Source organism: Pan troglodytes, chromosome 2 (genome assembly GCF_028858775.2).
Source record: "Pan troglodytes isolate AG18354 chromosome 2, NHGRI_mPanTro3-v2.0_pri, whole genome shotgun sequence".
Taxonomy (NCBI): domain Eukaryota; kingdom Metazoa; phylum Chordata; class Mammalia; order Primates; family Hominidae; genus Pan; species Pan troglodytes.
In genome coordinates this window covers 133,337,661-133,603,939 of record NC_086015.1, presented here as the reverse complement: position 1 = coordinate 133,603,939, position 266,279 = coordinate 133,337,661, and the positions used below count along the sequence as shown (strand labels likewise).

Sequence of the window (266,279 nt, the reverse complement as noted above, 5' to 3'; positions counted from 1 at the left end):
AATCCAGAGAAACCAATATAGACCTAGCGATTTATATACAAGCAAGTAAAAGATGTAAAAGAAATGCCAAGCTGGGCGTGGTGGCTCACGCCTGTAATCCCAGCATTTTGGGAGGCTGAGGCGGGCGGATCATGAGGTCAGGAGATCAAGACCATCCTGGCTAACATGGTGAAACCCCGTCTCTACTAAAAATACAAAAAATTAGCCAGGCATGGTGGCACACGCCTGTAGTCCCAGCTACTCAGGAGGCTGAGGCAGGAGAATTGCTTGAACCCAGGAGGCAGAGTTTGCAGTGAGTTGAGATTGCACCACTGCACTCTACACTGGGCGACAGAGTGAGACTCCATCTCAAAAGAAAAAAGAAATGCCAAATGCTTTGGGTCCTTTTCTGCTGATTTTACTTGGTACTCTTGGGAAACATTTCCTGTCTAATTTATTGAGTAACTAAGATCTTTGTTTACATATCTGAATTTTTCATTATTCCTTCCTGAATCACCAAACATCTGTCAAGCGTAAGCATGAAATTCTGTAAACATGTCCCTGAAGGATATTAAATAACAAGAAATTTCAAATCCTCAATGTTAATTCTACTGTATACATCCAATTACTAAAAGATACATTGGCAAGATGTTATGACTTGATGCTCACTGTAATTATTCCAGCTGTATACACCTGAAATTTCGGTAGTGTGCTGCCTTCATCCCCTAAAAGGAAAAGCAAGACAAGAAACAATTAGAAAAGGAAATGTGGATAAGTCCATGAGTGTTAGTGTTTTGACCATCACGTAAGTCTGAAAGATGTCTTTAGTGGATGGTTAAGAGTCTTTTGTTGTTGTTGTCCTTGTTAGAAAAGATTTTATAAAAAGATTCCAAATGCTTCTCAAATTCAAATGTGTAGAAAATATAAAACAAATGAAATTTCTGTGACTATCACCCAGAAACTTGGGTGAGAATTTATAAAAATGAAGAAAGTTTTAACAATCAATGTTGTGGTTCAGATTTTACACTTCCAAGGAGCAGTTGAAGTCCTTTTAATTCAATTATATTTTCAACAGCCCAGAGGGACAATTCTAAAACTCTTAAAAAAATTTTTTTAATTTGTGGGTACATAGTAGGTGTATATATTTATGGGAAACATAAGATATTTTGGTATAGGCATGCAATATGTAATAATTGCATCAGGATAAATGGGGTATCCATCATCTCAAGCATCTTTCTTTTGTGTTACAAGCAATCCAATTACCCTCTTAGGTATTTTTAAATGTACAACTAAATTATTAATGACTACATAAACAGAACTAAAGACAAAAAACACATGATTATCTCAATAGATGCAGAAAAGGCCTTTGATAAAATTCAAAATCGCTTCATGTTAAAAACTCTCAATAAACTACATACTGAAGGAACAATCTCAAAATAATAAGAGCTATATATGACAAACACACAGCCAATATCATACTAAATGGGCAAAAGCTAGAAGCTTTCCCCTTGAAAACCAGCACAAGACAAGTATGCCCTCTCCCACCACTCCTATTCAACATAGTATTGGAAGTTCTGGCCAGAGCAATCAGGCAAGAGAAAGAAAAAAGGGGTATTCGAATAGGAAGAGAAGACGTCAAATTATCTTGGTTTTTAGATGACATGATCCTATATCAAGAAAACATCATCTCAGCCCAAAAGCTTCTTAAGCTGATGAGCAATTTCATCAAAGTCTCAGGATACAAACTCAATGTACAAAAATTGCCACCATTCCTATACACCAACAACAGGCAAGCAGAGAGCAAAATTGTGAATGTGTTAGTTTGCTGAGGATAACAGCTACAATTGCTACAAAGAGAATAAAATACCTAGGAATACACCTAATAAGGGAAGTGAAGGACCTCTTCAAGGACAACTACAAACTAATGCTCAAAGATATCAGAGATGACACAAACAAATGGAAAAACATTCCATGCTCATGGATAGGAAGAATCAATATCATGAAATGGTCATCCTGCCCAAAGCAATTTATTGATTCAGTGCTATTCCCATTAAACTACTGTTGACATTCTTTACAGAATTAGAAGAAACTATTTAAAACTTCATATGAAACAAACAAACAAAAAATCCTGAATAGCCAAGACAATTCTAAGCAGAAAGAACAAAGCTGGATGCATCATGCTACCCAATTTCAAACTATACTACAAGGCTACAGTAACCAAAACAGCATGGTACTTGTACAAGAACAGACACATAGACCAGAACAGAATAGAGAACCCAGAAATAAGACCACACACCTACAACTATCTGATCTTCAACAAACCTGACAAAAAAAAAGCAATGAGGAAAGGACTCCCTATTCAATAAATGGTGCTGAGAGAACTGGCTAGCTATATGCAGAAAATTGAAACTGGACCCTTTCCTTGCACCTTATATAAAAATTAACTCAAGATGGATTAAAGACTTAAATGTAACACACAAAACTATAAAAAACCCTGGAAGAAAATCTAGGCAATATCATTCAGGACATAGGTGAAGCAAAGTTTTTATGAAGACACCAAAAGTAAGTGCAACAAAAGCAAATATTGACAGTTGGGATCTAATTAAACTAAAGAGCTTCTGCACAGCAAAAACAAAACAAAAACTATCATCAGAATGAACAGACAACTTACAGAATGCGAGAAAATTTGTGCCATTTATCCATCTGACAAAGGTCTAATATCCAGAGTCTACAAGGAATTTAAACAAATTTACAAAAAAAAAAAAAACTCCATTAAAAAGTGGGCAAAGGACATGAACAGACACTTCTCAAAAGAAGACATTCATGTGGCCAGCAAACATATGAAAACAAGCTCAACGTTACTGATCATTAGAGAACTGAACATCAAAACCGCAATAAGATACCATCTCATGCCAGTCAGAATAGCAATTATTAAAAAGTCAAGAAGCAATAGATGCTGGTGAGTCTGCAGAGAAAAAGAAACACTTTTACACTGTTGGTGGGAATGTAAATTAGTTCAACCACTGTGGAAGGCAGTGTGGTGATTCCTCAAAGATCTAGAAGCAGAAATACCATTTGACCCAGCAATCCCATTACTGGGAATATAAATCATTGTGTTGTAAAGATACACTCATGCATATGTTCACTGAAGCATTATTCACAATAGTAAAGACATGGAATCAACTGAAATGCCCATCGATGATAGACTGGATAAAGAAAATGTGGTACATATACATCATGGAATACTATACAGTCACAAAAAAGAATGAGATCATGTCCTTTGCAGGGACATGGATGGAGCTGGAAGCTGTTATCCTCAGCAAACTAACACAGGAACAGAAAACCAAACACCGCATGTTCTCACTTATAAGTGGGACCTGAATGATAACAGATGGACACATGGAGGGGAATAACACACACTGGGGCCTATTGGGCGTGAGGTGGGGAGTGGGAAGGAGAGCATCAGGAAGAATAGCTAATGGATACTGGGTTTAATACCTAGGTGATGGGTTGATCTGTGCAGCAAACCACCATGGCACGCATTTACCTATTTAACAAACCTGCACATTCTGCACATGTACCCTGGAACTTTAAAAGTTGAAGAAAAAAAATATATTTATACGTATATAAGCCTGGAGTGGTGGCTCACTCCTGTAATCCCAGCACTTTGGGAGGCCAAAGGCGGGGGGATCATCTGAGGTCAGGAATTCTGAGACCAGCCTGGCCAACATGGTGAAACCCTGTTGCTACTAAAAATACAAAAATTAGCCAGGTGTGATGGTGCACGACTGTAATCCCAGCTACTTGGGAGGCTGAGGCAGAAGAATCACTTGAACCTGGGAGGCAGAGGTTGCAGTGAACTGAAATCGCACCACTGCACTCCAGGCTGGGCGACAGAGCTAGACTCCATCTCAAAAATTAAATTAAATTAAATTAAAATAGGCAGAAATAATTATTAGTGACTATAGTCACCTTGTTGTGCTATCAATACTAGTTCTTTTTCATTGTTTCTATTTTTTGCACCAATTAACCATCCCCACTTCCTCCACCCCCACTACCCTTCCCAGCTTCTGATAATCTGGTAATCATCTTTCTACTCTCTATCTCCATGAGTTCAATTGTTTTAATTTTTTGCTCACACAAAGTTTGTTTTTCTGTGCCTGGTTTATTTCCAGTTCCATCCATGTTGTTGCAAATGACAGGATCTCATTCTTTTTTATGGCTGACTGGTATTCCATTGTGGGTATGTACCATATTTTCTTTATCCATTTGTCTGTTGATGGACATTTAGGTTGCTTCCAAATCTTGGCTATGGTGAATAGTGCTGCACAAAAACGTGGGAGTGCAGATATCATTTCAATATACTGATTTCCTTTTCTTTGGGTTTATACTAAGCAGCGGGATTGCTGGATTGTATAGTAGCTCCATTTTTAGTTTTTTGAGACAACCTCCCATTCTGTAGGTTGTCTCTTCACTTTGTTGATTGTTTCCTTTGCTGTGCAGAAGCTTTTTCACTTGATGTGATCCCATTTGTCCATTTTTGCTTTGGTTGCCTGTGCTTGTGGGGTATTACTCAAGAAACCTTTGCCCAGGCCAATGTCCTGCAGTGTGTCCGCAATGTTTTCTTTTAGTATTTTTATAGTTTGAAGTCTTAGATTTAAGTCTTTACTCCATTTTGATTTGATTTTTGTATATGATGAGAGATAGGGGTCTAGTTTCATTCTTTTGCATATGGATATTCAGTTTTCCCAGCACAATTGATTAAAGAGATTGTCTTTTCCCCAATGTATGTTCTTGGCACTTTTGTCAAAAATGAGTTTACTACAAATAGATGAATTTGTTTCTGGGTTTTCTATTCTGTTCCATTGGTCTATGTGTCTGTTTATAATGCCAGTACCATGCTGTTTTTGTTACTATAACTCTATAGTATAATTTGAAGTAAGGTAATGTTATTCCTCCAGTTTTGTAGTTTTTTCTCAGGATAGCTTTGGCTATTTTGGGTCTTTTGTGGTTCCATATGAGTGTCTGGATTGTTTTCTCTATTACTGTGCAGAATGTCTTTTGTATTTTGATAAACATTGCATTGAATCTATAGATTGCTCTGGGTAGTATGGGCATTTAACAATATTGATCCTTCCAATCCACAGCATGGAGTGTTTTTCCATTTTTTTGGTGTCCTCTTCAATTTCTTTCATTAATGTTTAACAGTTTTCACTGCATAGATCTTTCATTACTTTGATTAAGTTAATTCCTAGGGGTTTATTTGTAGCTATTGTAAATGGGATTATTTTCTTGATTTCTTTTTCCAATTGTTTGCTATTGGCATGTAGAAATTCTACCAATTTTGTTTGTTGATTTTGTATTCTGCAACTTTACTGAATTTGTTGATCACTTCTAATAGCTTTGTGGTGGAGTCTTTAGGTTTTTCCAAATATAAGGTCATATCATCTGCAAACAAAGATAATTTGACTTTGTCCTATCTGATTTGGATGTCCTTTATGTCTGATTGCTCTAGCTAGGACTTTTAGTTCTATGTTGAATAACAGTGGTGAAAGTGGACATCCTTGTCATGTTCCAGATCTTAAAGGAAAGGCTTTCAGTTTTTTTCTCATTCAGTATGATACTAGCTGTGGGACTGTCATATATAGCTTTTATTATGTTGAGATATGTTCCTTTTTATACATTCCTGTGATAAATCCTACTTGTTCATGATGAATGATCTTTTTAACGTGTTGTTGAATGGGTTTGGTAGTATTTTTTTGAGGATTTTTGCATCAATATTTATCAAGGATATTGCCCTATAGTTTCCCTTTTTTTTTGGTGTGTCTTTTTCTGGTTTTGGTATCAGGATAATACTGGCCTTGTTGAATGATTTTGGAAGTATTTCCTTTTCCTCTATTTTTTCTGAGTAGTTTGAGTAGAACTGGTATTAGTTCTTCTTTAAATGTCTGGTAGAATTTAGCAGTGAAACCATCAGGTCCTGGGCTTTTCTTCACTGAGATATTTTTTATTACAGCTTTGATCTCATTACTTATTTGTCTGTTCAGGTACTGGATTTCCTCATGGTTCAACCTTGGTAGAATGTATGTGTCTAGGAATTTATTTATTTCTTCTAGATTTTCCAATTTATTGGCATATTGTTGCTCAGAGTAGCCACTAATGATCCTTTGAATTTCAGTGGTATCAGTTGTAATGTCTTCTTTATTCATTTCTGATTTTATTTATTTTGGTCTTCTCTCTCTTTTTCTTAGCCTGGCTAAAACTTTGTCAATTTCCATTTATCTTTTCAAGAAACCAACTTTTCATTTCATTAATCTTTTGTATTGTTTCTTCATTTTGATTTTATTTATTTCCACTCTGAACTTTATTATTTCTTCTACTAATTTGGGGTTTGGTTTGCTCTTGCTTTTCTAGTTTTTGAGATGCATCATGAAGTTATTTATTTGAAGTTTTTCTTTTTTGATGTAGATGCTTATAGCTTATATCTGTAAACTAGCTATAAACTTCCCTCTTAGTACTGCTTTTGCTGTATCTCTTAGGTTTTGTTATGTTGTGTTTCCATTATCATTTGTTTCAAGAAATTTTTCTATTTCCTTCTTAATTGAAACACTCTTTTACTCCTGACTGAAGAGCAGAATCCTCTGCTGGGCGGGTACTCTTGACCACCACCCACTTCACCAAATCAATGGGGTTTGTGTAATGACAGTGACAACTGATTTTGCTTATACAGAGACCACACAGTGAGGAACCCAAGGGTTGTACTGACAACATCTCTTCAGAGGAAAACCACACATTAGAAAACATTTATTCATCATGTCCACATGTGGTTCCATAATAAGACAATTTATTTGACTTTTTAAAATTTAAGATGGTAGAGCTCATGTCAAGCATTCTTACCATAGTATGTATAAATAAATAAATAAATACATACATACATAAAAAATATTCTTGCTACGTTGTGGTTGGGGTTTTCAGAAATTTTCTAATCCGGAAGATAATAAGTTATTTTCATGAATCAAGACAAATGAGAGTTTTATCTAAGCCCTCCTAACTGAACAAACAAGATATAGTTTTATGGACACTTAGTAAAGGGAGACTCCATCTCAAAAAAAAAAAAAAAGGAAAGAAAGAAAGAAAAGAAAAGCTCTCTTGCATCTGATTTTCTCCTTACTAGTATTGGAAATGTCAATGACCATGATTCCTATAACCAAATGTCTTGAATATTATTCAATATCTCAAGACTTTGCTGATTAGGTCTTCTGAGCAATGCTATCTAACTTCAGTAGGCCTTCATTGCCATTTCACAAGCTTCTTATTTGTTCTATTCTGATTTTACTGAATTTACCACATCTATTTCAAACTTTTCTGTACCAATCAATCTCTTAAACTCCACACCCTCTTTGTCAATTTCCTAATAAGAAATAGTAGCAAACAATATTGGCTTCCTACTCAAAATTCAGTATGCCATTCTTCTTCACTAGCAGTGTTTGAGTTTTGTTCAAGTATCTACGTTCTGTGTGGCATTGTACTTAGGGAAATTGACCATATTGCCAACTCAGTTTAAACCAAGTAGTTTATGTTAGTCCTATTCTTGCCAGTGGGCATGTGAAATTCTTCTAGCCAATTATACACAAAGGAAGATCCAAACATTTTTTCTTTTTATTTATACACCCTGTGGTAAGAACACTTGATATGAGCTCCACCTTCTTAAATTTTTAAGTGCACAATATGGTATCAGTAACTATAGGCATAATGTTGTACAGCAGATCTCCAGAAATTACTCATCTTGCATAACTGAAACTTTATACCCCATTTCCTCCTCCTCACAAGCCCCTGGCAACCACCATTCTATTCTCCATTTCTATGTGTTTTACTATTTTAGATACTTCATAAAATAGAATTATACAGTATTTGTCCCTCTGTGATTGATGTATTTCATTTAGCATAATGTTCTTTAGGTTCATCTATGTTGTCACATATTGCAGGATTTCCCTTTCTTTTAGAGCTGAATAATATTTCATTGTATGTATATACCTCATTTTCTTTATCCATTCATTATTGACAGACATTTAGGATGTTTCCAGATCTTGACTATTGCAAATAATGCCTCAACAAACATAGGAGTGCATATATATCTTTGAGATCCTGATATTCACTCTTTTGGATGTATACCCAGAAGTGGAATTGCCAGATCATATGGTGTTTTGTTTTTAATTTTTTGAGAAACTGCCATACTGTTTTCCATGGTGGCGTGCCATTTTACATTCCCATCAACTGTGTACAACAGTTTCAATTTCACCACATCCTCACCAACACTTATCTTTCGTTTATTTGATAACAGCTATTCTAACAGGTATACAGTGACGTCTCACTGTGGTTTTAATTTCATTTCCCTGGATGATTAATGAGGCTGAGCATCATTTCGTGTACTTGTTGCCATTTGTATTTCTTTTCTGAAGAAATGTCTTCATTTCTTGGTCCCTTGCCCAATCAGATTATTAGTTTTGTTTACTTTAGTTTTGATTTTCATTGTTTTTTTTTTGTTTTTTTTTTAAGTTTTATTTTTGCTGTGGAATCATAGGAGTTCCTTGTTTGGGGTTTTTTTTAAGATATTAATCTCTTGTGAAATATATGGTTTGCAAATACTTTCTCTCATTCTGTAGGTTGCCTTTTCAATCTGTTGACTGTTTTCTTTGCTGTGCAGATGTGTTTTAGTTTGATATAGTCTCACTTATCTAATTTTGTTTTTGTTTTCTGTACTCTGTGTCATATCCAAGAATAATTGCTAAGCCCAATGTCATGAAGTATACATCTATGTTTTCTTCTAGTAGTTTTACAGTTCCAGGTTTTACATTTACATCTTTGATATTTGTGTATGGTGTAAGATAAAGGTTCAATTTCATTCTTTTGCATGTGGATATTCAGCTTTTCCAACACCATTTATTGAAGAGACTATCTTTTCCCCATTATGTATTCTTGGCACCCTTGTCTAAGGTCAGCTAACTGTATGTATATAGGTTTACTTATGGGCTATCTATTCTATTCTGTTGATTTATATGTTTGTTTTTATGTCAATGCCATACTGTTTTGATTACAATAGCTTTATAATAGAGTTTGAAATCAGGAGGTATAATGCCCCCAGCTTTGTTCTTCTTTTTCAATTTGCTTTCGCTATTCAGTGTCTTGTGATTTCACATGAATTTTAGGATTCTTTTCTTTATTTCTGTAAAAAAAATTCATTGGAATCTTGATAGGGATTATATTGAATCTGTAGATTATTTTGAGTAGTATAGACATTTTAACAATATTAACTTGTTCAATCCATCAGCATGGAATATCTCTGCATTTATTTGTGTCTTCTTTAACTTTTTTTATGAACAATTTACATATTTTAGTGTACAAGTCTTTTACCTTTTTGGTTAAGTTTATTTTTAAGTATTGTATCATTTTGATGCTATTATAAATGAAATTTTTTCTTAATTTCCTTTTCAGATAGTTTGTTATTAATGTATAAAATGCAAATGATTTTTGTACATTGATTGTATAACTTTACTGTATTTGTTTATTAGTTCTAACAGGTTTTTGTGGAGTCATTGAGATTTTCTACAAATGAGATAATGTCATATGCAGATAATTTTACTTTTTTATTTACTTACTTATTATTGATACAAAATATTTTACATACTTATGAGGTACACATGAGTATTTGTTACATGCATAGACTGCAATGATCAGGTCAGGGTATTTGGGGTATCCATCACCTTGAGTATTTATCATTTCCATGTGTTGGTAACATGTAAAGTCCTCTCTTTTAGCTACTTTGAAATATATAAAAACTTGTTGCTAACTATAATTGCCCTACTCAGCTCTCAAATATTGGGGCTTATTTTTTCTATCTAACTGTACATTTATCTCACTAAATAACCTCTTTTTTATTCCCTCCTCCTATCCACACACTCTTCCCAGCCTCTGATGTCTGTCATTCTGTTCTCTATCTTTATGAGATCAATTGTTTTTTAGTTCCCACATATGAGCAAGAACATGTGACATCTGTCTTTCTGTGCCTGGCTTATTTCACTTAACATAATGACCTCCAGTTCCATTCATGTTTCTGCAAATGACATGATTGTGTTCTTTTATATGGCTGAATAACAATGTGTATATATACCACATTCTCTTTATCCATTCATCTATTGATGGTCATTTAGATTGATTCCATATCTTTATCTCTTTGTAGAATTCTTTAGGTTCATATTATTTGGGACACATTAGGATTTATGAATTGAAATTAGATGTCCATTTTCCTGCCCCAAATTTGGGTGGTTTTCATGCATTATTTCTTTAAATAAGATTTCTGTCCCTTTTTCTCTCTCTTCTCCTTCTGGAACTCTTGAAATGCATATATTAACTCCTGTGATGGTATCCCATAATTCCCTTATGATTTCTACACTCTTTTTTATTCTTTTTTTTTTCTTTTTGCTCCTCTGACTGAAGAATATCAAATTACTTGCCCTCAAGTTCATTGATTTTTTTCCGCTTAATTAAATCTACTGTTGAACCTCTCTACTGATTTTTTTTAGTTCAGTTATTATATTCTTCAGTCCCAGAATTTCTGTTTGGTTCTTCTTTATTATTTTTATCTCTTTGTTAATATTCTCATTTTGTTTGTGTAATGTTCTCCTGTTTCATTTAGTTATATATCTGTGTTCTCTTCTAACTCACTGAACTTTTTAAAGACAATTATTTTGAACTTTTTGTCAGGCAATTCACAGATCACCATTTTTTAAGGTTCAATTAATAGAAATTTAGTTCGTCCTTTTGATTGTGTGGTGTTTTTCTGATTCTTCATGTTTCTTGTAGCTTTGCACTTGTGTCTGTGTATTTGGAGAAACAGCTCTCTCTCCAACTTTTTAGAAACCGGCTTTGAGTAGGAAAGACTTTCACCAGTTAGCTTGGCTAGAGAGATTCTAGGCCTTTGTTCCTAGTTGCCTTAGGCATCCAGCCTTTTTTTCCAGAAGCCCATAATCTCTCGCTCCTTCTGGTATCTGACTATGTTAGTTCCATCAATGCTTTGTGTGTGGTGAGATGGAAGCTAGCCCCTTGGGCAATGCACTGAAAGGCTGGGTACACTGGGAGCATGTTCCACTCTTCCCTTTTTCCCTTGGCATAAACCTTCAGTCATACACTCTTTTCTAGCCTTACAGAGTCATGCCAGCCACAGGTGCCTTGGGCATCTAGACTATGCCAGTTTCTTCAGTGCTCAAGGGGCCGAAACCAGCCTCTTAGGGAGCATACTACAAGACCAGAGACATTAGAGCCATACTTCTGATTTCTCCCTCTGTCCTAGAGGAGAGGCCTCAGTTCTACGCCTTCTCCTTGATCCCCAGAACAATGCTGGCTGCAGGAAAGAGCCTGTCTAGTAGCTTCCCCAGGCACAAAGGTTATACCAGTACTTTCAACACTCCATTGAGGTGAAACAGAAGTTAGCTCCTTAGAGAGTGCACTGAAAGTCAAGAGAGATTGACATTTGCCCCCTCTCTTTCCTTCTTTCCAGAGAGGAGTTGCAATCTCTCTAAATGCTTAGTTGCATTGCCTTGGGGGAAAGGCTGACATAGGTAAAATAAAATTGCTCTTCATATTTGTTTTGGTGCAGCTGATTCCACTTTTGTGTTCATCTGGGGTATTGCAACTGATTAACTGGATTCTGGACTTCCATGAAGGTATTTTGTTACTTATTAATAAATTTATGTTTCTGTTGGGGGACAAGGACTAGGACTTTCTATTATGGCACCTTTTGACATCACTTTCTGTTTTCTCTTTTTTAAAAAAGTACACTCTATTTTCTTCTCCTGGCATTATCACAGTCAAGTGAGATGCTTGTTGCTACAGCAGGCATCTTGTGATTAGCTTCACAATTAATGGAAAAAACCTGGGACTTAGATGATGTCATTGAGCAGATGCAGCTTATAGCCTGTGGCTCCCCTTCCCTTGGACTTCTTGTTATCTGAGACAATAAATATCCTTATTAAAACAGTCAGCTAGGTTAGGGTTTTCTATGACTTGCTGCTTGTGAGGATCCTAACTGAAACAACACTTTGATGTTGCTTTACCTAAACTGCTAAGGTTACTTAAACTGCTAAATCTCAGCCTTCATTCTCCTGAATTTTTACACAGTGTTAGGTTTTCTCGGCCTCACCACCGAATGTTTTCTTCTTTGTTTTTGGAGAGACCATACACTCTAGGCTTCATTCTCATATTTTGTGACATTTCTTCCTTGACTCCATGTCCTCCTTCAGCCTCCTACCTGTGGCCACATCAAATTTCAATACCTGACCTTTGGCTCTGCTTCCCCTGAATGCTGAACCAATTTTCAGTTTAATCTTGCAACTCTGAGCATGTGTGTACAAACACCATGCCTACAAGACTCTGTTTCAGTGTTAGTCCCACATCTCCCACTGTCTGATGAACAGTGCTGTCTGGACATTCCATGACATCTCAATATTGACATATCCACAAGCAAGATTACAATCTTTCTCCAGAAGCCCAGCAACTCCGCAAGCCTGTATTTTTCTCAGTGCCACAGATATTCTCCCAGAATCAAACTTCAAAGTCATTTTTTATTATGCTGTTCTTTACTCTCTATAAAAATAGTCATCAAGCATGAAGAACCTGCTTAGGCTATCTATCATCCCTTTTTACTTGCCCTTCTGTCTCTACCCACATTGTTGCTACAGAATCTGCCATATTTATCTAAGATCTGCCCCCTGGCCACTATTCATTGGCTTAGAGGTGGAAATCTGACCCAAGCTGTAGTCCCAATGATGATTTATCCCTGAGGAATGGCAACTTAGATCACTCCCTTTCTGGGAGCCTAGACTTAAATTTGGGAGCCGTCAGTGACCAGGTTTTCTACCATATGGGTGGGATAAGTTGAAAAAGCCTGACTGAAGAGAGAGAAAAAGTAAGAATTAGCCAATAGAGAGAGAGAGAGGAGCAGAAATTTTAAATGGAGAAAACATCTGATGGAGTTCTAAACTTGGTCCCAGTTGTTTCTGCAATCTAGCTTTAGCCCTCACCTTGAAGTCTACGAGATATACCCAAGTCCTTACAACGAAATCCCTCAGTTCAAACCTGGTTTTTGTTATCTGCACTAAAAAAGACATATTTTGTGTAAGATCTTACTGATATTTTCTTTGAAATATTATTTTCTTTCCATTCTCTAAACACCTGCTTTAAGTTCTCATCCCCAACTGGCTCTTAACTACATTCCCTACCTCAAATATCTTTGCTGCCTGATATGTCATGTGGTCCAATTCAAGGTTAACCTTCTTAAATATTGCTTTGCATATGCTATTCTCTTTCTGAAAAATCTTTCATGGATCTCTATTGCCTATGTAATTTAATACAATTTAATGTTTACTTGTACTTTGTATAACCAGCTATGCAAGGTCTTTGACGATGTGGTTCATACACTTTTCAAAGTTCTTACACATTTTACAAATGTGAATCTTCTACTCCAGCTAATTTTGTCTTCTAATTTTTTAGCATGTTATGCAAAATTTTGTATATTTCGCTTTACTTACATTGTTTTCCCATTCTGCTTATTTATAAACATCTTTTCTTTAATGCAGAATTGTAGATTGTCTCTCTTTTTTTTACTACTTCTGTTTGTCAAAAAAATCATCTCTCTTGTGTGAACTTTGGAGTGGTAGAGTGCAATGTTTATTCACAATTTTTTTTCTTCTTCCACAACTTTTTGTCATGATTTACTGTGAGATAAGTATAGCTCTCCACCTCCATTTATTATGGGTTTGGCCTTATGATGTACATTGACCAATGGAATATAAACAAACACAACAGTACCTTTTTTTCTGGTTAAAGTTTTAAGAAGTATAGAGTTTCCACCAACCCTCTTGGCTCTTCACATCTTTGCCAGGTGAAGACCATAATTCAGGTTGCCAGATGAAAATTCATAGAGCAGACCTGAACCCAAACAGAAGCTGAAATCCATCTCAGCCCAGCTGAGTCTAGCCCATAATCAGCTGGACCACAGTTTAAAAGTCATGATAAAGAACTGTTTGTTGTTTTAAACTACTGAGATTGTGGGGCAGGGCGGGGGGTTGCTTGTTACACAGTACTGTAACAGGAAAAAATACTCCGTACTATGCTCTTAGTCTTTTGAACAAAGACACATGGTTCTAAAAGGGGTTTAAGTCTGCGTGACCATGGGTTGAGGTGAGGGCTGAAAACAATTTTTTTCCCTTAGGTGAAGCACTGCTAGAGTCTCCTTATGGAGAATTGCTGTGTTTTATGAAATCTGTCATCGTCAAGGTAATTGTCAATGATGTGGTGTCCTTAAACAATTTGCAGAAATGATGGGAGATTATAGGTAGTGTGTGTCCCTCTCTGATGATGTGACTTGATGATTCTTCAGTTAGAGAAAATATTTGGAGAGAAAACATTTTCATGAAATGCCTGCTCAAAAATGATTGAGTTTCCTTTTCCCACAACGTGTGTACTTTCTGACATGGGAATGAATACAGTCCCACTTTCTGTTGATGGATGAGAAGGATATGGAAGATTTGAAATCCTAGCACTTCGGGAGGCTGAGGTGGGGGACCACTTGAGCTCAGAAGTTCGAGACCAGACTGGGCAACATGGCGAAACCTCGTCTCTACCAAAACTACAAAAACTAGTTGGGCATGGTGGTGCATGCCTGTTGTCCCAGCTACTCAGGAGGCTGAAGTGGGAGGACCGCTTGAACCTGGGAGACGGAGGTTGCAGTGAACCAAGATTGCACCACTGCACTTCAGCCTGGGTGACAGAGGGAGACCCAGTCTGGAAGGAAGGAAGGAAGGAAGGAAGGAAGGAAGGAAGGAAGGAAGGAAGAAAGGAAGGTTGGTTCAAATATCACTTTCTGTTCCAGGCATGTTACTCGGTATGACTCCTAAGGGTTCTTCCACTCATCAAGGGATGCAGAATTCTGCCCATTTCTTCCTGTGATTGAAAACACATTATTGAGCAATTTCAATTGCCCAAGATCTTTTACCTTTGGGGAGGGGTAGCAAAAACAATTTTCATCAAGATCTGTAGCAAACAAAAGAACTCATTCTCATGGCCTCTGCCCTCCATCAACAGAAAACTTGCGGACTTAAACAGTTTATTTTGGTAAAGAGTTAGGTTGTTTATGAAATGTAAAAAAGACAGATAACTTATGAGACTCTCCTCCCCAACCCTACACCCTGCTAATCCTATTGTAGTGATAGAGCCAGTAGGATAAATAACGAGTACATATGGGGAGAGATCAACTTAAAAGTGCTTTATCAACACATGATTTAAAAATAATAATTTTGATAAAATTTATCATTTGTTCTTGATACAATTGCTAAATAAAATTAGAATATAAGTAAATTTGTTAAACATAATAGAGTGCTTATAAAGAACAAATAGCAACCCCCTTAATAAATGGTGAAAAATTAGACATTTCCTTGTAGCTAGGAAAAACACATGAAGTCTTCTTCCACTACTTTATCACCTAAGTGATTTGTGAATATTTTCTCCAGACTGTTACTTGTATTTTTTATTCTCTAACAGTAAGAGCAGAAGTTCTTAATTTTGATAAGGTCTGATTTATCAAATTCTTTTATGGGTTGTGTTTGTGGTATTCTAAGAAATCTTTGCCTAACCCAAGATCACTCAAACTTTCTCCTGTTTTGTTTTAGAAGTTTTACAGTTTTAGGTTTTGCACTTAGGTCTGTGATCTATTTCGAGATGTGGATCAACGTCCACTCTTTTGCATATGGATATCTAAATATTCCACCACACATTTTTTAAAAGACTATTCTTTCTTAAATAAATTGCCTTTGTATTAATAATCAATTGACCATATCTATGTAGTTCTATTCCCAGACTCTTTGTTTTGTTGATTTGTTTGTCTTTATGGTGACATCACATTGTCTTGATTTCTGTAGCTTTATAAGTCTTAAAGTAAGGTAGTGTAAGTATTACAACTTTGTTCCTTCTCAAAGTTATTTTGGCTATTCTACAGCTTTTGCATTTCCATATGAATTTTAGAATCAGCTTGTCAATTTCTATTTTAAAAACCCTATTGGAGTTTTTGATTGGAATTGTATTAAATTTGAGGAAAATTAACATTTTTAAAAATATTGAGTCTTTCAATCCATGCATTTAAATCTTTAATTTCTCTTAGCAGTTTTGTAGGTTTCATATACATCTTTTATCAGATTTATCCCTGAGTAGTTCACACTTTAAAAATTATTGTAAATGGTACTTTTAAATTAAATTTCCATAGGTATAATCTATTTATTGAGGTATAACTTACATAAAATAGAATTCGCCAATTTTTTTCTTTTTTTTGAGACAAGATCTCACTCTGTGACCCAGGCTTGAGTGCAGTGACATGATCTCAGCTCACTGCAACCTCCACCTCCTGGGTTCAAGCAATTCTACTACCTCAGCCTCCCAAGTAGCTGGGATTACAGGTGCACAAAACCATGCCTGGCTAATTTTTGTGTTTTTAGTGGTGATGGGATTTCGCCATGTTGGCCAGGCTGGTCTTGAACTCCTGGCCTCAAGTGATCCACCTGCCTCAGCCTCCCAAAGTGTTGGGATTACAGGCATGAGCCACCACACTCAGCCAAATTTACCAAATTTTAAGTAATAATTCTATTAGTTTTTTAAGTGAATTAATGTATTCATTACCAGTACAGGATATTTCCATTCTTTCCAAAAGTCCCCTCATGCCCCTCTTCAGCCAGTCTCCCATCCTTGCCTCAGGTTTCTGGCAAACACTGATTTGCTTTCCATCACTACAGTTTCGTCTTTCCCAAACTATCATGTAAATTGACTAAGATAATCTAAGACTTCTGCACCCAGTTTATTTTACTGACTTTTTGGAAATCGTCAATAATATTGTGTATATTTGTATTTCTTTCCATTATACCTGAATACTTTTCCATCGTATGGATGTACCACAATTTATTTCCTCATTTACATGATAATAGACCTGTAAGTTGTTTACATTTTGGATTCCTAATGAATGAAGGAATTCAAGGCTGCTGTGAACATTTGAGTGTACCTTTGTGTGAATACATGCTTTCATTCCTCTTGGGTAAATGGCTAGAGTGGATGCTGGAGCTCCTCCAGAGAAGTTCATTTAAAAATTGTTAACTAGTTAATTGAAAGGCACAGAGTAAACACTAAGGGATCTAAGGTATCATGGATATAACAACTTTCAGAAAGCAGCTATGCAAGCAAAGAAAAGAGGTTGGCATTGTTCTTAAAATTTAAATTTGGAGGAGGAGCCTCACAGAGCTGAAACTTGGATCTCTGAGAATAAGGTGCTTGATTGGTACAAGTCTAAATTCAGATGTGAGACTGGACTCTGAGAGGGGAACAATTGGCAGCTGTTTGCTGATGTCTCTGAACAGGGGTGATGAGGCTGGTTTCATAGGTGTTGGCAAAACTGCAAACTGGTTTTGTGGCCCCATCAAGGCACAAGAGAAGTTGAGTGATGCAGTCTAGCTGAAAAGCGAGGTGTTTAGCAAAAAGGGAAAGCAGATTTGTGAGGAGGGGGCAGTTGCAAATAATATTCTCTGCTATATCAGGTTATATTTTTGTTGTAAGTTCCATGGTAATATTACACTTTTGCCAACTAATGTATTCTGTTCTATTTCTACTTTTGGAATTTATTATAAATATCTTTGGAGCCAAAAATGGCCAGTTTTGGGCAATGACTCACAAGACCTTATTAGAAGTTTATATTCTTAGTTTTTGGGATAGATAAATAGAAAGATAAATTGATTTTATACACCGGGGTAGGCCGACTGTTCTGTAAAAAGCCAGACAGTAAATATACTTTAGGAATGCAGTCCATATAATCTCTCTTGTATCTACTCAATTCTACCATGCAGCATGAAAGCAGCCATAGACAATACATAAATGAATGAGCAGGGCTGTGTTGCAATGAAACTGTATTGTTTCAACAATAAAGCCAGATCATAACAACAATGAGCCAGATTTGGCCTACAGGTCATTGATTGCTGACCCTTGTTATAGATGATATATATCAGGTCGATCTTATGAAATATGTTAATATCCCTATTAGTAATACATTGTTGCATTAAAAAATTATGCCAAAAGATAGTAGCTTAAAACAATCTTAAAGCTTTATCATCCTTTATGGTTTCAATGGGTCAGGATTGTGGGGTTGGCTTAACTGGGAAGTTTAGGCTCGAAATCTTTCATGAGACTACAATCATCTAAAGGTTATACTTAAGCTGGTAGACCTGCTTCCATGGTTGCTCACTCACATGACTAATAAGTTAGTAATAGTCCTCAGGCCCTCTCCACAGGGGCCTCTCCAAGGGATCAATTGACTGTCCTTAGGACATGGTGGCTGGTATGCCCCAGAGTGAATGACCCAAGAGAACAAGGTGGAACAGCAATATCTTGCCTCAGAAGTTACACAGTCACCTTTCCACATCCTATTGATCATGCAGAACAACCCTGATAAAATGTGAAAAAGGATTACACAAGAGCATGGATATCAGAAGCCAAGGATCTTTAGGGGTCATCTTGAAGACTGGCTACCATAATACATTTATAGTTGTATTTTTCATCTATATGATCTGCCATGGCCTAAGAAAGGCTAAATTGAAGACTTTGACCATTGTTGTATACCTATCTCTCAGCACTCATATTTTCTAATATCCTTTGCCATAAGTGTTTTAATGCCCTAATTTGGTAAATAAAAATCAAGACAGACATTATAATTGAATATGGTAGATTGAACAGACATTACTGCCACTCCCAGAACTTACTAAAATTCCAGCAAATGGAATTTGTTTGTTTGAGAATAACTTGTGTTTCTGTTTTTCTCAAGGTTTTGAAATAAATTTAATTGACAAATATTTACATATTCAAGGTGTACAATGTGATGATTTGACAGGTATGTATTATGTAATGATTACCACAATCGAATTAATGGACACATCCATCATCACCCATCCTGCACACTGGATTCCCTGAACTTGTTCATCTTATAACTTCAAGTCTGTAATTTTTGACCAGTATTTCCCCATTTTCCCCAATCTCCATCCACTGTTAACTACTGTACTACTCTTGATTCTATGACCTTGACTTTTTTAGATTCCATGTATAAGTGAGGTCATACAGTACTTGCCTTTATGTGTCTGGTTTATTGCCCTTAGCATAATGTCCCCCAGGTTCATCAACATTGTCACAAATGTCCGGATTTCCTTTTTATGGTCAATGATATTTCAGAATGTGTGTGTGTGTATGTGTGTGACACATTTCCTTTATGTATTTATCCATCAATGGACACATGTTTTTTCTATATCTTGGCTATTGTGCATAATGCTGCAATAAACATGGCATAACAGATACCTATTTGAAATATTGATTTCATTTCCTTTGGGTATTCACTCAGAAGTGTGATTGCTGGATCATATGGTAGTTCTATTTTTAATTTTTTCATTAAACTCCATACAGTTTTCCATAATGACTGTACCAATTTTACATGTCCACCAACAGTGTACAGGGTTCCCTTTTCTCCACACCCTCACCAACACCTGTTATCTCTGTCTTTTTGAGAATAGCCCTCCTAACAGGTGATATCTCAGTGTGGTTTTGATTTGCATTTACCTAATGATTAGCGACGTTGAGCACCTTTTCATATACCTGTTGGCCTGGTATATGTCTTCTTTTGAGAAAGGTCTATTCAGGTCCCTTGCTCATTTTGTAATTAGGTTATTGTTTTCTGCTACTGAGTTGTGTAAATTCCCTACATATTTTGGATATTAATAGCTTATCAGATAATATGGTTTGCAAATGTTTCCTCCCATTTCATACGTTGCCTTTCCATTTTGTTGATTGTCTCCTTTGCTGTGCAGAAGCTTTTTAGTTTGATGTAGTCCCATTTATTTACTTTTGTTTTTGTTGCCTGTTCTTTTGGTATCATATCCAAAAAATCATTTCCAAGACTAATATCAAGGGGCTTTTTCTTTATGTTTACTTCTTATACTTTGTATCGACCATTTCCCCTAGGAAATATTTTCTTCTAGGAGTTTTATGATTTCAGGTCTTACACTTAAGTCTTTAATCCACTTTGAGTTAATTTTTGCATATGGTTTAAGACAAAGGTCCAATTTCATTCTTTTGAATATGGATATCCAGTTTTTCCCAACATCATTTATTGAGGAGTCTTTCATACCTCTAGAGTGTCTATTATTGGTGCTCTTCTCAAAGATTAGTTGACTATATATGCAGGGATTTAGATTTGGTCTCTATATTCTATTCCATTCGCCTATGCATTGGTTTTTAATGCCAGTACCACACTGTTTTGATTATTGTAGCTTTATGGCATAGTTTGAAATCAAGGAATATGAGGTCTCTAGCTTTGTTCTTCCTCCTCAAGATTGCTTTGACTCTTAGGGGTCTTTTTGGTTTCATACAAATCTTAGAATTATTTTTTAATTTCTGTGAAAAATACCATTGAAATTTTGATAAGAATTGCACTGAATTTGTAGATTGCTTTGGATAGTATGGACATTTTAACAATATTAAAGGGACAAAGTCAGAAGCAGGCTAATTTATGCTATAAAACACTCCTAAAAGGCTCAGAATTCAGGGGTTCTAGGAACCTCCAGAAGATGTTGCATATGTATACTTGAAAATAGGAGAAATGGTTGACATTATGTATAAGAAGTAACTAGATGCCACCAGGCACCTTTCATTGCCCTATGTAGCCACATTATTCTTCTCTACTCCTCCCCTCTCCTGCCTCATCAAGGCAGAGACTAGTACATGGAGAAAATTCACTAGAAAAACTTCAAATGTGACAACAGGAACAGATGAGGGGTAGATAGTCACATGAGAAGATTAAGTGAAACTCTGTGTGTTGAACAATAATACTCTTATCTACGCTCCATGTTGTGCTTCCATGAAAACATTAGCAGAATGCTATACTTCTCCTGGGCAGATGATTGGAGGATCTCATGCTTTAAAAATAGACCAGGCCAAGATTAAAACAAACAGACCAGAAAAGATAACTGTTGGGGACAGGGCTTAATACCTGGGTGATGAAATAATATGTATAACAAACCCCCATGACATGTGTTTGCCTGTGTAACAAACCTTCACATGTACCCCAAAACATAAAATAAAAGTTAAAATAATAAGAATAAACAAAAAAACAAAAGGCGGAGCTTGCAGTGAGCCAAGATCGCGCCACTGCACTCCAGCCTGGGCGACAGAGCGAGACTCCGTCTCACAAAAAAAAAAAAAAAAAAAAAAAATTTAGAATATGATTATTGTAAGGTTTCTTAAGGAAACATCCCAGCCAAATCAATCCATAATATAGCCTACCTGAAGACTATACCCTCACTCTCTCTCTCTCATTTACATACAAGGTGTCCAATCAGTTCTTTAGTGGCTTCCTCTTAAATTCAATACAAGACTACCAATCACAGGACATTTGGGGAAAAAAAGGCTAAACAATAGAGCAAAACAATAAACAGAAAAATAAATAAATTAGGAAGAAATAGAAACGATTCAATAAGCAATGCAAGGAGACAACTGAAGGAAGATGTAGGACTAGAACTAATATCCTCAGAGAGATAAGAGAAGCTATCATATTCTTTACACAAGAAGAGGAAATTATTCAAAAGTAGTTTTACAAACAAAAAGAGCCCCTATAAGTTACAAATACGATAGCAGCAATAAAAATAATAATAATTGGAATTAGATAAAGGAAATCCCAGAAAGTAGAATAAAAATAAAAACAAACAAACAAACTGCAAAGGAGAGAGGAAAATTTTTGAAGAAAAAAGAAAATTAAAGACTCAATTTAGGCAATCCAATATCCAAGTAGGAATTTCAGAAAGAGAGAACATAGAAAGTAGAAGGAAAAAATTACTTTAAAAGTAATTAAGAAAAATTCTCTGAACTGATGGACATGACCACCCAGATCAAGAAGTCCTCTGTGAATTCAGTATAATAAATAAAAAAACACCCACAAAAAAGCATATCAATGTGAAATTTCTAAACCCAAGTGATGAATTGTAGATCCTAAAGTCTTCGAGAAAGTAAAAGCAGGTCAAATACAATGGACCAGGAATTATAGTATCACCATTCTTTCCAACAATAGTCTAAAAAAAGACAAGCAAAAACGCTTTAGCAATCCTAAAGGACATGTATATTTAACCTAGAATTGTAAACTTAAACTAAGAATTGATTGCAAGTAGAAAGTAAACATATTTTGGGGCTTTTATTGTTTCAAGCAAAGAAAGTGTTTTTTTGTTTGTTTGTTTTTTTCAAAAAAGGCTTGATCAACTAAGTAATTACTGTTGGAGGTCAAGTGAAAAGGGGATTTATTGAGCATTGGATTCAGCAACATAGAAGTCGCTGGTGCCCACAATTGGAGCAGTTTTGGTGAAGTAGTGAGATGAAAGCTTGATCGGAGGGATAAAAGAGGAGAATGAGAACACTTTCGGGAGAGTTTTATAAAAGGGAGCAGAGAAACGGGCAGCTTCATGAGAATGTAGCAAAGGATGAGTGCTTTATTTTTTTAATCGGTGTGCTTAGTTTTTAAGATGAGAAAAATTATAGAATGGTAGGATGCTGATACAAAAGACTTAGAGGAAAGAAAAATTGAGGACATGAGAGAGAGAGTTGAAGTAGTCTCCCTGGTGAGGGCAGAGGGGAGGAGAGCTAGAACACAAGTATGATGAATAGCCTTAGAAAAGAGAATTGGCGGTCCACCCACAGGGAGAGAAGAAAGGACAGGATACAGGCACACATTCTGTACAGTTGGTAGGCAGGGATGGAAATGTGGTTGTTTTCTTCAGATTGCCTTTTTTTTCCTCATTGAAACAGGAAGTGAACTCATCAGCTGAGAATAAGGATGGTCTGGAAGTATTGGAAATTTAAGAGGAAAGAAGGTTCTATTTGTTTATTTTATTTATTCGGAGACAGGTTTCACTTTGTCGCCCAGGCTGGAGTGAAGTGCTGCGATCTCAGCTCACTGCAACCTCTACCTCCTGGGCTCAAGCAATCCTTCCACCTCAGCCACCCAAATAGCTGGGACTACAGGCGCACACCACCATGCAGGGTAATTTTTTTAAATTTTTGTTTATTATTTTTAAATTTTTGTAGAGATGAGGTCTTGCTAAGTTGCCCAGATTGGTCTTGAACTCCTGGGCTCCAGTGATCCTCCCGCCTCAGCCTCCCTAAGTGCTGGGATTACAAGTGAGCCACTGTGCCAAGCCAGTTAGGTTTTAAATCATCCTCTAGATCATTATTTTCAAACTTTAATGTGCACAGGAAATACCTGGGGACCTTGTTAAAATGCAGACTGTGATTAAGTGGGCTGGGGATAGAGATCCTGCATTTCTAATCATCTCTCAAACGTTGATGTTGTGGAACTATGAACTACATGTTGAGTAGAAAGGAGGGAAGAAAAATGTAATTTTGATTTGCTGGGGAGCACCACTGGTCAACATAGTTGTTCATTTTCTCCCAGCCACATTCACTGCCTGATGCAGGTGGCAAGGATGTGGAGAGCTGTATTTTACCAAGGTCAGGTTTTCCCAGATGAATATGGAGACAGAAAAGAGGGACAAGGAAATTGAAGGTGCATATAAGGAAACGATTACGATGGTTTCTAGAACCTGAGAAGTGGAGACATGATGGGAAAAGGAGGCAGACTGTGAAAAGGTTACAGGATCAATGGATCATAGATTTCAGTGTGGTCAACAAAACTTGTTGGCTCTGGGTACCAGTAGGAGTGAGGTGAAACAGTCAGAGACCCAGATGCTTGGATTCAAGACAATGGAGTGTGCAGTATAGGTAATGACATGGGCCATTGTGGGTCCTGGGAGTATTTAACTGAAGTAGGTAGGATCTTTGTTAAAAGCCAAGGAGCTGAGAAGATATTGGAAGGGTGATCCATGTGGATACTGATATCATCAAGAATGAGGGAAGGGGTAGTGATGGAGAGAGTGACTGTGAGCCACGAGCTAAAATCTTCATGAAGTGACTGAGGAATCTGAAGATATCTGAGGCTCAGAATGGGGATGGTGTAGCAGAATTGCAATGGCATAAGATTAAAAGTTAGGCCATTAGGGAGAAGTGAGAAACATCCTAGAAGCAACGATAAGGATTTTTGCCTCTCTACATGGTGGTATGAGTGATGTGAGAGAGAAAAGAGAATTGGCAGTCCTCTCACCTGAGAGGCCTTATGGGAACATGGTTCCTTAGGAGTCCAGTGAGAACAAGCAATTGAAGAGAACACTCACAGAGGAGGCTGAGGGCACAGAGGACTTAGCCGGTGACTGACAGAGCTTCAGGAGATGCAGTGAGAGGTTTGGGGGCTTTGGGAGCAGGTGGAAGGAGGAGTAGAAGAATTAGGGAATGTTCAGAGCCTCCCGAGGATGGGAGTCCAGGTGATGTTGGAAGACGTGGAGGTGTTGGCTTTCTGTGGTGGCTGATATGAAAAGGGTTAGAGGGCATGATAGGATAGACTGCAAGACTCCAAAGCAGATAGGGTGATGAGTCTCTGAGTGCTGGGGATGATGGTCTAGGAGCTCTGTGGCCATCTCCTCATGCTTCCTAGTGTCAGTACTAGAGCCAGGGAAGGGCTCCAGAATTCTTGGACACTTCTAATATTTCCTACCCTATAAGAGTTTGACAGTTTTATTGAGTATAAAGTGAGATGGGTGGCATGAAGTCATTTTACAAATGTAGAACATTATATGTAAAATAACTAAGCTTATTTACTCTTCCCTGGTGTTAATGAATGAATAGATTTTGCTTCTTAACAAGATGCAGTTACATTCTGAAACTTGGAATCTGCTGTCTTCGTCCTATTAAAAACAATATTACATTTAAAAATAATAATAATAAAAATCAATGGAATTGGTGGGTTAGATCTGTGAGTGTCCCTAGAGATGATTTAGCCCAGCTCCTTCATTTCAGGAATGGTGAGTTTCTTTTGAGAGGCCAAGGAAGAAATGTTTGCACTACAAATGCCTGCCCCTTACCCTTCATATCCAATTTAAACAAAATCCCCAGTCCCATTTTTACTGTTCCTTTCATGTTCTTCCATCTTTTAATGACAAGTATGTATCATAAACATCCCCTTTCATAAAATGAGGAAAATGATATCAGTCTACAAACACAGGGTTGCAAGAAGTACTCTATTTATTTATATTCTTTAAATCAATTCAAATCTTGCTTTTAGCACCCATCTCTCTGGGTTGGGAGGCAATTCACTATTAATTGCTGTGGGCACCTTCTTTTCTATATGACAGCAGAAGCCATGAAGTTTCCATAACACCTGCAGAACAGGGAAGGCCTTTCACCTCTATGCCCTTGTGGTTGCCCGTCACATCCTCATGTCCAAAACCCAGTGGTTGTCCATGGTCTGGAAACTCCCTGTTTCAGAAATATGATGTGCACTTGTAAATCTTTGTCTAGATGAGAACAAGGTCCCTTCTTTCTGAGAATTAAGCAAAATCAAAAGTAAAAATCCCATTCTTCTAAGAAAAAACTGGCAGTTCTATAGCCACAGTAACAAATAAATACCAGAACTGCTACTGCATTCAGTGGGAACGTACTTTCCTCTGAAAGCCAGCCAATAAATGACAGCCTCCCACTTTGGAAACCAACCAGTAAGTGGTGAGCTCACTCCAGTGAAACAGCTTCTAAGGCTGAGGTCAATCCACTCCTGCCTCTAGAAACAACACAACCCAAAGACGCTTACAAACAACCCATTGTCAGATCAGCAGGTTGCATTTTTCACTGAGGCCCTGCCTGTGGAGCAGAGCTCTCCCTTATGAAATTCAGCTTTTAGGTCTCAGATACTGAAAGGTAGCTCTACATTCATCTCTTCTTTTTTTTTTTTTTTCTTTTTTTTTATTATTATACTTTAAGTTCTAGGGTACATGTTCACAATGTGCAGTTTGTTACATATGTATACATGTGCCATGTTGGTGTGTTGCACCCATTAACTCGTCATTTACATTAGGTATTTCTCCTAATGCTATCCCTCCCCCATCCCCCCACCCCACGACAGACCCCGGTGTGTGATGTTCCCCACCCTGTGTCCAAGTATTCTCATTTTTCAATTCCCACCTATGAATGAGAACATGCAGTGTTTGGTCTTCTGTCCTTGTGATAGTTTGCTCAGGATGATGGTTTCCAGCTTCATCCGCGTCCCTACAAAGGACATGAACTCATCCTTTTTATGGCTGCATAGTATTCCATGGTGTATATGTGCCACATTTCCTTAATCCAGTTTATCATTGATGGACATTTGGGTTGGTTCCAAGTCTTTGCTATTGTGAATAGTGCCGCAGTAAACATAGGTGCACATGTGTCTTTATAGTAGCATGGTTTATAATCCTTTGGGTATATACCCAGTAATGGGATTGCTGGGTCAAATGGTATTTCTAGTTCTAGATCCTTGAAGAATCCCCACACTGTCTTCCACAGCGGTTGAACTAATTTACAGTCCCACCAACAGTGTAAAAGTGTTCCTATTTCTCCACATCCTCTCCAGCACATGTTGTTTCCTGACTTTAATGATTGCCATTCTAACTGGTGTGAGATGGCAGCAAAAGAAACTACCATCAGAGTGAACAGGCAACCTATAGAATGAGAGAAAATGTTTGCAATCTACACATCTGACAAAGGGCTAATATCCAGAATCTACAAAGAACTTAAACAAATTAACAAGAAAAAATCAAACAACCCCATCAAAAAGTGGGCAAAGGATATGAACAGACACTTCTCAAAAGAAGACATTTATGCAGCCAATAGACACATGAAAAAATGCTCATCATCACTGGCCATCAGAGAAATGCAAATCAAAACTACATTCATCTCTTCTTCGGTACACCTTGTGCTGCCGTGCTGCTTTTTCCTACCTCATGGCCTCAGGCTGCCTTTTTCAGTCTGGAAAACCTCCCCCTTTTTCCTACTATTGCCTGTTAGCAGAAGTTCTCAAGTCAAATGTCAGAAACAGGAAGGGACTGTGTCAATCTGAGTAAAGTTCACCCCATCTATAGACATTTAAATTAAAGCATTTTAAAGCCATTGTGCACCCCAAGCACATTTCTTGCCAGAGTTCTATATCCACTCTTCTCTTCCCTAATTGTTCCTCAAAGGCACTTGGAATAATCTCTTCACTTGGAATGATCTCTTCAATGAATTTAGGTTCCAACAAATATGTGAAGATCCTTTTATTTCAAGTGGCTTCAGGTTTCAGCCTTGCCAAAAATTAGAATTAAAATTTTAAAATGAATTAAAATCACAGGAATTATCTAGGTCCTGGCTACCTGCTTGAAATGGCAGAAGGAACAAATATAGAAAAATAAACACAATTAATATTTTAACTCATCACACAGCAATTGAACCTTATTCCTTTCAACCTCATTAATTCCGAGTAGCAATAATTTAGACACATGTCACAAATAAGTAAATATTGCAAAAGAAAACCACATTCTTTAGCAAATCCTATTTGTATTCAATTAATTTCCTGGTTACAAATGAGTCCTCTATTAAGGTTGGTTCAAGTAATCTATATGATGGTATGTAGTTAGCTCAGATGATGTTGTAGGTGAAGGTTTTATGTCAATTTTATTTTAGAGATTCACCAACAATGGCCTATTTTTGTAGTATATATATTACTCACAACTAATAAGCTTCAACCCTTTTATCTACCTAGTAAAGATTAATCTCACACAACTAGCTATATGAAAATCAAATATAAATACAGTAAAATTCAATTCAAAGTTTAAAAAATATATATATATATACATATATATATACTGGGCAACTATTATATTAAGAGCCCTATGCAATACCCTGAGGATAGAGATGAGTACAAATACCAATCCTTGAGGAATGTATAGTCTAGTTCGGGAAAGAACATCAGTCTAGGTCTGCAACTTTCAGTTTGGTGATATGCTCTGGTGACCATACAGACAATACCCAATAAGACTGAGCTCTTGATCCTGCATTTTTGCGCCTGCATCTAGGATCTCTTTGTCTCTTCTTGCCTTCCAGTCTGGTTTCTGACTGTGCCTCATCATAGTATTTCTCTCTGGCTAAGCACTTATCCCTTGAGGCTGAAACTGAAACCAGTCCTCTAGGACTCTGGGAATGACCTCCGCTTTCTCCTCCGCCAGTCCTACTGTGTGTATTTCCCACTGCTCTGAATAGCAACTCTAACTGAGGGAATCTTCTTTCTGCTGAGAATGCTTTCTGTTCCACGGAGGGAAATAAAGTACATAGCATACTTATAAATATGCATAAACCAGGCCAGGCTCAGTGGCTCACACCTCTAATCCCAGCTTTTTGGGAGGCCAAGGTGGAAGGATTGCTTGAGACCAGGAGTTTGAGATTACAATGAGCTATGATTGCACCACTTCACTCCAGCCTGAAAGTAAGAGACAGAGAGATATTGTTTCAGAAAAAAAGGGGTAAACCATAATATAAAGTAATGAACTGAGGCCTTCATGACGTTCTTAAAGATGATAAGTGCAATAGAAAGGAGGGAGCGGCCCCTGAGAGTCAGAGAAAGCTTTCCAGAAGAAAGAAATGAACTGTTATTTGTTGGAAAAAAGGCGCTTGGAATAATCTCCAACGCTTCTTTGTTGGAAGGGTCAAGGCTAGATAAGCAGAAGGATAGGGTGAGGCACTTCTACCCTCATTCCCAGAGCCATTATTACCACTAATGCTGCCACCACCACTACTGCAATGAACACATACACCCATACCCAGGAACATCCATGTACTCAATTCTGGATTTATCTTTCCCCTTTTAATTCTTACTTTGAAAGAGAACCAAAGCCGTTTTTAAACATTTGTGATGTTTTGTTTTTTTTAAGGAGCTTAAATGATGAGAACTACTTTGCCTGATCCCTGTTGTCATCTTTCACTGCCCAAATATTTTGAAAACCCATTAACTACAGCAGATTCTGCATAAACATATTCCAAATCCAAAATTTCTCAGTCTCTAAGGAAAATACTGGCCATTATATATTGTCAAGATTATTTTTCTAGCAACTTCTCAGCATTGGGTTCTTCTGGTCATTTCTATGGCACAGGACATGCAATCTCTCTCTTTTTTTCTAACTTTTATTTTAGGTTCAGGATTTCATGTGCAGGTTTGTTATATAGGTGAATTGCATGTCACAGGGGTTTGCTGTACAGATTATTTAATCACCCAGATGATAAGCATAGTACCTGATAAGTGGTTTTTTGATCCTCACCCTCCTCCTACCCTCCACTTTCCAGTAGGCCCTGGTGTCTGTTATTCCCTTCTTTGTGTCCATGTATGATCAATGTTTAGCTCCCACTTGTAAATGAGAACATGAGGTATTTGGTTTTCTGTTCCTATGTTAGCTTGCTTAAGATAATACCCTTCAGCTGCATCCCTGTTGCTGCAAAGGACAAAATCTCATTTTTTATGGCTGCATAGTATTCCATGGTGTATATGTACCACATTTTTTTAATCCAGTTTACTGTTGATGGGCATCTAGGTTTATTCCATGTCTCTGCTATTGTGAATAGTACTGCAATGAGCATACACATGCATGTGTCTTTATGATAGAATGATTTCTATTCCTTTGAGTACCTAAAAATGGGAAGCTGGGTTGAATGGTGATCGATCCTCACCCTCCTCCAACCCTTCACCTTCCAGTAGGCCCTGGTGTCTGTTGTTCTCTTCTTTGTGTCCATGTATAATCAATGTTTAGCTCCCACTTGTAAATGAGAACATGAGGTATTTGGTTTTCTGTTCTTTGAGAAATCGCCAAACTGCTTCCCACAATGGCTGAACTAATTTACAATCCCACCAGCAGTGTTTAAGTGTTCCTTTTTCTCTGCAACCTTGCCAGCATCTGTAATCTTTTAACTTTTTAATAATAGCCATTCTGACTGGTGTGAAATTGTTTCTCATTATGGTTTTAATTTGCATTTCTCTAATGATCAGTGAAGTTGAGTTTTTTTCATATGTTTGTTGGCCGCATGTATGTCTTCTTTTGAGAAGTGTCTGTTCATGTTCTTTGCCCACTTTTTAATGGAGTTATTTGGTTTTTGCTTATTAATTTAAGTTCCTTGTAGATTCTGGATATTAGACCTTTGTCAGATGCATAGTTTGCAGATATTTTGTCCCATTCTGTAGACTGTCTCTTTACTCTGTTGATAGTTTTTGTTTTCGTTTTTGCTGTCCAGAAGCTCTTTAGTTTAATGAGCTTGCCAATTTTTGTTTTTGTCACAATTGTTTTTGGCATTTTTGCCATGAAATCTTTGCTAGAGACTAAGTACATACAATCTTTACATTCATTGCTTTGTTGATTCAACAAATATTTCTTAAGTCTCTACTATTCGCCAGGCACAGGGCATGCAAGAGTAAGCAAAAACAGACAGTCTCTGCTTCATGAAGTATTCAGTGTAGGGGAAGAGGTGGACATCGTATTAGTTATCTATTATTATCTTTTGCTGTATAACAAATTATCCCAAAACCCAGTAGCTTAAAACAAGTTATCATTTATTATCTCACAAAGTCTGTAAGTCAGGAATTTAGGAGTGGTTTCACTGGGTGGTTCTGGCTCAAAGATTCTCATAAGCTAACAGTCAGAATGTTGGCCAGATGAAGGTTTGACTGCAGAGGAAAGATGTGCCTCTAAAATGGCTCACTCACATGCCTCCTGGCAGGAGGCTTCAGTTATTCACCATGTGAACTCTTCATATGGCTGCTTCAGTGCCTCATGGCATGGCAGCTGACTCTCTCCAGAGTGAGTGACCCAAGAGAGCAAGGCAGAAGTGAGATATCTTTTACGATTTTGCTGCAGAAGTCACACATTATCTTTTCCACAATATCCTAAGTTCCATATATGTCAGCCTCATTCAAAATGGGAGAGAGCTACACTGAGCACAAATACCAGAAGGTGAGAATCTTGGGCTGGGTGGGGACAGTTATCTTGGAGGCTACCAGGCATTTAAAAAATGTTAACACAAATAAATGTAAAATTATAGCTGCAGTAAATAAGTCTTCACAGACTTTGTGAAGATATATTTTAGTCTTTATTCTAAGAACATTGAGAATTCATCAAAATATTCTAATTAGGGGTAAAAAGTTTGTCTTTTAAAAGATCACACTAGAAGTTCTGCCTTGGGCAGTGTGTGTGTACATATATATATATGTTTTATATATAAACATATTTTTTATATAAAATAATATATATACTATATATAAATACGTATATATTGCTATACTAATTTGTTTTCACACTGCTATAAAGAACTGCCCAAAAGTGGGTAATTTATAAATGAAAGACATTTAATTGACTCACAGTTCTGCATGGCTGGGGAAGCCTCAGGAAACTTACAATCATGAAAGAAGGGGAAGCAGGCACATCTTATATGGTGGCAGGTCAGATGAGATTGTGAGAGAGAGAATAGGAAGAACTGTCAAACACGTAATAAAACCATCAAATCTCGTGAGAACTCACTATCATGAGAACAGCATGGGGGAAACAACTCCCATGATCCAATCACCTCCCACCAGGTCCCTTCCTCAATATATGGAGATTATGGGGATTACAATTTGAGTTGAAATTTGGGTGGGGATACAGAGCCAAACAATGTCAATTGCATTGCTGGGCACACAAAGAAGTACAAAAAATCCCTAAGGGCTAGCAAAATGAAGAGTAAGCAAAAATTACAGAGATAAACAAAGATGGACAGAACGTAGCACTTCTGGGAGCAAAAATCCATTTTAGGAACCCAGAGTTTGAGGGATTAATGGTTGACTGATTCAGGGAATGGGAGGGTAGCTCTTAGACTACTCAGGAGTCACTTGAAGAGGTTGTTGAGGAAAATACCCATCTGCTTGCAAAGAGAGCCAATGTGGGAAGCTATCTGTTTCTGCTCCTTTTCTGGGTTATATCTATATATAAAACAATAGACTTCCTGAGAAATGATATTATAGGCTTGTTCTGATACAAATTTGAGATTTAAATTTATGCTACCTCTGCCTAGGTAATCCCCAGAGCTACAAGTTAAATTAAAGTGGTTTCAATTTAATAGTACTATTGGATACCCTGCAGAAGCAAATGCAAATTCTTTCTAGAGATAAACATTCTCAGTCCAGAACCATCAAGTAGTCACAGACTCAAGTCATTTAAATGTGAATCAATGAACAAAATATACCAAATAAATGAGTTAAAAGGTGCCATGAGGAGTGATCAGCATAAATAATTCTTTTAAAAAACCAGACTTCGGATATTAGGACTACCAGTTAGAGAATATGAAATAAGTTGTATAAAATATTTAAAGGAATTATAGTTGATTAGGCAGATTTTTAAAAGAACCAAATAGAACTTCTGGGAAGAAAAATGATAATCACCACAATCGAGCAATTAAAAAGCAGTTTGGACACAATACAACAAACAGTGAATTGGAAAAGAGAAATTAAGAAATTACTCAGAATGTAGTGCAGAGAACTAAGGAGTGGTGAAACATATATATATATATATAAATGTTAAGAGAAATGGAGGATAAAATGGGAAAACATCTAGTATATATTTTCAAAGGATTAAGTAGAAGAAGAAGAAATAATGGCTGAGAATTTTCCAGAAATAATGAAAGATATACATCCATAGATACAGGAATCACAACGTAAACCAAGCAGGAAAAAAGAAAACAAATTCACACCTGGACATGTTGTAATGTAACTGCAGGGTACCAAAGGCAAAGAAACTCTTAAAGGCAGTCAGAAAGAAAGAGCCACTAAACAGAACAATAATTTGAGTGAAAACAGCTTTCTCATCAACCAAGAAATGGAATCCAAAGACAATGAAATAATATTTTCAAAATGCTGAGAGAAAACTATGAACCTAGGATTCTCTATCCGGCAAAATTGTCATTCAAGACAAAGGGTGACGTAAAGATTTTTATCGTCTAACAAAAGCTAAAAGCATTTACTACCAGCAGACCAGAGGAACTTCTCTGAAGAATGTACTTTGGAAAAAAGATAAATTGTTTTGAGATGCAAGAAAAAAGAGTACATAGATACGTTATAGTTAGTGTTTGTGGGTTCAGCAATACATTCATAGTTGTTCCTTAAGCAAAAGAGAGAATTTTAAAATGAAGATCATAGTCGGTTAATGATGACACCATATCATGAGTCCAAATTATGATTTATCCAATTATGTGCACATGAGATTTGAAGTTGGGGTGGAAAGGTCAGCAAAAAGAATGGTAAATACATAGGCAAATCTAAACAAATATAGACTGCATACAGCAATAATAATGTCTTAACTTGTGAATTTAAAAAATAGTATGATAAATCCCAAATTGGACATAATAGAAAATGATAGCATATAAACCAGGGAGAATGTGATTAGGCTGTTATGTTTTGTTTCTGAAGAAAATAGAAATAATTAATTGTAGAGTTTACATTAAGTATACATATTCTACTTTTAAGAATAACAATGAAAAAATAGAGTGCATAATTTCCAATTAGAGGGAATAAATGAAATTTTTAAAAATACATTATTATATCATAGAAACAGTAACATACTGTTTTATAACATATATAGAATAAAATACATTTATTATGTTAACAGTGTTATCTCTGAAGCCATACAATAAAGTGGTTAAGAAGATAGGAACTGGAATCAGACAGCCTGGGTTCAAATCTTACCCCCAGTACTCATTAGCTGTATGTTCTTGGGCACATCTGTGTTTTCTGTTTCTCAGCCTTCTCATTTGTAAGCTAGAGATTATAACAGTATATATCTTATAGGGTTGTTTCATAGTTAATGAGTTAAATGTAAATTCTTAGAACAGAAACTGGTATAGAGTAAATGCTCACAATATTGCCAAGATTTTTGTAAAAAATGGAAAAAGGTATAATAATTTTTATATGTTTGCTTATATGTATCTCTAGATTACAATTAACTAATGAGTGGTTGTGAGTAGGGGCAGAGAGACCTAACACTGAAAATCCTTTATTCCTTTGGATCCATGTAAATTTACCTATTTAAAAATCAAGTTAGAAATTTACTAAATATATAGATTCTAATTTTTAAAGAGCTCACTTGTACATTAAAGTAGGCTCAGTGCTGTAACAACTGGACCCAAACTCAATAGAAATGTGTAACTGGCTCAGGTGTTTCCAGGTAGTAGAGCATTCCCTCTTGCTTTTCCTCGACCCTACTTAAACTTTTAAAAATCTTTCCTTTTATTTTATTTCAATAGTTTTTGGAGAACAGGTGGTTTTTGGTTAAATGGATACGTTTTTTAGTAGTGATTTCTAAGATTTTGATGCACCTGTCACTTGATCAGTGTAAACTGTACCCAATACGTAGTCTTTTATTCCTCACCCTCCTCCCATTCTTCTCCCTGATCCCCAAAGTCCATTACATCATTCTTATGGCTTTGCATCCTCATAGCTTAGCTCCCACTTATAAGTGAGAATGTACAATATTTGGTTTTCCATTCCTGAGTTACTTCGCTTAGAATAATGATCTCCAACTCCATTCAAGTTGCTGCAAAGGCCATTATTTCATTCTGTTTTATGGCTGAGTAGATCCCTTGGTGTGTATATATATATATATATATATATATATATATATATATATATATACCACATTTTCTTTATCCACTCATTGGTGGATGGGCATTTAGGTTTGCTCCACATTTTTGCAATTGTGAATTGTGTTGCTATAAACATGCTCATGCATGTGTCTTTTTCATATAATGATTTCTTTTCCTTTGGGTAGATACCCAGTAGTGGGATTACTAGATGGAATCATAGTTCTACTTTTAGTTCTTTAAGGAATCTCCCTAATGTTTCCATAGTGGTTGTACTAGTTTACATTCCCACCAGCCATGTAAAAGATTTCCCTATTCACCACATCCATACCAACATATATTATTTTTTGATTTTTTAATTACGGCCATTCTTGCAAGAGTAAGTTGGTATCTCATCGTGGTTTTAATATGCCTTTCTCTGATAATTAGCGATGTTAAACATTTTTATATGTTTTTGGGGTGTTTGTATATCTTCTTTTGAGAATTGTCTATTCATGTCCTTTGTCCACTTTTTGATGGGATTGTTTGGGTTTTTTTCTTGCTGATTTGTTTGAGTTCCTTGTAGAGACCTTTTATTAAATTATCTTCAAATTATCTGATTTGAATGTGTCACCAAAGACTAAGCAAAGTAAAAACCATCAACTTGGGGGTGATTGGTGTGCCCAATAAGATGTGACTTTTTACCATGTCTTTCATACAAGTCTCATCCTCTGGTGTCTCTGGTGGTTAAAAGGACACACACCAGGTTTTTTGGCTTAGCTATGATTGGCAGCTTTTCCCAGCCAATTTGCCCCTAAAAACATAACATTGGGCAATGACTTAGAAATTTTTAAGATTAAAATTGAAGGAGATTAAAATTTTTAAAAATTTTTGATACTCTTCCATGGTAATAAAGACAGAAATAAGACTTTTTATCGTGTGTTTACATATGACATATGCTTTGTCTGTGTGATACATTTTATACCATTATAGACACAATACAAAAGGTTGAAATAAATACATACATCTTTCTTTGAAAAACTAAAGACTGTTAGCACCTTGAAAGAGGTAGGAAACAGTCTCAGGTTTAGTTAGGGAAGACATATCTCTGCAGTAGCTAAGCTCATGGTGCCTGTTTATCTATGATTAAATGTTTTAGTCAGGAAAATTAGAAATGCCAATAGTGTAGAGCTAAGTATGAGTTTCCAGAATAATTCTGAGTGTAGCTAAACTGTAGTAAATTAGAAAAAACTATTCATCCCAATATAACTGAACTAAATTTGTGATTTACTAAGGAAAAGTATTAGGGAGAAAATAGCACAAAATGTGCTTGGAGAGGTAAGCCAGGGCCAATATCATGTAGGCATACTACAGACTATGTTATAGAGTTTGGGTTTTATTGAACACATTGAGAAATTATTGAAGGGTTAGATTTTGGCAGGAAAGTGACATGATTCTATTTGCATTTTAAGAAGAATGCTATGGCTGCTTTGTGATAATTAAATGGAAGCAGAGAAACCAGACTGGAGGCTCCTGCAGTGGTCACCATAAGAGGTGATGGTGACTTGGACTAGGGTACTGACTGTGAAAACAGAGGAGAGTAGCCAGAGCCTTACTGTAATTTGAAAATAAAATTACTTTGATCTGGTGATAGCTCTGATGTGGGATAGAAGGGAAGAAAGGTATTAGAGATGACACTTAGGTTTCCAGTTTTAGTGCGTGGGGGAAAATTTTAGCAAGGACAAAGAACAGACGCTTTTAACAAAATGGGTGGAATGAGAAACAGATTGTTTATTCATCCCAATCCTAGTGATTTTTAAAGAAAGTGGATGTTTATAATTTGAGGATGTTTCTGTTTTCTCAAACCAAACAAAGTCATCATTGTCAGTATAAAAGTTTTCACATACTTGGAAAGTAATATGAATTGGCAGAAGTGAACATGCAAGATCAAGGTAGCTGAGTCCAAGCTGAATGGCTCTACATATAAATGTGAAAAATGTGAGACTTGGAGGGAGATGAGGACTGCACTGGTAGGAGAGTGAGAGACCCTTGGCCTTTGTATAAGCAGTAGGCTCAAACTACCTCATAACCCCTCTGGCTAGTGAAGTGTGAGCTACTCTACCTGGATCCTGCCAAGCTGGGGTGAAGAGAGGAGAGCAAAACGCAGTCCTTATACAGTATGAAGTAGTCCAGGACTGGGGTAAGGAGTCCTAATTCCTATACTCTTGGTCAAATAGAAATAGATCTTTTAAAAGATTCTTAATTTAGAGAAGGAAATGAGAAATCCTTCCCTGGAAATATTGCTTTAAGGGTTCCATGGTGCATTTAAAATCATCCAATTGCACCTCCATCCCCATATGATGCTTGAATACTTTTTTGAAATCATATCAATATTCAGCAGCCCTACTATTGGGAAATTATTCAACTTAATCTCTGAATTACTGTATTAAACATTGTCTCTATTCTCTTCTTAAGAAAGCTAGAAAATTTCCAGGGGTCATCACCTTTGAGGAGATAATTTTGAATGAACACTTAAGGACTAATGGAACACAGAGGTCAGATGTCCCCATACAGAATCTCTGTTTTTGCTCTTTACTGTACTTGAACCACCCCAAATTCAATACTAGTTGCATTCCCCAAAGGGAATTCATTCACACTAGAAGCATTAATGAGCAATATAGATTTTGTTGAAATTTTTGCAACAGAATAGACTTTACATCACACACCACAAAGCAAAATGCTCAAAAATTCTCACGTGACAAGTTATCCTAAGTCTCCTCTTCTCTTGCCATTCCCTCTGGGAATTTGGCCTCTCTCTTGCAGGATGCCCCTCCAAAACCTCAATTCTTCACCATGTTATTGGGCTTTTCTCTCGGAAGTGTGAATCACAACCTACCAGAGTTGTCAACAAATAAAGAGCCCTCAAAAAGTGGAAGTATTTATCCTATTATTTTCTCACAATTTGGTTCACTATTGAAGTTTCTAAGTTTTGCACGGCTTAGCTATAATTAAGTACATATGGCATCATTTCAACTTGGCAACCACAGCTACTATTTTCTTGCTACTTATACTCCTATAATCAGCACCAAGAAGACAGTCAGGTTCCATTAAATGTATGGGTTTCACACACCTGTGCTTCTCAAGGAGGTAGTTCCTAAGGGAATAATTTGAGGCCAAGCCACAGAGGACCCCATCAGTCTCAAGGAACAAGAGCCAAAGTGATTGGTGATGCTTGTGAATTGATGACCAAAGCCAGAGACAGGCTGAATAGAAAGACTGGAAGCAAGAGGTTGGCCAAGAAAAAAAAAATAGACTGAAAGGACTAAGTTTTATGCAGGGGACACATCAGGTGCCACAGCACAAATGCACATGACACAGTTTCTACTAAGATCGAGTGAAAAAGAGATGAGGAGTATACAAATACCCCTGTCAATTAAATAACATTTTAATGACACAGACCAAAGAGGATATGTGAGTTTGCAAGGGCAAATACAAATTAAGAATATGGGGGGAAAATCTCCTTAGTACAAAAAGAAGGAGAGAGAATTTCCCCATCCCTTTTCTTAGAGTATTCACTTAGAAAATTTATAAATTATTTCTCTGACTCTTTGAGATGGATGTGAATATTTTTAAAAGATAAATAAGCCTCTTGCCAGTTTTACAACCCAGGAATCTTCTTCTCAGGGATGTGGCACCCATCTCTTTGAAACGTAATCATCAAGGAAGATAGTACCCCCGTCTCCCCATCTCCCAGTTCCAATGGAAGGATAGGACTCTCTCTTTGGCAGGACACCTGACTGTAAGTTGCAAGACTGCCACTTGCGGTAAAGATATGAGAAGTTATATAAAAAAAAAAAAGAGAGAGAGAGATATGAGAAGTTTATTTTTACTCTGGATAAAGTCTGTTAGCAAACACAAATAACCACCTCAATTACCAGGTGAGTTAGGATAAATTATGTGTGACAAAGGGCAGGTCAAAGTCCCCTTACTTGAGATCTGGTTATCCTTGAGAACATGCGTGTAATGGATTGTATCTGTTTGGTTTTATAAAGGGTGAGCTTTCTTTCTGTCTCTGTGATCTGCTTAGCAGATTGCCTGTGATCCACATCAGAGTCTGGTTTAAACTTTATTCAATAATAAAACTACTTTTTTTCTTTCCTATATTTTGTGGAGAGGATTTTCTGGATGGGTAGGAGGTTTTATTTTTTACTGTATTTCCCCTGAAGTTCAGGGTAGGAAAATAAGCTTTCTGATGAGGTAAATATCAGATAAGAGAAGGTCTCCTGAAGGGAAGACCTTGAAGATGGGATAGAATGTTGATTGAAGGAAGAAAGAAGCAGGCATTTCAGGCATAGCAGATGACCCAATAAAAGACTTGCTTGTCCCTAATTGTTGTAAACTTAAAGGCCACATTTAAGAGTTGTCTCAGAGGGGTTTGAAGTCTCATTGCTGATTTTTGTAGTTTCCTTATAATGTCAGGGGCAGATGGAGTAAAAAATGTATACCCAGGAGAGCTTGCCCGTATGGGGAGTCTGGGTCTCCATTAGTATATTTCCTGAGTGCCCCAACCAAACAGCTGAAACCGAGTAGGATTTTCATCCTTTCCCTGAATTATTGCTCTAATCTTGTCATAATTGACTGGCTTAACAACACACTTTTTCCTCTACTTTTTCTCTACGGCACAGCAAGTGGACAATACTTGTAAGTCATGACAAGTTAAATTAAAGAACGTGGCCAACTTAACAAACTCCTCCAGAAACTTTTCTGGATGCTCTGAAAACTGGCCAAATTTTTGCTTGTATAAAGCCAAATCAGATCTAGAAAATGCACATGTACTGTAAGTGTTCCCCCATTTCCATCAACTACCTCCCACAATGAACACAGGTTTGACTTTAGGGGCTGATAGGGGACCCCATTCCTGGTGGTACTGGTTGGGCAGCAGGGTATATGTGCTGGGGCAAGTTGGATAAGGGGGAGGGTTGCCTGATGACTTTGGGGTAGAATCTTTCATTAGAGAAGTGGTGGGACCTGCACCCCGCCTGAGAACTAAGGGACTGAAGAGACTCTGGAGAGGGTGTAGGCCTTTTAGGAAGAACAGCTCGGAGGGAATCCCTTAAGTGCAGCTTCCTGGTATCTGGAAGTAACATGAGCCAGTAAAGGGCCATACAAGCCTGTACATAAGAGACGTCCTCCCATTTTCCTTCTTTTTTACAGGATAAGTCCAGTTGTAAAACATCAGTATAATGTATAGAACCATGTTTAGGCCAAATATCTTGGTTTTCCAATTTATATTAAACCCAAATGGTGTTGCGATAGAAAATGAATTTATTTTTCTTTAAGCTGAATTTGAATTTGCTCCTATAGCCTTAAAGACATCCTAGCGGTGAGTTTTCTGGGATGCTTATCATTGTTTCCATGTCAAACAAGGATTTCTATTGGACACAGAAGTTTTTCTAAGTCTAGCAAGAGGGAAAGAAAACGGGTCCTCACTATTTTCCTTTCAGATTTCTGCTGCCTGCAGAGAAGATGTAAGTGTAGGTAGCAAGGCATTACAAAAGTAGATTATAAGCATTTGCCAGTGAATTAAATATGACAAAAGAAGTATTTTTATAAAGCAAAATGTAAAAGGAAAAGTGTAAATAAAGTGACAAAGACAAGAAAATGCTATTACAGAAAATGATAACTTTAGGTCAGAAAACAAGAAAAGGGAAGACCAAGAATTCCCTAGGATGGACTCATAATCCTAGAGATAATGGCAATGCCAAAAACCCTAGAGCATCTGGGAGGCAGCCAACAATACCGAATGCCGAAAACCCAGAGTACCCAAGTATGGGCCAACAAGGGGCCCCACACCAAATGCTGAAAACCCCAGAGCATCTGAGGGGCAGCCAACAGTGAACCCCAAAGGGCTGGTTGGGGCCACAGAACAATATGACTCTGGCATCCCAGAGTCGGCAAAATGGGGACTTCTCACGACCAAGTGTCTTGCCTTAAACAATTGCCCAAATACAGTTCACAGAAAATCAAAGTTAAAAAAAACCTCAAACAAAACATACAATTGAGAACTGAAAATAAAACGGCTGGCTCACCCAAGCTGAGGGAACCTGGAGAGACTTTCACCCGAGTCCCACATAGAAGACCAGTCAGTGCCATTTTGCCTTCTGTGGATGGATGCGTGTCCCTCTGCCCTCCCAGCCCCCACCCCTCTTGAATCAAGTGAGCCGGGGAATAAAGCCTCTGGCTAGAGGGTCAGTTTAAAGTCTACCATCATTTGGGTACCCCAAAGCACGTCCCTGTCACCCCTTCCCCTGGTCCTTTTCCTCTGACTCCAAGCCTGGGTGAGCTTGGCTGCCATGTTGCGGGAGGATGGGGCGTGGCATGGGGACCAGTGACCTGCCGGCCTGCCAGTCAGAGTAGTGAGTCCCACACAAGGCAGCGGCACTATGGCTACTTGCTGGTCCACTCAGTTCCACTGGCAGGAAAGATGATGATCCTAAAAGAGCCTTTGACTAGTGTTACAGCTCTATAATGCTAATTGCCATCTCACCATCTCTCGCTAATCGCCGTCTTTCATCTCTCCAATCATCTCTTGATTTTTTCAATGGATTGGAATACCCAAATGAGAATTTTCTTAAAGAAAGGAAGGGCCAGGCATGATGGCTCAAACCTGTAATCCCCGCACTTTAGGAGGCCGAGGCAGGTGGATCACCTGAGGTCAGAAGTTCAAGACCAGCCTGGTCAACATGGTGAAACCCCGTCTCTACTAAATGTACAAAAATTAGCCGGGCATGGTGGCGGGTGCCCATAATCCCAGCTACTCGTGAGGCTGAGGCAGGATAATTGCTTGAACCCGGGAGGGGGAGGTTGCAGTGAGCCGAGATTGCCCCATTGCGCTCCAGACTGGACAAGGGCGAAACTTTGTCTCAAAAAAAAAAAAAAGAAGAAGAAGAAGAAAGAAAGAATAATTATGACTCTTCTGGGTTCTTGCATATCTCAGGATGTCTCTTTTTTACTTTTGAACACCTATAACATTTAGGGAAGTATAGAATTGTTGGGTCAATTTGGTTAATGAGTACAAAAACAATACAATTGGATGTTATCTTGATCTGAGAATTGGAGATTTCTAATTAAGTTAGATTTTTATAGCTTTTGTTCTGGTGAACTATATTGCATGGGACATTAAACCCCAAGTGATTGCTGCTGTCAGAACTCTTCCTGGCTCTGCAACTGGTGAGTTTCTTCAATGACAAAGAATTCTGGACCACAATGAATCTCTGCTCATCTTCTACCTTTGCCATGTTTGGTGCTAGGAGTATTAATCTCTGAGTGAATATACAAAAAAAAGGTGTTAGTAGGCAGGTGTAAGACCGGAGTCTGGTTGTTGGTGTGAGGTTTGATGTTTTTCTATCTATGAAGCCCTGTATCCCAGATTTAGGAGAGAGGTCACTAAAAGCCTTTCTCAACTCTCTGAGGGGCTCCAAACTGTCTATTTCAGAGGATGACAAGGAGATGAATGATCTAGGATGATGCTCCTTGATTTACTCTAAAATTATATGCTCAGGAAAAATTCCACTCCAACTCTGACATCTCTTACTTTTATTTTCCAGCATGCTTTCCAGTTTTTATCTTTTTCTGTTTTTTTAAGGCTATTTTAATGAGAAGTTAGGAGGAGAAATATCAGGTCTGGCAGGCTGGTCTGTCACCATAGCAACCCAGAGCCCTCTCTAATTGTCTTTTGAACACACTGCTTATGTGGTATGATTACGTTGATGACTGTCTATGTCATTGGTAAAAATAAAGCTGTCAGTGTGGCAATTTTTCTAACTCAGAGAATCTTCTGCCCTGAGGCTGGATAAAAGCTCTGATTCTCTGGAGGAACTGATACTCTGGGGTAGAAGTGTTTTCTGTGAACTATTTGTCATTTGTGAAGAGCTCCTGTCTCCAGGATTTCTACTTTCTTCTCCCCTGATAGACCTATTGACTCCCTGGAAAGACAGGCAGACAAATTTATTAGTTCTTTTGGATGGGGGTCATGTTTCAGAGAGAACATTGAAAAATTACATCCTAAAGACAGGGGCCTGAGCTTACATTTTATAGGGGAACCTGCCCTGATATTCACGTAGGTTCTTTTCTATTTTCCTTAAGCGTCGGCCAGCTTGAGAAATAAAGGGACAGAGTACAAAAGAGAGAAATTTTGAAGCTGGGTGTCCGGGGGATACATCACATATCGGTAGGTTCCGTGATGCCCTACAAGCCGCAAAAACCAGCAAGTTTTTATTAGGGATTTTCAAAAGGGGAGGGAGTGTGTGAATAGGTGTGGGTCACAGACATCAAGTACTTTACAAGGTAATAGAATACCACAAGGCAAGTGGAGGCAGGGCGAGATCACAGGACTACAGGACTGGGGTGAAATTAAAATTGCTAATGAAGTTTTGGGCACCATTGTCATTGGTAATGTCTTATCAGGAGACAGGGTTTTGAGAGCAACCAGTCTGAGCAAAATTATTAGGCAGGAATTTTCTCTTCCTAATAAGCCTGGGAACGCTATGGGAGACTGGGATCTATTTCACCCCTGCAGTCTCAACTATAAGAGACACGCACACCTGGGGGGGCCATTTATAGGCCTATACCTCCAGGCATGTATTCTCTTTCTTAGGGATGTTCCTTGCTGAGAAAAAGAATTCAGCGATATTTCTCCTATTTGCTTTTGAAAGAAGAGAAATATGGTTCTTTTCTGCCTGACTCACCAGCGGTCAGAGTTTAAGGTTATCTCTCTTATTCCCTGAACAATTGCTGTTATCCTGTTCTTTTTTCAAGGTGCCCAGATTTCATATTGCTCAAACAGACATGCTGTACAATTTGTGCAGTTAACGCAATTATCACAGGGTCCTGAGGTGACATACATCCTCCTCAGCTGACAGGATTAAGAGATTAAAGTTAAGACAGGCATAGGAAATCACAAGGGTATTGATTGGGGAAGTGATAAGTGTCCATGAAATCTTCACAATTTATGTTTAGAGATTGCAGTAAACACAGGCATAAGAAATTATAAAAGTATTAATTTGGGGAACTAATAAATGTCCATAAAATCTTCACAATCCACGTTCTTCTGCCATGGCTTCAGCCAGTCCCTCCATTTGGGGTCCCTGACTTCACGCAACAACATTTTAACACACTATTTTTCCTTTAGTTGGACCCTCACCAACACTGCTTCAGTAGATATCTTAATCTTGAGCTCTTGTTTGCAGACTATTAAACAAACTTACTAACTCATTTTACTGTTTCTACTCATTTTTTTCCCAACATTTATTATAAAAATGCTCAACCTTATAGTAGGATTGAAAGAATTTTACAGTGTACTCTCCACCTAGATTCTACCAGTAACATTTTACTCTAGTTGTTTTATCACATATTTATCCATCTGTTTATTCATCCATCCATCTATTCATCTTACCTTTGATGCATTTCAGAGTTGCATACATCAGTACACTTCCCCCTAAACGCTTCAGCCAGCATACCATGGTCATTTCTTATTCTTATTTATTTATTTGAATAATTATGAAGTTGATTTTCTAATGTTTTATTGGTGGTGTACTTTCCCTTTTTGAAAAATTTATTGCATCCTTCATCCATTTTTCTATGAATATGTTGGTTATTTGAATATTAATTTCTTAGGGGACTTTTACTGAAATTTAATTTTCAGTTGTTTCTTTCTGAATAATTTCTTTATTATGAGACATTTATAAAATCTTAGGGAAACCCAAAAAAAAATATGAGATAACCATCTTTTCCTAAAAACTTAATATTTGGTTGAATTTGCCTTACAATCTTCTTTGTACTGTTATCTGAAATGTATGTTTTTTCTGTTATTAAATGTATCAGTATTTTTCTGTTTAATTTTCTCTTTGGTGTAATGCTTTTAAATATTCATCTATATTTAAATATATTCCTTTTGTTTTATACTTTTATTATGTTAATTTTTTTAAGGTGAATGAAAATGTAATGCATATGAGAAATTAATATTCTAAATTTATGAACAATACAGAATAATGTAAAATTTCTCAGGGTCTCATTAAACATTTACAAAGGTCAATAACTGATTTTACACAAAAGAGGATATTCAAATAAATATATAAAACATATTACCTTATCTGAAATAAAAATAATCATTTCAACAAGTTATTAATTGAATAACCTTTATGATAGTATTTTGCATAGTAAAGGGGGAAATATATTTTTAGGAGTTGCTATAGCATTTCTCTAAAGTATTGTGGCAGTGTGAATAAAATAAACCAAAAACTAATATTCTTTGACTGAGCAATACCACAGCTGAAAATATAATAGAAATGTGGCAAAATCTTTTTTTTTTTTTAATGTTTTGGACTTTTTTTTTTTATTATTATACTTTAAGTTCTAGGGTACATGTGCACAACATGCAGGTTTGTTACATATGTATACATGTGCCATGTTGGTGTGCTGCACCCATTAGCTCGTCATTTACATCAGGTATATCTCCTAATGCTTTCCCTCCCCACTCCCCGCACCCCACGGCAGGCCTCAGTGTGTGATGTTCCCTACCCTGTGTCCAAGTGTTCTCATTGTTCAATTCCCATCTATGAGTGAGAACATGCAGTGTTTGGTTTTTTGTTATTGCGGTAGTTTGCTGAGAATGATGGTTTCCAGCTTCATCCATGTCCCTACAAAGGACAAGAACTCATCCTTTTTTATGGCTGCATAGTATTCCATGGCGTATATGTGCCACATTTTCTTAATCCAGTCTATCATTGATGGACATTTGGGTTGGTTCCAAGTCTTTGCTATTGTGAATAGTGCTGCAATAAACATACGTGTGTGTGTGCCTTTATAGCAGCACGATTTATAATCCTTTGGGTATATACCCAGTAATGGGATTGCTGGGTCAAATGGTATTTCTAGTTCTAGATCCTTGAGGAATCGCCACACTGTCTTCCACAGTGGTTGAACTAGTTTACAGTCCCACCAACAGTGTCAAAGTGTTCCTATTTCTCCACATCCTCTCCAGCATCTGTTGTTTCCTGACTTTTTAATGATCCTCATTCTAACTGGTGTGAGATGGTATCTCATGGCAGTTTTGATTTGCATTTCTCTGATGGCCAGTGATGATGAGCATTTTTTCATGTGTCTGTTGGCTGCATAAATGTCTTCTTTTGAGAAGTGTCTGTTCATATCCTTTGCCCACTTTTTGATGAGGTTGTTTGTATTTTTCTTGTAAATTTGTTTGAGTTCTTTGTAGATGCTGGATATTAGCCCTTTGTCAGTTGAGTACATTGCAAAAATTTTTTCCCATTCTGTAGGTTGCCTGTTCACTCTGATGGTAGTTTCTTTTGCTGTGCAGAAGCTCTTTAGTTTAATTAGATCCCAATTGTCAATTTTGGCTTTTGTTGCCATTGCTTTTGGTGTTTTAGACATGAAGTCCTTGCCCATGCCTATGTCCTGAATGGTATTGCCTAAGTTTTCTTCTAGGGTTTTTATGGTTTTAGGTCTAACATTTAAGTCTTTAATCCATCTTGAATTAATTTTTGTGTAAGGTGTAAGGAAGGGATCCAGTTTCAGCTTTCTACATATGGCTAGCCAGTTTTCCCAGCACCATTTATTAAATAGGGAATCCTTTCCCCATTTCTTGTTTTTGTCAGGTTTGTCAAAGATCAGATGGTTGTAGATGTGTGGTATTATTTCTGAGGGCTCTGTTCTGTTCCGTTGGTCTATATCTCTGTTTTTGTACCAGTACCATGCTGTTTTGGTTACTGTAGCCTTGTAGTATAGTTTGAAGTCAGGTAGCATGATGCCTCCAGCTTTGTTCTTTTGGCTTAGGATTGTCTTGGCAATGTGGGCTCTTTTTTGATTCTATATGAACTTTAAAGTAGTTTCTTCCAATTCCATGAAGAAAGTCATTGTTAGTTTGGTGGGGATGGCATTGAATCTACAAATTACCTTGGGCAGTATGGCCATTTTCACGATATTGATTCTTCCTATCTATGAGCGTGGAAAGTTCTTCCATTTGTTTGTATCCTCTTTTATTTTGTTGAGCAGTGGTTTGTAGTTCTCCTTGAAGAGGTCCTTCACATCCCTTGAAAGTTGGATTCCTAGGTATTTTATTCTCTTTGAAGCAACAGTGAATGGGAATTCACTCATGATTTGGCTGTTTGTCTGTTATTGGTGTATAAGAATGCTTGTGATTTTTGCACATTGATTTTCTATCCTGAGACTTTGCTGAAGTTGCTTATCAGCTTAAGGAGATTTTGGGCTGAGATGATGGGGTTTTCTAAATATACAATCATGTCATCTGCAAACAGGGACAATTTGACTTCCTCTTTTCCTAATTGAATACCCTTTATTTCTTTCTCCTGCCTGATTGCCCTGGCCAGAACTCCCAACACTATGTTGAATAGGAGTGATTAGAGAGGGCATCCCTGTCTTGTGCCAGTTTTCAAAGGGAATGCTTCCAGTTTTTGCCCATTCAATATGATATTGGCTGTGGGTTTGTCATAATTAGCTCTTATTATTTTGAGATACGTCCCATCAGTACCGAATTTTTTGAGAATTTTTAGCATGAAGGGCTGTTGAATTTTGTCAAAGGCCTTTTCTGCATCTATTATTTTGTTAATATTGTAAGAACATTTAAATATAAATTCATCTGGAATACTTTCATGCAGAGTGTTTAGACTCTGGCTTAAATTTTTCCAAATATTTAACCAGTTACCTCAGCATTATTTATTAAAGAATTTAATCTTCCCCATTTACTTGAAACCACAAATTTAACTCCTATATAATCTTTGGTCTTTTCTTGAAAATGCTTTACAATAACTGAATAATCTATTATTTTATTTAATACATATTTGTGGTATATTTTAATGCCTAGCACTTCTGTGCTCCACTGGTGGTTCTTCCTTTCAATATTTTGTTTTCCTTCATGAATTACTTATTCTTCCAGACAAAAGATAAAATTGCTTTGCCAAACTCAAAACAAAAAAAAAACTCATTGATATTTTATTTGCTATTTTTTTGAATTTATAAATTAGTGTAGTGATAGTTGGCATCTTTGCCACTTAGTTCCTCTCATTGAAGAATATAATATATTTCTCTATTTAGTAGGTACTGCCAAAAAGTTTTCTTGGGTGATTGTACCAATTTACACTTCCATACAGTGTGTGAATGTTTCAATCATTACACATCTTTGCCAACTCTTAGTACTTTTGCCTTTTTCATTTTAACTATTCTAGTGGCTATGACATTGCTTATGACTTTATTTGCATTTCTTTGATGATTAATAAAATTATGTGCCTTTTCATGTTCTTATTTGCCATTTAGATGTCCTGATTTTAATCAAGTGTTTATTCAAATCTCTCCTCTGCTTTTTTCTATTGTATTGCTTGCCTTTCTCTTTTTGTTTTTTTATAAGTTATTTGTACACTCAGGATTTGAGTCCTTTATCAGATGTTTGTATTTCAACTGTCATCTCTTACAATGAGGCTTACCTTTTACTTTCTTAAAATTCATAATAGTTTTCACCTTATTAATACAGTCTTTATTTGTCTTCCCTCTGTCAAACCTTGAGCCAACCACGTTCCCCAGGCTACCTGGGATTGTATAGGAAAAAAGAACATACAGGGCCAATGAGACATAGGAGAAAGAACTATGGGAGGTGGAGATGGCTCATTCACATGGCAAAAAGAATGAGAGAGGCTATCATCAGGCAAAAGAGCCCCATGACCTCCCAGAAGGCAAAGCCCAGAATAGGATAGAAGAGCTGTTGCTTCAGAGAAGGTTTCCTGGCATAACCAATGATGATGCTCCCAAACACAGTCCCAACCAATCCCAGCCCCAGAGCCAGCCACCCCAACTGTAGCAGCCCCAACTCTAATAAACTTGGCTGCTGTGTCAATGTCTCTTGAAATTGCACTGGTTTGGAAGCTGCAGGTAGGGACAAGTGAGATAAGGGGATGTGAGACTGCCAAGCTGCTGAGGCTCTCATCTGTCAGTGTCTCTGGTCATTTCAGCACCACTGCAGATAGTAGGCAGCTCAGCAACTGGGAGGTACTCTTGACCAAGAGTGGGTGGAGGCACACTTGGAGCAGGTGTACATTTTTAGGGGTGAGGGGCTTTGGGAACACAGTTGCTTTCAGTGCAGAGAAGGTAGAGAGCAAAATTCATAATTTTAACGTAACTAATTTATTAGTTTTTTTCTTTATGGTTAATGCATTTTATATCTTGTTTAAGAATTTTTTGCCTACCCCAAGGTCGTGAGGATATTTTCCATTTTCTTCTAAAATCTCATTGTTTTCTTTTTATAATTGTAACTCTGAACTTGATTTTTGTTTGTGATGTGAGGTAGTGGAAAAAGGTAATTTTTCCGTGTGCATTTACAAATGACCCAGTAAGTAAATTTCGAAAGGACAAAATTATAAGAATAAAAGGGAATGTTAAAGCTGCCTGAAGAGCTCTGCAGACCCACTCTCTAGCAAAATAACCATAATGAGTGAAAATTATATTTAAAAAGAACAACTATATAATAATTACATTAAACAAATGTATCAATCTTCCAATTAAGAGGCAGAGATTGGTAACATGGACTTTTAAAAATCATTAATTTTATCCTGTCTGTAGGAGACTAATTTTAGATTCCAATATACAAATACATGGAAAGTAAAACAATAAAAGAGGATACAACCATTAGAAAGTTGATGTGGCAATACTAACATAAGACAAAATCAACTTTAAAACAAAAACTCTTACTAAAGGATACATTTTATAATGATGAGTCATTATTTATAGAGGTATAATAATTATAAACATGTATGTACCTAATAACAGAGCCCCCAAATTCATGAAGCAAAAACTGACAGATTCAATAAATAGATAATTCAACAATAATAGTTGGAGATTTCAATACTCTACTTTCTGTAATGAATAGAATAACCACACAGAAGGTGAATGAGAAAATAGGAGACTTGAACGACAATGTAAACCAACTATACCTGACATGCATCTGTACAATAATCCACAAAATAACAGCAAAGTACACATTCTTCTTAAGTTCATAAGGAACATTCTCCAGAATAGACCATGTGTTAGGCCATAAAGCAAACCTCAATAAATTAAAGAGGGTTAAAATCATACAAAGTGCATTATCTAGCCAAAAAGGAATCAAATTAAAAATCAAAAACATACAGAAAAAAATTTCATTCACAATATATGGAAATTAAACATCAGACTTCTAAATATTCAATGGGGGAAATAAAAAATTTAAAATACTTAGAGATGTATTAAAATAAAAGCACAACATTTCAAAAGGATGGAATGAAGCTAACACCATGCTTAGAAGGAAATTTATAGTAGTAAAAACCTATCTTTAGGAAGAAGAAATATTTCAAATTTATAACCTAAGCTTCCAATACAAATCACTGGAAAAAAGAATAAACTAAACTCAAATTGGTAAAATTAAGGAAATAGTAAAGACTATAATGAAAATTAATGAAGTAGAATACAGAAACAATATAGAAAACTAATGAAGCTGAACATTGTTCTTTAAAGAGATTAACAAACTTTAAGCTAGACTGACCAAGAAAAAAAGAGGCACGACAGATTCCTAAAATAAGAAATAAAAGACAGAGCATAATACTGAACTTGCAGAAATAAAAAGGGTCATAAGGTATATGATGAGCAGTAACTGTATGTTAACAAATTAGATAGCTTAAATGAAATGGACAAATTCCTAGAAGACACAAACTGCACACTGACTCAAGAGGAAGTAAAAATCCTGAATAGATTTAACAATAGATTGAATTAGACATTTAAAACTTCCCACAAATAAAAACAGGCCCATATGGCTTCATTTGAATTATACCAAATGTCTAAAGATAAATTAACATCAATTTTCCACAAATTCTTCCAAAGGAGGGAACACTTTCTGACTCATTCTATGAGCCCAGTATTACCCTAATACCAAAACCAGACAAACATATTACAACAAAATAAAAGTTTACATTGATAACCTCTATTAGTGCAATCGCAAAAATTCTCAGCAAAGTACTATCAAACCAATTCAGCAACATATGAAAAGGATTATACACCATTACTGAGCAAGATCTATACCAGCAATTTAAGGTTGGTTTAACGTCCAAGAATCAATGTAATACAGCATGTCAATAGAATAAAGGACAAAAGCTACATGAGCATCTCAATAAATACAGAAAAAATATTTGACAAAATTTGACAGTACTTCATGAAGAAAATATGCAACAAATAATAAGTAGAAGATGGGATTTCCCTAACTTGATAAAGGGCATCTTCAAAAGTCTCATAACTAACATACTTAATGGTAAAAGACTGAGAACTTTTCTCCTAAGATCAGGAATGAGACATGAATGTCTGCTCCCTCTTCAACTTCTATTCAACTTTGTACAGAAGGTTCAAGTCAGGTCAATCAGGAAATTTTTTTTTTTAAAAAAAGCATTCAGTTGGAAAAGAAAAAGGAAAACCATATATATTTGCAGATGATATTATGTATAGAAAATCCTAAGGAATCCACTAAAAAAAATCATCAGATAATAAATTAGTTCAGCAACATTACAGGATAAAAGATAGATTCATTATTTCAACTGATCAACATAAAAAATCAGGCCAGATGTGGTGACTCATGCCTGTAATCCCAGCACTTTGGGAGGCTGAAGTGGGAGGACCACTTGAGCTCAGGGGTTCGAGACCAGCCTGGGCAATATGGCGAGACCCCATATCTCCCAAAAATACACATACACAAATAGCTAGGCATGGTGGTATGTACCTGTAGTACCAGCTACTTGGGAGGCTGAAGGGGGAAGATGGTTTGAGCCCAGGAGACAGAGATCGCAGCGAGCCGAGATTGCACCATTGTACTCCAGGCTGGGTGACAAAGCCAGACACTGTCTCAAGAAAACAAAAAAGATCAATTGTATGTCTGAATATTATCAATACATAGTATGAAGAGGTCCCATGTTCATCAGTTGGATGATCTAATTTTATTAAAATGGAAATACTCCCCAAATTAATCTATAGTTTCAGCACAATCCTCATCAAAATTCTGGCTGGCCACTCTGCAGTAATTGATGAGCTGATCCTAAAATATATATGATAATTCAAGAGACCAAGAATAGCAAAAACAATTTTGAAAAAGAACAAAGTTGGAGGGCTTGCATTTCCTCATTTCTAACCTGGCAGTAATTGAGACTGTATGGTACTGGCACCAGGACAGACATATATCAATGGAATAGAATTGAGAGTCCATAAATAAACCCTCTCATTTATGGTAAACTTATTTTTAACAAAAATGCCAGGACAATTCAGTGGTGAAAGGATAGTCTTTTCAGCAAATAGTGGTGAAACAACTGGATGTCCACATGCAAAATAGTAAAATTGGACCCCTACCTCATACTATTAAATACATGCAAAAATGCACTCAAATTGATCAAAGTCATAGACATAAGAGCAAAAATTATAAAATTCTTAGAAGTTAATATAGGTCTAGATTTTTATTAACTTAGAATAGGCTGATTTCTTAGGCATAACACCAAAAGTACAAGAAGCAAAAGAAAAAACTAGAAAAATTGGACTTTATAAAAATTTAAAACTTTTGTGCCACAAAAGACACCATCAGAAGAGTGAAAAGACACCCACAAAATAGAAGAAAATATTTGCAAATCGTATTTATGATAAGGGACTTGTATCGAAAATACATAACACCTCTTACTCCTATAACTCAATCATGGAAAGAAAGCCCAATTAAAAATGGGCAAAGGATTTGAATAAACATTTCTCCAAAGAAGATAGGCAAATGGTCAGTAAGTACATGAAAAAATGATCGATGTCATTAGCCATCAACTAAATGCACATTAAAACCACAATGAGATACTACTTTACACCCACTAGGATGCCAAAAAGTCAGATAATGACAAGCTATTGAACCCTTGTAAACTACTGGTGGGATTGCCTGGGACAGAGCTGCTTTGGAAAATAGTCTGGCAGTTCCTCAAAAGGCTAAACCTAGATGGAGAGTATTAGTTTCTAGGTCTTCCATAACAAAGCACCACACACTGAGTGGCATAAACAACTGTCAAGTTCTGGAGGCTAGAAATCTGAGATCAAGGTGCCAGCAGGGTTGGTTTCTTCTGAGACCTCTCTCTTGGGCTTGCAGATGGCTGTCTTCTCCCTATGTCTACACATAGCCTTCTCTCTGTATCTATCTGTGTTCTAATCTTCTTTCTTATAAGGGCACCAGTCATATTGGATTAGAACCTATCCTAATGGCTTCATTTATTTTAATTACCTCTTTAAAGATCCTGTCTCCAAATACAGTCACATTCTAAGGTGCAAGGGAGTAGGACTCCAACATATAAATTTGAAGAGGACACAACTTAGTACATGACAGAGTTTCTGTATGACCCAGCAATTTCATTCCTAAGTGTCTCAATTTGTTTGATCTGCTATTTAAAAAATACCATAAACTTGGTGGCTTATAAACAACAGAAATTTATTTTCCACAGTTTTGAAGGCTGGGAAGTCCAAGATCAAAGTGTCAGCAGATTTGATGTCTGGCGAGGAACCATTTTCTGATTCATAGGCGGAGCCTTCTTACTACATTCTCAAATGGTGGAGGAGGCAAGGCAGCTGCCTGGTGCCTCTTTTATTAGGGCTCTAATGCCATTCATGAGGGCTCTACCCTCATGACAATTACCTCCCAAAGTCCACACCTCCTAATACCATCACATTGGTGATTAGGTTTCAACATATGAATTTGAGAGGGACACAAACATTCAGACCATAGCACTAGATACCTACCCAATAAAAATAAACATGTGTCCCACACAAAAACCTTTTCATGAATGTTCATAACAACATTATTCATAATATCCAAGAAGTGGAAATAATCCATATGTCCATCAACTGGGAAACTGACAAAATATAATGCTCTTTCAATGGAATATTCTTCAGTAGTAAAAAGTAATAAAATACTGATACGTATTTTAATCAGATGAATCTTGAAAACATTATTCTAAGTGAAAGAAACCATTCACAAAGCACCACACATACTATCGAGTCAGAGAGTAGATTTATGGTTACCCAAGGTAGAAGGGTGGGGAAGTTGGAACGAAATGGTGAGTGGCTGGTAATGGGTACAGATTTTTTTGGTTGGGTGATTGTGATTTAAATGTTGAAAAATCGATTGTGGTGATGGTTGCACAACTCTGTGAATGTACTGAAAACTATTGAGTTGTAGACTTTAAATAGCTGAATTATATGGCATGTTAGTTATGTCTCAGTAAAGCCATTATTAAGAAAATAAGACCACTTCCTGGAAATGGAAATGCTATTATAATAGGTAACACATAAATAAAGCCATTAGATGTTAATATAGTCCCAAAAAAATCTGCTGAAGCATGTATTCCATTAAAACACACGAAGAAACTAACAAATAGAAAGCCATGGAATCCAGAAAACAGATCATCAACATAAGACAGAGCCAAAGTATTCCCAGTATGATGGTGAAGGGAGAGAGCTATACAGCAAGAGCAGTCCCGAGTAGAGCAGAAGGGCTTCAGGAGAGATGGAAGAGAGACAAACCTGATAGAATAACTCATGTATTTAATAAAGTGAAAGGAGAGTTACACTTCCTACAAAATTTGGCAATGAAATGTTGATGCATGTATAAATGACAGTCAAACAAAACAAGAAATAGAAGTGACCGATACTCCTAAGAAAACAATAAATTGCACACAAAGTATAAAACATGGCTTTGTTAGGAACAATATTTGCATAGTCATAGTAATATAGACAGTAAACATTGATCTCGTTTAAATAGATACAATTATTTGGAGGATGATAAGGGAAATGCAGATGTGGTTAAGACAGCCTTTAAAGAAATTCTATAGAGAATATCTAAAACTAGAAAAGCAAGAAAGAGATGCATGAGAATATTATACAAAAACGAAAGAGTTAAGTGTGGTTGTCTTTAGAGCGCATGAACTGGGGAGGCAAGAGGCAAGAAAATTTTATCTTCTATAGTAACCTTAGTAGAATCAATTGACTCTTTATGTACATGGAAAGCCTTATTAAAAATTAAAGTTAAATTTTAAAGAGAGAAAAGAAATACTATGTGGCAGATTTCCATTTCTATCAATACCATGTGCTAGATATACTGAAGGGAAAAACCTCTCACTAAAAAGTATCTAGAAATATTGGGTGAAATTCACCAACAGTCTTTTAATTCTATACCTGAGTTTAAAGAAAGTGAGGGGAATCCCCAAAACAAAACCAAAAAGAAACTGAAAACCAGAAGAAACCAGCACCATTTATTAGTGTTTTGTAGTTTTCATTGTAGAGGTCTTTCACCTTTTTGGGGGGTGGGGGGTAAACGAGTCTCGCTCTGCTGCTCAGGCTGGAGTTCAGTGGCACAATCTCGGCTCACTGCAACCTCTGCCTCTCGGGGTCAAGCAATTCTCCTGCCTTAGCCTCCCGAGTAGTGCCGCCACCATGCTTGGCTAATTTTGTAGTTTTAGTAGAGATGGGGTTTCACAATGTTGGCCAGGCTGGTCTCGAACTCCTGACCTTAATGATGCACCCCACTTGGCCTCCCAAAGTGCTGGGATTACAGGCATGAGCCTGTAAAATTGATTTATTTTAATCAATAAATTGATTAAATTTATTCTTGGGTACTTCGGGTTTTTTGTAGGTATGTAAATGGAATTGTTTTCTTGACTTCTTTTTCAGCTAGTTCATTCTTGGTGTATAGAAATGCTAGTGATTTTGTATCCTGCAACTTTACTGAATTCATTAATCAGTCCTAAGGGCTTTTTGTGGCATCTTTAATTTTTCTGTATATAAGATTATTTCATCTGCAAAGAAGGACAATTTGACTTTCTCTGTTCTGTACTCTTATTCAAGGATACTAATTAGGTATAAATAAAATCCTTTTTATTTTTCTATTATTTTCTCTGTAATCCTTTCAAATGCTCTTTTGCTTTTCCATTTTATTTTGCTCATTTTTCTGAAACCTATCCTCAATATTCCTAACTGTATTTTTGGTATTACCTTTTCTCCTTTTATTGATATTTCTAACGTGGCTATATTTTATATAATGGCTTCAGTCTCTCCTGTAATTTTTTTTCTCCTGGCTCTTCCAGCTCATTTTAAAAATCCCTTTCTAGAATTTTTTTGTTATTATTTTATTCGTACACTTGTCTGTATTCTTTGAGCTCTTGGTGCAAAGAGACATATTTCTTTTAATGTATCTTATTTTAATTCAAGGAAAGTGTTCAATATTTTCTTATGCTTTGTAAAATAATTACTTTGGTGTTCTTGTTATAGTGAGTTTCTTCATTTTTATCTTTTAATATTTTTATCATAGTTTCTGGCTGGATTTTAAAATTATTGTTTATATTTTAATGGGAACTAGTTTTTCTTGGTCAGCAGCTTGCTGAAGAATAGTGTATGGTAACAGACATCAGTCTAGGTGACCTGGCCCAGCTGGCAAATAGGGTCTAGATCTATTGCCTCAAAATATTCTCCCACCAACTTTCTACTCTGAAGCTCTGTCTTTTGGAGTTAGACGTGGGACTCCATGAGGCCAATATCCCAGATTCTTCATGTTGTGACTTTGTGCTTACTCCTCTTCAAATGACCTTGCCCCACAACATTTCTCCCCTACCCTACCACAGCTTGACTCTCATGAGATGGCATCTCTGCTACTCTTTACATCTGAACTTTCTTACTGCTTTTTAATATTAAATGGGGCTCAGGGATATTCCAGTAAGCCATCTGTTCCAAGATCAGAGGTTGACAGTTTGTACCCTCATTAACCACCTACACATGGAGAATTCTATGCACTGGTGGAGTCTGAAGAAGCAACTTCATTTATTCAAAAAATATGTGTTGAGTGGACACCACATTGCAGGTACTGTTCTAAGCCTTCAAAATGCATAAATAAACAAAAGAAAAAATATCTCTGCCCTTGCTGAATTTGCCTTGTTGGGAGCAGGGAGAGGGGGAGAGACTATAAAAAATAATGCCATAAATTATAAAAATTGATAAATATATTGGGGAGAAGTGCAGAAAGGAGGAATCAGGAGTGGTAGAGGATAAAAAATTGCAATTTAAAAGAGAATGGTCTAAATTTCACTGCATTTGGCAGCTATTCTTCATTGATTGTGGATTGAGATTTTCTTCTCATGTGGTCTCTGCTCTTTTTGTTGTTTCAGAAGGGAGAATGAAGTTGGCTTATCTTGATTCTGCAATACTTAACTGGAAGGCCTCTACCATCTCCTTTTGCATAAATGTATTTATTTCATAAGTTATGGTGATTTGTAGTGTAACATTCCTTTCTGTTTTCCTTCTTTGCCATCATTCTGTATGTAGGAAAGATGGAGAAATCCGAGAAGTTCTTGAAATTCAACCATTCTTTCCCTAACCTGAATCCAATCACATTATGACTTACATAACTCTTGCGAGTTCTCTTGAACTTTAATTAATTTATGACAATTGGCTTGAGTTTTGTGGTTTTCCTTTTAAAGGTACATTCTCACATAATTTGGAACAGGGGCGGTGGGGGTGACAGCCATGAGAAAATAACCTCCTCTTCTCTTTTCCTCATACCTAAATGTATAGTTACATTTGTAGGAATACTTATATATTTTTAACATGTGCTCATAATATTTGAAGATAAAAGCTACCCTCTTATAGGTGTAACTGAAGAGTGGAAGTCTTTCTGACAGAAAATCAGGACTGAGAGGGGATTACCAAGGTAGCATCCAGGGGAGACTCTAATTTTGATTGTTCGAAGTGTCAAAGAAGAGATTTCTTAGTGGCAGATTTTGGAAGTCATCCACCAGGTGGAGGGGACCTGAGAGTGAGAAAGTCCCCAGCCCTCTGATCCTTATTTTCTGGTGGCTTAGCTGGGTAGAAGTGGCCAAGGAACTGTCATGATGGTGGTTCAAGACTCCTAGAAACATCTGGGCTGAAAAACTGAAACTGACCCACAGAGAGAAAGATAATTAAACATAGAAATATAGAGTTTAGTCAGTATTTGAGTTTCTCGTTCCAGAAGCACAACTGTATACATTTCCTAAGAAGGATGCATGAGCCAACAAATTTTTATTGCCCTAACTGTTTTGAGTTTCACTTCTGTCACTTCCAAAAGAATCTTGACTAAAGCACAGGGGAGGAAGGGCCTTTCTACAATTGAGCAAGGGATTTAAAGGAGGAGCTTTGAATGCCTACGTATCAGTTAGGGTACTGTTGGGTTGCTGTTTCCAGAAAACTTGATAAACAATGGCCCAAACAAGTAATTTGTCTTACATGACAAGAAGTCTGGGACAGGCAGACCAAGGCAGGTAGATTGAAAGTCTATGCCCTCAAGACTCTAGACTCTTTCCATCTTTCTGCCATCCTTAGTGAAGCTTCCTGGATCTCCAGGCTCATGTCTATATTGTAGGTTAAAAAACAGGCAAGAAAATGGAAATACAGCACCAGCAGTCTCCCACCTGCTTTTCATTAGTCATAACTCAGTCACAAGGCCCCCGTAGCTACAAGGGAGTCTGGGAAATTCAGCTTTCAGCTTTCTAAACTTTATAGTGGAGTAGGGTTGGGATGGTTAAAACCCAAGGAGACAAGGTGGTGGCAGCGAGTAAAAGAGGCAGTAAGAAAGGAAGACAAAGCCCGAGAAACAGAGTTTGTTCTGTTTGTCAGCCATCCCATCAGCCGGAAGATCCTCCTCCCACAGCCAACTTTGAAGATTCCTGGAATAGAATGTGGATCGGGGGGAGCTCTTGCTGTTAAGGCAAGTGATAGTTACAAATATAATTCATGTAATTTTATTACTTTAAAGATATATATATATATATAGACAGAGAGACAGAGTACTATATGTATATAGAGCACTACAGTATATATTTTATATAATATACACATATGTTAAACCATGTCTAAATACTAATGACACACTGTAAAAAATATCAGAAGCACATATGACAGATAATTTTCTTTATTTGCAAAGAGATCTTAAAATCAGTAAGAAAAAGATAACCAACTCAGTAGAAAATTTGACTTAAAAGATACAAATAGAAAGTTTATAGAAAAAGAAGCCAAAATAACACCCCCCAAAGCTAAAAAGATGATTACAATACTCATAATAAAAGAACTATGATAAAAACAGGCTTGCCAAGACTTCCTCCTCAGTGCACTTTCTTCTCTCGGCGCTTCCAGGAAGGACATCACAATATCTTGATTTTCCTCCTAGTGCTCTGGTCCCTTTGTCTTGGTCTCTTTCCCTGGTTTCTCCTCTTTTCCCTGGCTTCTCCTCTAAATGCTGGAGTCCTCCAGGAATCAGTCCTCTGTCCTCTTCTCTTTTCTCTCTGCATTCGTTCACTTGGGAATCTTATCCAATCTCAGAACTTTAAATAGTATCTATAACCTAATGACTTTAAAATACGTATTTCTAGCCCCGGCCTTTTTCTAAGTTCCAGACTCACATATCCAGCTGCTTACTCAACATCCCCAGCTGCATGTCCAATTGCTGTCTCAAGCTCAACATTTCCAAAGCTGATCTCTTGGTCTTTAACAACTCGTCAAACCTGCTCCACTCACGACTGTCCCGCATTTCAGTTGACAGCATCTTCATCCTTTAAGCTGATTGTGCTAAAAGCCTTCCTGGCATCGTTGACTCTTGTTTTTCTTTCATATCCCACATTCAATCTGTCGATATTGGCTCTAAGTTCAAAATATATCTAAAATATCACCATTTCTTACCCATGATATCCAAGCCATCATTATCCCTTGCATCTTAATTCATCTCCCCACTGCCACCTTTGCAGGCCTATATTCTATTGACAACACTACAGCAGAGTAATACTTTCAAAACATGAATCAAGTCATCTCACTCCTCTATCAAAACCCTGCAATGGACTTTACTCAAAATAAAATCTGGAGAACTTTTTAAAACGTAGTTTTAAAACATATCTGCAAACTTTGGGATACTCCTCACACTTCAAGGTAGAGCTGAATTTCCCTCACCTTGCTTAGGGACCAGCCTCAGCGACCAGTGACTCATTTCTAATGACTAGAATGGGATGGAAGTGACCGGGCATGACTTCAAAAGCTGGCTCTGTCTCTCTCTAGAGGCTCATGGAACTCAACTACCTTATTGTGAGGAAACCCAGACCACATGGAAAGTTTACATATAGGTGGTCTGGCCACAGCCCCAGCTGAAGTCCCAACCAACATCAACCACCAGGCATGTGAGGAAGCCTTAGGGATGATACCAGCCCCAGCCTTCAAGCCATACTCATGGATGCCGAGGAAAGTAGAGATATACTTTCCCACTGAGCTGTGCCCAAATCACAGATTAGTGAACAAAGTGTTTTCATTGAGTTAAGCCATAAAGTTTGGAATAATTTGTTACATAGCAATAGATAGCTTAAACATAATCCTTTATAAGGCCATATGCAATATGATTCTCCTCCTCAATTCCTCTTTAACTTCATTTCTTTGACTCACTTTTTCATACCACTTCATGCATACTGGCATCATCATTGCTGTTCCTCAAACAAACCAGGTACATTTCCACCTTGCAGCTTTTTTCTTCTTCTTTTACTTTTTTTTTTTTTTTTTTGAGACGGACTCTCACTGTTGTTGCCCAGGCTGGAGTGCAATGATACATTCTCGGCTCACTGCAACATCTGCCTCCCAGGTTCAAGCAATTCTCCTGTCTCAGCCTCCTGGGTAGCTGGGATTACAGGTGCCCACCACTATGGCCGGCTAACTTTTGTACTTTTAGTAGAGACAGGGTTTCACCATGTTGGCCAGGCTGGTCTCGAACTCCTGACCTCGTGATCTGCCCACCTCGACCTCCTAAAGTGCTGGGTTTACAGGCGTGAGCCACCATGCCTGGCCACAGCCTCTCTTTGTGTTAGCTGTTGCCTCTGCCTGGAATGACCTTGTCCCTGATATCTACATAGCCTTTCAAGGACAAGCATTTCCTTTGCCTCCTTCAAATCTTTGCTTGAGTGTCAGCCCCTCATTGGCAAGCCCTGGCCATCTTCTTAATACTTGCCCAAACCTCCCCGCTGGCACTCCAGGTAAGCTTACCTTGCTATACTTTCATTTTTATTTCATAGTGCTTTCACCTTATAACACACTGGATAATTTACTTATTTACTATGGTACTATCTCTAAGATCCCCAGCTGTGCTCTTAATATGTAAACTCCATGAGGGCAGGGTTTGTTTTTTTTTTTATTACTGTTACTCTTCGCTGACATTTCCTGAGCTACTAGAAGAGTTCTTAGCACATAGTAGGTGCTTAGTAAATATATATTGACAGAATAGCTAAATATCACCTCTTACATCTACACTTATAAGTTTCTCTTTAAGCCCCTGTACAGTTTTGAATCAAAACAAAATTATGTCCAAAGGACCATGGGATTAAAATGAGACCAACATTCTGAGATCACTTTTCAGTTTTCCCTGAGGAAAATGATTAAGAAGGCAAGACCAGGAACCAGTTTGGAATTTTCTTTTCCTGACAGAAGGAATTCTGACAAAATTGCTACATTCTGAATAACGAAAAAAACATGCTTTTAAAATGTGTCCACTCATAGATGCATAATGAAGAGCCCCCTGCCCCTTCCAAAAAAAGGAGATTCACTCAGGCTGACACATATCTTAAAAGAATATGTTTTATTTTCCTGAATCAGGGGTAATATGAGGGTGACATCAGCTCACTTGTCCTGGATTTGTGTTTCTGAGGAATTTCTGGATTACTATGATGCATGAAACATAAATCAACAGCATAAAATATAAATATACTCGTTAATGAATACATACAAAGTGAACTCCTGTGAAAATACAACTTCGACAGAAGAATAGAACATTCTTATCATTCGTGTTTTCCTTCCTGGTCCTAGCCACCTCCCTCCACAAGAGGATTACAGACTGGAGTCCCCAGAAAACAGTCTCTGAAACAGAGACGAGCATGTAGGACATTTATATGGGAGTGTCTTTAAAATCAACACCTGTGGAATGAAGAAAAGAGCAAAATTAGACAGCGAGAGAAGTTGGGCTGTGGTACAGTCCAGTGGAAGGCCTCAGTCAACCCCATAAGCAGCTGTGGGATGGCCTGCAGAGTTATCCCAAGTTGCTGGGCTGGGATTTTATAACTCAGTGTTGACCAGTCACTGGATGCATCTGCCCATGGAAGGTAAATTTCTCTTCCTCTGAGGAAATCCTCAATGAGGGCTGACCTCTGAGAGTCACCTTCCAGCAGCACTCACAGCAGCTGAAGAACAAATTCTTCATTCCTGAAGTGGGATGTAGGCAACACATCACGGCGTCTACCATGTTTCTGTCCTCACTTCAACTGTGACCACATATTTGGATTTTTTTTTCTAGTTTTACCACATAAAGGATAACAATATAATTTTAATTTTGCCTTATTTTGGAGCTTAGATTACTGTATGCATACTTCTGTGTCTTTCTCAAATATATGCTTTTAAGATTTAGTCAATGTGGCTTAATCTTAATTCAATTTCATTCATTCATTTTCATTGTTGTACACCTTATTTTAATGTACTACAGCATATTCACACATTTCACTCTTTTTTTTTTTCCATTTTTTGAGACAAGGTCTCACTCTGTCACCCAGGCTGGAATGCAGTGCACAATCTCAGCACACTGCAACCTCCACCTCCCAGGTTCAAGTGATTCTCTTGCCTCAGCCTCCCAAGTAGCAGGGATTACAGGCACCCGCCAACATGCCCGGCTAAGTTTTGTATTTTTAGTAGAGATGGGGTTTCACCATATTGTCAAGGCTGGTCCAAACTCCTGACCACAAGTGATCTGCCCACCTTGGCCTCCCAAAGTCCTGGGATTACAGGCATGAGCCACCACACCCAGCCTACATATTTCACTCTTAATGAACACGTGGGTTGTTTACAACTTGGGTTTTTTTTTAAAAATGCTGCTGTGAACATCATTCATGAATGTGGTTGTATCTTGGTCATCAAGCAAATGAGTTTTCAGGGAATATGCTTACAAGTAAAATTGCTGGTTCATAGTATTTAAATTTTTAATTTTACTAGAAAATGGCAAAACATTTTCTAATATTTGCTTCCAAAAGCCATGTTTGAGAGTTCCCATTTCTCTATACCTGTATCTCTGGGGACAGGCCTGGAAATGCTTCAGTAACAACCCCCTAATTTTGGTGGATTACAAAAACAAAGATTTCTTTCTCAATCATATTTTGTGTCCATCATGGTCTGCTGTTGAATGATCACCGCAGGCTCTAGGCTGATGGAGAAGACTCTTTCTGTAACATTGCTGTTCTCTTAGAATGTTTTACTTTTCTAGATATATATTCATATTGTGTATGAATAGAAACTGTATTACGTCTTCCTTTCCAATTATTCTGCTTCTAAATGCTTTTTCTAATCTAATTGCATTGGTGTTTTAAGTATTTTGAGGCTATATTATTGCATGAATACAAATATACAATTTTTATTTTTTTTTATCATTAGGAATTGACCCTAGGCCAGCCAACTGACCAACAGACTGGTAGCTGACTAGACACATGAGCAAGCCCAGTCACAACTTTTTGAAATTAATAATTACCCCAAAACTTAGTGTTTTAAAACAACAGCCATTTATTTAGCTCAGTATTCTGTGGGTCATAAATTTGGGTTGGGTTCAGCGGGGTGGTTCTCCTGTCCTCCGCTGGGCTTGCATCTTTTAGCTTCCTAAGAGATTAGCTAAAGAAGGAATGCTTTTGTTTGCAGAATTTAGAGAGACTATAAAGGGGCAAGTAATGTTTCTCTCCTCTCCAGTCTCCTCAGACAGAAAAGACCAAAGCCCAGAAAAATAGAGTATCTTCTATGAAGTCACCAGGAAAGCTGCAGAGGGAACCAGATGCTGAATTCACATGCCCCAGTCTTGGTATTTCCCATAACACTGTAATCCCAACATTGACCCTCCAGCTGTATTAGAAATATACCTTTGAGATTATTCAAAAGTTAAACGAAGAATCCACCATGAGATCACAAGAGGTCAGAAATTAAAGGAAGAACCATAAATAGTACACAGTCAGCATGATCTCCACTCAGGAGAGCTTGGGGAAAATCCCTCTATGCATTTATACATTTTGATACATGGCTGGGAACCAAGTTCTGAGCCTACCAATCACAAACCCTCCACTTTTCTAGGATCAGTGAAATCCACTACATGTTTAAAAGTGCAAAGCAGTCAATTCATGTAACGATTAAAACCCTTAAACTTTGCAGAGCGAACCAAGCAGATGCCAAATCAGTTCAAAACACATTTTAATTCTAATTTTAGGCTACCAATTGAATCATGGTGTAAGATTTGATGCCACTTGAACTTTCTGGGTCTCAATTCTTTCATCAGATAAATTAATATCCCCAAAGCAGTGCAAGGTTATAATTAATGAAATAACAGATCCAAGGAGGAATTTAAAAACACATGAACCTTTTTACAATTGACTGATGGAGGCAGATGCCCTGGTGTCTGAAACAAATGCAGAACAAAAATAAGTGCAGAATTACAAAGCAAAAAGTTGTTCTAGAGGAAGAGATATAGAAGGCAACCAACTGTTGGGGTGGCTGTGGGGCATTTCTAACAGTCTAAAAACTGGCAGGGAGTTTAAATATCAGAACTAAAGGGAGAAGTGTCAGGCCCTGTCCTGGGCAGGGGATTCCAAGCTGAAGAGGCTCATGGCCTAATAAGGAGACTAATTGGCAAATGGTGTAAAATGGAGGGAAAAGGGCAAAAAGATAAGGGTATACAAGGCAGCCTATAGGAGCTACTGATTAATTCTTTCTTGAAAGGGGGCAATGGGAGATGTTTTCCTGAGAGGCAATGAGAGCTGAGCTGGGTTTTGGCACAGATAATGGATATGGTACATAATAGATGCCTATTAAATATTTGTAAATAAATTAAATAAAGGCATTTCCCACAAAAGCATCACCAAGGGCAACAGCATAGGTGAATGGAATATGGCATTTCCAGGAAATGGTATTGCTCAAATGAAAAGTTGGAGGGTCAGAACAACCGCCACCATAGGTGAGGCTAGAGATGAATGCAAAGGCTAGATCTCTGAGAACTTGCACAAATGATTTTCGTTGTGTCCTGTTGGATTTTGGAAGCTAGGGAAATTTGAAAACAATGCAAAAGGACATTCCAGGTAAAGGAACTATGATGAGTGTGGTTTGTGCTCTGCAGTTCCTGCTTCAAGGAAGAACTTGTTGCCCCACCTGCTAGGAGTGCTGTGAGCAGAAAGGCTTCAGCTGGTCGACTTTAGAGCCTGCCACAGTTTCAGAGCTGCCACGTCCACAGGTATGCCCTTCTGGGTGATGGAGGCAGGAGATACAGACCCAGCCAAGTTAGCCCACACTGGGGTAACTCACACAAGCCTACTTAGGTCCAGAGATCCCTGTGGGGTTGGCTGAGGCTGCCATCACAACTGACCTGCACTGCAGTTCAACTTCTCTTTCAGTCCATTCCTACTTCCACCCAGGCCAGAACCACAGGGGTGGGGTGGGGTAGGGTGGGGTGGGGTGGGGGTGGGGGTGGGGTAGGGTGGGGTGGGGTGGGGGTGGGGGTGGGGTAGGGTGGGGTGGGGTGGGGGTGGGGGCGGGGGCAGCAGATGGAAGAGCAGGGAATCTGAGGCAGAAATCAAGCCCATCCTCCCACCCCTGTGGCTCTGACTTTCAGAATTCTTTGGTGGCAGCTAACGGTTTGGAACAAATGCAGTATAGCTCAAGAAGCCCTAGTCTCAGGATAAAAAGGAGTTCAAGGCCAGTTTCTGTTACGGGTCTGAGCCAAGCCACATCACTTCTGTAAGATAGTTTATCCCAAAAAGGGGATGAACAATGCCAACATCCCAGATTTAGTGGTGGGGCTGGGCAAATACATGACATAACATGGGAAAGTGCTTTATAAACTGTGTATACAGTAAGGGTGGGTATGGATATTGAAACAATAGACAATTGTTTCTGCCCTTGGCTATATTGTTGCTACCTCAGAATTTGTGGAGTATAAGGTTTATGCTGACAGTCAGAGGAGCTCCGTGAAAGGGTTATACCGCCACCTAGAAAACACAGGGAGAACTGCAGTTGGATCTCATGAATGTTCCAAGGATGTATAAACTTTAAAATCCTAAACCCCTATGGGCTGAATGGACTCTCCCTTGGCAAAGGGAACCCCAGAAATACCTTAAAACTGTATTCCCAGCCATGACGGGATGGAAAGTCAGACATGCCTGGTTATACCTCCTCCTTTTAGAGTTTAGACACAACTGACCAGCATTAATGTTAAAATAGGGATCATAAGACTGACAGAGGAGACTTTTCATGGCAATAAGATACCAAATTATAAACAGGACCTAAGACCATACCAGGCAAAGGGTTAAGTCACACACTCCTGCACTTAAAGAATCAACTATGTTCTAACTGCCACAAGGTTTCTCTTTTTCTCTAGCAGCTAAACAAGCACTGGCCTCCAGATAAACAGTATTAAAACAATTACAACTCATCCAGCTCACAGATGCTGATTCACTGAACCCCTGTTCCACCAACCGAAACAGCTTTGACTGGACAAGAGGCTGATTTCAGTAACTTTCTCCTGATGAGAAGACCACCAGCCATGGACTGGTTCTTGCTGGTTTATAGAGACTGCACACCTGTGTACCTTCACGTCCTGAAAAGATCTTTTGACATAGGGGCTAGGTATAATACATTTCATCTATTCATTTCAAAATGAACATCGGTCATAAGTTACATGTATGTTTATCTAATATGCCTGTGTCAGGACCACTTTCTTGAATACTCAGCTCCTCCTGTAACTTGTTGAACACGTATGTTTAGCCAACCTTTTCAGCATAAAACTCCCACCCCAACCCCTCCTCCTTCCAAACGCCTGTCTCTGGTCTTGGCTAGAGGCAGGCTTCCCAGCCTGTGGGACAACCACCTTGCAGGCTGTAACCTTCTATAAGAATTAAAGCCTCCTCTCTTCTAAATTTATAAATTATGTTTTTTCTTAAGTTAACAAGTGGGGACAATCAACACACTTGAATGTTTCTTCCCAATGATCTTCTTCTTATTGAAACTTTGCCTTGGTGTTCCCAACTCCTGGACATAGGAAAGGAAGAATGGGAATAAGAAATAGAAAATAAATCACAGTTCAAATCAAATACCATCCTCAGGATAGATCACTTTGGCCATTTTATGCTCAGGCAGCTGAAGTTATGCCTAAAACAGAGAAATGCATATACCCATTCATATGATGAGCAGCTCTGTGGCAGGATGGAGCATCTGCCATTTAATTCCCGTCAAAAAATCAGTTGCTTGTACTGTGTTAAGGAAGAAAAAGAAGATAGTATATTAGTTCATTAGAAAAAGCCTGGATTATATCAAAACAGTTACCTTTGGGAGAAAAGATTATAGGTGATCTTTATTTTTTCCATGTGCATTTCTGTGTCTTATAGATTTGCTACCATGAACACAGTCATCCTTTTGTGATCATATTAAAATGATTGTTATAAAAATAGAATTTAAAATGTGCTTCTTTGAACATTTTGTATAAAGCTGATTCCATCCCACCTGCTATGTCACCAGACTGTGTGGAGAAACACACAGATTATAGCAGTCACACTTACAGAACCAGGAACTTACCAGAGAGCAACTCCATCCTGTGTCCCTGGGGGAAAACCAGCTGCTTGTGATCAGTTATGGACTGAATGTTTGTGTTTCCCCAGAATTCATATGGTCGCCTAATGTGGCTATAGTTGTATTTAGGGCCTTAGGAGGTAATTAAGTTAAATGAGGTCATAAGAATGGTCCCTAGTCCAATAAGAGTAGTGTGCTTATAAGAAGAGACACCAGAGGCAGGTGCAGGCTCATGCCTGTAGTCCTAGCTACTCAGGAGACTGAGGCAGGAAGATCATTTAAGCCTAAGACATTGAGGCTAGCCAAGGCAATATTGGTATAGTGAGGCCCGTCTCAAATGAAAAAAAAAAAAAAGACACCAGAGAGCTTGGGTCTTTTCTCTCTTGCTGTCTTTATGAGCATGCACTGAGGAAAGGCATGTGAGGACCCAATGGGAAGGTAGTCATTTGCAAGCCAGGAAGAGTGCCCTCTGTGCTGCGATCTTGAACTTCTAGCCTCCAGAACTGTCAGAAATAAATTTCTGTGGTTTAAGCCCGTGGTATTTTGCTATGTCAGCCCCAGCTGACTAATGCATGATCTTACAAAGACCCCAAGCCGTGCATCCTCAGTGCCCCCACAGATCTCCTCCACACAGTTCCCAATTCTGTCTGGAAGCCAGGCCCATGGTTAGAGGCCCAGAGAATCAAGCCATGAGGCAGAGGAAAATCTCACAAAAAACACGATTTCCCTTAATATCTTTGCTGCAAAATGTTTCATCCATGGTGAATGTAAAGCTTTCATTTCACTTTTCATTAATAATGTCAGCCTTAATTGTTGAGTCACCATGTTTTGAAGGACAGAGACCACTATAATGGGTGCCAAAGGGTTGGTCTCATGGAAAAATCACGGCTGTCTCTTCATCAACCACAATGTCACAAAGTATAGAACAGATTGCAGTGAGCAAAGATCACACACAGTCTCATGCCAAATGATTTAATAAAGAATGCCTTTATTTATCTACATTAAGTAGTAAGTATGAAGTTCGTTCACATTAGATGTCCCTTCTTCCATGCCCTCTCTTTGACTAATATTTCCCTATTCTCTGGTGGTAAAAAAAACAAACCAAGTTTCGATTCATTTCTGAATTAGGTTTTTCTCACTGCTTACACTGATTTTTATTTTGCTACATAGCACCCCCAAATTTTAAAATAATATTATAAGTCAAGTTCAAGTTTATTTTTCATTCCGTTCTAATTCATTTAAATATCTTTCAGTTACTTTTTTAACTATTAGAATTCAGTCCTCAAGTCACAAATCATCTGGCCCAAGTCCTTGTTGGCGGGAAAACATTCAGGCGTTTAGGAATCTGATGTCCAAGGTGTCGGAATGGGCTGTCACTTCTGAGCTGTGAGGTCCTGCCTCAGCCATGGTAATCTCCATTTCATTGGCATTAAAAGCTCTGCCTTTAACAGTAACAGGGCTCTGCTTGTACTGTTACTGTATTGGGACACACCGAGCCTCACATTCTTCCTTGGTTTCAAACCGGTTGGCATTGCCGCCACAGCTGCCATACCAGAACTGCTGGCAAACCCGTTCCTCCTTGTTGAAATACCACTTCAGGGTGTAATCCTGACACTCGCCTTCCATTGGATTCATGGAACAAGGACCAGCAACAAAATAAATACAGAGCTGAATTTCCTGCATGAGCATGACAGAAAAAGAGCAATGGTTTGGAGTCACAGACCTGGGAATGAATCTCAGCCTCACCACCAACTAGTTCTGTGACCTTAAGCAAGTAATTTAACCCCTCAGAGCCTCAATTTCCTCAGCTATAAAAGCAATATTTTTAAAAAAACTTCTATATCACAAGTATGTTATAAAGTGTCATATAACATATGTGAAATGTGCAACATAGTTATAGCTATGACTTTGCACAGTACCTGGAAGACATGCCACAGATAATGTATACATGAGTGAATAAATGAATGAATATTAATAAATCTTTCTGATACTGAGCACTCCTCACTTGTGTATTATACTGCTTTCCCTCCTTTTGCAAACCATCCCAATCCCTTGTCTCCAGTCTTCTAATGACCTAAGGAAATCTAGCTTATTTATTATTTATAGTACCCTGACTCTTGCCTGAGAAATTAAGACATCTATTAAAGGAAAAATATGATGTTCCTGAACAATTAAAAACAGCATTGGAAATGAACACATTACAACAAAGCAAGATCTGAGACTCCCTGAATTTTACATGAGGCAATGATTTTCCCAGGTATATAACCCTCCCCACCTCAACTTCTAGGGAGAACAGATTTCCTTGGGTATCCTTTGTATCACACAGAAGTATTTCTGATCCAGGTTGGCCCTGAAGCATAGAATGCTGCCATCCTCCCCATAGTTCCTCCTAGGCCTTCCATGTACCCTTAAATAAAGAGGATACTATCTTCAAAAACACAAGCCTTAAAATTCATGCTTTGTTTCTGTGAAACTATCTGCTAACCTCCCAATAGCATAATCGGCACAGACTAGTTTTCTAGGAGAGGTGACCAGAGGTACTGTACCCACAGGGATGAGATATGCTCTTAGTATGGTAAGAAATTGATCATGGAAATAGTCCTATGCTTTGAATAGTCATATTTGAATTTGCTCACTGCATGACCCCTACTCTGGAGGATATAAGATAACAAGCAGTACAGGCTCAGGAGAAGTAAGAGAAATACTTATTCAAAAACCTGTTGTTGTCAACAGAAAAACACTCCAATGGTGAGCTCTTTGCTGTACCCTCTAGAGCCAACAAATAGACTCGGGTTAGTTATCAGCCGGCACCAACCTCTGCCGTTACAACTGATTCTGAACTGACAAACCAAGAATTCATTCAAATATATCCATCACTTTTCCTAGGGACACTCTGTCATCTTTAGAACCTCCACCCTTGCTTTGGGTCTGAGAGACAATCAAACAGGGACGGCTCTTCCTAAATTAGACTTTTAGAGTAGCACTTTCTATAACGATGAAATGTTTGAAATAATGGAAAATCTGTGCTGTCCAATACAGTAGCCACCACGCCCATGTGGCTGCTGAGCATTTGAAATGTGGCTAGTGCAATCAAGGAACTGAAATTTTAATGTTATTTAATTTTGAATTATTTACATTTAAATGTAAATAGCCAATGTGGCTAGCAGTTATTACGTTGGTCATTACGGCTATAGGTGAAAGAGTCCTTCATGCTTTATGCTAATTATCTCTAAATTGTCATTGTAGCTTAACACTCAGAATACCACTAGTCTTAATTTTTCTTTTACCAGTATGTTAAGGCATTGAGGGCCAACAAATTTTTACCCAAGCAATTATCGCTAGCCCCCAGTCTTATATTTGGCTTTATTTTTTACCATGAATATTAACCTTTGCCTTCTTGGAAGAACTATGTGGTGGCAGTAACAATTTTACTCACAGTAGTTCATGGAATCCAGGAGTAAAGAAAGGTAAAGGTGAAGAAAAAGAAAAGAGCTGGCAGGTATGAAGAGCAGCTACAATGAAATTATAATTTTGCTCCAGCTTATTCTATTCCCTGGCATATATGTCTTATAGCCCTACTTGGAGGGGAAAACCAAAAAATTGGTCTGTGTGCTTTGGATATAACACTGAAATTGAAAATGTACCAAGATCAGCCTGGCACCTGCGAAGAGAGATAACTCATTTAATTCTTTACAGGTAGGCGCAATGAAAGGTAGCAGGCACTATGGCAGAATTTGTCTTAAGATTCAGGAGCACCAAGGAGGCTGTGAAAATTTAAAACTACCTGGGGGCATAGAAAAAACTCTAAGGAGAGGTGAAACTTGAGCTGAGTAGTGAAAGATGAGTAGATATAGCCCACGTGGACACTGTGGAGGAAATATAGACAGTCAGGTGAGGGTAAGCAATGGTACAGAGATCTGGAATAAATTGCAGGGCATAAAGGCCACGAAAGGCATATGCAGGGAAGTGCCAGCCAGTAAAGCCCCAGAGGACCAAAGCAGGGGTCTAATTGTAAAGGCCCATGTGCCTTCCACAGGCACCTGAACATTATCTTATAAACAATGAGGAACCATAGAAGAGGAGAAGGGACACAACCATATTTGTGTTTTAGAAATGTCAATCAGCTGTTTAGAATGGAACTGGAAGGAGGACAAATTGGAAGAAAGCAGACCAGTTAGACAGCAGGAGGCAAGGGAGAAGAGGTCAACTAGAATAATATTGGGCAATCAGGCATTTTTTGAAAGAAGACATCCAAGCAGCCAACAAATGTGAAAAAATACTCAACATCAATAATCATCAGAGAAATGCAAATGAAAACCACAATGAGATACCATTTAGAGTAGTCAGAATGACTATTATTAAAAAGTCAAAAAACAACAGATGTTGGTGAGAACGTGGAGAAAGGGAACGCTACTGGTGGGAATGTAAATTAGTACAATCGCTATGGAAAACAGTATGAAGAGTTCTCAGAGAACTATTCAATCCAGCATCTCCACTTCTGAGTATCTGCCCAAAGGAGAAGAAATTATTATATCAAAACGACACCTACACCCGTATGCTCATAGGAGCACTATTCACAATAGCAAAGTCATGGAATCAACCTAAATGCTTATCAATGAATTATTGGATTAAAAACATGGTATATATACGATGGAATACTACTCATCCATAAAAAAGAATGAAATCATGTCTTTTGCAGCAACATGGATAGAATTGGAGGATATTATCCTAAGTGAAATGATACAGAAATAGAAAGTCAAAAACTGCATGTTCTCACTTATATGTAGGAGCTAAACAATTGGTATATGTGGACATACAGAGTGGAATAAGACATTAGAGACTCCAAATGGTGGAAGGGCTGGGGCTGGGGCAGGGGCAGGGGTGTGTAGGATGAGATACTATCTTTTGGGTACAATGTACACTATTTGGGTAATGAGTACTCTAATAGGCCAGACTTCACCAATATGCAATACATCCACATGTACTTGCACTCCTAAATCTAATTAATTAATTTTTTAAAAACAATACTGAATTTTGGCTTTCCATTCCTGGGCCACTGGTGGTTCATACCAATAAAGATAGTTGGTAAAGGAAGAGAAGGAGATTTGAATGGGAAAGACAATGAGTTGGGTTTGTTGAACTAAGGTGCCTTGATGTGACTGCAGGCAAGTCCAGTGGAACGATCTGGAGGGTAATTGAATACACTATGCTATAGCACAGGAGAGAGTTAAAGTGGAAGATATGGATTTGAGAGTCACCAGCACAGAGGGGATAGTTGATGTTGTGGGGGCAGGGGGGAAAGCATACCTAAGTAGTGTGGTGTGTGCAGAGTGTTTGGAGGACTGAAGAAAGAATCTTGGGGAAGGGTGTAGCAGATTCATCATGACATTAATAAAGCCTAGGCTTCACAGCAAATCATTTGCATAAGGCTCTTCTAAATGAATATTCACTTTTCACTTAATTTTAATAATTTTTTAACATCTTTTTCTTAAAGAGGGCCCCCAAATTGTATAAATTCCATAAAACCTGAATCCCCCTGTGAAGGTGGATCTGGGAAGAAGAGCCCACAAAGACGGACTGGCCAGAATAGAAGAACAAGAGGAGAATGTTGTCTCCAAAGCTGTGAGAGGAGAGGGTTTAAAGAGGAAGGTAGTGGCCAACAGTGGCCAGATCCCAAGAAGCACAAGTCAACAAGGTCTGGAAGAGCCCTTTGGTCTTTCTTGACAATTCAGAATAAGAGAAGGGCCAGTTCTTTTCTCCAACTGGAGGGCAGGAAGAGAGGCTTGCAGAAATACAGAAAGTTACAGGAGGTTGCGCTCGGTCACCTTTATTTCTTTTGAAAAGAATAAAAAAAGAGGGAGGCATATCTGCTAGAGGAAGAGGCATGGAGGAAGGACCTTGAGGAGGTGGTGAGGGTTTTGAATGGCCTTGGAATGAAAACAGAAAGGAAACTGGCCAGCCAGAGCCACGCAACAACAGAGCAGCTGAGAAGTATCAGGGACCTTCAAACCTCAGTTTTTGTCTGTAAATGGGATTGGATTAGTTGACTAGGAAACTCTCCCCCATCCTTTCCACCTTGATTTTATGAGAAAGAATGCCTTAAAGCAGTAGTTTTCACTCTTGGTTGTTCAGTGGAATCACTGGGTAAGTCCTACAGAGATTCTGACTGATTTGGGCTGAGGTCAAGCGTTAAAGATCCCCAGGTGACTCTAGTATACAATCAAGACTGAAAATCATTACCTTAGTAAGATTACCTGAGGATATTCTATACTGAAAACATAAGAACCAACAAGGTAAGTTATTCTATGTTTAATATTCTAGCCTAAGGAGGTGGTATTCCTATGTCTGTCTGATTCTGTTATTTATTTTGGACATGCATTTGCTTTGAAATCTAAAAGGTAGCATGTATCATCAGCATCTTAACAACTAACTTGTGTGGATGTATACTATGTGGCAAACACATGAATTATCAACTTGTATTCTCAAACCTATGAGGTAGGGACTCATATAATCCCCACTTTGCAGAGCAGAAAACTGAGTGACCAAGAGAGTGAATAACTCCCATGGCCACCTAGCCAGTAGCCCCAGATGGAGAATTATCTAGGCACATTCAAAACCTCAGATAAATGATCTCTCCTTTAATGTAACCAGGACTAACCACACCACTCACTAGAAACTCTTTCAGCTATCTTGAATCACTTTCCAGAACTTCACAGAGAAGTTTTCCTGTATCTCTTTCTCATGTGTTTAGTGTTCTGCTTAATTTGTTGATCACATATAAAAAGTAACTTGGCAGCGAGTGCAGTGGCTCATGCCAGCAATCCCAGCACTTTGGGAGGCCGAGGCAGGAGAATCACCCGAGGTGAGGAGTTCAAGACCAGCCTGGCCAACATGGTGAAACCCTGTCTCTACTAAAAATATAAAAATTAGCCAGGCTTGGTGGCGGGCTCTTGTAATCCCAGCTACTCAGGAGGCTGAGGCAGGAGAATCGCTTAAACCCAGGAAGCAGAGGTTGCAATGAGCCGAGATCATGCCACTGCATTCCGGCCTGGGTGACGGTGAGACTCTGTCTCAAAAAAAAAAAAAAAAAAAAAAAAAAAAAAAAGGAACTTGGCATTTGCATTACTGCATGCTGTAATCCAAAATTGATGCTACAGTTGTTTTAGATGTATCCAAAATGTAGAGCCTGTCTCCAAGTAGGTGCATTTCAAGGTCAGGAGTATCTTCACCACTTCTGCAATAACTCATTGCTTCTCTGCAAAGGTAGTGCAGACACTTCATAGAGTGTGCCTTCATAATACGCCCTGAAATAACTTTCATCCAGCTCCAGTTCGACAGCCAGGTGAAAGTTAGCCTTTGTCTTTCTTTTTAAACTATTTTCTTTAGCTGCATACATGAACCTGTGGATTTGTAAGCAAAGTGAATTTTAAAAAATTGCATGCTAACACAGTGCACAGGATTTTTTTTAAGAAAAAGTTAAAAATGAAAAAAGTGAATCCAACTTAAGGACCAAGAAGTAGTTTGGTTTTTACCATAGGTAGTGTCTGCATTTATTTCTTTTCTAGTTTCTTTTTGTTTTGCTGGTGTTTTTTGTTCATTTTCTTCAATGTCATATTTGTTATTTTCATAATTTTCAAGTGCTTCTTGCTGAGTTATAGATGTCGTGATGTCTTTTCTCTTCTCTTCTAGAAAAATGCCTGTTGCTTCAAGTGCTTCCAAATCATCAGCCAAGCCAGACATACCAAACTGGTGCCTGGGCAACCTGTACAGAAACAATCCATGTCAAACTGCATGAAAAAAATCTCAAGAACTGAGAGGCTCAACTGTTGTTACTGTTATTGCTGTGATTTGTAAGCCTTATGTTTGGGCATTTCCTAATGACTGTGTTATTGCATTAACTATTTTCTTAGCTTTGCAGACATGTTTGAAAAATCAGAATGATATGTTTAGCATTATCAATTTTACCTCTGGGATATGGAATTCAAGCTTGGGGCGATATGGTAGAATGGAAATTGGTAGAAATTGGTAGAATGCCAAGACCAGCCTTGGCAACATGGTGAAACTATCCCTACAAAAAGTACAAAACCAGCAGGGTGTGTTGGCATGAGCCTGTAGTCCCAGCAACGTGAGAGGCTAAGGCAGGAGGATTGCTTGAGCCTGGGAAGTGAAGGCTGCAGTGAGCCGAGGTTATGCCACTGCACTCCAGCCCGGGCAATAGAGCAAAACCCTGTCTGAAGAAAAGAAAAGAAAGACAATCCATATCAGAACTGTCAAACTCAGCAGCATCCTAGGACCAGTGGTTTAGGTCAAGTTGAGGACTAGCATTGCATATGACCTTTCTTTAGGGAGAAAGTCTCTTCTGCCTTGGGGCAGAGGTATGGACCAATCTCAACCCTGTCCTCAACCCACCTGTTGACAGGCGTGACTAATTGCAGCACAGTGTCCCCACGGTGTAGGCCCCCACATTCTTCAGTGAGCTCTGGGGGTGGGTACTGGTTTGTCCCACCTAAAAGTAAAATAAAAAATCAAGTCAAATATAAAATAATATAAAATTCTAAAATAAAATAAAACAAAATATTATTCATGAAGACATCAAATTCAAAACATAAAATCAAGTAAAACAAAGTGTAAAATATAAAATAAAACAAATGAAACAAAATGAAATAAAACATAACAATATAAAAATAAAAGCAAATAAAACATTAATGTTTTTAATCCTGGAAGACATAAAATCAAAAAGACAGAAAATATATTCACATAAAGCATAAAATAAATATAATATAAAAGCAAATAAAACAAAATAAAAACATAAAATGTATCCTATTATGTAAATAATGCAAAGTAAAATCCAACCTAAGAGAAAAACAAAATACAAAATACAATCTAACATAATACAATATAAAAAATAAGGTAAAATTAAATTAAAACAGATTAGAAAAGTGATTCCTTCGGGCCGTTTCTCCTTCAAAGAATCTCTAAGCCATCAGCCTTCTATTACCACTCCCTACATATATAAGAAATCTAAGGTTCAGAGACATTCATGAACTTTTCTAGGATCACATAGCTCACTAATGGCAGAGCTAGGACTAGAACCAATTCACTGATCTTTGTACCTCTCAAATTGGAGAGGTACAAATGCTGTGTTAGTACTTCTAAGATGTCTATCAAACTCCTTTTATTCTTATAGTGATGAAGGCAAAGATGTCCCTCAAGGCTCCCAATGGGCTACCACAACCACCTATAAACTGAGAAACTAAAGTCTCCAAGCAAGGAGGGCAAGGAGGCTCCACATGTTACAGCAAAGCACCCTGCACATAAGTTGAATTATGCACTGGAGGATGAAACCCAAGACAAACTGCTAACAATGTGACCAGGATAATACCCTCGCCATCGCAATTCTAAATCTCCATTATCATGCTAGGGATACAGATTTGGCTGCCCACGAATTTAACTCATCTAGTTATAAGAGAAAAAACAATAACAATTTCACTAGTTCTAATTGGAGTTAAGGATGCTTGAGCAGGGGGATGGGAAAGAATTCTGGCTAGGACCCAGTGGCACAGCCCTTGCCCCTTAATCTTCACTGTTGGCTTCATCAATCCAACCTAAAATGGAAGACCCTAGACTTTTGTCCTGTCTCCCTTACTTCCTAGTGAGTCCCTGAAAACCCCTGACTCCACACTGCCATGTCAACCTCTACTTTAAAATAAACATCAAATAAACTAGGATCATTGGTATCATTCTCAAGCTTGTAAGAAACGCAGACTCTTGTCTCCAATGCAGACCTACCGAATCACAATCTACATTTTAACAAGATCCCCAGGAGATTCATGTGCATGTAAAAACTTAAGAAGCACTGTCAAATACTATTGGAAACTGTAGTAATAAATAGTAATAGCAGTAACTATGCCTTATATGTGTACAATATTGGTGCTTTCAAAGCCCCTCCCTGAACATATGGCTTCACAATTAGAGAAAAGACTGCAATTCTCATTTCGACAAATGAGAAAATTGAAAAGCTATGTGGAAGTCTGAGGCTCCCAGCCATGAACTTCTCCCCCATGAGAAGTTCAGGACAAAAAACCATCACAAGGCTTGACACAATGTCAGGGCGGTAATAGTGCAGGGTTTTCAGGAAATGGGGTGCTCCCTGGCGTTTCCCAGGGATGCTGGGCTACAAACATTAGGCAATAGTGCATCTGCAACAGGCACCTGCATGCCCAAATGCCAGGCTCTGTAAATCCCTCTCCCCACTCCACCCAAGGTGCCCCAGTTCCCGGGGACTGCTCACTTTTTAGGAGGTTCAGGAAGGCCCGAGTGAATCCCCGAGCGTAGTTAACCTCTGGCTCTGAGACCCCTTGTAGGCGCAGTAGATGCTGCTCAGAGGGAGCACTGACCAGCTCGGCTAGCTCAGCTAGCTCATGGGTCCCCACACCCGGACCCAAGGCCAGCACAAAGAGGGTGATGCCCTTGCATTTGGCCTCCAGGGACAGAGTCCATAGCTTCTCCCTGTCCCAGCTACTTGTCTCGCTGGCCACGATGGCGAAGAGGACTTGTGCTTTCCGCGGCCGAGGGGCTGCCAGGAGCACATTCTCCAGCGTCCACTCCAGGGCGTGGCCCAGGGCGGGGGTTCCCTGTAAGGGGCGGGCTGAAGCCTCGCGCATATGTCTCTGCATCCGCTTCCGGTTGCCATAGGTGGTCAAGTGGAAGCCCTCGAGCACAGGGAGGCGACCCACACCCGGCCAGAAGTTGGGTGTCGTGTGCGTCACCAGGGCCACACGCGCCCCACGGTGGGACGCGCCCGGCTGCTCTGCCACCTCCAGGTCTTCTAGCGCGGCGTCCGCTAGACTCAAAGACCCGCAGTACACGTCGGCATCCACTCCATAGGAGCTGTCCACCACAAACACCAAGTCCACGTCCACCTCCTGGGGCCCCGGCGCGCCAGCCGGGCATTCTGGGTCTGGTCTGCATTTGTCTAGGAAGGAAGTGCAGGGAGAGGCCGGAGTTAAACCATGCATCCCCTTCTTTTCCATGCAAAAGACAGTTCCAGACCCTCAATAAGGACAGCTGTCTCTGAGCACTATCCTCCAGGCATTGTGGTGACGTGGCAAGTCAATGGGCACTGTAAATGGGCTCATTTCTCATAAGAAGAATTGAGATCAATTGCACACTTAATGTTTTCAGCCACTTAGGCCATATGGCTTCCCAGTCTCTGTGTTCACAGACATCACCTCTATTTCCTCCTCCAAAAAATAATTATAATCTAATAATAGATTATAATCTAACAATAGATAAATCAACACTAGTGGGAAACCACGTAAAAAAACATTGATTGCTAGAGCTGCAAGTGACCTTAATGACCATATGAAAGTGCCTTTTTTTAAGGTTAAGAAAAAAAGATCAAACATTGCCAATTTTAAATGAAAAGCTAATAGTGTAGTCTTAGAGCTCTCAAGCTGGTTCAGCATCGAAATGGCATGTATAATTTTTTTTTCTTTTTTTTACTGTAGATTCCCAGGCTCCAGCCACGTCAAGATTCTGGTTTGGTAGTGTTGGGAGGGAGCTCAGAATCTATCATTGAAATGTACGCAGGTATTCTGATGAACAACGGTGTTAGAGACCCACTGCTGGGGCAAAATCTTTCATTTAGAACTGGCGGGGGCAGGTGTTCTTAACCTGGGAACCAGTCTCCCAAGGTGTCTGTGAATGAGGATGGGAAAAAATTACATCTTTATTTTCACTACCTCTATTGAAATGAAATTTAACATTTCTTTTCACTGTGCATAAAGACAACCAACAACTATAATACCAGTGATTCCGACACCAATAGAAATCACTGATTTCCTTATCAGTGGCTGCAAATGGCTCAATATTATTTGCACTCACTAATACTTTGAAATAATAGTTATTAGACCTGCTAGATCTTATCATTTAAAATGCTAATAAAGAAGCACATGACAAATGGGTTAAGAATGTGGTATATATACACAACAGAATACTATTCAGCCTTTTAAAAAGCAGGAAATTCTGTCATTTGTGATGTGGATGAACCTAGAGGACATTATGCTAAGTGAAATATGCTGGGTACAGAAAGACAAATATTGTATGATCTCACTTGTATGTGGAATATAAAAAGTTCAAACTCATAGAAATAGAGCGTAGGGAGAGCGGCAGGGAGGTGAATGGGGAAAGGAGGTACATTAGTCAAAGGGTACAAAGTTTAAGTTAGACAGAAGGATAGGTTCCGGCGGTCTGTTGCACAGCATGGTGTTATAGTCAGTAATAATGTATTGTATATTTCAAAGTAGCTTTAAAAAGTGGATTTTAAACATATTCACCATACACAAGTGATAAGTATTTGAAGCAACTGTTATGTTAATTGGCCTGATTTGATCATTCAACAATGTATATATGCATTGAAACATCACTGTGCCCCATAAATTTATATAATTATTATTTGCCAATTAAAAACTTTTAAAAATATATATTACTATATCAAAATTTTTAAGTATTTTGATAATGTCAATGTAATCATTTTCCTTTGTAATCCTGTTTTTTATTTTCTGCATTGAAAAACATTATTCTAAGGAGAGCATAGGTTTAACCAGATGCAGAAGGGATCTATGATACCAAGAAAGGTTAAAAACTCCTAATTCAGTCATTAGCAAAGCACAGGGGTAACAGTCAAGAGTTCAGCAACCCGGCTGCCTGGTTCACTCCAGGTCTATTCCTTACTCAGCATGTGACCTTGGGTAAATTACTTAGTCTACCAGAACCTCAGTTTCCTCATTTGACACATGGAGGTAATGATGATGATAATAATAGTACTTCCTTTTGAGGTTGTTTATGAAGTTTAAAAGAAAAACTGAGTTCATATATATGTAAGTGTTCAAAACAATGCCTGATGCATAGTAAAACCTCGATGAACACTAGCTAGGTTTAGGCTTCTAGAGGAGAGGGAACTAAGGCCCAAAAAAAGCAATATGTCAGATTAGATGATGGATGTGAAAGCAGTTCATCACCTGTGACATACTCACAAATGGCAGTTACTACACTTGACTTGACCAAGTTGTCATAGCTGAGTATCTTGTGGTAGTACTGGGCTTAGTGTGGATCAAACACAGAAAACCATGACATCCCTTCAAGTTTACCCACTCTGGTGCTAGGTAAAATGGGTGTGGACAGGAGCTCTTCACATGTGGGCATGCACGCATTTCAGCAGAAACTTCTCTCCAGCACAGGTTGGTGTAGGATACAGCAATGGAGGATGGGAACCAAGACAAACTGGATGACTGGCCAGTATCCCACTGCTGGTCAATGGTGGTTCCAGGCCTAGAACCTATCACTCTTAATTCTTAGTTCAGTGGCCTGCCCATCACACTAAGGTGCACTAAGGCAGGAACCACAAGCCCAGCCAACCCAGCAGCTAGCAGGACAGATAAATGAGCAGAGCATGCCAGGAGTAAGATAGGGAGGGGTAAGGACTGTGAGACTCCTCACCTCATTAAGAGGGGTCAGGCCCAACTCAGCTGTGCTGACTGTTTCTCATGGGAATGCAGTGTCTGTGACTCTCATGATAAGTCTGACTTCCTAAGAAAAACCAGAAATCCAGACTTCATAGGAAATTCTCTAGATTTTAAAACCCTGCACATGCCAAGTAAATACACATCTGCCGAGCAGAGCTAGCCTGTGGCCACCAGTGAATTCATCCTGTTCTAAAGGCTGTCCTGGCTTACCGTAGCAGAGAATGCAGCGGGCCACGTGCTCCACATCCTGCTGGCGCTCTGTCTCCCAGATGTACAAGTAAAATCTGTTGGTTCCATCCATCTAATCCAAACACACACACACACACTCAAGTTTATGATTAGCTGGAGTAATTTCAGGCCATCTTTTTCATGTGTTTTCTTATTCAGATGAGAAAAACATGAATATGATTTTTAAAGGATATATAATTATATAAATATATGTACAAATAACTCAGCATTATACATTCCAGTTATTTATTGCTATTTAGTTCCCTAGTTCTAACCTGGAGGTTGGACTGTCATTGGTGTGGGTATGTGTATCGTGGGTCTTCAGACTCCCAATATGCGTAAAACTCAGCCAACATCATGCATCGGAATGGGAGTAAGGAGACAACGTTAAATCATTTGTAAACTTCATAAATCTTTATTAATTGTTCACGGGATGGAGTGTGGTGGGAGGTATTGACCTGAATGGCAGACTCTTCAAAGGGGCAGTCGTAAATGTCAAATACCATTAGAATGGAAACAGTAGACACCATGTGGGAATCCCCTCTAGAGTATTACTGGTGGTCAGAGCTAAACATATCACAACCAGAATATAAGAGTGAAGAGGGATCAGGGAAGGCTTTATAGAGATATAAATTTATCTCCTTTATTTAGTTTATCTCCTTTACTTAGCCTTTTCAATTATGATTAATTTAACAACTAATAACAATGCTTAAAAGCAAAATATTAACAATAAATCCAACAAGGTCCATGGGTCAGCTGGTTAGATGATCAGCAAACCCCTTCCTTCTTCTTCCTAGGGCACAGCTGGACTACATTTCCCAGCCCCTCTGGCAGTTAGGTGGTGCCTACTGACTGGGGTCTAGCCAACGGGATGCAGGTGGAAGTGACATATGTCATTTCCAGTGCATGCACTGTACTCCATTACTCCCTCTCCCCTCATCTGCCAGTCAGGTGAGGAGGATCCAGAAAAAGGCTTTGAGGCCCTACGATATAATGCGGCCGCTGACAGAAGCAGCCCACATCCCGAAACAGTGGCATGTAGCAAAACATGACTTCTCCCACACAAACATACACAAGGGCCCATATCCACTTATGACAGGTGGCAGAAATAACACTTATTATGTTTGTTAAGACAGTGAGACTTGGAAAAGAATGGTTTCACGGTTAACCTGCCCTGACTTATACGGACAATTTGCAGAATGTCAAACTCATGATGAAACTAGAAATGTTTCTCTCAAGATTTGAGGTGTGGTTTACAAAGAGGTGGATGTCTAAGCTTAGTCATGTACATCTTTGTATCCACTCTCTGGCAAAGCATGCAGAAAAGGGCCCCACTGAGAGTCAGCTTCTCCTCCTTCATCTGTGTGGGCAGGAACAAGCAGCCTCTGGGCCCTCCTCCAGGTAGCAACATGCTGAGGATATGAAGATGTTAGATGCTGAGGATATGAAGATGTCAGGCTAGACCTCAGGAAGATAGACAGTCAAGGGTTAATTTGCAAACAAAGTTTCTTAACATTACAGAGCTCTTCACTCTTTCTGTTCGGGACTGTAGTGTATCCCAAATATTGTCTTTCAGAGTCAGCTTACTTGAAAAAAAATCCTAGTGGGAAAAGAAATATGAAGAGTTCAATGTTTATGCTAACGTAACACAGAAAACCATGGGAACAGGCCTAAGTCTCCTAAGAATAAAAGCAAAAAGCATCCTCTCTTGCTCCTCATATGGCAAAAGCAACCTTAAATTAGGCTTTTTCTTAACTTAGAAATCCAAATCAATCAAGACTGATTAAACAGATACTACATGAAAGCATTAACAAGCCATTTGGAGATACAAAGATGACATGGCCACATCTTCAAAGAGATTAAAATCCAAGTAGAAAGATAGATAAATGATTTTCAAACAAGAAAGAACTCCAATAATATATTTAAGGAGCACAGGAAGAGGAGATTTTCATTTCAAGGGAAAGGAACAGAGGGAACCTAATGAAAATTATGGCATCTGGCACTTTTGAGAGAATAAGTTGATATTTAACTGGCAAAGAGGCAGGGAAATGCATTCTAGCGTGAAGGGACAGCATGTACAAAGGCCCAGAGGTGGACTGTGCTTATCTCTGGAGTTCTGCTCTATGCTCTCGCTCCCACAGATTAGCGTACACCCACCTCCAACCTGCAGCTGCATGGCGCACATCTGTGGAACTCCTTGCCACGTGAAGAAAGCTGGCATGAAAAGTGAGTGCAGCGCTGCCAACATTCAACACTCAGATCTACTGCACATGATCATCAGATCTGGGTACTGACCAAGCCAAATGGACCTAATTAATCACCAGGGATTGAGAAAACAGCGTAGGCAGGAATATGACACATTGCTAGCTGTACTGGAAACCACACGAGGCAATCTGGAAGGCTTCTGAACCCAGAATTCATGGCAATGTGTCAGGAGATATGAAGAGGCTGCGATAACTCTGGGTGCATCAATTTTACTCCAACAGTTGTAGGGAAATGCTAAGTTAGTGTACGTTATTTTTTAAGCACAGGAAACATGGGTGAAGTATATTATAAAATGCAAAAATTTCAGTGACTTTTTAAAGTAGCATGAAAGACTTCAAACAAATTTGAACATTCCTCCAAGTCTGTATAAATTCATTCTCCTTTGTCTTAGAGATGGTTCATAGGGAAATTTATGTGCAGCACTAACAGATTAGAGGTCAGGAACCTGGGTCCTAGTCCTTCATTGGCTATAATTGGCTATGTGGCCTTGGATAAACCTCTGGCTTCAGTTTCCTCAGCAACAGAGTTTTAGGGAAAGAGTCAATGCCCCTGAGTTCTCTTCCTTTTCCAACACAGCCTGGTCCTAGGTAACTACCTTCTCTATTTGCTTCTTGATCAGGACAATGCACCAACTTTTCCACTTTAAGCAGCTCAGAGCACATAACTCTTCTATCTTTATTCTATAAATATTTGCTGGAAAACTATCAAATTCCACTGAATTTGAACACTTACCTTTTAAAACCTTTTCTAACAAACAATAATTTTATGATCATATTTAAAATTTGTGCTGTTCCTGCAAAAACAAAATTGTGGGAACAAAAACATGATAAAAGTCCACAGGGAAGCTATGATTCAGTATAGATTCATCTGTACCTAGTTGTTATTAATAAACATTTAATTACTTTGACTTTGGACTTGCCAGCATGGTCCTTGTCACTGATAAAATAGACAAGATACTTCCTGAGAAAGTTCAAGCAGAGAGATAGCGTGGGAGGAGAGGAGAAAACTGTGTATGATTCCTACTGCAAAGTCCCATCAACACCAGAGAAGGAAATATCAGTAGAGTGTCTTTAACATAAACCAGGAGGTCTGCTTGAGGTTCAAATTTTTACCATAGTTTGAATCAGCACCTTTAGCAATTCTCTCAACCAACTTCATCCCTAAATGTCCAGTTGTGGTTTGTTGGGACTAGTTGTGTGCTAAAGACAGGAGTACATTGAGGGGAAAGGATATGGCAAAGGGGTTAAATTAACATCCTTTTTTGTTTGATAGACAGTAAGACATTTCTCAAGGAGTACAAGGACGACTCTCAAACTTCAACTCTCAACATTAAAAAAAAAAACTCCCCATGATCCCTGACTCAAACTTAACCCTGTGGGTTAAAGTCAATGCATCAGCTGTCGTACTAAGCTGCCAGAAGCCATGGGATAATGTTCATCTCTGGGACTGAGTTGGGGGAGTCTCTTGGCTTGGAAAGATGGGAATACAGTAGAAAGAAGCAAGTGCTAGAAAGGAGGATTTGCCTTGGACAGAGGAAGAGCTAACTGGACCCTAAGGAGAGAGAATTAGAAACCATCTGTCATCAAGTTGAAGTAAGGACTTGAGAAACAAGGACAGCAAACTGGAAAAAGTAGGGGGAAGGAGACAGAGGGAGAGAGTAGCCAGGTAACCCGTGACTGATCCCAGGAGCTTGAGTCCAGTTTCAGCTCCTTCCAGTTGTCATGGTCCCACCAAAGACTGCCATGAAACAGCCAACTCTTCCTAGATTCCTTGGAAAACATTAGGTGTCAGCACTGGGTTAAGGGTTTAGGTTGTATAGTGAGACTTAGGAACCAGCCATATCTGAATGCAAATTTCAGGACTGTGTAGCTGAGAACAAGTAACTTCACCTCTGGCCTTCACATATCTGGGAAATGTACAATTATCATTATTAACTTGTAGCATAGCTATGAGGCTCAGACCAATACTCCTAAAATTTTAACATTTATGCAAACCATCTGGGGATCTTGTTATAAATACAGATCCTGATTGCTTCCATCAGGAGAAAGGCATCACATGCTGGGTGATGCTGCTGCTGCTGGCGGTCCCTGAACCACATTTTGAATAGGGAGGGGTTGGGATGATAAGGCATGGAAAGCATGTGGCATGGTGGCTGGAACTCCATAGGCACTCACTATCAGATTTAATAAATAGTGCGCAAAGGGCATTCTTATAGACCTCAAGAAGATGGTAATATAGTGACCCAATTGAGTAAACACATAGAAAGTGTCAGATATCCCTGTGGGTACCATCTCTTATAATTCTCACAACAATCCTGTGAGTTTATCCCCATTTTACAGAGAATAAATTAAGGGGGCCCCACTGCCAAATAACATGCCCAGATGACATAAGGGACAAAACCACGGTTTGAAGCCTCATTGCCTAATTCTTCCTTTGGTGCTGGTCCTGGCCTTAGGGCATTAACAGTCTGGCGGAGAACACAGCAGCCATAGCCCTTCTCTGAAAGGGCCTAACTGCATAACCCAAGACCACCTTTCTTCAAAAGAAATGTTCCCAACTTTAGATATGTTGATTCCTCTGAGTTGATTGTTACATGATGTATATATGTATCAAAACATCACTTTATACCCCATAAATATATGCAATTATTATTTGTCAATTACAAATAAAATAAAAATAAATACATATATTTAATTGTCTCCCCAAAATAGAAAAGAATGTCCTACTGAAATTATCTGAATTTTGAAATTATACAAAAATATACCCCCAAAATTTAGCCTTTCTCTTAATGTTTTCAGCTTCTAAAGGTGATTTTTTTGTTTGCCTCCCATTATAGCTATCATTCCATTGCTTGGCCTTCTTTTTTAAGAGCAATACACAGAACTCGAAATAGGGCCAATTCATAGACCTGTGTCATTGTGTTATTGTAAAGATAAAATGGATAAATACAGGGAAAGAACTTAAATCTTCTAAAGTCTCTCCTTTTCCTGTTTTTGATTTTTGAATTTTGAAAATCCCATTGCTAATGAGAATTCCATAACTTGAGCAAGTTATTTAACTTCTCTGTGTCTCAGTTTCATCATCTGAAAAATGGGCTCATAATAACAATTATCTCATTGCTAATAAGAATTCCAGATCTTGAGCAAGTTATTTAACTTCTCGGTGTCTCAGTTTCATCATCTGAAAAATGGGCTCATAATAACACGTATCTCATTGGACTGCTGTGAGGATTAAATGAATCAATAAGACCTTAGAACAGTGCCTAGATCAATAAATGTGAGCTATTAGTCATTGTTTCAAGGGAACATGGGCTAGACTTTTTATAAAGAAAAACAAAATTTGAAACCTGGCCCACAAATTGCATTTTCCTTGTAATCTTCTGCTTTATAACTTAAAAAAATGGGTCTAACAAACCTGAGAAAAACAAGCAAGGGGGAAAGGATTCCCTATTTAATAAATGGTGCTGGGAAAACTGGCTAGCCATATGTAGAAAGCTGAAACTGGATCCCTTCCTTACACCTTATACAAAAATCAATTCAAGATGGATTAAAGACTTAAACGTTAGACCTAAAACCATAAAAATCCTAGAAGAAAACCTAGGCATTACCATTCAGGACATAGGCATGGGCAAGGACTTCATGTCTAAAACACCAAAAGCAATGGCAACAAAAGACAAAATTGACAAATGGGATCTCATTAAACTAAAGAGCTTCTGCACAGCAAAAGAAACTGCCATCAGAGTGAACAGGCAACTTACAAAATGGGAGAAAATTTTCGCAACCTACTCATCTGACAAAGGGCTAATATCCAGAATCTACAATGAACTCAAACAAATTTACAAGAAAAAAACAAACAAACAACCCCATCAAAAAGTGGGCAAAGGACATGAACAGACACTTCTCAAAAGAAGACATTTATGCAGCCAAAAAACACATGAAAAAATGCTCACCATCACTGGCCATCAGAGAAATGCAAATCAAAACCACAATGAGATACCATCTCACACCAGTTAGAATGGCAATCATTAAAAAGTCAGAAAACAACAGGTGCTGGAGAGGATGTGAAGAAATAGGAACACTTTTACACTGTTGGTGGGACTGTAAACTAGTTCAACCATTGTGGAAGGCAGTGTGGTGATTCCTCATGGATCTAGAACTAGAAATACCGTTTGACCCAGCCATCCCATTACTGGGTATATACCCAAAGGATTATAAATCATGCTGCTATAAAGACACATGCACACGTATGTTTATTGCGGCACTATTCACAATAGCAAAGACTTGGAACCAACCCAAATGTCCAACAATGATAGACTGGATTAAGAAAATGTGGCACATATACACCATGGAATACTATGCAGCCATAAAGAATGATGAGTTCATGTCCTTTGTAGGGACATGGACAAAATTGGAAATCATCATTCTCAGTAAACTATCGCAAGGACAAAAAACCAAACACCACATGTTCTCACTCATATGTGGGAATTGAACAATGAGATCACATGGACACAGGAAGGGGAACATCACACTCTGGGGACTGTTGTGGGGTGGGGGGAGGGGAGAGGGATAGCATTAGGAGATATACCTAATGCTAAATGACGAGTTAATGGGTACAGCACACCAGCATGGCACATGTATACATATGTAACTAACCTGCACATTGTGCACATGTACCCTAAAACTTAAAGTATAATAATAATAAAAAAAGAATATACATAAAAAAATAAAATAAAACAAAATAATAAAACAGCCAAAAAAATGGGTCTAATGAAGTCTTCTTTTGAGACGTAAGGCAATTAGACATTTCTTAACAAAGGGATTAGGCACAGAAAGTCCAAATGTTACAATGCAGTTTTATTTAGGTCTGAGACAACTCCATGGATGGCTTTATAAACCTTTTCAGTATGCACCACAGCTTCTAAGCATGTTTAAATGGACTGGGAAGTTAGGACATCTGTTTACATAATTGCTTCAAATTGAACAACCATCATTTTTCCAGAAGCAACATGTGGGTGTTGTTCTGAAAATCAAAATAACATAGAGGTGAAAGACAAAGCCCCACACATAATCAAAGAAAGCCTTCAGGCAGATAATTCAGAAGAAAAATCACAAGATATTTCCACTCTCCTAACTGGATTCCGCTAAGGCTGAGGAACAGAGTAGGGGAGGTTAAGGGCTGAATTTTCTGCCCAGTTGTGAAGAAATGAGGATTTTCTGAAAGGTCCTGAGAATGCAGTTGTCATTTTTACAGTTTCTCTCCTTACCAATGTCACCAGAAATGAGGTTACTCATTATAGCTGAGCTGGCAAGTATCATTTAACATGCTTTGTAAACTGTTAAATTTAAAGAACACGAAGTTGTCTCCCAGCATCCTGGGGTAAGAATATGTCCAATAAATGAAGAGAAGAGCAGATAGAAATGACAGAACTGAGGTTCAAGTACACAAGCTGGCACGACCTTCTCACATACCGTTATATCCCTTTACTCAGAACCTAAGGCAACTAAGAGGGCAAGAACATCACAACAAAGGATCATCTGTGTGCAAGATCCCAACACTGTCTGCCCAGGATTCCCTCTCAGAGAGCAGCACTGATGAGCATTGGAGGGATGTGATCACACCCCAGGAATCACTCTCCAAATGTTAAGGAAATCCCTTCCTGAGAAATAAACGCTTTGATAATTACACCTGGAAGGGAGCCTGGATAATATCTAGTTGCAACCCCTTTCCATTTTTGAGCTGAGTAAAATAAGACCAAGAAAGGTGAAGAGACTTGTCCAAAGGCACCTCACTGTTGATGAGAGAGCCAAAGACAAAAGCTGCATCTCTAATTTAATTAGCTATTTGTTTATACCCTGCCTTTATAAATCCATTCTAGCAGTTTTGAGGATGTACCCTACCAACCCCCCCTGTACAGACATCATAGTAGGCAAGAGGGATGTAAGGATGAACAAGGAACTCATCCTCTGCATTTTAACTTTCTCAACTCAAGATATTTTGTCCATCCTTCCCCACAGTTTGGAAGCTGTCACAACTTTATTGATTCTTATGCACATATTCAAAGCTGTGTCAACAAAATCTCTCACCTACCACTTCTGCTGCACACTGAACCTTCAGAGAAAATTAAATGGGCGGAATTGATTAGCTGTTATGTTGAACCATGTAACATTTCCATTTCTGCAGCTCAAAACTGGTGAAATATTGCCAATATCCCATGATCCAACCTAACATTCATAAGCAGCCTGGAATCTCTTAAGAAGAAAATCGCCCTTCGTTCTGATAAATCATCCCAGATATTCCATCAGAGTGTGTTGCATGGGTTTCAATTAGGAAAGTAAAGTCTGGAGAATAGATAAGTAAATAAATGGTTATGTATACATACAATGGAATACTGCACAGGAATAATAAAGAACAAACTACCCACACACACGACATGGAGGAACAAGAAGAGACACCACGATGGCTGGAAGAAGCCAGATACAAATGAGTACATGCTGTATGACCCAATATATGACGGTCCAGAACAGGCAAAAAGTACTTGATTGTGATAGAACTCAGAGAAGCAATTACCATGGGGAGTAACTGCTTTATGGTTGCATAAAGAACGTGAAGAAAACTTACAGGGCACTGAATGTGTTCTATATCTTGAACCACGTATCTGTCACAGGGATTTAAACATCTATAAAAATTCATCCATCTGTACATTTAAAATCACTGCACTTTGTCCACTTTGTTACATGAGTATGTATGTTATATTCTGGTTTTTAAAAAGGAAGAAAATTGTATTCTCTGACCTCCAATGATATAGTTTAGCATAGTGGTTAAGCACAGGCTCTGGAGGCAGACGATATCTGCCACTAACTATTTGGCCTTTGATGATATATTTAACCTCCATAAGCCTTCGTTTTCTTATCCTGGAAACGGAAATAAACAATAACACCTACATTACAGAGTTGTGGGACTCATTAAGTAAGATAATGTATATGAGGCACATAGCACAGAATAGGTTGCCCAAGATTAGCCAGTGGGTACTAGGAGTAGCACCAGTATACGGGCCATACTGAGAGTCCTCACTCCTTGCATACACATCAATTCCAGGGAAATTCTTTCCCTAAACATCTCTCATTCCTCATGTGGTTCTTGATGGAGAGGTAGAAACCAGGTGTTAACACCCCCAGCTCCCTGCCCACTTGTGGTTCCCCGTACATACCAGCAGGGTGTCTGGGAGGTTGTGCCCCTCTGTGAAGGTGATGACCACGGGGATGATGCCCACTGCAGCAAGCTCCAGTGTGGCTGTATTGATGGAAGCTGCATCATAGGCCCAGCCCCCCTGGAAGAACACAGCCACCTTCCTCATGAGAAGACCCGAGCGTACACGTTTGAACACATGTCTTGCCATAAACCTCATGGTGGCCCCGAGGTTCCTGCGGCCAGATGACTGCTCCAGGGGGATGTTCCTGACAGCCTCCAGGAGTGCAACCTTCCCCTTGTAGTCTGAGAAACGAACCAAGTAATTGGTTTTGGCATTGTAGGAAACAATGTCCACACGGGCACCTGTTGGGCAGTTACTGTCACTTATTTCCATCTTCATCAACAGAGACAATAAAATGTCTCTCATCCTCTCAAAATCCAACAGGGAGACATCATTTGACATGTCCAAGGCAAAGGCCACTTCGGTTGGGAATGCTGGGCATTTGGAAATACCTTGAGACAACAGATACACAGATTTAAGATACTCTGTAATGCCTTGAAAGAGGTAAGGATTGAAGTGAGTAAGAAGGAATATTATTTACCTCTTGAACAAACTGGAAGGGAAATTATTTTGGAGAGAAAAGAAGACATTGTTAGCTTATGTAGGCAGTGGCACCTTTCCCATGTGTGTACTTCAATATGAAAAACCATCTTTTCTGAGAAATTCAAGCATGGCCTTCTCAGGCTCCTGCTGAGTGTGGCAGAGACCTCTACTTGTCCCCCAAAATCCATTCTCCCTTTTTTTCTATAGTCATGGAACCCCCAATTTCACATTGAGCATATGGATGCCTGGAACAAAAACAACATTTCCCAACTTAGCCATCTTACAAATTCTAGGTAATAGAATAGGAAAGATGATAGGTAAAACTGAAAAAATATTCTTCTCCTTTCCCTTCCTTTCCCTGATGGTTGAAATATAGATGTGATGACTGAAGCCTGATATATTTTCAGACCATGAAGCAATTTGGGGAATAGAACATCCCATATACATGCAATGGCAAAGCAGGAAAATATAAAGAGACTAATCCCTGACCACCACAGGCTCCATATCAACCTGAACTGACTAGTTCCAGCCTATGGTTTCAGAAATAACATTTGTACCACTGTTACTGAGGATTTAGGTCACATTCAACTGAACTTAAACCTAATGAATACATTGAGCTATTCTGAAACTATATTATATATATGTATATAATATATACACATATAAAATTACATATATATTAATTATAAACTATATGTATTATATATGTGTGTGTATACAAGTAATACATTTTCAAAAAAATACTAAAAAAAAACAAAAAATAGAATTACCCTTAATTCATCATGTATGTGTATTTATGTATATAAATAATAAATATATAATTATTTCATTTCATTTTATAAAACTTGGAGCTTAAGATATATTTATTCTGAATCTTTATTCACTTAGTGTGTAATGATTTTTTTCCATCAATAAATTTAGAGCAATATCATCTATTCTACTATATAGATGATCCTTTATGAGGAGCATACTTGCACATGTATCTGTGCACATCTGTCCAATCATAGCCCTGTATAAATCTCTATAAGTATTGATTTTATATGCATGGTCCAGCCAGTTGCTCTTCAGAAAGGTTGTATCAATTTACACTCCCATCAGCAATATGTACTCTTACACATTTCCCAATCTGAACAGGAATTTTTCTGGCATTTTTAAAACACTTCCAATCTGAGAAACAAAATGGGTATCTCATTGTTTTAATTTATATTCTATGACTTCTGGTGACGTTGAACATTTTTACAGGTTTATTGTACGTTTGTATATTTTCTTTTCTGAAACTCCCATTCATGTCTTTTGCCCATTTTCTAAAAGTGGTGTTTTTTTGTTTTTACATTTAGTTTTAGCCATTATGCAATGTCTGTGTTTGTAGATAAAAATGACTGAGCAGTAGCAATTTTTTATATTTCAACATGATATAGTAAGGAAGTTAGTTCCTTTGCCTGTGTCCTTTGCTTATATTGCAAACTATTTTTTCCCACTTTTCTGTTTACTTTTCACTTCATGGCATCCCTCAATGTAAAAGGGTTTTAACTTTTTATATGGTTGACTCTGAGACTCTTTTAATTCATAATCACACTGATGGTATTATTCTTTATGATTTATAGGAAAAAGAAGTCCAGAATCTCTCTGAACAGCCACTGGATGGGAACAGAGAGAACATGGAAGGGTTAGGGTAAGAAGGGCAGGATGATTGCAGAGAAAACCCAAACTTCCAAACTAAGCAATTTGCCAAATCAACATTCTCACCCCAAGGCCATTAAGTAGATAACTGTACATATCATAGGACACAAATATCCTGGAATGCATTGAACATAATAAATAAATTCCAACTTGAGGATGTGACAAAACATTACTTAAGATTGGATTGTTCATAATTCCATTTTCAAAACACAACTGTAAATAAAATAGGACAGATTTCTTCTCAAAGGGTGACTGTTGATCCCTCCTATTTAATAGGGTTACATAAAAAGAACAAAGCTCCTCTGTTTTGTGATAAGCAGCAGCAAGATGTAGGCACACAGGTGTGCAGTTATGACATCTCCTGGGGCACAGTATTGCTCAGTGGAGCTTCTCTTCATCGTTGAGATGTCATGCTGTCAATCCACTTTATTTCTGAGACCACATTGGGAAAGATTACTTACCTAAAGGGCAACTGAGCCCAATGGATGAATTTATAAGAGCCTTTCACAATGAATAAGGCACCTTCCAAACCTCAGCCAAAGCCTCAGGTGACTTATGGCCCTAATCCGTAATCCATCCCCAGCTCATACCACTGGCTCCTTTTGAGCCTTTCCGAAACAACTTACGGCAGTTTTCGCGTGTGAAATCAACAATTTTGCAAGGCTGTTAAAAAGATGGGGGGAGAACAGGAAAAAGGAAAAAGTATTTAACTTGAAGCATATTTTTATTCACATATGTCACCTTAGGAATGTCATATGGATGTTATCAGTGCCTATCTGAAGCTTTTTAATCTACAACAGACAACCCAAAAACAGAGCCGATGAGATATTCTACAATTACATTTCCAAATCCTGTTGATATTTTAAAACATTTAAAAGATGTGTGTGCGATATAGTGCCCATATTTTTGGAGATAGGTAGATAAGGGGTACCCATTTTTAAAATCTGCCTTACAAAGTAATGGAATCAAACCTGATTTTGAAGAAGTTGAAACCAAAGAATCTCAGCAGAGAATGCAAGGAAATGCTTTCAATTCTTGGCACTCTATATTATAATCGCAATTCCTATATCACTTCTTTAGAATGACTGCCAAGACAGACACCCCTAACACCTCACCTAGTCATTCTGCTTCTTTCCTTCGATCCCTTCCTCTCTGTTCTGTTCTTCTCTCCATCCCAGGCCTCATCACTTCCTGCTCCTCAGTTGCCTCCACACCCCCCACCCCCTGCCTAACAGTATTTTTGTACTTGGGAGATGAAACGCTATCGTAACTTTTGAGATTGTTTTCAAGTGTTCCATGAAACACAGAAACCTGTCCTATTCAAAAGCCTGTGTGTGGGTTTATAAATACTTTATAAGCAGTTTTTGAGCTTTACAAAAAGTCACATTACAGAAAGGTAGTAGCCTCAAAGTCTTTTTCTTTTTTAATGTCAACTAGTGTTGCTCAAAAACACCCCAATTCCCTGCTAGATTTAAAATACCATTCTACTATTTTTATTTGACTTGGCGATAACATTTCAGAGTAAAGTCTATAAACTTAAAGTACTAACAGAATTTGTAAGAGGAAAAAACTAAAGAATCTTTAAGATTAACAGATTTCTGTTTTGTGAAAGTGGAGAGCTTTGTGTTCCAAGAAGAATAAAGTTTTGGCTGGGTGCAGTGGCTCACGCCTGTAATCCCAGCATTTTGGGAGGCTGAGGCAAATGGATTACTACAGGTCAGGAGTTCAAGACCAGCCTGGCCAACATGGTGAAACCGTGTCTCTACTAAAAATACAAAAATTAGCCAAGCATGGTGGCACACGCCTGTAGTCCCAGCTACTTGGGAGGCTGAGGCAGGAGAATCTCTTAAACCCAGGAGGTAAAGGTTGCAGTAAGCCGAGATCATATTACTGCACTCCAACCTGGGCGACAGAGCGAGATTTCATGTCAAAAATAATAATAATAATAATAATAATAATAATAATAATAATAATAATAAAGTTTGGAATTAAAATCTTCACCTACCGTCATATCTACCAAACCTTTGGGGCCCTTGATACCCTGGAAAGAATGGAAACTTGAGTTTAAAATGCAAAATTTTGAGATCCAACACATTCTTCTACAGAGTTGGCAAAAGAGTCTTAAAAACTCTACCACACTACATAGACCATCTTCTGTCCTTCACTCCCAGCCCTAGAGTTCTGTCTGACTCCTTTAGGAAGAAAGCTAGAGTGCCTAAGAGGTGAATCCAAGACCTCTGAGTCCAGAAGGCCTAGACAGAAACACTCTTAGAGGACCAGGTCATTTTGAAACCATGGTTTAGGATCACATTCAGAAAAAGGGCTATCAAAGATCCCAGGACCATTCATCGATAGTTCTAAAGTAGACCCCAGTTCCTCCCTTATCCCTTCTCTTCAGGCCACCCAGCACCACCCTTTTTCTGCCCTAATACTGAACAAGAAGTCTTCTCTGGAAACCTTCCGATTGGAGCTTCATGGCTCCAACCTCTGGGAGTCTAGAGATCATTTTTCTTATTTACAATCTACAAGGTGGTAACTTGTGACCTCAGGCAGGTCACTATAATTATCTCAGCATCTCAGCCTTTGTTTCCTCTTCTGTAAAAATGCCATGAATGGTCCTTCTAGCATTAAAATTTTTTATTTTCTGACTTTGTTGCACCTCTCCAGTAAACCCTAGACTGCAAGTGAGACCACCAGGTTCAATCCATGGCTGACCTACTGCGCCATCCCTCGTGGATTGACAGTCTGGCCTCCTAGGACAAGGCGCAGAGCAGAAGGATCGTAGCCTCAAACTCTTTCCTTTCATATCAAATGATGTTCCAGGGAATTTAAAAAATATTTGTGGACTTGCAACATTGTTAGTTAAGATTATATAAATATTATATTTTGTTAGAGTTTCCCCCTAGTTTTGCATAAATATTGTTGCTCATCTTGTTTGCAATGATAAACAATGATAAACTCACTCTCCAGTGAGTTTTATGCATCATTTTATTTATTTAGGTTCATAAATCTCCAGCCACTCCAATATCTTCCCCATGTTCAAGTAAAAATATATATTGAATAAATATACTGTATAAAGACTTGAAGCTAATATGCTATAGGACAAATTTACCCCATTCTCTATGTCGATCCCACTGTTTGTCCCAAATGTTCATTTCTTCTTTAGAGATGCTTCTTATCAAATCTTCATTTATTTTTATACAACAGTTGAAAACAAAAGAAAAAGGAAGGGTACATATTACCATTTGTCCTGGTGGGCCTTGGTCACCCGAAGTTCCAACAAATCCAGGAAAGCCAGCATTACCCTAAAAAAAGACCAAGCCAGAAGAATAAGCTTCCTCTTTGATTACAACCATCAGATCCACTTTGATATGTTATTATTCCTAATGCCAATGAGTCTGCTATTGACCAGTTAGTTTATAAACTATATATCTGTGGGACAAGACATGGAGAATAGAAAGAGAGGAAGGTCATTTTATGGGAACCATCCAAATTCCCCCCTATATACCCAACCTCAGTCATGCACATGTGTACATACACACACAAACACACACTTCTAGACAGATCCTTAAAATATGACTCAATACACTCTGTTGAGTCTTGAGGTTATATAATAAAAATAATGCAGGACATCTGCATTAAGGGCCTGACATCAGGAAAAAGGAAAAATTTCCCTACCACCTTCTGGTTCTCAGTGTTTCAGAAAAGGCACATGGTGGCCATAGGTTCACTGCTCATCTTCCAAGCATTTGAAATGACACAGTGTTATCTAAATACAGTGAATCCTTTATCTTTTTTTATTTGAAACTAGAAATAAAAGTTAGTTGATCAGAGCAACCACAGCCAGCAGCAAGCCAAGTTAGGCACAGATCAAATATTTCTTTATGTCCTTGCCAATGTATGAAAATGCTAATTCTTGAGCACCTAGAAAACATACATTATCTTTCCTTTCCTCTTTTCTGCAGTAAACACTAGTCCATTTCCTAGAAGACCTTGGTCTCTAACATTGATCAGCTAAACATTATCAAGATGTTAGATATCCACAGGCTTACTCTTTTCAAAAAGAGCTGCCAGTGATTGTGGCTGTTCAAGGCTGACTGTTCAGAATATAAAGGAATTGATTTTTAATTCGAGACTTGTATAAAGTACAGTGGACTCAAAGTCCACTAAGATGGCAACTACATTCTCAAGAATCTTTTCTAAAAATAGCAAGAGAAAGTTAAGGTTTGGAAGAATCCTAAAGAAACAGCAATGTTTGCTCAACAGCTAAAACAATATCCTTCCAAATGATGTCTAGACTTACCAAAGACAGAGGTGCTCCCAAACTTGGTTTTAAAAGGTTGGTATTGTAAAACCAAAACTCCCAACTTGGATTTTCTGTTGTTATGGTTTGGTAAACTGTATTTGTATTCAGGAGATAAATGAGAGAGGGATTAAGTGGGGAGTGGGATAGCCAAAGGAAGGTGTGGAATGAGCATTGACTGAGCAGGAATGGGCTTCCTGCTAAGAAGTCCTAACCCAGTGGAAATGTACTTCCGTAATGATGTGGGCTTCTATAGATCTTAGGAAGTTTCTTTGATTCTTACCCTCTTCCCTCTTATTCCCTTTGCCCCCTTTTCTCCTTGATGGCCCGGGTCACCATCTTCTCCCTTAATAGAATCAAAAGCAGAACTTTGAGTGTAAAGAAAAATAAGCACAAACAAATGACACATGCTGCCTACCAGTTGCCAGGCCCAGAAATATATCTTCTTACTTGTGCACGAGGATAGCCAGGGAATCCAGGTTCACCCTAGTGCCAGAAATGAGATAAGGTCTTATTTAATGTCATGTGATTAAGAAATTTCCTTGACATACCTTGGGGAAAAAGAAGACACTATAATCCAGGTTCACCCTAGTGTCAGAAATGAGATAAGGTCTTGTTTAATGTCATGTGATTAAGAAATTTCCTTGACATGCCTTGGGGAAAAAGAAGACACTATAATTTTGAGGAAATATACTCAAAACAGGTGCCAGGAAAAACAACTATAGCAACAGTTGTTATCTTGAGCTGCTCTCAAGTGGCCATATTTCATATCTCTAATTCAACATGAAACAACTTGTAAATAATTTTTACAAATTTCCCCCCCTCCCTAGTATATTGTGTAATGAAACTTCTTCCATAGGGCATTTTTATCTCTCAGTTTAAATAACCTGAGGTTTAATCCAACAGAAACCAAGGGAGAGGGCACCACATTGAGTGTTGGGAAGCAGGTGCTCATTGTCAGAACCAAAGGCAAACTACAAAGCAATCATTCATTCGACAAATATCTATTCACATCTCCTATCTTCCAAGCACTTCTCTAGGCACAGGAAATTCAGCAGTGAACAGAATGAAGACCTTGCTCTCACGGAACTCACAAGCTAGTGGGGAAGAAAATGAACAAAGAAATATATAATATGTGAGAAAGAGATCAATGTTATTCCAGAAAGGGTATTAAGGAATAAAGAACTATGTGTATCAAAGGATGAGGAGACACTATTTTATATGAGGTAGTCAGGCAAAGCCTTTTTATAAAGGCGGCATTTGGGCAAAGACCAGCATGAATTGAGAAAACAAGCAGACTTCTGGGAGAAGAGTGTTCCAGGCAGAGGGAGGAGTATTTGGAAAAAAAAAAAAAAAAAACCCTGAAGTAAGAGGAAGAGTATATGCTGACATGTTTGAGGAACACTGAAGCAGAGTGGAGCAAGGAGGGCAGGCAGGAGGAGATGAAGACAAAGAGTTCACAGAGACCACACTGTGTAAATTCTTATAGACCATGTTAACAGTAGGTTTTATTCTGAGTGACATGGAGAACGACAGAAGGGCTTTGAATAAAGGAATGACTTGATCTGACTATGTTTTTAAAGATGTCTCTAGCTGATGCATGGAGAACTAACTATATGAGGCAAGGGTGGAAGCAGAGAGACCAGGTCAGTGGCTATTGCCGTAACACAGATGGAAAATTATGTTGGCTTGGTCCAGAGGGTGGCAGTGCAGTTGTGAGAAATGATAAAATGCTGGATGTACTTTGAAGATAGGCTTACCACTACCGTTGTTGATGGATTAAATGTGGGAGTGAGAGAAAAAGATTTATCAATGACAGCTGCAAGTGTCTGTTTTGAGCAACTGGATGGATGAAGTTTCCAGTCCCTGAGATAGGAAAGGCTGGAGGAGGGGCAGGTTGTTAAGGGAACCAGTTTTGGCTGACTGGATATTTGATAATATTAAAGGATTATTATTAATTCTTTGGTGTAAGAATGGTAGTGTGGTTACATTTTTAAATAATCTTTTAAAGATGAACCTGAAATGTCTATGCATGGAATATATGATTATCTTGAAGTAAATCCCACCTATATCACATGACCTACAGTAGGCGAACGTATGTACAGGTTCTCTCCTCACTCCTATTTTCTTAATGAAATACGAAGCATGATCATCTGCTTTAAATATGGACGACAAAGCAGATCTTGGAGGTTTGAGGAGGAAGGAGGGGGTATGAAATCAGCATGGTGGGAGGATAAGTGACTGGGTGTATAAATAAAACAAAACAAAATTGGCCAGGGGTTGTTCATTGTTTGGATTAGGTGATGGGAACGTGGGGTGAGGCAGGAGAATGTCATTATACTAGTCTCCACTTTTATTTTTGAATTTTTCTGTAACAAAACATTAACAAACAAAAAAACAAGAAGAAATTTATTTGGGGACATGCCAATTTTAAGATGCCTGCTAAACGACCAAGTGGAAATATTTTTAGAGTTTAGGATATTGGTCCAAGCTGGAGAGATAAAGTGGAGATAACAGGATTGATGGTTATTGATGCTATGGAACTGGATTTCCCCAAGAAATGTCACCTGAGAGGTGAGTAAAGAGGGAAGAAGGTATGAGAATAGAGCTTTGAGTCTTCTGATACTTAAAGGTCAAGAACATCCAGAAGATCTAGCAAAGCAGGATGAGAAAGAGAAGACAGTGAAAACCAGGAAAATAGAACGCACTGGAAGTCGAGTGAGGGAAAAAATCGGGAATAAACCCATGATCAATCTGTCAAATGCTGCTGAGAGATGGAGCACAATGAGAGCAGAGAAGTGACCATTGAATTTAGCAACATGGGGTTTACCTCAACTAAAGCAGATGTAGTTGAGTGGGGAGGGTTGAGGAGTGAAGGCTTGAGTGTCAGTTTTTCAACTTCAGCATCACTGATATTTTGGACCTGATGGTTCTTTGTTGGGAGGGGCTGCCCTGAGTATTGTAAGATGTTAAACAGCATCTCTACCCAGTAGATGCCAGCACCCTCTCCTTGAGTTCTGACAACCAAAACATCTCCAGACATTGTCAAATGTCCCCTGGAGGGCAAAATCACTTCCGTTGAGAAGCACTGGTATAGACTACTCCTTCAGTGAGTTTTGCCCAGGGGAAAAAAATGGAACGAGAGCCTCAGAAAGCAAAAGGGAGTGGAATCCAGTCTAGGAGGCAAGGATTAGTCTTAGGTAAGATCATGGACCCTCGTCCATAGTAGTAGGAGAGAAGGCAGGGTGTATGGGTACAGAGGCAAGTAGGTTGGTCTACTTGGTGGTGAACGTTTATGGAGGTTCTTTTCTCCCTGCTTCAATTTTGTTCATGAAATAGGAAGCATGATCATCTGCTTTAAGTATGGAAGGCAAAGCAGATCTTGGAAGTTTGAGGAGAGAGGTGAGGGTGTAAAATAGTCAACTCAGAGAGAAGGGGAGTGAACAGATTAAGAAAATATAGTCAACTGGCCAATCAGCAATATGAGACATTTAAAGTGAGGCCATTACATCTCGCAAAGAAAAATTCATGCAAATATGGACTGAATCTGTGTTCCATAATGTTAACTGTATCACAATAAACAAAGACTGCACTTGCGCTTAGCTCCAAACTGACATGTAGCTCAAACCACATATATTTGAATTCTACCCAGAATTTCCCTGCTATGCAAACTTGTCCATAGCAAAGAAAAATTTAGTTTACCTGGATGGAATTTCAAGGGACTAGCTTCCACATTCAGCTCTGCCTCTAACTAGCTGTGTGACCACAGGCAAGTTACTTCACTTCTCTAAGCCTCAATTCTCTGAAATGTAAATTGACAAAGCTAAACTAGATGATCACTGAAGTTCCCCATAGCCCATCATTCCATAGATATTTACTGAGAACTTACTATGTTTGAGGCATTTTTCTGCTCAATAAAATGGCAGTGGTGCCATCTTGCAGCCACAGGGAAACAAGAGAATTGCAGAGAAGCCAGCCCAGAGTACAGACATCATTAAGCAACTAAGCATCACTAAACATCCCAGTAATTTCTTATTTTGTGAGGCAATACATGTAACTTGAAGACTGAAGCATCCAGAATAACAGTGGGTATTGAGATTTGATTTGCTCAACAAGTTCCATGTGACCTCCATGCTTTAAGACCTGTCAGTGACCAATTAACTACCTATTAAAATACAAGCTTCTTATGAGAGTGGCAGTCATTCATTCAAATACACTTATTGTCAGCACATCAAAAAGCTTATCCACCATGATCAATTGGGCTTCATCCCTGGGATGCAAGGCTGGTTCAATATACGCAAATCAATAAATGTAATCCAGCATATAAACAGAGCCAAAGACAAAAACCACATGATTATCTCAATAGATACAGAAAAGGCCTTTGACAAAATTCAACAACCCTTCATGCTAAAAACTCTCAATAAATTAGGTACTGATGGGACGTATTTCAAAATAATAAGAGCTATCTATGACAAACCCACAGCCAATATCATACTGAATGGGCAAAAACTGGAAGCATTCCCTTTGAAAACTGGCACAAGACAAGGATGCCCTCTCTCACCACTCCTATTCAACATAGTGTTGGAAGTTCTGGCCAGGGCAATTAGGCAGGAGAAGGAAATAAACGGTATTCAACTAGGAAAAGAGGAAGTCAAATTGTCCCTGTTTGCAGACGACATGATTGTATATCTAGAAAACCCCATTGTCTCAGCCCAAAATCTCCTTAAGCTGATAAGCAACTTCAGCAAAGTCTCAGGATACAAAATCAATGTACAAAAATCACAAGCATTCTTATACACCAACAACAGACAGACAGAGAGCCAAATCATGAGTGAACTCCCATTCACAATTGCTTCAAAGAGAATAAAATACCTAGGAATCCAACTTACAAGGGATGTGAAGGACCTCTTCAAGGAGAACTACAAACCACTGCTCAAGGAAATAAAAGAGAATACAAACAAATGGAAGAACATTCCATGCTCATGGGTAGGAAGAATCAATATCGTGAAAATGGCCATACTGCCCAAGGTAATTTACAGATTCAATGCCATCCCCATCAAGCTACCAATGCCTTTCTTCACAGAATTGGAAAAAACTACTTTAAAGTTCATATGGAACCAAAAAAGAGCCCACATCGCCAAGTCAATCCTAAGCCAAAAGAACAAAGCTGGAGGCATCACACTACTAGACTTCAAACTATACTACAAGGCTACAGTAACCAAACTAGCATGGTACTGATACCAAAATAGAGATATAGATCACTGGAACAGAACAGAGCCCTCAGAAATAACGCCGCATATCTACAACTATCTGATCTTTGACAAATCTGAGGAAAACAAGCAATGGGGAAAGGATTCCCTATTTAATAAATGGTGCTGGGAAAACTGGCTAGCCATATGGAGAAAGCTGAAACTGGATCCCTTCCTTACACCTTATACAAAAATTAATTCAAGATGGATTAAAGACTTAAACGTTAGACATAAAACCATAAAAACCCTAGAAGAAAACCTAGGCACTACCATTCAGGACATAGGCATGGGCAAGGACTTCATGTCTAAAACACCAAAAGCAATGGCAACAAAAGGCAAAATTGACAAATGGGATCTCATTAAACTAAAGAGCTTCTGTACAGCAAAAGAAACTGCCATCAGAGTGAACAGGCAACCTACAAAATGGGAGAAAATTTTCGCAACCTACTCATCTGACAAAGGGCTAATATCCAGAATCTACAATGAACTCAAACAAATTTACAAGAAAAAAACAAACAACCCCATCAAAAAGTGGGCAAAGGACATGAACAGATAATTCTCAAAAGAAGACATTTATGCAGGCAAAAAACACATGAAAAAATGCTCACCATCACTGGCCATTAGAGAAATGCAAATCAAAACCACAATGAGATACCATCTCACACCAGTTAGAATGGCAATCATTAAAAAGTCAGGAAACAACAGGTGCTGGAGAGGATGTGGAGAAACAGGAACACTTTTACACTGTTGGTGGGACTGTAAACTAGTTCAACCATTGTGGAAGTCAGTGTGGCAATTCCTCAGGGATCTAGAACTAGAAATACCATTTGACCCAACCATCCCATTACTGGGTATATACCCAAAGGATTATAAATCATGCTGCTATAAAGACACATGCACACGTATGTTTATTGCGGCACTATTCACAATAGCAAAGACTTGGAACCAACCCAAATGTCCAACAATGATAGACTGGATTAAGAAAATGCGGCACATATACACCATGGAATACTATGCAGCTATAAAAAATGATGAGTTCACGTTCTTTGTAGGGACATGGATGAAATTGGAAATCATCATTCTCAGTAAACTATCGCAAGAACAAAAAACCAAACACCGCATATTCTCACTCATAGGTGGGAATTGAACAATGAGATCACATGGACACAGGAAGGGGAACATCACACTCTGGGGACTGTTGTGGGGTGGGGGCAGGGGGGAGGGATAGCACTGGGAGATATACCTAATGCTAGATGACGAGTTAGTGGGTGCAGCGCACCAGCGTGGCACATGTATACATATGTAACTAACCTGCACAATGTGCACATGTACCCTAAAACTTAAAGTATAATAATAAAAGAAAAAAAAAAACAAATACACTTATTGAACACCTACTCTCTGCCAGGCTCAACTCCAGAAAAACAAAAGTGCAATGCTGCTGTCAGGTTTATTGCCTGGGAGATACAAGAATAAATTACAATACAACCTTGACAGAAAGGAGCTACTGCAGAAATATGAACGTGCTTTAGGAACACAGTGTATAGGACAGCAAATTCTGTCCGGGGAAGACCAAGGCTGCTTCCACAAGGAGAAGTTGGTACTTGACTGGGTCTTAGAAAATGAGTAAAAATTGTCCAAGAGATGGAGATCAGGAAGCACATTCCAAATGGAAACACGAGCGTTTGCAAAGTCAAGGAAGTTGAGAAAGGGTCTGGCACTACCAGAGCTGAGGTGGGAATATCTGACATATATGTGGAAGATGAGGGAAGAAGTTTGACTTTTAAATAAGAGAGGGACAAAATCAATTTTTACTTTTTAGGGAGGGAGCTCTGGTGGCCAAAACATTTTGTAAATATGTACAAACCGTTCCTGGCATACAACTTGGAAAATAACACTTATTTTAATAAAATAAAATAAAAACTACAGTCCTTAGTTCAGAATACCCTGTAAGGTTACCCTCACCTTTGTTCCTTTTCTTCCTGGATGTCCATATACATCAGAACCAGGAAGACCCTAAGAAAGTGACATATAAGATGAATTGTAGAGTCATGCAGACCAACACTTGGTTGATAATAATATCTGAACCCTTGGATAAATCAACAATGCAAGGAAGTAAGGATAACAATGGGGCTTGATGGAGATTGGGAGACAACCTTCATAGGACAAACACTCAGATTTGGAGAAGATAAGGGTTTAAAACTTTGAAAGACCACAACAGAAGGAAGTTTTTAGGTTTTTTCAACCCCCATCTGTACATCAGCAAGATGATACCTTGGTTGTAGGAAGCCATACGCAACTGTACAAAGTTTCCCTTGGGCTAAACTTGCTTTCCTTGTGAAATAAAGTAAAAATAGAAGCTCTAGAATTGGTAAATCATCAGACAAAAGCACAGACTTTGGAGAAAAAGAGTGGAATATAGGCAATATAGTTGAGTGATTAAGTGTACAGACTATAAACCCAGACAGACCTGAATTTTTATTCCAGTCCCAACATTAGTTGTTTGAGTGACCCTAGGGAAGTTGCACAACCTCTATAAACTTCAGTTTCCTAATCTGTAAAATAGGGATAATAGTATCATCTACATTGTATACTTGTTGGGAAGATTAAGTGAGATTGTGTATGAAAAGTGCTTAGCACAATGTCAGGCACAGAGGCAGTACTTGATAAATGGTAATTAGTCTGCTGCTGGTGGTAGCAGTGGTAGTGATGGTGTCGGAGGAGGGCAGTAATGATAGTGGTGCTGATGATAATAGTGAAGGTGGTGGTGATGGTAGTGATAGTGGTAGCAATGGTGATTGATGATAGTGATGGTGATAGTAATGATGATGGTGGTGGCAATGGTGATGATAGTGTTGGTGGTAGTGGTGATGGTGATGGTGGTGGTAATAATGAAGATGATGGTGATAGTGATGGTGGTAGTGGTGGTGATGATAATTGTGATAGTGATAGTGGTAGTAATGATGATAGTGGTGGTGGTGGTGATGGTGATAGTGATGATGGTAATGGTGGTACTGATGGTGACGGTGGTGATGGTGATGGTGGTGATTATGCTGGTAGTTTTGATGTTATTGCTGAAGATAATGATGGTGGAGGTTGCAGTGGTGGTGATGATAATAATCATGAAATTGGTGATACTACCAAGGAGCTTAGCATCTGTATAGACAGACAATGAGCTTACTGTAATAAAGAGTAAATTCAAAACCCTATAGGTGTTTTTTCTGAATGGACAGAGTTCCCCTAAACCAGGTAGATCAGTTGAGAAGAAAAATTAAAAATCTGAAGTCACAAAAAGATTCCTATGGTCTAAATAGGAAAGTCTGAAAGACTAGAAAAGAAAGAAAAATAAGACAGAAGACTGCCAAAAATGAGTTCTTGGCAGGGGCCAGGGGTGGTGATAATGAAGTTCATTTGCTGTTACTCCATCTTATCCTTGCTGAAGGATGTGCAGAACCTCCAGCATCTGCAACCCCCGAGACCCAAACTCTGTATTTTTCGAGATGTCTTTTGAAAATAGTCATAAAATAGTTAACTTGCTCTCCTGTTCGGGGTGATAACTAAGGTAAAAATGCATAGCCCTGCGTTTGAAAGTGTTGTCTTGTAAAAGGAAATCTTTTATGATCTTTGGTCTCCAAAGATCATTTCTATGCTCTGGATAATCAAACCCATACTCTTAAAAGTTTGCTGATCTGGCTGCCTTATTTGTTGCCCTGGAAAAAAAATGTTTCACTGAACATCTCTGTATTCCTAAAAGACTCAAATGCTTATAAAATATCATTGTCAAACAGATGAGAGACATTGGCACTTTGCTCTTCAATATGTGAGAAGGCAAAATAAATTCCAAGTCATCTTTAGATTCTTAATTTATACAAGAAGTCTCAGAAACTTTGACTGTTTTGATTCTTAAGAGCTCTGGTGGTCATGTCATATTTGGAACCATGAGTTTAACTCATCAAGAATATTAAAATTTTGTGTTCACAGCAATGATGTTAAAGCCATTTCAATTTATTACATCAAGTTGATGCCATTTTTGTTTATCAAACCTCTTTTTTCATAATTTCTTACCGGCATCTAAAATATGGATAAGACACTTTAATGCTGTGGTAGATGACTCCATCAAAATTCGGCTTAGTGCACACTGAGATTTTTTAGACTATATCTCCCTGATTTGCCTGATTTCTTGTCTCTGGTACCTATATTCTGAACTGAATAAAAGTGGTTTCATACATTTAAAACATTAGAATTTTATGTAAAACAAGAACAAATGGCAAACAAATTCAATCAAGAATCCAAAACAGAGAAACTGGACTTACAGGTTGCCCTCTTGGTCCTTGTCGACTCTGTGGGCCTCTTTCTCCTACATCACCAATCTCTCCCTTTTATTATAAAGAGAAAATATCTAATTAATTTTCTTCTATGAGATTATGCAATTTTGTGTCATTTTCCTTAGAGATTTTACAGTCACTGCTTTCAAGTTTTGGTAGCATGCCATACAGCCTAAGGTAAATACTTTTCTCTAGGCTTTGTTAAATATGGATGACTAACAAACATAGTAACAATTTTGGTACCGAAAATTAGCAGCACCAGGTATGCAACAACAATTACAGAATTTTATATTACTATGTCTTTTTCTAAATTTGGATGTGCACATTTATATTTGTGGTGAATCCATATGTATATCTACCTGTTGATACATCTTTGTCTACTTAAACATGTGATTCATTTTTCTATATGTTCATCTATATGCCTTGCCTTCAATCAATAGCATCACCAACCATATCAGAAATGTATGCTGGAAGTGATGATATAAGTAAAGATTTGTTTAAGAAAACCCAAGGGGTTCTCTCAAGCTATAATCAAGAAAGAGCGTGTTCTCTGACATTTACCTTCACTCCTCTTGGTCCAGCTTTTCCTTTTGAACCATTTGGCCCTGGAGGCCCAGGATTCCCCTGCAACAAGACCGTGGCCAAAATCACCACCAGGGCCACAAAGTTAACTGTCTGTCTCTCTTGTTATTATTGAAATACTCTGTAACTGGTAATATGCTCATGAATCACCTTAGAGATGGGAGTTTAACCTTTAGTATTTAATACAATTAATTAATTCTATCCTCCAACATTCAAAATGCATAATATACACACTTACACTATGGGCTGGGGGGGTGAGGATAGGGGAGCAGGAGGCCACATCTACCACATACTGAGAATTGAAGGAATCATTTCTATGCTACAGAGGGAAACATTATTTGATTAAGAGATCAGGAAAACAAAAGCCTAGACTTTCACCTGCTCCAAACTGAAGATATTTTCAACTGAGATTGACAATAATATAATCAGTTATAAGGCTAGATTTTCTTTCCTGATCAAGGCAGAAAAATAGCAGAACTATTGCTTTGGCCATCTTTGAGCTGCTATTTTCAGTTTCCTGATGGAGACTCATTCCTGACTCTAATCATGCTGCTTATGTTTCTAAGCCATCTCAAATGCTCATTTCCTCAGGAAGCCACTCTAATCATCCGTCTCAATCTATCCGAGCATCCTATGAACCATCAAGATATTAGGTGGGGAGTAAAGCAGGCACTAGAAAGAACCAAGTTGGAAGTCAGTTCAGACACTTACTATCTGGATGACAAGTCATTTAATTCCCCTTAGCCTCAGTTTCCTTATCTATAAAATTGGTATAGTAATGCTTCCTTACATATTTGTAAGGAGCAGATTATTTATAATTTTATATGGTACTATTATGTCATTTTTTACTATAGCTAAATATGAACTTATATTACATACCCTTGAGGTTTAAATCCATATCTCATTGGTCACTATATTCCCACAACTTACCTAGAGTAGAAGAAGATACATAGCAGATGATCAATATCTACTGCATCAAATTAGCTTTTCTAGAAATTCCTGATATCCCCATATCCCAGAACAAACAGTGTGACTTTATGTTATTTATCCAGGAACACTCAGGGGTATGAATCAGCCAGTGTTAATGAGTAGCTGCATTGTAGCTGTTTTACAAACCTACCTGAGCACCCACTAAGCCTTTTTGTCCAGAAGTTCCTGGTGGTCCTTGCCTTCCTCTTGGTCCCTGATCCAAAGATGAAATTAAAATGCAACCAATTTTTAAAGAGTCATTTATATTCCATGTAACCACAAAATCACCTTGGATGCCAATGGAAGCACAAATTAAGGTGCCCTGACCCATCACTATCTCATTTATCAAACTTTAATCAGGGAGCATCTGCACTCTGAAGCACCCCAGAACACTCACTTCAAACTTACGCCATCTGAAGCAGAGGATGCGAGTCCTCAGCGTCTCTATTTTCAGCAATCTCTCCGGGTGAATCTGATGAGTACTAAAGTTTGAGAACATTGCTTTTATATTTGAATTCACTCAACCAATTTTAAATCCTAAAAGGGTGATGAGAGGGCAGCAAGGCTATTGATCTCCGTTGAAGAATGAACCTTTTCCTTATACACACAAGGGTTAAGGACAAGAGATTGTGTTTTCGATTTGATCAAGAGCCAAAGGTGCATTTAAGTAGCTTAATCTCACTGACTACACTGCTGGGATTTGCTCATTTTCTCTCCAATCTATTTTACTTTGCTGATTTTTGACACTTTAATATTTTCCCAGCTTTTCTGAGAAACACTTTCCTATTAGAAGTATTGATTGACTATGGCTTCTACTCTCCTAAGTGAGGTATTGATAATCATCTATTTAAATAGACCATCACGCTCACATCCCAGCGGGAAGGTGAGAATTAAGGAGAGGTTTTATTGATTATCTTGCTCATGGTTCCCAGCATGACTTGCTTCACTTCTAATCAGCTGTGTAATGAAGTGGGTATAGACAGGAAAGCAGCGACACAACAGTGGTAGAGGGTCCTGAGCCAGTCATCAAAAAGAAAAGGGAAAAATATACATCTTTTAGTTGCTTTCCCTTCAGTTCAGATACTATTTTCCATCATAAAATAAGTATAATCTCTAATTACACATTAACTACCATTTTCTTTTCCTTAGTTCCTTTAGCAAGTCTAAGAGCAGCAGATACCTTCTGAAATTATCATCTGGCACTCATAGGATTTTTAATTATGGAGAATGATTTGATATATTAGTAAAATTTGTTGTTCCGAAGTTCTTCAATTTGAGTATACTTAAAAACAATTTGTTTTTTAAAATAAATACATATAATGTGCTCCAGAAGGGCTATAGAATGACAGATTTGGGTTATGCTTAGACGATGCCAAAAGAACAGGTTGAAAGTTTAAATTTCCAGTTATCATTTGATAGCCTAACAAAACCCCACTGGATGAACTTCTTGAGGGCAGGACCCTTGCCTTAATGGTATGAATGTCCCAGGTCTATTAGCAGTTCCCTCTGCATAATACATACTCTGTAAACACTTTACTGATTTTTTCCTACCAAATTGAATGATGGGGTCTCACTCTGTTGCCCAGGCTGGAGTGCCATGGCACCATCATAGCTCACTGCATCCTTGAACTCCTGGGCTCAAAGTGACCCTCCTGCCTCAGCCTCCCAAGTAGCTGGGATGAAAGATGCACACCACTATGCCAAGATATGAATACAATTTTAGTAAATTAAATAATATTTGAATACACAGCTTCAGAGGCAGTAATCAAGAGCACTGATTTTGTAACTATACTGCCTGAGTTTGAATCCCAGCTTTATCACTCACTAGCTGTGTGACCTTTGCCAATTTACCTAACTTCTCCATTCCCTCTTTATTTTTCTCCTGTAAAATGAGGATAATAACCTCCCTCCCATTGAGGAATTAAATTAGTTAATACAAGTGCTTTAGACAGTGTCTAGAACATAGAGGTCAATAAATATTAGCTATTGTCGTTTAATCTTTTCAGAAAAGGGGCTATACAATTTTCTTTGGGAGGCCCTGGAAAGGAGGCATCCAAAGCCATTCTGATTTATGTTAAATTATTATCAAATAATGAAGTCAAAATTTCGAACAAATATCCTTCAGCGCTAAAACCAAGCTCCCAGATAGAACCTGTGAGCCTGGATACCCAAGCTCTCCTTGGTAACCCTGTTCACCGGATTCTCCAGGCACACCCTGTCAAAATGAATAAAACTTATAGTGAGTTCACCAGCCATCTTTAGTGTTCTTATTGAAAGCAGCTTTTCCTGCAATATATCACTTGAAACCACAAGAGAAAGACTCAAACAAGATTTGACTGGTTGTGATCAATCCTCTTAGGAGATGAAGTTGAAGAGGAAATGTGGGTATTTACACTTATCTTGGGAAAAGGCAAGACCAGATTCTTAAGGCCTTTCCCAGTCTTTGCACATCTCCTTCCAATGTCTCAGCTAGTGATGGGAGCAAAAATACTTTGTTTAAATAACCCAAACTCTTATTTTGTGTAATAACTGGTTCCTAAACAGTCCTTCCTTTTAAGGCATACAGACTAAACGTTCAAGGGCATTAAGGTCTTTTATTTCATACAAGGAAACTCAGAATGTTGATCACAGCAATAAACATGACACTCTGAGACAAAGGCACAAAAAGTGCTTGGGAAAATAACAGGAAAGTGGCTTTAAAACCCTACAGACCTTGATGGCAAGAAGCTAGCTCTCTAGGCAAAGGACGAGTTGTTAAAATGATTCATTCTATAACTGATTTAATTTATCCCACAAATTAATATTTTCATTTCTCAGAGAAGATATGTTTTCCAAGATTGAGGATAACATCCATTTTGTGAATTGTTCTGCCTTCTTTTTCATGTTGCTTACATGTTGACTAGATTATTAATTATCCATAGATATGCAAAGAGCAAAAACTTCAAAGTCAGAATTTAATCAATATGTGGATCAATTACTTGTGCTTCATCAGTTTTTGAAACTATTCAGTACTTCTATTAATCATTCCTCTTATGTTATTCTGCTCTTTAAGAGTTGATTTCTAGATTTATAAATATGAACCAAATTTTAAAAGGAATACAGCTAGAAATTTTGAACCAGGTTATGAAATGTGGTCTAATTTGCATATCACATTAGTGATATTCATAGTGCAACATTTATAAAAACAATGTGGCTATATATAGCAATGTTCAGACTCTATCATAACTCTATGCTTATACATTTATATTAAGAAAATAATACGAGTGGAGCAAAAGTGAAAACAAAACAAAAAACCTATAATACACGTCACTGACGTTCTTCACATCAATTACCACGATACCCAACAAAACAGAAGTTACCTAAATGCTCAACATAAGAAAGATTAGTAAATCATGGTACTTCAATAGAGTAAAACATAATGTTCTAAAATGATAATAGGGAGATTTGGAAACAGGAAAAAGCAGAATATAAAATGTTATCTACATTATAATAATCCTTTATTTTTTATACAAGAGAACAGAAAAACATGAAAATACTTGCCGAGGGGTGGTGGGTTTATGTACCTTTAAAAAAATTAATAACATTCTCAATTTTATCATAAACAGCAAGTTTAAAATCTTGCCTTATTGCCAAAAAAGGAATGCATCAATTTGTTTGGCATAAACATAACCTTTTCCATAAATAAAATTATACTTAGAATTCCACTTTATTATACATCTTGCAAAGGCCAGCAGATCTAATTTTGTAGATAATACTGAGCCAGATTTTCCCAAAGTCCAAGGACTGCTGTAATTTGGAGTTATGAGCCTATATGACCAGTGCTCCAATGTTGAGTCAACTAGCAAACCACTGACATGGTGGATAAACCCAGTTCATCCTGAAGCCTGAAAATATTTGTAACTATATCTCTTATTTTAAAAATCAACTACACTATAAGGCCATAGTCAGCAAAACAGCATGGTACTGGTATAAAAATAGGCATATAGAGCAATGAAAGAGAAATAAATGAAATAAATAATAGAAATGAAAGTCCTACTCTAAGATATTAGGATATTAGCTTCTTTTCAATCTAAATGAAACATTATAGCAGGGTGGGGAGGAGGCAGAGAACCATATAAACTTTCCCTTTTTCATGAAAAAAATCGCCATGGAAACTTTCAATGAACCTCATGCAACCTCAGACAGCCCAGCCGGCACTCTCCTTGACCTCAGAGAGAACAATTTAAAGAAGCCATAAAAGATAGACAAATGGGACTATATTAAACAAAAAGCTTCTGAACCGAAAAAAAAAAAAAAAAAAAAAAAAAACAATGAGCAGAGTGAAGAGACAACCTGTTGAATGGGAGGAAATACATGCAAACTATTCACCTGACAAGGGACTAATATCTAGCATATACAAGGAACAAACAACTCAATTGCAAAAAAAAAAAAAAAAAAAAAAAAAGCAATCCCATTAAAAAATGGGCAAAATATCTGAACTGACATTTCTCAAAAGACATACAAATGGCCAATAGGTATACGAAAAAAATGTTTAACATCACTGATGATGAAAACCACAATGAGATATTATCTTATCCCAGTTAGAATAGTTTTTATCAAAAATGCAAAAAACAACAAATGCTAGCAAAGATGCAGAGAAAAGGGATACATATTTTTGGTAAGAATATAAGTTCGTACAGTCATTATGGAAAACAATATAGAGATTTCCCAAAAAGTTAAAAATGGAACTACCATATGATCCACAAATCCCACTAATGGGCATTTACCCAAAGAAAAGAAAATCAGTATATCAAAGGGTTACCTGCACCCCATGCTTATTGCAGCACTATTCACAATAGCAAACATGTGGAATCAACCTAAGTTTCCACCAACAGATGAGCAGATAAAGAAAATGTGATACATACACACAGTGAAATAAAAGTCAGCCATAAAGGAGAATGAAATCCTGTTATTGGCAGCAACATGGATGGAACTAAAAGTCATTATGTTGAATGGAATAAGTCAGGCACAGAAAGACAAATATCACAAGTTCTGTCTCACACGTGGGAGCTAAAAAGGTTGATCTCATGAGGTAGAGAGTAGAATGACAGTTATCAGAGGCTGAGAAGGGGGGTTGAGAGTAGGGAGAATGAAAAGAGGTTGGTTAATGCGTAAAACATACAGTCACATAGAAGGAATAAGTTCTAGTGTTTGATAGTACAGTAGGGTGACTATAGTTAACAACAATATATTGTACATTTCAAAATAGCTAGAAGAGAATATTTGAAATGTTCCTAATATAAAGAAATAATAAATGTTTGAGGTGATAGATATCCTAAATACCCCGGTGTGATCATTATATGTTCTATGTATGTATCAAAATATCACATGTACCCCATAAATATGTGCAGATATTATGTATCAATAATAAATACAGTAGTCTTATGTGTGGAACAAAGAGCAACTCTTTCCAGAAAGCACTGACCTTTAATCCTGGCAGACCTCGCCTTCCTATTGTCCCCTAAGAAAAATAGAAAGCAGAGACCTTAGAGAAGGATATAAACCAATTTTCACCCCAGCCTACCATCCTCTTCCACAAACGCAGGGGAAATACATCCCTCCAGCTGTTAACACCTACCCAAGGGCCGACATTTCCAGTTTCTCCCTGAGGTCCATCAACATTAGAACTTCCCTGAAAAGTAAGAAATAAAGGGAAGATCAGAAACAAACAACAACAAATGCTAGCAAAACTTTTTGTCCAATACAGAAGGCACTAGGTAGATGTAGCACTTAAATTCGCACCAAATTAAATTAAAGATGTAGTTTCTTTGTTATGCTGACCACATTCCAAGTGTTCCATAATTCCATATGGCTAGTGGCTACCACGTCGGACGGCACAGACACAGGATATTATCATGATCTCAGAATGTTCTGTTGGTCAGTGCTCCTCAAGAAGCAAACGGCATTAAATGCTGATGTTTCAAAATATCAGTGTTGTAGGCATCTTTCCCCAGAGATTGTTCCTTTGATGACTCCTCACAGTTCACCACGCTGGGAACACAGCCATGCTTAATATTTGAAAATATTGGCACTTCTCTTTCTACCTGTATCATTTAGGGTCCTGAGTGGCAGATAGAAACAGAAGGTAGAAAAGTGTCTCTCTGAAGACATGGGTGATCAATATATACAGATGCTGACAGAGAGAGAAAGAGGTTATATAGTCACAGTGAGGAAAGAGTCGTGTTCTCATTTCTTTGGGGTCAGAAGTGGAAAAATGAGTATTGTCCAGAGAAAAAAATGAGTCTATCTTTTAAGAAAAATGGAAACCATGTGGGATCCCAAGAAGGGGTACTTCAGATAATTATTTCAGAAAGTTACATGCTAACTCAATAGGAATACATAAATAGGGAAAGAGTGTGAAATAACAGAAACAAAAACGTTTTGTGCAAAGCTGTTCACCCAACTGTTATTCATAATAGATTAAATTCTGAAACAATTTAAACATCCCACAACATGAGGGAAGTGTTGATCAAATTATGGTAGAAACACTTATTGAAATAGAATGCAACAATTAAAAACTATGTTTTTCAAAAGTTTTTAAAGTACATAAAAGTTTGTGCTATAATACCAAAAGTATTTAGCCTGAATCTAGTTATGGGAAAACAATCATACAAATCCTAATTGAGGGGTGTTTAGCAAAATAACTGGTGTACAGTGTCAGTGTCATGTAAACAAATAACTGAGCAAATGTGATGAAAGGGCACTGACGACACAGGACAACTAAAGGCACCGCATAGTCCTCAGCTGGATCCTGGAACAACAGCAGCAGCCACAGAGGACATTATTGGGGTGCTACGGACTCAAGGTTTGTGTTCCCCCCAAAATTCATATGTTGAAATCCTAATCCCCAATGTGATGGTATGAGGAGGTGGGGCCTTTGGAAGGTTATTAGGCTATGAGGGGAGAACCCTCATGGTGGGATTAGTGCCCTTATAAAAGAGGCTTGAAGGAACACTATAGCTCTCCTTCTGCCATGTGAGGTTGCAGCCAAGAAGATGGCTATGAACCAGGAAGCAGTCCCTCACCAAACACTGAATCTTCCAGGACCTTGATTTCGGACTTCCCAGCTTCCAGGACTATGAGAAATAAATGTTTGTTATTTAAGCCACCCACTCTATTAATTCTATTACAGTAGCCCAAACTGCCTAAGACATGGGGCAAGTGGGAAAATTTGAATATGGACTGTGTATTAGAAAATAATATTGGCTGGGCACAGTGGCTCACGCCTGTAATCCCAGCACTTTGGGAGGCTGAGGCGGGCGGATCACTTGAGGTCAGGAGTTCGAGACCAGCCTGGCTAATATGGTGAAACCCCATCTGTACTAAAAATACAAAAATTAGCCAGTGTGTTGGCGGGTGCCTGTAATCCCAGCTGCTCTCAGCAGGAGAATCGTTGAACCCAGGAGACGGAAGTTACAGTGAGCCATTGCACTCCAGCCTGGGTGTCACAGTGAGACTCCATCTCAAAAAAAAAAAAAAAAAAAGAAGAAGAAAGAAAGAAAAGAATATTGTATAAATATTGAATTTCATGAGGGTGATGATTATATTATGTTTATATAGAAGAATATCCTTTTTCTTAACATATACTTGTTGAATATTTAGAGGCAAATTCTCATGAAGCCTTTAATTAATCCTCAATTAGCTCAGTTACACACACACAGACCCCTAAGTATTTGTATAAAGAGATATAAAGCAAATATAGCTAAAGGATAAAAATTGGTGTTTAGACTTACGACTACATTTTTCTGTAGATTTGAAATTTTTCAGAATGAAGAGGATAAAAAGTAACAGGTTCATCATGGACTATTTCAACAATACAGAGAATAAAATTAAGGTAAAGAAACACTAGAGGCTGGCATGTTGCTGCTACAAACAAGTTGGTTTTTCTCTCTCCTTTCACTTCCTTTCTTTCTTCCCTCCCTCCCTCCCCGTCCTTCCTTTCTTCCTTTCTACATTCCTTCTTTCTTACTTCTATTCCTTCCTTCTTATCTCTCTTTCTTTATTCCATACAAGGGAATAGATACAGGCTGGCAATTCCACAGCCTCCACCATAAGTGAGCTGAAGGACAAACCCAGTTCTACCAAATACTGAAAAAAAATGTAACCCACTCCTTCTGAAGGAACTGAGGGTGCTGACAATGGACACTGTGTCCCATGTAAAGTGCACGCACTCTCAGCCATAAAAGAGAACCAAATTATGTCCTTTGCAGCAACATGGATGCAGCTGGAGGCCATTATCCTAAATGAACTAATGCAAAAATAGAAAACCAAATACCACATGTTCTCACTTATAAGTGGGAGTTAATTCTTGGGTTCACACAGACATAAAGATGGGAACAATAGACACAGGGGACTCTGAAAGGGGAGGGAGGAATGGGGCAAGGAGTGAAAAGCTTCCTATTGGGTACTATGTTTACTACTTGGGTGACGGAAGCCCAAACCTCAGTACCATGCAATATACCCTTGTAACAAACCTGTACATTATCCCCTGAATCTAACATAAAAATTGAAATTAATAAAACAGAAATACACAATTTTGGCAATATAGAAATATTCTACAAATTTGGACTCACGTTAAAACAGGGTTGCAACCTGCTTTTTTCACTTGATATTACATCATGGATGTTTTCCATGTCATGAAATCATCTTCTACATTATGTTTCATGGCCTAATACTATTCCACTGTGTGGAAGAGCACTGTTTACATAAATAATCCTTTATTATTAGATATTTAAATATTTTTAATGTTTTACTACCTTAAAAATCACTGCAATGACCATCCTTGGAGCTAAATCTTTGTGTTGCACCATGATTAGCATCCAGATAAATTTCTAGGACTAGAAAAGGTAGATCAAATTACATACACATCCTTTTATTTTTATTATTTTTATTTTTTTAATTTTTTTTTTTTGAGACAGAGTCTCGCTCTGTCGCCCATGCTGGAGTGCAGTGGCGTGATCTCTGCTCACTGCAAGCTCCACCTCCTGGGTTCACGCCATTCTCCTGCCTCAGCCTCCCGAGTAGCTGGGACTATGGGTGCCAGGCACTACGCCCAGCTAGTTTTTTGTATTTTTAGTAGAGATGGGGTTTCACCGTGTTAGCCAGGATGGTCTCGATCTCCTGACCTCGTGATCTGCCTGCCTTGGCCTCCCAAAGTGCTGGGATTACAGGTGTGAGCCACCACGCCTGGCCGACATACACATCTTAAAGCTGTGGCAGACTCAGTTGGTGGCCCACAAAACAGGCCCTCCCTTCCTCTGTGCTAAGAAAATCTGGTCTTTTTAGTTTTGTTTGGAGCAACGACATACCCAGCTCCAGGGGATGAACAGGCCTAAGCCAACTGTGATGATCCCATTTCCATTTGTTAGAGACTTGCTTTCTCTGGATCTCTTGAAATGGGGCAAGGGCTGTTGGGGAGCACAGGGTCTATTTTAGCTAATGAGCTATAAAGAGAATATTGCTGGGAGTAATTTGATGAAAGGAAAGCCCCTTTTCTCCTGATATTTTATGTAAAGGTGAAGACAAAAAAACACTTGGAGCTGCTAAACCTAGGGACCGAAAGCTGACACGTTGAGGATGGCAGTGTGGGAGGAAAGGCGCCGGGTCCCTGACGACATCACTGAGGCTCAATGGGACCATAAACTGATGTGCCAAAGTTGTCATCACCTATCCCTGGGTTATAAAACACATTTACTAGCTAAACACTGCTAGTCAGGCTTTCATTGGTATATTTAAAAACATTAAAAAAAAAAACAGTAATCCTAACTGATGACTGATGTGCATTGCCTATTGCTTCCCAAAAAGGTTGTATTGACTTTCATTCTCCCCAGAAGTGTTACTTTCTCACTTCTGACTGGTATGATTGGCTCTCCACACTTTCTCCAATATTAGGTATATAATAAAATTATTCTGCTTGGTCAGAAAGACTGCTTCATCAGGAAAACCTCTCCATCCAGACTGCAGCATTTAAGCCACTCTTCGGTTCATGTCAGAAAGGAGCCGTTGCCCCCTAGAGAGCTATCTCCCAATAGCACTTAACAGGCTAGAACAGGGGTGTCCAACCTTTTGGCTTCTCTGGGCCACATTGGAGGAAGAAGAATTGTCTTGGGCCACACATAAAATACACTAACACTAACAATAGCTGATAAGCTTTAAAAAAAAAAAAAGAAAGAAAGAAAAGAAAAAGAAGAGAAGAGAAAAAGATCTCATAATGTTTTAGGAAAGTTTACGAATTGTGTTGGGCTGCATTCAAAGCCATCCTGGGCCACACACTGCCCATGGGCAGTGAGTTGGACAAACTCAGGCTAGAATGTCAGCATCTACCAGCTTCAGGGTAATATAGCTGGTGGGAGTGATTTCTGTTATCTAAGTCTATTCAAAGGATATTTAGTTACCACCGTTTTTTGGCCCAGCATGGGAGCAGAAACCATGGGGAACACAAATGGAATATGTCACAGCACTGCCCCAGAGGGTTACAATTTTTGTTTGCATGTACAAGTAGGGATCTGGTGATCAAGGTTAACCCTTGGCTAAACTCAGCGATGGAGACCTCAGAAAGCTGTGAACATGCGGCTCTTGCTGTGTCTGCAGTGCTCTGATGTACACAGCACTGGACAGTTTGTCTAGAGGCCTAGGTTCCTTCCCAGCAGTAAAACCTTGAGCAAATAAGAGAACCAGTCTGAATAGACAGATCATGATCTTTCTTCTCACAACAACCACAACTCATGGAAGCTTTGAAATGGTTTCTCTATCTTCCTTCCCTCCTTCCAGATGAAACCGGGGCCCACATGGGTTAAGGGTTGCTGTCCTGCTGCTCCCTTAGCTCAATTCCATAGCCGATTGAGTGGCTGTTCACAGGGCTCTCTGATGTCAACTCACCACAGGACACCCTCTCAATGGGGTTTGTCCAAAACAACTGCAATTAACAACAGGATGAGATTCTTGCAGCAAGTCATGCTGGTTTTCTCACACAGCAACATAATAATCATCTTGTTACAAACTGCATTTAACTCAGGATCTAGACATATGTAAAAGGAATGCAAACTAGCTACAGAAGAGAGCCAATGTCCTATAATTTTGTCAAAGGATGAAAAACTGGAGTTCAAAGTAATAGAGGTTCCTCTCTAGCTGCAAACGTTTCTCTATGCAGACCTCATGCCTGGAAATTAGGGAAGATATGAGGACTGAAGCACTTGGGTTATTTTAGTCATTTTTCAGAATCATACATTTTAATGTCTGGGACATGAAAATCTAAAAATGGCTGCCAAGAAGTTAACATCGATCAAAGTTAACAAGTCTTTTTGCTTCTGTGATGCCTTCTATCACAATGCTTCTAGTTTTCAGAACTAGGCAAGGATTTCACCTTAAAAAATGGCTAATACCCAGTTCACATCAATCAGCACTGGCTGTGACAGAAAGCAAGCCAGCACTGTAATGACCCTGAGTACCTTTTAAATCAATACATCATTATAAAGATAGAGAATTTAGAAACCAGAAATATCTTAGGCATTATTGAGTCTGGTGCTTTCATTTTGGAGATGAGGAAACCAAGGACAAAAGATGTAATGTTGTAGGAGAAAGGATTCATATAGAAAAAAACAACTATGAATTAAGTATGCAAGGACGAGGATGTCGGTGGAGATTGGCATTCAGAGCTTCTATCTCCGTAGACAGTGGATTCCCATAGGCTTGCTCTCTGGTTTTTTATGCTGATCCTACCAGAATGCCCAAGTCTTCTGGCCCAGCTAGCATCTGTTCCCATGTAGCCCCTCAAGGAAACAGAACATCTTACCTGACGCCCACGCCTTCCTTTTTCTCCCTTAGGGCCTTGGATATAGCTATTAGTTCCAGGATCCCCCTGAGAAAATAAAGGGTTCATTACCTCAAATGGACAGAAAAGAAAAGAAATTATAGGAAGAATTATTTAAAACAAAACAAAACAAAAAAATAAGGTACAACTAAAGTGGACCCTTTTTATTGTCTGGGCCTGCTCAAAAACCTTAGACTTTTAATCCAATTAAAATTCCAACCTTTTTAAGAACTCAACTTTTCTATAAGTTTTCCCTCAAATCTTTTATTTGTTGCAATACTAAGATAGGGTGAGCAGATGCTTTATTAATGAATAATTAATTGCTCGTTGCCTTTGTGTCATGAGCAAACAGTTCTCCAGTCCCTGGAATTAAAGCAGCAGAAATCCCCCAACATCACTCACAGGATCTCCCCTTAACCCAGGCTCTCCACGCTCTCCAGGTTGTCCTGGCGGTCCCGTCAAGCCCTTAAATCACAAAGAAAAAATGTGTCACTTTTAAAAATCACATATTGCCTAGAGAGAAGAGAACATTAAGAGGGAAAATAAGAATCAAATGAAAAGAGCAACTTAGTACTTGAATTTTAAAGCATTCACTGCCAAGGAGGTGAGATTGAAAGGTAAAGAAGGACATACTTTTATTGGCTATCTGCCATATGCTTGGACCTAGATGTGTATTACCTCATTTAGCCCTCACAACTCAGGAATTCACCAATTTGCATTATGCAGGACCTGAGATTCTAGGAAGTTGGGCCCAGGTCTCCCTACCATCAAATTCCTTGATCTTTCCACCCTTTGGTGGTGCTCCACACAGAAACACATGTTGTTGTTGCTGTTGTTGTTGCTTAAAAAGGGGGTGGTGGTGAGGAGGGCTTTCTCCATCATGAGCATGGGCAGCAGCGGTAGAGCAAGATCTCATGAAAAAGAGAAAGGAGAGAACAATGTTTCCAGAGCTCCTGACTACTGCAGATAGGAAAACAGAGGGGTGAAGAAACTTGCCATAGGACTATGACAAATAAATGATGCTTCTCTTAAACGCTGCCATGATCTGTGCCATTCTTGTGTCGTAGCGCCCACAGAGCCATGAACTGGGGAGAGGCTCCACCACAGGTGCCTTCCTCAGATGACATCACATGCCTGGAGCCGGAGGGTGTGCATGATTAACAGATGGGATCACTGTTCTAGCTTTCAGACACAAAGGAAATAAAATGTTCTCTAGACTCCAAAAGAAGCCACCTCATAATCTTACTTGAGATGCCTCCTTATCTCTTTCCTGGCCTAATATAATGGTAAAAGGGAGCTAGATAACTCTAGGTTCCAATCCTGCTATTTAATTTCCTACATTGGTAAATTTCTTTGACTTTTCTCAGACTCCATTTTCTCATTTGTGAAACAGATGTGCCTAACTTATAGAAACAGTGTAGGGATTAAATAGAAGAATAAATTCAACTGTTTAGGCATATGGTTCCTATTATGATTCACCCTACTTGTAGACCCTCCTTTATCTGACCCAGTCACTGGACTTTCAGAGTAATCTTCCAAACCTACAGCTTCCAACATGTGTCTTCCTTGCCTATAAACCTTCAATAGCCCTTGATAACTCAGTAGAAACAAAACTCCCAAACATAGCATTAAATTGGCTCCAAATTGCCCTTTCAGGCTTTCTCCCCACTCTTTATACTTTTTATTTTATCCTCCACTCCTATGAAATTAGGATCCTTATTTTTCCAGACCTATCCTGATTTCTTCTAACTCTAACCTTTTCCTTGAGCCTTTTTCTTAAGCTAGAATACCCTGTGTCTCTCTCCCAGTCCCTCTCACAGAGGTCTGAGTGAAAAATGTCTTGATTTCCTGCATTTTCTGGAAAGCCAGAGTCCTCTCCACGCTTCGGCACCTGCTCATATAGAAGTTGTTCTCTTGCCTCCCTCTCTCTTCCTTAATTGTTACCTATCTTTTAAATTTCATCCCATCTCCTCCTCAATGAAGCCTTTCTGACTGCACAGGCTGGGTCAAATCCCCTGTCGTATTCCTCTCCATACCTTTATCTCTGCAGTAATATTATATCTATTTCTGTGATTATTTCATTCATGTCTATCTTTTTCCATAGAGGCCAATCCTAAGAGATAGAGCCCATGTCTCTTTTGTTCCCCATTCTAGAATCATGCCTTGATTACAATAGATGCTCAATAAATTTTGATGATTGATCAAGTGAAGAAAAGGGAATCTATTTTCGTTTCCTCTCCAAGTCACTGTGCTCCCATTGATTCTTTATTTGCACCATTGTTACATCCTGTAGCTTATCCTATCTCATATTATAGTTTTTCCTGTACCAGTTGTATCTCCTGCACACTCAATAAGCTCTTTGTTGGTCAGAGCCATGGCTTATGTATCTTGGAACCCTTTTTTGTATCTAGCAAATGTCCCATGTGTAGGGACAATAAACACTTGACAGGTGTTTATTCAGTTTAACTAAATTTAGCTGAAACTGAAGGCTCTCCAGTGTTAAGAAAGTATGGTATCTCCCACCTTCTCCAAAGTCTGATCCATAAACTTCAAGTTAGAAATTAAACCTCAATAAAGAGCCATGTCTTCTGACTCTCCCTGTTTCACCTATCAGGAATTCAATCCACATCACTAATTGTGCACTTTTGGAGTAAAAGCATTACTCCAATTTCATGAGGAGTACAAAGAAGCATAAGCAAATAAATTACACCCTTTATGTCTAATCCTATCAATCAATAGAAGCTGATTATAGTACTGTGTTAAGATGGATCCTTCAGCCATGTTGGATCCCATAAATGGTTAGTATGTCTGCCATGGGCACAGGAAGGGAGGGTTGTGGGACATATGCTAGGTATCTGCCATCCCTTACATGGAAACAGAATTACCATCAGGAGGAAGTGTGTAATCACTGTCAAACAGATAGTACAAATAATTGCAAGGATGTAGAAAAGGCAAAGATCACTACAAACTGACATGCCAGGGAAGCTGTTGTGAGGAAGAAAGAGAGGAACTGGGCCCATTGAGGAAAAGGTGATATTCAGATTAAGCACTGAATACAGAACCAAGAAAAAGGCATTCCAGGAGAGGCAGCTGGCATGAGCAAAGACACAGAGGTGGGCATGCATAAGCAGCATTTCAGAGACAGTGAGCCTAGGAAGACATTTCTTGACAGAGATTTGTAAAGAATGTGGTTGAAAGGCCTTGGATGTAACACTAAATCATCGGCGACAGGGAGCCATGAGAAGCTTGTGAGATGGGGAGTGACATGATCACTGTTCTCAATCACCAAATGTTAAGTCACAGGACTTACTTTACTCATTCTACCATCAGCAGAGTCAGACCTTAGGTGAAGCTTCCAAACAGCTATCTCATATTAATTGCCCTTTAACTCTCCATTTAACTCCATAGGGTTTAAGCCACTAGATGATTTTTTTCCCACAGTTTCCCACAGTTTAAAAATAAACTATCCATATCAGGTTACTCAACAGGAAAATGAAAGAATATCATCATACTTTACCCAATTTCCCCTATTTCCTTTTTCTCCAGATGACCCTGGGATTCCGCGATTACCCTAAAAAAAGAAAAATGAACATACAGAGAGCCTGCCTTTTATTAGTCCCACCAAAATTTTTCTTTATGTATTTTCACAATTCTAGCCAAGAGTAGAAAGTACCTTTACTACTCTATTTCTGACAATGTGACAGATTAGATGTTTTGAATAACCCTGCCACTGAAAATTTAAAATTCCAGATAAATTAAAATATATTTTGTATGCATTAAAAATCTGATTTAAGGCTGGGTGCGGTGGCTCAGGCCTGTAATCCCAGCACTTTGGGAGGCCAAGGCAGGTGGATCACCTGAGGCTGGGAGTTCGAGACCAGCCTGACCAACATGAAGAAACCCTGTCTCTACTGAAAATACAAAATTAGTCGGGCGTGGTGGCACATGCCTGTAGTCCCAGCTACTCAAGAGGCTGAGGCAGGAGAATCACTTGAACCTGGAAGGTGGAGGTTGCAGTGAGCCGAGATCGCACCATTGCACTCCAGCCTGGGCAACAAGAGCAAAACTCCATCTCAAAAAAAAAATCTGATTTAAAAAATCCTTATGGTTCATAATAAAGAGAAAGCAAAAATGCAGACACGTAATAGCTCATGGCTGTCCTGGGGGCTTCTTGTAATTGTGTGTGTGTGTGTGTGGTGTGTGCCGTGTGTGTGTGTGTGTGTGTGGTGTGAAGCGCCTCAAACTGACAATTTATTTTAGGGTGGTCCCAGAACGTAGTGCCACTAGGAACACATGACAGAAGCAAACAACCTCTCAGGCCCTAATGATGTCTCACAGATAATGTTCCATCAAAAAATGAGTTTAAATCAAAAGTCACAATACACATGAGGGAGATGCCATGAAGGAGAAGCCAGCAGAAACAACATACAACAAAATCGGACCTGCAGTGACTGCAAATATTGGGATTATAATATACTGAATATAAAATGAATATATTTAGTATGTTTAAATAATTAGAAGAGAATGAATAAAATAACAAACTATGAAAGGAGACCAAGTAGATTTCAGAAAGGATCAAATAGAACTACTTGAAGTGAAAAATATAATTAAAATTAAAAATTCAATTGACAAATTAAATATTATATTAAATGCAAGTGAGGTGAGAATTAGTGAACTAGAAACTGAAGAAATTATACAGAATGCAGCACAGAATGACAAAGAAATAGAAATATAAAAGAGCAGTTAAGACATATTGGGGACAAAATGAGAAGTTTTCACAAATTGCTAATTAGATTTCTGCAAAGAAATAATACAGAAAATAGGAAAAATAAAATTTCAAAATGATAATTTCAAAATTAAGCACTGAAGATTTCCAAAATTTATAAGAAACATAAACACTCAGATTCAAAAGACTGACAAGTCCTAAGCAGAATACATAAAAAGTAATCCGCACCTGGACACATCATATTGAATGAAACTGTCAAAAACTAAAATCAAAGGGAACATTTTAAAGCAGCCTTATACATTTTTAAAAGTTGCTTACAAAAGAACAATTATTTTGACAGATAACTTCTTTTTTTTTTTTTCTTGAGACGGAGTCTCGCTCTGTCACCCAGCCTAGAGTGCAGTGGCGCGATCTCGGCTCACTGCAAGCTCTGCCTCCCGGGTTCACGCCATTCTCCTGCCTCAGCCTCCCAAGTAGCTGGGACTACAGGTGCCCACCACCACGCCCGGCTAATTTTTTTGTATTTTTAGTAGAGATGGGGTTTCACCACATTAGCCAGGATGGTCTCGATCTCCTAACCTCGTGATCCGCCTGCCTCAGCCTCCCAAAGTGCTGGGATTACAGGCGTGAGCCACCGCGCCCGGCCAACAGATAACTTCTTAAAGGCAATAATGAAAGGTAAAAGAAAATAGAAGCCAGAAGACTATGAAATTACATTTTCTTTTTTTTTTTTAATACTCTGAGCTGGAGCACTTACGTATTTTTTCCAAGTCTTTTCTTTTTTGCTTTTTTATTATACTTTAAGTTCTGGGGTACATGTGCAGAACGTGCAGTTTTGTTACACAGGTATACACGTGCCATGGTTGAAATTACATTTTCACAGTGCTGAGAGAAAGTAACCATCAACCAGAATTGCTTACCCAGTGAACTATCTTTCAAAGAGATTTTCAGGAAAACAAAAACAAGAAGAGTTTACAATGAACTGACCTTCATTAAAGGAAATTCTAAAAGTTGTGCCTTAAGCAAAAGAAACATGATTTTTTCATGTTCTTTTGAAGTTATCGATGACTACAAGGAAGGCATCAGTCAGATGAGTAAACATGAGGGTAAAGCTAGATAAGCATTGACTATATAAAACAACAATAAGAATGTGTAATTGGCAGAATTTAACAAAAACAAGATGGAAATAAAATACTAGACAATAATATGTAATATGGGAGGGAGTTGATTAAAGTTTCTAGAGTCCTTGTATTTTGAGGATGAGGAAAAATACAGAGATTAACATTAAACATTGTTGAGTATGCATGTTAAAAATTCTAGCTAGTCATGAAAAGCTGTACTCTCTACAAGAGTATAAATGACAGGTTAATAGAGAGGAAGACATTAAATGAGAAACTTCTGCACCTGTTCTCCATCCAAGCCATCAACTCCTTCCTCACCAGGGTTGCCCTGTGAAGCAAAGGAAGATCAGAATCTTAGAGAAAAGAGAAGCAGGTTTATGTGAATATTTCTTTGATGTTAATTTCCTTGCTAATATTTTTTCAATTGATACAGAATCTAGACTCTGTAACACTTATATACTGCACCCAGTTACTAAAAAGTAATGATTGTTTTCTTCCTGAAACAGTTATTAGGGTTATATACTGTTTTGCCTCATAGCTTCAGGTGCTAAAAATGTATATGTATTTTTAACCTGAAAATTTGAGTGGATAAGAAAGACTCCCTTTAAACTTTTGCACTTGGAACAAGTAGCTGTTTCACAAGACCAAATAAAACACTGGTTGTCGAATGCTAAAAATGGTCTTTTTGTCATTGACCTTCTTTAAAAAGATGGCAAATATGCCCGAATTAATTAATCTAATGGAAACCTGGTAGTTCACAGATTAAGGAGGAACTAAATGAGTGTGTGTGCATGTGTGTGCATTTTGGGAGATAAAATTTTAAAAAAGAAAGGAAGTGAAAAACTGAGGCTAATTAGGAGATAAGAGTAAAACTGGGCAGCGGCATGGTGACATCTCATCAAATATTCCATCACTTTCAAATTATGGGCCCTTCATTTTGCCAACTAACCCAAAATGACCAATAATATATTCATTATAAAGAATTTTTTAAAGAAAAAGCCAGAGTTTCACAAGCAAAATAAAATGCATTTGCATGTGTGAAATAGTTGATTTACTCCTACTGTCTACAAAAGCAAATCAAGTTTCAGGCATTTTTTTAACCAAAGCACAGCTGAGTTATACATAAAAATAAGTATAACGAACTCTTGGACTAGAATTACATGGCATATTTGCCACAGGCCGCAGAAGGTTAATCGGTGGTACCAGAAAACATGAATAAAGAAGCTCCATGAGCCCTTGTCTGTCTTATTCATCATTTTGTAACCACTCCCTAGGATAATGTGGGGAACAGAGTGGGTACCTAATAAATACTTTTTGAGTGAGTGAATCAGCAAATGGATACTATGGTTCTGAATCTGAATGTAAATCATTCCCTTCTTGCGCCAACTCCTTTCCTAACAACCTCATCCCAGCATTCCTCTTCCATTTGACACCCACCTTGACCAGACCCAGCCCACCATACCCTGGATTCAGGACCAACACTTCTAGACCATCATGTGATGAATATGGTGGCCCAATTCTTATATAGAGTCAGCGAGGATTGCAAACAATATGTTACTGCCTTAAACCTGAAATACATGTCTTACAAATAGTCACTCATTAGCATGGAAGTTTGGCTATTAATATCATCTGACAAATTCTCTTGTCTAAAAGTCTGAAGCTTCACCTCACTCAGGCAAAGAAATGCAATTGAAATAAGTATTGCATTTCCCAAAGAAACTGCTATCCAGTTTAAGAAGGATAAAGGAGATTACCTACCTTCTCTCCTGAAAATCCTCTTGCTCCCTAAAGTTAGAAAGAGATCATAAGAATTGAGCTTGAATGAGATTTTTAAGCCCTTTTTTCATTTAGGAAACCATATGTTCCCTGGTTTGAAGAAAATGCAATTACAATATTAGATCAAAATGAAGATGCCTTGTCTGGCAAATGTGGTGGGCATTACAACACCCTGGTTATTGCTATCCTCCTTTGCACGGAACCTGGAGAAAATTGCACTTTGCAATTCCTCACATAGTAGGAATGAAAGGGAACAACAGTGGCCTACCTCTTATTAAAATGATGATATTTTTCAAACAAAAGTGAGAATATATTGGCTAGCAAGCATGAGAGGGGTTCAAGGAACAACAGGAAAAATGAATTGAAAGAGTAATTTGATAGGTATACAGAACATGGTCATTGTGGTTAGGAAAACTGTCTTTAGGATTCTTAAATTGTAGAATTTTTTTCTTTTAGTTTATTAAGGAAGATTCTCCAATCCTGGACAGTTGAGGGACATTTAATGCAACCAGCCAAAAATGTAACTATATCCCTTTAGCCTTTAAAACTTTAGTGTTCTCACATGGACAAAGGGAGGGGAACAACACACACTGGGGCCTCTGTCGGCGGATGGAGTTGGGGGAAGGAGAGCATCAGGAAAAATAGCTAATGCATGCAGGCCTTAATAGCTAGGTGATGGGTTGATAGGTGCAGCAAATCACCATGGCACACGTCTACCTATGTAACAAACCTGCACATCCTGCACATGTACCCCAGAACTTAAAATTAAAATAAAAACAAAATCAAAAAAAACTTTAGTGTTCTGAATCCTACTTCCAACCACCAGCACCTGTCACTCTTTTCTGAGGGTTTTTTCAGGGACCAGGGCCTGCTCTACCCACATGCAAGACAGACCCAAAGTGCTAGGAACTAATACCTCCTGGAAGCTGCTGTTAACCAATTCTTGATGGGATTTGGTGTATAAATACCACAGCTCCCTCACCCCTTAACTGGGGTACATTGAGATGCATGTTCAACTCTGGGTGCCAGAGTTCTTCAGTAGGATTAAGCTCCATCTACCCACAGTGGTGATCTGATTTATAATGTACCCTTTTCAGGCCTCCTTTCCTCCTTATCTCACTTCTTTACTTCCCCACTAATGCTTACTAGAATTATCTCCCAGTAAAATACTTGCAATTGACTCTTTTTCTCAGGCTTTACTTCTGGAAAACCTTTAATCTGAGGGGGAGCTAAGACTCCATAGCTATGTTGAAGAGTTATGATTTTCCTCAAACTCAAGAGATGAAGCCAAGAAAGAGAAAGAATCCCACAGCTTAAGGTCACACTCACCTTAGGTCCCCTCATACCAGGGCATCCTTCCTCACCTCGGAGTCCAGGAAGACCTCGGGGGCCTCGTTCTCCCTGTGGAAGAAGAAGACACATGAATGCACTCAAGCAACTGTCTCTGTCAAAGCAATTGTTTAAAGTACAGGTCTTTTTCAAAATGGAGTCTCTTATGTCTTCCCTTTCTATGTAGACACAGTAACAGTCTGATCTCTCTTTTCCCTACATATCCCCCTTTTCGTTTTGATAAAACCACCACCATCATCATGGCCCCTTCTCTCTGGTCGGTCGCTGTCTCTCTGGAGCTGCTGGATACACCTATAGACTAACAACAGAAAAGACAGACATACAAGGATTAATACAAAATTTGCAATAGTGGAATTTCCGGTGGTTTTAACCCAAGTGACAGGGGGCAAGAGGACGGTGTGGGTGCTGCGGCACCCAGGCAGTCTCCCACATCCTTTGTGTCTTAGTTGCTGTTTCTCATAGTTTTCAGTCTTTCTCTTCAACTGATGACTCGCACCTTTTATCTCTTTGTCTCCCTTCTCTTATGGTCTCTCTCTCTCTCTCTTTTACACTATCTCTCTCCCCAATCTCACTTTCTGTGTCTGTCTCTGATCTCTGTCTCTTTTTCTTTCTATTCTTCTCCCTGGCTCTCCACATGTGCCGTTTTCTTGGTGGATGGTAACTTCATCTGTTCTTCTGATATCACCATTTTGTTCACCCTGCGAGTTGATGATGCTCGATTGCGGGTTTTCTGTCTCTGTGGAGGCACTTTCATTTGCATCTCTGATGGGTTGATTGTAGAACTTCAAATTCTAGTGGGTATCCAAACAGGAAGCTGATTTTCTCCTGGTGAAACACAAGCAAAACCTCTCCCCCATGTTATCACCTTACCTATTTCCCATGTTTTGTTTTTGTTGTCTTTCCACCAAATCAGTTTTCCCTCATGTGGGCTGTTCTTTTTACCAGTAAAATGTTCTGCAGAAGTAGTGGTCTGATTTCTATGCATGTTTAGAAAATTTAAAGTATAGAGTGTTAGATTAAGTTGCATCTGGGGAGTGTTATACTCCTTACTGTGTTTTTCCTTTTTTTGTTTAACCAATTGAGCTTTGAGTGTTCTAAGCAGGACAGGTAAGATCTGCATCTGGCACAGCCAGCCAGGTCTCCTTACCCTCTGCTTCCCTTTCTGCCCATGACTGAATGGGTATGTCAGGGTCTAGTAGGGGATCCAGGAGGAGGAAGCCTCATTAACTTCTATTCTGCAGCAATTGATGGCCACCCAACTTGAACAGTGGGGGCTTATCACCTCATGTACTAAGACCGGAGATAGCTGATGCCAAGGTTGGCTAAATTAGTAGCTTGAGATGTTAGGTTTTTCATTTGAGGTTTCTATGCTGCTATTGTCTTCTGCTCTTGGTCACAGAGGCTGCCACAATCCGCATGTCAAGTCCTCATGTGACAATATCCAGAGACAGCAAGGAAGAGGTACAGTGTATTCCTGCATGTTTCTTAAAAAAATATTTTTGATAGAGAATAATTGTACACATTTGTGGGGTCCATGTGAGATTCTGGTACATGCATGCACTGTGTAATGATCAAATCAGGGTCTTTAGGATATTAATCACCTCAAACATTGATCATTTCTTTGTGTTGGGAATATTTCAAATCTTATTGCTATTTAGAAATATACAATAAATCCATTTATCAGGATACAAAATCTATGTACACAAATCAGTAGCAGTGCTATACACCAACATCTACCAGGCTGAGAATCAAATCAAACCCTTTTATGATAGCTGTAAAAATAAAATACTTAGGAATATACCTAACCAAGGAGGTGAAAGACCCCTACAAGGAAAACTACAAAACACTGTTGAAAGAAATCATAGATGACACAAACAAATGGAAACACATTCCATGCTCATGGATGGGTAGACTCAATGTTGTGAAAATGACCATACTGCCAAAAGCAGTCTACAAATTCAATGCAATTCCTATCAATATACCATCATCATTCTTTATAGAACTGGAAAAAAAATGCCAAAATTCAATTGGAACTAAAAAAGAGTCTGCACAGCCAAAGCAAAACTAAGCAAAAAGAACCAATCTAGAGGCATCACATTACCCAACTTCAAACTATATTACAAGGCTATAGTCACCAAAACAGCATGGTGCTGGTATAAAAATAGGCACATGACCAATAGGACAGAGTAGAGAAGCTAGAAATAAAGCCAAATACTTAACACCCAACTGGTCTTCGACAAAGTAAACAAAAACAAAGTAGGGAAAGTACACCCTATACAACAAATAGTTCTGGGATAATTGGCAAGCCACATGTAAAAGAATAAAACTGGATCCTCATCTCTCACCTTATACAGAAATCAACATAAGATGGATCAAAGACTTAAATCTAAGGTCTGAAACCATAAACATTCTAGAAGATAACATTGGAAAACGCTTCTACACATTGGCTTAGGCAAACAGTTCATGATCAAGAACCCAAAAGCAAATGCAATAGAAACAAAGATAAATAGATGGGACTTAATTAAAGTAAAAGCCTCCTGCACAGCATAGGAAATAATCAGCAGAGTAAACAGATCACCCACAGAGTGGGAGAAAATTTTCACAAACTGCATCTGACAAAGGACTAATGTCCAGAATCTACAGGGAACTCTAATCAGCAAGAAAAAAATAATCCCATCAAAAAGTGTGCCAAGGACATTAATAGACAATTCTCAAAAGAAGATATACAAATGGCCAACAAACATATGAAAAAATGCTCAACATCACTAATTACCAGGGAAATGCAAATCAAAATCACAATGCAATACCACGTGTAAAATAAACAAAAATAGGGCCGGGTGCAGTGGCTCATGCCTGTAGTCCCAGCACTTTGGGAGGCTGAGGTGGGCAGATCAGGAGGTCAGGAGTTTGAGACCAGCCTGACCAACATGGTGAAACCGAGTCTCTACTGAAAATACAAAAATTAGCCAGGCATGGTGGTGGTTGCCTGTAATCCCAGCTACTCAGGAGACTGAGGCAGGAGAATTGCTTGAACCCGGGAGGCAGAGGTTGCAGTGAGCTGATATCGCACCGCTGTACTCCAGCCTGGGTGACAGGGCGAGACTCCATCTCAAAAAAACAAAAACAAACAAAAAAAAAAAGCAAAAATTGATGTTGGCACGGACGTGGTGAAAGAGAACGCTTTTACACTGATGGTGGGAATGTAAGCTAGTACCACCACTATGGAAAGCAGTATGGAGATTCCTTAAAGAACTAAAAGTAGATCTACCATTTGATCCAGCAATCCCACTGCTAGGTATCTACCCAGAGGAAAAGAAGTCATTATATGAAAAAGATACTTTTGCACACATGTTTACAGCAGCAAAATTCACAGTTGCAAAACTACAGAACCAGCCCAAATGCCCATCAATCAATTAGTGGATAAAGAAAATGTGTTTTATATATATATATATATACACACACACACACACACACACACACACACACACACATATATATATATACCATAGAGTACTACTTAGCCTTAAAAAGGAATGAAATAATGGCATTCATAGCAACCTGGATGGAGTTGGAGACCATTATTCTAAATGAAGTAACTCAGGAATGGAAAACCAAACACTGCATGTTCTCACTCGTAAGTGGGAGCTAAGCTATGATGATGCAAAGGCACAAGAATGAAACAGTGGACTTTGGGGGCTCAGGGGTAAGGTGGGAGGAGTTGAGAGATAAAAGACTATACATTGGGTAAACTGCTTTGGGGATGGGTATGCCAAAATTTCAGAGATCACCACTAAGGAACTTATCCATGTAACAAAATACCACCTGTTCCCTAAAAACTATTGAAATTAAAAATATATATATACAAAAAATTGTTGTAGTCACTTTCTGTGATAATGAGCACTAGATCTTATACCTTCTATTATATATTTTTATACCCATTAATCAACTTCTTTTCAAACCCCTTCTATTCCCAGCCTCTGGTAACTATCATTCTACTCTTTATCTCCATGATATCAATTTTATATAGCTCCAGGGCACACAAGTCCATAACTGCGGTCTCTATCCCTGACCCTACTGACCTGAAACATGGCCCCCACTTTGATTTCCAGGAGCATAAACCACTCATATAAGTGAGAACATGCAATAGTTTTCTTTCTGTGCATGGCCTAGTTCACCTAACTTTATGACCTTTAATTCCATCCATTTAGCTGAAAATGACAGGATTTCATTCTTCTTTATGGCTGAATACTATTCTATTGTGTGTATATTCCCATTTTCTTTATCCATTCATCCATTGATTGACACTTAGATTGAGTCCATATCTTGGCTATTGTAAATAGTGCTGCAGTAAATGTGGGGGTACAGATATCCCGTTGATACACTGATATCCTTTTTTTTGGATATATACCCAGGAGTGGGATTGCTGGATCATATGGTAGATCTGTTCTTAGTTTTTTGAGAAATCTCTGTACTTTTTTTCATAATGGCTGTACTAATTTACATTCCCACCAAAATATACGATAATTTTCTTCTCTTCACATGCTTGCCAGGATTTGTTGTGCTTTGTCTTTTTAATAATAGCCATTCTAACAAGTATGAGATGATATCTCACTGTGGTTTTGATTTGCATTTCCGTGATTATTAGTGATGTTGAATATTTTTTCATAAACTTGGTGATTTGTATATCCTCTTTTGAGAAATGTCTGTTTATTTTTTGATAGTTTCTTTTGCTGTGCAGAAGCTCTTTCATTTAATTAGATCCCATTTGTCAATTTTTGCTTTTGTGGCAATTGCATTTGGCATCTTCACCATGAACTCTTAGCCCATCACTATGTACTGGATGGTATTGCCCAGGTTGTCTTCCAGGGTTTTTATAGTTATGGGTTTTACATTTAAGTCTGTAGGCCATCTTGAGTTAATTTTTGTATATGGTGTAAGGGAGGGGTGTTGTCTTTTCACTCTGTTGATTGTTTTCTTTGATATGCAGAAGGTATTTAACTTAATATAATCCCATTTGTCTGTTTTTGTTGCTTGTACTTTTTAAGTGTTAGCCATACAATCTTTGTTCTGAAGCGTTTCTCCTGTGTTTACTTCTAGTAGTTTTATAGTTGTGGCTGTTACATTTAACTCTTTAATCGATTTTGAGTTTATTTTTGTAAGTGATGAGAGATAAGGGTCTAGTTTTATTCTTCTGTGTTTGGATATCTAGTTTTCCTGGCACCATTTAATGAAGAGGGTGTCTTTTATTCAATGTATGTTCTTGACACCTTTCTTGAAAATCAGCTGTAAATATGTGGATTCATTTCTGGGTTCTTTAGTCTGTTTCCTTTGTTTTTGTGTCTGTTTTAATACCAATACACTCTGTTTTGGTTACTATAGCTTTGCAGTATGTGTGTATATATATAAATATATATATATATATATAATTTTTTTTTTTTTTTTTTTTTTTTTGAGACAGAGTCTTGCCTTGTCACTCAGGCTGGAGTGCAGTGATGCAATCTCGGCTCATTGCAAGCTCCGCCTCCCGGGTTCACGCCATTCTCCTGCCTCAGCCTCGGCTAATTTTTTTGTTTTTTTTTTAATAGAGACGGGGTTTCACCGTGTTAGCCAGGATGGTCTCAATCTCCTGACCTCATGATCCACCCGCGTTGGCCTCCCCAAGTGCTGGGATTACAGGCGTGAGCCACTGCTTTGCAGTATACTTTTAAATCAGGTAGTGTGAGGCTTCTAGCTTTGTTCTTTTTGCTCAGTATTGCTTTGGCTATTTGGGGTCTTCTGTGGTTCCATATGAATTTCAGGGTTTTTTTTTTTTCCTGTTTCTGTGAAGAATATAATTGATAGGGATTATACTGAATCTCTAGATTGCTTCGGGTAGTATGGTCATTTTAACAGTATTAGTAATTCCAACCCACGAGCATGAGATGCTTTTCCATTTGTTTGTGTCTTCTCAATTTATTTTATCAGTGTTTTGTGGTTTTCATTGTAGAGGTTTTTTGTTTTTTTTTTTTCCCCATCCTTGGTTAAGTTTATTCCTAGGTATTTTATTTTTGTAGCTATTGTAAATAGAATTTCTTCCTTGGTTTCTTTTTTAGCTAGTTTGTTACTGGTATATAGAAACATTACTGATTTTTGTATGTTGATTTTGTGTCCTGAAGCTTTACTGAATTATACATCTGTTTTTTAAAAATTTTTTTATTTTTTATTTTTTGAGATAGAGTCTCGCTCTGTTGCCCAGGCTGGAGTGCAGTGATGCAATCTTGGCTCACTGCAAACTCCGCCTCTGGGTTTCAAGCGATTCTCCTGCTTCAGCCTCCCAAGTAGCTGGGATTACAGGCACCTACCACCATGCCTGGTTATTTGTATTTTTAATAGAGACAGGATTTCACCATGTTGGCCAAGCTGGTCTCAAACTCCCAACCTCAGGTGATCTGCCCACCTTGGCCTCCCAAAGTGCTGGGATAACAGGCATGAGCTACCATGCCCAGCCTAATTTATCCATTTTAAGAGTTTTTTGGTGGAGTCTTTAGGTTTTTCTGTTTACAAGTATAAGATTATGTCATCTGCAAAGTGAGACAATTTGACTTCCTCTTGTCTAGTTTGGATGCCTTTTATTTCTTTATCTTGTCTGATCACTCTGGCTTGGATGTCCCATACTGTGTTGAATAAGAGTGGTGAAAGTGGGCATCCTTGTCTTGTTCCGGTTCTTAGAGGAAAAGCTTTTCAATTTTTCCCAGTGAGTAGGATGTTAGCTGTAGATTAGTCATATATGCCTTTTCTTATGTTGAAGTGTTCCTTCTATGCCTAATTTGTTGAGAGTTTTCATCATGAAGGAATGGTAAATTTTATCGAGTGATTTTTCTGCATCTGCTGAGATGATCAGATAGTTTTTGCCTTTCATCTTGTTGATGTGATGTATCACATGCATTGATTTTGTGTATGTTGAGCCATCTTTGCATTCCTGGGATAAATCCCACTTGATCATGGTATATTATCTTTTTCATTCATCATTAGATTTGGCTTGGTAGTATTATGCTGAGAATTTTTCCATCTGTGTTCATTAGGAATACTGGCCTGTAGTTTTCTCTTTCTGTTGTGTCCTTGTCTTGATTGGATATCAGGGTAATGCTGGCCTTATACAATGAGTTAGGAAGAATTCCCTCCACTTCAATTTTTGGGAATAGTTTGAGAAGAATTGGTGTTTGTTTTTCTTTATAAACTGGGTAGAAATCAGCATAAAAGCCTAGTCTAGGGCTTTTCTCTTTGGGGAGACATTTTGTTACTGATTCAAACCTGCTATTCATTTTGAGTCAGTTCAGGTTTTCTGTTTCTTCCTAGTTCAATCTCGGTAGGCTGTGTATGTCTGGGAATTTATCCCTTTCCTCTAAGTTTTCCAATTTGTTAGGATATGGTTGTTCATAATAGCCTCTAATCATCCTTTTTATTTCTTTGGTAACAGTTGTAATATCTCCTTTTTCATTTCTGATTGTATTTATTTGGGTCTCCTTTCTTTTTCTTTTTTTTTTTTTTTTTTTGGTTAGCCTCACTAGTGGTTTATCAATTTTATTTAACTTTCAAAAAAACAACTTTTATCTTGTTGATTCTTTGCATTTCTTTTTTGTCTCTGTTGCATTTGGTTCTGCTGTTATTTATTTTTCTTTCTACTAATTGTGTGTTTGGTTTGTTTTTGCTTTTTGAGTTCCTTGAGGTGCAACATTAGGTTGTTTATTTGAGATCTTTCTACTTTTTTGGTGTAGGCATTTATTGCTATAAACCTTCCTCCTAGTATTGCTTTTGCTGTATCCCATAGGTTTTGCATGATGTGTTTCCATTTTCTGTTTAAAAAAATTTTTTGATTTCTATCTTAATTTCTTCATTGACCTAATGATCATTCAATAGCACATTTAATGTCCATGTATTTGTACAGTTTCCAAATTTCTTCTTGTTATTGATTGCAAGTTTTATTCCATTGTGGTCTGAGAAGATACTTGATATGATTTTAATGTTTAAAATTTTGTTGAGCCTTGTTTTGTGTCCTCACATATGGTCTATCCTGGAGAATGTTCCATGTATTGATGAGATGATTGTGTCTTCTGCTGCTGCTGGATGAAATATTCTGAAAATATCTGTTAGGTCCATTTGGTCTAAAGTGCAGCTTAAATCTAATGTTTCTTTGTTGATTTTATGTCTAGATGAACTGTCCAATGCTGACAGTAGGATATTGAAGTTCTCAACTATCATTGTATTGGACTCTATCTCTCCCTGTAGATTTAATAATATTTGCTATGTGTGTCTGGATGCACTTGTGTTGGTTGCATGCATATTTAGAATTGTTATATTTTGTAGCTGAATTGATCCCTTTATTACCATATAATGACCTTCTTTGTCCTTTTTACAGTTTTTGACTTAAAGTCTGTTTTATCTGATGCAAGTTTAGCTACTCCTGATTACTTTTGATTTCTGTTTGTGTGGCATATCTTTTTCAATCCCTTCACTTTCAGTCTGTGTGTGTCTTTACAAGTGAAGTGAGTTTCTTGTAGATGTTGTTGGGTCATTTTTTATCCATTAAGCCTGTCTCTATCTTTTAGGTAGGTAATTTAACCCATATTCAAAGTGATTATTGATAGGTGAAGACTTATTCCTGTCAATTTGTTCATTGTTTTCTGGTTATTTTGTATATCCTTTTGATTTGGTTTGGCTGTGTCCCCACTCAGATCTCATCTTGAATTCCCATGTGTTGTGGGAGGGACCCAGTGGGAAGTAGTTGAATCATGGGGGCAGGTATTTTCCATGCTATTCTTTTGATAGTGAGTAAGTCTCATGAGATCTGATGGTTTTAAAAGGAGTTTCCCTGCTCAAGCTCTCTCTTTGCCTGCTGCCATCCCTGTAAGATGTGACTTGTCTCTCCTTGACTTCCGCAATGATTTTGAAGCCTCCCCAGCAACGTAGAACTGTAAGTCCATTAAACCTCTTTCTTTTGTAAATTTCCCAGTCTTGCATGTGTCTTTATCAGCTGTGTGAGAACGGACTAATACAGTAAATTGGTACCAGAAGTGGGGTGTTGCTAAAAGATACCTGAATATGTGGAAGTGACTTTGGAACTGGGAAACAGGCAGAGGTTGGAGGGCTCAGAAGGAGACAGGAAAATGTGGGAAAATTTGGAAGAGATTTCCTAGAGACTTGCCCAAAATGCTGATGGTTATATGGACAATAAAGTCTAGGCTGAGGTGGTCTCAGATGGAAATGAGGAACTTGCCGGGAACTGGCACAAAAGTGACTCCTGTTATGTTTTAGCAAAGAGACTGGTGGCATTTTGCCCCTGCTGTAGAGATTTGTGGAATTTTGAACTTGAGAGAGATGATTTATGTTATCTGGTAGAAGAAATTTCTAAGCAGCAAAGCATTCAAGAGATGACTTGGGTGCTGTTAAAGGCCCTCAGTTTTATAAGGGAAGCAGAGCATAAAAGTTTGGAAGATTTGCAGCCTGACAATGCAATAGAAAAGAAAATCCCATTTTCTCAAGAAAAATTCGATCTGGCTGCAGAAGTTTAAGTAACGAGGAGTCAAATGTGAATCTCCAAGACAATGGGGAAAATGTCTCCAGGGCATGTCACAGAGCTTCATGGCAGCCCCTCCCATCAAAGGCCCAGAGGCCTAGGAAGAAAAGATGGTTTTGTGGACTGGACCCAGGGCCCCCCTGCTGTGAGCAGCCTCGGGTGCCTGAGTCTTAGCCACTCCAGCTGCAGCTAAAAGGAGCCAAGGTACAATGTGGGCTGTGGCTTCAGAGGGTGCAAGCCCCAAACCTTAGCAGCTTCCACATAGTGTTGAGCCTATGGGTGCACAGAAGTCAAAAATTGAGGTTTCGGAACTGCTGCCTAGACTTCAGAAGGTGTATGGAAATGCCTAGTTGTCCAGGCAGGAGTTTGCTGCAGGGGCAGGGCACTCATGGAGAACCTCTACTAGGGCAGTGCAGAAGGGAAATGTGGGGTCGGAGCCCCAACATAGAGTCCCTACTGCAGCAGCACCTAGTGGAGCTGTGAGAAGAGGGCCACCATCCTCCAGACCCCAGAATGTTGGATTCACTGACAGCTTGCACTGTGTGCCTGGAAAAGCTGCAGACACTCAATGCCAACCCGTGAAAGAGCCAGGAGGGGGTTTATACCCACAAAGCCACAGGAGTGGAGCTGTGGCCTTTTTTCTCCCAAGGCCATGGGAACCCACCTCTTACATCAGCATGACCTGCATGTGAGACATGGAGTCAAAGGAGATCATTTTGGAGCTTTGAGATTTGACTGCCCCACAGGATTTTGGGCTTGCATGGGGCCTGTAGCCCCTTTGTTTTGGCAATTTTTTCCCATTTGGAATGACTGTGTTTACCCAATGCCTATACCCCCATTGTATCTAGGAAGTAACTAACTTGTTTTTGATTTTACATGCTCATAAGCGGAAGGGATTTGCCTTGTCTCACATGAGACTTTGGACTGTGGACTTTTGAGTTAATGCTGAACTTAGTTAAGGCTTTGGGGGACTGTTGGGAAGGCATAATTTGTTTTGAAATGAGATTTGGCAAGGGCCGGGGCAGAATGATATGCTTTGGTTGTGTTCCCACCCAAATCTCATCTTGAATTCCCACATGTTGTGGGAGGGACCTGGTGGGAAGTAATTGAGTCATGGGGGCAGGTCTTTCCCATGCTGTTCTCATGATAGTGAATACGTCTCACAATGTCTGATGGTTTTAGAAAGGGTAGTTTCCCTGCAGAAGCTCTCTCTTTGCCTGCTGCCATCCAGGTGAGACATGACTTGCTTTTTCTTGCCTTCCAACATGATTGTGAGGCTTCCTCAGCTACGTGGAAACGTAAGTCCATTAAACCTCTTTCTTTTGTAAATTGCCCAGTCTCAGTCAGGTATGTCTTTATCAGCAGTGTGAAAACAGACTAATACACCTTTGTTCCTTTTTTCTCTCATTATTTATTGTTGCAGTTTGGTGGTTTTCTTTAATGGTGACGTTTGAATCCTTTCTCCTTTGTGTGTCTGCGCTACCATGAGTTTTATACTTTCATGTATTTTCATGATGGTAGATATTGTTCTTTTGCTTCCCAGTGTAGGACTCCCTTAAGCATTTTTTGTAGGACCACAACAAACAAGACACAAACAAACAGTCTTTTGCTTATCTGTGAAATATTTTTTCTCTTTTTTAAGCAATGGAGTCTCACTCTGTCACCCAGGCTGGAGTACAGTGGCATGATCATAGCTCACTGCAGCCTTGAACTCCTGGGCTCAAATGACCCTCCTGCCTCAGCCTTCTGAGTCTCTGGAATTGCAGATGTGAGCCACTGTGCCAGTCTTCTTCATTTGTGAAGGATAGCTTTGCTGGGTATAGCATTTTTGCCTTACTTTTTTTTTTTTAACTTGTAGTATACATCCCCTTTTCTCCTAGCCTGAAAGGTTTCTGCTGAGAAATCCCCTGTTAGCCTGATGGAGATTCTCTTATAAGTGACTTGATGCTTTTCTCTTGCTGTTTTTAGCATTTTCTATTTGTCTTTTGACAATTTTACCATAATGTGCCTTGGAGAAGACCTTTTTGAGTTGTATTTATTTGGTAATCTTAGAGCTTCCTGTATTTGGAAGCTTTCAGGAAGTTTTCAGTTATTATTTTATTAAATAGCTTTTCTATGCCTTTACCCATCTTGTCTCCATCCAGAACTCCCAGAATTTCAGTTTTTCGTCACATATGTGTCCCATATGTCATGTAGCTTTGCTTCATTCTTTTTTCTTTCTTGTCTGACTGGATTATTTTAAAAGACTAGTCTTCAGGTTCAGAAATTCTTTGTTTTGCTTGATCTAGTCTATTGTTAAAGCTGTCAATTATCTTTTGTATTTCTTTCAATGATTTCATCACTTTCAGGATTTGTATTTGGTTCTTTGTTATGCTGTCTATCCCTGTTGAATTTCTCATTCAGATCATGAATTATTTTCCTGATTTTTTTGTATTCATTATCTGTGCTCTCTTATATCTCCCTGAATTTCTTTAATATCATTATTCTGAATTTTTTTCAAGCATTTCATAGATTTTCTTTTCATTGGAATCTGTTGCTGGAGAATTATTGTGCTTCTTTGGTGATGTTATGTTTCCTTTTTCATATTTCTTGCATCCTTATGTGACTATCTGTGCCTCTGACATAGCAGTCACTTCTTCCAATTTTCTGGGTTGGCTTTTATATGGGAAAGACCTTTTCTTATAGCTGTATCTACAGTGTTCATTGGATATCACACTTTGGCTTTGATTCTGGGTGGGTACAGTGGTATAGTCTGCCTATGATTTCTTCAGCTGTAATTGGCATGAGTGGTGTGAGTTATTCAGTGGCTTAGACTGCAGTTTTTTTTTGTTTGTGTGTTTGTGGTTGAGATGGAGTCTAGCTCTCTCACCAGGCTGGAGTGCAGTGACACAATCTAAGCTCACTGCAACCTCTGCCTCCCAGGTTCAAGCGATTCTCCTGCCTCAGCCTCCTGAGTAGCTGGGACTACAGGCACGTGCCACCACACCCAGCTAATTTTTGTATTTTTAGTAGAGACGGGGTTTCACTGTGTTGGCCAGGCTGGTCTCGAACTCCTGACCTCGTGATCTACCTGCCTCAGCCTATCAAAGTGCTGGGATTACAGGTGTGAGCCACCGTGCTCAGCCAGACTGCAGTTGTTATGGGAGGCTGTGGTGAGGCTTTGCTGAGGATGGGGATGCCTGGAAGTCTTGTCCTTCAGCATCAGTGGTAGTGGTGGTAGACCAGGTGTGTCAATACTAGGGACCATGGGCAGTGTATGTGGGCATTGATGATAGCCTGTCTGCATGGGCCAATCCCTGGGCCTCCAGGTGGCTTCTTTGGTTGCTGGCAGTGGCAGCACTGGGCCAGGTGGGCAGGTGCGCCACTGGGCTCCTGGGTGGTGTGTCTGGCAGGCTGATCTCTAGTTCTCCAGGTGACGTGTGCAGGTTCTGGTGGTGGGTAGGCAGGTGTTTCCTCAGGCCTCTCAGTAGTAAGTGTGAGCGCTAACTCTGGAGGCAGGGTGAGTCAATCTCCAGGCCCCCAGATGGTACATTCAGGCACCAGCATATTCCTATGCATTTCTAGATAAAAGTATTTTTCAGAAAACCTGAGCATATGTCCTATTAGTACAAACTGCCCTCATCAGCTCTGCATGAGAAGAAGGGGGAATTCCCTCAGTAGAACTGTCAGAATGGAATCACAGACTTGTTTTGAGCCAGTCACTGGTAAGTGGGGGTAGGCTAAAATGATAAGCTCAGAATCTAAACCTTAGACTAGGGAATGGCAAACTTTTTCCATAAAGAAGCAAACGGTAATATTTTAGGCTTTTGGTCTAGATAACCTCTGTTGCAGTGACGCAGTGGTGCCATCATAGTCTAAAAGCATATGTAGACAAGGCATAAATGAATGGACCTGGTTTTATTCCAGTAAAACTTAATTTATACAAACAGTCAGAGGACCAGATTTGGCCCTTGGTCTATAGTTGCCAACCCTGTTTAGACCAGTCACTATTTATTCCCTGGGGCTGGGCCAATTTTTTCTAAAAAAAAAAAAAAAAGTAAGCAACCCACTGTCAGAATAAAATTGGATTTCTATTTAAAAAGAAGAAGAGGTTGGGTGTGGTGGCTCATGCCTATAATCCTAGCACTTTGGGAGGGTGAGGCAGGAGGACTGCTTGAGGCCAGGAGTTTGAAACCAACTTGGGCAATATAGTGAGACCCTGTCTCCGCAAAGAATAAAAGAATTAGCCAGGCATGGTGGCACATGTCTGTAGTCTTAGCTACGTAGGAGGTTGAAGGGCAAGATCAGGGGAGCCCAGGATTTTGAGGTTACAGTGAGCTCTGACTGTGCCACTTGTACTCTAGCCTAGGCAAAGAGTAAGACTCTGTTTCAAAAAAAAAAAATGGTAATGGTTGGTTGGGGTGGGTTGGAGAAGAAAGTATTTCTGAATTTCTGGGTAGGTAACTGGTAGTGTCAGGCCAAACTAGCTCTACAGTCTTATTCATTATAAATAAAGGCAACTAGAAGATCTCCATCTAGCTATTAAAAATTGGTTAAAATCTACAGAGATAAAGGATGGTGACCCTTGTATCAGTTAGTTATTGTCACAAAATGCTGCCTAACAAGTCACTCCAAATCTCAGTGGCTTAATACAACAGTCATTTATTTTCATGGATCTATGGGTCAGCTGAGGATTGGTTAATCTAGCATGAGCATGTCTGGGAAGCTCTACTTTGCTCTTGGTGTCTCTTATCTTCTGCTGGAAGCAGCAGGCTGGCCTGGGCTTGTTCTCATGGTGAAAGCAGGAGCGAGTGAGCACAAATGAATGCATACTTTCCAAGTTTTTGGTCATGCAGATTAATATTCCAGTGGCCAAAGCTAGACACATGACTAAACCCAACATTAGGGGCTGGAGAAATATATTCCGATTCTTCAGTGGGAGGAACTGCAGAGACAAATGGCAGAGTCTTGGATACAGGGAGGACATGGATCCATTAATGTACCTTAATCAACAACAACCCTCTAACCACCAATACAATTAAATAAGTATTTGTTGAATGCACTTGTGCCTGAATGCTTCTGGCTGCAGCCCAGGCAATGGGGGCCTGACTGGGGAGGAACCATAGCAGGGACTTGATGTCCTGCAGATCTGCATGTAATTGTGTACGGCCGACTCCACATTGGTCATGGCTGATTTGCTTTGTCCTGTGTCCCCAAGGGGCAACGATTGGCTGATTTTATTTCTGAACAATTTTGACAAAGTTGTTTTCAGGGGCCCAGGAAACCAATCAATTGCAGATTTGAATTTTGCAGGGGGTCAGAATTGTTGAATATATATATATAGTCTTTTACATGCTGATAATTATTTCCATACCACAAAGAAGGCTAGCTATTAGGAAGCTGCTGTTCAATTCCTTTGCCCCGTGAGCTCATGAGCTGTGTCTATGTGGGGGGCACTCACTTGTTAGAGATATTTCCCTTCAGAATAACATTAGCCAATATTCTAAATAAATGCAGGAAATTAAATAGTCTTCCCCAGACAGGTACTTTGCCCTTCTAAAGTGAATTACACATTGTAAAATAAAACACAGTCATATTAAAAAACCAAAAGGTCTTTGTGTTAGGTTGGTCTGGCATCAGCAAAGATATTTTCCTCCAGAGTAGAAGATCCCTTTAATGCACGATATTGCGTGTGGCAGCCCCACATCTCGTTTCCTTTTCTTTGTTGTTGTTTTTAACTAAAAGAGTTGACAATTTTATTTTCACATTTCCCAATAGAAATGAAAACTGCATCTTTTTTGGTCCCACTTCTCCCCTCCAAAACTATTCTCTTTGATAGGGCAAGGGGGCAAGTCTTCCTTAAGCTGTTAAGAAAACCCGGCATCACAGCAGCATGATCTCCTGGTGAAGGGAGCAGGTAAATATAAAACTCATATAGGCCGGGTGCAGTGGCTCACACCTGTAATCCCAGCATTTTGGGAGGCTGAGGTGAGTGGGTCACAAGGTCAGGAGATTGAGACCATCCTGGCCAACATGGTGAAACCCTGTCTCTACTAAAATAAAAAAAATTATTGAACCCGGGAGGTGGAGGTTTCAGTGAGCTGAGATCGTGCCACTGCCCTCCAGCCTGGGCGACAGAGGAAGACTGTGTCTCAAAACCAAAACAAAACATTACAAACAAAGAAAATACAACAATAATAACAACAAAACAACACTGATGTAATGAGGCCTCCCCTCTATCCTTATCCGTCTGGTCGAGTCATTTTGGGCTGACTGGGCACCATCATGAGACAGGCAGGAGGTCTCATCATTGGGCACCCAGGCATCATGGGCATGTGGCCTCCCATGGGTGGCCTCATTCCGGGAGCAGGTCCCACTGGCATCATCCCAGAAGGAGGAGGGCCCATCATTGGCATCACAGGAGGGCCCCCCATATGGGGTGCTGCCATCATTCTGAGATGTGCAAGAAGTGTCAAATACACATTAGATTGTGATGACTTAATGTAAAAAGAAAGCAAAGTATTTTGTTAATGTTAAAATATTTTATACTTGTAGACCTGGTATTTCGGATAGATTTGTTTAAATCCATGATATTATTCCAATTACCTTCACTTCTTTTGTTTTACTTTTTAAAATGTGGTTACTACAAAATGCAAAAGTAAATATGTGTGTTCCATCATATTTCATCACATTTAGTGTGGACCCTGGGGATCTAGGGGAGTTATGAGCCTTAAGTTGAGGGTGACCCAGGTCAACGTGAATTGCTCTGAAAGAGAAGCAAAGGGCATAAAGAGAACGTATAAATGGAGAGAGGGAGCTCAGTCTCACAGGGTGAGGAAAGGCTTTCTTTCTTACACAGCCTGGCACTTCTCCAAAAGCTTAAACACAGAGTTCTATGACCCACCACTTCCACTCCAGTTTATGAAAGAAATGAAAATATATGTCCGTGCAGAAACTTGTATACAAATGCTCATAGCAGCATTATTCATAATAGTGCCAAAGTGAAAACAACACAAATGCTTGTCTACTGATGAGTGGAGAAATAGAACATGGTTTGACCATGCAATGGAATATTATTCAGTCATCAAAAGGAATGAAGTACTCACATGTGCTACAACACGGATGAACTATGAGAATATTATGCTAAGTAGAAGAACCAGTCACAAAAGGTCACATATTATAAGATTTCATTTATATGAAATGTCCAGAACACGCAAATCTATGAAGACAGGAACCCTGTCTCTACTAAAAATACAAAATTAGATGGGCGTGGTGGCATATCCCTGTAATCCCAGCTACTCGGGAGGCAGGAGAATTGCTTTAACCCGGGAGGCGGAGGTTGCAGTGAGCCGAGATTGTGCCACTGCACTCCAGCCTGTGACAGAGACTCTATCTCAAAAAAAGTAGATTGTCAGGGCTTAGTGGGAGGAGGAAATGGCAGGTACCTGCTCATGGATACAGGGTTTCTTTTGGGGTGATGAAAATGTTTTAAAATTGATCATGATGGTGGTTGCCGAGCTCTGTGAATGCACTGAAAGCATTGATTTGTTTACTTTAAATTGGCAAATCATACAGTACCTGAATTATATTTTAATAGTTATATTAAAAAAGTAAAATCTTCCTTGAAGAGATGACACTTAAGGAGAGGCCTAGGGGGTGGGATGAGTTCACTATGTGGAGAAATGAGGAACAACATTTCAGGGTGAGGAACACCATAGTAAAGTCTCTGAGGTTGATAGGCATAGAGCAGATTTAAGGGACTGTTTTTTTTGAGACGGACTTTCACTCTTGATGCCCAGGCTTGGGTGGAGTGGTGCGATCCTGGCTCACTGCAACCTCTGCCTCCCGAGTTCAAGCGATTTTCCTGCCTCAGTCTCCCGAGTAGCTAGGATTACAGGTGCCGTCCACCACACGTGGCTAATTTTGGGATATTTAGTAGAGATGGGGTTCCACCATGTTGACCAGGCTGGTCTCGAACTCCTGATCTCAGGTGATCCACCCCCCTCAGCTTCCCAAAGTGCTGGGATTACAGGCGTGAGCCACTGTGCTCAGCCAGATTTAAGGGACTTTCAAGAAGTTTCTGTGGCTGAAGCCTGCAGGGCAAGCGAGAGAATCAGGAAATGAGGCTGGAGAAAGAGAGGGGCTAGGTCATGGAGGGTCTCACATTAGGGTGTGGAAACTTCACACGAGAGGTCCCACCTTGGGCATCCCACGTAACTACTCTCTGTCCCAGCTTCCCCACTGGTGAAATAAAGGGCTGATGTAGGGATGGACTGAGATAGTGTGTGCTCAGAAAAGGTGACCTTTTATCATTTTTTTTTTTTTTTTCGAGATGGAATCTCATTCTGTCGCCCAGGCCGGAGTGCAGTGGCGCGATCTCGGCTCACTGCAAGCTCCACCTCCCGGGTTCATGCCATTCTCCTGCCTCAGCCTCCGGAGTAGCTGGGACTACAGGCGCCCGCCACCACGCCCGGCTAATTTTTTTGTATTTTTAGTAGAGACGGGGTTTCACCGTGTTAGGGAGAATGGTCTGGATCTCCTAAAGTCGTGATCCGACCGCCTCGGCCTCCCAAAGTGCTGGGATTACAGGCGTGAGCCCCCGCGCCCGGCCGAGCTTTTATCATTGTTAACCCACACAGCAGAGGGAGCCATTGAAAGCTGAGTGATCTGTTTGGATGCACCTTCTGAAGTGATTGCTTTGGTCCCTGTGAGGAGTGCAGATTGTCACAGGGCCAGGGAAAAGCAGAGGCCAGTCTGGAGGCATTTGCAGTCAAACAGCTGGAGGTGATGGTGGCTTGGTTTATGGTGGTGTCAGGAGAGTGGCTGAGCAGTGAAGGATATGAGAAAGATTTAGGAGGTGAAACCCACGTGACTTGGTCACTGAATGTGAGTTGTGTGGGCTGGAGGGAAGGTAAGAAAGAATGAGAAGAAAAACATAAGCAGGTGGGCCCTCCAGCCTAAGGTTACTTGAGGTCCCTTTGTGAAGAGGAATGTTTGTGTTGATGATGAAGATGTCTAGACTTTGAAAGGCCATTTGCAGGACTTTTTTTTTTTTTTTTTAACAGCCAACAACTCCTCCTTCCCTGTGCCCTAAATATATGAATGTTTTTTGACCTAATTTATCACACAGGGATGGACGTTCATTTGCTTTAATGAGAAATGCGGAATGCCATTAAGAAAGCATATTAAATTAATCTGGATTGCTGTGAGGGAGTTAAATCTGTTTAGATGTGCATCAGTGTGACTATAATAGTTTGGTCTCAACCCATTTCTGGCCTGCGGCTGCAGGAGGTTGACTCCCAGCTTGCTTTCATTTGAAAGATCCCAGCCACAAGCACATTTGGCATTTCCAGCCAAACCCACTTTGTGCAGCGAAGGAAAAGTTGAGGAGTGCCTCTGTTGTTTTCCCCAAAATCATTAGGCAGAAATATGGCTGGGAGCTTCATTGCTGATTTTTTCAGTTTTAATATTGCTGTGGAAAGCCTGTACCAACACTCAGCCATGTTATTCATCCACAGCTCCAGTCTGGGCTGTGATTTGTTTTTCCTTTGAGTGACACAACCTTATTTTCCATTAAGACTCAATGCAAATAGACACTCATGCACCATCACCATCACTCCCCCTGATTGGTGGAGGGAAGTCAATGGAGTGATTCTAGTTTGGTGTTCATATCGGAGGGTTTTATTATTTTGAGACATAATCTCTCTCTGTCACCAGGCTGGAGTGCAGTGGTGCGCTCTCGGCTCACTGCAACCTCTGACTCCCTGGTTCAAGCGATTCTCCTGCCTCAGCCTCCCGAGTAGCTGGGCTTACAGGCATGTGCCACCACGCTCGGCTAATTTTTTGTATTTTTAGTATAGACGGGGTTTCACCGTGTTAGCCAGGATGGTCTTGATCTCCTGACCTCGTGATCTGTCCACATCGGCCTCCGAAAGTGCTAAGATTATAGGCGTGAGCCACTGCGCCTGGCCTGGAGCTGTTTTTAAAAGCACATTTCTCTCAGATTAACTCTGGGTGTCCCACTGTGACTAGGGCAAACGTTTGGATTTTCTGGAGGTGGAAAGTCAAACTTCAAATAGAATTTGGAGGCTGCCACTGTGGTTCATGCCTGTAATCCCAGTACTTTGGGAGGCTGAGGTGGGTGGATCATTTGAGGCCAGAAGTTCGAGACCAACCTGGGCAACATGATGAGGCCTCGTTTCTACTAAAAATACAAAAATTAGCTAGGTGTGGTGGTACATGCCTGTAATCCCAGCTACTTAGGAGGCTGAGGCAGGAGTTATTGCTTGAACCTGGGAGGCAGAGATGTCATGTGTCCAAATCCCATGAGGCGTATCAGCTGGCTGAAGATAAAATCGGTCACGCTGTGTTGAGATTGGGGTTGCTGTTATCATACCTCATCCCCACCCCTGCTAGGCATCCACAAATAGTCATCTTCAATGAGACATCCCTCCTGCCCCTGGCTGCCTTATTTCATCTGCACCCAACCATATCCATTGCTTGTCAGTGGGTCTCAACCTTGGCTGCACCTTGGAATCTCCTGGGGAGATGAGACAATACCAAGGCTCTCTCTCACTCAGCATGATGTTTCCAAGGTCCATCCACATGTAGTAGGCACCAATACTTTCATTGTATGGATACAGCACATTTTGTTTATTCATTCATCAACCAAATGGTCATCTTGGTTGTTGCTACCTTTTGGTTATTATATATATTACATGATTCCATTTATGTGAAAGGTCCCGAATAGGCAAATCTGTAGAGGCAGAAAGCAGGTAAGTGGTTGCCAGGAACTGGGGGAAAGGGGAGGGGATGAAGAGTGCTTGATTGGATACAGGGTTATTTTTTTGGGGGGCGGGGGGTGTTAATGAAAATGTTTTGGAACTAGACAGAGATGATGATTGCTTAACATTGTGAATGTATTTAATGATACTGAAGTGTATGGTTTCATACAGGGACTTGTGTGTTATGTGAATTTTGCCTCATGAAAAAAATACTGCTAGGAGCAATGGCTCATGCCTGTAACCCCAGCACTTTGGGAGGCCAAGGCGGGTGGATCACCTGAGGCTGGGAGTTGGAGACCTGCCTGGCCAAAATGGTGAAAACCTATCTCTATTAAAAATACATAAATTATCCCTTCACATCTTTGGGGGGTAATTTTTACAATGCAGTCTAACAACCAGCTGCCTCAAAATGAACTGGGATCCCTCGTAACCAAGTAGCTCCCCCATCTCCAACTCTGACCTGCCAAGTCAGAATCTTGTGGGTGGGGCCGAGGACTGTACATATTGAAACAGGCAGTAACCTGGGAACTATTTCTGAACACCCCTATGTGTTTGCTCTTTCCTTTCACATTTGGACCCCCTTGTGTGCTGACCACTGGGCTGTTTCACGTAGACATAACATAAATAAGACAGGCCAGGTGCAGTGGCTCATGCCTGTAATCCCAGCACTTTGGGATGCCGAGGTAAGCGAATCACTTGAGGCCAGGAGTTCAAGATCTGTCTGGCCAACATGACGAAACCCCGTCTCTACCAAAAATATGAAATTAGCTGGGTGTGGTGATGTACACCTTTGATCCCAGCTACTCAGGAGGCTGAGGCTGGAGAATCCCTTGAGCCCAGGAGGGAGAGACTGCAGTGAGCCGAGATCGCACCATTGCACTCCAGCCTGGGTGACAGTGAGACTCTTAAAAAAAAAAAAAAAAAGACAAAGATAGTCCTTCCTTTATAGAGCTCTCAGTAAAACAAGAAAGCTCACGATGTCCTGGCATTTGTCAGAAATACATTTGGTATATGTAGCTGGGGTCACATGCTTGACATGCCTATTGAAAGCTTCTGGGTAGGAAGAGAACAATCATCACAGCATCACAGCCTGGCATAACTGTCTCCCAGGACAGGTCTCCCTGGGGAGACTGAGACCACACCTCTGAAATCAGAGCTCAAATCCAGGTTCTACATTTTGCTCAGTAATGTACATGATGTAGGACAGTTTTTTTTATTAGTTATCTATTGCTGTGCAACAATATTACTGCAAACTTTGTGGTTTGAGACAGCAGACAGTTATCACTGCATGGTTTCTGTGGGTCAGGAATCCAGGCATGACTCAGCTGGGTTCAGTGCAAGGCTGCAGCCATAGTGTCAGCCAGAGCTGAGTTCTCATCTGGAGGCTTGACTGGTGATTGACCTGCTTCCAGGCTCATCTGGTTGTTGGCCATACTGTAGCCTTGTAGTATAGTTTGAAGTCAGGTAGTGTGATGCCTCTAGCTTTGTTCTTTTGGCTTAGGATTGACTTGGCAATGTGGGCTCTTTTTTGGTTCCATATGAACTTTAAAGTAGTTTTTTCCAATTCTGTGAAGAAAGTCATTGGTAACTTGATGGGGATGGCATTGAATCTATAAATTACCTTGGGCAGTATGGCCATTATCATGATATTGATTCCTCCTAGCCATGAGCATGGAATGTTCTTCCATTTGTTTGTATCGTCTTTCATTTCATTGAGCAGTAGTTTGTAGTTCTCCTTGAAGAGGTCCTTCATGTCCCTTGTAAGTTAGATTCCTCAGTATTTTATTCTCTTTGAAGCAATTGCGAATGGGAGTTCACTCATGATTTGGCTCTCTGTTTGTCTGTTGTTGGTGTATAAGAATGCTTGTGATTTTTGCACATTGATTTTGTATCCTGAAACTTTGCTGAATGTTGGTATTTTTAGTAGAGATGGGGTTTGCTGAATGCAGCCCCCAGTCACGTACTCCCTGCTTGGTCAATAGATCAAGACCCTCTCATGTGGACCCCCTTAGAGTTGTGAGCCCTTAAAAGGGACAGGAATTGCTCACTTGAGGAGCTGGGTTGTTAGAGACATGCACCACCATGCCCAGCTAATTTTTTTATTTTTAGTAGAGACGGGGTTTCACCATATTGGTTGGCCAGGATAGTCTCGATCTCTTGACCTCCTGATCCACCCACCTCGGCCTCCCAAAGTGCTGGGATTACAGGTGTGAGCCACTGCACCCAGCCCAGAGAAGGCTTTTCATACTTGCTTCACAGCCTCCTGCATCCTACCCCAGCACCAGGCACTCACCACCTGTGGGCTGTGCTCATCTGTGATCATCTCTCCCCAGGCCTGCTGTTCCTCGAGAAAGGAAGTTGTAATGGGCAGAGTTCTAGGACAGCCCCCAAGAGACCCACTCCCTTATATCTGCTCCCTGTATCATCTCCTCTTCTTGAGTGTGTGCAGAGCTTGTGATTTGGCCAAGAGGAAGGAATTTTGCAAATGTGATTATGGTCACACTTGCTTTGTTAAGCACATTTGCTCAGCTGACTTTGAGTTCATCCAAAGCAGGATGATCTTAGGTGGGCCAGACCTAATCAGGTGAATCTTTTAAAGGTGAAGTTTCAGAGATTGAACCCTTAGCCTCCAAGGAGACACAAATGGCCATGATGTGAGCCGTCTTTGGAGGTGGCAGCTCTAGGAGTTGAGGGTCTTCATTCAACAATTGTAAGTAATTGAATTCAGTTCACAGACTGAATAAGCTTGGAAGAAGACACTGAGCATCCGATGAGACCCCAGCTCCAACTGACACTCTGGTTGCCGTATTGTGACCCTGAATAGAAGACCCACTTAAACCCTGCCCAGACCCTTGGCTCATGAAAACAGATAATAACTGGGTGGTGTTTTAAGCTGCTCAGTTTGCACTGGTAAGTCCATCAACAGGAAAGTAATATAGAAGTTAAATGGGCCGGACGTGGTGGCTCATGCCTGTAATCCCAACACTTTGGGAGGCTAAGGTGGGTGGATCACAAGGGCAAGAGATGGAGACCATCCTGGCCAACATGGTGAAACCCCGTCTCTACTAAAAATATAAAAATTAGCCAGGCATGGTGGCATGCAGCTGAAGTCCCAGCTACTCAGGAGGCTGAGGCAGGAGAATCACTTGAACCCAGGAGGTGGAGGTTGCAGTGACCCGGGACCATGCCACTGCACTCCAACTTGGGCAACAGAGAGAGACTCCATCTCAAAAAAAAAAAATTTTTTTAAAGGAATACTTTTGACAGTTGATGGAAGTTACTTTCATTCCCTCTTACTTAATCATCTTTATCTTAGCCCTGAAAGAGGGATGCTTTAACCCCATTTGTAACAAGTGAGTCTGAGGCCCAGGAAAGTGATAGAATTTAGCAAAGTCCACCTTGCCACCTGGTGGCCCCAGCTAGAACTCAGCCCCAGGTCCATATACCTAAAGTCATTACAACATACACTGAAATTTTGCCCCTCTCTCCATGCCTTCCTCTTTAGAAGCCTGTTCCTTCAGGGATAGATCCCAACCCAGTGTTACAAGGTACTGAACTCTGATTTTCACAAAATATAGTAACTACCCCCCAAAATTAATAATAGTATTTTTGAGCCGGGCACGGTGGTTCATGCCTGTAATCCCAACACTTTGGGAGGCTGAGGTGGGCGGATCATGAGGTCAAGAGATCGAGAGCATCCTGGACAACATGGTGAAACCTCATCTCTACTAAAAATACAAAAATTAGCTGCGAGTGGTGGCAGGCATCTGTAATCCCAGCTACTCGGGAGGCTGAGGCAGGAGAATCGCTTGAACCCAGGAGGCAGAGTTTGCAGTGAGCTGAGATTGCACCACTGCACTCCAGCCTGGCAACAGAGCAAGACTGTTTCAAAAAAAAAAAAAAAAAACTGTTTTTGAGTCCTTATGTGTCAACCACTGGGCTATCCCAACACCAATAGATATTATGATTATTAGTTTTTCCATTTTATTGATGAGGAAACCAACACATAGAAATGTAAAGGAACTTGCCAAAGGTGACGGTCACACAGCCAAAGAACTGTAGAAGCAGCACAGGCATCCCAGCAAACTCACAGCCAAGCTCTGCTTTTCACCTTCACATCATACTGTCCTCAGACTAAAACCCTAACCCTGATCTTCCCAATCAAAAATCACACTCAAGGATGGGCATGGCAGCTCACGCCTGTCATCTCAGCACTTTGGGAGGCCAAGGCAGGTGGGTCACCTGAGGTCAAGAGTTCCAGACCAGCCAGGCCAACATGGTGAAACCCCATCTCTATTAAAAATACAAAACTTAGCCAGGCGCAGTGGTGGGTGTCTGTAGTCACAGCACTTTGGGAGGCTGAGGCACGAAAATCACTTGAATCCAGGAGGCATAAGTTGCAGTGATCCATGATCATGCCACTGCACTCCAGCCTGGGCAAGAGAGTGAGACTCTGTCTCAAAAAAAAAAAAAAAATTGTGCTTAATAATAACTTGGAAGTGCACATATCTTCTGTGAAGTTTGATGGACAACAATTAGCTTCAAAACACAAATAAGTAACTGTGTTTAAATGAGGCCTTCTGTGTAATAGCTAGGGAAAATCAATGTAGCTATTCATATTTTGATTCCCCTTCCAGGCACAGAGAAGTTGCCCATGTCTCTGTGATCTGTTTTGTCCAATGAACCATGAGCAAGAGCAACTTGAGTCACCTCCAGGTGGAAGTGTTAAGAGGCTGTGTGATCCACCACATTCCCTTTCCCCTGAAGTGGTGATCAAGGACACATGCAGAGATGGGGCTTTTGTCAGCCTGGATCCCTGAGTGAACACAATGAACAGACCACCCCACAATGCCCTAACACAGCCCAGACATGCAATGTGACCAAGAATAAGCCTCACTGTGGCCAGGCATGGTGGCTCATGCCTGTCATCCCAGCACTTTGGGAGGCCAAGGCGGGTGGATCATTTGAGGTCAGGAGTTCAAGATCAGCCTGGCTAACATGGTGATATCCTGTCTCTACTAAAGTACAAAAATTAGCGAGACAGTAGTGGCACAGGCCTGTAATCCCAGCTACTCAGGAGGCAGGAGAATCGCTTGAGTCTGGGAGGCAGAGGTTGCAGTGAGCTGAGATTGCACCATTGCACTCTAGTCTGGGTGACAGAGTGAGACCCTGTCTCAGAAAACAAACAAACAAACAAACAAATAAATACCTCACTGCATGGATCCACTGAGATTTGGGGATTGTTGTTACTGCACCAGAACCCAAATCATCCTGACCGCTAGACTGTCCTAACTAGGGTTTCTTACCAAAAGCAAAGGCATTTTTAAAGTTCATGACATTTAAACAAAAGAGCAAATACCAATATCTGCCACTTTGTCAGTCTAACAAACCCAAAGAAAGCCAACAGCCAGAAGTTAAAAGAAACAGATCATTAGGTTGAAAACAGAACTGTCAAAACAGGCACAATTGACTTCATTTAGTGATTGCAAAGAACATCAGGCAAGACACAGGTGTGGTCATATCATTTATCACATGCTTAATTGCACATGTTTGACTAAGAAAAACACAAAGTATTTAAACTCATCTGTAGTTCAAAGTGCCTATCCATGTATTTATCCATTCATCCTGATTTATTTATTGAGGAACTCTTTTGTGCCAGGCACTGTGCTGGGTGGTGGTAATGCAGTGATGAAGATGGCAGACACAGCTCTGCCCTCCAGGAGTTTCTAGGGTATGGAGGGAGACAAAAAGTAAGTAAATCCATGAAAGAACTATTGATGGAACCTGCCCCCAATATTTCAACATAGGTTCTTTCTATTTTCCGTAAGTGTCAGCCAGCTGAGAAATAAAGAGAGACACTACAAAGAGAGGAATTTTACAGCTGGGCCACTGAGGGTGACACTACATATCAGTAAGTCCGTGATGCCTGCTGAGTCTCAGACCAGCAAGTTTTTATTAAGGGTTTCAAAAGGGGAGGGTCTGTAAGAACAGGGAGTAGGTACAAAGATCACATGCTTCAAAGGGCAAAAAGCAGAACTACTACTAAGGGTCTAAGAAAGATCACATGCTTCTGAGGGAACAGGACAAAGGGCAAAAGCAGAACTACTGATAAAGGTCCAGCAAAGATCACAAAGCAAAGGGCAAAAGCAGAACCACTGATAAGGGTCTATGTTCAGTGGTGCACGTATTGTCTTAATAAACATCTTAAACAACAGAAAACAGGGTTTGAGAGCAGAGAACCAGTCTGACCACAAATTTACCAGGGCAGAGCTTTTCCCCACCCTAGTAAGCCTTTGGGTACTGCAGGAGACCAGGGCATATCTCAGTCCGTATCTCAACTGCATAAGATAGACATTCCCAGAGCGGCCATTGATAGACCTCCCCCCAGGAATGCATTCCTTTCCCAGGGTATTAATATTAATATTCCTTGCTAGGAAAAGAATTTAGCAATATCTGTCCTACTTGCACGTCCATTTATAGACTCCATGCAAGAAGAAACATATGGCTCTTTTTGCCCAACCCTGCAGGAAGTTAGACCTTATGGTTGTCTTCCCTTGTTCCCTAAAAATTGCTGTTATTCTCTTCTTTTTCAAGGTGCACTGATTTCATATTGTTGAAACACACGTTTTACAATCAATTTGTACAGTTAACACAATTATCACAGTGGTCCTGAGGTGATGTACATCCTCAGCTTATGAATAGAACAGGATTAAGAGATTAAAATAAAGACAGGCATAAGAAAGTATAAAAGTATTATTTGGGAACTGATAAATATCCACGAAATCTTCACAATTTATGTTCCTCTGCTGTGGCTTCAGCCAGTCCCTCCATTTGGGGTCCCTGAGTTCCCGCAACAAGAAATAATGAGGTTAAGGTGGAGAAGAGCAGGGAAGTCCACTTTATAAAGGGGTCAGGAAAGAGCTGTCTGGAAGCATCATTTTAGCTGAGACCTAAAGGATGGTCTAATTTGGGGAGATGCAGAGGAAAATCATTCCAGGCTGAAGCAGCAAGTGCAAAGGCCTTGTCGTGGAGAAAGGTTTGAAAGTCGAAGAAAACAAAAGGAGGCCAGACTGGCTGAAATAGAGTAGGCCAAGGGGAGGAGATAGGAGAGAGCTGGAGAGGTGGCAAGAACAGGCAGAAGACTCGGGGTCTCTATTTTATTCTATGTGCCATGGGCAGGAAAGGCAGGGATGAGACTAAATGGACACCTTAAGATCATTGAAGCTGCTAGGTAGGAAATGGATTGCTGAGCATGGAGAGCAGGTGCAGAGGACCAGTTAAGACCAGTTAGGAGGCTGCTGCTGTAGCCCAGCTGGGATAGCAGTGTCCTAGGCAAAGATAATGACAGTGAAGATAGAGAGAGTGGACAAGTTGGATAAAGTTTAGAATCACAGCACTTCTGACTGGAGAAGAGGGCAAAAGCAGAGTTAGCACAACACATGAGTTATGACCACCTTGAGCAGCTCAGCAGGGGGTGGTGCCATTTACAGAACAGAGATGGCATGGACAGAGCCCATGGAGAAGGAGGAGGAAAAAGAGTTTTGCTTTTGTTTTTTTTAAGACAGGGACTCTGGCTCTGTCACCCAGGCTGGAGTGCATTGGTGCAATCATAGCCCTTTGCAGCCTCAAACTCCTGGGCTCAAGTGATCCTCCTGCCTCAGCCTGCCATGTAACAGGACTACAGATCCTACAGATGCACGTCACCATGCCTAGCTATTTTTTTTTTTTTTTCTGTAGATAGGGAGTCTCACTGTGTTTTCCAGGCTGGCTTCAAACTCCTGACGTCAAGTAATCCTCCCACCTCAGCCTCCCATAGCACTGGGATTACAGCCATCACCTACCACTCCAAGCCATGAGTTTGGCTTTGGATTTAACAAGGTTGAGGTGTTCATGAGTTGACAAGTGGAAAAAACAAGAAAGAAGTTGAGTGTTTAAGACTGCTGTTTGAAGGAGAAGTCTAGCCTCAAGACAAAAGTTCAGGACTCATCAGCTGAGAAATGGCACTGAAAATTATGCAAATGGATGAGCTCAGCTAGCAAACAAGTCCAGAGAGAGCAGAAAGTCCAGAGAGAGCAGCACTGGGCTATGCACCTGGCCTAATGCTTCCCCACTCCTCCCAATCCCTGTGTTATGCTGGAGAGGGTTCAGCCTCTGGTGAGTTTCACCAAACCGCCACATCTCTTTCTTCTGAGACCTTCTCTAAAATCCCCTCTTTTATACTTAGTGAAATGGGATTCTCTTTTTCCCATCCAGCTTAAGCAAAAACTTTTGACTATGAGAAGAGTGAGGATGCATTTAGTATCTGTTCTGCATGGCTAATTCCATCAAAGATTTCTCATTATTCATGCCTGGCAGTCTCATTTTCTTCTTTTGCCTCTAAGAGCACAGTCGTAGCCTTAATTACTGACCTTTTCACACTTCTAATACCAGCGATTTCCCCCATCTCAGTTCTCAGGAATTTCTGTTCGCAGAATTATCTCCTGAATCCTCACCTGGAGATAGAAATTGATCTCTGTGGCCATTTCTTACCCCTCTAATTCTTATCAAAAAACTCAGTGATCTCTGTGCATCAAATATTAAACTCAAGCTTAACAGATCATGATTCTGGCTTGTCTCTCTCTCTGGCCTGTGGGTTAACAGGTTTGCAACCTTTGCAGAGAAGACACCAAATTCTCAGGAGGCCAGAGTTTCCAAGGGTACTGGTCACTCTTGCTCTCTTTCTCCTGCTCAAAATTCAGCACTGCAGTGTGTTACACCATTGCATCTGCAGAGGAGTTCATCTGACTCTAGGGACTACAGAGGAGAGAGATGGACAAACAAACAGGCATTCAGAAAATGACTACCACAATGGGGGAGAAAACAGAAGTCAAACCAAATAATCAATGGTCAAAAAAAAAAAATCTAGAAGCCAGCTGCAGTGGCTCACACCTGTAATCCCAGCACTTTGGGAGGCTGAGGCAGGTGAATCACTTGAGATCAGGAGTTCGAGACCAGCCTGGGCAACATAGTGAAATCACGTCTCTACTAAAAATACAAAAAAATTAGCCAGATGTGGTGGCGGGCACCTGTAATCCCAGCATTTTGGGAGGCTGAAGTTGGTGGATCACCTGATGTCAGGAGTTTGAGACCAGCCTGGCCAACGTGGTGAAACCCTATTTCTATTTAAAAATACAAAAATTAGCCAGGTGTGGTGGCAGGTGCCTGTAATCCCAGCTACTTGGGAGGCTGAGGCAGGAGAATTGCTTGAACCCAGGAGGTAGAGGTTGTGGCGAGCAAAGATTGCACCACTGCACTCCAGCCTGGGCAACAGCGAGACTTTGTCTCAAAAAAAACAAAAACAAAAACAAAAAAAACCTAGAGATGTCCATCCAGGCTAAAGAGAATATTCCAGAGCAGAGGTTGGGACACTATGGCCCATGGGCCAAATCTGACCTGCCTGCACATGTTTTTGTCAATAAAGTTTTATTGAAACACAGCCATGCCCATTTGCTATGTATTGTCTATGGCTGCTGGATTAGGCTGTTCTCTCATGCTATAAAGAAATACCTGAGACTGGGTAATGTATAAAGAAAAGAGTTTTAATTGGCTCACAGTTTTGTAGGCTGTACAGGGAGCATGACACTGACATCTGCTGAGCTTCTATGGAGGCCTCAGGAAACTTACAATGATGGCAGAAGCTGAAGTGGGAGCAAGAGAGTAAGGAGGGAGGTGCTACACACTCGTAAACAACCAGATCTTGCAAGAACTCACTCACTATTGCAAGGACAGGACCAAAGGGATGATGCTTAATCATTTATGAGAAATCCACCCCCATGATCCAATCTCTTCCCACCAGGCCCCACCTCTAACACTGGGGATTACATTGCAACATGAGATTTGGGCGGGGACACATATTCAACCTATATCAGCTGCTTTCATGCTATGGGTGGCAGAGTTGATTAACTACTACAAGAGACTGTATGGCCCACGAATTCTAAAATATTTACTATCTGATGCTTTGAAGTAAAAGCTTGCAAACCCTGCTCTTGAAAAGGAAGGGAAGGAAGAGGAGAGGAGGAAGGCAGGAAGGAGCAGAGAAGGACACGGGGCTGTATTCAAACATCTGTTGTTAAGAAAGAGAAATTCAATTTATTTGGCATGGTCCAAGTTATCAAACTAGGAGCACTCCATTGAAGTTTCAGAACACTGTGCTGAATATAAGGATCACCCCATCTGTAATGCGTAACCTTGTTTTTATTAACTTTGTTCTTAGACTTTCCTTTTCTTTTAATCACTTAGCCTTGTTTCTACCTGAATTGACTTTCTTTTAGCTAAGAGAGCTAGACAGAATTTATCTTGGCTTTTTCACTGGCAGCCCCTTCCTCAAGGACTTAACTTGTGCAAGCTGACTCTTAGCACCTCTAAGAGTGCAATTAACTGATAAGATACTGTGGCGAGCAATATCCGCAGTTCCTAGGAATTTGTCCGATTGATAATGCCTAAAGCCCCACGTCTATCACTTTGTAATAGTCTTAAAGCCCTTAGACCTAGAACTGTTTACTTTCCTGTAACAATTTATCCTTTTAACTTTTTGGCCTACTTTACTTCTGTAAAATTCTTTTAACTAGACCCCTTTCCCCTTTCTAAACTGAAGTATAAAAGAAAATCTAGCCCCTTCTTCGGGGCCAAGAGAACTTTAAGAGTTAGCCATCTCTTGGCCGCCAGCTAAATAAACAGACTTAATTCATGTCAAAGTGTGGCATTTTCTCTAACTCGCTCAAGTACAACATTTGGAGGCCCGAGCGAGAAACGCCACCAGGCGAGAGCTGGGCTCGCTCCGGGCTCCCCCGGAAGGATGGCCGGCTTGTAGGGGGGGGTGCCACCTGAAAAATAATTTTCAGGTCCCCAAAAGGTGACCATCTTCCAGAGGAGAGCGGATCGACTACCGTGTGGATGCCCACAAAAATTCCACCTCTGAGTCCTCAACTTCTGACCCCGAGGTCAGGTAGGTCAGATTTGACTTCAGTTCTAGTAAGAGGGAAGCAACCCTGATGAGGACATCCCTCTTTTGACTCTGCCCGTTTCTCTAGGACGCTAGAAGGTAGAGCCCTGGTTTTCTGTTGGGCACCTCTGTGTCTCTGTCTAGGAGGGAAGTGGCCCTGACAGGGGCCCTCCCTTGACTCAGTCCACATCCCAGGATGCTGGAGGACTGAGTCCTGGTTTCTGGCAGACCGGTCACTCTCTCTCTCTCTCTCTCTCTCTTTTTCTATCTCTCATCTTTCTCTTGTTCCAGTTTCTTGAAGAATCTCCAAGAAAGAAAGAAAAAAAAACTGTTATAAACTCTTTGTGAATAATGAATGAATGAGGGAGGACAAGGGCTTGCGCTTGTCCTCCAGTTTGTAGCTCCACGGCGGAAGCTACGGAGTTCAAGTGGGCCCTCACCTGCGGTTCCTTGGCGACCTCATAAGGCTTAAGGCAGCATCAGGCATAGCTCGATCTGAGCCGGAAGTTTATAACAGCCTGCCAATGCTAAGAGGAGCCCAAGTCCCCTCAGAAGGAGCGGCCAGGCAGGCATCTGACTGATCCCACCATAGGAACCACTCCGCTTGTCTGTCTAAAAAAAAAAAAAAAAAAAAAAAAAAGGAAGAAACTGTCATAACTGTTTACATGCCGTAAAGTCAATTGTTTGCTTTATGTTGATTGTTCTGTTCAGTTTCTATTGTCTTGTTAGTAGTTGTGAAAATTTTGCATGTCAGGACGGTGATATTGCCCAACACGTCTAAGTAAAAACTTCTTCAAAGTCCTTAGTGCTGATTTTTTGTCACAGGAGGTTAAATTTCTCATCAATCATTTAGGCTGGCCACCACAGTCCTGTCTTTTCTGCCAGAAGCAAGTCAAGTGTTGTTACAAGAACAAGTGTGAAAAACATTTGCCTGATTAAGATTTCTAGCACCATGAAAGTTCTAAGTATTTAGATCGTCATACCCCACGTCCAAGTGATTAGACCTCCTCTAAACTAAACCAGTAGTGAGTTCAAAACAGCCACCCTGCAGATTTCCTTACTCACCTCTTTTGTCATTCTGTAACTTTTCCTGTATCCTTAAGTAGAACACTGTGTAAAGAAACGTACGCCCGTACTGCTTTACTTTGTTTAGATTCTTACTCTGTTCCTCTGTGGCTACTCTCCCACCTTAAAAATGATCCGAGTAGTCCTTTTCCACCTTGTCCCTGTCCCCTACCCCGCACATCTCGTTTTCCGGTGTGACAGCAAGTTCAGCGTCTCCAGGACTTGGCTCTGCTCCCACTCCTTAAACCCTTAAAAGAAAAAGCTAAGTTTAAGCTATTTGCCTTTAAGTCATAAAGACACCAAAAGTATTTAAAGTGCAGATCTAGAAGAAGAAGAACGCCTAGATCAAACTGACCCACAAGATCTCAGGCTGGCTCTAGTCCTCCTCCCTCAATCTTAAAGCTACAGTAATGTAGCAAGTAGTATTAGCTGTTGTAGTTTTTCTGCTCTTTCTAGTCATGTTGATTCTGTTCTTTCACTACTCCAGTCCCCCAAGAAATAAGTTTCTCTGTCCATGCTAAGTTTAATATCTATGCTCAAATCTTATTAAATTGCCTTCAAAAAAAATAAGAAACACTTCCTCCCAGCCTTATAAAGTTAAAGCCCTCTCCAATGTATGCTGCAGAATTTTCCTCTCAGTTCCTCAAAGGATTATAAAGTCCGCCTTAAAAAAGGCAAGCTCCAGACACTGTGCAAAATAAAATGGCCAAAGTTTAAAGTCAAGTGGCCCCCTGAAGGGTCATTGAACCTCACAATTGTTCAGACTGTGTGGCAGGTTGTTACTGAAACTCCTAGCCAGCCTGATCAGTTTCCCTACATTGATCAATAGCTAAGATTAGTCAGGATCCCCCCTCCATGGCTCCATTCATGCGCCATTCATAATTCTACCTCCAAGGTCCTCCTAAGCCAGACCGCGTTTTCGCCTCGACCCTCAGCCGGTTCAGCTTCCCCTGTACTGCCTCCCTCTGAAGAAGAGGGGAGTCTCCCTCACCCAGTCCCACCGCTTTACAACCAACCTTCTCCCTTAAAGTTATCCCATGTCTCCTCGACGACGTCCCCTGTAGGCTCGCCACCCATTGCCTCTCAATCATGACCGTGGCAGGAAGAAGTAGCCCCTCTACTACCACTGAGAGAGGCACAAGTCCCTCCAGGTGACGAGCGCTCAGCACCCTTCTTAGTTTGTGTCCCTTTTTCTGCTTCTGACTTATATAATTAGAAAACTTATAATCCTCCCTTCTCTGAAAAGCCCCAGGCTTTGACCTCTCTGACAGAGTCTGTACTCCGGACTCACTCACCCACCTAAGATGATTGCCAACCGCTCCTTTTAACCCTTTTCACCTCTGAAAAGAAAGAATGTATCCGAAAAGAAGCCAAAAAGTACTTCCTCACATCAGCCAATGGACCGGAAGGAGAAGCTAGAGACCTCCTTGAGGAGGTCTTTCCCTCTACCCGGCCTAACTGGGACCCAAATTCCTCAAGTAGAAAGGGAGCTTTAGACGATTTTCACCGGTATCTCCTCGCAAGTATTAAAAGAGCCGCTCAGAAACCCATAAACTTGTCTAAGACGACCGAAGTTGTCCAAAGGCCCGATAAGTCACCAAAAACGTTTCTAGAGCGCCTCCAGGAGGCTTATCAGATTTACACCCCTTTTGACCCGGCAGCTCCCGAAAATAGCCGTGCTCTTAATTTAGCATTTGTGGCTCAGGCAGCCCCGGATATTAAAAAGAAACTTCAAAAACTAGAAAGCTTTGCTAGAATAAATATCAGTCAGCTTTCAGAAATAGCCCAAAAAGTTTTTGACAATCAAAAGTTTAAAAAACAAAAACAAGCAACACAGGCAGCTGAAAAGGCTGCTGATAAAGCATTCAAAAGACAAACAAAAATCTTAGTGACAGCTATCCAAGAAGTGCAGAATGAAATAGCCCGTTAATTTAGCATTAACTGAAGCCCCTGCTTTAGCCCTCCCCAATATCTCCATAAAAGCCAAACAGTTGCTAAAGACATGCCTTACTCAGACTCTAAGACCCTAAAGATGCCCAGTGGTCTATCTAAGAGGCTAGATCCTGTGGCCTGTAGATGGCCAAGTTGTCTGTGAGCCTTAGTGGCTACAGCAAGCCTGGCCCAAGAAGATGATAAGTTAACTCTAAGCCAAAATTTAACCCTTACAGCTCTTCATGCCGTAAAGACCTTACTACAAAATGCTTCTGGCAAATAGATGTCAAATGCTCCCATCTTGCAGTATCAAAGTTTACTGTTAGATCAGCCTCGTTTGACTTTCTCTCCCTCAAAGTGTTTCAATCCAGCTACACTACTTCCTGACTCAGACTGCACTATTCCTGCTCATGACTGTCAAGAACTGTTAGAAACTATCGAAACTGGCCGATCTGATCTTCAAGCTGTGCCCCTAGAACAGGCAGATGCCGCCGTGTTCATAGACAGTAGCAGCTTCCTCAAGCAGGAAGTATGAAAAGCCAGTGCAGCTGTTACCACGGAGACGGATGTGTTGTAAGCTCAAGCTTTACCAGCGAACACCTCACACAAAAGGCTGAATTGATCGCCCTCATTCAGGCTCTCCGATAAAGTAGAATAAACGTATTAACATTTACAGTGACAGCAAGTACGCCTTTGCTACTGTGCATGTACGTAAAGCCATCTACCAGGAAAGCAGGCTACTCACCTCAGCAGGTAGCTGTGATCCACTGCAAAGGACATCAAAAAGAAAACACAGCCATTGCCCATAGTAACCAGAAAGCTGATTCAGCAGCTCAGGTCACAGCAAGACTTTCAGTCACACCTCTAAACTTGCTGCCCACAGTCTCCTTTCCACAGCCAGATCTGCCTGACAATCCTGTATACTCAACAACAAAAAAACTGGCTTCAGATCTCAGAGCCAATAAAAATCAGGAAAGTTAGTAGATTCTTCCTGACTCTGGAATCTTCATACCCTGAACTCTTAAAGAAACTTTAATCAGTTACCTACAGCCTACCACCCATTTAAGAAGAGCAAAGCTACCTCAGCTCCTCCGGAGCCATTTTAAGATCCCCCATCTTCAAAGCCTAACAGATTAAGCAGCTCTCCAGTGCACAACCTGCGCCCACGTAAATGCCAAACAAAGTCCTAAACCCAGCCCAGGCCACTATCTCTGAAAAAACTCGCCAAGAAAAAAGTAAGAAATTGACTTTACAGAAGTAAAACCACACCAGGCTAAGTACAAATACCTTCTAGTACTAGTAGACACCTTCTCCAGATAGACTAAGGCATTTGCTACCAGAATCGAAACCACCAACACAGTAGTTAAGTTTTTACTCAATGAAATCATCCCTCAATATAGGCTGTCTGCTGCCATAAAGTCTGATAATAGAGCAGCCTTCACCTCGCCTATAGCTCAGTCAGTCAGTAAGGCGTTAAACATTCAACAGAAGCTCCATTGTGCCTCTCAACCCCAGAGCTCCAGGCAAGTAGAAAGCATCAACCACACCCTAAAAAACACTCCTACAAAATTAATCTTAAAAAAAAAAAACAGTGTAAATTAAGTAAGTCTCCTTCCTTTAGTCCTACTTAAAGTAAGGTGCACCCCTTACCCGGCGAATTTCTCACCTTTTGAAATCATGTATAAGAAGGGGCTGCCTATCTTGCCTAAGCTAAGAGATGCCAAATTAGCAGAAATATCACAAACTAATTTATTACAGTACCTATAGTCTCTCCAACAGGTACAAGATATCATCCTGCCACTTGTTCGAGGAGCCCATCCCAATCCAATTCCTGACCAAAGTCCTGCCATTCGTTCCAGCCAGGAGACCTAGTGTTTGTTAAAAAGTTCCAAAAAGAAAGACTCACTCCGGCTTAGAAAAGACCTCACACCGTCATCCTCACGACGCCAATGGCTCTGAAAGTAGACAGGCTTCCTGCCTAGATTCATCACTCCCGCATCAAAAAGGCCAACAGAGCCCAGCTAAAAACATAAGTCCCCAGGCCTAAGTCAGGCCCCTTAAAACTGCACCTAAGTCAGGTGAAGCCATTAGATTCATTCTTTTTACTACCTCACTTATTTGTTTTTGCCCGTTACATCCTCTGTGCCTTCCTACTCCTTTCTCCACCTCTTTCACAACAGGACGTGTATTTGCAAACACAACTTAGAAGGCCAGTACCTCCAAGGAAGTCTCCTTTGCAGTTGATTTATTTGTACTATTCCCAAAGCCAGCCCATACCCACGAAAAGCAACACAATCTGTCAGTCCCAGGAGCAGGAAGTGTTGACCTCGCAGCAAGATTCAGACACTCCAAGAGCCAAACTAAGTGTAGAAGCTCCAAAAATGCAGAAAAAAGACTCCAAAATATTGGCTTTTACCTCTGTCATAGAAATCACCCTGATGTTAGCTGTCAAGATACTTATCAGTTTTCCTGCCCTGGTTAGACATATGTAACTTTAGCCACCTACTCTAAAAGATCAACCAGATCTTCAACTCTTTCCACAAGTCGTGCTTCTCATCCTAAATTATGTACTAGAAAAATTGTAATCCTCTTACTATAGCTGTCCATGACCTTAATTCAACTCAATAGTATCATGGCATGTCATGAAGATTAAGATTTTATATCCCAGGATTTAATGTTAGGACTATGTTCACCATCCAAAAAAACCCTAGTCTCATAAAGCCCACCCAAGCCAATCAGGCCTTTAACTGATCTAAGTAACCCTATGTTCCAGAAACACCCTGACAAAGTTGATTTAACTGTTCCTCCACCATTCTTAGTCATAAAAGTTACACTCCAGAAAGGGCAAGAAAATCTAGATAAGAGCCAACAAGAACAAGAAAATAACATCCCCTAGTATCAAAGCATGGTCAACTAGAACCCAGAGCTAACTATTCTAATTACTAAGTTAGCCAGACCCCCTCCCCATCCTACTATTAAGTCTAATTTTTGGACCTTGTATATTAGTTTATTAATTTTGTAAAACGACACGTAGCTTCTGTCAAACTTATGTATCTTAAGACTCAATATAACCCCCTTGTTATAACTGAAGAATCAACGATTTGATTCCCCAAAAACACAAGTGAGGAATGTAATGCCCAACCTTGTTTTTACTAACTCTGTTTTTAGACTCTCCCTTTCTTTTAATGACCTAGCCTTGTTTCCACCTGAATTGACTCTCCCTTAGCTAAGAGAGCCAGACAGACTCCATCTTGGCTCTTTCACTGGCGGCCCCTTCCTCAAGGACTTAACTTGTGCAAGCTGACTCTTAGCACATCGAAGAATGCAATTAACTGATAAGATACTGTGGCAAGCAGTATCCGCAGTTTCCAGGAATTCCTCCAATTGATAACGCCCAAAGCCCCGCATCTATCACCTTGTAATAGTATTAAAGCCCCTAGACCTAGAACTGTTTACTTTCCTGTAACAATTTATCCTTTTAACTTTTTTGCCTACTTCTGTAAAATTGTTTTAACTAGACCCCCCTCCCCTTTCTAAACCAAAGTATAAAAGAAAATCTAGCCCCTTCTTCGAGGCCGAGAGAACTTTAAACGTTAGCCATTTCTTAGCCGCCGGCTAAATAAACAGACTCTTAATTCGTCTCAAAGTGTGGCATTTTCTCTAACTCGCTCAAGTACAACACATCCAGCAGGCACGTAATCCACTCTAAAATGCTGTCCTGGGGTAGTGAAGATGATGTTGCTGGAAATATCCTTACATGGCATGTGGATGAGTTCCCCCAGAGGCATACATGTTGAGCTAAATACTTTGCTGATGAAGGGTACAAGTTGAAGGGGTTTTGAACGGCAGAGTGAGGTTCCTCAGAAGGCTGTTGCTACAGAAAGACAGGAGGAGAAATTACATGGCCAGATAGAGTGGCATGACCATTGGATAAGGACTTTTTGTTTGTTTTTCAGATGGAGTTTTACTCTTGTTGCCCAGGCTGGAATGCAATAGCACGATCTCAGCTCACCGCAACCTACTCCTCCCAGGTTCAAGCGATTCTCCTGCCTCAGCCTCCCTAGTAGCTGGGATTACAGGCATGTGCCACCATGCCCGGCTAATTGTGTATTTTTTGTAGAGATGGGCTTTCTCCGTGTTGGTCAGGCTGGTCTTGAACTCCTGACCTCAGGTGATCCGCCCGCCTTGGCCCCCCAAATTGCTGGGATTACAGGCTTGAGTCACCGTGCCCAGCCTGGATGAGGGTCTTTAGCAAAGATGGAAGTTTTGGTACCTTGCAATTTAGTCTCTTCATTTATGTCTTCCTGAAATCTTCAGGAATAGTACTATTTTGTCAATGCTTCTGGGGTCGTACTTAGGGGGACTTAAAGGAGATGTGATGTGGCAGCCTTTGACTCAAGGGAGTATCATACTAGCTCAAAGACATCTGGGTACATGCCAGTTGAACCAACTCTTCTGAGGATGTGATAGATCCTGGGAGGCCACTCTGATCCCGCCAACCTTGAGGCCAGATGAGCCTTTGAAAAACATGGTTTGGCTTAACACCAGCACTTAGTCTAACACCCACCATGAATCTTGCTAAAGTGAAGCTATACAAATACCTTTTCAAAAGATTTTTTTTTCATTCCAGATCCTTCTTAGAAATTCCTAAGGCTCAATGCTGTGTGGAAGATTCTGAGAAAGAAAATAGTTTCCGATCTTTGGGATTCCCGAGATGGTCCAATCTGCAAAAAGTTCATTGCCATTTCCATCAAGGACACTGAGAACAAGAGTCTTATCTGGATTGGATCCTGGGAATTGAGAAGCTTCAGCAGGTGGGAAATGCACCCTCCACAGGTTCACACCCTTGTGGGCTGTTTCAGTTACCTATTGTACCCTAAAATTAGAAACTTTAAACCACCACAAGCCATTATTGCTCATGACCCTGTGAGTTGCATGGGGACTTCCCGGCTGGTTTAACCTGGGCTCATTTGTGTGGCTACCTGCAGCTGGAGGGCCAGCTGGGCGGAACATCCAGGATGGCCTCATGCATGTGCCTGGCAGTTGGTGCTGGTTGTCAGCTGGGGAATCTTGTTTTCCTCCATGTGGCCCCTCGCCCTCCAGAGCCCCTCTCCAAATGGCCCTTTAAGCAGGATAGCCAAGGTTTGCTTGGTGCCAGCATTCAAGAGGGCAAAAATATGGAAACTACGAGAGGGCTCTCAAGGCCTAAGACTATTTGCACCCCAAAAATCTGAGGTCTCAGTTAATTCAGACAGTTTGTTTTGCCAAGGTTGAGGACGCATGCCTGTGACACAGCCTCAGGAAGTCCTGACAACATGTGCTTAAGGTGGTAGGGACACAGCTTGGTTTGATACATTTTAGAGAGACATGAGACATCAATCAATATGTGTAAGAGGTACATTGGTTCAGTCTGGAAAGGCGGGACAACTCCAGGTGAAGGTGAAGGTGAGACAAGGGGAAGGGGTTTCCAGGTCATAGGTAGTTAAGAGACAAATGGTTGCATTCTTTTGAGTTCCTGATTAGCCTCTCCAAATAAGGCAATCAGATATACATTTATCTCAGTGAACAATGGGGTGAATGAATAGAATGGGAGGCAGGTTTCCCCTAAGCAGTTCCCAGCTTGACTTTTCTCTTTAGCTTAGTAACTTTTTTTTGGGTGGGGGGACAGAGTCTCGCTCTGTTGCCCAGGCTGGAGTGCAGTGGTACGATCTCGGCTCACTGCAACCTCCAACTCCAGGGTTCAAGCAATTTCCCTGCCTCAGCCTCCCAAGTAGCTGGGATTACAGGTGCCTGCCACCACGCCTGGCTAATTTTCATATTTTTTAGTAGAGACGGGGTTTTGTCATGTTGGCCAGGCTGGTCTTGAACTCCTAACCTCAGGTGATCTGCCTGCCTCAGCTTCCCAAAGTGCTGGGATTACAGGCGGAGCCTCCGAGCCCAGCCTAGCTTAGTGATCTTGGGGCCCCAAGGTTTATTTTCCTTTCATGGCTAGAAGTTGGTCACCATCACTTTGGCAGCATTCCACTGGCCAAAGCAAGTCATAGGCAGCCCAGATTCATGTAGAGGAGTATAAACTCTACCTCTTAAAGGAAAGATTGGTTCAATTACACTGCACGAGCATTTGCAGAAAGTTGTACCCATCTTTGGAAACTACCACACACACACACACCTTTACATGCAACCCTCCCTTGAGGTGCATCTACTTCCAGGCAGAACCAAAACTCGACAGTACTCGACAGAAGAAAAGTATTGTCCTAAATGCCAGTTCTCTTCTTACTCAACTTCAGCCTCATTGTAAGCAGATTCTAACAGTTTATGTCTTAAGAAACATTTTAATTAATCTTTGGAATTTAAGAATTTCAATTCATAGCAGTAGCCTGTGCATAGGAAATATGCATATTGTAAGTTTTTCCTTTCTGATAAATCATGCTGGGGGAACCACAATGTAACTTTTTTTTTTTTTTGAGAAGGAGTCTCACTCTGTTGCCCAGGCTGGAGGGCAGTGGCATGATCTCAGCTCACTGCAACCTCCGCCTCCCTGGTTCAAGTGATTCTCCTGCCCCAGCCTCCTGAGTAGCTGGGATTACAGGCGCACAAGGTGGGGGTTTCACCATGTTGGTCAGGTTGGTCTCGAACTCCTGACCTCTGATCTGCCCACCTCAGCCTCCCAAAGTGCTGGGATTATAGGCGTGAGCCACCAGCTCACGTATACCGTGACTGTATATTGAAAGTTTCTCTTTTTTTCAAATAATTAACAGGTTTAACAGAATGTATCTCCTGATCTATTCTTTTCACTGCAGACATCTATTGCCTTTTCAGCCTAGCAGCCCTCCCCTCTATAGAGACTCACACTTCCTACTCCACTCATGTGGCTCTCATGGGGGCTGCCATGTTCTCAAATGACTCCACCCCTCTGGCCTCAGTTTATTGGTCCAGGGATGAGCATCTGGCCTAAATTGGCCAATCAGAATTCTTCCCTTGAATATTTTTCCAAGCTGGAACTAGACCAAGTTAATCATTCTCTGTGATGACAGGAATTGTGTGTAGTGAGAAATACAGGAGCTTTTGTGGCCACGTTTCTCGCCTTATGGAGAAAAGGCTTGAGTAAGAAGAAATTAAGCCAGTATGCAGACAAAGCTAGAGACAGAGATAGAGAGAGAGATCTTGTGGTAAGCCCCTTGGTTTTTATCATTCTAGTACATGCTTACTACTGCATTCAACCAAGACTTTCACCTGAGGGCTTTCTCAAAGTCAGGCATGGAGTATGTCAGAAAAGCCACAGAAGCCAGGCGCAGTGGCTCACTCCTGTAATCCCAACACTGGGAGGCCAAGGCAGGTGGATCATGAGGTCAGAAGTTCGAGACCAGCCTGATCAACATGGGAAAACCCCGTCTCTACAAAAAATTAAAAAATTAGTGGGGCATGGTGGCAGGCACCTGTAGTCCCAGCTACTCAGGAATCCGAGGCAAGAGAATCGTTTGAACCTGGGAGGCAGATGTTGCAGTGAGCCAAGATCATGCCATTGCAGTCCAGCCTGGGTGACAGAGCAAGACTATGTCTCAAAAAAAAAAAAAAAGAAAAAGAAAAGAAAAAAGCGAAGCCAGAGAGTTGATGCCCTGGGACCAGTCCTTAGCAAGTGATGGATGGGAGCCAGGCTATAAATGCTTCAATATCCTTGCCCCCTGGATGGAACAACTTTGAAATGTATTCCACATCACATCCCAGAGGTCCCCAGTGGGGTCAAATCCTAGTTGCCTGGAGTGGTAAGCTGCTCATTGAAGCCCCCTGTGTGGCCTCCTGCCTTTCCATGATTCAATTCCTCACTCCCCTATTGGTGTTCCCTGGAATCATCTCCTAAATAATCCACTTGCAATCCTGTCCGTCTTTCAGGATCTGCTTGGGGTTGGGGTTGGGGAGTGCAGAGAAAAACATGATCCCTTTTCCACTCCACACTAGTAAGATGAGTTTCTGTCACTGGCAACCAAGAGTTCTGACTCTTACCTCCTGAGATAATTCCTAAAATGTATTTGGGAATTTCCCCACCTCCACCCCACTGCCTATGTCATCAATATGTAGATTTCTTAACAAAGTTTAATGGTATTCTTTGATCAACCTCAAGTTTCACAAAACACACTGCACTTTCATAAGGGCTCCCCATGGCTGACAGATCAGCCGTTCAAAAGAAGGGAAGTGTCAGAGATGGCTCTGCTAGACTCACGTATTTTTCAGTAGAATCTGGGTCAGGATGTTGTGGTTGGGAGATGCTTCTGGAGCTCTGGGACCCATAAGCCTGCGTGTCATGGTGGAGTATTAGGACAACTTGAAAACATAGTGGCAGGAGAAGGCTTCCTCTCTCCCCTGCAGTTCATCCTCCACCACACCCAATGCGCTCAATAGATATTGGTTAAATGAATAATGGGGCCGGGCGTGGTGGCTCACGCCTGTAATCCCAGCACTTTGGGAGGCTGAGGCAGGTGGATCACCTGAGGTCAGGAGCTCAAGACCAGCCTGGCCATAGAGGCAGGAGAAGCACTTGAACCTGGGAGGCAGAGTTTAAAGCACGCTGAGATGGCACCACTGCACTCCAGCCTGGGTGACAGAGCAAGACTCAAAAAAAAAAAAAAAAAAAAAGGATTTATTCCTTCCAAACTGCAACTCACCAAAAGAAGAACAAAACGCATCACAATGTTGTGGCCATAATCACCACAGTGACGATAATAAATATAATCAACTGTCAAGCCAGCCACCTCCACTAAACCCAGTGGATCACATCTGGTGTTTCACTTTGGGGATATTTTAGTGGTCATGATAGATTGTCGCCTGACTGCTGGCTGTTTCTACCATGTTTCAGGAATATAGAGATGTGTACAGATGACCCCTAAAATTAATTAGTATGCAATTCTCAAAGAGCCAAACTGTACCCCAAAAGCTACTGGAATGAAAAAAAAAGTTTTAATTCTCAAAGAGACAAACTAGATAGTAGAAGCATTTATGTTCCCTTGGAGAATCTTCCCACCAAGGACTCAAAGTTGTCTCCAGACCAGGGAATGCCTGGGGCCTTGGACTTTCCCAATTCTGGTTTCATCTCCCATTCTCCTTTAGGTCCAGTTTTCTCAGAGGGGCATGCATTGTTCATTGCCACCAAGGGTATCCAAGGACACAAATTGAAGATAATAGTGCCTTATTGTCTCTCAGTCATCTTTCTCTCCCACATGCTGGAAGGAGAGCCAAGTCCAATTCATCCAATTACAAAATAGCAACATTGGCATCATGAGATCAGCTGACAAAACTTTCAGAGGCAATCTATCTTCCTACCAAAAGTAACAAACATCTGTGGAGCACTTACCATGACTAAGGGTCAACATAAGTGGTTTGCATGCTGCATGCATCACGATGGACTAGGTTATGCTGCAGTAACAAATTAACCCCAGAGTCTCAGCAGCTTAGCAACCAAGGTTGATTTCTTACATTCCATGTCCACAATGGGTTGGCTGGGTATGATGTGCTCCATATGGCCACTCAAAGTCCTAGAATGATGGAAATTCTACCATCTTAATGCAAGGATTCTCCCATAGTTACTGCACCAGGAGATGAGAGAATGAGATAGTTATTCCCAAGCCCTCAAAAGCTGTAGACTAGAGGTGATATCAGTGACTTCCACTTATAGAGCATTGGACCCTGGCATGGATCCATCTAACTACAGGGTGTCTGGGGAATACGGGGAGCACCTGGAAATCCCATGAGCAGTAACCATTCCTACCAGCACACATTATTTCATCTGAACCTCACAACCCCATGGAATATAGAACAGAGGCTTGGAGAGTTATGGGACCTGCCCCAAGGCGTCATAGATAATGAGTTTCAGAGCTGAGATATGACCCTCGGCCTGGCAGGATTCAAACCACTATGCTGCATACTCATCACAAAATTCTATGAAATTCCTCATACAGCAAAACACCACACCAAGTAAAAAGAAAGCCAAGTTGTGCAAATACAAAATAGAACTGCCCTGACACTTCACCTCCTCATCCACCCCACCCCCACTGAAAGAATCAACCTACGCAAATAACTGGAATGAAATTCTCAGGCAATTTCAGCAGGGGAAATTGGGTTATCTCATCTGGGTCTCACATCCGACCTCGTCAAGACAAGACCTTCCCTAAACTTCACCTGAACACCTGGACACATCGTCATGTCTTGCCGCTTCTTGTTACTGGAAATCCAATGATGATGTCTTTATACAATTTATAGGTCTTTCTATAAGTGCCAAGATAAATGTCATCTCTGTTCCTGCGTATCATTCAGAGGTAGGCAAGCTTCTGTGTAAAGTGCTAGACAGCAAATATTATAAACTTTGCAGGACTCATCTGATCTCCATCTTATATTTTTTTTGTTTTTGTTTTACAATTTTTTTTCTTTTTAGATAGGGTCTAAAAAGAAAATAAAACTTATCCATGTTGTGATATGGATGAACGTTAAAAACATGCTCAGTGAAAGAAGCAGACATGAAAGGTCATATATTGTACAATTCCATTTATATGCAATGTTCAGGCTAAGCCAATTGACAGAGATAGAAAGTAGATGAGAGGTTTCCAGGGGCTGCAGGAGGGGGTATGCAGAGTGACTGCTGAATGGATATGAGGCTTCCAATTGAGGTGTTGAAAAAGCCCTGAAACTAGGTAGTGGTGATAATTGCACAACATGATAAATGTACAAAACGTCACTGAATTGTACACTTTCAGATACACGAAATGGTAAATGTTGCATATATTATACCACAATTTTATTCATTTATTTTAGAGATAGAGTCTCACTCCATCACCCAGGCTGCAGTGCAATGGCACAATCATAGCTCACTGCTGCCTTAACCGCCTGGGCTCAAGCAATCCTCACACCTAGTCTTCCAAGTAGCTGGGACTACATGTGAACCCTACCACACCCAGCTTTTTAAATTTTTTCATAGAGTTGCATTCTCACAATATTGCCCAGACTGACCCAAACTCCTGGCTTCAAGTGATTCTCTCATCTCAGCCTCCCAAAGTGCTGGGATAACAGGTGTAAGCCATCAAGCCAGGCAATTTTTAATTCTTATGTGAAATCTTCAACTAATTCCTAGGGTTAAAAAAAGTGTCGATCAACATGGGGATTAGAGGAAAAAATAATTTTAAAAAAGAGAAAAAATTAAATGAGATGATGTACACGTATACAGTGCCTGGCCTCATGATCACTGAGTCCACTGCAGCTTTTTATTTTTTTTCCACACAGGGTCTCACTCTGTCACCCAGGCTGAGTACAGTGGCATAATCATGGCTTACTGCAGCCTCAACCTCCTGGGCACAAGTGATCCTCCCACCTCAGCCTCTCAAGTAGCTGGGACTACAGATGCACACAACCACACCTAGCTATTTTTGTTGTTGTTGTTGTATTTTTTGGTAGTGACAGGGTCTCACCATGTTGCCCAGGCTGGCATCTTGAACTCCTGGACTCAAGCGATCCTCCCACCTCAGCTTCCCAAAGTGCTGGGATTACAGGTGTGAGCCACCATGCCCATCCTGTTGTAGCTATTTTAATAGTGCTGGTGAACAATAATTTGCTCTCCCTATAAAAACAGAACATACTAAGCCAAGGAAAGCACCAATCTAGTTTGTTCTCCCCAGATCTTCAAAATGTTGGAATTAGTATAAGAGTCCAAAATATTTCATGTGGTTTGATTTTTTTTTTTTTTTTTTTTTGGAGATGCAGTCTCGTTCCATCGTCCAGGTTGGAATGCAGTGGCGCAATCTCGGCTCACTGCAACCTCTGCCTCCCGGATTCAAGCAATTCTCCTGCCTCAGCCTCCCGAGTAGCTGGGATTACATACATGTACCGCCACGCCTGGCTAATTTTTGCATTTTTAGTAGAGATGTGGTTTCTCCATGTTAGCCAGGCTGGTCTTGAACTCCTGACCTCAAATGATATACCCGCCTTGGCCTCCCAAAGTGCCAGGATTACAGGTGTGAGCCACCATGCCCAGCCAGTTTGATTTTTTATTGTGGTAAAATACACACAAAATCTATTATTTTAGCCATTTTCAAAGGAAAAATTCAGTGGTGGTAAGTGCATCCACCACATTGTACAGCCATGTCCCCCATCCATCTCCAGAATGCTTTCACACTGTCCTGCAAATATGCAGCACCTTGCTACACTCCAGTTTGTTTGTTTGTCCCACAACAGAGCTGGGCTGAATTATTAATGTGGACTTTGTTCAACAACGGACTAAAGAGGGAGAAGCCCATGAACTGTGTGAGGAGTACATGACAGGTGCTCGTGGGATGACATGGCTCGGCGCCCTCCAGCTGCTGCTGCCGCTGCCTGTCCTGCTGGGTGGCCACCTCCTCTCAGGGAAGAAGAGCACTCACAACTGCTGCTGATCTCCTTCCAGGGCTTCCGCTGGGACTAGGATCAGGATGTGGACACCCCCAACCTGGACCATCTGGCCGGGGAGGGCGTCAAGGCCAAGTACCTCATGCCGCCCCTTGTCACAATGACCTCCCCGTCCCACTTCACTGCCATCCCAGGTAAGTGTCACTCTGCCCATTTCACCTGATGCCCATCAAAGCCCCAGCGTCCATCATTCCCTGTGATAAGAAGCAAAAGCTCGGTCAGCTCTAGGGAGGCTGAGGCGGCTCCGGGGTCTCACTCTGTTGCCCAGGCTGTAGCTCAGTGGCATAATCACAGCTCAGTGCAGCCTCAAACTCCTGGTCTCAAGCAGTCCTCCCTAGCTCAGGATCCCCAGTAGCTGGGGATACAGACAAGCTACCATGCCTAATTTTCTCATTTTCTTAGAAATTGGGGCAGGGGGTGTCTCACTATGTTGCCTGGGCTGGTTTTGAACTCCTGGCCTCAAGTGATCATCCCACCTCAGCCTCCCAAAGTGCTGAGATTGGAGACATGAGCTACCGTGACTGGCCTGATCTTTTTTAAAAAAGTAAATAAGGCCGAGCATGTTGACTCACCCCTGTAATCCCAGCACTTTGGGTGGCTGAGGTGGGTGGATCACCTGAGGTCAGGAGTTCAAGACCAGCTTGGCCAACATGGTGAAACGTTGTCTATCCTAAAAATACAAAAATAAGCTGGGCGTGGTGGCAGATGCCTATAACGACAGCTACTTGGGAGTCTGATACAGGAGAATCACTTGAACCCAGGAGGTGGAAGTTGAAGTGAGTCAAGATCATGCCATTGCACTCCAGTTTGGGCAACAGAGAAAGATTTTCTCTCAAAAAAAAAAAAAAGTAATAAAAATAAAAAGGTAAATAACTAAAATCACTTTTAAATAATTGTATAAAAATAATAAAACATTGACATTTACAGAGCTCAGTTAGATGAGGTGACTCATACCCTCCAATGGTGTACTGGTTCTCTTACCTAAGAATTGAAATGTCTTTCTGTGGCCCAAAATATCCCACACAGCCTGGCCCCTGGCCCATCTTCTGCCAGCCTCTCTCATCTCTCTCCCTCTCCTTCACTTCCTTCCAGATCACAAAGGCCTTTTGCCTGTGCCTTCTGCCCTGCTACCTCCAGCCCCAGGGCCTTGGCCTGTGCTAGTCCAGTCCCTCCAGCTCACCAGGAGCATGCAGTCCAGTCAGGGAGACAGATACCAGACACCCAAACAGGCACATACATCCCGTGACAACTCAGGAGACATCAAGGAGGAAAACGAGTATTCCAGGCACAGACTACAGGGGTAAACTGGCTTCAAACTAGAGAGGGAGAAAGGGGGTCTCTGAGCATGGGGCAGTTGAGCTGAAAGAGATCTCAGGGGACCAGAGCAAGGAAAAGTGTTCCAGGCAGGGGGAAGAGCATGTGTGAGGTCTCTGAGACAAAGACCTGGTCATTTCAGAATCCCAGTGGCCACTAAAATAGAGGGATTCCAACCCAAAAAGGAGGAAGAGGAGGCTGCTGGAAAGCAAAGGACTCTGTGTAAGAATCATAATAGTGGGGGTGGAGCCAAGATGGCTGAATAGGAACAGCTCCAGTCTACAACTCCTGGCATGAGCGATGCAGAAGACAGGTGATTTCTGCATTTCCAACTGAGGTACTGGGTTCATCTCACTGGGGAGTGTCAGAAAGTGGGTGCAGGACACTTGGTGCAGTGCACTGAGCATGAGCCCAAGCAGGGCAAGGCATTGCCTCACCCGGGAAGTGCAAGGGGTCAGAGAATTCCCTTCCCTAGTCAAAGAAACGGGTGACAGATGGCACCTGGAAAATTGGGTCACTCCCACCCTAATACTGCACTTTTCCAACAGTCTTAGCAAACGGCACACCAGGAGATTATATCCCGTGCATGGCTCAGAGGGTCCTAAACCCATGGAGCCTCACTCATTGCTAGCACAGCAGCATTGAGATCAAACTGCAAGGTGGCAGCAAGGCTGGGGGAGGGGCACCTGCCATTGCCTAGGCTTCAGTAGGTAAACAAAGCAGCTGGAAAGCTCCAACTGGGTGGAGCCCAACACAGCTCAAGGAGGCCTGCCTGCCTCTGTAGGCTTCACCTCTGGGGGCAGGGCATTGGTAAACAAAAGGCAGCAGAATCCTCTGCAGACTTAAATATCCCTGTCTGACAGCTTTGAAGAGAGTAGTGGTTCTCCCAGCACGCAGCTGGAGATCTGAGAATGGACAGACTGCCTCCTCAAGTGGGTCCCTGACCCCTGAGTTGCCTAACAGGAGGCACCCCACCGCAGGGGCAGACTGACACCTCACATGGCCGGGTACTCCTCTGAGACAAAACTTCCAGAGGAACAATCAGGCAGCAACATTTGCTGCTCACCCATATCTGCTGTTCTGCAGCCTCCACTGCTGACACCCAGGCAAACTCCAACAGACCTGCAGCTGAGGGTCCTGACTCTTAGAAGGAAAACTAACAAACAGAAAAGACATCCACACTAAAACCCCATCTGTACGTCACCATCATCAAAGACCAAAGGTAGATAAAACCACAAAGATGGGGAAAAAACAGAGCAGAAAAACTGGAAACTCTAAAAATCAGAGTGCCTCTCCTCCTCCAAAGGAATGCAGCTCCTCACCAGCAACGGAACAAAGCTGGACAGAGAATGACTTTGATGAGTTGAGAGAAGAAGACTTCAGACGATTAAATTACTCCAAGCTAAAGGAGGAAGTTCGAACCCATGGCAAAGAAGTTAAAAACCTTGGGAAAAAAATTAGATGAATGGCTAACTAGAATAACCAATGCAGAGAAGTCCTTAAAGGACCTGATGGAGCTGAAAACCAAGGCACGAGAACTACGTGACAAATGCACAAGCCTCAGTAGCTGATTCGATCAAATGGAAGAAAGGGTATCAGTGATGGAAGATGAAATGAATGAAATGAAGCAAGAAGAGAAGTTTAGAGAAAAAAGAATAAAAAAGAAATGAACAAAGCCTCCAAGAAATATGGGACTATGTGAAAAGACCAAATCTACATCTGATTGGTGTACCTGAAAGTGACAGGGAGAATGGAACCAAGTTGGAAAACACTCTGCGGGATATTACGCAGGAGAACTTCCCCAATCTAGCAAGGCAGGCCAACATTCAAATTCAGGAAATACAGAGAACACCACAAAGATACTCCTCAAGAAGAGCAACTCCAAGACACATAATTGTCAGATTCACCAAAGTTAAAATGAAGGAAAAAATGTTAAGGGCAGCCAGAGAGAAAGGTCAGGTTACCCACAAAGGGAAGCCCATCAGACTAACAGCTGATCTCTCAGCAGAAACTCTACAAGCCAGAAGAGAGTGGGGGCCAATATTCAACATTATTAAAGAAAAAAATTTTCAACTCAGAATTTCAAATCCCGCCAAACTAAGCTTCATAAGTGAAGGAGAAATAAAATACTTTACAGACAAGCAAATGCTGAGAGATTTTGTCACCACCAGTCCTGCCCTACAAGAGCTCCTGAAGGAAGCACTAAACATTGAAAGGAACAATCAGTACCAGCCACTGCAAAAACATGCCAAATTGTAAAGACCATCAAGGCTAGGAAGAAACTGCATCAACTAATGAGCAAATAACCAGCTAACATCATAATGACAGGATCAAATTCACACATAACTATATGAACCTTAAATGTCAATGGGCTAAATTCTCCGATTAAAAGACAGACTGGCAAATTGGATAAAGAGTCAAGACCCATCAGTGTGCTGTATTCAGGAAACCCATCTCATGTGCAGAGACACACATAGGCTCAAAATAAAGGGATGGAGGAAGATCTACCAAGCAAATGGAAAACAAAAAAAAGGCAGGGGTTGCAATCCTAGTCTCTGATAAAACAGATTTAAACCAACAAAGATCAAAAGAGACAAAGAAGGCCATTACATAATGGTAAAGGGATCAATTCAACAAGAAGAGCTAACTACCCTAAATATATATGCACCCAATACAGGAGCACCTAGATTCAAAAAGCAAGTCCTTAGAGACCTACAAAGAGACTTAGACTCCCACACAATAATAATGGGAGACTTTAACACCCCACTGTCAACATTAGACAGATCAACGAGACAGAAACTTAACAAGGATATTCAGGAATTGAACTCAGCTCTGCACCAAGCGGGCCAAATAGACATCTACAGAACTCTCCACCCCAAATCAACAGAATATACATTCTTCTCAGCACCACACCACACTTATTCCAAAATTGACCACATATTTGGAAGTGAAGCACTCTTCAGCAAATGTAAAACAAGAGAAATTATAACAAACTGTCTCTCAGACCACAGCGTAATCAAACTAGAACTCAGGATTAAGAAACTCACTCAAAACTCCTCAACTACATGAAAACTGAACAACCTGCTCCTGAATGACTACTGGGTACATAATGAAATGAAGGCAGAACTAAAGGTGTTCTTTGAAACCAACGAGAACAAAGACACAACATACCAGAATCTCTCGGACACATTCAAAGCAGTGTGTAGAGGGAAATTTATGGTACTAAATGCCCACAAGAGAAAACAGGAAAGATCTAAAATTGACACTCTAACATCACAATTAAAAGAACTAGAGAAGCAAAGAGCAAACACATTCAAAAGCTAGCAGAAGGCAAGAAATAACTAAGATCAGAGCAGAACTGAAGGAAATAGAGACACAAAAAACCCTTCAAACAATCCATGAATCCAGGAGCTGGTTTTTTGAAAAGATCAACAAAATTGATAGACCACTAGCAAGACTAATAAAGAAGAAAAGAGAGAAGAATCAAATAGACACAATAAAAATTGATAAAGGGGATATCACCACCAATCCCAGAAAAATACAAACTATCATCAGAGAATAGTGTAAACACCTCTACGCAAATAAACTAGAAAATCTAGAAGAAATGGATAAATTCCTTGACACGTACACCCTCCCAAGGCTACACCAGGAAGAAGTTGAATCTCTGAAGAGACCAATAACAGGCTCTGAAATTGAGGCAATAATTAATAGCTTACCAACCAAAGAAAGTCCAGGACCAGACGGATTCACAGCCGAATTCTACCAGAGGTACAAGGAGGAGCTGGTACCATTCATTCTGAAACTATTCCAAATAATACAAAAAGAGGGAATCCTACCTAACTCATTTTATGAGGCCAGCATCATCTTGATACCAAAGCCCGGCAGAGACACAACCAAAAAAGAGAATTTTAGACCAATATCCCTGATGAACATCGATGCAAAAATCCTCTATAAAATACTGGCAAACCAAATCCAGCAGCACATCAAAAACTTATCCACCATGATCAAGTGGGCTTCCTCCCTGGGATGCAAGATTGGTTCAACATTTTCAAATCAGTAAACATAATCCAGCATATAAACAGAACCAATGACAAAAACCATATGATTATCTCATTAGATGCAGAAAAGGCCTGTGACAAAATTCAACAACCCTTCATGCTAAAAACTCTCAATAAATTAAGTATTGATGGGATGTATCTCAAAATAATAAGAGCTATCTATGACAAACCCACAACCAATATCATACTGAATGGGCAAAAACTGGAAGCATTCCCTTTGAAAACTGGCACAAGACAGGGATGCCCTCTCTCACCACTCCTATTCAACATAGTGTTGGAAGTTCTGGCCAGGGCAATCAGGCAGGAGAAGGAAATAAAGGGTATTCGATTAAGAAAAGAGGAAGTCAAATTGTCCCTGTTTGCAGATGACATGATTGTATATCTAGAAAACCCCATTGTCTCAGCCCAAAATCTCCTTAAGCTGATAGGCAACTTCAGCAAAGTCTCAGGATACAAAATCAATGTGCAAAAATCACAAGCATTCTTATACACCAACAACAGACAAACAGAGAGCCAAATCACGAGTGAACTCCCATTCACAATTGCTTCAAAGAGAATAAAATACCTAGGAATCCACCTTACAAGGGATGTGAAGGACCTCTTCAAGGAGAACTACAAACCACTGCTCAACGAAATAAAAGAGGACACAAACAAATGGAAGATCATTCCATGCTCATGGGTAGGTAGAATCAATATCGTGAAAATGGCCATACTGCCCAAGGTAATTTATAGATTCAATGCAATCCCCATCAAGTTACCAAAGACTTTCTTCACAGAATTGGAAAAAACTACTTTAAAGTTCATATGGAACCAAAAAAGAGCCCACATTGCCAAGTCAATCCTAAGCCAAAAGAACAAAGCTAGAGGCATCACACTACCTGACTTCAAACTATACTACAAGGCTACAGTAATCAAAACAGCATGGTACTGGTACAAAAACAGAGATATAGACCAATGGAACAGAATAGAGCCCTCAGAAATAATGCCACATATCTACAACCATCTGATCTTTGACAAACCTGACAAAAACAAGAAATGGGGAAAGGATTCCCTATTTAATAAATGGTGCTGGGAAAACTGGCTAGTCATATGTAGAAAGCTGAAACTGGATCCCTTCCTTATACCTTATACAAAAATTAATTCAAGATGGATTAAAGACTTAAATGTTAGACCTAAAACCATAAAAACCCTAGAAGAAAACCTCAGCAATACCATTCAGGACATAGGCATGGGCAAGGACTTCATGTCTAAAACATCAAAAGCAATGGCAACAAAAGCCAAAATTAACAAATGGGATCTAATTAAACTAAAGAGCTTCTGCACAGCAAAAGAAACTACCATCAGAGTGGACAGGCAACCTACAGAATGGGAGAAAATTTTTGCAATCTACTCATCTGACAAAGGGCTAATATCAAGAATCTACAATGAGCTCCAATAAATTTACAAGAAAAAAACAAACAATCCCATCAAAAAGTGGGCAAAGGATATGAACAGACACTTCTCAAAAGAAGACATTTATGCAGCCAAAAGACAGGTGAAAAAAATGCTCATCATCCCTGGCCAGAGAAATGCAAGTCAAAACAACAATGAGATACCATCTCACACCAGTTAGAATGGCGATCATTAACAAGTCAGGAAACAACAGGTGCTGGAGAGGATGTGGAGAAATAGGAACACTTTTACACTGTTGGTGGGACTGTAAACTAGTTCAACCATTGTTGAATTCAGTGTGTCAATTCCTCAGGGATCTAGAACTAGAAATACCATTTGACCCAGCCATCCCATTACTGGGTATATACCCAAAGGATTATAAATCATGCTGCTATAAAGACACATGCACACGTATGTTTATAATGGCACTATTCACAATAGCAAAGACTTGGAACCAAGCCAAATGTCCAACAACGATAGACTGGATTAAGAAAATGTGGCACATATACACCAAGGAATACTATGCAGCCATAAAAAATGATGAGTTTACGTCCTTTGTAGGGACATGGATGAAGCTGGAAACCATCATTCTCAGCAAACTATCGCAAGGACAAAAAACGAAACACCGCATGTTCTCACTCATAGGTAGGAATTAAACAATGAGAACACATGGACACAGGAAGGGGAACATCACACACTGGGGCCTGTTGTGGGGTCGGGGGAGGGGGGAGGGATAGTATTAAGAGATATACCTAATGTTAAATGACGAGTTAATGGGTACAGCACACCAACATGGCACATGTATACATATGTAACAAACCTGCACGTTGTGCACATGTACCGTAAAACTTAAAGTATAATAAAAAATAAAAAATAAAATAAAAACTTCGGCTGTTGACTCCAAATATCCTGCTTCATCATCTCTCCACTCCAGAAACTTTTCACATTCTTACAAAGGGTGTTCGTTTCTCCTCTAAGTATTTGCTCACCAGCCCCACCTGCAAGAAGGTGGAAGTAGGGCCTCTGCCTGGGATGGTAACTCTCAAATGTAAGGCAAGACCTGTCTCTCCACCAGTATCCCCAGAACTGAAGGACTGTGAAAGTCTGCATATTGATCAAGCTTCTCCCTCCCTTATCTGAAGGGACTTACTTCCTTCAAGACACTTTTCCCCTTCCCACCTAGCTCCATGCCCCCATCCAGTCATCTTCCAACCCATCTCTCCCCACCTGCATGCCACGCAAGAGGGGCGTGACCACAGCCCCTGGAAGTTCCTTAAAGTTGAATGATTTGTCAGGCCGGGTGCGGTGGCTCATGTCAGTAACCCCAGCACTTTGGGAGGCTGAGGCAGGAAGGTCACTTGAGGTCAGGAGTTCGAGACTAGCCTGGCCAAAATGGTGAAACTCCATCTCTACTAAAAATATAAAAATTAGCTGGGTGTGGTTGTGCTTGCCTGTAGTCCCAGCTACTTGGGGGGCTGAGGCAAGGGAATCACTTGAATCTGGGAGGCAGAGGTTACAGTGAGCCAAGATTGCGCCATTGCACTCCAGCCTGGGCGACAGAGTGAGACTCTGTCTCAGAAAAAAAAAAAGAAAAAAAGAAATCGAATGGCGTGATTAGCTTATGATTTTTTAAAAATGGAATGATGTATTCATTTTCTAAGCTGCATAACAAATCAACACAAATTTAGCAGCTAAAACACCCATCTATTACCTCTCCTTTCCTGTGGGTCAGGAGTCTGGGGGTGCAGCTTCAGCTGGGTCCTCTGCTCTGGTACTTACAAGGTTGTGATCAAGGTGTCAGCTGGAATTAGTGTCTCATATGAGGCTTGGGGTCTTCTCTCAACCTCACATGGTTGTTGGCAGAATTTATTTCCATGCAACTGTGGAACTCATGTGGCTGGCTTCTTCAAAACCAGCCAGGCATGGTGGCTCACGCCTGTAATCCCAGCACTTTGGGAGGCTGAGGCAGGCGGATCATGAGGTCAGGAGATGGAGACTATCCTGGCTAACATGGTGAAATCTTGTCTCTATTAAAAATACAAAAAATTAGCTGGGCGTGGTGGCCGGCGCCTGTAGTACCAGCTACTCAGGAGGCTGAGGCAGGAGAATGGCATGAACCCAGGAGGCGGAGCCTGCAGTGAGCCGAGATCTCGCCACTGCACTCCAGCCTGGGCAACAGAGCGAGACTCCATCTCAAAAAAAGAAAAAAAAGAGAAAGTACTTATATTCCTTCCCTAGGGCTGTCACAACCAAATACCAAAAGCTGGGTGACTTGAAACCAGAGAAATTGATTATCTTGTGGCTCTGGTGGCCAGCAGTCTGAAACGGAGGTGCCACCAGGGCCACGCTCCCTCCTGCACTTGTCGGGGAGTCCTGCCTTGCCTCTTCCTAGCTTCCTGTGGTCTCCTGGCAGTCTTCAGTGTTTCTTGGTTTGCATACGCATCAGTCCAATCTTCCGTCCAATCCATGGCCTTCTTCCCTGTGTCTCTGTGACTCGGCGTGTCCTCTCCTCTTTTATAAGGACACCAGTCATTGACTTAGGCCCTCCCTACTCCAGGATGACTTCATCCTAATCAATAGCATCTGCAATAACCCTATTTCTTTCTTTCTTTTCTTTTCTTTTTCTTTCTTTCTTTCTCTCTCTCTCTCTCTCTCTTTCTTTCTTTCTTTTTTGAGACAGAGTTTCACTCTTGTTGCCCAGGCTGGAGTGCAATAGCGCGATCTCAGCTCAATGCAACCTCCGTCTCCTGAGTTCAAGCAATTCTCCTGCCTCAGCCTCCCGAGTAGCTGGGATTACAGATATGCACCACCACTCCTAGGTAATTTTGAATTTTTAGTAGAGAAGGGGTTTCTCCATGTTGGTCAGGCTGGTCTCAAACTCCTGACCTCAGGTGATCCACCCGCCTTGGCCTCCCAAAGTGCTGGGATTACAGGCGTGAGCCACCATGCCTGGCCCACTATAACTCTATTTCTAAATAAGGTCACATTCTGAGCTACTAGAATTTAGGATTTCAACATGTTTTGAGGAGGACTCAATTTAACCCATAAGAATACTATGTGGGCCACACATGCTGCTTCACATCTGTTATCCCAGCACTTTGGGAGGTTGAAGCAGGAGGATCACTGCTCAGGGCATAGGGGGACACCAGGTGCATAAAACCACAGCATTGACTGGTGTGGGGGCTCACACCTGTATGTTTGGGAAGCTAAGGCAGGGCGATCACTTGAGCCCAGGAGTTTGAGGCCAGCCTGGGTGACATAGTGAGATCTCACTTCTAAAAAAAAAAAAAAATTTAGTTAGCTGGGCATGTTGGTACCCACCTACAGTACCAGCTACTCAGGAGGCTGAAGCAGGAGGGTCGCTTGAGTCCAGAAGATCAAGGCTGTGGCGAGCTGTGATTGCACCACTGCACTCCAGCCTGGGCAACAGAGCAAGCCCTGTCTCAAACAAACAAACAAAAAAAATCATCTCCCTTGTCTTCTGACTCCCTGAGCTGTCATAGAAAGGAAGTGAAGCAGTGAAAGCATTCCCCCAAAAGGGACTTTTCAAAACCAGCCTAAGCAACATAGCAAGACCTTGCCTTTAGAAAGTATTTAAATTTGAAGGAAAAAAAAAAAAGCAGTACTATGGCACAGAGTTGACAGCTACAGGTGTGGCTACATCCACGTCCTAAAACTATATCATCAGAATGACCCCTCACCCTCCCCCCACTTTCCATTTTACTTTCTTAAGCATGAACATGAAATTTCCAAGATTGTTTCTCCTTTGGCTAATCTGCTTCTCAGACCCAATCACTGTGGCCAGGGTGGTGGAAGGATACTGACATCCAGGCTGGGACCACATGCCCCAACTCCAGATCAGGGTGGGGAATGGCCAGTCGCACACATTTCGTGGGGGACTAGTGACTCCTCGGTGGAAAATCGGGGACTGTCATTGGAGAGGAGCGATAGAAGAAAGGCTGAAGCAGTGCAATGTATCTCCTGCACCAGCCTGGGCCTCGATGTCTTGAGTACTCAGTCTAGGGCAATCCCAACTCCATCTGTGGGGCTGCCCACAGTACATGGACCCCCTCACTGGATTTGCTGACCACACGTGCAAACAGCCACTTCCCATCCCCACTCCCCGCAGTCCCCCTGAACCCTGTCAAAATTCCCCTCAGTTCTCACCAAGATTAAAAGCAATTCTGAGGGTGAGCGGCTCATTCTGCTAGTTTAACTCTCTCGATTCCTTCCCTCTCCAGAACTCTGTACTTACTGCTCCGTCACTGGTAATGACAATGAACATCTTCACAATCTCAGGTTTTATTGCAAAGTGATTGAGGACCAGTTAGAATAAGTTATGCTACAGAAACTAAAGAAATCCCGTCAAACAAATCGTATGTAATAGAAAGTCTTAGGGCAGCCATGTATATTTTCTCCCCCAATGAATCAATTGAAAATGAGAAGCTGTTACCGCCATGTTCCGGGCAGAAGCTATCAAAAGTAAAAGCCATGATATTATAATTTGATGATTTTTCATCCGTCAAATGGATATGGCCCAGGGGTGAAAAGTGGATGCTCCGTAACTAGATGATGGTCAAGAGTTATAAAAATGAGGTCCTCTCTATTCAACATTTCTCCTTTCTTGAAAGGATACTCAATGTCATGCTCAGGGCCTCTAATGGCCAGAAATAAAGTTCCTCCCAGTTCCAGAGCACCCCAGGACAACCCCAAAACCAGAGCAACTGCTTATTGCCATGTAGACTATGTACTGTGCAATTCCTGGGGTGGCATTTTCATAAATATGTGGGTGGCACCCCCTGGAGGTATGCAATGCACAACTTGCACAAATGGTAAGTCATCGTATCCCAAAGTCCACAAAGAAGAGGTAAACAAAATTCCCATCGATGTTGCCATCAGTATGAGTCTGCCCTTTCTTCACGGGACAGTAGCAAAAACAATTTGGCCAAGTGTGCTTGGATGATCTCTAAGATGGAATCAGGGTCTCACACTTTCAGCACTATTGACATTTGGGGCTGGATCATTACTTTGTCTTAGTGGGAGTTGTCCGGGGAATTGTAGGACATTTAGCAGCATCCCTGGCCTCTACCTATTAGCTGCCAGTAGCACCACCTCCTCCAGCTGCAACAACCAAAATTGTCTCCAGACATGGCCACATGTTCTCTGGGGGGCAAAATCACCCCCTGGTTGAGAAGCCCTGAAGCAAAGACATAATACGCAGATCACATGTAAGTAAGAGAGCCTAAGGGCCACACAGGTGATGCTGTACCCATGACAAAGACAGAGTCTTAAAGAGGTTAGAGAGGTGGAGAAAGAGAAAAGAAATGAAGCCCCAGCTGCCGAGAGCAACAGATGCTGACTAGATGTTGTGGATAGTCATCTTTAAACTGAGTTAAAAGATGCTGAGAAGCCATCAGCTCCCATCCTGCTCTCCAGGGACAACGCTGCTGAAAAAGGCCTGGAGATCAACAAAGCCCCAGACACAGGTGCACTAAGCAAAGAAACCAGAGATTGAGACAAAAAAGACATTCCCTCAAAGACTACTCATTTCCAAGAGGGGAGAAAAAGTGGAGTCATGAAAAAGAGTTGAGGCTGGGTAGAGTGACTCGCACCTGTAATCCCAGCACTTTGGGATTACTCCCAGGCTGAGATGGGAAGATTGCTTGAACTCAGGAGTTCAAGACCAGCCTGGGCAAAATAGCAAGACCTTGCCTCTAGAAAAAGGGAAAAAATTAACCAGGTGTGGTGATACATGCCTGTGGTCTCAGCTACTTGGGAGGCTGAGGTGGGAGGATCGCTTGAACCCAGGAGGTAGAGGCTGCAGTGAGCTGGGATTGTACCACTGCACTCCAGCCTGGGCTACAGATCCTGTCTCAAAAAAGAAAAAAATTAAACAAAATTAAAGCCGGGCACGATGGCTCATGGCTGTAATCCCAGCACTTTGCGAGGCCAAGGTGGGCAGATCACGAGGTGAGGAGATTGAGAACATCCTGGCTAACACGGTGAAACCCCATCTCTACTAAAAATACAAACAATTAGCCGGACATGGTGCTGGGTGCCTATAGTCCCAGCTACTCTGGAGGCTGAGGCAGAAGAATGGAGTGACCTCGGGAGGTGGAGCTTGCAGTGAGCCAAGATCACACCACTACACTCCAGCCTGGGCAAAACAGCAAGACTCCATCTCAAAAAAAAAAAAAGAAAATTAAAAATATTTTTGAGACCAAGTCTCACTCTGTCACCCAGGCTGGAGTGAAATGGTGCGATCTTGGCTCACTGCCACCTCCGCCTCCTGGGTTCAAGTGATTCTCATGTCTCAACCTTGTGCCTCAACATGACTACAGGCATGCTGTCACCATGCCTAATTTTTGCATTTTTAGTAGAGATGGGGTTTCACCACGTTGTCCAGGATGGTCTTGAACTCCTAGGTTCAAGCACTCTACCCACCTCAGCCTCCCAAAATGCTGAGATTACAGGCATGAGCCACCCTGCCCGACCTCTAACTTTTCATTATGGAAATTTCCCATATAGACAAAAAGCAGGGAGAGAATTATACCATGAACCCCCATGCACCCATCATCCCACTGGAAGAACTTGTCAAAATTTCTCCAATCTCATTCCAGTTCCCACTTTTCTCTTCCTTCTTGCTATTTTAGGATATTTTAAAGCAAATTCCAGACATTTCATTTCACCCATATCCATAACACACCAGGGTGCATTCTTGATGTAAGGATTTTGTTTTGTTTTATAATCCCTATGCCATTGCCACAGTTAATAGATTTAACATGAAGAAACTAAGATTCTTGCAGGTGGAGAAAAGATCTAATTACCACCTTAAAGCTTCTCCTACTGGCAATTCTCAGATCTGAACGTGTATGCAAATCACCTGGGCATCTTGTTAAAATGCAGATTCTGGCCCAGGAGGTCCTTCTGGGTGAGCCCTGAGAGTCTTCAATTCCAAAAGCTCCCAGGTGATGCAATGCTAAGGGTCCATGAATCACACAAGAGGAGGGGTCGGCCAAACACCCACAACAACTGGGTGCAAAGTCCTGACTGTTCCTGACTGCAGGGCCTTCAGTGAACGGGGAAGCTGGGGACCATTTGGGAAAGAAGGAAGGTTTTTCGTATAAGCTCCAGGCCTTGTAGAACTGTCAGGGAATAACAGACACAAGGTCAGCAAAGTCTAACCAACAGCACGAGTGCATTCATATTCCACAACCACTGCAGCAAAGAACCATGAAATGGGTGGCTTCAAACAACGTCTGTGCTGGGTGCCGTGGCTCACACCTAAATAATCTCAGGACTTTGGGAAGCTGAGGTGGGTGGATCACTTGAGGCCAGGAATTCGAGACCAGCCTGGCCAATATGGCAAAACCTCGTCTCTACTAAAAATACAAAAATTAGCCATGCATGGTGGCAGGCACCTGTAGTCCCCACTTCTTGGGAGGCTGAAGCAAGAGAATGGCTTGAGCCTGGGAGGTGGAGGCTGCAGTGAACTGAGATCGTGCCACTGCACTCCAGACTGGGCAACAGAGCATGCCTCTTTCTAAAAAAAAAAAAAATTGTCTGGAGGCCAGAAGTCCAAAATCAATCAAAGGTCAGCAGGAGCATGCTCCTTTCAGAGGTTCTAGGGGAGAATCCATTCCTTGCGTCTTCCAGCTTATAGAGGCTACTAGAATTCCTCAACTTGTGGCTGCATGATCCAATCTCTGCCTCTGTGATCACCTTGCCTCCTCCTCTTCTGTCTGGGTCTCCTCCTCTGGAGGAAGAGTGTCAGGCCTCTGAGCCCAAGCTAAGCCATCATATCCCCTGTGACCTGCATGTACACATCCAGATGGCCGGTTCCTGCCTTAACTGATGACATTATCTTGTGAAATTCCTTCTCCTTGCTCATCCTGGCTCAAAAGCTCCCCTACTGAGCACCTTGTGACCCCCACTCCTGCCTGCCAGAGAACAACCCCCCTTTTTCCTTTACCTACCCAAATCCTATAAAATGGCCCCACCCCATCTCCCTTCACTGACTCTCTTTTTGGACTCAGCCCACGTGAACCCAGGTGAAATAAACAGCTTTATTGCTCACACAAAGCCTGTTTGGTGGTCTCTTCACACAAATGCATGTGAAATTTGGTGCTGTGACTCGGATTGGGGGACCTCCCGTGGGAGATCAATCCCTTGTCCTCCTGCTCTTTGCTCTGTGAGAAAGATCCACCTATGACCTCAGGTCCTCAGACTGACCAGCCCAAGAAACATCTCACCAATTTCAAATCTGGGAAGCAGCTTCTTTTTACTCTCTTTTCCAACCTCCCTCACTATCCTTCAACCTCTTTCTCCTTTCAATCTTGGCACCACACTTCAATCTCTCCCTTCTCTTAATTTCAATTCCTTTCATTTTCCAGTACAGACCAAGGAGACACGCTTTATCTGTGGACCCAAAACTCCGGTGCCGGTCATGGACTAGGGAAGGCAGCCTTCCCTTGGTGTTTAATCATTGCAGGGATGCCTCTCTGATTATTCACCCAGGTTTCAGAGGTGTCAGACCACGCAGGGATGCCTGCCTTGGTCCTTCACCCTTAGCAGCAAGTCCTGCTTTTCTGGGGGAGAAGCAAGAACCCCTCAACCCCTTCTCCTTCACCCTTAGCAGCAAGTCCCGCTTTTCTGGGGGAGGTACAGGAACCCCACCCTCTTATCTCTGCACCCCGATCCCTTATTTCCATGCCCTGCCCTCTTATCTCTGTGCCCTGATCCCTTATTTCCACAACCTGACCTTCTATCTCTGCATCCCAACCCTTTATTTCTGTGCCCCAACCCATTTCCTGCTTTTCTGGAAGGCAAGAACGCCCCACCCCTTCTCTTTGTGTCTCTACTCTGTCTTTTCTCTAGGCTTGCCTCCTTCACTATGGGCAAGCTTCCACCCTCCATTCCCCTTTCTTCTCCCTTAGCCAGTGTTCTTCAAAACCTAAAACCTCTTCAACTCACACCTGACCTAAAACCTAAATGCCTTATTTTCTTCTACAATGCTGCTTGACCCCAATACAAACTCAACAGTGGTTCCAAAGAGCCAGAAAATGGCACTTTCAATTTTTCCATCCTACAAGATATAGATAATTCTTGCCATAAGATGGGCAAATGGTCTGAGGTGCCTGACGTCCAGGCATTCTTTTACACATCGGTCCCTCCCTAGTCTCTGTTCCCAATGCAACTCATCCCAAATCTTTTTTCTTTCCCACCCACCTGTCCCGTCATTCCCAACCCCAAGTGTCGCTAAGTCTTTCTAATCTTCCTTTTCTACAGACCCATCTGACCTCTACCCTCCTCGCCAGGCTGAGCTAGGTCCCAATTCTTCCTCAGCCTCTGCTTCTCCACCCTATAATCCTTTTATCACCTCCCCTCCTTACACTGGGTCCGGCTTACAGTTTCATTCCATGACTAGCCCTCCCCAACCTGCCTAGCAATTTACTCTTAAAAAGGTGGCTGGAGCTAAAGGCATAGTCAAGGTTAATGCTCCTTTTTCTTTATCCTAAATCAGATAAGGTTTAGGCTCTTTTTCATCAAATATAAAAATCCACCCCAGTTCATGACTCGTTTGGCAGCAACCCTGAGATGCTTTACAGCCCTAGACCCTAAAAGGTCAAAAGGCCGTCTTATTCTCAATATACATTTTATTAGCCAATCTGCTCCCGACATTAAATAGAACTCCAAAAATTAAATTCTGGCCCTCAAACCCCACAACAGGACTTAATTAACCTCGCCTTCAAGGTGTACAATAATAGAGTAGAGGCAGCCAAGTAGCCACATATTTCTGAGTTGTAATTCCTTGCCTCCACTGTGAGACAAACCCCAGCCACATCGCCAGCACACAAGAGCTTCCAAATGCCTAAAGCACAGTGGCCAGGCACTCCTCCAGAACCTCCTCTCCCAGAAGCTTGCTACAAGTGCCAGAAATCTGGCCACCAGGCCAAGGAATGCCCACAACCTGGGATTCCTCCTAAGCCATGTCCCATCTGTGTGGGACCCCACTAGAAATCGGACTGTTCAACTCACCTGGCGCCACTCCCAGAGCCCCTGGAACTCCAGCCCAAGGCTCTCTGACTGACTCCTTCCCAGATCTTCTTGGCTTAGCAGCTGCAGACCGACACTGCCCGATCAATCGCCTTGGAAGCCTACAGGACCTTCACAGACACTCTAGGTTACTCTCACAGTGGAGCATAAGTCCATCCCCTTCTTAATCAATACAGAGGCTACCCACTCCACATTACCTTCTTTTCAAGGGCCTGTTTCCCTTGCCTCCATAACTGTTGTGGGTATTGACAGCCAGGCTTCTAAACCTCTTAAAACTCCCCAACTCTGGTGCCAACTTAGACAATACTCTTTTAAGCACTCCTTTTTAGTTATACCCACCTGCCCAGTTCCCTTATTAGGCCGAGACACTTCAACTAAATTATCTGCTTCCCTGACTATTCCCAGACTACAGATACATCTCATTGCCACCCACCTTAACCCACAAGTAGAAGATACCTCTACTCCCTCCTTGGCAACCTATCATGCACCCCTTACCATCTCATTAAAACCTAATCACCCTTACCCCGCTCAATGCCAATATCTCATCCCACAGCATGCTTTGAAAGGATTAAAGCCTGTTATCACTCACCTGCCACAGCATGGCCTTTTAAAGCCTATAAACTCTCCTTACAATTCCCCCATCTTACCTGTCTTAAAACCAGACAAGCCTTACAAGTTAGTTCAGGATCTATGACTTATCAACCAAATTGTTTTGCCTATCCACCCCAAGGTGCCAAACACATATACTCTCCTATCCTCAATACCTCCCTCCACAACCCATTATTCTGTTCTGGATCTCAAACATGCTTTCTTTACTATTCCTTTGCACCCTTCATCCCAGCCATTCTTCGCTTTCACTTGGACTGACCCTGACACCCATCAGGCTCAGCAAATTACCTGGGTTGTACTGCTGCAAAGCTTCACAGACAGCCCCCATTACTTCAGTCAAGCCCAAATTTCTTCCTTATGTGTTACCTATCTCAGCATAATTCTCATAAAAACACACGTGCTCTCCCTGCTGATCATGTGTGACTAATCTCTCAAACCCCAACCCCTTCTACAAAACAACAACTCCTTTCCTTCCTGGGCATGGTTGGATACGTTCATCTTTAGATATCTGGTTTTGCCATCCTAACAAAACCATTATATAAACTCACAAAAGGAAACCTAGCTGACCCCATAGATCCTAAATCCTTTCCCCACCCTCTTTCTGTTCCTTGAAGACAGCTTTAAAGACTGCCCCCACCCTAGTCTTGGTTCCCTGACCGGGAAGCGAGGTAATTGATGGAAAGTCGAGGCAGCCCGTTAGGTGGCTTAGGCCTGCCCTGTGGAGCATCCCTGTGGGGGACTCCGGCCAGCTTGAGCGACACGGATCCTGAGAGCTCTCCCGGGTAGGCAATTGCCCCGGAGGAATGCCTCGTCAGAGGAGTGTGTGGTAGGCCCCCATGGAGGATCAACACAGTGGCTGAACACAGGGAAGGAAGAGGCACTTGGAGTCCGGACATTTGAAACTTGGTAAGACTGATCTTTGGAACTTGCCCACTCCATTTGAGTGGAAGCGTGGCCTGATCACCCACGGCGTGCCTGTACTGGCACTTTGGTTTTTGTTTTTGACTTGACTTGAATTGCTTGATACTTTGGTTTTGGTTTGACCTGGCTTGGATTTCTGGATACTCTGATTTTGGTTTTGATTCTGGTTTGGTGAAAACTGAAAAAGTGTGTGTGTGCCCTTTTTACCCATTCTTTGTTCTGTGGTGTGCCTGTGGTGTGAGCTTGGTGTTTTGTCTCGAGGAAACGTGGGTCAGATACAAAGTAAGCCTACTCCGCTAGGAACTATGTTGAAAAATTTTAAGAAAGGATTTAATGGAGACTTTGGGGAACTTAGAACTTTGTGTGAAATAGATTGGCCAACATTAGAAGTAGGGTGGCCATCAGAAGGAAGCCTGGACAGGTCCCTTGTTTCTAAGGTATGGCACAAGGAACTGGTAAGTCAGGACACCCAGACCAGCTTCCATACATAGACCCTTGGTTACAGCTGATGCTAAACCCCCCACAGTGGCTAAGAGGGCAGGCAGCAGCAGTGCTAGTAGCAAAGTGACAGATAGCCAAGGAAGGATCCCGCTCCACCCGCCGAGGGAAATCAACTCCTGAAGTTCTGTTCGACCCAACATCAGAAGATCCACTGCAGGAGATGGCACCAGTGATCCCAGTGGTGCCCTCTCCTTACCAGGGAGGCAGGCTCCCCACTTTTGAGTCCACAGTGCTTGCGCCTCCACAAGACAAACATTTCCCTAGGCCACCCAGAGTAGACAAGAGAGGAGGTGAGGACTCGGGAGAAACCCCTCCCTTGGTAGCTCATTTAAGACCCAAAACGGGGACACAAATGCCCCTGAGAGAGCAGCGGTATACTGGGATAGATGAGGATGGTCACGTGGTGGGGAGGCGTGTTTTTGGGTACCAGCCCTTCACCTCTGCCCACCTTCTCAACTGGAAAAATAATACCCCATCCTGTACTGAAAAGCCACAAGCTCTGATTGATTTGCTCCAAACTATTATCCAGACCCATAACCCCACCTGGGCTAATTGCCACCAGTTGCTCATGTTCCTCTTTAACACAGATGAAAGGCGGAGAGTGCGCCAAGAAGCAACTAAGTGGCTAGAGGAACATGCACCAGCTGATTACCAAAACCCTCAAGAGTATGTAAGCACCCAGTTACCAGGAACTGACCCCCAGTGGGACCCACATGAAAGAGAGGATATGCAAAGGCTAAACAGAGACAGGGAACCTCTCTTGGAAGGATTAAAGAGGGGAGCCCAGAAGGCCACAAATGTTAACAAAGTCCCTGAGGTCATTCAGAGAAAAGAAGAAAGTCCAGCACAATTAGGAGAGACTGTGTGAGGCCTATGGAATGTATACTCCCTTTGATCCTGATAGCCCTGAAAATCAAGGCATGATTAACATGGCTTTAGTTAGTCAAAGCGCAGAAGACATTAGAAGAAAACTGCAGAAACAGGCTGAGTTTGCAGGGATGAACACATCACAGTTATTAGAAATAGCTAACCAGGCGTTTGTAAATAGGGACGCAGGGATGCAGTAAGCCGTAAGGAAAACCACAGAGACAATGAACGTCAGGCCCAGCGAAACACTGACCTGTTAGCGGCAGCAATCAAAGGGGTCCCCCCAAAGAGGCAAGGGAAGGGGGGCCCCGGGAAGGAAACTCAGCCTGGCTCTCAGAGCTTGCAGCGTAATCAGTGTGCTTATCGTAAAGAAATAGGACAATGGAAAAACAAATACCCTCAGCTAAAAAGAAAACCAGGTGACTCAGAGCAGGAGGCCCCGGACAAGGATGAAGGGGCCCTGCTCAACCTGGCAGAAGGGTTATTGGACTGAGGGGGACTGGACTCAAGGACCCCCAAAGAGCCTATGGTCAGGATGACAGTTAGGGGTAAAGACATTGATTTTCTTGTAGATACCAGTGCTAAACATTCGGTAGTAACCGCCCCGGTCGCCCCCTTATCCAAAAAGATTATTGACATCATCGGAGCCACGGGAGTTTCAGCAAAGCAAGCTTTCTGCTTGCCTCGGACTTGTGCTGTAGGAGGACATAAAGTGATTCATCAGTTTTTGTACACACCTGACTGTCCCTTGTGCTTGTTGGGAAGGGACTTGCTTAGCAAACTGAGAGCCACTATCTCTTTTACAGAGCATGGCTCTTTGCTGCTAAAGTTACCCAGAATGGGAGTCATTATGACCCTTACGGTCCCCCGAGAGGAAGAATGGAGACTTTTCTTAACTGAGTGGGGCCAAGAGATAAGACCAGCTCTGGCTAAGCTGTGGCCAAGAGTGTGGGCGGAAGACAATCCTCCAGGGTTTGCAGTCAACCAAGCCCCCGTACTTATAGACGTTAAGCCTAGGGCCCAGCCGGTTAGGCAAAAACAGGAGCCGGTCCCCAGAGAAGCTCTTGAAGGTATCCAGGTCCATCTCAAGCACCTAAGAACTTTTGGAATTAGAGTTCCTTGTCAGTCTCCATGGAACACTCCCCTCCTGCCTGTTCCCAAGCCTAAGACCAAGGACTACTGGCCGGTACAGGATTTGCACTTGGTGAATCAGGCTACAGTGACTTTACATCCAGCAGTACTTAACCCGTACACATTGCTGGGGTTGCTGCCAGCTGAGGACAGCTGCTTCACCTGCTTGGACCTGAAAGATGCTTTCTTTAGCATCAGATTAGCCCCTGAGAGCCAGAAGCTGTTTGCCTTTCAGTGGGAAGATCTGGAGTCAGGTGTCACTACTCAGTACACTTGGACCAGGCTTCCCCAAGGGTTCAAGAACTCCCCCACCATCTTCGGGGAGGCACTGCCTCGAGACTTCCAGAAGTTTCCCACCAGAGACCTAGACTGCGTGTTGCTTCAGTACGTTGATGACCTTTTGCTGGGACACTCCACGGCAGTTGGGTGCACCAAAGGAACAGATGCTCTACTCCGGCACCTGGAGGACTGTGGGTATAAGATGTCCAAGAAAAAAGCTTAGATCTGCCGACAGCAGGTACATTACTTAGGATTTACTATCCGAAAGTGGGAGAGCAGCCTAGGATCAGAAAGAAAGCAGGTCATTTGAAATCTACCGGAGCCTAAGACCAGAAGGCAGATGAGAGAATTCTTATGGGCTGTGGGGTTTTGCAGACTGTAGATCCCAAACTTTGCAGTATTAGCCAAGCCTTTGTATGAGGTCACAAGGCGGGGGGGGGGGGGGGGGGGGCGGGACTTTTTGAATGGGGATCCCAGCAACAGCAAGCCTTTCGTGAGATAAAGGAAAGATTTATATCAGCCCCAGCCCTGGGGCTACCCGATCTAACAAAGCCTTTTCCATCGTATGTGTCAGAGAGAGAAAAGATGGCAGTTGGAGTTTTAATCCCAACTATGGGTCTCTGGCCGAGGCCAGTGGCCTACCTCTCTAAAGAACTAGACGGGGTTTCTAAAGGATGGCCCCCGTGTTTAAGGGCCTTGGCAGCAACTGCCCTGCTAGTACAAGAAGCAGATAAGCTGACTCTTGAACAAAACCTGAACATAAAGGCCCCCCATGCTGTGGTGACTTTAATGAATACTAAAGGACATTATTGGCTAATGAATGCTAGACTCACTAAGTACTAAAGTTTGCTCTGTGAAAATCCCCGTATAATCATTGAAGTTTGTAACACCCTGAACCCCGCTACCTTGCTCCCAGTATCAGAGAGCTCTGTCGAGCGTGACTGTGTAGAAGTGTTGGACTCAGTTTACTCTAGCAGACCTAACCTCCAGGACCAGCCTTAGGCATCAGTAGACTAGGAACTATACGTGGCTGGGAGCAGCTTCATCAACCCACAAAGAGAGAGATGTGCAAGATATGCGGTGGTAACTCTGGACACTGTTGCTGAAGCCAGATCGTTTCACCAGGGCACTTCAGCTCAGAAAGCTGAACTCATTGCTTTCATTCGGGCCTTAGAACTCAGTGAAGCTAAGAATGTCAACATTTACACTGACTCTCAATATGCCTTTTCAACCCTTCAAGTGCGTGGAGCATTATATAAAGAAAAGGGCCTAATGAACTCTGGGGGAAAAGACATAAAATATCAACAAGAAATCTTGCAATTATTAAAAGCTGTATGGAGACCCCACAAGGTGGCAGTTATGCATTGCAGAGGACACCAGCGAGCTTCCACCTTGGTTGGTTTAGGGAATTCCTGCGCTGACTTAGAGGCTCGAAAAGCAGCATCTGCCCCCTTCCGGGCATCAGTCACAGCCCCCATGCTCCCTCAAGCACCTGATCTTGTACCTACTTATTCTAAAGATGAAAAGGACTTTCTCCAGGCAGAGAGAGGACAAGTGATGGAGGAAGGATGAATTCGGTTACCAGATGGGGGAGTAGCTGTGCCACAGCTTCTAAGAGCTGCAGTTGTACTGGCTGTGCATAAAACCACCCATCTAGGTCAGGAATCACTTGAAAAGTTGTTAGGCTGGTATTTCTGGATCTCGCATTTGTCAGCCCTTGCCAGAACGGTGAGGCAGTGGTGTGTTACCTGCCGAGAGCACAATGCGAGGCAAGGTCCAGCCGTTCCACCCGGCATACAAGCTTATGGAGCAGCCCCCTTTGAAGATCTCCAGGTGGACTTCACAGAGATGTCAAAGTGTAGAGGTAACAAGTATTTACTAGTTCTTGGGCATACCTACTCTGGGTAGGTTGAGGCTTATCCAACACGAACTGAGAAATCTCGTGAAGTAACTCGTGTGCTTCTTCGAGATCTTATTCCTAGATTTGAACTGCCCTTACGGATCGGCTCAGATAACAGGCCGGCATTTTTGGCTGACTTAGTACAGAAGGCGGCAAAGATATTAGGGATCACATGGAAACTGCATGCTGCCTACTGGCCTCAGAGTTCCGGAAAGGTGGAGCGAATGAATCAAACTATCAAAAATAGTTTAGGGAAAGTATGTCAGGAAACAGGATTAAAATGGATACAGGCTCTCCCTATGGTATTATTTAAAATTAGATGTACCACTTATAAAAGAACAGGATATTCCCCTTATGAAATATTATATCATAGGCCCCCTCCTATATTGCGGGGACTTCCAGGCATTCCCTGAGAGTTAGGTGAAATTGAGTTACAGCGACAGCTACAGGCCTTAGGAAAAATTACACAAACAATCTCAGCCTGGGTAAATGAGAGATGCCCTGTTAGCTTATTCTCCCCAGTTCACCCATTCTCCCCAGGTAATCGAGTGTGGATCAAGAACTGGAACGGAGCCTCTTTGTGTCCACTTTGGAAAGGACCCCAGACTGTCGTTCTGAGCACTCCCACCGCTGTGAAGGTAGAAGGAATCCCAGCCTGGATCCACCACAGCCATGTAAAACCTGCAGCACCTGAAACCTGGGAGGCAATACCAAGCCCAGACAACCCTTGCAGAGTGACCCTGAAGAAGACGACAAACCCTGCTCCAGTCACACCCGGAAGCTGACTGGTCCACGCACGGCCGAAGCATGAGGAAGCTCACTGTTAGATTCATTTTTCTTAAATTTTGGAATTATACAGTAAGAGCTTCAACTGATCTTACTCAAACTGGGGACTGTTCCCAGTGTATTCATCAGGTCACCGAAGTAGGACAGCAAATTAAAACAATCTTTCTCTTCTATAGTTATTATGAATGTATGGAAACAATAAAAGAAACTTGTTTGTATAATGCCACTCAGTACAAGGTATGTAGCCCGAGAAATGACCGACCTGATGTGTGTTATAACCCATCTGAGCCCCCTGCAACCACCGTTTTTGAAATAAGAATAAGAACTGGCCTTTTCCTAGGTGATACAAGTAAAATAATAACTAGAACAGAAGAAAAAGAAATCCCCAAGCAAATAACTTTAAGATGTGATGCTTGTGCAGCCATTAATAGTAAAAAGCTAGAAATAGGATGTGGTTCTCTTAACTGAGAAAGGAGCTCAAGAGTAGAAAATAAATATGTTTGTCATGAGTCAGGGGTTTGTAAAAATTGTGCCTATTGGCCATATGTTATTTAGGCTACTTAAAAAAAGAACAAAAAGGACCCGGTTTATCTTCAGAAGGGGGAAGCCAACCCCTCCTGTGCTGCCGGCCACTGTAACCCACTAGAACTAATAATTACCAATCCCCAAGATCCCCATTGGAAAAAGGGAGAACGTGTAACTCTGGGGATCAATAGGACAGGGTGAAACCCTCAAGTTGCCATTTTAATTAGAGGGGAGGTCCACAAGTGCTCTCCCAAACCAGTATTTCAAACCTTTTATGAGGAGCTGAATCTGCCAGCACCAGAACTTCTGAAAAAGACAAAAAATGTGTTTCTCCAATTAGCAGAAAATGTAATTTTCTTACTTAATGTTACTTCTTGTTATGTATGCGGAGGAACCACTATCGGAGACAGATGGCCTTGGGAAGCCCGAGAGTTGGTGGCTACTGATCCAGCTCCTGACATAATTCCAGTTAGAAGGCCGAAGCTAGCAACTTCTAGGTCCTAAAAACCTCAATTATTAGACAACACTGTATAGCTAGAGAAGGAAAAGACTTTATCATCCCTGTAGGAAAGCTTAATTGTATAGGACAGAAGGTGTATAACAGCACAACAAAGACAGTTACTTAGTAGGGCCTAAACCACACTGAAAAGAATCCATTTAGTATATTTTCTAAATTAAAAACTGCTTAGGCTCATCCAGAATCTCATCAGGACTGGACGGTTCCCGCTGGACTATACTAGATATGTAGGCACAGAGCCTACATTCGGTTACCTAATAAATGGGCAGGCAGTTGTGTTATTGGCACTATTAAGCCATCCTTTTTCTTATTACCCATAAAAATGGGTGAGCTCCTAGGTTTCCCTGTCTACGCCTCCTGAGAAAAGAAAGGCACAGTTATAGGAAACTGGAAAGATAATGAGTGGCCCCCTGAAAGGATCATTCAGTATTATGGGCCTGCCACATGGGCACAAGACGGCTCATGGATCCCCATGAGATGGAAGGACGGTTGTCCTTCCCAGTTTCTCCCCAACCTCCCCTTTTCCCTAGTTTGTAAGACAGCAAAAAAGGGAGAAAGCAAAAAGTTGGAAAAAACAGAAGTAAAATAAATAGCTAGACGACCTTGGCGCCACCACCTGGCCCTGGTGGTTAAAATATCAATAATATTAACCCCTGACCAAAACTACTGGTGTTATCTGTAAATTCCAGACATTGTATGAGAAAGCACGGTAAAAACTTTTTGTTCTGTTAGCTGATGTATGTAGCCCCCAGTCACGTTCCTCACGCTTACTTGATCTATTATGACTTTTTCACGTAGACCGCTTAGAGTTGTCAGCCCTTAAAAGGGCTAGGAATTTCTTTTTCAGGAAGCTCGGCTCTTAAGACACGAGTCTGCCAACGCTCCCAGCCGAACAAAAAAACCTCTTCCTTCTTTAATCCGGTGTCTGAGGAGTTTTGTCTGCAACTCGTCCTGCTACACTAGCTCTCCGTGACTCATCCCAACCCTTTTCATTACACACAGCCGAAGTGCAGCGCTGTGCACTTGAAATTCTTACACAAGGACCAGGATCGCGTCCTGTAGCCTTTTTGTCCAAACAACTTGACCTTACTGTTTTAGGTTGGCTATTTTGTCTCTGTGCAGCAGCTGCTGCCACCCTAATACTTTTAAAGGCCCTTAAAATCACAAACTATGCTCAACTCACTCTCTATAGCTCTCATAATTTCCAAAATGTATTTTCTTCCTCACACCTGCCACATATACATTCTGCTCCCCGGCTCCTTCTGCTGTACTCTTTGTTGAGTCTCCCACAATTACCATTGTTCCTGGTCCGGACTTCAATCCGGCCTCCCACATTATTCCTGATACCACACCTGACCCTCATGACTGCATCTCTCTGATCCACCTGACATTCACCCCATTTCCCCACATTTCCTTCTTCCCTGTTTCTCACCCTGACCACACTTAGTTTATTGATGGCAGTTCCACCAGGCCTAGTTGCCACACACCAGCAAAAGCAGGCTATGCTATAGTACAAGCCACTAGCCCGCCTCTTAGAACCTCTCATTTCCTTTCCATCGTGGAAATCTATCCTCAAGGCAATAACTTCTCAGTGTTCCATCCGCTATTCTACTACTCCTCAGGGATTCTTCAGGCCTGCTCCCTTCCCTACACATCAAGCTCAGGGATTTGCCCCCACCCAGGACTGGCAAATTAGCTTTACTCAACATGCCCCGAGTCAGGAAACTAAAATAACTCTTGGTCTAGGTAGACACTTTCACTGGATAGGTAGAGGCCTTTCCCACAGGGTCTAAGAAGGCCACCACGGTCATTTCTTCCCTTCTGTCAGACATAATTCCTCAGTTTGGCCTTCCCACCTCTATACAGTCTGATAGCAGACCGGCCTTTATTAATCAAGTCAGTCAAGCATTTTTTCAGGCTCTTAGTATTCAGTGAAACCTTTATATCCCTTACAGTCCTCAGTCTTCAGGAAAAGTAGAACAGACTAATAGTCTTTTAAAAACACACCTTACCAAGCTCAGCCACCAACTTAAAAAGGACTGGGCAATACTTTTACCACTTTCCCTTCTCAGAAGTCAGGCCTGTCCTTGGAATGCTACAAGGTACAGCCCATTTGTTGCGGGAAGTCAGGGACCCCAAACGGAGGGACCGGCTGAAGCCATGGCAGAAGAACGTGGATTGTGAAGATTTTATGGACATTTATTAGTTCCCCAAATTAATACTTCTGTAATTTCTTATGCCTGTCTTTACTGCAATCTCTAAACATAAATTGTAAAGATTTCATGGACGCTTATCACTTCCCCAGTCAATATCCTTGTGATTGCCTATGCCTGTCTTTGCTTTAATCTCTTAATCCTGTCAGCCGAGAAGGATGTATATCATCTCAGGACCCTGTAATAATTGTGTTAACTACACAAATTGTACAGCATGTGTGTTTGAGCAATATGAAATGTGGGCATCCTGAAAAAAGAACAGGATAACAGCAATTGTTCAGGGAATAAGAGAGATAACCTTAAACTCTGACCGCGGTGAGCCGGGCAGAACAGAGCCATATTTCTCTTCTTTCAAAAGCAAATGGGAGAAATATCGCTGAATTCCTTTTCTCAGCATGGAACGTCCCTGAGAAAGAGAATGCGCACCTAGGGGTAGGTCTCTGAACTGGCCCCCCCGGGGCGTACCTGTCTCTTATGGTCGAGATTGCAGAGGTGAAATAAACTCCAGTCTCCCATAGCGCTCCCAGGCTTATTAGGAAGAGGAAATTCCCGCCTAATAAACTTTGGTCAGACCGGTTGATCTCAAAACCCTGTCTCCTTATAAGATGTTATCGAAGACAATGGTGCCAAAACTTCATTAGCATTTTAATTTCACTTCGGTCCTGTGGTCCTGTGATCTCGCCCTGTCTCCACTTGCCTTGTGATATTCTATTACCTTGTTAAGTACTTGATGTCTGTCACCCACACCTATTCGTATACTCCCTCACCTTTTGAAACTCCCTAATAAAAACTTGCTGGTTTTTGTGGCCTGTGGGGCATCACGGATCCTACCAATGTGTGATGTCTCCCCCGGACGCCCAGCTTTAAAATTTCTCTCTTTTGTACTCTGTCCTTTTATTTCTCAAGCCAGTCGACGCTTAGGAAAATAGAAAAGAACCTACGTGATTATCGGGGCAGGTCCCCCGATACCCATTGGATCTCCTGTATAGACGCTCCTTTTTATTAGGTCCCAGTCTCATTCCAGACACAAGACCAACTTGGACTGTGCCCCAAAAAGCTTGTCATCCCTACTATCTTCTGTCTAGTCATACTCCTATTCACCGTTCTCAACTACTCATATATGCCCTGCTCTTGTTTACACTGGTGGTTTACACTGTTTCTCCAAGCCATCACAGCTGATATCTCCTGGTGCTATCCCCAAACCACCACTCTTAACTCTTAAATAATCTTTGCTGGCAAGGTTATGCTGAACCTCCTTAGGCACTCTCTAATTAGATGTCCTAGGTCCTCCCAATTCTTAGTCCTTTAATACCTGTTTTTCTCCTTCTCTTATTCCGTTTACTTTTTCAATTCATTCAAAACTGTATCCAGACCACCACCAATAATTCTAAATGACAAATGTTTCTTCTAACAACCGCACAATATCACCCCTTACCACAAAATCTTCTTTCAGCTTAATCTCTCCTACTCTAGGTTCCCATGCCACCCCAATCCCGCTCGAAGCAGCCCTGAGAAACATCGCCCATTCTCTCTCCATACCACCCCCAAAAAATTTTCACCATCCCAATACTTTACCACTATTTCATTTTATTTTTCTTATTAATATAAGAAGACAGGAACATCAGGCCTCTGAGCCCAAGCTAAGCCATCATATCCCTTGTGACCTGCATGTACACATCCAGATGGCCAGTTTCTGCCTTAATTGATGACATTCCACCACAAAATAAATGAAAGTGTCCTGTTCCTGCCTTAACTGATGACATTATCTTGTGAAATTCCTTCTCCTTGCTCATCCTGGCTCAAAAGCTCCCCTACTGAGGACCTTGTGACCCCCACTCCTACCTGCCAGAGAACCCCCCTTTTTCCTTTACCTACCCAAATCCTATAAAATGGCCCCACCCCTATCTCCCTTAGCTGACTCTCTTTTTGGACTCAGCCCACCTGCACCCAGGTGAAATAAACAGCTTTATTGCTCACAAAAAGCCTGTTTTGTGGTCTCTTCACATGGATGCGCATGAAAAAGAGTGTCCTTTTTTTTTTTAGATGGAGTTTCACTCTTGTTGCCCAGGCTGGAGTGCAATGTCATGATCTCAGCTCACTGCCACCTCCTCCTCCTGGGTTCAAGCAACTCTCTTGCCTCAGCCTCCCCAGTAGCTGGGATTGCAGGCATGTGCCACCATGCCTGGCTAATTTTGTATTTTTAGTAGAGATGGGGTTTCTCCATGTTGGTCAGGCTGGTCTCAAACTCCTGACCTGAGGTGATCCACCCGCCTCGGCCTCCCAAAGTGCTGGGATTACAGGCATGAGCCACTGCGCCTGGACAAAACTGTCCTCTTATAAGGACACTTGTCTTTAGATGTACAGCCTACCTAAAATACTCCAGGAGAATCTCATCTCAAGATCCTTAATTACATCTGCAAAGACCCTTTTTCCAAATAATGCCACCTCCACAGATTCTAGGCACAAGGATCTGGATATATCTTGTGCAAAGCCACCATTCAGCTCACTACACTAGAAAGAGGAAAAACAACGAAGTAACAAAAGGCGCAGAAGAAAGAACAGATGCAGCTTGTGTGGCAGTGGCCATCAAGGCAGGCTGGGGTAAAACTGTGTCAACAGAACCCCCAGAAGGAACTCAAGTGCGGCCTCCTTCTCCCAGCTACTCACAGAGGTTTCTGTTTCTGACAGCAGAGTAAGAGAAGGGGTGGGAAGAGAGATAGCCCATCCTCTGTTGGCCTAATTCCTAAGGAATTGTGCCTCTGCCTTCGGGTCATTCTCAAGTCTTGTTCAGGGATAAAATGATTTATTGATGGTCTTAATTAAAAAGCAATGCTAACAGAAGCAGCCTCAGCATTTTTCATTTGTACTTACACATGAGCAAGAGCAGTTTAGGGAAACGGGTGTCTTCAGGTTCTGTTTTCTCCATCTAGAAAAGGGTTGCCTTCGTGGAATGCTGGTCCTGGGGAGAAGCCTCATTTCTACAGCAGGAATTGATAGAGTTTTAAATTCTGATTGGTACACGGAGCTACCCGTCCTCATTTCAAGCACTTCTGGTTTGTTCTGGGTTCAGTGGGTGAGCAATGAGTAGAACTCTGGGGAAGAGGATTTGGAGTGAGCATGGTTTTGATCCCCAGAGGGAGCTGTTTTTCCATCAATGTCTTGACTGTGATTCAGAATGGGCTTCTCCACTGGGAGAACTGGGAGTACTGGGAGAATGGGAGTACTGGGCTGATTTAAGGCAGGTGATTGACTTGATTTCGTGGCTACTTTTATACTAGCTGGTTAACGAGCTATTTTCTTCATTAGTTTCAGGCATATGAGCTTAATGAAGCATTGGACCTCCCAAATTACAAGGAAAATACAGATATAGCTTATGTGGTAGGTTCAAAGGAGTTAGTGAACAAACACAGTAGGGCCACAAATTATTGTTAAAGACATGAATGCATGAAAGTGTATCTATGTCCAAATGGACTCTCCACAATCATACTGTTCCACCTGAAAATTAGTACATACAAATTCAGCAAATGCTTCGACAGGGGATACTCTCAGAAGTATTCTGACTAAATAGCATGGTTTCTTTTCATATCACTAAAGTAATTTCTTCTCAAATTGACTCTAGACTAAATCTTATGATACCTACTTGTTCCGATTGTACTTAGCCACCTGCAAATAAGGTGGGGGCAGTGGTAAGAGGAGCTGTTGAATGAAATTAAACATTTGTTGGATGCTTACTGAAGATAAAGCCCTGTGCTTTGTGCCAGGAAGATTCCAGAATAAATGAGGCACAGACCTACTCTCAGGAAGCTTTTGCAAACTAATGGAGAAAACACATCTGCAGGCAATGACTTATGGTATAAGAGGAAATGGGGCCAGGTACGGTGACTCACATCTGTAATCCCAGCACTTTGGGAGGCCGAGGTAGGGGGATCACTTGAGGTCAGGAGTTCAAGACCAGCCTGGCCAACATGGCGAAACCCTGTCTCTACTAAAAGTACAAAAAAAAAAAAAAAAAGAGCCAGGCTTGATGGTGTGTACCTGCAATCCCAGCTACGTGGGAGGCTGAGGTACAAGAATCACTTAAACCTGGGAGGTGGAGACTGTAGTGAGCCGAGATCCCACCACTGCACTCCAGCCTAGAAGACAGAGTGAGACTCTGTCACAAAAAAAAAGGAAATAAGATTGGTGTTGAATGGGAAATGTAAGCAGGATGGAATAACAGGAGAGCACCCACTTGCCCAGCTCCAATAACACTTTTGACAGCCATGACAATATTGCAGGGACACCCATTCCTCATGGTATCTGAAGTCCCATGAAGGCTTGAGTCTGGAGGCTGGTTCAGGCTTGACTTTAAGACAAGAGGATACAAGGAATGATTTTCGTCTATCCCAAGCCAATAGTCCAGCCAAAAATCTAGGTCTGAGATGATGAAAAAAGCAAGTCATCAACCATGTCAGCCATTTCATCATCATCATCATCATCATCATCATCATCATCATCATCAAAAACGAAAGACAGACCTGTACCCGTCTTGTGTGCCTGGCTCTCATCTTAGTTCAAAATATAGAAGTAAATTCTATGGCCAGCGAACAATGACCAAAATAACTCTCATCACTCTTGTCTGCCACCATGTAAGACATTTCTTTTGCCTTCCACCATGATTTCAAGACTTCTTCAGCCACATGGAACTGTGAGCCCATTAAACCTCTTTTTCTTTATAAATTACCCAGTCTTGAGTAATAAAATAGCGGTTTGTCTACAACATCAATGAATGATGCTGTTACTTGTTCCAAACACGTATCACTTAAGAGGTTTGGATAAACAACAACCTAAAATAAATAAGCACTAAGCAAACTCAGGGCTACATAATCCCTGTGGTGAGGTAACTGACAATGGGTACGACTGGGACACTTTACTGTTAAATCACCTCTATCTACATGTGCCCAAGCAGTGAGACACTTGGTTTTAATCCTAAAAAATCATGGTGCCCATTTACTCCTGCCTTCCAACTGGGCTCTAACGTCACCTCCTCAGAGAAGCCCGCTTTTCTGTGCTTCCACTCTGCTTTTTTTCAGCATTTAGTAGAGCATTAGTCACCATCCATATCTGGGAACAATGATTGTAAGAAACAGAAACCCATTTGCATGAGCTTGAGGACAAGGAACACACATTATCTCTAACAGGCAAACTCATGGGCACAAGAAACAAATGAGAGGCCATGAGAGAATGGAAACTGCAGTTACAGAAACCCAAATTCCTCTTTCTTGCTCTCAGAAGCCCATGGTCTCTTCTTTTTTTCTTTTCTTTTCTTTTTTTTTTTTTTTTTGAGACGCAGTCTCGCTCTGTCGTCCAGGCTGGAGTGCAGTGGTGTGATCTCAGTTCACTGCAAGCTGCACCTCCTGGGGTTCACGCCATTCTCCCGCCTCAGCCTCAGCCAGGATGGTCTCAATCTCCTGACCTCGTGATCCGACCATCCTGGCCTCCCAAAGTGCTGGGATTACAGGCGTGAACCACCGCGCCTGGAAGCCCATGGTCTTTCTTATCAGCCCTGTGTACTTTCTTATCTCTTCTTCTCACTCACAACCAATTTTCCCTTTTTGCTGGTGGCCCATCATGGCAGCCAGCAGAGCCCACCGCCAGCTGATCAGTCAGTTACTGGATATCTTGGAGAGGGAGGGGAGGGAGGGAGGGAGAGAGGGAGAGGTAGAGAGAGACAGAGAATGACAATCGGGCTTCTGGCCAACCAATTGAGTATAGGGAGGGGAAGTACCATGGTACAAATATAGCGCCAAGACCTGCTTTCCAGCATGGCCAGTGAGTAGGGAAATTGAGGGAAGGTACCTGCAAACACAGCAGACATCTCAGAACATGCTCTCTGTTCTTAGTTCTCTCTCCTGCCTTCTCCTAGATTGTAATTATCACAAGACAATCTAGGATAGTACCTGGCTCAAAATATTTGAGAAAGAGAAAAAGGAAGGCATTGGATCAAACTGTGGACTTCATGGTTTCCTAAATTCACTCTGCAAGTTTTTGGGTTTTTTGTTTTTTGAGACAGAGTCTCGCTCTGCTGCCCAGGCTGGAGTGCAATGGCATAATCTTGGCTCACTGCAACCTCCACCTCCCAGGTTCAAGCAAATCCCTGGCCTCAGCCTCCTGAGTAGCTGGGATTACAGGCACGCACAGCTACACCAGTTAATTTTTGTATTTTTAGTAGAGACGGGGTTTCACCACGTTGGCCAGGCTGGTCTCGAACTCTCGACCTCGTGATCCACCCACCTCGGCTTCCCAAAGTGCTGGGATTACAGGTGCGAGCCACCACACCTGGCCGACTCTGCAAGTATTTAAGTGAATGAATGTCAGTCCCTGAGAATCAGAATTTCTTCTGATTTAACAGCATTAAATCTCCGTTAGGTTTAATCCTGGTCAGCAGCTGTGGGGTGTCCTGGGTTTGGGATCAGTGGGATGAGGAACAAGCAGGTTCTCCAAACCACCACTCAGGGAGGGGAGGTGTTAACTAGGCCAAAGATGATGGGTGGGGTACGTTCCTGGGTTTCAAACAGCTTATGCCAGGACTAAAAACCGATGCTGAGGAAGAAACTGTGTTAAGCAAATTGATGACACAATGGAGGGGGTCAAAAAGTTTAATATTGCTAAGAAGAATACAAATATTGATCATGCAATATGTTATGGTTATCACGCCATCTCCTGCTACACACCAGGTTTCCTTTACCATGAGATAGAAGAGATTTGTGGATCTGACCTGACCCTCCAAATAGTAAGGTCCCTGAGAGTGGGTTCATGACATTCATGTTTATAAATGTGGCATAAAGCCTCATGCTGGCTGCCATGTGGCCCAATGCCAGTTCGATGCTACATTCAAAGAACCATCATTCCAGCATGCAAGCATACTTAAAGGCAATCGAAATGTTTACCGCCGTCCCTCAAGACAAACACCAAAGAAAAATTATTTTCAAAATGCATAGCAACACTTCTTAAAATCTTATTTTCCCATCTCTTTCTCTCTCTCTACCACATTCCCAGGAGTTTCCCAGGAGCAAAACTATCACAAAGACCCAGGAGCAAAATGATTGACTTCACGATATCTGATTCTGATTTAGTTGGTTTAGAGTGGTGTCCGGGCATACGTATTTTTTAAAATCTTGCTGGGCACAGTGGCACACACCTGTAGTCTCAGCTACTCAGGAAGCTGAGGCAGAAGAATCACTTGAGCCCGGGAGTTTGAGTCCAGCCTGGGCAACAGAGCAAGACCCTGTCTCTGAAAAAAAAAAAGCAAAAACAAATCTCTCTCAGCTGCAGTCAGGGTTGATAACTAGTTGATCAAAAAATTGTGGTAGCCATCCTTCACAATGGACCTTAATATTCCCACCTCGTGGTGTTATTCATTGTGGAATCTGTCTTAGCTAGGCCTCAATTGGTTCTGGTATCCAGGCCCCACCTTGAGAGGCTAGTCCCACCTCCTACCCCACACATGGTTTTACACTTACTTTCAAGACTGGCCTAAAAATGTAAAATGTATTTGTTTTGACCTTGTTTCCAATGAAACAACTATTCTAAACATTCATTTAGGATGGTTAGGGAAATTTGAACACCGGCTAAATATTAGAAGATATTTGCTTCAAAATAACCCAGTTTGGTAATGAGATGATGGCGGCTGAGGCTGGTGATAGGCACAGAGGGCTTCATTATCAAATAGAGACAAGTGGAAAAAACAGAATTTTTCCATAATACAAATGTAAGGTAAACACGAAAATGTACTGAGTGCATAAAAAGGATTTATGGTCTCACAGGCATTAGCTTATAATTTGAACATCAAAAATAAAAGTGACGGCCAGGTGCAGTGGCTGATGCCTGTAATCCCAGCACTTTGGGAGACCGAGGTGGGTGGATCACGTGAGCCCAGGAGTTTGAGACCAGCCTGAGAAACATAGTGAGACCCCCATCTCTAAAATAAATAAATATAAATAAAAGTGACTAGAATTGATTATAGAACATCAACTCGATTTGAGACTATAAAGATTACTGGTGGAGGGGGGCAATGGGGAGAAGAGGAAGGGAATATATTTGTGACCTAGATTATTTTCCTTAGTTTTGAGAGAATCTTCGGGTCTCCTGGGTCTTCTAGCCCAGTATTTATGTTTATTTTTTATCCATTTATTTATTTTTTATTTTTTTAAATGGAGTCTCACTCTGCCACCAGACTGGAGTGCAGTGGTGCGATCTCGGGTCACTGCAACTTCCGCCTTCCAGGTTCAATCTATTCCCCTGTCTCAGCCACCCAAGTAGCTGGGACTACAGGTACCTGCCACTTCACCCAGATAATTTTTTTTTTTTTTTTTTTTGAGACAGAGTCTGGCTCTGTTGCCCAGGCTGGAGTGCAGTGTTGCAATCTCGGCTCACTGAAAGCTCCACCTCCCAGGTTCATGCCATTCTCTTCCCTCAGCCTCCCGAGTAGTTGGGACTACAGGCACCGTCACCACGCCTGGCTAATTTTTTTGTATTTTTAGTGGAGACAGGGTTTCACCATGTTAGCCAGGATGGTCTCGATCTCCTGACCTCGTGATCTGCCCGCCTCAGCCTCCCAAAGTGCTGGGATTACAGGCATGAGCCACTGTGCCCGGCCGCACCCAGCTAATTTTTGTATTTTTTGTAGAGATGGTGTTTCACCATGTTGATCCAGGCTGGTTTCAAACTCCTGACCTTAGGTGATCCGCCCGCCTTGGCATCCCAATACAAGGATTACAGGCATGAGCCACCACACCCTGCCTATTTTCCTTAGTTTTCAGAGAACCTTTGTGTCCCCTGGGTGTTCTAGCCCAGTATATCTCAAACTTTGCTGCACCGAGGACCTTGTTGAAATGCAGGTTCTCATCTGCGAGGCTCAGTGGGCCGGCAAATCTGCATTGGTTTAGGAAGCTCACCCTAAGTACCAAGCTTCAGTGAGGACCAGGCAGGCCCCTGCCTGCCAACACCCTCTCAGCTGGGCTTAACTCTGGCTCTCTCCTGCCAGGGTTCCTCTCCTCAAAATAGGAGCTATTTTCAAAAAGTCTCTTGGAAAAAAGGCCCTGTTTTAAAATTGGGGTGTTCAGGACTGGCCATCTGCTCACCATGGGGTTTTAAGACCTTTGCCCAGATCCCTGCAACCAACTTAGAACTGACATCTTTACTTTTGAAGGCCCCACTCCACACCATATTAAATTCATTAAAATCAACCCCCATTACAGGCATATCTCAGGCATCAGGCCCTCAGAACGGAGTTGCAGCTGATCACTTGACAGTGTTGTAAAGCATTAAACATGCATTCATTTCAGCCTTGCAGTTTGCACATTTAGGAGCCAATTGACTTAGGTCTAAAGCATTCATGCCGAAGCATTTTCATGGGCCCCAGACACTATGCTTCCCAGCCTTAATGGCCTCTGCAATGCTGGTTCCTACTGCCCCACCCCTGGGTTCTGGCCGGCTAGCCCGCGCCACCTCACTGCTCCCCCATTCAAGTGTGCCTTAAATGTGTGGTTTCCAAACTCATCTACACTATAGAGTCACCTGGGATTTTTTTTTAAATCTTCCAAAACCCAGGCCACACCCAAGAACAATTAAACCTCAACCTCTGGAATGGGACATAGCATCCGTTTTTTGTTTTATTTTAGAGACAGGGCCTCGCTCGGTTACCCAGGCTGGAGTGCAGTGGCACAATCATAGCTCATTACAGCCTCCAACTCCTGGGTTCAAGAAACCCTCCCACTTCAACCTCCATGGTAGCTGGGATCACAGGCGGGCACCACCACACCTGGCTAATTTTTAAATTTTTTATAGAGACAGTATCTCCCTATGTTCTCCAGGCTGGTCTCAAACTCCTGGGCTCAAGCGATACTCCCGCCTCAGCCTCCCAAACTGCTGGGATTATAGGCATGGGCCACCATGCCTGGACATCAGCATCTGTATTTTTTGAAGCACGGACAAGTTTGGGAACTACCACGCTAGACTGAGCTCGGTTTCCTAGCCCTGTCTGACCGTAGGATTCGGCTGGGCTGCTTCTGAAAACAGAGCTCCCAAGGCTCCTTCCCAGGTAATTCTGATTCATTAGGTCTGGGGTGGGCCCCAGAATGTGCATTTTTTATGAGATCCCTCTGGGTGAATCAGGCTAAAGCCAGTTTGGGATCTGAGACCTTGGAGATCGTTCCCCATCTTCCCTCTTAACCCATTTCCCAGCTTGGCCCACCTCACCCAGGCTGTGTCACTTCTGACTTCGCAGATTACACCTGAGAGGGAAGCCCCAGCCATCACAATGTGAGAACCTTTTACAATGACCAGGATATGCCAAATACATTTTAAAACTCATTCAGGATTAGCGTTCACCTTAAAATTGACAGACTGAGAACGGGCTGGCCACGTGCTGTGCACAACCCTTAGTGCTCTTCTGTGACTAATATTTGGATAATTGATTGTTGGAAGCTCAGGAAGCCTCTCTCTCTCAGAGGGGTCGAAGTTAACTTCTTTATTTCTGAGGTAAGGAAGAAAATGAGGATGTTCTGCCTTTTGCTAGACTGAATACTGTCCTCCAAAATTCACATTCACCAGGAATCCCAGAATGTGACCTTATTAGAAAATAGGGGCAGGGCATGGTGGCTCATAATTGTAATCTTAGCACTTTGGGGGGCTGAGGCAGGAGGATCACTTGAGGTCAGGAGCTCAAGACCAGCCTGGCTAGCATGGCAAAACCCTTTTTCTACTAAAAACAGAAAAATTAGCTAGGCATGGTGCATGCACCTGTAATCCCAGCTACTTCGGAGGCTGAGGCTGAAGAATCACTTGAACCCAGGAGGCAGAGTTGCAGCGAGCTGAGATTGTGTCACTGAACTCCAGCCTGGGCAACAGAGCAAGACTCCATCTCAAAAAAAAAAGAAAAGAAAATAGGGCCTCTGCAGATCTAATTACAAAGAGGTCATATTGGAATAGCGTGGACCTTAAATCGAGTAATAATGGCATCCTCATGGGAAGAGAAGAGACAGAGACACACAGGGGAGAAGGCCACATGAGAATGAAGGAAGAGAACGGAATGATGTGGCCACAAGCCAAGGAATGCCAGCAACCACCAGAAGCCAGAAGAGGCAAGGAAGGATTCATCCCTAGAGCCTTCAGAGGGAGCACTGCCCTGCCCGTTTCAGACATCAAGCTTCTGGAACTGGAGAGAATGACTTTCTGTTGTCCTGAGCCACTCATGTGGGGAACTTTTTTAGAACAGTCACAGCCAGGTCATGTGCTCCTGGATGCATCTCAGGCATTAATAAGCACTGTCTTGGCCAGTCAGGGTGGCTCACCCCTGTAATACCAGCACTTTGGGAGGCTGAGGTGGGTAGATCACCTGAGGTCAGGAGTTTGAGACCAGCCTGACCAACATGGAGAAACCCCATCTCTACTAAAAATACAAAAATTAGCTGGGTGTGGTGTTGTGCATCTGTAATCCCAGCTACTTGGGAGGCTGAGGCAAGAGAATCACTTGAACCCTGGAGGCAGAGGTTGCAGTGAGCCGAGATTGCACCATTGCACTCCAGCCTGGGCAACAAGAGCGAAACTCCATCTCAAAAAAAAATAATAAGTACTGTCTTGACTGTGGTCATCAAAAATATTTGATTAAGGGTAAGCTAGAAAGCCTGACCCTTTCACAGATGGACGGAAGGGCCAAAAGAAAATAGATTGTTTGCAGTGGGGCAAGAAGGATAAGAATCCTATGGAAAAAAAAAACAGAGGGATTTGTTTAGTGAGCGCTGGGGAGAGGCATTTGTTTTCTTGCTTAAAAAAGGAACACAGGTTGGGTGCGGTGGCTCAAGCCTTAATCCCAGCATTCTGGGAGGCCAAGGTGGGTGGATCACCTAAGGTCACGAGTTCGAGACCAGCCTGACCAACACTGTGAAACCCCATCTCTACTAAAAAGACAAAAACAAAAGAAAAAGAAATTAGCCAGGCATGGTGGCGAGCGCCTGCAATCCCAGCTACTCGGGTGGCTGAGGCAGAGAATCACTTGAACCTGGGAGGCAGAGGTTGCAGTAAGCAAAGATGGCATCGTTTCACTCCAGCCTAGGCAACAAGAGTGAAACTCTGTCTCAAACAAAAAAAAAGAAAGAAAAAAAAAAACAGTTTTAAGTCCACTCAGTGGAGTTTAAAAATACATTCCCATTGCACGTGCTTTTGGAATCTTTTCTAAAGTTCTGTTGCACATGATCTAATTTGATCTTCAGAGTAACTCCCTGAGGTGGATAGGGCAGGCCTTTCTGAACACCTATTTTCTAGTTTGCATTAAAAGAACGGAATTGGCTGGGACCAGTGGCTCATGCCTATAATCCCAGCACTTTGTGATACAGAAGGGAAGGGCTCAGAAGGGAAGAATGTGGTCCCTTTAAATGATATGGAAGTGAGGAAGGGAAGTACTGGGTAGAGGAGGGTGTGGTCCCTGGCTAGGGCTCCACCCCAGGGCCTGTGCCCACGGACCTAGGTGAGGACAGGCATTTTTGTTTTCCTGCCCAAATGTTGCATTTCCCAAGACCACCCTGGCCGCCACACCCCCATTCTGTGCCTATAAAAACCCTGAGACCCTAGCAGGCAGACACACAGGCAGCTGGACTTCGAGAGGAGCACATCAGCGGAGGAACACAAGGGTGCTGGATGTCAAGAGGAACGCACCAATGGGCACCGGCACACCGCAGGCCACTGACTGGCAGAACAACCCAGAGTTTGGCTGGGACAGTCGGAGAAGAGTCAGGCCACTCACCCGACTCCAGGGGTAAACCATCTCCCTTCTGGCTCCCCCATCTGCTGACAGATACTTCCACTCAATAAAACCTTGCACTCTCAAGCCTGTAACCCCAGCACTTTGGGAGGCCGAGGCGGGCAGATCAGGAGGTCAGGAGATCCAGACCATCCTGGCTAACAGAGTGAAACCCCATCTCTACTAAAAATACAAAAAAATTAGCCGGGCATGGTGGTGGGCACCTGTAGTCCCAGCTACTCGGGAGGCTGAGGCAGGAGAATGGCGTGAACCCAGGAGTCGGAGCTTGCAGTGAGCTGAGATCACACCACTTCCGGTACACCAAGACAAGAACCCCAGGACAAAGAAAGCCCTCTGTCCTTGCAATAAGGCGGGGTTCTAATTGAGCCGACTAACACAAGCTACCTACAGATGGCTAAACTAAAAGAGCACCCTGTAACACACGCCCACTGGGGCTTCAACTATAAACATTCACCCCTGGACACTGCCATGGGGTTCCCTGCCTGTCTCCATGCTCCCCTAGAGGTTTGAGCAGTGGGGCACTGAAGAAGCAAACCACACCCTCATCGCATGCCCTTCAAGGGGGACAATGGAACTTTTCCCATTTCATCTGAGAGGCCGAGGCAGGAGGATCACTTGAGCCCATGAGTTTGAGACCAGCCTGCACAACATAGCAAGACCCCATCTCTACAAAAAACAAGTAAACAAAAAAATAAACATTAAAAATTAACGAGCTGTGGTGGCACACACCTGTAGTCTCAGCTACTCAGGAGGCTGATGTGGAAGGATTGCTTGAGCCCAGGAGGTTGAGGCTGCAGTGAGCCAAGATTGAACCACTGCACTCCAGCCTGGGTGACAGAGTGACACCCTGTTTCGACAACAACAAAAGGAATGGAACAAAATAACTTCTCAAATAGCTAGCAGAGGCAGATCTGGTTCTCAAATGCAGGTTTTCCAGGTTTCAATTCTTATTTCTAGCAGTATTATGGAGAAACATGATCACTAATACATGAAGGGGAGGAGGTTTCAAGTTCTGATGAAAAGATGGTAAAGAGAGGAGTTAGTTGACTAGGAGTGACTAGGAATGGGAAGAAAACGCATGACACTACTTAGAGGAAAGAAGAAAAATAAGCATAGAGGTGACTGAGCAGACAGAAAGGACTAGGAATAAGCGTGTCTGGCCCCGTCTCTGCATTTCTTTCCCTTGCATTAGTAACTTCCCTGATGACTTGGATGAATCTTCTCTTCAGGGCACCTAGTGTTCCCTTTCTGTCCACTTCTTCTTTCCCAGGGCCCATACAGTCTGGGAAAGCATGCTCTGCAGGTTTCTCATATCTTTCCTTCCTTAATCAGCCCCTAGCATCTCTACGTAACCCACATACACCTGGAGTTCCACATGTCCCAGTCTTTGCACTGCAGTGAATTCAAAGAATGGTAGACTCTAGCTGGGCACAGGGGCTCACACCTGTAATCCCAGCACTTTGGGGGGCTGAGGCAGATGGATCACTTGAGCCCAGGAGTTCAAGACCAGGTCTGGCCAACATGGTGAAACCCCACCTCTACTAAAAATACAAAAATTAGCTGGGCTTTGTGGTACATGCCCTGTAGTCCCAGCTACTGGGGAGGCTGAGGTGGAAGAATTGCTTGAACTCAGGAGGCAGAGGTTGCAGTGAGCTGAGATCGTGCCACTGCACTCCAGCAGCCTGGGCAACAGAACAAAGCCCAGTCTCAAAAAAACACAAAGACAAAAACTAAACCAAAACAAAAAACAAAAAACAAAAAAACACGCACACACACACAAAAAAAACAAAGGTAGACTCCAATAGGAAAAATTCACTCAAAAGCAATTCAAATAATTATTCAGTCAACCCAGTTCTATCTCAGTTCTTTATTATATATATAAACTTATTCTGTCTAGATTCCTTAGTTTTCTTTTTCTTATCTTTTTTTGTTTTCCTTTGAGACAGGTCCTCACTCTGTCAGCCAGGCTGGAGTATAGTGGCACAATCATGGCTCACTGCAGCCTCAACCTCCTGGGCTGAAGTAGTTCTCCCACCTCAGCCTCCCAAGTAACTGGGACTACAGGTGCATGCCACCATGCTCCGTAAGTTTTTATATTTTTTTGTAGAAATGGGGTCTCACTATGTGGGCCAGGCTGTTCTTGAACTCCTGGACTCAAGAAGTCCACCTGCCTCAGCCTCCCAAAGTGCCAAGATTACAAGCATGAGCCACTGCATCTGGCTGATTCCTTCGTTTTCTTTTTCTCTTTGCCCATTGCCTGGATTCCATAAGCAGAAAGAAAACCCAGGGGCTGACTTTGTAGGCAAGACTCTTTCCTTTTCAAAACATAAATTGGTTCAAGTGGTACCAAAACTGAAACACGTTTACGACTTAACATCTTTTCTTCCTACACCTTCAATCTCTTGAGCAATGAGAAAAGGCACTGAGCTCTTTATTTGTGCAGGGAAAAGAAAGAGAGATCAAATTGTCACTGTGTCTATGTAGAAAAGAAAGACATAAGAGTCTCCATTTTGAAAAAGACCTGCACTTTAAACAATTGCTTTGCTGAGATGTTCATTTGTAGCTTTGCCCCAGCCACTTTGCCCCAGCCACTTTGACCCAACTTGGAGCTCACAAAAACATGTGTTGTATAAAATCTAGGTTTAGGGGATCTAGGGCTGTGCAGGACGTGCCTTGTGAACAAAATGTTTACAAGCAGTATACTCGGTAAAAGTCATTGCCATTCTCTAGTCTCAATAAACCAGGGGCACAATGCACCGTGGAAAGCCGAAGGGACCTCTGCCCTTGAAAGCAGGGTATTGTCCAAGGTTTCTCCCCATGTGATAGTCTGAAATATGGCCTTGTGGGATGAGAAAGACCTGACTGTCCCCCAGCCTGACACCCGTAAACGGTCTGTGCTGAGGTGGATTAGTAAAAGACGAAAGCCTCTTGCAGTTGAGATGGAGGAAGGCCACTGTCTCCTGCTTGCCCCTGGGAACTGAATGTCTCAGTGTAAAACCCGATTGTACATTTGTTCAACTCTGAGATAGGAGAAAAGCTGCCCTGTGGCGGGAGGGGAGACATGTTTGCAGTAATGCTGCCTTGTTATTCTTTACTCCGCTGAGATGTTTGGGTGGAGAGAAACATAAATCTGGCCTACGTGCACGTCCACTCATAGTACCTTCCCTTGAACTTAATTATGATATAGATTCGTTTGCTCACATGTTTTTTGTTGACCTTCTCCTTATTATCACCCTGCTCTTCTACTACATTCCTTTTTGCTGAAATAATGAAAATCATGATCAACAAAAACTGAGGGAACTCAGAGGCCGTTGCCTGTGCAGGTCCTTGCTGTGCTGAGTGCCGGTCCCCTGGACCCACTGTTGTTTCTCTATACGTTGTCTCTGTGTCTTGTTTCTTTTCTCCATCTCTCATCCCACCCTACTAGAAATACCCACAAGTGTGGAGGGGCAGGCCACCCCTTCAATTTGGTGACACATAGCCTGTGCCCTCAAAGAACACTGACACACCCGTAACATCCATTCGAAGAGCTTCTCCATACCTCCCCTCCTTTATCCCCAAGGACACTGGGTCAGAGATCACGGAGTCATTCACAACATGATGTTTAACACTGAGACGCTCTGCAATTGCTCCTTCAAGACGACTCAGAAGAAGATCCAGTGCTGAGACAATTGTGTTCTCTCTCTCTCTGGATCACCGCCCAGAGACAAGGACTGCCAGAGACCCTGGCTTCCCCAGCTGCTGCCTCTCATTCCTGCGCCTGTGGGAGGAGAGTTCGAAGCTGTGTGACCTTGATCAAGTTACTTACCCTCTCTAAGCATATGTTTCCCTAAATGTGAAATAGGGATGATGGTGATGTGTTTATTTCACAGATTTGATAGAAGGATTAAATGAGAGATGCATCAAAAGCAGTGGGCACAGGGTCAATGCTCAGTGAGCTTTCTCTTTTCTTATCAATAGACAGGACTTCATGAGGACAGAGACTGGCTTCATCTCAACTGTAGCCTCAGGGCAGAGCAATGATGACAACTTTAGCTTGAGAGGGTCTCAGTGCCCATTCATCACCACTGTGAAAAGGCAGAAACCAGAGCTGTGTGTTTAACTCCCAGCCCCAAAACCTGTCGGCTTTGCTTTATCACTATGAGCTTCCAATGGTATCCCTTTAGAATGGGGCCTCTCTCTTCTTCCCCAAGGCACCAGCCTTCACCCCAGACCTATCCTTATTAGCTGGTGTCTCCTCTCTGTACTCTGAGCCCATGCTGTGCTCGTCAGATAGCAACATGGGAGAATACAGCAGCCCAGAATGCAGGCTGCAGAGTTAGATCCCCAGAACAGAATCTCAGCCGGCTCCATCCTTCCTCAGCTGGGCGAACATGGCCATTGACTTCCTCTCTGTGCCTGAGTTGCTCCATCTGTGAAATGAAGATTGTCACAGTCCCTGCTTCAGAGTTACTGGGAGGATTAACTGAGAAAATGCAGGGAAGGTGCTTGGAACTAAATGTATAAAAAAAGTCCATCTGGCCAGGCATGGTGTCTCACGCCTGTGATCCCAGCACTTCGGGAGACCAAGGCAGGTGGATCACTTGAGGTCAGGAATTCAAGACCAGCCTGGTCAACATGGCAAAACCCCGACTCTACTAAAAATACAAAAATTAGCCAGGCATGGTGGCAGGCACCTGTAATCCTAGCTACTTGGGAGGCTGAGGCATGAGAATCTCTTGAACCTGGGAGGCAGAGGTTGTAGTGAGCCAAGATGGTGCCACTGCACTCCAGCATGGGCAACAAGAGCAAAACTCTGTCTCAAAAAAAAAAAAAAAAAAAAAGTCCATCATTCTTATTAATGGAGGCCAAATCATCTCAGTGCTTCTTTGGATGATCAGTACCCTCCAAGCCAGTTTTATCCAATAGACCAGAGGTCCCCATCCCCCAGACCACAGACCAGTAGTGGTCTGTGGCCTGTTAGGAACTGGGCTGCACAGAAGGAGGTGAGCAGTGGGCTAGTGAGTGAAGCTTCATCTGTATTTACAGCTGCTCCCCATGGCTAGCGTTACCGCCTGAGTTCTGCCTCCTGTTAGATCAGCAGTGGCATTAGATTCTGATAGGAGCACCAACCCTATTGTGAACTGCATGTGGAAGGGATCTAGGTTGTGTGCTCCTTATGAGAATCTAATGCCTGATGATCTGTCACTATCTCCCACCACCCAGAGAAGGGGTTATCTAGTTGCAGGAAAACAAGCGCAGGGCTCCCTCTGATTCTACATTATGGTGAGATGTATAATGATTTCATTATATATTATAATGTTAATAACAATAGAAATAAAGTACACAATAAATGTAATGCACTTGAATCATCCTGAATCTTCCCCCCACAAATACATGGAAACTGGTCCTTGGTGCTAAAAAAAAATTGGGGACCACTGCAATAGACTATTCAGTCACGGTCCAATCAAACATTCTGCAAAGGCGGACTTGCTCTACTCTGCACTATCCGACATGGGAGCTGCTAGACACCCACATGGGCTGTTGAGCCCTTGAAATGTGGCTGGTGAGAATGAAGAACTGAATTTTCAATTTTCTCTTAACTAATTTTTTTTTGAGACAGAGTCTCACTCTATCCTCCAGGCTGGAATGCAGTGGTGCAATCTCGTCTCACTGCAACCTCCATCTCCCAGGTTCAAGCAATTCTCCTGCTTCAGCCTCCTGAGTAGCCAGGATTACAAGAACCCACCATCATGCCTGGCTAATTTTTGTATTTTTGTAGAGACGAGATTTCACCATGTTGGCCAGGCTGATCTTGAACGCCTGACCTCAGGTGATCTGCCCAACTTGGCTTCCCAAAATGCTGGGATTACAGGTGTGCCACCATGCCCAGCCTTAATTCATTTCTAAATCACAAAATCTAAACAAGTGGCTAGGAGCTACCATAGTGTACAAGGCAGCTGTAGAATCACAGGAAATTGTCAATGACCCTGCCCTGCTTCAAGTTCACTTTTCCCCCTCATGGTGAGATTCTAGATTCTTTCCTCTTCTCTCACATTTTTTAGACTTTCAGGTTTAGACCATGAAAATAAGTTCTGTCCTTCCAAGAAAATAACGTTCATAACACTTACTGTATACCACGCTGATTTCAGTGCTTTACTTGTATTAATTTACAACGACTCTGAGGCAGAAGCTGTGATTATGCCCATTTAACAGATGACAAAACTGAGGCACAAAGCAGTGCTGGAACTTCTCAAAGTCACACAGGTAGCAGGAGGCAGAGCTCGGATTTGAACTCACTTTGGGTTCAGCAACTCACAGCTCTCACCTATGACATAATATTACTTCTGTTGTCAAAACACTTAGACCTGGATTTCACAGGAATCTTGTGCTTGCCTGGCTGCTAGGGAGGTTTTCATCATCTTCCTTATCTCACAGTTCAAAACCCAGGGCCTCCATGCTCTTGCTCTGGTGACCGTTCACTGGCAGGAGGCTTCTGGGAAGGTTCTCCTTTTCTGTCATTTTTCTTATTCGTGGTTTTTTGTTTCATTGGTGTTTATCTTCAGAACTTTGTTTCCTTCTGCTCAATTCATAATCAGAGTGCTTTTCCTCTTGGCTGAATTCATAAGTGTTTATGCAAAAAGAGGTTGGGCACAGAGCCAGGCGACTGAGGACACCCGGCTCATCTGGCAAGTGGATATCAAATTGTTGTATCTCGTTCTGCCATTCCGGCTCCTGCTGTGGGGCTGGGTCATCTGCCAGCTCTCCAAGGAGCTGGTGGGAAACCGCTGCAATCAGAGCGAACCGCGGCCCGGGTGAGCCCGCCTTGGCACAGCACTCCAGCTGCCCCCAGTGCCTTTTGGGGACACATCTGCATTGCCAGGCAGGGCTGTGGGAAGGTCGTCTGCCTCCTGTCCATCACAGAGAAAACCTACCCTTGTCCCGCGTCCCTTCCAGGCAGGCTGTGTGGGGATTGCTGCGTTCACCTTTAATATGGCTAAAATGTTTTCCTTGAATGACAGTAATGCTGCCAGAACCCATCAAGACACCCAGGAACTGATGTGCCTTGGCAGATGATGCTGGAAAGATGGGATTTCCGGCAGCCTTTGCATCTGTTGCTCACAGCCCACGAGCATCTCCACTGTCCAGCAGGTCAGGGCACGGTCTCTCTCTCTCTCTCTGATGGTCTCTCTCACGGTTTCTCTCTCTCACGGTCTCCCTCACGGTCAGGGCAGAAAGAGAGAGAGTCCATCTGGAGCAGACTCGCATTTTTAATGAGTGTCCCCGATAATTTAACATGATCGATGGCTGAGGTATTTCATCAAGTTCAGGAGTCCCAGTTCTCAGAGAGAGGCGCCAGCCATGACTGTAAGACCTGGGCAAACTGTACAATCCAGACAGCAGGTCTCACCCCTCCCCAGAGAGTATCAAAGAGTGAAACAGCAGAGGGATGGTCTGGGTGGGGTCATCGTGGCTGGCAAGGGTCTGTGACAGCACCTTGTTAGGCTACTCCCAAGAGGAAATTTGGAGAGAGGGTGGGAGGGTAGCTCTCAGTGCAAGCTAAGTCTCCTGGAAAGTAACTTCCAAACTTTGGAGGATTGTGAGCAAGATGGGACCAGCAACTTCTACCTAAAAAATGTTCATAGCAAGATAACTCATCCTAATATTGGTCCAAGCTAGGTCTTTATTATGGATCATAAAGGCTCTGAGAATAACAATGTAACCTCCAAAAGGGCTGCAGGCTTTGAGGAATCTCAGGCTACTCGCTTCCTTCTGCTCAGTGACTCGCCTGGAGCACAGCAAAGCAAGGAAACACTTAGAGCCAAGCTTGAGTTCTGAATTTCAAATACAGGGAGTCCATCTCTTTCTACCCAATTGTTCCCTAGAATCAGTAACTAACTCCTTCCCCTTAACGGCACGTACTTCCTACCAAAGCACAAGCGCGATGAGCTGTCCATAGCCTCCCCAAAACATGTGCACCTTGTGATATAAATTCTGTCACCGAAAGAGACCAGACAAAATGCAAAACCAAAGTGGAGCCTTTCCTTGAATTATAGGTTCTAAAGAGTTTTGGACCCTCTACAAAACCCAAGAGTTAGGAATTGCCTGGAAGAAGCACAAGCCCTTGTTTTAAAGAGGCAATTTAAGAATAATAGCCATGCTGATGCCACACTACGCTAAGGGAGAATAATGAACCTAATAAAACTAGCGATTTTCCAATTGCTTTTGCTGCTGGAAACACTGATTATGCTAAATAAAGGGTAGAATAGTAAATAGCCACTCTTTTGCATCCAATTAAGTGTTCAGATTATTTCTCAGAAGTATTTGTTGAAAATAACACTTCTGATAATCATGGGTCCCAAATAAACAGAGTTAAGTGTGGTGTGGTACATGTGTGAGTGTGTGTGTGTGCACACATGTGTCTTTCTGGAGCTCATTTTATGGAGATCCCCCATAGCTCCCCAAATTCCTATGAGATGAAATAAGAAAAATCACAGTTTCCTAAGACTACAGCTTGGGATATCTTTGGAAATGGTGTGTATTGAAAACACAGCATATGGAAACTATTTCATGTTGGCAATATCTGTGATTTAACTTTGCAAACATTAGAAATGCAACTGGTTCTTCAGAGCCACCTAAGTCCCTCATAATGGCAATATTAGCTTCTTCTAAATAATAAATTAGCCAGTCAAACTATGTTCTACAGAATGTTAGAAGTTTCATCCTTCTAGTCAATGTCACATTTCAAGGCAAAGTCGATTTATATGTAAGTTAAACAAAGTGCTGTCACTAAAAATTGAGAATTATGTCTAATGCCATTCAGAAATGGAATAAATAAGTATTAGAGGATTTGCAAGTTAAAGCAACCATAGAAATGCTATCATCAGGAAGGAAAAGGTATTACCTGCAGAGGTTACACATAAGACGCTAGAACCCAGAAGAGAAAGAATCTCTGTAAATGTTTCCGTTAAGTTAATCAAGAGAGGCTGGGTACGGTGGCTCATGCCTGTAATCCCAGGACATTGGGAGGCCAAAGCGGGCAGATCACGAGGTCAGGAGTTCGAGACCAGCCTGGCCAACATGGTGAAACCCTGTCTCTATTAAAAATACAAAACATTAGCCGGGCATGGTGGCGTGCACCTGTAATCCCAGCTACCCAGGAGGCTGAGGCAGGAGAATTGTTTTAATCCAGAAGGCAGAGGTTGCAGCAAGCCATCACACCATAGCACTCAAGACTGGGTGACAGATCACAGCTCCATTTTGAAAAAAAAAAATGAAAAGAAAGGAAGTTAATCAGGGTGAGAATAGGATGAGTTTTTCACCCACAAAAGGAGATGAGATTCACGCATTCTTTCAACATGCATTCCATCAATAGTGAGCACCTGCTCTGAGCTAGGCCCGTTCTAGGTCCCAGGAAATGGGTAACCAACCAGACATGGCCCCTGATTTGGAGCTCACATTTTAGAGCAGCTAAATGGACAGTAAACAAATAAGCAAATTAAGATCATCTTAAATTGGGGGAAGTTCTTTAGAGAAGCACTTCCATAAAGCTGAATCGCATCATAGATTATGACTGCCAGGTGGTAAGGAAGGTAATATCTCAACTGCCTGTGGATAGCAGAGCTTCTGAGGCCTTGCAAAGTATTTAGTACTAAGATTTCTGTCTTAGGTCAAGTTCCCTAAAAGCAGAGCCTGAGGCAGGGATTGAGTGCGTGTAATTCATTCAGGAAGAACTCTCAGGAGATAGGAGTAAGGAAAACAGGATATGGCAGGGAAGGAGCTAAGTGAGATGTGGTCTCAGCTGGAGACTGGCTCCAGTCTGATCTCACAGGGAGCTCCAGAGGATGAACTGCACCACCATGTTATCCCAGCCTGAGATCTTTTGTTCTCCTGTGTCAGCTGGTCCCTGGCCAAGGGCTGCAGACTCTCTTGGGGCCCCAGCAGACTGGAGGAGAAGAAGCATGGTCTGCGGTCTACTCTTTTGTGCACACCCACCCACCTCTTCCCCAGCTGACACTGCTGGAGGAGGAGAGGGGGAGATGTCATCTCCTCCTATGACAACCTGTGAGATGGCAATGGCCCTTTTCCTGTTGGGTGTAATCTGCTGCCATCTCTTGCTGTCTGCAGCCTGACACAGAAGGGTGAAGGTCACCAGGTTCCACTGACAGGGGTTTTTGTCTCAAGCAGCAAACCTAGGACCGCAGGTCCCTTGCAAGATTCAGCCACATTTCATGACTGTCTGCAACACACCCCATGCCACTGATGGAAGGAACACAGTGCCCCATGCTGCACCCATTTCTGCCAGACTGGGGTCCCTGATCTCAATTTCTCTCTGCAGTCCCCAACTCTGGGGTTTGCAGACACATTTCAGATCCCTCCTTAGTACCTCCCAGGAGGCAGAAGCCAGAGGAAATAATCCTTGTCCCAATGCACTTGACCATGCCACCTCACTGCATGCTCTTTCTCCCTCTCCAGGAAAAATCAAGCTTCTTGAATACTTACCAATATGCCCACATGCATTTAGTCCCCATAACCACTTCTTGGGGCAGCATTCATCCCCAAGTTACAGACGAGGAAACTGAGGAGAACATTTATATAACATGCATCTAAGTGGTGGACAAAGGATCTAACCAGGCAGTGCGGCACCAGAGCACACATTTTTGTTGTTCAGAGAGATGGGGTCTCTCTCTGTCCCTCAAACTGGAGTGCAGTGGCCTGATCATAGCTCACTGCAGCCTTGAACTCCTGAGCTCCAGCAATCTTCCCACCTCAGCCTCCCGAGTATCTGAGACTAGAGGCATTCACCACCAACCCAGCTAATTTTTAAAAAACATTTTTCTAGAGATAGGGTCTGATCCCAAACTCCTGACTTCAGGCGATCCTCCTGCCTCAGCCTCCCGAAGTGCTGGGATTACAGATGTGAGCCCCTGCGCCCAGCCCAGAGCACACTTTTTTTTTTTTTTGAGATGGAGTCTCACTCTGTTGCCCAGGCTAGAGTACAGTGGCAAAATCTCGGCCCAGAGCACACTTTTAACCACCATACCATTCTGCCTCTGCGTAGGTTAGTCAAGCTCTGTAGCTGATCAGATGTCTGTAGAGAGAAAGAGACATCAGTTTCCCCTTCTTCCAAACACCCCCAAATTTTACAAGTGATTTTCTCAGATCCCTCAGCATCAGGAATGGGGATGAGCAGGGCAGTCAGTCCCCTTCCCAACAGCGCAGCAGATATCCCAAGATTACATCTCATTGGCTCTGACTAGGACATGAGCCCAAAGCTGAACCAGTTGCTGTAGCCATGGCATGCAGCATCCTCCGTCCTCTGGCCAGGCTACAGCTCCATCCCACCTCTGGATCCTCAGGTTGAGTCAATATATCTTGAACCAGGCGCGGACTGAAGCTCAAGGAGGAGTCAGAGTAATGTGACCCAGCCCACCAGGAAGTGGGTGCTGAGCAGGCAAGCATTCATCACCTACTGCACACACCAGGGAAGGCTTGTGGTGGCTTAGTCCCACCTGGAGGCAAAGAAAAGAGTGCCTGCTCCATGCCAAAATGCGGTGCCCAACACTATCTTAAAGCTAGCTGGCTTTGTAATCCCAGCTACGTGGGAGGCTGAGGCGGGAGAGCCACTTGAATCCAGGAGGCGGAGGTTGCAGTGAGCCAAGATCATGCCATTGCACTCCAGGCTGGGTGACAAGAGAGAAATTATGTCTCCAAATATAAAAATAAAAATAAAAAAATAAAAAGCTCGCCTGCTTAATCCTCACAAAGATACCATCTACTTTTTGGCATTCCACAGGTAGAAAGACTGAGACACTGAGACACTGGGAGATTTTAAAACTCACCACCAGCTGGGCACGGAGTCTCATGCCGGTAATCCCAGCACTTTGAGAGGCTGAGGCAGGAGAATTACTTGAACCCAGGAGTTCAGGACCAGCCTGGGCAAATTAGTGAGACTTCATCTCTACAAATATTTTTTAAAAAGAAAAAAATTAGGGCTTGACGCGGTGGCTCACACATGTAGTCCCAGCACTTAGGGAGGCCAAGGCAAGTGGATCACTTCAGCCCAGGGATTCGAAACCAGCCTGGCCAACACGACAAAACTCTATCTCAACTAAAAATACAAAACTTAGCTGGGCATAGTGGCACATGTCTATAATCCCAGCTACTTGGGAGGCTGAGGCACGAGAATTGATTGAACCCAGGAGTCAGAGGTTGCAGTGAGCTGAGATTGTGCCACTGCACTCCGACCTAGGTGACACAGTGAGACCGTGACTCAAAAAAAAAAAAACTGGTATGGTGGCACATGCCTGTGGCCCCAGCTACTCAAGAGGCTGAGGTGGCAGGATCACCTAAGGCCAGGAGTTCAAGGGTGCAATGAGCTATGATTGTACTACTGCACCACTACATATACATATATATGTATATATGTATGTATACACATACACACGTATATACAGGTATATGTATATATGTATGTATATATATACACACGTATATACCTGTAAATGTATATATACACATATATACAAATGTATATGTATATATGTGTATATATACATATATATGTATATGTATATATACACACATATATGTACATGTATACATGTATGTATATATACACATATATATGTATATGTATATATCTCTATATATACACATTTATACATGTATAGGTATATATGTATATGTACACATATATACATGTATATATATATGTACACATATATACATGTATATGTATATATGTACACATATATACTTGTATATGTACATATGTACACATATATACTTGTATATGTACATATGTACACATATATACTTGTATATGTACATATGTACACATATATACTTGTATATGTACATATGTACACATATATACTTGTATATGTATATATGTACACATATATACTTGTATATGTACATATGTACACATATATACTTGTATATGTATATATGTACACATATATACTTGTATATGTACATATGTATATATGTACACATATATACGTATACGTACATGTGTATGTATATATGTACGCATATATACATGTGTATGTATATATGTACGCATATATACATGTGTATGTATATATGTACGCATATATACATGTGTATGTATATATGTATGTATATATGTACACATATATACATGTATACGTATATATGTATGTATATATGTACACGTATATATATGTATACGTATATATTTATGTATATATGTACACATATATACATGTATACGTATATATGTATGTATATATGTACACATATATACATGTATACGTATATATGTATGTATATATGTACACATATATACATGTATAAGTATACATGTATGTGTATATATGTGTATATACACACATGTATGTGTATATGCGTGTGTATATATACACGCACATATACACACATATATACATACACATGTGTATGTATATATGTATGTACACACATACACATGTGTATGTATGTATGTACCCACATACACATGTGTATGTATATATGTATGTACCCACATACACATGTGTATGTATATATGTATGTACACACACATGTGTATGTATATATGTATGCACACACATACACATGTGTATGTATATATGTATGCACACACATACACATGTGTGTGTATATATGTATGCACACACACACGTGTATGTATATATGTATGCACACACATACACATGTGTATGTATATATGTATGCACACACATACACATGGGTATGTATATATGTATGCACACACATACACATGGGTATGTATATATGTATGCACACACATACACATGGGTATGTATATATGTATGCACACACATACACATGTGTATGCGTGTACGTACACACATACACATGTGTATGCGTGTACGTACACACATACACATGTGTATGCGTGTACGTACACACATACACATGTGTATGCGTGTATGTACACGCATACACATGTGTATGTATATATGTATGCACACACATACACATGTGTATGTATATATGTATGCACACACATACACATGTGTATGTATGTACACACATATACATGTGTATGTATGTATGTACACACATACATGTGTATGTATATGTTTGTATATATACACATACATGTATATGTATATATGTATGTATATATACACACATATACATGTATATTTATATATGTATGTATATATGCACACATATACATGTATATGTATATATGTATGTATATATACACACATACATGTATATGTATATATGTATGTATATATACACACATATACATGTATATGTATATATGTATGTATATATACACACATATACGTATATGTATGTATGTGTGTATATATACACATATACATGTATATGTATATGTGTATATATACACATAAATGTATATGTATATATGTATGTATATACATACATATATACATGTATATGAGTATGTGTGTATATATATGTGTATATATATAAAAAATACACATGCACAAATTCACCACCACCAACTCAGAAATTACCGTCTCCCTCTATTCTAAGGAATTATTTTTCATTTTGCCATCTCTGAAGTTGGAATACACCTTATAATCACTGGAATGTCACGGTCTCGTTGGCAGCATTTTTCTGCTTAGTAGCCCATAAAATAATAGCACATCTTGTAACTAACAGTGTTGTAGACGCTATGAGATCCTGGGGAAGCCCAGAGTCTAACTCCACCCTGTCTGACTCCAAAGACCATATATTTCCTATGCCCTTGGACTGGGGCACAGATGTAGACAACTCGAGCTTTGCTCATTGTGAGAAATGTATGAGAAATGACGCCGATGGAATTTTCTTCTTGTAGTTGCAGGGGAACAAAGCGGCATCATTCCACTATTCCAAGGGAGGTGCTAAATACGAGGGTGAGGCTGTCAAGTGGTCCCTGGTGGAGTCCTACACTCACCCAAACAGCAACGAGACAGAGCAGAGGGAGAACATCGATACCGTCATGAACTGGTTCACCAAGGAAGACTTTGACTTTGTGACTCTGTGCTACAGAGAGCCAGATAACGTGGGACACCGATTCGGGCCAGAGGCAGAGAACAGGAAGTTGATGATTCAGCAAATCGACAGGACCATCGGGTATCTGGTGGGAGCCACTGAGAAGCACAGCCTGCAGAGCACCTCAGCGTCATAATCACATGAGACCATGGGATGACCACCGTGAAGAAGAGACCCAATGTCAACAAGATCCCTTGTCCAACTACATCAAGTTCAGGGACTTGGTCAAGTTTGATATTGTGGGCTACGGTGGCTTTGGGATGCCCCTGCCCAAATTGGGGCAAGAGGAAGCCCTTTACCAGGCACTGAAGAATGCGTACCCTCACCTCCACATCTACAAGAAGGAGGAGTTTCCAGAACACTTCCATCTCGCTAAACATGACCGGGTTCTGCCAATCGTGATGTATGCCAACTCTGGTTACACTATCAATGGGGTAAGTTCATTCTAAAATGAATAAAGTCACCTTGGATCTAGGAGACAACCATTAGGGAAGGGTGGTTCTGCAAAAATCAAACATAAGTGCACAGCCGGGCACGGTGGCTCACGCCTATAATCCCAGCAATTTGGGAGGCTGAGGCAGGTGTATCACCTGAGGTCAGGAGTTTGAGACCAGCCTGGCCAACATGGTGAAACCCCATCTCTACTAAAAATACAAAAATTAGCTGGGCGTGGTGGTACACATCTGTAGTTCCAGCTACTCTGGAGGCTGAGGCAGGAGAATCGCTTGAAGCTGGGAGGCAGAGGTTGCAGTGAGCCAAGATCATGCTACTGCACTCCAGTCTGGGCAACAGAGTGAGACCCTGTCTCAAAAAAATATAATATAATATAATAACAAAACAAAACAAAATAAAATAAAATAAGTGAACACACTACGAGTTGTAGCCCACAGGGTCCTAAATGTTTCCCACCCTCCGCCCAACCAATGCTGCCCCAAATTACTGTTATACAATATTAATGACCAATTCAACTTGATAAGGCCGATTAAAAATAAAAATAAGGCTGACCATGGTGGTTCACACTTGTAATCTCAGTGTTTTGGGAGGCCAAGACAGGAGGATTGCTTAAGGCCAGGATTTCAAGACCAGCCCGGGCAACATAGGGAGACCCCCTCTCTACAAAAAACAAATAAATAAATAGCCAGACATGGCGATGCATGCCTGTAGTCCCAGCTACTCAGGAGGCTGAGGTGGCAGGATTTCTTGAGCCCAGGAGGTCAAGGCTGCACTAAGCTGTGGTTGCACTACTACACTCCAGCTTGAGCAACAGAGCAAGACCCCATCTCTAAAAAATAAACAAACAAATAATAAAAAATAAACACCAACTTCATTATTCAAAATTGTGCATAGCGCTTCACTAAACATTGAATAGCAGTTCTTTCATTTTTATCTTCCCAACAACCCTATAAAATAGATGTTCTTAGTACCACCATTTTAAAGAAGAAATCAAAACCTAGAGAGAAGTGACTTGAGATTAAAAATGTAAGGTTGGGCTGGGTGCAGTGGCTCACACCTGTAATCCCAACACTTTAGAAGGCTAACGTAGGTAGACTGCTTGAGCCCAGGAGTTTGAGACCAGCCTAGGCAACACAGTGAAACACCATCTCTACAAAAAATGCAAAAAATGTATCTGGGTGTAGTGGCACGTGCCTGTGGTCCCAGCAACTCAGGAGGCTGAGGTGGGAGAACTGCTTGAGCCCGGGGGTGTTGAGTCTGCAGTGAGCCATGATCACGCCACTGTAAGATAGGAGGCAGGACTTGACTCCACAGGCAGGGCTTGGACACCAGACCAAATTGAGGACTAACTAAAACAGGGCTGGGCAGAAGCAGCTTTCCATCAGACATGCCCACCAGTGTGCCATGTAAGTTTACTATTGCCAAGGTAACACCCGGAAGTTACTGCCCCTTTCCATGGCAATGACCCAATGACTCAAAAGTTACTACCTATTTTCTAGAAATTCCTGCATAAACTGCCCTTTAATCTGCATGCAATTAAAAGTGGGTATAAATGTGATTGCAAACTCTCTGCCGCTACTCTCTGCCTCTAGGGTAACCCTGCCCTACAGGAGCAGTCACAGGGCTGTAATGCTGCCTCTTCAATAAAGCTGTTTTCTTCTATACCTCCGGCTTGCCCTTGAATTCTTTCCTGGGTAAAGACAAGAACCCTCACGTGCTATTGAGAGGTGACAGCATGCTGGCAGCCCTCGAGCTCACTCTCGGTGCCTCCTCTGCCTGGACTCCCACTTTGGCGGCACTTGTGGAGCCCTTCAGCCCGCCGCTGCACTGTGGGAGCCCCTTCCTGGGCTGGCCAAGGCTGGAGCCGGCTCCCTCAGCTTGCGGGGAGGTGTAGAGGGAGAGGCACGGGCAGGAACCGGGGCTGGGCATGGCACTTGCGGGCCAGCGCGAGTTCCGGGTGGGCATGGGCTCACTGGGCCCTGCACTCAGACTGGCCTGCCAGCCCCGCTGGACCCAGGCAGTGAGGGGCTTAGCACCTGGGCCAGCAGCTGCTTTGCTCAATTTCTCGCAGGGCCTTAGCTGCTTCCCTGCAGGGCAGGGCTCGGGACATGCAGCCCACCATGCCTGTGCCTCCCCCCAACCCTCCATGGGCTCCTTCATGGCCTGAGCCTCCCCGAAGAGTGCCAAGCCTCCCCAATGGGCACCGCCCCCTGCTCCAGAGTGCCCAGTCCCATCGACCACCCAAGGGCTGAGGAGTGCCAGCACAGGGTGCGGGACTGGCAGGCAGCTCCACCTGCGGCCCCTGTGTGGGATCCACTTGGTGAAGCCAGCTGGGCTCCTGAATCTTGTGGGGACTTTGAGAACCTTTATGTCTAGCTGAGGAATTGTAAATACACCAATCGACACTCTGTATCTAGCTCAAGGTTTGTAAACACACCAATCAGCACCCTGTGTCTAGCTCAGGGTTTGTGAATGCACCAATCGACACTTTGTATCTAGCTAATCTAGTAGGGACTTGGAAACCTTTTGTGTCTAGCTCAGGGATTGTAAATGCACCAATCAGCACCCTGTCAAAACAGACCAATCAGCTCTCTGTAAAACAGACCAATCAGCTCTCTGTAAAATGGACCAATCAGCAGGATGTGGGTGGGGCCAGATAAGGGAATAAAAGCAGGCTGCCCCAGCCAGCAGTGGCAACCCACTGGGGTCCCTTTCCACACTGTGGAAGCTTTGTTCTTTTGCTCTTTGCAATAAATCTTTCTGCTGCTCACTCTTTGGGTCCACATTGCCTTTATGAGCTGCAACACTCACTTCGAAGGTCTGCAGCTTCACTCCTGAAGCCAGCGAGACTATGAACCCACCAAGAGGAACAAACAACTCCAGACGCGCCGCCTTAAGAGCTGTAACACTCACCTTGAAGGTCTGCAGCTTCACTCCTGAAGCCAGCGAGACCACAAACCCACCAGAAGGAAGAAACTCTGAACACATCCGAGCATCAGAAGGAACAAACTCCAGACACGCCGCCTTTAAGAACTGTGACACTCACCCCGAGGGTCTGTGGCTTCATTCTTGAAGTCAGTGAGACCAAGAACCCACCAGTTCCGGACACACTATGCTCCACTTCGGGGCTCCCCTGCCCTGCGTCAACTGCACTCTGGCCTGGGTGGCAGAGAGAGAGACCCTATCTTAAAAAAAAGAAAGAAATGCAAGGTTAAGTGCTGCCCCAAGCCTGAGTGGCTGATCATTATACAGAGTACACAAAGATCACCAAAAAAGTCACCACAGAGGCCTCCCGCCACTGGTTCTCATTTGCCCATATCAAAAATTATGCAAGCCTGTTCCTACAAAGACACACACAGATGCTCGTAGCAAAATTATTCATAATTGTCAAAAGGTGGCAACAACACAAATGCCTATCAACAACAGATGAATGGACAAACAAGTACAGTCCACCCGTGTGATGGAACATTAATCAGCCACAATATGGAATGAAGGGCTGATTCATGCTACAACCTGGATACACCTTGAAACCATTAGGCTAAGTGAGAGAAGCCAGACAAATATTAGATGATTATATATATATATATATATATATATATATATATATATATATGCCCAGAATATGAAAATCCAAAGAAACAGAAAGTAGATTAATGGTTGCCAGGAGCCAGGGGTGGGGATAGTAGGGGGGAAATAAGGGGTGACTGCTAATGGATACAGGGTTTCTTCTGGGGTAATTAAAATTTCTAAAATTGATGGTGATGATGGCTTCAAATCTCTGTGAATATATTAAAAACCAATGAATGATGCACTTTATTTATTTATTTAGAGACAGAGTCTGGCTCTGTTGCCCAGGCTGGAGTGCAGTGATGCAATCTCAACTCACTGCACCATCCACCTCCCGGGCTCAAACCATCCTCCCACTTCAGCCTCCTGAGTAGCTGGGACTACAGACACACACCACCATGCCCAGCTAATTTTTTTGTATTTTTGGTCGAGACAGGGTTTTGCCATGTTGCTCGGGCTCATCTCAAACTCTTGTGTTCAAGCGATACTCCCACCTCAGCCTCCCAAAGTGCTGGGATTACAAGTGTGAGCCACCATGCCCGGCCAAATGATACACTTTAAATGGGTAAATTGTATGGTATATGAATTATCTTTCAGTAAGGCTATTATTAAAAAGCAGCTTTAAGGGCCAGACATAAGGGCCATGCCTGTAATCCCAGCATTTTGAGAGGCCAAGGCAGGAGGATCACTTGAATCCAAGAGTTCAAGACCAGCCTAGACAACATGGCAAAACCTGGTCTCTACAAAAAATTTAAAACTTTGGCTTGGCGTGGTGGCTCATGCCTGTAATCCCAGCACTTTGGGAGGCTGAGGTAGGCGGATCACTTGAGGTCAGGAGTTCAAGACCAGACTGGCCAACATGGTGAAACCTTGTCGCTACTAAAAATATTTTTTAAAAATTAGCAAGGCATGGTGGTGGGTGCCGAGGCTGAGGCAGAAGAATGGTTTGAACCCGAGAGGTGGAGGTTGCAGTGAGCCGAGATTACGCCACTGCACTACAACCTGCTGGGCGACAGAGCGAAACTCCATTTCAAAAAAAAAAAAATGAAAAATTAAAAATTAGCCAGCGGTGGTGGCTCGTGTTTGTAGTCCCAGCTACTCAGGAGGCTAAAGTGGGAGGATTGCTTGAGCCCAGGAAGTTGAGGCTGCAGCGAGCCAAGATTATGTCACTGCACTCTGGCCTCAGCAACAGAACAAGACACTGTTTCACAATTTTAAAAACAATTAAAAAACGAGCCTAAAGAAAACAAAAAAACCAATGCTAACTGTGAGACATAAATGAGGTGGTCTATTTTTTGTTAACTACCAACTAACAATTCATGGCAGAAACAAAGTTTAAATGATGCTATAGCTGGGCGCTGTGGCTCACACCAGTAATCCCAACACTTTGGGAGGCTGAGGTAGGTGGATCACCTGAAGTCAGGAGTTTGAGACCAGCCCAGTCAACATGGTGAAACCCCGTCTCTACTAAAAATACAAAAATTAGCCAGGTGTGGTGGCGGGTGCCTATAGTCCCAGCTACTCGGGAGGCTGAGACAGGAGAATCACTTGAACCTCGGGGGGGCGGAGGTTGCAGTGAGCCAAGATCGTGTCATTGCACTCCAGCCTGGGCGACAGAGCGAAACACCGTCTCAAAAAATAAATAATTAATTAAATAAATGGTGCTATAAACCTCATGTGAAGGAAGACTGTCCCAGGTACAGCTTGAAGAACCCTTGCTGTGAATAGGGGCCAAATGCGATAATTCTGTTTGAACTTGCTTCATGTCAGCTTGTTGCAACTCCAGAGTGTAACAGGTATGAGAAAACTCATGGGGTTACTGTTTAATGTTGGTGGAAATATTCACATTAAAATACAACAGTTTATCACCTAAGGTATATTTTATCCCTCAAGTGGCCCGGAACACTGTGATTACTGCACACCAATCACATGCCCATAGCTAAGGCCTTGCCAAGGAGAAATTCCACAATCACCTGGCCTATTTGTAAACCTGGTTTATGACGTTTTGTAACAGGATATCTTGACAGTAGCATGAGGACATTTAACGAGACAAGAACATTCCTCACTGACCAACCAGATGGTTTCAGGGAACAGGATGCTGTGCTCAGTTTAATATTCTGCTGAACTGACCATAAGGCAGAAAATCCTTTGGGTCAATTCCTCTCACTGAATCCACTTCTCATCCTGTCCACCTGCCTGCTTTGCAGTGCAGAGTAAAGTGGGCCTTCCTTGACTCTCTTCAGGGACCAATGTGCTTGAGGCCATCATGAGGACATTCTTTTTTCTTTTTTTTTTTTTTTGAGAGAGTCTTGCTCTGTCGCCCAGGCTGGAATGCAGTGGTGTGATCTCAGCTCCCCACTGCAACCTCTGCCTCCCAAGTTCAAGTGATTCTCCTGCCTCAGCCTCCTGAGTAGCTGGGATTACAGGCACGCATCACCAGGGCCAGCTAATTTTTCTATTTTTTGTAGAGACAGGGTTTCACCATGTTGGCCGTGCTGGTGTCGAACTCCTGACTTCAAGTGATCCACCTGCCTCGGCCTCCCAAAGTGCTGGTATTACAGGTGTGAGCCAACATGCCTGGCAGAGGGCTTTCATTCTTGATGGACTGCTCCATAGCCTCAGAGACAGTCGGACTGGTTTCTTCAACCAGAGCGGGGCAGACAGGCAATTTCTGTATCCACCAGGACAAATATTAGACCAACTCTTCAATGTACAGAGAGCATCACATTTCTTATATGCTAGAATATCTGTTGGTCCAAAATATAAATAGTATTGTAGCCAGCCACAGTGGCTCACACCTATAATTCCAGAGCTTTGTGGGGCTGAGGCAGGAGGTTCACTTGAGGTCAAGAGTTCGAGACCAGCCTGGGCAACATAGAGAGACACCCCCCACACCGCCACCTGCCATCTCTACAAAAATTAAAATAATTAGCTGGGCATAGTAGTGTGGGCCTGTAGTCCCAACTACTTGGGGAGCTGATGTGGGTGGATCGCTTGAGCCCAGGAATTTCAGGCTGCAGTGGGCTATGACTGCATCACTGTACTCCAGCTAGAACTTGTCTCAAAAAAAAAAAAAGTGCTGCAATTGACATTACTTTATCATTTGAAAATAGGGACAGACAAGAAAGGTATTTGGCATTTACCAAGCAATTACCCAGAATCCTCATCCCATCCTACCCCCACCCTTCCCCTAAAAATGTATGTATATGTTTTTATACCATAAAAAATACATCTCTTTGGCTCTGGAACCAGATTGCTTGGGTTCAATTACCTGATCTAGCATTTGCTCCTGATGACTCAGTGCAGAAAAGCTCTGTAACTCAGTTTCCCCAGCTTTAAAATGGGGAATGGTGCCTTTACTGGGCTGCCATGAGGGTAAAGGAGGGAACGTATATTTATGAAGCATTCAGAACAATTCATGATACATAGTAAGCTCTATAGATTTGAGCTTATTATTACTGTCAGTACGATTATCATCATCTTGCTGTTTCCAATGGGTACGATTTCTACATTCTCTTTCTTAAAGACCTTTAAATCCTTGGTATTCTCTCCACCACCACAGAGAGCAGTGTCCTTGTAGTTTAAATTTTCAAAGACTTCATGGATCCAATAAGCATGACATTAACTAAGGGACAGTTTTCTTTCAGTGGATTGGAATCTAAAATGGCTTTATTGTTATTATTGGCCAGGCTGGTCTCGCACTCCTGACTTCAAGTGATCCCCCCACCTCACCCTCCCAAAGTGTGCTGAGATTACAGGCATGAGCCACCATGCCCAGCCCTCATTCTCTTCTTTTATAAGGACACCAGTCATTGCATCTGCCCCCTCACCAGCAGCCCCCAATCCAGGATGACTCATCGTTACTTGATTACATCTAGAAAGACCATATTTCCAAATAAGGTCACATTCCTGGGTACCGAGGATCAAGATTTCCAATTTTTTCCCCGACTCAATTTTTTTTTGAGTCAGGGCCTCACCCTGTCACCCAGGCTGGAGTACAGTTATGTGATTATAGCTCACTGCAGCCTCAAACTCCTGGGCTCAAGGGATCCCCTGACCTCAGCCTTCCAAGTGGCTGAGACTACAGGTGCACACCATCATGCCCAACTAATTTTTTTGTTTGTGTGTGTGTGTGTGTGTTTTTTTTGTACAGGTTAGGTCTCACTCTGTTGACCATGCTGGTCTGACCTCAAGCGATCCTCTTGCCTTGGCCTCCCAAAGCACTGGGATTACAGGCGTTATCCCATGCCTGGCCCTCTTTCTACATCTCAATCATTGTATCATTAGCCTGAGCTGCCCATAGTCCTTATTCTGCCCATCCCTGACCAACCTCCTCCTTTAACATAACTTCCATCTCGATATGATGGGGCCTGCTGGGCACTGCAAACAGCCTAAGGAAAGTGGAAACTTTACTTAACCTTAAATTCTATTACAAAGTCTACATTGAACGTAATTTATATTTGAACTATAAAAATTTTCTCTAAGTTGACACATGACCTATAAAGGACTCTACACCCTGAAGCAACGTTTTAGAAAGAAATCAATTGGTCCTTTTCTGCAGAAACCATTAACCATAGGAGAGATAAAGGAAAACCTTCAATGTACTGATTGAACTTCCATGCCCATAGCTTAACTTCTAAAAGGCAACCATTCCATACTGTTAAACTGACTTAGGTTGCTATTACTGTTATTAAAGAGACCCTCAAAGCCAGAAGTTGAATCTTGACTGTAGTTCTTGCACGTACACGCACACTCTTGCAACTGAAACCACTCAGATTGTCCTAATGCTGCTCCCCATAGCAACACCACCTGGAATTTTACGTTTGTTTTTAAGCATCATTTGTAATCTTCACTTATACCCGAACACACCGCACCTGTGAGAGCCACGTGACATTAAAAAAATCCCTTCAGTGAGGCTGGGCATGGTGGCTCACCCCTGTAATCCCAGCCCTTTGGGAGGCCAAGGCAGGTGGATCATGATGTCAAGAGATTGAGACCATCCTGGCCAACATGGTAAAACCCTGTCTCTACTAAAAATACAAAAATTAGCTGGGCGTGGTGACGCGTGCCTGTAGTCCCAGCTACTCGAGAGGCTGAGGCAGGAGAATCGCTTGAGCCCGGGAGGCAGAGGTTGCAGTGAGCTGAGATCGTGCCACTGCACTCCAGCCTGGCAACAGAAGGAGACTGTCTGAAACAAAAAAATCCCTTCAGTGCCTTGATCCTTCCAGATTCAGATCTAAGAGAGATGACATTTGTCCCTCACCAGAGACTGCACACCAAGATAAAGATTTCTTCTGGCCAGGCGTGGTGGCTCACGCCTGTAATCCCAGCACTTTGGGAGGCAGAGGTGGGTGAATCACCTGAGGTCAGGAATTTGAGACCAGCCTGGCCAACGTGTTCAAACCCTGTCTCTACTAAAAATACAAAAATGGCCCAGCATAGTGGCTCACGCCTGTAATCCCAGCTACTCAGGAGGCTGAGGCAGGAAAATCGCTTGAACCTGGGAGGTGGAGGTTGCAGTGAGCCGAGATCGCGCCATTGCACTCCAGCCTGGGCAACAAGAGAGCAAAACTCCGTCTCCAAAAAAAAAGAAAAAAAATTTCTTCTGTGTGCATGGCTCAGCTCTGTGGTCCACTAGCGTCCTTCTTCAATCCGCTTCCAATCAATGGAATCAGGAAAGACTGAACAAACCTAGATTAATATTTTAGTATAACATAATACAGTGTTACTTACTATGGCATTGACCGTATATGCCCTTTTGCTCCTTGGAGGAAAGACAATTAATAGCTATTATGTGAGTTAATAAAATAAGCCCAGGATTTATGAGTATAACTAACCTGTTGCCATTGATTTTCCTTGTCTCCTGCAGGCAGAGAGCTGATCAAAACAGCAAAAGCAAAGCAGTGCCCCTGGCCCAGTTCTGAAGCCAACCTTCCTTAATCACCCAGACCCATCACTGGTTAGGACTTGCTGTGGATTCTCAGGTGATTCCATCTCAGGATACAGGGACTGAGACGGTGTATGCAACATCTCAGACCCAGAAACCGTTGATTCTGCCTAAAAACAGAGCAATAACCACATCCCATCCTCTTGATTTAAATGAAAGGTTATGGGGGAATAAAAGATGAACCTTTTTTTTCTTTGTCAGATCTTGCGCTCATTTGGTTCTGGTGGGGAACAACAGCTATAAGAGAACAAGTGTATTCAATTAGAATTAATTCCCCTCTCTTATTCTCATAGCTGAGCAGGGCTCAAGTGCCTCTCATCTGAAAGAGGTAATAAGATTTTATCTGTCTCCTCATCTACCTTTTGCAAGTATACTGAACAAATTAGCTCTCGGGACTCTTCCAAATGGAGTTTTATGAGGAATTTGCTAAGGTAAACGTTTTAGACTTTGAACACAGTTCAGATTTCAGGGGCATTACTGAAATCTGAACTGTGTTGCTAACTGCCCTGCCTTTCAACTCAAGACACAATAACTTTGAACTAAAATAATTATATTTTTGTTGTTTTCCACTCTGTCCCCACGTCTATATCACCACCACCCCCAATCCCACCCCGCAGGAGCTAACTCCTCCTTCCTGTCCCTGCAAGATCAAAACTCCTCTGCAAGCCCCGCTAGCTCTGTCTGCTCACCTTCGTGGCAGATATCGCTATTGTAATTTTACACTCATTTGTGTGATAAATACTTCAATGTCCACTTCTTCCACGAGCCCCTGAGCCCCTGGAGGGCCTGGACAACACCTAGTTTTTCTCACCGTTACATCTCCGTTGTCAGGCACATGGTAGGCGCTTAATAAGTATTTGGTGAACCAATGGCTTGTTTGGTGACAGTCCAAAGGCTGGGGGACAGAGGGAAAGCTCCCTCCTTTCGGGCCCCAGACGGGTGGCGCTGATGGAGAGGAGGCTAGGATAAGGCCTCCAGGACCGAAGCGCGCTCCCGTAAGGCCCCTGCTAAAAAGACCTTCCTGAAGGCGGAGGAAGTGCGAGTGCCTACGTTAGCCCAAGGCCTGACCTGACGATCCCAGGGACCCTCGCCCTAACTGGCCCCGCCTCCCGGGCCCCAAACCCGGACTCGGCCCCGCCCGAAGCTCCGGATCCTGGGGCCCGCCCCTGGCCCCGCGTCGGCAGACCGTGGGCTCGCTCCTGGACCTGCCTCAAGCCCTCCGCAGGTAACGCCTCCCGAACTTGAGCCACATTCCGATCCCCTCCTCAAACCCCTCCCCGTTTCCCACACCCTGGACCCCTCGCTCCGTCTCGGCCCCGCCCCAAGCCCAGCTAGGTCTCGGCCCCTGAGCCCAGCCCCGACCGGCCTCCCAGTCCCTGGGTCCCTCCCGACACCGGCCCCTCCCTAAGCTCCGCCTCCCAGGGCCCGCCTCCTGAGCGCAGCCCACAGCCCGGACTCGGCCCCGCCTCCCGGACTCTGGGCCCCTCCCCACGTGGGCCCGTCCTAAGCTCCGCCTCCCAGAGTCCGCGCACCGCCTGGCCATGTGCTACGACATAGTCAACGCCCCGCCCCAGCCCCGCCTCCTGAGCCCTTCTCTGGGTCTGGCCTTAGCCCCGCCCTAGGACCTGTCTCCTGGGCTCTGCTCCGAGTCCCGCCTCCTGAAACCAATGGCGTTTATCCCCGCCCTAATGCCCGCCTCCAGGACTCTTATCCTGCCCTCACGCAAGGCACCGCCTCCAGGACGCCACTAACCTGGACGCTTCCGAAGCCCAGCTTCCAGGATCGCCCTATCCTGGCCGCGCCCCAGGACCCGCCATCCTGGACTCTACCCAGGACCTGCCCCAACGACGTTAATCCTGGCCCTACCCCAGGCCTCGCCCTCATGCCGCTCATCCTGGCCCCACCCCAGGCCTCGCCCTCCTAAGCTCATCTTGGCCCCGCCGTAGCGTCCGCCCCCAGGACGCTCCTCCTGACCCTACCGCCAGGCCCCGCCCCCTCTCTGACCCCGCGCACTACCCTGGGCCCGCCCCCTTTTCGGTCCAGGCCCGGCTTCCGCCCGGTCTCCTGGCAACGCTGCGGCCCCGCCCACGTCATGGCGCCCGAGGAGAACGCGGGTACCAAACTCTTGCTGCAGAGTTTCGAGCGCCGCTTCCTAGCGGCGCGCACACTGCGCTCCTTCCCCTGGCAGGTGGGCGGCGGGGCGAGCGGAGAGGCCTGCGGGGCTGGCGGAAGTCCAGGGGCAGACGGGATGGGTCTCCGTGCTGAAACCCCCGGCGCTCCTGCCACGTGAGTTCCTGGGCTCTCCCCGGTCAGGGCCGCGAGACCCGGTCCCCGTCCCTGGGGCCTGGCCAGAGTCGCTCTCACCCCTCCTGCCCCGCGAGCTGGCGGCGGAAGCTGGGGGCGTCTCCACAGTCTTGGGGGGCAGACGCGCGCTTGGTGTGGGGTACAGTTCACGATCATTTTCATGACTTTTTAAAGGCGGTAATCGTTCTGCTCACTGGGACACAGCTGCCCTCGCCCATTCTAAAAAGTCAGCGCCCTCAGGCCCGCGGGTAACCACCTCCTCCTGAGCGCGGTGACCAGGTGAAAGGCTGTCCCTCGGGCCTCAGTGTTCTCATCTGTATGTCGAGCACTGCAGAGAATCAGCTCATGCGCTGAGGCTTTCACGCCTGTGATGGAAGAGACAGAGAAGGGGGTGGCCTCTCCTCTCCCTGGGGACCTGCCATTCTCAGCACAGGCGCATGGCAGGCAGCAGCCTCCCTTCTGCCAGCAGAGGGGCTTAATGCACCCTGCTCCATTTGTAATTCATGTGCGGTGAGCTCACTGGGATGAGTCAGTTTGGATATATATTCCTCCCTGGGTCTGCCCCATTTTATGGGGTGTTGCTTAATCATTTGCGTTATTCCATTGACATGAAATATTTAGCACTCAGAGATCATTTTTGGTCAGGAGAAATTTGTGCATTTTTAACCCAAAATAGAAACCTTCATAAAAGCATCATAGGTCTCCATTCAATATTGACTATAATTGTTCACATGCCCACGCTGAATGCTAACTTGGGCTCACCATCAACACCCACGAGGTGGGTACTATTATTATCACTCACATTTGACCAGAGGGATTGTTTGATTAGGGTGTAGTAGTTGAGAGTTCAGACCCAGGAGACAGCCTGCCTGCTTCGAATCCTGGCCCAACCCCTGGCCCTGTGTGACCTTGGGCAAGTGACTGCATCTCTCTGTGCTGTTGTTTTCTTATTAATAAAATGGTTGATATAATGATACCTACCTCTTAGGGTTGTTGTCAGCGTTGAGTACAAAAGCCTGTGGATTAGTGCCTGGCTCATGGCAAATGCATGTCGGTGTTAGCTGGTGTTTTTATTCAGTCTCAAAATGTTTAATAAATGCCTTCCGTGAGCCAAGCACCATGGATCAGCAGTACCCATGATAGATGAGGCTCTGCTTGCATGGGAGAGCCAGAGAATAAACAAATAAATGAATAAACAAGAAAAGACCAGATGAGAGTGGCTTTAAAGCCAAGAAAACAGGGGAATGGTGAATGGAGCAACTGGGAAGAAGAGTCACCAAAGTCGGGGAATCAGGGAAGCCTTCCCCAAAGACGTGGCATTTGAACTGGGGCCTGAGTGGTGAAGCAGCCAGCCATGGGAAGGGTTTGGGGAACAGGATATGCAAAGGCCCTGTGGTGGAAACAAGCCAGCTGTGGTTGAGGAACAACAGCAAGGCAGCCAGTGTGGCTGGAGTGGAGTGAGCAGTGTGGGCCAGGGGTGAGGGAGAACAGGCCAGAGAGAGGGATTAGGACCAGGTCTTGTAGGGCCTTTTATGGCATGGAAGGAGCTCTGAAGCAATGAAGTGCCTTGCCGTGTGTCACATACCAGCCGAGACAGTCTGCCTAACTCGGGAGCCAAAGCTTGCTGCTGGACTTGCCACTGTAAGAGGACAATGTAACCCAGGCTGGTATGGGCACATTCTGCATTTCCACTTAAACTCAGATGGCAAGCCCATCAAACCTTGGTGCCATGGCTGCCCTGGTAATTCCTGGCTGACCAGTGCAACCAGGGAGCTGGCCCATGACCCGGGTGGCCGCCAAGTAGCCAGGACTAATGCGGCCAAGAGTCAGCCTTCTTCCTGTGACTCATCCAGGTGCACCCTGCGACATCTGAAGGGCAGGCTTTCAGCCGCTGTGGCTTCCACTTCCAACTGGCTCCACGTCCCCAGGGAGGGATCACATAGCGCTTTGCCAACACATTCTATTGCGTGTTTTAATGTTCCTGTGAATGCGCCCTTGAGATTTCTCTCTCCCGTCCACACGGAGCTTAGAAGCAAAATTAAGAGACTCATCAGATTCTGAGCTGCTGCGGGATATTTTGCAGAAGGTAAGAATTCCAGAGTCCCTGGGACTCATGACCCTGCCTCCTGAATCTCTCCGGAAGACCTGAGAGAAGAACCACAGGTGTGCTTGTACCCTTTAAAAACACCCCTGTTCAAAGAACAAAACCATTGAGTCAGCACTGCAGGTAGGTGTCAGCACCTCCGACAGCTCCTGTGCTTTCGTTTTCTATCTAAGACTTAGACAAAGACATCAGAATATACAAAAATCTGCATGAGGGGGGAAATCTAGGGAATGTTTTTTAAACCATCCTCAGCAAAAACAGAGATGACAGGTGCAAAACAGCTTCTAGCATTTGGTGGATATTCAGAGACTTTCTTTTTTGCATTCCTGAGGCCTGTCCTGCCCACTCCTGTCTCCTCTAGACCTAAATGGGCCCTTGCTTTGCCCAGGGTGGGGTTTGGACTCAAGTGCATCTGCATGCAGGTGACAACCAGGATCACCACCCGGCGCAGCCACAGCCTGACCTTGGCCTTGAGGGCCAAGTGCAGATCACCCTGCATCCTGGGTCTTCACCTTCGAAGGGCCATGAGCCCTTCAGAAAAGACAAAGCAATAGACTCCCTCCCAGAAAGAAGTGCACCAGAAGAATACATTTTCCATACTAACTCTGGAGGCAGACATTCTCCACCCCCACCCACCCAGCCCATCCTAGGAGCCCCGGTGAAGAATTCCTGTGCTAGAGGTGAACCAAGATGATCCACTTGGAAAAGATGCAGCCACAGCAGGGAAGACTTTCGGGGCAATACAGTAGGTCAGGGCTTCGAGCATGGAGATACCTGAAGTTATCTCACACCCTGCTCTGAGTTTCACCCTGAGCCTCACTCTCGTAGGTGGTGAAGCATGAAATGTAGGGAGAGCTGCTTTAAAACCCAGCACAAGGCTGGGTGCACTGGTTCACACCTGTAATCCCAGGACATTGGGAGGCTGAGGTGGACGGATCACCTAAGGTCAGGAGTTCAAGACCAGCCTAGCCAACATGGCAAAAACTCATCTCTACTAAAAATAAAAAAAAATTAGCTGGGCGTGGTGGTGCACGCCTATAGTCCCAGCAACTTGGGAGGCTGAGGCAGGAGAATCGCTTGAACCCAGGAGGCGGAGGCTGCGGTCAGCCAAGATCGGGCCACTGCACTCCAGCCTGGGCAACAGAGAGAGACTGTGTCAGAAAAAATGAAAAACCAGCACCAGCATGAAGAGCCTGTGTATTGCGTGGGGTACTTTGCTGCCCTTGGGCAGAATCTGCATCCCTCCCAGCCAGCAGGCACTGCGGACTGTCTCCTCCCTCTCCCTCCAGGCTCCTGTTTTCCCACCGTCCCCACTCCTGCTGCACCAGTCCCTCTGCCCTCCTTTCCAAGTGCCAGCCCGTGGCCACCTCAGAGCTTGCACAGGCTGTTCCCACTGCCTGGAACTTGCTCATCCTGCACTTGGCTTCTCTCGGCTTTAGCTGGAGTGTCACCCTGAGCGTCCCCTCCCCTCCATCCTGTCCCCAGGGACACACGCTCCAAGAGAGCAGTTGCCGAGTGGGCCTTCCCGCCTCTTCCATAGAGCCAGACAGTTGGCGACTGTCCTTACTGCAAGCCCTGGTTCACACTGGCTCCCCTGGGAGGGAGGTGGTTTGGGCCCACATGACCTGTGTTCCTGCTCAGAATGGGCATTAGAAATGCTGCCATATCCTGTGCCACTGCAGTGGAAGCATCTTTAGGAAACGGCTTGTATCTTAAGACAAACTTCAGATGCGTGGGGCCAGAACGCCGTGTCCATCTACATCTTTGCTGAGGGATCGGGTAGCCTGGAGTTTGCCCTCTGCTGTGTTGGCTTGAAGCTCATAGGAGACTTAAGATGGGCTCTCGAGCAACCAACGTTCTGTCCTTTGCTGTAGACTGTGAAGCATCCTGTGTTTGTGAAGTACCCGCCATCAGTCAAGTGTGCCCAGTGCTTTCTCTCAGAACTCATCAAAAAGGTCAGCAATGGGCAGTGTCTGCCCAGTAGCTGGACAGCATAGCCACCTGCGTGCTGGAGCCCCCGTCCTTCCCAGGCCCTGGGCCTGCTTTGCCAACCCCAGCATGGCAGGGGCCTCCCCAGGCAACTGGCTGCAGCTGAGTGTGACCCATGGGAGACAGTGCAGGGCAGGAAGAAGGGGAGACCAGCGTCTCTCCCTCACTCTGCCTCATGGGGTTTCCACAGCAGCTGCTTCTCTGGGGCCCCAGCTCCTAGAATATGAATTCTCATTCCTACCAGGCTGGTCCAGCCCACAGCACTGGAACCCTCATCCACACCCTCTGTCCTGCCCGCTGAGGGGTTTGGAGTTTCCTGCTCTTGTCTGTCTCTGGGTTGCCCCACAGGCCCCTGTTGGAAGATTTAGCTCTTGCCATACCTTTGGAACTAGTTCCTCTGTGAATTCTCTGCATTGATCCTGTTGGAATGAGCTCTTTCCTGACTGATACAGGATGGATTTTATTTTTTACTTATTTATTTAGTTTTTTGAGACAGTCTCACTGTGGTGCCCAGGCTGGATTACCGTGGCACAATCTCGGCTCACTGAAACCTCTACCTCCTGGGTTCAAGCAACTCTCGTGCCTAAGAAGCTGGGACTACAGGCCCACGCCACCATGCCTGGCTAATTTTTGTATTTTTAGTAGAGACAGAGTTTCACCATGTTGGCCAGGCTGGTCTCGAACTCCTGACCTCAGGTGATCCGCCTGCCTCAGCCTCCCAAAGTGCTGGGATTACAGGCATGAGCCACCACACCTGGCCTAGAATGGATTTTAAAGATGGGCCCAAACATGCAGGGTTTGACATGAGGATGTCGAGAGGCCGTTCCTTAGTAGGCAGTAGCAGACCTGCTGAGTGAAAGGGCCACACTTTTAGCAAATAAACAATCCCCTGCTTCTCCAATACCTGCTTTCTCCCTAGTCCTACCCAAAAGCGTGCATCTGTGTTCACCAGCAGGTCTGCCCTGTGCCACCAGGAGAGGGCAGCAGTCACCCAGTGTACCCTGCTGCTGCCCTGTGAATCCTAGGACGGGACCAGCTGTGGAGAAGCAGCCTGCTGACAGCCACAGCCTGCAGCATGGGCCGCCCTCACAGTTCTGTCTGGGCTCACTTAAAAGCACCTTTTGTTTTCCTCCTCTCTGTTTGATCCAAACACAGAGCTCTCTGTCATGGTCATGTGGCAGCTCTCACGGAATCCTTGTTTCCTGCCCTAGACTACACCTAACCCTAACCTCTCAACACCTCTTGTTGAAGGCCCTCCCATCCAGGTTGCCCTACCAAGTGAAATTTTTTTTAGAGACAAGGTCTCTTGCCCAGGCTGTCCTCGAACTCCTGGGCTCAAGCAGTCCTCCCATGTCAGCCTCTAGATTAGCTGGGACTATTCGGCACACACCACCACACCCAACGAAGTGAATATTTTATATGCCAGCTGGCCGGTATTACACCATTCCATCCCAAATCTCCCCTCCAAACTTGGTGAAAATCATCTGACCATTTTTACAGATTAGAACGAAAGCAAACAAGCTCTCACTCTGTCTGCCCCCAGCACGAGGCTGTCCACACGGAGCTTTTGGATGAGCTGTACGAGGCGCTGGCGGAGACCCTGATGGCCAAGGAGTCCACCCAGGGCCACTGGAGCTATTTGCTGGTATGAGAAGGGCACACTCCTCCCCCTCACAGCCCAGATACCCTTCCTGCACAGACAAAGTGAAAACGTGGGTGTGGGTTCAAATCCTGACTCACCCATTCTGCAGTCTTAGACATGAGGTCCGTTAACCTTCTTTAGCCTCAGTTTCCCTGTCTGTAAATCAAGCACTTCAACAACAGCATGTCTCGTGGGGTTGTTGGGCATTTGTCCAATAGGTGACACACACTACCTGCTTCACAAGGACCTGGTGCCCAGTCCTCAAAGAATATTTGACAGGGCTGGACATGGTGGCTCACGCCTGTAATCCCAGCACTTTGGGAGGCTGAGGCGGGTGGATCTGAGGTCGACAGTTCGAGACCAGCCTGGCCAATATGGTGAAACCCTATCTCTACTAAAAATACAAAAATTAGGCCAGGCGTGGTGGCTCATGCCTGTAATCCATCCCAGCATCTTGGGAGGCTGAGGCGGGGGGATCACCTGAGGTCAGGAGTTTGAGACCAGCTTGGCCAACATGGTGAAACTCCATCTTTACTAAAAATACAAAAATTAGCGGGGTGTGGTAGTGGGCGCCTGTAATCCCAGCTACTCGGGAGGCTGAGGCAGGAGAATCTCTTGAACCCAGAAGGTGGAGGTTGTAGTGAGCCGAGATCACGCTCTTGCACCCCGGCCTTGGCAACGAGAGCGAATCTTTGTCTCAAAAAAAAGTACAAAAATTAGCCGGACATGGTGGCACACACCTGTAGTCGCGGCTACTTGGGCAGCTGAGGCAGGAGAATTGCTTGAACCCAGGAGGCAGAGGTTGCAGTGAGCCAAGATCGTGCCACTGACTCCAGCCTGGGTGACAGAGCTCAAAAAAAAAAAAAAAAAATAAGATAAAGCATAGATACAGAAAACCACAAAGGAAAAACATAGCATATTGAATCATCACAAGGCAGCCACCCCTTCATAGCCACACCTGGCCCCTGGCCACCACTTACCTGTGCTCCATCGCCAGAATTCCATTGTCTCAGGAATGTTCGATGAATGGAATCCTGTGTGGCCTGAGATGAGTTTCATGCCGCGTGACACCCTTGAGGCCTGTGCAAGCTGTTGGTATGTCAACAGTTAGCTGCTTCTCATTGCTGAGTGGCGATTCGTCCTGTCATGGTTTATTCAGCCATGTGGTGGATGGCTACTTGTTTTCTAAGCCACTTGTTTTCTGACTGCTGGACTTACTGTCTCACCCTCTCTTGGTACAGCCCTCGGAAGGCTCGGTCACACTCTCCGAGCACAGCCATCATCTCCCACGGTACCACAGGCCTGGTCACATGGGACGCTGCCCGCTACCTTGCAGAATGGGCCATCAAGAACCCGGCAGCCTTCACTAACAGGTGACCTCGGGGCACAGGGCAGCCGCCATCTACCTTGCAGAATGGGTCATTGAGAACCCGGCAGCCTTCACTAACAGATGACCTCGGGGCACAGGGCAGGGCACTGAGGCAGGCTTACCCTGGTGCAGTCGAAGACACGGTCCCCTTTCCTCCCGCCAGGACTGTCCTAGAGCTTGGCAGTGGCGCCGGCCTTACAGGCCTGTCCATCTGCAAGATGTGCCACCCCCAGACATACATCTTCAGCGACTGTCACAGCCGGGTCCTCGAGCAGCTCCAAGGGAATGTCCTTCTCAATGGCCTCTCATTAGAGGCAGACATCACTGCCAACTTAGCCCCAGGGTGACAGTGGCCCAGCTGGACTGGGACGTAGTGACGGTCCATCAGCTCTCTGCCTTCCAGCCAGATGTTGTCATTGCAGCAGGTAATGCCCAGCCCCGGGCATCCTGTGCAGGCGGTGTCCTTGCAGCTCTACCCAGCTCTTGGCTCTGGGAAAAGGGAACAATGGATGCTGTCGGGCATGGACATGATGGGGCTTCCAGAAGAGTTACTCCGGGCCTCCAGGGTGACATCAAAGGACAGGGGTGCCTCTTAAGGTGACCTTCAAGCCACAGCCCTCTTGTTGGAGACAGGCATACTCCCGTTACAGTCGTCACCACATGGCTCTGTCCCAGAGCCATGCCCTGTGTCCTTCAGAGACCACAGGAGGAAAACAACCACTTCTGGGATGAGGACAGGGCCCTTGAGAGAAGGTGGTGTTTGGCTGGGCCACCAAAAACCCCTCGCCCCTGCCAGCACACTCAGTCTCCTCTCTGGTGGAACAGAGCTCTGCCTGTGGTCCTGGGTCCCAGCCCTGAAACCCACAGGTCCAGCGGTGGCCAGGGACAGAGGCCCACCCCTGCAAGCCAGCAGACCAATCGGCAGACACCTGAAACACGAAGTTCACGGCAGGGTCAGGCTTTCTGCCATTCAAAGCCCTCTAGATAGGCTGAGAACCAGAGCAGGTTTTTTAAGGAACACCAGTGAGTCTGGAGATTTTTTTCTTTTGCTTCGGTCTTTTGCAGCTTTCTCTACTAAGGGTTCTCCTTTTTCACCCAAGTAATTGCCCTTCCATCTAATGGCCCAAATGGTCAAATGGCATCTAATAGTCTCATATGAACGCTGCCTCTCTGGCCTCACCCTGCTGCTGAGGTCAGCATGAACTGGAACTTTCCACTTGTCCCTTTCAGTAACCTGAAGCTTTCACCGTAGACGTGCTGTATTGCCCAGAAGCCATCGTGTCGCTGGTCGGGGTCCTGCGGAGGCTGGCTGCCTGCTGGGAGCACCAGCGGGCTCCTGAGGTCTACATGGCCTTTACCGTCCACAACCCAGAGACGTGCCAGCTGTTCACCACTGAGCTAGGTGAGCCCCCACGCCCACCCGGGCCTGCATGGTCCCCGAGCTGTCCCTGCAGGACTCCAGTGGAAGTGAAAGAACTGGGCACCAGCAAAAAGCTAGGATGCCCCACACTCCCACACCATGCGGGGAACTCGGGCAGAGGCCGGTGAGCAGGGTGGGCTTGGGGCGTGGGGGGCTTGCGGCAGGAGGAGGGCAGCTCAGCACAGGGAGGGAGGGTCTGAGCCCAGCAGCCCTACTATGTGCTTCAGAGCAGGTTTCCCTAAGCCCTTGGGCCTCGGTTTCCTCATCTATAAAATGGAGGTGGCGGAAGGGGCAGTCGGGGTCAGGGCTGGACACAGCTGTGGCCTGCAGGATGCTGGAGCACAGGCTGTACAGGCGGATCCACCACGTCACTGTCCTGAGCACCCAGTTGATGGAAGACGAGCAGGGTGACTATAGAGAACGGCAACTGGCCCCGTAGTGGGCCAGCCACTGTCCTGAGACCTGACATTGGTCAGCCCCCAGCACCTGTGAGGGTGTTCTGTCATTGTCCCATCTCACTGACAAAAACACTAGGACACACAGAGGCCAAGCGACCCCCGAGCTTCCGCAGACTGCAGCCCGGCCACCTGGCTCTCGTGCCTCCACACGACACCCAAGCCCTCCATTGCCACCAGCCTCTGCCCCAGCTCCCCCTGAGCACAGCCCCTCCTGGAAGCCATGTGCACAGATGCACCCGCAGCAGCCTCTGCCTACACACAGAGACACGGACGACCCAGTGCCTGTCCACGTGGGGCAGCCCGTTAACTACAGAGCCAACAAACAAGCCAGCACACGAAGACATACTGGGTTCCACGACAGAGTCCTGCACAACCTCGCACAGGAGGCTGGCCAGGTGCGGGGCTCAGGTCTGTCATCCCAGCACTTTAGGAGGCTAAGGCAGGAGGACTACTTGACCCCAGGTGTTCAAGACCAACCTGGGCCACATAGTGGGACCCCATCTTCACAAAACATACAGAAACTAGCCAGATGTGGTTGCACACGCCTGTAGTCCCAGCTACTCGGGAAGCTGAGGTGGGAGGATGGCTTGAGCCCACAAGGTGGAGGCTGCAGTGAGCCCTGATCTCACCACTGCACTCCAGCGTGGGCAACAGAGCAAGACCCTGTCTCAAAAAAGCAAAAAAGCAAAAAAAAAAAAGGAAGTCTTTCTTCAGATACTTACGTGAAAAAAAACCTGCAATATCTTTTAAGTGAAAAAAAACAGTGCCAAGCAGTACGCATAAGCCCCCACCAACCTTTTTTTTTTTTTTTTTTTTTTTTTTTTTTTTTTTTTTTTTTTGAGACAGAGTCTGGCTTTGTATTGCCCAGGCTGGAGTGCAGTGGTGCCATCTCGGCCCACTGCAACCTCCCACCTCCCAGGTTCAAGCTATCCTCCCATCTCAGCCTCCTGAGTAGCTGGGACTACAGGTGCGTGCTACCACACCTGGCTAATTTTTGTATTTTTTGTAGATTCGAGGTTTCTCCATGTTGGCCAGGCTGATCTTGAACTCCTGACCTCAAGTGATCTGCTGCCTCAGCCTCCCAAAGTGTTAGGAATACGGGCGTGAGCTACTGCGCCCAGCCCCATTTTTGTTTAAAAACTAATAATAATCACCCACACGTGGTTATGAGTACCTATATTCCAACTACTCAGGAGGCTGAGGCGGGAGGATGGCTTAAGCCCAGGAGTTTGTGGCCACCTTGAGCAACATAGCAAGACTTCATCTCAAAAAAAAAATGTATCAGAATAATCATTTTCACATAGGTATACCTATAGGGGAAAACCTAGAACATATATATAGCAGGCTTGTCCAACCTGTGGCCCAACACAAATCTGTAAACTTTCTTAAAACAATATGAGGTTTTTTTGTGATTTTTTTTTTCTTTTAGCTCATCAGCTATTGCTAGCATTAGTGTATTTTATGTGTGGCCCAAGGCGATTCTTCTTCTTCCAATGTAGCGCAGGTAGGCCAAAAGATTGGACATCCCTGATATACACGTTAACAGGTGCCATCCTTGGATGGCAGGATTATAGAGATTGCTACACGTTCATGTCTGTACTACTTCATTTTTATAAATACGCATTTTCCACTCGTAACAGAAAACCGTGATTGAAAATCATCCCGGGTCACAGTGTCTCATGCCTGTAATCCCAACACTGTAAGAGGCTGAGGCTTTGAGAGGCTGAGGCTTTGAGAGGCTGAGGTGAGCAGATCACCTGAGGTCAAAAGTTCAAGACCAGCCTGGCCAACACGGTGAAACCCCATCTCTACTGAAAACACAAAAATTAGCCGGGCGTGGTGGTGCACGCCTATAATCCCAGCTACTCGGGAGGCTGAGGCAGGAGAATCACTTGAATCTGGGAGGCATTGCAGTGAGCTGAGATTGCGCCACTGCACTCCAGCCTGGGGAACAGAGTAAAACTCCATCTAAAAAATAATAATAAAAGAGGCTGAGGCAGGAGCATCACTTAAGGCCACGCGTTCAGGACCCCATCTCTACAAAATAAAAAAAATACTGGCATGGTGGCATGCACCTGTCATCCCAGCTACTCAGGAAGTCGGAGGATTGCTAGAGCCCAGGAGTCGAGGCTGTGGTGAGCAATGACTGTGCCACTGCACTCCAGCCTGGGTGACAGAACAAGATCGTATCTCAAAAAAAAAAAAAAAAAAAAAGAATCATTCTGGCTAATGGCTCTTCAGACATCTGTGCTTATGAGAACACCAGCCCCTTCTAAGCTTGTGTGTGTGTGTGTGTGTGTGTGTTTTGAGATGGAGTCTCACTCTACCACTCAGGCTGGAGTGCAGTGGCACAATCTCGGCTCACTGCAACCTCTGCCTCCTGGGTTCAAGCAATTCTCCCGCCTCAGCCTCCCAAGTAGCTGGGATTACAGGCACCCGCCATCGTGCCTGGCTAATTTTTGTATTTTTGTAGAGATGGGGTTTCACCATGTTGGCCAGGCTGGTCTCGAACACCTGACCTCAAGTGATCCACCGGCGTTGGCCTCCCAAAGTGTTGGGATTACAGGCATGAGACACTGTGCCCGGCCACTTTCTAAGCTTTGTGAAGAGTGGGTTGACAGAGCAGCCAGGTAGATGTGGGTTCAGATCTCTGCTTCTGTCCTGCTGTGCCAAGTGCTGGGGCAGACTCGGGCAGAGACAGGACAGCTGCATGGTGCCTGCTGCTAGCCATTTCTATGCAAAACCAGATTTCTGGTCCCTTCCTGGAGGCCAATTCTAGGTACTTGGGTGGGCCTGGGAACCTGTGAACCAAGTAAACTGACTTAGACACTCCCCACCCCGCCAGGCCTGTCCTAGCAGCCCGACACAATACGCTCATGTCCTGTCCCCAAACACCGCCATCCTCAAACACGTGCTCTGTTTCCAGGCTGGGCTGGGATCAGATGGGAAGCGGAAGCTCATCATGACCAGAAACTGTTTCCCTATGGAGAGCACTTGGAGATGGCAATGCTGAACCTCACACTGTAGGACTCATACACGACTCCAATGGGATTGTTAGAATCAAATCACTCTCGTGGGAAGAATTTTTATATGGGAAAGCGGATAAAACTTTCATTGGACTGGAATGTTTGGAGAATGTTAAATTCCAAATCAGGAACCACAATCCACCCTCTAATAAGACATCGGCTATCTAAGCGTGTGGGTGCCCCCTTTCTGCCAGCAGTTCTGGTTCTTAAGAAAATCACCATAAATCAGACATGAAAATTCTGGCTCCAAAAGTAGCATTTTTTTGTGCAAATAAAAACGTGTGTATCAAGTATGACGTTCCCCCAACGTGGACACACTCGGTTCCTCACAAAGCCAAGCCCGCTGCAGCTGCCACATCCCTGGACACACTCGGTTCCTCACAAAGCCAAGCCCGCTGCAGCTGCCACATCCCTGGACACACTCGGTTCCTCACAAAGCCAAGCCCGCTGCAGCTGCCACATCCCTGGGCTTATGGTGCAGCGGGTGCTTTTTTCAAGACAGGAATCAAAGTGTTAGGAACATGGCAGAAAGGTGACACCTGGAGACCAAATGCAGGATGAGAAGTACTGCAGAGGTCACAGGGAAGTCACAGAACAGTAATACGCTAGCAGGGACATGGGGCGTGAAGAACAGAAGAAGACAGGAAGCATTTCAGAGACTCCAAAGAAGAAATCAGGGCCAACCACAGCTTCCCGGGTCATTCACCAGGTGGCACCACTGCCGTCATTTCAGCTTCTGGCCACTGGGAGGTGCTGCTGGAAAGGGTTTGCCCTGAGACTCCAAGAAGAAGCTGCGGGAAGGACAGCAGGGGCCCTGGGGTTTTAGCCTCTGGCCCAGGAGTTATGTGTCCATAACCAAAGGGAGCACAGTCTGCACCCAGCTCTCATCCCATCAGAGCTGCTGTGACTCCCGCAGGTTCTTCCAGAACTGGTTTAGCTTGCCTGCAGGATCAGGAAAGTTTGAGAAAAGCATCTGCAAAATACTGAAGAGCAGAGCTTACCTCATTGCCTGTCCCCACCCCATTCCAGGTCACCACCTGGATGACCCCAGCTCCCCAACCCAACAACAACCCCTCCCAAGTCCCTAACTCCCTCACTTGGACTTGAGACCCTTCACACCCCAGCAGCGCTCCGCCTCCATCTTGACATCATGCTTTCTGGAAACTTCCCCGTATGTCCCACTTTCCCACACTTGGTGCCCTGGAGCACCTTCCGGCCTCTACATGATGTACGTTCCCCTGTGAGCACCCTCCTCTCGGCCTCTGGCCAACACAGTCCCACCCATCTGTGGGTAACAAGGGGGTGTTCTTTTCAGCCTTGCTAAACTGTCTGAATCAAGGATCACAAACTACAGCCTGCAGGCCAAATCCAGCCCACAGCCTGTGTTTGTAAATAAAGCTTTATTGGAACAAAGCCACACCCCTTAATCTACAGATGATCTGTGGCTACTTTCACACCACAACAGAGTACCATGGTTCTGACAGAGACTGGGGGACCCAGTCTAAATGACTTCTGACCTGGACCTTTACTGAAAATCCTCCCAATCATTCTGTTGACAAGAATGATGTATTACTTTTTGCAATAAGAAACAAGTAACCTTTGCAGAATTCCACCCATCCTTCAAGGCTGGTCCCAGAAGTTCCCTTAGCCCACGCACTACCTGATCCTGATCACTTCCTAAACTGCAGCCCGGCCCACCCGGCTCCAGCATCATTTGTGGAGTCTCAGCTCCATAAATCCAGAGGGCAGGTGGGGTTGTGTCCTAACTTTACCGAGCCTACTGTACCGAAATGGGACAGCAGAGTAGGCCAGCCTCTGTGACTTCTGCTCCCTCCCTAGCTTTTCCGCAAGACCCCGCATGGTCCCACCCTGGCTGTGTGAAGCAGGGATCAGGGAGCATGGCTCGGTGCCAGTCTCCAGAACCCTGTCCACCCTGGCGTGGTGGCAGACATGGCTACCTGCAGCTGAGCTGCCAGTTCCTCTGAGTCCTCAAAGACCAGGCGGTTTTCTTCATGTTTCACCAGCTCATGTAAACTGCAGAGAGAACAAAGGGAGCCCGAGAATTTCCTGGAGAAGACACCAGACCCCTGGGGTGCCCAGCTGGGCTCCCACCCACCCCACGCTCAAGCCAGGCTGGGGGTTGGAACAGGGTGTGTGGCTTCTGGGAGGTGGTTCTTAGATTTGGCATCTGAAGGGTATAAAGGCCTGGGGGGGTGCACATCAAAATGGTCAAACCGATTTGAGGAGAGAGCCTTAAGGAAGGTTTGTACCTTCTGTGCTGGATGCTCTTCAAGGACTGAAGAATTATTTTTGCAGGTTTTTCTTAATTCCATGGCCAAGGAACAAGTAAAGGCAACCCCCTGGGGACTGGTTCAGCACATAAAAGATGACTTTTCTAGGACACCAGATTTGATCCCGACATTCCCTGAGCTCAGCTCACATGAGAGGCTCGCATCCCTGAATCCCATCCAGGGGCCGGCTCCTGAGCAGGGTCCAAGGGCTCAACTTTTGCTGGGGCTAATGCTTCTAGAATCTCCTCTAACTCCACCCTTCCAAACACCCGTCTATGCTGGGTGGAGTGAGGCCACAGCATGACACTCATTTAACTGATTCAAACCCACCATGTGAGCTTGGCCAAAAGGGACATGGTGGGAGAGAAAGAAAGAAAGAAAACCATGTAAGCCTGCAGGCAATTCCCACCAATTCTACTCTAGGAGCAAAAGCCCCGAGTGGAGTTCTGTTATTTAAGGTGCTTTTTTTTTTTCATACTGGGTTGGTGCAAAAGTAATTGCCATTTTTAATGGCAAAAACCGTGATTACTTTTGTACCAACCTAAATATAACATGAGCTCTAAATGGAAGCAACTACTTCAGTGAGGCTCAGCCCAGCCACAGTAACCGCAGGGCTCCTCCTCATGGCCTCCAGTGTGTGCTGGACTGACCGAGGGGCAGGGCCTGACTGTGGGCAGCTCACTCTGCACTGCTTCCCCCTCAGCGGTGGATCTGTGAAGCTATCCCCAGAAAAAATTCGGGTTCTGCTCCTACCACTTGAAGTTCACGGCACACGCAGGCAAACAGCACCTGAACATGTCCACCACCTTCATGGGCAGGTCCAGGCCACTGGAAGATGTGTCCAGACAGACATCCAGGTCCACCGACCCTGCTAGGCAAGAGGGGTGTGGTCAGAGCGCTGGTCTCTGCCCTGGGAACACAAATCCTCCCAGCACAGTGAGACAACATCCCCCGAGGGGAGTGAAAATTGGATAAGGCCCCCGACATCCCTAACCACAAGTGGCTTAAGCTGGCCAAGCAGCCACACGGCCTGGCTGGGACATCTGAAAATGTAAGTTGACACTTTTTCTACGTAACCACAATTTGATTTTTTTGTTGTTGTTTTGTTTTGTTTTGTTTTGTTTTGTTTTGTTTTGTTTTGTTTTGAGACAGAGTCTCACTCTGTCACCCAGGCTGGAGTGCAGCGGCACAATCTCAGCTCACTGCAACCTCCACCTCCCAGGATCACCTCCCGCCTGTAATCCCAGCATTTTGGGAGGCCAAGGCGGGCGGATCACCTGAGGTCAGGAGTTCAAGACCAGCCTGGTCAACATGGTGAAACCCCATCTCTACTAAAAAAAAAAATGCAAAATTAGCGAAGCGTCGTGGCAGGTGCCTGTAATCCCCGCTACTCAGGAGGCTGAGGCAGGAGAATCGCTTGAACCTGGGAAAGAAGAGGTTGCAGTGAGCCAAGATCGCGCCATTGCACTCCAGCCTGTGCTACAGGAGCGAAACTCCGTCTCAAAATAATAACAACAATAATAATAATAATAATAATAATAATAATAAACCACAGCACACCCACCACAAACCAGCTGTCAGTGTGAAAATAAAGCCAAATAGCTAAACATTTCTAAAGATTAGCTGGGGCCAGGCATGATGGGTCACACCTGGAATCCCAGCACTTAGGGAGGCCAAGGCGAGAGGATCACTTGAGGTCAGGAGTTCAAGACCAGCCTGGCCAACATGGTGAAACCCTGTCTCTACTAAAAATACAAAAATAAGCCAGGTGTTGTGGAGAGCTCCTGTAATCCTGTAATCTACTCGGGAGGCTGAGGTGGGAGAATCGCTTGAACCCAGGAGGCAGAGGTTGCATGAACTGAGATCATGCACTCCAACCTAGGCAACGGAGCAAGACTGTCTAAAACAAAGACTAGCTGGAGAATCCTGCCAGGAAAAGGCCCTCAGCCTCCAACAGCTCTGCTCACTCGAAGCTGGAAGATGTGGCTCTAGAGACGCATCAGGAACACGCCACGACTCCCCACTTGGAGAAATCAACGGGGAAAGAGACGGAGGCAAAGGAGAACCATCTCAGTGGTGAGGCGACTCCGTTTGACTCATCGTCCCTGTACCTCCCAAAGCGACTGCCCTCCCACACCTGGGCAACAGTGGCCCCAACCCCAGGCCCAGCCCTCTTGCAGGAAGGAAGAGGACTGAATGGAGGGCGTGGCAGGCTGAAACGACGTGGCTTCCTCAAACCCCTTGGTAAAGGGCCTCTGGGGCCACCTGGCAGGGAGGGGCTGGCACACCAGGAAGTAGCCTTCTCCCGGGAGTTCAGCTAGAGCCCAGGTCCTGTCCCCAAGTGGCCTCCAGAGCCACCTTTTCAGAAAAAGTACACGCCGCCCACCGCTGTTCCCCCTGCATAAGGCCCCGCCTCCTGCTGGCCTCTCACCTAGAAGCGGGGGTAGTCCTCGGCCCTCCAGCCAGGGGATGCAGACCTGGATGTGCTGGAAATGCTTCTGGTGGATGAGGCGGCTGTAATACTCCCTCAGAGGCCCTTTGCCTTCACAGAGAAGAGCAGACACTGCCATGAACCCGTCTCTGTCCCTGCCACATGGCCCCAGGCCCAAGACACTCCCCCCTAGGAGGGATCCTTTTCCCAGAAGCTCCACCCCTCGGCAGCTCCAGTCAGGCCCTATCTGGGCCCTTCCAGAAGCAACTCAGGAGCCCCAAGACCTGCAGGGGTGTGTGCACCCTGACCCCTGATGCATAGCCCTGCACCTGCAACCAGCTGGCCTCGGGCTGCAAACAAGGCGGGGTAAGCACTGGCCTGGCACGCGACCGCCCACTGGGTGGACCCAGCCTTCTGTCTGTGTTGTGCACAGGGGACAAGAGGACTCCCCCTGCCCTGGCACAGCCCCCAAACCAGAGGGCGCAGGTTCCAAGCCGCGCCTGCCCTGCCACAGCCCCCAGAGCACATGGCGCGGGTTCCAAGCCTCGCCTGCCCTGCCACAGCCTCCAGAGCACATGGTGCGGGTTCCAAACCAGTCCTGGGAGCCTAGAGGCCAGAGGAGGGAGGAGAGCAGGACCAGCAGCTGGCACAGACCCCGCCTCTTCCCACACCGCTTCCGCTTTTCTCCCTCCTCACTGAATCATCTTGAAAGGGCTCAGCAGCAGTAACTGGAACAGGGGCTCTTCTGTTTGAAAAATTAAAAGAAGCTTGGTTAAGGCACCAATGACATGGCCGGGCACAGTGGTTCATATCTATAATTTCAGCATATTGGGAGGCCAAGGCGGGTGGATCACCTGAGGTCAGGAGTTCAAGACAAGCCTGGCCAACATGGTGAAACCCTGTTTCTACTAAAAATACAAAAATAAGCTGGGTGTGGTGGGCACTTTTAGTCCCAGCTACTCCGGAGGCTGAAGCATGAGAATTGCTTGAATGTGAGAGGCGGAGGTTGCAGTGAGCTGAGATCGCACCACTGCATCCCAGCCTGGGCGACAGAGACTTTGTCTCAAAAACAAAACAAAACAAAAAAAGACACCAATGACGTAACAACAAAAAAAAGATGCTTGGAAACTACTGAAAAAGTAGAAAGCTTGGTATCTACAGATTCAAATCTGGGCTCCCTGCCCTGCTGTGAAACCCTCTGAGCCTCAGTTTCCCGCATGTCAAGCAGTGTAAGACCCTATGGCAGAGAGCTGCAGTGAGGATTAAGGAGACAAGATCGTGGGAAGCACGGGGTAAAGGCTGTGTGCCCCTCCCCCTCCACCATCCCCTAACCAAACAGACACCCAGGGTCCCAGGTGGTACCTGTTATCACACAGACGAGAGAAGGAAGGTTCTGTCTGTCAAGAGTCAGTTGTTCAAACTCTGTGCTTAAAAAAAGAAACAACTCTACATGGAATTTCTGATATAATTTTTTTTTTTTTTTTTTTCTGACAGACTCTCGCTCTGTCACCCAGGCTGGAATGCAATGGCATGATCTCAGCTCACTGCAACTTCTGCCTCCCAGGTTCAAGTAATTCTTGTGCATCAGCCTCCCAAGTAGCTGGGATTACAGGCGCCCACCACCATACCTAGCTAATTTTTGTATTTTTAGTAGAGACAGGTTTCGCCATGTTGGCCAGGTTGGTCTCGAACTCCTGACCTCAGGCGATCTGCCTGCCTCGGCCTCCCAGAGTTCTAGGATTACAGGTGTGAGCCACCATGCCCATTCAGAAAAAAATTTTTAAATAAAGAGTAGCCAGAGTCCCCTGGTCAGGTGGAGAAAGTGCACTGCTCTGGCAGGGAGGCCACCAACCTCTGTGAGATACTCTCCTGGAGGGGGCATTTCAGCCTGAGGGCCTGGTCACTCAATGACGCAACTGGGGATTCAGGGCGGCCCACCTCCATCACCCCTACTGTCCCCAGGCTGCCCCACCCAGTAACCCGGGACAGGAACATGCTGCAGACCAGGCAAGCAGCTCACAGCTCAGTGGCCCTGACAAGCCCAGAGCTCCTCACCGCAGCCACACACCTACTTTCTAAAGCTGCCAGCAGGATGGAGAAGTCTTCGTCCTCTATGAGAAGAGAATTGAATGTCAGGGGCCTGTTTCTAGACACCCCTCTTCCAGCTCACATGCCCTCCCCTTCTCATTGAGACCGTGGCGGGGTTGGGGCATGCAGGACTGGCAGGGGTGAGGAGAATACAGGTTGGCCAGGTGCCCTTCATACCAACCCCAAGTGCCCCAGGGGTCGTGCAGACCTGTCCAGCTTGTGCTGCTGACCAGCAGGGCTGGCCGCTCGTGGAGACGCGTCACCAGCCTGCTCCCAGCATCCCACTCCATGAAGGCCGACGGCTCTGTGTCTGGGTCCTCAGGTTCTGAGCTGAAGGAGTAGAAAAAAACCCTGTGAGAGGCCACAGAGCAGGCCCAGGACCCAGAACGGGCATCTCCTGCCACCAGGACCCCAACGGTTGGGGTGCCTGGCCGCATCAGCAGCACCAGGCCACCCCTGCCAATCGAGGCCTGGGCTTGCTTTCTCTAATATTGTTGCTGGGTGCTAAGGTTACAACAGCAAACAAGACTGACTAATTCCTTTTCTCCACGGGACTTACTGTCTTGTCATCCCCTGGACTCAAGATGAGGGTGCTAGGAAGCCCTCCCACACCACCCCAGCTTACCCAGGGGCACACCTCAGGGTATGTGGACCTGCACAAAGGTCCCTTCCTTAGCCCCATGAGACACCCCAGGGGACACACAGGTCCACAGATCCTGCCACAGGCCTGGGAACCCATTGGCAGGAGAGTAAGACCCTTTAACATTCCTTAAAGGGTCAGAGAGTAAATACTTCAGGCTTTGTGGGCCACAGGTTCTCTGTTGCAAAACGCGATTCTGCTATTGTAGCTCAAAGGCGGCTGTAGACAACTCACAAGTTAATGAGTGTGTTGTGTCCCAGTGAAACTTGATTTACAAAAGCAGGAGACTGGCCTGTAGCCTTAGTTTGCCAATCCCTGGATGAGTGGGTTCCCAGGTCTGCAGTGAGAAGGGGAGAGGCCAGGGCAGTGGCGAGCAGGAGAGAAGGCAGCTGAGGGTGGGAGGCCTACCGGGCCCTGAACGGAGAGTGCGTGCTGCCCAGCTTCATGAAGAGCCGGTGCTGCAGGTCCAGAGGTGCCTCTTTAAAGAAAGATGCCAGCTCGTCGTAGACGGTCACAGCCCTGCAATGAAATCATGGCAGGGCTATTGCATTAGTCCAGCGTGGAGGCTACTTTCTGCTCAAACCACTCATTTGGGTTCCGCGCCCAACGTCACCCATCCTCAGCAGAACAACCTTTATTTCCTTCTTCCTGGTTTCCAGAAATTTCCCCCTAAAGACCTGAGGAATCACCGAATGAAAGGGGCTTTTTACAAACTGGAAACTTAGGTGGAGTGCCAATACACAACATGGATTGCACCAGGCTAGGTCTAAGATAAAACCAGACTGTGGACAACAGGACAGATAAGACACACATGGCTCTGCACTGCCTGGGTCTGTTATTGTGTGGAGGAATGTCTTAGTCTGTTGCTCCTGTGGGTGTCGCTAAAGCACGAACCAGGAGTCTTCATCCTTAGAAAGCAGTTAGACAGACACCTGAGAACCAATCCCAAACTGCAGCCTTCCACAGAACCTTCTGGAACCTTCTGGAATGCAACTCATTACTGCCAGAGGCTCTTTGATGGGAGTCTACTCTCCATCATTTGTCTTCAAAGAGAATACCCACATATTATCTTTCTGTGGAAAGGTAAGTTATTAGCGTTTATGCAGTCTGGTATATTAATTGAGAGCTTTACTTCAAAGAATGTCACGTTTACGATTCAGTCTCACAGACTGGGTTAAAAAGGCAGTGTTGACTATTAAGTTGTAAATTACTATGATGATCATTATTATTTAAGCTGTGAGAAATGAGCATTATCTCACAATATCTGCATTTTAGTGAACCTGAAGGAAGAGTGTATTTGCTGGAATTACAGAAGCCTGAGAACCACAGGGGAATTCTCACAGCAGTGTATTCAGGGTCCAAAGCTGATTCTATTTTGCATGCTAAATCCTTCTCAATTTATTTTTATTTCTTTCTTTATTTATTGAGACAGGGTCTCCATCTGTCGCCCAGGCTGGAGCGCCTTGGTGCAATCTCAGCTCACTGCAACCTCGCCTCCCAGGTTCAAGTAATTCTCCTGCCTCAGCCTCCGGAGTAGCTGGGATTTCATGCACCCACCACAAAGCCCAGCTAATTTTTGTATTTTTAGTAGGGATGGGATTTCACCATGTTGGCCAGGCTGGTCTCGAACTGCTGACCTCAGGTAATCCTCCTGCCTCGGCCTCCCAAAATGCTGAGATTACAGGCATGAGCCACCGTGCCAGGCCCTCAGTTTTATTTTTCTATTTATTTATTTAGAGATGGATTTTCACTCTTGTCCCCCAGGCTGGAGTGCAGTGGCGTGATCTCAGCTCACTGCTACTTCTGCCTCCAGGAACCAAGCAATTCTCCTACCTCAGCCTCCCGCGTAGCTGGGATTATAGTCACGCACCCGTAAGCCTGGCTAATTTTTGTATTTTTAAGTAGAGACAGGGTTTCACCATGTTGGCTGGGCTGGTATCGAACTCCTGACCTCAGGTGATCCACCTGCCTCGGCCTCCCGAAATGCTGAGATTACAGGTGTGAGTCACTGCACCTGGCCCTTCAATTTAATTTTAATAAAATTATCAAGGAAATAAGCCACAAAAGGACAATGTGCAGACTTTAGAACAGAGCTGTCCAATAGAAATATAATGTAATCCACATGTGTAATATTAAATAATTTAGTCACCACATTAGAAAAAGGAAAAAGGGGTGAAATGAATTCTCCTAGTAAACTTTAACCAATATATTCAAAATATTATTATTTCAACATTAATGAATACTTAAAAATTCTTAATGGATATTTTATGTGTTTTTTTTTTTTTTTTGCTTATGAAGGCTTGGAAATCTAGTGTATATTTTACACTAACAGCATATCTCAGTTAAGATGGCCACATCTCAAGTGCCCAGTAGCCACGTGTGGCCTGAGGCCATGACTCTGGGCAGTACAGCTTTAGGTGAGTCTAGGGCAGGGCAGAGAGGGGCACCTGGGATCAGGTGTGGAGCCTGGGACCTTGTTTAGCACCCTTTGGTGAGGGCATTTTCTTTCCATAAAACCCAGGTCAAGCATGCCTCACAAAGGGACCAGTGGAGGTGCCTCAGTTTACTTGGGAGCTTGGCCTCTCCAGCTTGCCCTCCTACTGCCTGGAAGAAGATTAGTGTCCTCTTGCCTTCTCTAGCCCCTTTCCCAAGAACCCTTCCAGAATTTAGTCCTATGAAGGGCCAGGGGTGCAAGGAGTCACCCACACAATGACAGGACCCACCAGCAATACCAGAAGTTGGCCAGCCCTACTCATCCAAATTCCTTTCTGCCAACTGGACATCACAAGGATTTCAGACTGCCATCCTGTGACAACTCCATTTTGGGGTCTGAGGATGTAAGGGTTACTGTATTAGTCCATTCTCACTCTGCTAATAAAGACATACCTGAGACTGGGTAATTTATAAAGAAAAAGAGGTTTAATGGACTCACAGAACCACATGACTGGGGAGGCCTCGTGATTATGGCAGAAGGTGGAGGAGGAGCAAAGTCACATCTTACATGGCAGCAGGCAAGAGAGTTCTGCAGGGGAGCTCACCTTTATAAAACCATTAGATCAGGCAGGGAACAGTGACTCACATCTCTAATCACAGCACTTTGGGAAGCCAAGGTGGGTGGATCACCTGAGATCGGGAGTTTGAGACAAGCCTGGCCAAAATGTTGAAACCCCATCTCTAATAAAAATACAAAAATTAGCCAGGCGTAATGGCTCATGCCTGTTGTCCCAGATTCTTGGGAGGCTGAGGCAAGAAAATTGCTTAAATCCAGGAGGCAGAGGTTGCAGTGAGCTGAGATCAAGCCACTGCACTCCAGCCTGGGCAACAGAGTGAGACTCGGTCTCAAAAAAAGAAAAAAAGAATTAGATCTTGTGAGACTTATTCAGTGTCATGGGAACAGCAGGGGAAAGACCCACCCCGTGATTTAGTTACCTCCCACTAGGTCCCTCCCACAGCATGTGGTGACTATGGGAACTACAATTAGAGATGTGGGTGGGGACACAGCCACACCATATCACTTACTGAGCTGGACATCTTCTTCCTTGAATGCATATTGGCCACTGAGGCACTTCCTGGTTAACCTCATTCCACAGCTGAGAAAACCCAGGCTTGGCACAGGCAAGGGATCTGACGCAACGTCTCCCATCTTATTAGTGGAAGGACCAAGACTGGACCCACAACTGTGCTCCTGTTTTGAGTCACCATGTGGCCCCCAAGATCAGATCTCAAAACAAGCAGACATGGGGGCTCAGAAAGTCCCCAGCCTAGAACTTTCCTGTCAACCCAATGACACTAAAGGCTAAGCTGGCTGCTTATTATTCTGGATTCACACTAGAATGACCTTGGGGTGTGTTTTACACATGCCG

At 42.4% G+C, this 266,279-nt stretch overlaps 3 protein-coding genes and 2 pseudogenes across 3 annotated transcripts; 2 read left to right on the top strand and 3 right to left on the bottom strand.

Annotated features, from left to right (window-relative positions):
* Positions 1–48,304: 48,304 nt before the first annotated feature.
* LOC100613310 (ATP synthase F(0) complex subunit C2, mitochondrial-like) lies at positions 48,305–48,730 on the bottom strand (annotated as a pseudogene).
* Positions 48,731–68,312: 19,582 nt separating this feature from the next.
* Positions 68,313–240,643, bottom strand: LOC742704 (collagen alpha-4(VI) chain-like). The gene is made up of 26 exons (XM_063807107.1): positions 240,545–240,643; positions 234,187–234,325; positions 129,058–129,129; positions 127,711–127,737; positions 126,236–126,280; positions 123,623–123,676; positions 120,508–120,570; positions 120,088–120,153; positions 113,875–113,928; positions 113,722–113,757; positions 108,409–108,471; positions 107,268–107,330; positions 106,695–106,757; positions 104,347–104,397; positions 97,586–97,621; positions 97,419–97,481; positions 96,075–96,137; positions 94,838–94,873; positions 93,459–93,495; positions 91,151–91,162; positions 90,568–91,061; positions 81,078–81,168; positions 77,633–78,316; positions 75,751–75,847; positions 74,874–75,103; positions 68,313–69,018 (listed from the first exon to the last, which is right to left on the bottom strand). The coding sequence occupies exons 2-26, from the start codon at positions 234,205–234,207 to the stop codon at positions 68,858–68,860; spliced, it is 2,682 nt and encodes an 893-aa protein (XP_063663177.1). The 5' UTR covers positions 234,208–234,325; positions 240,545–240,643; the 3' UTR covers positions 68,313–68,857.
* On the top strand, positions 230,172–240,856 carry LOC107971425 (ectonucleotide pyrophosphatase/phosphodiesterase family member 7-like). The gene is made up of 2 exons (XM_054682257.2): positions 230,172–231,121; positions 240,577–240,856. Exons 1-2 carry the CDS (start codon positions 230,828–230,830, stop codon positions 240,586–240,588), a joined length of 306 nt encoding a protein of 101 aa, XP_054538232.1. The 5' UTR covers positions 230,172–230,827; the 3' UTR covers positions 240,589–240,856.
* A 1,752-nt stretch (positions 240,857–242,608) lies between these two features.
* On the top strand, positions 242,609–255,204 carry LOC742623 (protein-lysine N-methyltransferase EEF2KMT-like; annotated as a pseudogene).
* A 1,315-nt stretch (positions 255,205–256,519) lies between these two features.
* Positions 256,520–262,940, bottom strand: ALG1L2 (ALG1 chitobiosyldiphosphodolichol beta-mannosyltransferase like 2; the record flags this gene model as incomplete). Its single annotated transcript, XM_054682259.2, has 6 exons — positions 256,520–257,000; positions 258,011–258,125; positions 259,689–259,799; positions 261,051–261,110; positions 261,985–262,106; positions 262,825–262,940. Coding segments are annotated over 6 exons (669 nt in total), but the record flags the coding sequence as incomplete, so codon positions are not given.
* Between the last annotated feature and the right edge of the window lie 3,339 nt (positions 262,941–266,279).

Bases quoted from the DNA above. Each gene is read 5' to 3' on its own strand.
- LOC107971425 (XM_054682257.2), top strand. From the start codon at position 230,828: ATGAGACCATGGGATGACCACCGTGAAGAAGAGACCCAATGTCAACAA.
- LOC742704 (XM_063807107.1), bottom strand. From the start codon at position 234,207: ATGAAGCCACAGACCCTCGGG. The intron at 127,738-129,057 runs GTGAGTGTGACC...TTCTAACTTTAG, and splicing joins CTGGTATGAGGGGACCTAAG to GGAGCAAGAGGATTTTCAGG. The intron at 94,874-96,074 runs GTAATATGTACC...CATTCTTTCCAG, and splicing joins AAGGCCCACCAGGACAAATG to GGTATCAAGGGCCCCAAAGG.